Source organism: Desmodus rotundus, chromosome 5 (assembly GCF_022682495.2).
Source record: "Desmodus rotundus isolate HL8 chromosome 5, HLdesRot8A.1, whole genome shotgun sequence".
NCBI classification, from domain to species: domain Eukaryota; kingdom Metazoa; phylum Chordata; class Mammalia; order Chiroptera; family Phyllostomidae; genus Desmodus; species Desmodus rotundus.
The window spans coordinates 42,780,429-43,060,102 of NC_071391.1; the positions used below are offsets into that span (position 1 = coordinate 42,780,429).

The 279,674-nt window shown below is 46.1% G+C and overlaps 10 protein-coding genes and 2 pseudogenes across 16 annotated transcripts; 7 read left to right on the top strand and 5 right to left on the bottom strand.

Annotated features, from left to right (window-relative positions):
• Nucleotides 1-5,164: 5,164 nt before the first annotated feature.
• DNHD1 (dynein heavy chain domain 1) lies at nt 5,165-75,203 on the bottom strand. Its single transcript, XM_024569348.3, is given in 43 exon segments — nt 5,165-5,611; nt 5,794-6,602; nt 6,818-6,967; nt 7,128-7,219; nt 7,995-8,196; nt 8,293-8,409; nt 8,618-8,804; nt 9,002-9,967; nt 10,097-10,275; nt 10,451-10,603; nt 10,835-11,140; nt 17,188-17,659; nt 17,864-18,295; nt 18,421-18,603; nt 18,856-19,005; nt 22,431-22,533; nt 22,609-22,813; nt 23,009-23,217; nt 23,406-25,005; nt 37,337-37,625; nt 37,865-38,057; nt 38,226-38,403; nt 38,598-41,484; nt 41,597-41,694; nt 42,022-42,147; nt 43,494-43,701; nt 44,232-44,323; nt 44,678-44,876; nt 44,978-45,105; nt 47,491-47,773; nt 47,775-47,984; nt 48,454-48,611; nt 51,300-51,543; nt 51,634-51,896; nt 53,414-53,465; nt 53,594-53,731; nt 53,839-54,093; nt 61,675-61,831; nt 64,222-64,332; nt 64,413-64,616; nt 69,483-69,656; nt 72,992-73,805; nt 75,179-75,203. Coding segments are annotated over 43 exon segments (14,352 nt in total). The 3' UTR covers nt 5,165-5,260.
• An 8,812-nt stretch (nt 75,204-84,015) lies between these two features.
• TIMM10B (translocase of inner mitochondrial membrane 10B) lies at nt 84,016-84,999 on the bottom strand. Its single transcript, XM_024569351.3, has 3 exons — nt 84,856-84,999; nt 84,559-84,654; nt 84,016-84,368 (listed from the first exon to the last, which is right to left on the bottom strand). The coding sequence occupies exons 1-3, from the start codon at nt 84,892-84,894 to the stop codon at nt 84,195-84,197; spliced, it is 309 nt and encodes a 102-aa protein (XP_024425119.1). The 5' UTR covers nt 84,895-84,999; the 3' UTR covers nt 84,016-84,194.
• Nucleotides 85,000-85,047: 48 nt separating this feature from the next.
• ARFIP2 (ARF interacting protein 2) lies at nt 85,048-89,900 on the top strand. The gene is made up of 8 exons (XM_024569354.3): nt 85,048-85,197; nt 85,975-86,115; nt 86,367-86,463; nt 87,178-87,296; nt 87,474-87,695; nt 88,224-88,381; nt 88,524-88,698; nt 89,132-89,900. The coding sequence occupies exons 2-8, from the start codon at nt 86,017-86,019 to the stop codon at nt 89,285-89,287; spliced, it is 1,026 nt and encodes a 341-aa protein (XP_024425122.1). The 5' UTR covers nt 85,048-85,197; nt 85,975-86,016; the 3' UTR covers nt 89,288-89,900.
• Nucleotides 89,901-92,262: 2,362 nt separating this feature from the next.
• Nucleotides 92,263-119,165, top strand: TRIM3 (tripartite motif containing 3). 4 transcript variants are annotated; one of them, XM_024569332.4, is made up of 12 exons: nt 92,263-92,441; nt 100,095-100,260; nt 109,358-109,589; nt 109,813-109,964; nt 110,132-110,312; nt 110,584-111,316; nt 111,442-111,545; nt 116,522-116,689; nt 116,876-117,044; nt 117,294-117,364; nt 118,328-118,468; nt 118,592-119,165. In XM_024569332.4, the coding sequence occupies exons 2-12, from the start codon at nt 100,130-100,132 to the stop codon at nt 118,742-118,744; spliced, it is 2,235 nt and encodes a 744-aa protein (XP_024425100.1). In that variant the 5' UTR covers nt 92,263-92,441; nt 100,095-100,129; the 3' UTR covers nt 118,745-119,165. The 4 variants fall into 4 exon arrangements, with proteins under 4 accessions (XP_024425100.1, XP_024425099.1, XP_045058782.1 ...); XM_024569331.3 differs by having other exon boundaries at nt 92,263-92,416; XM_045202847.3 differs by lacking the exon at nt 92,263-92,441 and adding an exon at nt 96,698-96,801.
• Nucleotides 119,166-121,175: 2,010 nt separating this feature from the next.
• LOC112312788 (small ribosomal subunit protein uS11-like) lies at nt 121,176-121,628 on the top strand (annotated as a pseudogene).
• Nucleotides 121,629-126,473: 4,845 nt separating this feature from the next.
• On the top strand, nt 126,474-134,734 carry HPX (hemopexin). The gene is made up of 10 exons (XM_024569327.3): nt 126,474-126,628; nt 126,778-126,842; nt 126,943-127,014; nt 127,190-127,311; nt 128,907-129,060; nt 129,738-129,950; nt 130,192-130,323; nt 133,883-134,013; nt 134,094-134,256; nt 134,395-134,734. The coding sequence occupies exons 1-10, from the start codon at nt 126,546-126,548 to the stop codon at nt 134,652-134,654; spliced, it is 1,395 nt and encodes a 464-aa protein (XP_024425095.2). The 5' UTR covers nt 126,474-126,545; the 3' UTR covers nt 134,655-134,734.
• Nucleotides 134,735-142,255: 7,521 nt separating this feature from the next.
• Nucleotides 142,256-164,990, top strand: APBB1 (amyloid beta precursor protein binding family B member 1). Of its 3 annotated transcripts, none has more exons than XM_024569344.3 (14): nt 142,256-142,348; nt 149,516-150,247; nt 155,933-156,108; nt 156,205-156,261; nt 156,345-156,430; nt 156,532-156,595; nt 157,042-157,191; nt 157,578-157,705; nt 158,091-158,205; nt 158,354-158,438; nt 158,697-158,780; nt 163,878-163,993; nt 164,143-164,319; nt 164,408-164,990. In XM_024569344.3, the coding sequence occupies exons 2-14, from the start codon at nt 149,530-149,532 to the stop codon at nt 164,573-164,575; spliced, it is 2,124 nt and encodes a 707-aa protein (XP_024425112.2). In that variant the 5' UTR covers nt 142,256-142,348; nt 149,516-149,529; the 3' UTR covers nt 164,576-164,990. The 3 variants fall into 3 exon arrangements, with proteins under 3 accessions (XP_024425112.2, XP_053780384.1, XP_045058776.1); XM_053924409.2 differs by lacking the exon at nt 142,256-142,348 and adding an exon at nt 142,661-142,788; XM_045202841.3 differs by lacking the exons at nt 142,256-142,348; nt 149,516-150,247 and adding an exon at nt 154,827-155,092.
• A 136-nt stretch (nt 164,991-165,126) lies between these two features.
• SMPD1 (sphingomyelin phosphodiesterase 1) lies at nt 165,127-169,567 on the bottom strand. Its single transcript, XM_024569361.3, has 6 exons — nt 169,107-169,567; nt 167,466-168,238; nt 166,733-166,904; nt 166,383-166,459; nt 166,059-166,204; nt 165,127-165,910 (listed from the first exon to the last, which is right to left on the bottom strand). Exons 1-6 carry the CDS (start codon nt 169,398-169,400, stop codon nt 165,501-165,503), a joined length of 1,872 nt encoding a protein of 623 aa, XP_024425129.2. The 5' UTR covers nt 169,401-169,567; the 3' UTR covers nt 165,127-165,500.
• A 45,680-nt stretch (nt 169,568-215,247) lies between these two features.
• On the top strand, nt 215,248-216,846 carry CAVIN3 (caveolae associated protein 3). The gene is made up of 2 exons (XM_024569342.4): nt 215,248-215,710; nt 216,229-216,846. The coding sequence occupies exons 1-2, from the start codon at nt 215,327-215,329 to the stop codon at nt 216,631-216,633; spliced, it is 789 nt and encodes a 262-aa protein (XP_024425110.1). The 5' UTR covers nt 215,248-215,326; the 3' UTR covers nt 216,634-216,846.
• An 18,801-nt stretch (nt 216,847-235,647) lies between these two features.
• Nucleotides 235,648-238,736, top strand: LOC112312777 (TBC1 domain family member 12-like; annotated as a pseudogene).
• A 12,364-nt stretch (nt 238,737-251,100) lies between these two features.
• On the bottom strand, nt 251,101-258,984 carry CCKBR (cholecystokinin B receptor). Of its 2 annotated transcripts, none has more exons than XM_024569358.3 (5): nt 258,631-258,984; nt 253,166-253,417; nt 252,769-253,018; nt 252,333-252,490; nt 251,101-252,172 (listed from the first exon to the last, which is right to left on the bottom strand). In XM_024569358.3, exons 1-5 carry the CDS (start codon nt 258,779-258,781, stop codon nt 251,634-251,636), a joined length of 1,350 nt encoding a protein of 449 aa, XP_024425126.1. In that variant the 5' UTR covers nt 258,782-258,984; the 3' UTR covers nt 251,101-251,633. The 2 variants fall into 2 exon arrangements, with proteins under 2 accessions (XP_024425126.1, XP_045058780.1); XM_045202845.2 differs by having other exon boundaries at nt 252,318-252,490.
• Nucleotides 258,985-269,668: 10,684 nt separating this feature from the next.
• CNGA4 (cyclic nucleotide gated channel subunit alpha 4) lies at nt 269,669-276,784 on the bottom strand. The gene is made up of 6 exons (XM_024569364.3): nt 276,558-276,784; nt 276,322-276,423; nt 276,021-276,127; nt 275,084-275,729; nt 273,969-274,318; nt 269,669-272,139 (listed from the first exon to the last, which is right to left on the bottom strand). The coding sequence occupies exons 1-6, from the start codon at nt 276,617-276,619 to the stop codon at nt 271,679-271,681; spliced, it is 1,728 nt and encodes a 575-aa protein (XP_024425132.1). The 5' UTR covers nt 276,620-276,784; the 3' UTR covers nt 269,669-271,678.
• Nucleotides 276,785-279,674: the final 2,890 nt, after the last annotated feature.

The following is a 279,674-nucleotide window of genomic DNA, read 5'->3' on the forward strand; positions in this document are numbered from 1 at the left end:
TTCAACATCCCCTTCTCAATAATTGGTGAAACAACTAGACAGAAAATCGGCATTTATATATGAGAACTATTAGAAATAGTTCTAAAACTAGAAATTAGTCACAGGAAAATCTTCAAACACTAAGCAGCTAAATAATATATTTCCAAATAATCCATGGGTCAAAGACAATTTACAAGGGAAATTAAACAATACATTGACTGTAATTTAAATTAAAGCACAACATCAAATTTTGTGATACAGCTAAAGCAATGCTGACAGGTATATTTATTGCTCTAAATGCATACATGGAAAGAGATACTCTCAAATCAATAATCAAAGTTCTCACTTCAATCATCTAGAAAAAAATGGAGTAAGATGAATCCAAAGCAAGCAGGAAGAAGGCGATTAGTAAAGGTAAGAGCAGAAATCCATGAAATTTAAAGCAAAAACAATAGAACAAGCCAGTGAAACGAACTGTTTCTTTGAAAAGATGAGTAAAATTAGAAACTTCTTGCAGGACTAACACAGAAAAGACACAAATTATCAATATCAAAGGAAACAACCATCACTACAAACTGGGCAGACAAATATATAAAGATAATAAAAGAATACTACAAACAACCCTACACATATATTTGACAACTTAGTCGAAATGGAACATTTCCTTAGAAATAAAACCACAAAGTATTACAACTCATTTAATATGAAATAAATAATTTAAATAGCCCTGTAACTATTAAGGAAATTAAACATTTTAAAAGTACCAAGAAAAAAATGAACTAACAAGCAAGATAGAGACAGACTCATAGATAGCAGGCTTACAGCTGTCAGAAGGAGGGTTGGGGGACTGGTTGGGGAGTGTGGAGGGATGGAACAAAAAGAAAAAGAAAAAATTTACTTGAACAATAACATTTCAATAAAAATAACAAGTTAAAAAAAAAGAATGAAGCAGATTGAGGACAGGGACCTGCTCTGCCTTGCTGCTGTAACTCCCCTGACTAGAACAGTATCTGGCATATAGTAAATGCTCAATAAATATTATCAAATGAAAAAAAAGAACCTTGACCTAGTCTCACATCTTATACAAATATTAACACAAAATGGATTATGAACTTTGATGCAAAATAATAAAACTATAAAACCTGTAGAAAAGAAACAGGAGAAAATCTTTGGAATCTTGGGTTAGGTAAAGAGGGTTAAACTTGACATTGAAAGCATAATCTATAAAAGGAAATATAGATAAACTAGACTTCATCGAAATTAAAAACCTTTGCTCTATGAAAGACCCTGTTAAAAGGAAGCTATAGACTGGGAGAAAATATTCGCCAACTATGTAGCCGACAAAGGACTAGTATCTCAAGAGTAAAAAACCTGATAACCTTATATCTACTAAAGAAATTGAATTTGTAATTTAAAACCTCCCCCACAAAAACAAAGCAAAAAACTCCAGACCCAGATGGCCCTACTGGCAAATTCCACCGACCATTGATGGAAGAAAGAATATCAATCCTACACAGACTCTTCCAGGAAGTAGAATAGGACTGAACACTTCCAACTCATTTTGTCTGTTGACTCTCCGAGACAGAAGCCTGGGAGCAGAATTGCTACAACATGGTGTATTTAATTAATTTCACCAAGTGCTGCCAGATTGCTCCCAGATTAACTACTCCAGTACATGTGCCCATCAACCGTGCATGAGGCTTCTTGTTTTCCACTATCTCCCCAACATTTTATTTGATAGAGGTAACAGAATGCTGTGGAGAGAATGGCTATTGGAGAAAAATGCTTGGTTTCAAAAACTGGCTTTACTATATTCTGACTCTGTGACCTTGGATAATTTACTTAATCTGTATCTCAGATTCCTCATTTGTACAATGGAGAAATAATGGTACCTATCTTATAGATGTCAGGGTTTCTTAGGCACTAATGGGTGAAAATGGTACTGTGTTGTATTTCAGACATTTCCCCTATTCAATTTCTGAATGAGGATTTCAAATTAGAATAAAAAAGCTACAGAAATAAGTGAGTTTCAGGTGAGCTACAGACCATTAGTCAATGATATTTTTGGTCTTTGGATTATTGGTACATGCAGTGTACAAAGTGGGTCACAAATTTCCTCATAAATTAGGACATGCAGATAAAATTTAGCTCCTTTCTCAATTATTGATCTGATTTTCCTCACAAGTTCACTCCCATCCTGCACTCCACCCAAGAGTGGAAGAGGCTAGAAATAAATTTAATGCAGTTCCTTTAGGTTTCATTCGTCCTCTTTGAAATAAATGCTGAGAAGCTCAAATTTCTCCTATTCTACCTCTGCTTCTCTGCAAAGTGACATCTGGGTATAGAGGGAAGAGCATTTTGATAGGAGAAAGAAGGGGTCCCCTGACCTAATAATACTGGTCCTTCGGCGTGACAAGCTGGAATCCTCTGGGTGCAGTTGGCCCAGTTCCATCCATACCTGGGCATCCTGCCAACATTTGCTTCTAAAGCTGATGAATCAATCCATGACTTGTCTTTTTTAGCTGTCAGGGCCTGTGCCCCTGTCTGCTAATTTGGCCTTCTTGCAACAACTCTCTTTGGTGCCACAGATCACAGTGATTTTCTGCCTCATTCTCCATTGAGCCTAAAGGACCTCTACTCAGCATCCACACCACAAGGAATCAAGAGACGCCTCTTCATGACCATGCCACTCTGCCCCTATAATTCTCCTGGGCAACAGTAAGTGCATACTGTAAAGCATTTCCCACCTAAAGCCCCAGGAGGGAAAAGGGCAAAAGCCTCTTTGGCCTCAGCATGTCAGTTTACTCCTCCATCCCAAAGTCCCAGGTCAAGTTGATTTTGTCTTACTCCTCTGTCTCTTCTCTCTGCTCCATCTGCCCCCCATCCATTGGGACTTTGGATGGAGGCAGATGGAGCAGAGAGAAGAGACATATTTTTCCCCTTTGTCCTGTGTCTGTGTTCCTTTTTCCTTTCATTGTTTGGGACCTTAATTTCTTAATGGGATTTTAATTTATCTGGTAGACAATTTCAATAGTGAAATTGTCAAATCCAGAACATTTTTACACAACAGTCATTGTATTTAGGCTATACTGTCATAAGTTACTTATTTTATAATCTCCAATCAACTCAGTTTAATAACTTGGTTGGGCATAATTCAGAATGAATTTTGGTTCAGAGAATGGTGTGCATTTGCAGAAAATACTCTGTGCCAACCAGTGGTTTCATAGATGGTTTCAGATGGTTTCAGAGTATCTCACTGTTGCTTTTACCCACTGGAGGATAAATAGTAGGGATGGTAAACACGGATAGAAGCTTCATTTATCCAAAAGGATGTCTTTGATATTCTGCTGATCTCCGCCCTTGAAGGAGCAGCCATGCCTCTGGGTGATCGTGAGAAAGAAAATGGAATGGTTTCTGAGGAAAGTGGAAAAAAAGAAAGCAGAGACTTTCACCTCTCTGCTCTGCATTTTGTTACGAGGCATCAGTTGCACCACAGTCACTCGTGAGTTGGATGATTGTGAAGAGATTGTGCACCAACACTGAGTACACACTTGATTTGCATTTCCTCCCATCATGTAGTTTGTACCTAATCAGACAGCAACGGAAATAGGTTGTACCTGGTAAGTTTTGGTGCTGGGGGCAAGGAGACAACGCCCCAGTAGGCCTTTAGCTCTGCCATTCTCTAACCCAATTTTCATCTGAGAGGTTTGCCCTGGGATAGTATGCAATCATGCAACTTATAATAACTCAACGTATCAAGCTTGATTTCCAACCCCCAACTTGTCTCTCTCTCAAGATTGCCTGTCTCAGTTAATGACACCATGGTCCTCCCAGTTGCTTACACCTAAAATCTTGGACTCATCCTAGAATTGTCCTTTTCCCTCTCTCTTCACATCTAACTCATCAGCAAATTCTGCTGGCTTTGCCTCCAGAATATTTCTTAAATCCATTCATTCTCCATCTCCCTGTTATGACCCTCATGCAAAATCCATCATCTCTCCCTTGAATTACTTCAATAGCCTCCAAACAAATCTTCCTTGTTACTCTGGATTTTCTTCCTCCCATCCATCAAAGAACAGCCTGGGTGATCTTTGGAAAATGCATATTAGATCATGTCATCTCCCACCTAATACTCTCCAGTAGATTCCTCCTTATGCTTTTAGAAAACACAAGCTCATTATCAAGAAAAGGTTCTGTGTGATCTGCCTCTTTCTATATCTTTCCATCCTCTTGCGTCACTCTGCCCCCACTCACCATGCTCCAGGTACATGTTCTGTTCCTTGAACACCACAGGGTTATTCAGCCTCAAGGCCTTTCAACCTACTGAGCATTCTACCAGAAATATTCCTCCTTTTCAAATGTTCAGAAAGCCGTTCCTTACCACCCAAACTACAGGGTCCGGCACAAATAATGCCCCTTTTTATTACAAAATCTTTTATTACAACATCATAAGCATGTAATTCTGTAGCATAACAATATCACACTCAAGCACACCATGTGACATTTTAGGTGAAATGTTCAAACTGCTGTCCATCTCGTGCAAGACAGTTACATACCCCACCAACCACACTCAAGCAGGCGTTACTTCTGCCCAACCTGTATATTAACTCTCCCTTCTAGTCACCATGAAACATGTCAGCCTACTTTATTTTCCTTATAGCACTTAAAATCATCAAGTTTAACTTATTTATATGTTGGTCTTTTATTGTCTGTCTTAGAACAACCTGCATTAGAACAAACTCATTAGTGCCTGGAAGAACACCTGGTTCAAAGGAGGGCTCAGCAAATAACTGTTGAACATAGGCCCTTGTGTCTTATTTTGCTTGTTTGTTGTGTGTATGGCTCACTCAGAGAATCCATCGTAGGGGAAGGAATGACTGGCAGGGCAGGATTGGGGCGGTCCCAATAGTACTACTAGGTGCCTATAGAAATCATTTTGAATTCTAATGTTATCCCTTTGAAAATACCCTTGTGGATTTAGCAGAAGGGCTGTGACCACAGTAGAGAGCTGGGCAAGGATTCTGGATCCTGCATGTTAGCCATCCCCAGATCTGCCTGGGCCTGACCAATACCAGGCCCATCTCTCCACAATGTCCGCACGCCCCCCTCTCCCTGGTTGCCAGGCATCCACCCTCCTCTGCCTTCTGTGAGGACACACCTCTTCTCTCCTCAGTTGTGCTTTCCCTCAGTGTGTCACATCCTCAGTGTGAACACACCATTATTTCTTACAAATCTCAGAACTCTTTCATCGAATCTCTCCAACTTTATTTTGGTTGAGGGCTCAGGGCAGGGGAGGGCTGCCCACATAGACTCTCCGTTGAACACAGATGGCAGGACTGAGCTTGGTGGGCAGGGGCAGGTGCATCAGGATATTCCTGCTGTGCAGCCTAGTAGTGCCCAGGGGGCCTTCCATGTACACCGGACAGGAATATACAGCCAGGCCAGCAGCGGGTGGCAGGTCATTGGTGCCTCGGGTCTGGGTGCTTACGCTGACTGGAGGCAAAGGGCTGGGCTGGCTGGAGGGACTGTCCTTCAAGGCCCCTGCTAGTGGGTCCCACTGGGCATTCCAGAGCTGTAGCCCAATCAGCAGCAGCCCTGTCTCTGGAACCGTGGGGTTTGGGCTATTCACCACCTGGGGGCGCCAGAAGCAAGTCAGTCAAGGTTAGGAAGCTAAGTGGCCTTTCTAAGGTGGGATCAGAGAAGATGGGTTACTGAGGAGACAAGATTACCAACAGGCAAGGTGGGATAGCTTTGAGGTGTAATCAGGGAGGTGGAGGGGGTGGAATTGGAAATGAAGGGGCTGCGGGAAGATACCTGGAGGTACAGAGGGTTGCTGTTCAGCTCCTGACGTTTATGGGGAAGATGATTGGAGCTGGAGCCTTGGCAACCAGGCAAATTCGAGCTGGGCACAGAGTTGTCCAGGGTGACTGTAGCAAAGGCAGCCTCCCAGCGCAATGCCAGCAGCAGGCGGCGCGGGTAGCAAAAGGCTGATAGGTGAAAGATGCGCTTTGGTACTTCAGTGCCTACACCCAGGTAGCGAACCAACAGCTGTCCACGGCGCGACAGCTGTCGCAGCCAGTGCCAGGGCGGCTGTGGCCCGGCAGGTGCATGGCGTCGCCAAGGCGGGGGTAGTCGGCCAGTCCAGAGAGCGTGGGCCACCGCTGCACAGCGTGGGAAGGCACATGGGGGCGCTCCCTTCAGCTGCTGCAATAGGCAGTCAAGGTCCTGCTGCAGCGCCTTCACCAGCTGGCTCAGTTCCAGCACCTCGGTCTGCAGGAAGCCCTCCAGAGGCCGCCCCTCATTTAGCCTCATCGCCATCCACCTGGTGCCAGACTGGTCTTGGAGAGTGTTCTCGGTCAGCAGAGCCTGCAGCGACTCCAGTCTCCTTTTGGCTAGAACCAGGCGCTGTGGTAGCCGACTTTCGGTGAGCCGAGAGCCTCCCCGAGGCACAGGCACCCAAGTGGGTGAACTCCGTTGCAGGGCATTCAGGAGAGCGCGACTCTGACGTCGCAATAGCCAGGCCTGGGAGCTAACGCTCAGTCCACAGATCCTGGGTTCAGGCAATGTGGACAGTAGGTGCATCTGGGCCTTGCATTCTGCCATAGCATCCAGCTCCTCTAGCTCTGGGAGGTGGAGGTGAGGGGTAAGGGACAAAGTCTCTCCCCAGTACAGACCCAAAGGAGTAGGCCTTCCTCTGACACTATAAGCCATCACCTTATAACTATGTGAATATTGTACCCTCCTACCCCTTTGTTGCCAACGCTGTTCACACTCCTAGGAGGGCAGCACTACACTGTGCTGTTCCCCACCCCAACACATATACCTGGCAGATGCTTACCTGGGTTGGGCAACAGAGTGGCCAGAAGATACTGGGGTGTGTGTGGTTGGTCCGAACTCCCCTTGCTGGGACTCAGGCAGGAATGTATGAGGCTAATCATGGACTCCCTGTCCTTGTTGTCTCCCAGAGGACCCCCATAGAACACCAAAGCTGAAGATGAAATCAGAGTCCCTCAATTCCAGCCCCTCCAGTTTCTACCACTTCCCAAACCAAAGTTATAAATGATGTCCTGGTCTCAGTACTCCCACCCCTACCCCTTTCCAGGCGCTCCTGGGGGCTGATGACTACATGGGGGCAGGAAGGGTCTCACCAGCCAGCTCCTGCATGGCAGCATGGGGATTACTAAGGCTGGCCCACAGCTGGTCTTGAATCTGAAGAACCTGGGTCAAGGTCACTTGACTCCTGGGGGAGGGGAGCAGGAAGTAGGCTTTCAAAACTATCTATATGCTGAGGACTTGCATCTTTCTCTCCAGCCCAAACATCTCTCCTGAGCTCCAAACTCATGAGGGTTCACTAGTCATTGACACTTGGTGACCTCAAATTCAACTTGCTTTCAATAGAAATCACCATTTTCCTCAACACCAGCCACCCAATTGTTCAAGGATAAATCTGAGAGCCATCCTTGACTCTTCTTCCTCACCCCATATTTATTCTCCCTGCTGTGACTACCCTAATCCCTATGACCATGATCTCTTCCCTTGAGACTTCCACAGCCTCCTAAAACTGGCCAGTTCTGTCTGGTCCATTCTCCACACTGAAGACAAGAGTGATTTTTCAAACAGAGAAGTAGGACCACATTTCTTTCCCTACTTAAAACCCTCAGTGGCTTCCCACTGTCCTCAAGATAAAACCAGGCCCCTTACCATGGTCTTAAAGGCCCTTTACCACAAGCCTCACTTTTCCCACTCAACCCCTAGCATGTCCACCTCAGGTACACTGCTGGCTTCTCCCTCCCACTAGTTCCTTCTGCTCAGAAAGGACCCATCTCCACCTGATCCGCCTCTGTTTTCAAGACTAAATTCAAAGTGAGATCCCAAAGTCCTTGGAGAAGTTGTCCTTGGCTTCCCCCTGCCCTCACACTTTGGTGTTCTCCAGATGTGAATCCCAGACCCTGTGGAAAAATACTCAGCATTTGCTGTGTGACTGAGTGATGAAGCAGGATGGTTGGGCCTCTCACCAGCGCCCCCTGTGTGCCTGCAGCTTCATTCCATATTGCTGCCGGTGTAGCAGGAGGCTGTGTAGAAGGATCAGGGGCAGTGTCCTGGTAAGGGGTTGCACGTAGGGTCCTTGCTGGGCTAGCTCCACACTGTTGATCAAGATGTGGCCCAGCTCCAGTGACTGCTCCCAGAAAACAGGCATGCAGTGCTGAATCAGCACAGCTAGAGATAAAGGAGAATGCTGAGTCAGCACAGCACAGTCACCCTTCCTCCTCTAATCTGATTCCCTTTGTGGAGGTTTGGGGGCTGGCTCCTCACCTGGTAAAGAAGCAATAGCCTCTGCAGACACAGTAAGCCAAAGACGGAAACCTCTGTGGACCACATTCCTACTTGCAGGTTGGGCTAAAAGCAGTTCTAACTCCAGGTCCGAGACCACTAGGGTACAGATGTGGGGCTGAGTTTAATCAGTGGGTAAAGAGGGTCAGACACAAATCTAGGGATCAGACTTGAGGCTAAGAGGTCAAGAGTCAAATACAGGGGACAGGCTGGAAGCTAGGGGATTGCCCATGAAGCCTGAGAGTTCAAGCTTAGGCCCAAGTGTAGGAAAAGAGTCCTAGAAATGATCTCTTGGCAGCAAACCCACCCTTGGCTCCATCCAGCAGCCCCAGCAAGGGCTGTAGCAGTTCTTTCGGCCAGTGAGGCATCAGGTGACAGTTCTCCAGCACCAGCCAGTGCCCTTTGTGCATTGCCTGGCATAGAGTGCTGACCACATAGGAAACCGGGTCCCAGGCCTCAGAGCCCAGGGCTATCACCTCCAGATGCTTCTGCCCCTGGGGAGCACAGACAGATGTCAGAATAACTCAGAGTGATCCTAGAGTGACCCAAGGGACCCAGAGTAATGCTACGATGACCCCAAAAGTTCCAGACTAATCCAAACGATCCATGAGACTGTTGGGAGGCTCAACCCCCACCCCATCCCAGTCCATAGGAGTCTGGGTACTCTGTAGCCAAGAGGCTTGGCTCAAACCTGCTCATGCTGTGCAGCCAATTTCTGGATGACAGTCAGGGGGTGCAAGATAGCTGTGGGGTGACCAGGTGGTGGCAACAAGATTAGCAGGGGCTGAGTAGCCTGGCTGTGTTCAAAGGGTATGGTGGAGGCACTCAGGTTCTCATCCAGGGGCCGGCCCAGAAGGCTGGTGGTGAAGTCTGCCAGGGCAGCTGCAAGGCACTCAGGTCTCAGCACACGCCATAGGATCAGCTTTTGGAGGAGGCTGAGTGGATCAGGCCCAGGCCCAGGTGCAGGCCCCAGCACTGTGGATGACAGTGACAGGTAAGCCTGCCAAACACTGGAGTGACCTGCCAGGGATACACGCAGCCCAGCAAATTGGGGCAGCAGTTCTAACATTCCACATTCATGCCAGGCCCTCGGCCCTAGCCAGGCTGGTCGAGTCACACCTGGAACTTGCTTGCTGTAGCCTATGCTGGGAGAGGCTGCCAGTCCAGGACAAAGTGCCAGCCTCTCCAGATCTGGTGCCTTCCTTGCCACTTGCAGCAGAGCCAAAGCACCCAAGGCACCTACCAAGGGTATGTGGGTCAGGCCCAGTGCAGCTGCAGTGCTGCCCAGCAGCTGGCGGGTCAGCTGTGTTTTCAACTGTAGCAGATGGCTGGGCAGGTCCTGCCCCTGATGGTTCTCACACTGTTTCATGCTGTTCAGAGCCTGCTTGGTGGCTGCCAGCCAATTCTCTGGGCCCATACGGAAAGGTAGCAGCAGGTTCCACAGTGGGCTAAGGGCCTTGATAATGGCCATTCCATGCTGGACCACACGCCGATAGGGTGCCCACAGTACCATCTCCTTCATCTTCTGTTCTTCTAGCTCCTCATAGTGGGCATGCAGCTGACATAGCTCTACCTGTGTCCTTAACATGTTTCTCAGGATCTTGGCTGGTTTCCGATGATTTAGGTTCTGAGACAGTAGCATCAGCAAAAGCCGCTCCTGCATACAGTCATTGTTGCATGGATTTGACCCTTCCTGCCACAATCCCCCATCATCTTGACTCTTCTCCACCCCCACACCTGGCCCCTCCGAAGCTCATCCCAACCTATAGAGCAGCACCCCGAGCACCTCAGCAGCCTCCATGGCTTTGCAGGTATCCAGGGCTCTCGTCTTGAGGTCCTGCCAGTGGATCTCGAGCTCGGGATTCTCTGTGCACAAGATTTCATGCAGCATCTGTTCTTCTAGGATGTCCATGTTCAGGCCCAGATCCAGCACATTCAGCCTCTTCAGCAGTTCACAACCTAGTACTTGGGGTCATATGGGAAACACATAACCTCTTCCCCTTGGCAGAACCAGAAAGTAGGGTGCACAGGGAGTATGGTTCCCTGCTATAGTCCTGAACCTACTCTGGGCCAGATTGAATGAAGCTGGGGGCCTAGTATGTCACAAAGCTGTGCTGGCAACTTACCCATTGGGCCTCACCTTTTTCCAAAGCACTGAGGGGGAGGTTCGTGCTCAGATAGAGACAGAAGCCAGGCTGAACTTGGGGTGGGCTCAGCTGCTCCCGCTGCAGTAGCCATTGCAGTTCTTGGCACCCTAGGCCCAGTTCCATGTTGGTTAGTAGCACAGGCAGGCCTGTGAGGGGGAGGCAAGGACACACTACCCACCATGCCAACATGTAGGATCCCCATGCACAAAATGAGCTCCTCTGTGGATAACAGCAGGATTCTTTCAGGGCTCTTCAATAGAGTTAGTGCCTGGGATGAAAGTGGGAGCTGAGGTCAGACTGGGGTGTGAGAAGCCTATGGGGCCACAGAGTGTGGGGAGGACAGGAGGAGGATATGGTGGGTGGGGGCCAGTTCTTACCATGAGCAGCTGCCTCCAATAGCTGAGGACCCAGGTCTGGGTTAGAGCCTGAGAATACACTGAGGTAGGGAATGGGCAGAGACTGCGTCTCAGAGGCTGGCCTTGACTTCTGCCTCTCTGTCTCATCTTCCTTTTTCTCTTGCTCTTGTTCCTCTTCCTTTTCCTCCTCTTCCTCCTTTCCCCTTTCCTCTGACTTCTGCTCTTTTATCTTGTCCTTAGCCTCATCACTCTCTTCACTATCATTATCTTCCTCTTCCGAGTCCTTCTCTTTACACTCTTTTTCTTCACTTTTCCTGTAGCCCTTCCCTGTGCAGAAAGATGCAGAGGAGCTATTCTCAGAGGAAGAATTAGCCTGCTAGGGAACACCATTCACCCATGGGCTCCATTTCATGAGGGAAGTCCCTTAAGTCCTTTGTGACTCAAATTCCTTAGCTGCAAAATGAGGTTGATATCACTGAGTCCCTCAGAGTGTTACTGTGAAGAAGACATGAAGCAATACATAGAAAGCACTCCGTTGGCACTTAGTAAGCAGTCAATAAGTGTTGGCCATCATTATTATTACTCTAAAATTCCAGGGAGGGGTTCTAGTCACCCCTGAACTTAGCCCCCTTTCTGCCTTTCTGTGGGTTGACAAGTCAGTGAATTTCCCTTTTTGCCTAAGCTAATCTGTCACTAACACTGAAAGAGTCCTCACTAATATAGAAGTCAGTGCTTATAAGTGAAAGGCCATAAACTGTGGAATTAATCATGGGCAGCATGGTGGACACAGATGTTTGTCTAATCAATGGCTATCTCAACTCCTCCTGCTTTGCCTTCTCTACTGCAGGAGCCAGAAAATAGAAATACGTATTATTTAAGTATTAACAAATTTAATAATTTTTTAAAAGATTTTATTTATTTATTTTTAGAGTGAGGAAGGGAGGGAGAAAGAGGCACATCAATGTGTGTTGCCTCTTGTGCACCCCCTACTGGGGACCTGTTCTGCAACCCAGGCATGTGCCCTAGACTGGGAATGGAACCAGCGACCCTTTGGTTAGCAGGCTGGCACTCAATCCACTGAGCCACACCAGCCAGGGCAAGAATTTTTTTTAAAGTATGAAGCATTTAAGAAATGGACAAGTGGAAGCTGGTGGGTCTACAGTTTGGTATGTTCATTTCTTATTGTTTAACAAATGACCACAAGTTTAGCAGCTTAAAACAGCACCTACTTACTATCTCAGTTCTATAGATTAGAAGCCTAGCACAACATGATTGGATGCTCTGCTCAGGGTTACACTGGGCTAAAATCAAGGCATTAACTGGAGCTTGATTCTCCAAGGCATCATCTGGGACTTGGGACCTCTTCCAGGCTTATAGTTTCCTTTCTTTCCCTATAGCCACTATATTTTCAAGTCAGCAATGGTTCAGTTCATTGAATCTTTCTTGTGTTTCAAATCTTTTTTACTTTCTCTTCTTTCTTCCTTTCTTCTTAGAAGGGCGCAGATGATTAGCCCCACCTAGATAATTCAGGATAATATGATGGGGGGTCCAAAAACCCCCCAGAATTATCTTCTGGAGGTCGGGCCCCTTGTTGTATAGACTTCACCTGCTAGGTTAGTGTTCTAGGGACCCATCTGTATCAGTGTACCAGCTGGCATTGTTGTGAGAGGCTGCATTCAGCTTCAGTTAATTTTTTTTGAAGACTCTTTCAGCACATTTGCCCATTTCATGATGGGTGATTTACGAGTGCACCTGCCCATACCACTCAATGTTCAGCAGTTTTTCAAAAATGTCTTGACCCCCCAACCCGTGCCTCACCCTCCCTATTCACCCAATCTCTCCCCGAGCAACTTTTTTTTTATTTCCCTGATGAAAAAACTCCTCAAAGGGAAATGTTTTGCAGATGTGGAAGAGGTAACAAAAAACAACAGAAGCATTAAAAGTCATCAAAATCAAAAAGTTCAAAAACTGTTTTGAGCAGTGGAAAAGACATCTTGATAGGTGTATTATATCAAATGGAGAATACTTTGAAGGTGACTGGAGTTTAAACAAGAATAAATACACAATTTTTTATAACTAAATTCCAGGTTTTTGGGGGTCCCCCCTCATATCTCTATCTTAAGGTCAGTTGATTAGTAACCTTTATTACAAATAAGTCACCATTTGTTTAAGCCATGGTAAGTTGGCTTTTTGTTACTGGTAGTGTGAGCATTTCTAAATGATAAAGCAAATAGGGTGTGGGGGAAGCAATGAAGGTTTTTCTTCTCCCTACTGGGAAGGTGGCTGGGCTATGTGGTAGATAAGAAGCTGTCTTAGGTCATGGGACTTAAGACCATGTGCTCCCTGAACTTTAGTAGATTTAGGAGAAGATATTGGAGTGGGCTGGCTACTTCTGTACCTAGAAGGGAGAAACTTTAAGCAAATTCCTTTATGTTCATATCAAGCAATTTCAGAACACAGATGATAAGATACTCATGTACCTGTTGCTTTGTAAGAATTATTCTCTACTTCATGTTGCATGGGATAGGAAATTATGGGCCACTGAAGGAGCTTAGAGAATCAGGAAAGCCTCACCCCAAACACTTTTCTGTCTGCACTCCCTACTTGATAAAGGTAATAGTCTCCTTCCCTCCTTTGATTTGGATCCATCCCAAAGCAATAGGGGCTACATTCTATGGCTGATCAGCCTTAGCTCACTAGTAAGACTATTTTTTTTAATATATAGCTCTGAGGTGAAGGCCAAGATTTAGATGGAGGACAATTACACTAAAGCTTAGTGGACTTGGTGGACCCCCAGAACCAATGTTAAGAGACAGAAGCCAGAAGGTATGGTTTACATTCAAGAATGAGAATGTACCAAGATTTCTAGCATTGATTAATAGCTAATAGAGTTCTTATAAATGAAATCTTCAGGGAAAAGATAAGATATATAAGGGGATTATCCAGAAAATTCTTCATCTGGTAATAAGTGATCTGTGTTTACTTAATTTTAAGGCAAATCCTAAGCCCCCAACAGAGTCCAATAGGACATGGACATCCAAGGCAGAACAGCTACAAACAGGGGACTCCTGCCCAACTGTTTCTTTCACAGATAGCCCTGGGGGCAATGGGCAAAGAAAATTATACTATTTATCAGAGTCCAGGGCAGCCGAACTGGCTGTCCAGAAATTCTATAGCCAGTGAAATAATGCTAATCATTTGCCTTACTATCTCTGTCTGACATTTTATAGTACATGCTAGAGAGTAATATAGAGTATGTGTTTCTTACCCTGTCCCAGTTTCTAAGCAGGAAGTTTATTGTAATTGTCTTTATCTGATTTTGCTTCACTTTGCATATCAGGTATACTGATATGGTGAGATGGCATGTAATCTATCATAGGTTATAGAATCATGAAGAGACTTCCCTCTAAAATACAGGCATCGGTAGACATGTTTTGCCTTCCCGTACAACTGTAAGAAGGAATCACAATTAATCTCAAAACAAAAAAAACAACCGGAACTGCCAGAAAAATTGAACTGTATTGAAGTCCAACAACCAAGGATTTAAAGAAAAAATATGCATCCAGATGGGTAGGAGGGGCGGAGACAGGGAGCTGGGGGTGGAGAGGACTCGATGTGGAGGTGGCAAGGCAGCAGCAAGGAGGCAGCAGTAGCAGCCAGATGAATGGGTGGCCCCATGTTCACATGTAGCAGATTAAAACCAGGAGGGGAAACTGGGGAGCTAGTGATCCCAGCTCCAGGCCAGACCACACAGCCCAGGGTTCCAGCACTGGGAAAATAAAGCCATATAAACTCTGGCTGTATAAATCAGGAGTGGTTGGGTAGCAGAAGAATCTGCTGGTTCCTCAGGAGCGTCTGTTTAAAGGACCCATAGGGTCCTAAATGTATGCAAACCCCTCCACTTTGGAATTTAGCACCAGGGTAATAGCTAGAAGGGTGCCAGTCATATACAGGAAGTTGGGGGGAGGGACTACAAATGGTATGAGTGCCGAGCAAGCAGCAAGGTTCCCTCTCTGACCCCTCCCGCACATACAGCGCCACAAAGCAGCTTAGTGGGCTGCCCCATCCTGGTGAATATCTAAGGCTCCACCCCTTATAATGTAACAGGTGTGCCAGGCATGGGAATCAAAGCAGCTCTACTTAATATACAGAAACACAGGGGGCTGCCAAAATGAGGAGACAGGGAGATACGGCCCAAATGAAGGAATGGCTCAAAACTCCAGAAAAAGAACTAAGTGACATGGTAATAGCCAACCTATCAGACGCAGAGTTTGAGGCACTGGTGATCAGGATGTTTGGTGAAATGATTGAGTATGGCCACAAAATAAAGGAAGAAGTGAAGGTTATACAAAGTGAGATGAAGAAAAATCCACAGGGAACCAATAGTGAAGGGAAAGAGGCTGGGTTTCAAATCAATGATTTGGAACAAAAGGAAGAAATAAACATTCACCCAGAAAAGAGGAAACAAGAATTCAAAAACAACAAGGAGAAGCTTAGGTACCTCTGGGACAACTATAAATGTACCAACATCCGAATCATGTGGGTGACAGAAGGAGAAGAGGAAGAGCAAGAAATTGAAAACTTATTTGAAAAAACAATGAGGGAAAACTTCCCCAATTTGGCAAAGGAAATAGACATACAAGTCCAGGAAGCACAGACAGTCTCAACCAAGTTGGACCCAAAGAGGGCCACACAAAGACACATCATAATTAAAATGCCAAAGGTTAAAGATAGAGAATCTTAAAGCAGTAAGAGAAAAGAATAGAGTTGCCTACAAAGGAGTTCCCATAAGACTACCAGCTGATGTCTCAAAAGAAACTTTGCAGGCAAGAAATATTCAAAGTGATGAAAAGTAAAGACCTACAACCAAGGTTACTCTATGCAGCAAAGCTATACATTAGAATTGAAGGGCAGATAAAGTGCTCCCCAGACAAGGTAAAGCTAAAGGATTTCATCATCACCAAGCTCCTATTATATGAAATGTTAAAGGGACTTATTTAGGAAAAAGATGATCAAAACTATGAACAGTAAAATGACAACAAACTCACAACCATCAACAACTTAACCTAAAAAAACCCCTGGGCAAACAACTAAAGCAGGAACAGAATCATAGAAATGGAGATCACATGAAGGATTATCAGCAGGGAGGGAGAAGGGGGAGAATGAGGGAAAAAGCACAGGGAATAAGAAGCATAATTGGTAGGTACAGAAGAGACAGAGGGATGTTAAGAATAGTACAGGAAGTGGAGAAGCCAAAGAATGTATATGCACGACCCATGGACATAAACTAACGGGGAGGATTGCTGGGGAGAAGTGGGGTACCGGCGAGGGGAAGGGGAAAAATTGGGGGCAACTATAATAGCATAATCAATAAAATGTACTTAAAATAAGTCACAATATGATTTTTAAAAATTATAAATAAAAAGTTTATGAGAAAAAAAATCATGAAGAGCCACATCCAGATCTAATAAAGAGCAAAGAACCTCATTTAGAGTTCCTGGACTCAGAACTGTATGCAGCAGTTAGATGTTTCTTCAGGGTGTCTCTCAGGGGGTGAATTCATTTACAGTTACACATGTGCTAGCTCTGTAACGGGTATTTCTGTAACGGTGCACGGGCACAGTGGGAAGCAGTGCTGAAGAACCAAGGGATGGACTGTAATGATGGTATCAGTAATATATTAGTAGTCATAATGACTAACATTTTGGGTAACTTATTATATATTAGGCACTGTGTGAACTCTTTTTATGTGAATTACCATACTTAATACAACATTTTATGTGATGGGTATAACTAAGACCTTCATTTTATTGGCAAATAAACTTAGATTTAGAGAGATTAAGTATCTTGCCTCAGGTCAACACCTAGCAAAGGACAGATATTTGACCCAGACAGTCTGATTACAGACCCCTTTATTATACACCTTCCATCAGAGATGTCTGCTGTCATCACCTCTAACCCTTTCTTCTGGGAAGTAAACACCTTCCCTTCCTTCCTCTAGGAAATATTCCTTCTTACACTCTACCCAGATGGTCTGTGATCCAAGCAGAACCAATAGAAACATTTCCCCAGAATTCCTGAACATAGGACAATTTTGGGTTGTAAAGCCCTAAATTCTTTGCCAAGTTTCCAGTGGTGCTGAGCAGACCAGGGAAGTGGAAGATCACGGATGGACTGCTCAGCCTCAGATCCATAATCATTGCAATATGGGCCAAAAGATATAAATGTGATGTAATTTAATAGTCTGGTGAAATATGGGATTCTCTGGCCACAGAAATTTAGTGTCTTTATTATAAAAGGGAAGACCACTATGGCTGGAGTGTTGGGCAGTTCAAACACTTGAGAAACATTTTGATTGTGATCCCTGGCTTTACCTTTGCCCTTTGTGGGAACTGGGGCCAAGCATCTAGTATCTTCCAGAGGCAGTGGGTTCAGCCAGATGAGGGCCTGGTTGCTGGGGTCAAGTACCAGAGGCCAACGGCAGCTAAAGTAGTGGGTGCAACTTCGCAGAAGCAGGCCTGCCAGGCGAGCTGACTTTGCTTGGGGCTTCAGGTCTCGGTCCCACTGGAACCGTTCAGATTCAGTGCTCAGCAAGGACAGAAGGCTGAAGGGAGAACGTGTGGAGAGCAGGGGCTTTTTTGGTGGTGTGATGACAGATTTCTGACTCTGCTTCAGGGCCTGTGCCACATCATCTGGGCCTAGGGTCTCCTGAAAGCCCCTACACAGAGCCAGCCACTTGGCCAGTAGCTCCTGGCGCCGTATTGGTGGGAAGGGACCCAGGTAAATGATGGCAGCTGAACACAGGAGGGCATCTCCGAACACAGTCATGCAGTGCCCCTTCAGCTTCTGGTGTGGGAGGGAAAACCAGAGTGAGGAGGGTAGAGTCAGAGAGTCTGGCAGAGAAGGAGCAAGGCAGGATATGGAGCAAAGCATGACAAGAGGAGCAGAGTGGAACAGAGGGAGGCAGTGGGAGCATGGGGAGGAGAAGAGGAGTGCAGGCAGTGGTGCAGAAGTGAACTTTGGGGGGAAAATCTGGGAGGGACTGTTTACCTGGAGCTCTGCAGTCCAGGAATGCATGGGCGTGAGCAGTACAGCTTTTATGGGCCACTTGTGATACTGGACACTCTGAGCCCAACTGAGATTCTCTACTAGATGGCTATGGGAAGCCTGAGCATCTTCCAGCTTCTTGGTCAGGGCCAAATTGTGCTCTAGGATCTCTTGAGCCTGGAACTGGTAGTGGGCCAGGCGGGCCTGCTCCCGAGCCAGTGTTGCTTCTACCTGCCGCAGCAGTAGGCCCGTGGGCAGTCCTCGGTGTTGTGCCAGCCTGTAGTGCAGAACAGCCCAGAGCCAGGCTGCCAGGCTTGCTGCAGGTATGCTTACTGCCCGCAATGCTGCATCACTCATACCTGGAGCGTTCAGAGCTAGGTTTAACTTTATTACCTCTGAGTCTGTCATCTTCTCCTTGGGGAAGAACACAAGCTCCTGGGAAGGTTTGTTAAAAGGGATGGAAACATAGATGCTCAGAACCTTGTCCCAGCCTCCTCACCTTGTCAAGTGCCCCCTTTATGCATCCACTCTCCTCATCCATTATACCCCACATACCCTACCTGATAAAAATCCTCAGTGCATAACAGCTGCTTGGCACTGGCCCAGCCTCTTTCACGGTGGAACAGGTCACACAGTGCATCAGTCACCTGGATCACAGATTCTGGTGGTGCTCGATAGCTCCGAATCTCCTCAAAGTCAGTCACCTTTAGCTGGCTCAGGGGTCCAAGAAATGCCTTGCCCATCTAAATGAGGAGAGATTCACTCTTGAAGTGTCCTCGTGAAATGCCCTCTTTCTTTGAGGTATTGCCAAGAGGGATCAACTCTTCTTAGAGTCCCCATGAAGGGACCATTCCTCAAGCCACCCTGTTTACTTTTGCCCCCTCCCTCAGGGGACTCTATGACAAATCACCCCATGATCTCTTCTGGACATCCTATCAGGGGTTGTCCTCTCCCAAGAGGGGAGCAGTGCAGGAAAGGTGACAGGAAGAGCCCACCTGCTCCAGGAAAGCCTCATGCTGAGCCCGCAGGGCATCCCACTGCTTGGTCAGGTTCTTAATGAGGTTCTCCTGCTGCCCACACTCTGCCAGTTGCTGCTTGTGCAGGAGTTTGCCTTGCTCTAGCTGCTGATGCAGTGTGCTGAGGTTCTGCGAACAGAGACCCAGGCTGCAGCTCCAGATCCTTGGCCAGGTGGGAATACCCCAAGGGAAGACCTCATGGGCTTGGGACTACAGCATACTCCTCACTGAGTAGTTAAGGTGACTAAGTTGAACTCCAAATAAGCCACAGATACAGACTGAGCTCTGGAGCTGCCACTTCCTGGTCTGTAAGTTCTACATCTAGTGATGCAGACTGAATTTGTGGTTGCTTCTCCTGACCTGCCATTGAGGCCCAGGCAATCTGAATCCAAAGCCTATGTGCTTGACCATTGTGCTACACTCTCTCTCTTACTTGACCATTAATGGTATTTGTCACAGAGGCAGTTCTCTTCCTCTTGAAACAGTTTCCTCCCTTGACTTCCATGACACCGTGTTCTCTTTGGTTTTCTCCAACTTCTGTGGCTGCTCTTTCTCAGTCTTTTCCTCTGTCATCCTTTAAATATTCCTCAGCAATTTTTTTCAGGGCCCCCTTCTCTTCTCACCCCACATTTCTATATACTCTCCCTAATGTCATAACTTGGATTACTACTTATATTTTAACAACTCCCAAGTCTCTATCTCTAGCCAGATTCTTTCCCCAGCCCTACATCCACGTATCCATCTCCTTAATGGAAACTTCCTCTTTGGTGTCTTTCAGGCCCCTCGGACTCCATGTGTCCAAATATGAACACATGGCCTCCTCAGATCTCTTACAATCTTGCTCATCTGCACATGTGTTCTTTGTTTTAGCAATGTGGCAAAACACACCCAAGTTTCTCAAGGAAGAAACCTAATTGTTACATTGACTCCATCTCTTCTTTTTTCCTCAAACCCAACACAATCTTCAAGGCCTTTTAATTCTACCTCCCAAATGTCTTCCATGTTAACTCCCATCCCAGTACCCATCCCTTCTGCCTATGGTCTCTCACTCCTGACCTTCTGCACTGGCTTCCCTTCTTAATCCCCTCCTCTAATCCATTTTCCCTGATGCAGCCTGACTGGTTTTCTAAACACTTGCCGTTGTTTCATTTGGTTTATAATGCCTCTGTGGCTAGAAGGCCTCTACTCATCTTTCCAACGTCATATCTTTTTCCCTTCCCAGTATTCCACTCTCTAGCCATTCCTGACTTTCAGTTCCTCCAATGTGGCCTCTGGGCCTTTGCACATGCTGTGAGTTCAGCCTGTCACATTCTTCCTCCCCACCCTCATTTAAGCAAAATCCTACCTAATCTTCAGGCATCAATTTTGATGTTCTTAATGTAGTTGGTTACGTATTTAAGGATTGTTTTTTGAGCACCTACTGTGGCACTATGCTTTCTCTAGAAAGTCTTTCTTGATACTTCAGAGTATCCTGGACTTTCTCTGTCATCACACACTATTTTGCAATTGCCTGGATTAGTTTCTCTCTTCCAGTAAACTAGGCACTGAAAAGGCAAGGACAGTGCATTATCTTTCTTATTGGGAGGCACTCTAACCTAATATTAATAGTGGTGAACATTTATTGAACTCTTAGTATGTGCCAGCACTTTTCAATGCTTTCCATGTAAGATCTCATTTAATCCTCATTCTAAATTTCTCTGTATTTCAGTTTATTCATCTGTGAAATGGAGGGGAAAAGGACAGCCACCTCAGAAAGTTGTGGCAAAGATTCTTTCCATCCATCCATCCATCCATCTATCTAGATGTAAACATAAGATGTAGACGTAGACATAAGTATTAATGAGTGCCTGGACAAAAGAATGTGGAGTTCAATTAATTTTTGTCGAGTATGGTAATGAATAAATGAATGAATTGAATATGAGAGAGAAAAGAGATAGAATTATCCAGAATGACTTCTGGGATTTGGCTTAAATGACTAAGTGGATGGTCGTGCCATTTCCTGGGGTGGAGAACATTGAAAGAAGTAACATTATCATGGCCGTTGTGTGAATGACCAAGGGATCTGACACTGAATGCCCTGAGACTAGGAACATCTCTTATCTATATTTTGGGCTTCTTACGTTGTGTTCTGTTATAACTGACCCAGGGATCAACGAATGATAGCCCCTCTAAACCAGATCAACAATTCCTGGTACTGTATTATCATCTTGGGAAAAGGTAGGGCCAAGACGAAAAACTGGAATATGGAAAACGTGGGAGAGAGGACCCCTATCCTTCCATGAATTTCTCTATTTTGGCATCTCAGCTGAGTCTTGAGATTCAGTCTAACTAGTGATTCCTCGTGGTGGATGGTAGGGGGCACCAGTTCCACAAAAACTCCAGGGAGCACCATTTATATAGAATGCAATGAAAAGCACATGTGTAGATACAGTGTGAGCCATGCCCTGGAGCACACCACTCTGGGAGATAACCCGGAGGGCACCGACCAGCCGGTTAGGCATTAGGAGCTGAAAGGCCTGAGAGCCCAGTCAGATTATCTACTTGTGAGTTGGTCACCACTTCTCTGTAGTTATCACTGAAACTGCATCAAAGTCTTGTGTAGCAGGAAGAAAAAAAATGCTATTTTGGAATTTCTCTTATTAAAAATAAGACAAAAGAAAAACACCTCTCTTTATTTTGGGAAGACACCTTTAACTGAGAGTATTTGGCTATAAAATGTGTGATGACCTCACTCCCACCAGTGTTAACTAGATTTGAGAGGTTAGTTTATTCAAAGGAGAATTGCTCTGTATTTGAAAGCAATAGGATTTAGGGTTTGGACTAGCAACAAATCTTTTATTACATAAGAATTTTATTTGGAAAGCTTTAAAAGAAAAGTGAAGTGTCAGAATAACATTGAGGAGCAGATATTGGGGAGATGGGAGGAGAAGAGAAAAGTTGGTCACTGGGAAATATCCTGTAGAGGAGGGTGGCAGAAGAGATTCAGGTTCTTGAGGACTAGCATGCCATTTAAGTCTATTTCTGATTCTGTTGTAGAATGTAAATGTCCCCTACTGCCATTACCCATCCACTCTACCCAGCAACCTTGTATATTTGGTGCTTTGTGGAAGGAAGAGGTAGAGGGACAAAGTGGTATTGGAAAAGAGGTTAGCGATAGAGGTGTGTTAACTGGCAGTGATAGAGCATTCAGGAGAAGCAGAGGATCAGAGGGAGAGGTGACCATGATAATGTAATCCCTGCCCATCCCCGATGGGAATCCCAGAGATCTCTGGGAACATTCTCAACTTCACATAGTCAAGGTACTAGAAGCAACCAGAAGCTGGCACTTGGGTATCAGGTGTTTAGAAGAATCGGCAAGGTGTTAGCTCTGTCCTGGGGAGTTTTGAGTCTAAGCTGTAAATGAGGAGGCAGCAGGGATTAGAAAGACCCTATTGGGACAGGGAGACTCTTCAGAAACAAGAATTAAGGTTTAATTTGGTTGTTTCCTCCAAAGTCCCATTTTGGGCTTCTGTTTTGGCCCTACTGTGCATGCCTCATAGTCTTCTCCCCCTTACCAGGAGGGAGTCTTTCAGCTCCTGTTCCAAGGTAAGGACCTGGTTGGTGTGGGTACTGTGCTGCTCAAGTAGCGTTGTCAGATTCCCCAGGACATTGTGGACCCTGGAAACACAATGTTCCAGTGGGTGGACCTGGGGGAGGAGGAGAAGGTACAGGGCAGGGAATGGGACCACTCACCGCTGTGCCTTGTTCTTCACCTTCAGGATCATTTGTTGCTGCAGTAGCAAGAAGGTGTCCAGGAAGTCTAGGAAGGTCTTGGGGGTGACAAGTGGCAATTCAGGGCACAGGTGCCCATGGTAGCTGGCAGCCGAAAGGTGGATGAGAGCCATGGCTTTGGCCACACTGGGAATTGAGTCCTGGAGGTCTGGGCACTTCAAGGAATCTGCAACAGGTGTGGCTTTAGTCTGGACTAGTGAGTTTGAAGAAAGGGAAAGGAAATGGACCCTCTCCTGGCTCAGGAAGGAGGACAGAAAAGGTGAAGGGGGCTCACTAAGTTTGAGAGAAAGAGAGAGACATAAGTAATAATTCCCATTAGACTGGTTGAGATGAATGACAAGGGCAAGTAAAAAATGCTCACCATCACCAAGGGGTGGACCTTGAGCACCTTTCAGATGGCGCTGGGCCACACTGATTAAGGAATCTTGGTCCCAGGGTTCATAGCGGTCAATGCTGGCAATGGTCAGTTGAAGGAGTCTCAGGAAAAGGGTGGAGGGCAGCTGTTTGTGGGCCTGGTCATCTCCAATCAGGATGAACATGTGAAGGTGGCTGCACACCTGCTGGTAGAACCTGTGGGCCAGGAGCTCCAATACTGTCCTCCCCTTTATCCCTATTTGCCCATCCAGGCCCAGTCCCAACCCTGATTCTCTAGCCCTGAACTTCTGAACCCTCACAGCAACCCCTACTTTTCTTTCTGGCCTTTTGGACAAAATAGAGCAAGAGCAGAGCAGCCCCTAGAATGGGGTTCTTGGTCTCACCTCTGTAACAGCTTTTCCTTCCTGATGGTCTGCTTGACACTAAGGTTCTCCCTGAGGAAATGTTCTTCGATGTTGTCCAGATCTGCCTCTGTGTACTGGTCAGGAAAACTGCCTGAGGTTCCCAAGGCCAACAGACGATGAAGGGTAGTAAGATCTACACCCCTGGGCACGAGTAGGGCCACTGGCTGGCCTAACATGCCAGCATGCCAGCTGGCCTCCTGCAGACACTGGAGAATGGCCTCCTCTGACTCACATGGCAGATGGAAGAGGCGGGCCTGACAAATGCTAGCTGCCAGAGTGATGGCAGTACAGCGCCCAGTGCCCAGTGCCCCCGAGAGCAACAGGCCATGCTGCTGGGGCCTGGCTAGCACCCGAACTAGGTGGGCCACGTGCTGGACCATTGAGTGGCACTGAGCAAGGTGGGGGTTCAGCTTTAGCTGACCGGCTGACATGGCTAACTGCTCCCCCAGGCTCTCCCACTGCCGTTCCAGGTACAAATTGGGGCTCTCAGAGTTGGGACCCAGTGTCAGATCCTGACTGAAGACCAGGTCTGAGGGCTTTTCCTGGGGACAGAGTAGTAGCACTGGTAGCAACAAGGGTGAGACCAGGTCAATGTGGGATATCTTCTGCCGCCAATTCTTGGATTTATTCAGCTGAAATTTGTAGCTGGAGGCCCCTGTGCCTTCTTCCTGTTTTATCTTTTGACTTATTCTCTCTGTGCTCTCTCTCTTCACTAGGGCTATGGATGGTGCAAGACCTGAGCCACTGGAGGGTGGGCCTGTGGTGAACCAAAGGCCATAAGGGTCCTCTTCCTCCTCTGTCTCACTGTCACTATTGCTTAAGTCCTCCCACTGGGCCAACTCTCCTTCAGACTCCACTTCAGGTACCCTCTCCTCCTCCTCTTCCTCATAGCCCTTGCCCAGGCTTTGGGACACTGGCCCACAGCAGAAGACACTTTGAGCTACCTCTAGGAGCAGCTTGGCACAGTAGGAGCGTTCCCTAGGGCTGTCTAGCCGGTCGCAAAAGGTTCTCTGTGCCTCATGCAGCCAAAGACGCACCATGTTGCGCATGGACATCATAATTGTCAGGCGGGTGCCACGCAAGCCCGACACCCGGCGCAAGTGCTCCTGGTGGTTGGGATAGTCTAGAAAACCTCGGGAGCCTGTTCTGGTTGGCAACAGCTGCAGGCTACCCAGTAGCTGGCTCACAGAGTGCAGGGAGAAGCGGTAGTGTGGGTGGAGGGGTGAAGGCATAAAGCAGCTACCCACAGCCTCCCAGGCATCCACAGAGGCCTGGACCAGGGCTCTTGCTAGAACACCCTCCCGCTCCACAGAGGGGAAGCGCTCAAGCCAGGCCTGGATGATAGGTGTGTGCCTGCTCAGCAGTATGTCCTGGGTCATGCTGGCCAGAGCCAGCACTGTGAAGAGTCGAAAGAGGCGTGGGCACAGTGGGCGCTCACAGAAGCCTGGCACGGTGGCTGTGGCCAGGAAGTTGACTATAGACTGCAGCTTCTGCAGTTCCAAGGTGCTGTGGGCACACACAGTGCCATCAATGGCCTGGCGCAGAGTCTCCAACACTGGCTGACAGCTCTTCTCTCGGTCTGTGGGACAGACATTAAGAACAACAGTAAGGACATGCATGAGTCCACAAGGCAGTGTCACCCTGCTCCTCTCTTCCTGCCTTGCTCTGTTCACTTCCACAAACATAGGATTCGAAAGGAATCTTGTACATCTGATGTGTTGGGACTTGGTCATGTCTAAGTTGTTCTCTCTCCCACATGCTCTCCCTAAATGTGAGTAATTTATTCTATTTTCTCTCCCAAATCCTACCTTTATGGCCAATTATTCATTAACTGAAGGTTAATGAATAGAAAAGTTTGGAAGCTAAGATGGATCTAAATCTAATCTGACCACAATAGAGGGGAAAGTGCAGTCATCACAGACTGTAGAGTTATATCACAGGCCACTTCCATAAAGTCAACTTTATTAAGACATGACATATAAAATAAAATGTATAGATTTTAAAGCTATAGTTCAATGAGCCTTAACAAATGCACGTACCTGCAAAACCACCCCAGTGGTATTTAGAACATTTTCATCACCCAGCAAGTTCCTTTGTGCCCTTTGCCGTCAGTTCCCCGACAACACTCTCCCAGGAATTTCTGTCTGATATAATTTCTATCACTACAGATCAGTGTAGCCTATTCGAGAACTTCATGTCAGAGGAATCATACAGTATGTAGTTTACCGTGCCTAACTTCTTTCACTCGGCATGATTCTGAGATTCGTCTGTGTTTTGTGTGTGTAGATAGTTAATTCCATTTTATTGCTGAGTAATAGTCTATTATGAAAATACCGCAATTACAGATCCATCTACACATTGACGGGCATTTAGGTCTCTGGGTTTTGACTATTCAGGATAATGCTGCTAAGAACATTCGTGTATAAGTTTGAGAACATACATATGATTTCATTTCTCTTGGGTAAATACTTACCAATAGAATTGCTGGGTCTTATGGCAAGTGTATATTCAATTTGATAAGAAACTGCCACACTCTCTTCATAGTGGTTGTATGACTTCACTCCCACCAGCAAAGTGGGAGAGTTTCAGTTGCTCTGCATTTCTCAACACTTATTAATCTCAAGTCTTTCTAATTATAATCTTTCTGGTAGGTGGTTTTAATTTGCAGTTCACTGATGCCTAATAGCATCGAGAAGCTTTTCATGTGTTACTGGTGTCACACATATGTTTCTTTTGTGAAGTGTCTGTCCTTTTGTTCATTAAAAAATGGAGTTTGTTTTCTTACTGAGTTGTAAGAATTATTTTCTGGGTATAAACTTTGCCATATATATGTATCATGAATATTTTCTGTCTATGGCATATTTAAATTTTTTCTTAACAGTGCCTTTTTAAGGACTTAAGGGTTTCAATTTTTGTATCTTGTCTCAGAAATTGAACCAAGGTCACACAGGTTTTTTTGTCCAACTTTACAGAAATTACACTTTTAGCTTTTACCTTTAGGTGTGTAATCTGTTTGTAATTAATTTTTGTGTATGTCATGAATTAGGATTCAATATACATTTATCCTCACCCCCCATAGATACTCCGTTGTTCCAGCCCTATTCATTGAAAAGACTGTCCTTTACCCCCACTGAATTATCTTGGATGTTTGTTGAAAACCAATTGACCGTAGATGACAGTGTATCAGATTCTCCGTTCTGTTGCATTAGCCCGCATACGTGCCCTTATACCAATGCCATGTCCTCTTGATTGCTGTAGCAGTATAGTAAGTCTTGAACTCACTAGTTTAAGACCTTTAACTTTGTTCTTCTCTTTCAAAATGTGGCTCTTCTAAGTCTTTTGCATTTCCACTAAAGTGTTTGAATAAGCCTGTCTGTTTCTGTCAAAAGCCTGCCCAGATTCAGATTGTTGGCACAACATTGAATCTGGAGATCAGCGTGGGGAGAATAGCACCTTAATGTCATTGGCTCCTCGGATTCATGAACATAGAACATCTGCATTTATTTAGGTTTCCTTTATCTCAGCTGTACTTAATAATTATCAGTATGTCATTAAGTTTATTACTGAACATTTTAAGCTTTTTAGATATTTTAACAATATTTAAAGTTTTTGATTTCCAATTGTTTGTTACTAGGATATAGAAATATTAATGATTTGAATAGATTGGCTTTGTATTCTGTGACCCTGTTAAAGTCACTATTTATTCTAGTAGTTTTGTAGGGTTTTTTTTTTTTTTTTGGTAGATTCCTTAGGATTCTCTATATAAAAATCATGTCATATACTAGTAGAGGCAGTGTTACTTTGCCTTTTCTACTTCTAAAGGCTTCATTTCTTTTTCTAAACTTTTTGCACTGATGTGGGTCTCTGGTGCAATACTGAATAGGAGCAGTGGATATTCTTGCCTTGTGACTCATCTTAGGGAGAAAGTATTCAGTGTTTCCCGTTAAGTACAGACACAACTCATTTGATCGCTCTTCACTTTATTGCTCTTTCCACACATTCCATTTTTTACAAATTGAAGGTAAGACCCTTGACCACAAAAATACTATCACTCTCTGAAGGCTCTGGTGAATAGTTAGCATTTTTTAGCAATAAAGTATTTTAAAATTAAGGTATGTGCACTCTTTTTAGTCATAATGTTATTGTATACTTAATAGACTACAGTATAGTGTAAACATAACTTTTAAATGAACTGGGAAACCGAAAAGCTGAGTGACTCATTGTACCGCAGTATTCGTTTTATCGCAGCAGCTAAACATAAACTGCACTGTCCCCAAGGTGTGCCTGTATGTAAGTAACTGTAGGTTCTAATAAATGCCTTTCATCAGATTGGGAAAGTTCCTTCTATTCCTAGTTTGCTGAGTTATATAGTATTGAATTTTATCAAATGCTTTTTCTTTATCGAGATGATCTTATACTTTTTGTTCTTTATTCTGTAAATATCTTGAATTACCCTGACTTTTGAATGTTAAGTATACTTTGCAACCCTGGGATATACTCCATTTGATCAAAAGAAGGTGTTTTTCTGTTTATATGTTGTTGCATTTTGTTTAATATTTCATTGAGGATTTTTTCCACCTTCCATAATTTTTAATTATATTTTATGGATTATGCTATTACAGTTGTCCTGATTTTTCCCCCTTTGCCCCTCTCCACCCAGCATCCCCCACTCCCTCAGGCAATCCCCACACCATTGTTCATGTCCACGGGTCATGAATATAGGTTCCTTGGCTGTTCCATTTCCTATACTGTACTTTACATCCCCATGGCTATTCTGTAACTACCTATTTGTACTCCTTAATCCCCTCACCTCTTCACCTGTTCCCCCACACACCCCTCCCATCTGGCAAACAGCAAAACGCTCTCTGTATCCATGACTGATTTTGTTTCTGTTCTTGTTTGCTAGTCACTGGTCTTTTAATAAGAATTTTATTGAATACGTGTATTACTTTAGGTAGTAAGGACATTTTCACAATATTAATCCTTACAATCCATGAACAAGGTATACCCTTCCATTTATTTGTATCTTGTTCAATTTCTTTCTTCAATACTTTACAGTTTTCATCTTTAGGTTGAATTTATTCCTAGATATTTTATACTTTTGATGCAATTGTAAATGAGATTATTTTCTTCATTTCTTCTTTTGATCATTCATTATTGGTGTATAGAAACACAACTGACTTCTGCATATTGATTCTGTATCCTGCAACTTTACTGGAATCATTTATTAGTTCTAATAGTTTTTGGGGGAGGAGGTATTTAGGATTTCTATATACAGTATCATATCATCTGCAAATAATGAGAGTTTTACTTCTTCCTTTCTAGTTAAGATGCCTTTTATTTCTTCTCTTGCATGATTGTTGTGGCTAGAACCTTCAATACTATGTTGAATAAAAGTGGTGATGGTGGGCATCCTTGTCTCGTTCCTGATCTTAGAGGAAAGGCTTTCAGTTTTTCACCATTGCGTATATAGCTGTGTGTTTGTCATAAATGGTTTTTATTATACTGAGGTATGTTCTTTCTATATCCACTTTGTTGGGTTTTTGTCATAAAAAGATGTTGAATTTTGTAAAGTACTTTTTATGAATCTATTTAGATGATCATATAAAGGCTTATCCTTTATTTTGTGAATGTGACTTATTGCATTAATTGATTTATGGATGTTGAGCCATCATTGCATCCCTGGCATGAATCCCACTTGGTCATGGTGTATAATCCTTTTAATATATTGTTGAATCCAGTTTGCTAATATTTTGTTGAGAATTTTTACATCTCTGTTCACTAAGGATATTGGCCTGTAATTGTTTTAAATGTCTGTATCTTGTTTTGGTATCAGAGTAATGCTGGCTTCATAAAAATGAGTTTGGAAGCATTCCTTCCTCTTCAATTTTTTGAAATAGTTTGAGAATACAGTATTAATGCTTCTTGGAATGTTTGGTAGAATTCAGCTGTAAAGCCATCTGACTCTGGACTATTATTTGTTGGGAGTCTTTCAATTACTGCTTCAATTTCATTGCTAGTAATTGATCTCTTTAGATTTTTTATTTCTTCCTGGTTCAGTTTTGAAAGGTCATATACTTCTGAAAACATATTCTTTTCATTGAAATTGTGGAATTTGTTGGCATATCATTATTCATAGTGTTCTTCAATGATTCTTTGCATTTCTTTGGTGTTGGTTTAACTTCTCTTTTCTGATTTTATTTATTTGGGCACTCTCTCTCTTTTTTCTTGATGAGTTTAGCTAAAGGTTTGTTTATTTTATTTATCTTTCTGAAGAACCAGATCTTAGCTTTGTTGACCTTTCCTATTTTAAAAAATTTCTATTGTGTGTATTTCTGCTCTGAAGTTAACTATTTCCTTCTGTTTACTTTGGGTTTTGTTTGTTCTTCTTTTCCTAGTTCCTTGGTGTTATTGTTTCGGATTTTTCTTTTTTCTTGTGGTAGGCCTGTATAGCTATGAACTTCCATCTTAGAACTGCTTTTGCTGCATCCCATAAATTTTGAAAAGTTGTGTTTTCATTTTCATTTGTTTCAATATAGTTTTTGATTTATTGCTTGATTTCCTCTTTGATCCATTTGTTGTTTAGTAGCGTGTTGTTTGGTCTCCACATATTTGTGTTTTATCTACTGGTCTTTCTGTAGTTGATTTCTAGTTTTATGCCATTGTAGTCAGAAAACATGCTTGATATGATTTCATTCTTCTTGAATTTTTTGAGGTTTTGTGGCCCAGTATGCAATCCATCCTGGAGATTGTTCCATGTGCACTTGAAAAATAATGTGGATTCTGTAGTTTTTGGATGAAACATTCTATAAATGTCTTTTAAGTTGATCTCATATAATGTGACATTTAAGGCCATAATTTACTTGTTAATTTTCTGCTTGGATGATCTATCCCTTGATGTGAGTGGAGTATTAAAATCCCCTATTATTATAGTATTACTGTGGATTTCTCCCTTTATGTACATTAATGATTGCTTTATATATCTAGGTGCTCCTATGTTGGGTGCATAGATGTATATGATGATTGTATCTTCTTAGATTGACCCCTTTATAATTATGTAATGTACTTCTTTGTTTTGGAGGGTTTTTTTACATTTTTGGTTTAAAGTCTATTTTGTCTGATATAAGAATTGCTATTCCAGCTTTCTTTTTATTTCTATTTGCCTAGAATATCTTTTTTAATTCCTTCACTTTCATTCTGTATGTGTTTTGGGATTTGAAATGAGTCTCTCATAAGCAGGATATAGATGGGGCATGTTTTTAAATCTATTCAGCTGCCCTATATGTTTTTATTGAAGAATTTAATCCATTTACATTTAAAGTAATTATTGATAAGTATGCACTTATTGTCACTTTGTTAATTGTTTTTAGTTATTTTTAAAATTGCCCTCTGTTCCTTTTCTTTGTTCTCTGTATATATTTTTTAGGGCTTTGGTTTGTGGTTACCGTGAGGTTTATGTGTATCATTCTTTATCTATGGCTGTCTATTTTAAGCTGATAGTCATTTAAGTTTGAATATATTATATGAGGACTACATTTTTACTTCCCCTTGTATGTTTTATGTTACTGATGCCATATTTAGATCTTTTTGCATTAGGTATCTCTTAACTGTTTATTGTAGATTGTGTTGATACATTTTTCTTTTACTCTTCCTAGTAGTTTTTAAATGTCTGATTTGTTGCACTTATTGAATATTTGGTTTTACCTGTGAGGATTTTCCCCTTGCTCATATTTTCTTATTTCTAGTCATTGCCTTTCCTCTTCCATTTAAATAAGAGCTTTTAACATTTCTTGTAAGGCTGGTTTAATGGTGATGAAGTCCTTTAGTGTTTGCTTCTCTGGGAAACTATTTACCTCTTCTTCAAATCTGAATGATAACCTTGCTGGGTAAGTAATTCTAGGTTGTAGGCTCCTTTCTTTCAGCACTTTAAAGATGTCCCATCAACTCTCTTCTAGCCTGTAAAGTTGCTGATGAGAAATCAGCTGATGGTTTTATAGGGTTTTCTTTGTATGCAACTCATTTTTCTCTTGTGCTCTTCAAGATTGCCTCTTTAACTTTTGCTGTTTTAACTATGATATGTCTTAGAATGGGTCTCTTTGGGCTCATCTTGGTCAGAACTTTCTGTGTGTCCTGCACCTGGATGTTTGTTTCCATTCCCAGGTAAGGAAAGTTTTCATCTATTATTTCTTTAAATAAAGTTTCTGTTGCTTTCTCTCTTTCTTCCCTATAATGTTAATATTTGAGTGCTTGATGCTACCATAGAGGTCCGTTAAACTATCCTCATTTTTTAAAAAATTCTTTTTTCTTTCTGCTATTCTGATTGGTTGATTTCCATAGTCTGTCTTCCAGATCACCAACCATTTCTTCTGTGTTAGCTAATTGATGTTGATTCCTTTTAATGTAATTTTCATTTTTGTTATTGTATTCTTGTTTAATTGTATTTTTTATTGCCAGTTATCCCCCTTATTCCTCTCCCCCTCACCATCATTACACTGTTGTCCAAGTTATTGTATTCTTAAGTTCTGCTTGGTTCTTTCTTATACTTTCTGTTCATTGAAGTTCTCCCTAAGTTCCTCTAATCCACTCTCAAATTTTATGAGCACCCTTATGATTGTTCCTTTGAATTTTTTATTAGACAGATGACTTGATTCCACTTCCTTAGGGTTTTGTGGGAATTTTTCTTTTTCCTTCATTTGAGAGATATTCTTCTGTCTTTTCATTTTATTTGACTTTATATATTTGTTTATATAAATTAGACAAAATAGCTGTCTCTTCCTATAGGAGACCATTCTGTGTGGCATTGGCCCAGCTCCCACTCAGAAAGGCCAGTGGAAAGCGCAGTCCGGCACACAGGACCCACGCCTACGGATAGGTTCTCCCGTGGGGAATCAGGCCTGCATTGTACCTAGGCTGCTTTGAGATTTGCTTTTGCTAAAACTCCCTCACCCTGAATTGAGGCAGCAAGCATTTACTGCATATCTTTAAAGTAACTTCCTAAAATATACGCTAAACCTTCCAAGGATGAGTGTAACCAGTTCAACCACTTTTCCCTTTACATTTGTAAATATCCTTCCTTTTTGATGTAATTAGCAACATCCTCTCCTTTGTTTTCTATAAAATGTAACCACCTAAAGCAAACCTGTGTATAGTAAATGAGGACCATCCTCAATGTAATGTGCCCAGAAAAGCAATAAAAGCCTGTCAAGGCAAGGGTCGGGGTGCTCTCCCCTTGAGAGAGTGGCCGTGCCATCCCTTTTCCTCCACAGGACTCAGTAGTCCGTGTGAATCTGTCCATTGCTGCCACAACACACGGATCCTGCAGGCCAGGATCTGCATCATCTCCCTGTCTTGGAAAATTGGCCTTCAGTAGAAGCAGGCTCTGTGTACACTGTGTGTGGAGTTTTGGCAGACTGGTTGGAGCTGAGTGGAGAGCTGGCCTACTGAGCTGGAACAGCTCTGGATGGGGAGGCCAGCTGTGTGTCCTAATGCCCTGCTTGCACGCTTTGTTTGAGCTGAAATAGACTCGGGCAGTGTATCTGGGAACACACTGCAGCAACCTTGCAGGCAGGTCAGAGCACCTGGATAAAGCTCCTGTCCATCCTATGGAGGTGGAGGGCAATGTAAATAATGGCACTCATAAGTCTCTCCAAGACCAGAGAATTCCCATAGTCCCCAGAGAGCTCCCATGGCTCTTCAGTCTTCTCTACACAGTCTCTGTCTTGTTAGTTGTAACAAAGTGATCCTGTGTAGAAGAGACTTCTTGTAGGCTTTATATGCTAAGGAGTTTTGGAAAGACCCTTGGAGCTGAGCAGGGGCTTATTGTATGTGGGGCACTAGCACCTGCTGGCCAGGAGCAGCTCCCAGAAGGGAGGCCAAGTCACTACCAGTGATGCCCTGTAATTTCTGCTTGTTCCCTTCGTTCAAAAGCAAAAAGCTCCAGGCAATGTAGCTGTTAACACCTTTGGTGATCTTGCAGGGTAGGCCAAAGCACCTGAACAGAGCTTCTGCAAGCTTTTTCAAAGTGGGAGGGGGGGTCAGAAAAAAACAATGGTGCTCCCTGGATCCTCTGGCCCTTGAGAGTTCCTGCAGCTACTGGAGGGCTCCCTTGACTTCCCAGGCTTCTCTATTCTGTCTCTTTCTGTTTGTTGTCAGAAGCCATTCATTCAGCGCTCTGATGTCTTATAGGAGAATTACTACCTGTGTGCTCATGGGAGGGGGCAAATGCTTCCACCATCTTTAACCTCCTTGAACCATTTACATTTAATGTAATTACTTTTATAGTTGACTAAAGGCCCATGAATTTGTTATTTGTCTCTTCTATTTGTACTCTGTTGCCTTTTTCCTACTTCCTTTTATATAACTTTAATGTTTTTAGTGTCCTATTTCCTTTATTGGCTTTTTAGCTATATTCTTTGTTATTATTAGTGATTTTTCTAGGGTTAACAATATGATTCCTTAACTTACCAATGCTTAGAAGTAACATTGTACCACTTCACATTTCATACCCTACGTTTCCCACTTCCTATTTTGCATTTCAGTTCCACAAATGTAAGAACCTTACAACGATATGATTAATTTTACTCACTCTCCTACCCTACCCTCTTACTATTGTTCCGATTTCTTTTTTACTTCTATTTACATTACAAACTCCATCTCAGAATGTTATTGTTTTTGTTTTAAACTATTGGCTGCCTTTTAATGAAATTAAGAGATTAAAAAGATAGTTATTTGTATATGCCCACATATTTACCACTTCTGATACTCTTCATTCTTTGCTTATAGATCTGAGTTTCCATATATTATTTCCCTTCTGTTTAAATAACATTTTTTAGCATTCCTTGTAGTACAATTCTAGCAGCAGTGAATTTTCTCAGCTTTCAAGTGTCTGGATTAACTTTATTTCATCCTCATTTATGAAGGGTATTTTTACTGGATAGACAATTCCAAGATGACAGGGTTTTTTCCCTTTTAGTACTTTAAAGGTGTGGTTCCGCCACACTCCAGAGGGGTGTCCAAACTTTTGGTGTCTCTGGGCTGCACTGGAAGAAGAAGAGTTGTCTTGGGCTATACATTAAATACACAAACACTAATGAAAACTGATGAGCCAAGAAAAGGTCCGTGCATAATTTACGATTTTGCGTTGGGCCACCTCTTATTCTGATGAGAAATTAATCATCATTCTTAATGGTCATCTGTACAAAATGTGTCTTATCTTTTCTCTGACCATTTTCAGAGTTTTTCTTTCTTTGATCTTTCAGCAGCTTGACTATGATGTACCTATTTGTATGTGTGTGCTTTTAAATTAGGTATGAGATTTCTATATCTGGAAGTCAATATTTTCTTTAAAAATTTGGGAAAATTTTGGTCATTATATCCTTAAAGTTTTTTTCTGTCCTATTCTCACTCTCTTTTCCTTCTGGAACTCCATTTATATATGTGTTAGACTGAAGTTCTATTCATTTTCAATGTTTCTGCTCTTCAGGGTTTATTAACTCTATTTTCTCATCTCCAATCTGCTATTAAGGCATGTCCGGTGAATTTTTCTTTTCAGTTATGGTATTTTCCAGTGCTAAAATTTCCATTTAGTTATTTTTAGTACTTTCCATTTCTTTTCTGAGACCTATATGTTTAATCATTAAGATCGTAGTTTCCTTTAAGTACTTGGCAACTTTTATAACAGCTTCTGTAAAGAATTTGTCTGCTAAATTCAACTTCATCTCAGGGTCACTTTTTATTGACTGTTTTCTCTTGACAGTGGGTCAGTTTTTTGTTTTGTTGTATGGCTATTACTTTTTTATTTTATCCTTTTTTCACTGTTTTGGTGGCTATCACCCAAGGACACCATTTACACTGCCAACTATAATATACTTCACTCTACTATGTTTTCAACCTTCCTGTTGAAATCTCTTCTCAGGCACTGGCCAGTGTGGCTCCGTTCATTGGAGCATCATCCCATATACCAAAATGGTTGTGGGGTCAATCCTCAGTCAGGGCACATACCTAGGTTGTGGGTTTGATCCCTGGGCAGGGCACATATGGGAGGCAACCAATCGATGTTTCTATCTGACATCAATGTTTCTCTCTGACATCAATGTTTCTCTGTCTCTCTCCCCATTCTGAGTATTTAAAAAAAATAAAAAAGATATCTCTTCTCAGCTTCCATTGACAGATTGGGATTTACCCTTTCTATTATCCTGAAATTGACATCCTGATAGTTTGTGCAAATTCACTGAGAAAGCCAAATAATATATTTGGAGAAAATTACAGGTTTTGATGCTAAACAGACTTGATTTTCAATCTTAATTCTGACACTTACTGGCTAGAGTGTCTTAGGCAAGTTATAAAATCTATTTCTTCATCTTTAAAATATTCATAACAAATATTCATCTTAATGGAATTTATGAACACTGAAGACGACGTCAATAAAGTATATAGGACATAGTATGCAATAAATTGTACCTACTCTTATTAATTACATACATACCACTTGGTTCAAGTTTTCCACATTCCATAAGGAACACACTGGTCTAACTAAATAGATAATCCATCTAATGCCTTAGCCCATATACTCTCCCGAATCCACCATTCTGTACCTATTTTTTTTAGATGGTGGGGAAGGGAGGAAGATAGAGAGGGAGAGAAACATCAGTGTGAGAAGGAAACATCAATGGTTGCCTCTTTACACACGTCAACCAGGGACCTGGCCCACAACCCAAGCATGTGCCATGACCGGGAATTGAACTGGCAACCTTTTACTTTGTGGGATGACGTCCAATCAACTGAGACACACTGTCCAGGGCTGTACCTATTCATTTCTGCCCACCCCCTAGCCATATTCTGAGCCTGTTGCCATCTAGAAATACACTACTTTAGAAACTTAAAATTTCAAACTTCCCAATATTCCAAACTTTCATCACAATTTCTCCCCTTTCCTTTCTTATCTTTTATTCTCCAAACTGTAAGCACTTCCTTCCTATTTGGTCTATCAAAATGAATGAGAATGAATGAGACAAATTTCTGTTCTCTTAAAGCTCAGAGTATGGTGGAAGGGACTGATAAGTAAATATATAATTATAAAATCACGGTTGTCACAGATTTTTGTATAGCACACAGGATGAATATCTAACCTAGCCTGAACGCTCAGGATTCCTGGAGATATTGCCTGAGGTTATTTGTAAAAAATAAGTAGGACTTAGCCAGATAAATAGAGAAGAGAAGGCAGAGAGGACAGCAATCCCAGAGGCTAAAGGTTGCCTGACTTATTGGATGCCTGTGCCTAGTTGAGTCTACGTAGAGGACGGAATGTACGAGGCTAGAGAAGAAAGCCATATCATAAGGAACCTTACAAGAGCATTTGCCAAAGTTCTAGGTAATGACGGTCTAAACCAGTGAAGATGGAATAGAAATAAGAAGTGGAAATACTTGAGAGATATTTAGGAGGCAAAATTGAGAGACACATTTGTGAGAGAGTTATTCATAACATTTCTGGCTTAAGTGACTGGATGGGTGGTGGTACCAGTTACTAAGAGGACACATAAGAGCAGGTTTTGAGAGAAGATAATGAATTCAGATCTAAGGTAGATCTTAGTTCTTAGATCTTAGTTAGATGTAAGGTGCAATGAGACAACAAGCTAGTGATACACAGTAGGTAGTTGGATAAACAGGTCTGTTGCTTAGAAGACAAGCCTGGGTTGGAGATAAAGACTTAGCAGTAGAAGCATAGAGATGGTAGAAGAGGCCACCAGCAGAGTAAAATCGTTCAGGGAGCTTACGTAGAATGAGAGGGTATTAAGAATGGAACACAGGTTTGATTTGTAGGTGTATATCTGAGAGTCAGTGAATATTGCTAGGAATTTTATAGTCTCAAAAGATGACAATGGCTCCTTCCTTCCCTCCTCCCAGCTCCTCACCAGAAGCAGCCAGGTGCAAATCCTCCAGCAGGAAGAGGAGGGAGCCTTTAGAATTCAGGTGCCGCCCAGGCCACAGGTTCGCTCGTGCTTGGTTCTGGACCCCTTGGCTCAGCAGGAGGCGAAGATGGGTGGTACTGAAGGCGGGGTGGATGGGGGTGTATGTGTAAGGGTGATATGGTTCCACTAGCATCTCCACAAAGACTGACTTCCCCGTTGCTGCCTCCCCAGCCAGCAGTACTGGGTGTCCCTTCGACAGAAGTAGGTCCACCACGTATAAGAGTCGTTCGGTCTGCAGGACAGAAGCAGGGCTTACTGTGGCAGCTCCAGGTTAGGCAGTAATCTGACTGACAACCACGGTCTAGGGATCTTGTATTAAAGCTGTGCTTGCAGAACACTCTATGGGTTTTTGTAAGCGTGAAAACATATCAAAGAACAGGAGCAGGTGTGCCTCAGCTGGGCCTAGAACGCGGACTGTCCTAGGACATCCCCTTGAGCCCCAACCCCAGCTACTTCATACTGTCCTCACACCTGGGGAGAAGGACTGAAGGTGCCCAATGATCCCTTGATGCGGCTGCCCAGGTATTGGCCAGTGAAGGGGACCAGTGTCCCATCTTCTGGGCATACATGTAGATCAAACACCAAGGCAGAGGGTGGTGGCTCAGGATAGTTGGGAAGGCAACTAATAGAATCTCTCAGGAAGGTATCAAAGAGTGGCCAGAACCTGCTCGAGTGGACATACAGGCAAACATGTCAGACAGTTACAACATTTCCATTTGTGACACACTCACACATTCCACCCACCCCTGACAGTTACATCACCTGGGTTTGACTCTCACAGGCCAGTCCATCTCAGCCCTCTGCATTCCCCATCCCCCACCCCTGTAGATACCTGGAGGGAAGGTGGGCTCCAAAGCTCCAGATCAAGGCAAAAAGAAAGCTGCTGACAACCAGCAAGTGCTCCCTGCACTTGTTAGGCACATCATCACTGTCATCCTGGGACGGGTTCAGAGAGCTGTGTTTTGAGGACTTGAAGCTTTGAGCTACAGGATCACTATAGCTGAGGTCTTCTGCAAAGGTTACCAGGCCAGAATAGAAGCCCCAGTAAGAGGTGGGGGCTGCGGAGGAGACTTGGCTCTCTTCTCACTATCAGTCCCCAAGCCCAAGTCCACCAAAGAACCAATGCCCCAGACTCCAGCCATATGCCATCTGTTCTCAAAGCCCCATGGATTTCAAGCCAGCCCTCTCTTTCCCTTCCCTTCACCTGGTTTTTGTGTCTCCTTCTTATCTATGCGCAGGTGGGGATCAAGAAGGCAACGCAGGAGGCGAGCCAGGCTGGTGATTTCAGCCACACCTGGGCAAACTGCCTTCTGCCCATGTGTCTGCAGCAGGGAGCTGGCACCCTGGTGGGTGAGGAATCGGAATGTTGCAGGCACCAGCACTTCGGCCAGGTGGTTGAGCTCTGTGACTGTCCGGGGTTGCAGGCAGTACTCATGGGGCAGGGCTGCCATCAGGACCCTAAGCATCCCCTGCCAAGTCTGCTCCCCATCACACCAGACTAGGGCACAATGGCCCACCACTGTGGGGGACATTCCAGTTGCATCTCCCACCTCCATCAAAAGAAAAGTACCCGGGGGTCGTTCTATCTTCTGACCATTGGGGAGGATGAGCTGGGGGGGGTCACTCAAGAGGCAAGTGATGGAGTCCAGCCAAGCAGCACTGGAGGAGGCCCCATCGCATATTATCCAGTGCTGGATCCCAACTGATCCTTGTGCCTTGCTCTCTGGGTCCACAGTCTTACACTGACTGGCTGCACGAAGCAGCCTAGGGAAGATGCCTTGGTGCCAGCAGGGGCCCTCTGTCCATCCCAGGAACTCCTGGGGGCTGAGGACACTGGGATACAGGTGTGTAATTTCCACAGGCAGACAGCTGGGTGTTGAGGTGTCCTCCGTGGCTGCCAGCCGATTCTGGATGTTAAATAAGCTGCGCCAACAAGTGGTCTTGCCACTGCCTGCAGGGCCCAGGAGCAAAATGCCAGAGGCCCGGTCCAGGGCCTGGCTCAGCTGCTCCAGGGACCCCAAAATATTAGGGCTGGGATGCAGGCCTGCCTGCTGCAATTCCTCCACCAGCACTGGCGTCCTCAGCCAGTGGGTCACAGGCTCTGCCAGCACTTGTCTAGCACTAGGGAAGATCCCACAGAGCAGCTCTTGGAGGTGGTGAAGGCGGACCCCATCAAAGGTGTTGAACAGTGGTGAGCGTAGCAGGGCACGCAGTAGGGCAGTCTCCTCGATGGCAGCGAGGCTGTGGCGCTGCTGGGAGCTGGGTTCCTCTTTGGTGACATTTAGAGCCTGTATCATGTCTGTGAGGACCTGCTTGAGCAGTGGCAAGTGGCAGGGCAGGGGCCCAGACACCAGCTCACACTCTAGGGAGAAGAATTTGGATAGGCGGGTAGCAATGTGGGAGGCATCCTGCATCCCTGCACCCAGCAGAGTCAGCTCTGCCACTTGCTGCAGGTTAGGCAGTGTCAGGGCCACAGGCCGCAGGAGCAGGCGCAAGTTGGCAGGCACAGCAGTGTTCAGGGCAGGCAGCGTCAGGAGACAGCCATAGCCAAGCCTCATGTATACGTGATGTTTCTCAAAGAATCCACTGCCAAGGAGCTGGGGCTGGGTTGGGTCAATGGTGCTGGTGCTTCTGGAAGCCTGCTGATACAGAGGAGCATAGAGGTTGTGCAGTTCAGCCAGGCGCTGGCCCAGGGCAGACAGCAAGCCACGAGGCAGGTGCTGAGCTGCTTCCAACAGCAGCCAGGCACCAGCCTGCAGGGCACCGTTCAGGTAGTTGCTCAGACTTTGGGTCTCTATCTGAGGCAAGCAGGGCATTATCACCAGCTGGCGCCCCAAGGCCTGTGCCAGACTCTCCACCATGGCTGCCTTTCCCATGCCATCAGGGCCCAGTAGGGTCCCACAGGCCACCTCATCCAGGGCCAATAATAGCACCAGGGCTGGCCGCTCAGGCAGCATGCTGGGTAGAGGTCCCAGTTTGGGACCCAGGTACTCATAATTGTATAGGAAGGACCGGCCCAGCACATCTATCCAGCACGCAGCTGGTGACAGAGGAGTCTCAGTAGATGCAATAGTTTTGAGACTCCGCAGAGGGCTTTGAGGGATGATGTGCGGTGAACCCAGGTGGTACTTGAGTTGGCGGGCCCAGTGGAAGTCTGTCAGATCACTGACCTGCTGCTCCTTCAGCACCTGTGCAATATCCCTGTGCATCACTGCCATGACCAATAGGGCACGGAGCAGGCTGGTCTGGCGGACAGAGAGCAGGGGCTGCCCATAATGGGAGGCCCTCTGGGCCTGTACGAAATGCACCAGTACCTCCAGCTTGCACACATGTGTAGGGACCATGGCCAGGGTCCTCCCCTCAAGCAGAGCCTCCTCCATCTCAGCCCGCCATACTACCTCCTCTGCCACCAGCACACACTGCCATGGGAAGGCCTCGACTAAATCTAGCCAGTGGTGGACATATTGTTCCAGAGGCAACTGGCTTTGCTGGGGCAGCTCCTTGAAGGCCTTGTCCAGGGATGGGGTGAGAGCCAGACGGGCAGCCACACAGCCCTGCAGCATGTGCACCAGTGCCAAACGCAGACCATTCTCCAGAGAGGCCAGCCACTTGGGGAGATCTGGATGCAGAGGAAGGGGCCGCTGCAGTTTCACCTCCTCCCCACCTGTCCCCAGCACCGCAAGTGCCTTCACTTGAGTCTGTAAGCCTGGCCTTGACTCTGGGGCATCCATGTTATCTTCAGTCGGGCTGGACTTGAAGCTCACAGCAAGCACATGAGGAAAACAGCGTCGTATCCATATCTGGGCCTCACATGGCTCCAGTGGGGCAACCAGTAGGGCCACCAGCTCACTGTCACTGAGGAAGAAGAGGCGGGGGAAGCGAGCAGAGAGCCCATAGAGCACGCTTTTCAGAGCCATAATGATGCTCTCCAGCTCCACTGAGCCGGCTTGAAGCAGTTGTTGCAGCTGCTGGCCTTGGAAGTGAGGGCTCCGCTTGGCACTGGGCACTACAAGTGACAGAAGCAGGGGGTCTGCTACAGAGATCTTCATCAGGGTCCGATACTGATCATCCATGGCCTTGAAACGGGAGTTCTGTGGTGAGGGAGAGGATGAAAGCAAGGTAGACGTGAAAGGGCAGCTCCTCTCCAACTGCGCCCCACTACTCAATAGCCTTTGTCTACACTGCTTCACCCCCCTTTCCTACCAGGTCAGAACTGGGGAACTGGATCTTCATCTCATGCAGAACTTTATTCAGAAAAATCCACTTTTGCTGGAAAGTCACCCACACCTCCAGCACGTCACCTGTGTGAGCAGCCAGAGGAACAGTGGAAGGATAGATACTAGGGTTCTAGATTCTGCAAGGGGGTCCAGCCTGCAACTGACCCTCAGGTTGCCCCACCCCAAAATATTCTGCTCAGCAGGACCCAGAACACAGGGACCTTGCTTGGAGGATAGAAAACTTTCACTGTGAATAAAGACCTAGTCACCGTGGCCCAAGAAATAGCAGTGAAAGAGGTCCTCACTCTGTCTTTCAGAACTTCTCCACCCAACCCCCACCCCTTACCCTATCCCTCCAGGCCATCCCACTTCAGGTCCCACCAATGAGCCCAGCTAGTGGCCTGTACTCACTCAGGCTATGCAAGGTGGTCACCCAATCCAAAGCTATTTTGTATAGGTCTCCTGACTTTTGGATGGCCAGAATCTTGAACAACACCTGCAGACTTTCCTGGATGGAATCTTGCAGGCTGTTGCAATCTAAGGAAGAGTGGGCCGCAGCTGAGCTGAGCTGGCAGTCAGAGGAGGCAGCGGCAGGGGTGCCTGATACCTCAAATACACTGACACAGATCTGAAGCTGTTCTCTAGAAGACCCAAACATTTTTTTCTTTCACGCAACTGTATGCTCACCAAGAGCTCAAGTGTGTTGAAAAAATTGTTTACGTGAGTTATAATTTCAATTACAGAATTTAATCTAATATTGTGCTAACCACTGAAATGTGGGTAGCAAAAGAGTTATTGGTTCTATGGAAACTATGAAAGGTTTCAGTAAAGGTGAGTTGATAAAAACATATTAAATTAGGTAGAGGCCAGCCAATTTTTAAAACTTGGGAAATTATAATAAAAATCTTAAAAAGTTCTGGACTTAGATAACTTCACAAACGTCTTCATGTCACTGCTCAACTTTACAGAAAATGAAATTGGAAATGGTAGATAATGCACTAATGCAAGAAAGGATGTGAGAAATTCTATCAGTTGACAGCAAATCAAAGAGAAGTTCTGTCCTAAGTTAAAAGATTATAAATAAACACACATTTGTATGTTTTAAGCTTAAAAAATCTTATGCATCATATTTTATCATATCCCTATGTAACCAACTTCTTAAATTTGCCAGTTGGGTTTCAATTGTGTTGGAAAGAGAATTTCTCCTCTACTGGCAATTCCCGAACTATACCATCTCGAGTCCATGTCCTTCTCCTCTTGCAAGTTTAGAAAACTCCTCCTTCAAAGGTCAGCAAGAAGCCTCTCCCTAAGGGAAGGGAAGATTTTTCTGGCTCTCTCTGGTCCTTTGAAGCTGTCTGCTTTCTGACATTCACCTGCCCACAGCTAGGTGCGCCACCATGCACTTATCTCTAGTCTATTGTTTCTCTCCCTGGAATGGGGGCTCGTAAAGGACAGGATTTCTGCCTGTAAATCTCAGGGTCTCCTGTGCTTAGCTCAGAGGAGGTAGGTAAGTTTAAAGAGGGAACAAAAAAGGAATGAATGAGGGAGTCAAAAGATCAGACACCAGGGTACAATCTAGAGGACAGAGCAATGAAAGGTGGGGAGACATGACTGTGAGGAATTTCTTAATACACCCAGAAGGGAAGGACCTTTGGTAAAGAGGCCAGGCATTGGGTGGGAGTGAGGGGGTGGGGACTCCCAAGACTAGCGCTGAATGGGAGCTATGTGAAAGACATTGTCTCAGAAAAGAATGATGTCTCAGGATGTCCAGCAAGGATGGGAACCTGGCTAGAGAAGCCATATCTGGCAGGGCTTGGTGGATGTGGCAGATGAACATGGCCCCCTACAAGGGACTTTCACTGGGCCACAAGGGCTGGTCTTACCTGAAAGGATGAAGGTGCCACTATCCTTGGCCACTATATCCCTGTGGGGGTTGCGGAGCATTTGTCTCTTAGAGCGCTCCAAGGCTGGGGGCTCGTAGGGCACATACAAGATGAAGTTGAGCAGTCGCAGCTGGCGCACTTCCCACACCCGCTGCAGCTGCTGCAAGGTCTCTTGAGCACGCATTTGTTCATTTTCATTCCGCCAGATCTGGAACAGTGGGGTCTCAGGAACCAGGACTGGGCAATGGCTCAGGGGAAAACACTGGAGCTGGGACTCAAGGGCCAGGTCTCAGTGGAGTAGAGGCCTCAGAGACAGAGAATGGGACCATCAGGCCTCAAAGACAGGCCATCAGCAGCATACTTTGATCTGCTGCCCTGAAACCCCCTATTTTGCAAGGCCCCAGCTGAGCAGACAGTACCTCAGTCAGCTCCTGTTCTTTTGGGGCAGGGTAAGTGTTGGGGGTCATCTGCTATCCTGTATGCCCACAACTTTGGGGCTGCCACCCACTTTCCCCTGGTTGGGTCTGGGTGCACACTCTCAGTTGCAGAGAATCAGAAACGACCCCTCAGACCCCCACATGCTCCAGGCAGACCAGCAATCTCAACCCCACTGTCCACCCACCCACAAACCAATATCTACTACCCACTTGTCTCGAGAGGCTGGTGAGCCTTAACTGGCTCTGTTAGAGCTTAGCAAACAGGACCTGGAACCACCTCCCTCCCTCCAGTGGGCCCTACCTGATTGATTCGATCTGCAAACTCCAGCAGTGGACAAGTGAGCAGCTGGCCCAGTGTCAGGAGTTCTACATTGAGATTGCCCAACCCTAAGGCTGGAGGTAGAAGGGACAATAAGTCAGAGCAACAACAGTATATGGCAGATCTGGGACCCAGCCCAGCCCAGCCCAGCTCTCAGAGGGCAGATCTCAGAGTACAATATAGAGCCAAGAACCCCAAACCTAAGGTCCAGAGCGCAGTGCAGAGCCCAGAGCTTAGACACCCGCCTGAGCCAGCTTAGCAAGGAGGACCCTCATGGTAGTGTGAGGGTTATGATACTTTGGGGCAGGCAGGGAGCAGCCCAGGGAGGGAAGGTGTTTCCAACAAGAGTGGCGGGGAACTGAGTTGTTACATTGTTCTAACCCCCATGTCCTTCCCTTCCCCTCCCCTCTGACTCTACTTAAACATACCTCGAAGGAGGGCTTGGAAGTTGAGGCTCTGCATCTGGAGGCTGCTCAGCTTGGTAAGCAAGGGCAGGTAGCTGCAGAAGTCCTCCAGGATGCACGTGGAGCACTGCAGAACTGGGCTATGCAGCCCCAGAGTGGCTCTCAACCGGGCCGCCTCTGCCAGCCAGCCATCTGTCTTCTCCTGGGCCATAGGCAGGCTGAACTGTAGGGAGAAGGGCTCATTGTCAGCTGGAGACTCTTCCCCACCACCCTCTTACAGACTCTCCATTCCCAGGCAGGAGCTTCAAGGAAGGGTGTCAGCACCTTGACAAAAACCATGCACTTCCATTCATTGATGGTCTCAGAGATGACTCGGTACAGGTGCCAGATACTCTGCTGCTGCACAATAGGGTGGGTCCCACAGACTGGCAAGGGCACAGGACTCTCATCCCCTGTGGGACAGGGCTGGATGAGGCCTGGGCTATGTTTGGGGCAGGAGCATGATGGGGACTGGTCAGTGAAGAGCCCATAATGACAGAGGAGAGGGCCCAAAAGTTCAGCAGAACAGCAGAGGTGGGGACAATCCAAGGGATGGTTTTTCCAAGGATAGAATATCTGGGAAAATGCAATGGCAGTAAAAGGAAGCGTTCCTCTTCCATTAGTCTCCGACTCATTCACTCCACTCAGGGCATGGCGGGCTCTTTACTATTGCTCGGATACAACCAGGCACACTCCCTCCTGCCGAGGGTCTCTGACTGACAGTTCATTCTGGCACACTCTTCCCTCAGAGAGCCACATGGCTCACTCCCTCAACAAATTCAAGTCCTTGCTCAAACCTCACTGTTGTAATGAGGCCCCTGCAGCCCACTCCTTTAAGAACATTGCCCATAGCCTTCCTTATTATTAGTGTGGATAATAAGTTCCTGTTTTTCCAATAGTTTACTTTACTTTGGTGCTCAAACTATCCTGCATCTGTCCAGCTGGTGTCCCTTCTGTGTCTTTGTGATATGCTCCCGTCACTTGTTGAAAGAAGTTAACATTTCCTTACTTTATGGCTTAAAAGATATTCCAGGCTCATCTTGTACCTACCCTGCCACAGCCCCGGAGTCATCTGTTCTCTGAGGGGCCCTGGTTTCTTTCAATGGGAATGATATTAGAAACTAAGATCTGGGCACAATGCGGTTCCTTGTTAGCATGGACATACACTTATACCCATATACAGGTGCACATAAACACACACACACATACAACGTGTGTATGTATGTCTTAAAATGCAATGGGAATTATAGAGTAGATACCATAGGCAATGGAAGCTTATAAGACGAACTCATAATAGTTCCCCCAGAACTTACAGAATAAAGAAATGAATGATGATGAAAAAGATGAAATGGAGGAGAGTTCCAGAAAATTCACTCAACAAATACAAATTCTGGGAGGAGACCAGAATAAATATAAGAACCATTATTAAATAATCAATAAACATATTACCTACAAAGGACAAATCAGATTATCAGATCGATATCAGATTTGTCCACAATGCTACATGTCAGGAAACAGCAATGTGACATCTGAGTTTGAAGAAAACTTCAGAACTCAATACTTAGCCAAGCTGTGATATAAGGACCTTAGAAAGGCATACTCAGCATAGGAACTTAGAACTATTCTAATAACTCTAATTTCCTTCAAAGAAAAAATGAATTTAACCAAGCAAAGAATTTAAAAAAATGGAAAGATATGGTATTTTATAAAATGGTAATATGTAAACAAAACCAGGAATTCTTAGATATCAAAATAATTGTTAACACGGTTATAAAACAAAGCAAATGTCAATAGTAATGAGTAAAAGATGCACAATGAAAAATAAAGAGTAGTATTAATAATCTGGATCTAAGACCCTAGATTATTTTAACAGAACCTGGGAGTTTGGTGAGGAGACAGGGGTGGAAGAAGGAAGTAAAAGCACTTCTGTGGGGCTTCTGGGCCTGGTGCCACAGGGCCTGAGTCCGCTACTCTGCTTTTTCACAAACATCTCCAAACCTAGCAGGAAGGGTCAAAGATCTGTGGTCCATGTCAGAGTATGGGATGAAGGGTCTCCCGATACTTAGCCAGAGAAAACGTCCCTTGCTGGAGTATGGTCCCAGTGTGCAACACCTCACATTTGGCCTAATAGCCCTGGGACTGAGGATGCTGGTGGGCAGAGGTGGTAACGGTATAGCTGGCCAACAAGCAACTCAAACAGATATGAGTGACTGATAGAAGTGACTGTATATGAGGGGGAAAAAGAACTTGAGCCTACAAAGTGCTTTATGTGCAGAAGGGAACAAGCTGCACCATTGCACAGGACGGCTGAGACCAATAGTTCTGGTCTCCTGTGGACCAGCGAGGCCCAGGGCAGCTGCCTCTACACCACACTGGCTGGAAGCAGTGGCTATGGAGTATGAAGACCTACGATTACCGATTACCAGGGACCTGCTTCCTCTTTCAGGCTGGGTTGAATAGGGCTACACAAAGACTCAGTACTACAATAAGGACGCCTTTACATTCTCCTGCACAGGCTTTTGGCCCCCTGACCCCGTCACACTCTCATGGAACATTCACCTGTTTGTCTTCCCTCCCAGACTGCGAGTTCCCTGTCTCCCCACTCTGAACACAGAACTATCAGCAATGTATGAAGATTTTGCCCTGCAATTTTCAGATATAAAAGAGACTAATGAAGGTATGAGATTCCTGAAACTTGCTTAGGGTCACATAGGACACAAGACCCTGGGTCCAAACCCTTATCCCAGTTGGAGGGTCTTTCACAGGGTGGGAGCGCAGGGGGTAGGGACCCTCAGTACCAGTGAAGGTGGCATAGGCATGGTGCAGTTCACTGAGGTAGCTGGCTGTGCCCTGGAACTGACGCTCCAGGGAGATGAGCTGGCTCTCGATTCTCTTCTGCTCTTGTGCAGGGTCCATGAAGGGGCCGGACAGGGCCTTGTCAATCAGGCCTTCCAGCTCTGCCAGTGCTGCCGCCATCAGCTGCTGCAGCTTGGGCACGATGGTATGTTGCTTGCTGAGCAGGAACTCTGAGGCCTGGCTTCTCTCAAACTGAAATGCCTCCCACATATCCAGAAGCTGTGGGGGCAAGTGGAGGGCAGTCAAGTCCGTGTGGTTGTAGGGGAAGGGGACCGGGAGGGATGGGTGACTCCCTGAACCGCCTTCTCACCGAGATGTCCAGTGCCTCATTTTCAGCACTGAAGAGGTTGAAGTAGCTGCGGATGAGTTCATGGAGTGACCGTATGTATTCCACTTGCTCCTCCAGCCTGCTGTACTGCTCATTGGCCTCGTTCAGCTGCAGGGGCCACAGCATGAGACCAGCACCCCCACAGCAACCCTGTGCGCTGCTTTGGGCCCATCCCTGAGGGGCATTCCTACCTTCTGGAGGCTCCAGACTCTAGCAGCGGCCTTTTAACCCACTGGCCACAAGGGCCATCTGAGATCACACCCCCATCTGACCCAGATCTCTCTGAAGACAGCCAGTTCCTCCCCCACCAAATCCCTGTCTGACTGTCACACAGAGCAGAACTTTGTCTCTGAAAGCAGGACTGTGTCTCTCTCATCACACCAGGGCCTCCCACTGCCCTGAGGAAACTGAGCCAGGTAAACAAGGCGAGAATTAGCAAGAGCAGGTCACGCATGTGGGCACAGTCTAAGAGCATCAAGCCCCACTGGGAGCTGAGCTGAGACTTGCAGAGGATGTGATAAGCATTTGAGCAGGATGGGCCCTGGGGAGGCTGGAAGGAAGGAGTGGGAGAGCCCACCTTCTGGGAGCACCGGGCAATGGCATGAATGTCTGAGTTGATGGTTTGGAAGACCTCGATGAAATCTGTGAGCTCTTTCATTAGCTGCTGGCTGCGGCTCCAGCACTCACTCTGTACCTGTGCAAGAATGTCCTTCCTGATGCTCTCCAGCTTGGATTCTGAGGACCGGAGAGGGCTGGGTGTTAAGGGGTGCACAAAAAAGAAGCAAAGCTAGGCAAGTGTTGTGGGCCCAGAGCGGGAGCAGGAAAGGGACACCAGACCCTGGACTCATTCCCTCACTCACTGAACACTTACTGGACACTCACTAGACACTAACCAGACCCCTGCCCAGTGTCCAACCAGCTGCTATATACTGAGGCCTGTGTTGGGCACTGGTAGACAAGAGTGAGGGAGGAAGTGAGACAGAGGGGGTTCTACCCTCAGAAACTTACAGTATAGTGGCAGAGACAGATATATAAACATATAATCCAAAAGCAGTGTGTTAAGTGCCCAGGAGATCTCAACCAGGCATAGTAAAAGGAGAGGAGGCTGGAAAAAGCCTCCTCAGAGAGGGGAACCCTGGAGCTGAATGTGCTGAGTAGTTAATGCTCCAAAGGGCAAAGGCACAGCACATAGGTGAAATGGCATGTGCAAAGGCATGGGGGGGATGTGCTCATAAGTAGCAGAATGCCCTACCAGAGATGAAAGTTTTCTGTTTAGGAGATCTTACTGCTTCTGCTCTTGTAGAAGAGGCACCAAGAAGAGTGTGTAATCTGCCTTTTATTTTTAAGGGTTAAAGGAAAGATGTGGGGCTAGGAGATAATCATGGAAGATGCCTTTGGTGATATGATCAGCTCCACTGTCTCTGAGGGCAGGAATAATACCAATATGGGACCTCATCAAATCTAAGATACTGATGATCAAGAGGCACCATTATTTTAGATACCATTAAGAAAGAAACTAAACTCTAATGTGCCATCAATCGTAATACACCTCTGAACTTCAGAGATGTTACTGCACAGAGAAAGCAAAATGCAATACAGAAACACAGTATAATGTGTACCATGAAACAGAGTATAAAGTAATCACTTCGTGCCAGATACAATGTCGACTGCTTTACCTGTGTTAACCCATCTAATCTTCACAAAAACCCTTTGAGGTAGATACTATTATTGTCCCTATTTTACAGATAAGCAAACTGAGGCTCAGAGAAGTTAAGTAACTTTATCAACATCACACAGTGATAGAATAAGGATTCAAACTCAGGCAGCTTGGCTCCACTCTGTTATATTTTACATTTTGATGGGTGAGAAGTAAGTGACCTTATCCCCTATGAGCATCTCTTCCTCTGGAGAGTGGGATAACGAATTTCAGGGGCACAATATTGAGACCTACTGGGTTATGGCTCCTACGGAGTTTTGGAGGATATAACCAAGAGGATTGGGCACCAAGAACTGAGACTGAGAAAACTAAGAGAGAGGGAACTTATCGAGGGGTTCTGTTCACACAAGGCTGAACAGAACACAATGATGCAAACTTACCCTTTTTCAAACTATCTCGCTGGCCTATGATAGTAGCTAGGGTGCTGCTTTTGGAGGAGCAGCATCTGGCAGTAAAGACAGTGAGGAGTTCAACAGCGACACCATGTGGTATAAAGGAGCAACGGATTGATAAAGTAGATTGGTTCTTAAAGTTAGAAATGGATGGGAAAACAGATTTGAGAGCTATTTAGGAGAGAGAAGAATGGAAATGATTTGGCGACAGGTTGGATGTGGTGGAGTAGGGAGAGTACAGTGTGAAGGATGAAGTCAAGTTTCTGGTGAGGACAGTTTACTAGACTGAGTAATGGTATCATTCACTGTTCAAAGGAGCCCAGTTAGAAGAGGAACTGAGAGGATAAGAAGATTAAATTAGGTCATTAAGAAGGATGAGAGCAGACAGAAAGGGAGAAGGTGACAGACAAAATTAAGCGCCTACTGCATGCCATCCTCAATGCTGGGAGCATTGCAAATAATCTCTCATTCAGTCGCCGTCGCCGTGACCCTGCGTGTGACTTCGTTATTTTGTCCACATTACAAATAACACTGAGGCTCAGTGCTCTGAGTGATCTGAGGTCACACACACCAGTGAAAAACAGAGCCAGGACCCTGAACCTGGTGCTTCTCTCTTCATCTGCTCTTTTTGAAGAAGCCCGTTGGTCCTGGACTAAGGATCAAGAAATCAACAAAGTAGAAAGAACACAGGCTTTCCAAGCAACAGTGGAGCAAAGGCTGCCCCAAACAGGATCAGAACAAAAGCAAGCCAGTCAGAGGCCCTCCCTGTTCCTCCCCTGCCAGTCTGAACCCCCTAACATTTAGGACAGGAGTAGGGACAGAGGGGAGGAGTTTCATGGCCCATAAGATACCTAATGAGGCATGTGCTTCATCTGTTGAAGAACAAAGGCAGGAAGGGGCTGGTACTTTCAAACAAACTCAGGCCCCAGTTCCAAGGCCTCCCACCTTCATAAAGAAAGCACAGGTCTGATAGTATCTCATATGTGCAGGAAATGGACATTAAGATTTTTCTCAGTTACATTTGGTTGAACTACCTCTACACCATAAGAACAGAGAGCGTCAGGTGACAGGAACATGATTCTGAAGGAGTATGGGGAACAAACAGAGCCAAAACGGATGAAAAGGCTGTCTTTTTCAATGGTCATGTCTACAGTTGCCAAGGGAAGGGCCCTGGGCCCTGGGGCTCTGGGAAGCTCTACAGGTCCAGTGAGGGGCCTGCACCTAAGGTCCTTGGTGGACATTCCAGGCCCAAGGAGGGCTGTGTGGAGGAGGTTTGGAGGTGGAAGGGAAGGCGGGAGGATAAGCAGCACTCACCCAAGTCTGCCTTTATATCACGGCAGCTCAGCAGCAGCAGCTTGCCTTTTGTGACCAACTCGGTAGGTACACTGGAGACGCAGTCCTGCCAAACGTTCAGGCGGCTCACCAGCGTCACATAGTTCTTGATAGGACAACCCCTCATCAGCTCCACCTCCTGCGGACCCCAGGCTTGCAGGAACTCATAAATGCCTGTCATCCAGTGATACTCCCTGCAGAAGTCCTGCACCTCGCACAGCATGTCCTAGGGGCAGACAAGGTGTGTAGGGCAGAGGTGGGTGACCGTAATGGGAACTGGTAGGCATCATCCCACTTCTTAAGTCTCTGTTTTCACCTTCAGCAGGTCCTGTTGTACAGTCAGTGCCTGCTGGATTCGAGGGTTGTTATCCAGGTTCTCTTGCAGCTGCTTGTAATCGGGGGGCAAGTACTGACCCCGCAGCCGGTGTCCATGGACCTCTAGAGCTTCAGTAATTGTGTGGGACTTCCAGGGCCACACCAATCCTATATTTGGGCCACAGAAGATGTTCACAGCATCGCTGGGCTGGCCCTGGGACTTGGGCCTCAGGGATCTCATGTTCAAGTCCTCTTCATCTTCATCTAGTGGGACACATGCCATAATTGTTCATCAGTGCCCTCCAGGGCCCACACACCTCCTCTTTCTCTAAAATGTGTACACACACACACACACACACTCCCTGCTTATGAGTGAGTTTACATGTACATCTATATTACAAACACAGTACCCCAGACCCATGGAGAGAATTTATTAGTAGTTAGGGTTCAAGTGGAGAGAAGAAAATTTACCTACTATAAAGGAAGGCAATTATAGAATATTAAGTGGGTTGCAACTACATGGAAAAGCTGTAAAACTAAAGCACTCTAGCTGCAAGGGGGTCTGGGAAGTGTAGTCTTTAGTGCTCCAGCTTCTGGAGAACAGAGGATGAGGTGGATGCCAGTCCTCAGTATCTGCCTCAAAGAATATATCCTTGAACCTGACCTCCCCTTAAACTTCTTAGGAACTGGTGAATTGACAATGTCAGTATTTGCATTAAAACTTCATACAAAAGGGGGAGAAACCATCGAAATGTTTAGAAATTAGATGTTATACCTAATGTTTCAGGCACCTAAACATTAGAGTGTCCCCTGCCCAAAGCTCAGTCCTCAGATATCTTACCTGTAATTACTTTCTAAATGAGTTCATCCAGATTCACGGTTTTCAATACCATCTATTTGCTTCCAAATTTATCTTTAGCTCACATTTCTCCCCGTATGCCAATCTCATTTAAACAACTGCCTACTGCACATCTCTATCTGGGTGTCTAATAGGTACTTCAGACTGAATAGGGCCAGAAATGACCTCTGACTTCTCCCTCCCAAAGTTGCTCTTCCTGCAGTCTTCCAACTTCCGCAAGTGGGAACTCCATTCTTCCAGTTGCTCCAGTCAAAAACTTCAAATCATCTTTGACTCTTCTCTCACACACAACACACCCAGCTATCACAAAATCCCATTGGCTCTACTTTAAAAATATATCCAGAATCCAACCCATTCTCACCATCTCTACAAATGTCTGCCCCCTCTCCCCAGCCCAAGTCACCATCAAATCTCACTGCCTTATTGTAATACTATTCTACTTTGCCTCCCTACTTCAGCCCTTCCTCTCTCCAAACTTGCCTGCCCCTTTCCCCTGATTTCGCTTGAGAATGGGATGCTTAAAACTGTAGGTTGTCTTGCAACTATGAGGCAGTAGGCCTGAGGATGAAAAAATATTTCTTATTGCAGCTTCCCCTATCACACACACCCTTATAAGAGGATTGGCCCTTACCCATAACAAAACCCAGGGAGGAGTGAGGGAAGGATATAAAGAGCCTGGTACTTGAGGACATTTTTGAGCCTCTGAACCAACCCTGGAAGCACCTACCTTGTGACCTCTTGTTATGTGAGATCATTGTTTTTATTGTTTAGGCCTCTCTTATGGAGAAGGAAGTACTCAGGTTAGAACTGTTCCACCTACACCCAAGACCTGACTCTATGGCAATGCCATTAGCAGGCTGCATGTGCTTTCCCCTCTCCTTCCACCCTTCTTCCTACCCCATGCCTGAGTGTCCTTAAATACCTTCAGAGTACAGGGACTCCCTGGGGCTCTTCAGGTCTGCAGATTGCATTTCCTTCATGCCAACGTATGGAGGAAGGGCAGAAATGGAAAACGAGTGGTCAGAGCAGGCTGAGAGCTTCTGATTGCAGAAGATAAAATTTGGGAATTCCTATAGCCAGCCCCCTGCCAAATCCAGAATACCTTCAGAGCAGAAGCCTTGACAAACCGTAGGCCGCCATTTAGAATCTGGATGATGTTTTCAATACAGGGCTCATGAGACAGCTGGCCACCACTGTCAAAGACCAGCTGTGCTGAGAGAAAGGGATTCTGCCTTGGGGCCTATAAAGAGGGTCAGGAGAGGTTGTGGGGCTAGATGTCAGTATCTGCTCCCCACCATCTGCCCCTTGACTGCCTGCCCACCTCCACATATGCTACCACCATCTCACTTGCAGGATGTTGGCCACAAAAGAGGTTATCTCCTCCTCTATGATAGACGCAACACTCTGGCAAATCATGTAGTCCATCAGGCGGGCCAGCTGTCCCAGCTGCAGCAGCCAGGTGTCTGCCTGCTTCAGCTTCTGCTCCAGATGCTGGCACTGCACTCTCTGAAGGTAGACGGAGCCTCGGCCTGTCCTGATGCTCTTGCAGTTTTTCACTCGCTCCTGCAGGCCCTGTTGCATTTGATATGTATCCTCGTGAACCTGCAGGCATAGAAATTGGAAAACCCACTGGAGAAATGGGGGTGGAGAGCACACCAGCCACGCACTGGTCTGTGCAAAACTCTCAGGTGTTGGAGCAGAAACCTAGAAGCTAGATATAAACATGGAGTACTTCTTTTTAGTAGAAATTAGCCCCAGACATCTTTAAGTGCCCAGAGAAGATGCAAAATGGAGACTATATATTGAGAGGCTACAAAGTGCTAATTTGATAGGTAAGCCTGTCTACTGAAAGCCCCTAGGGTGGAACTCAAATGGAAAATTTGTGCGTATATAAATAGAGAGGTCCACATGGCCCAGATTAGACCAAGGAAGGGAAAGACTGGGTAAGCAAGGCCAGCAAGAATTTCAGGATATGGACTCTAATCACTGGGCCTGGGTGGTATGGCCACTGACCAGTGTGATACTGCCCATGTGATAACAGAAGCTGTCTCTGTGTACGGACGTAGACTTTCTATTGGACGGGTCAGGGCCTGTGAGATAAAAGTCTGGGAGCTTCTTTGTGGGTTCTTATCACATCTGGGAGGGCCCTCAGCCTGCAAAAGCTGCTGACAGTTACCTCCTCTCTGGGCCTGTCCTGTTGAGGAACAGAGGGGAGACACCAGGACGATATTCTTGGCCAAGTGGACGTTTTGTCCTTGCTGCTCTCCTGTTCTTTTTGATGCTCAGTAGAGCTTGTGATTAGAGCTGCCTGGTGTCTGTGAATTGTGTTCTGCTAACCCTGAGCGCAAATCCCAGTCCTCTGAGCCCAGGCACAAAGCAGCTGGGGCCTGAGCTAGGCACAGCATACACACACGTGCCCTCAGACTTAGCGGGGTGTCCTCTTCGGTGCTCCAGCAGTACTCTCAGCACCGAGTGCTTCCCATTTCATCACCCCTGGGCCAGTGCGCCATCATTATTAGTTAGTTATGGGACTCATCCAGGACCTCATAAATCCTTTGAGGAGGAGGCCTCTGTCACACCTCATTTCATTTAGCTACTGCTGAATTCAGTTCCAGGCACTGATAGTTTGCAGTAAATATTTGTAAGAGGAACAGGCCACATCACATCAAAGGACTCCCTGAGTGCCAATCAAGATAACACCATACAAACAATAATAATCACTACAACAGAACATTATCAGTAATGCATCATCACTAGGGGCAGTATCTTCAAAGTTCTGAGGAAAAATTCTAAACCTGGAATTCTGTATCTAGCCACAGTATCCCTGATGTTTGAGGATAAATGCAGGCATTTTTAGATATGAAAACATTCCATAAATGTACCATCCATAGATTCTCTCTGAAAAAAAAAAACTACCGCAATAACAATAGCATATTTCTGACAGAGAAAAAACATACAAGAGGATAAAGTGGTCTGAAGCTTTGATGAGCAAAGAAATTTCTGAAGCATATTGTGAATTCTAAATGTGTAGGTTATAAAACAAAAATGTTCATAAATAACAAAGCAGAATTAAAATTCCAAGAGATAGCAACATAATCTAATAATAAGGGTGGAGGGTAGAGAGAGGAAGAGAGGGGAGGAAGGAAATTAGGAGAGAGCTAAGGTTCTCATTCTGCTTGGGAGAAAGATATAGATACAAATTCACACTTGACATGTATCCATTCAGCAAATATTCACTGAGCACCTAGTATATATTATGCCCTATAAAATAAGCCCTAGAGATATACTAGTGAATGAAATAGATGAAAACTCCCTCTTGTGGGGAGATACAGTAAACACAATAAAAAAGTAATTTATATGCAAAAAGGTGGTAAGTGCTATTTTAAAAAAGCAGAGCAGGGAAAGCAGGGTCAGGAATGCTGGCGATCACAGGGTGGGGTTGCAATTTTAAACAGGGTGACCAGAGAAGGACTCTCTGAGAAGGTGCTCTTGGAAAAAGCCGTGAAAGAGTCATAGTTATAAAAACGTAAATTGAGCAGCTACACCTGTTGGGCAGGTGTATAAATGTTTTATATGTGCTTTCAACTGCAAATAAGAGAAAACTAGAGAAGTGTGGCTTAAGCGAGTAAAACGTTTGTGTCTTTAATTATAATATGAAGTCCGTGGATGGTATATTGGCCCAATAATATCAATCAGAACAAAGCTCCTCCCATCTTCCACCTCCCCCGTCCTCAACATGACTTTCTCCCTCATCTTGGTGAGATGGCTTCTCTATTACCAGGAGCTTCATCACAGGGTCCGACAATAAGACAGGAGTAAAGGTCCAAAAGACTTTCCAGTTGGATCTGCCTCTTTTGAAACATTTTCCCAGTGACTTCCATGTATGTTTCATTGCCCAGAACTAAGTTACATGACTTCCTCCAAGCTAGGAGTCTATGAAAAGAAACAAAATCAAGATCCTAGCCCAGGCTGCTGTGGATCAGTGGATTAAGCACTGGCCTGTGAACCAAATGTTGCAGGTTCAAGTCCCTGTCAGGGCACATTCCTGGTTGGGGGCCAGGTCCTCAATTTGAGAGGGGAGATAACCAATTGACATTTCTCTCCCTCTCTTTTTCCCTCCCTTCTCCTCTCTCTGAAAGTAAATAAATAAAATATGTTTAAAAAGAGGTTGTAAAACTAAGAAGGATGAGTAGGCATTGAGTGGTTCCTGGGCTACCATGGGAAGAATAAAAGTATAACATTCAAATCATTAGAAGACAATGATAGCAGTGAAAGTGTAAACACTCCTATAAAACACAAGAAATATAAAGAAGAATCGAAGGAATTAGGAAATACCAAAACAAAATGGGAAAAATAAGGCCAATCTTATCAGTAATCATAATAAATGAGACAAACCTACTGCAAGACATAGCCCAGACTAAATGTTTCCCAGGTGTTAATAAGAGATACGCATAAAACAAAATAATACAGGAAGGTTGAAAACAAAGTGATAGCAAAAGATGAAGCAAATTCTTGATATTCTGAGTGTCAAACAAGAGAAAACTGTAGTAGAAAAATAGTAACAAAAAATGAAGACTCTTTCATAACAATAAAGTCACCAAGAAACATTTTTATGAACCTTTATGCATAAAACATGGTTTTGAAAATACATGTTATAAGTGAAAAAATATCAAGGAGAAATTAACACATCTATAAGTTACAGGAGGAAATTTTTAACATACACCTCTCAGAAAGGGAAAGAATAAGTGGATAAGAAATATCGCTATGGGTACAGAATATTTGAATAAAACGATACATGAGCTTGGTCTAATACACATTTTCTCAGGTTGAGTTTCCTAGAAGTAGACCCTGAGATAGGAGTTTGGGGAAATGTGATGTATCGAAGGAACTATCTGAACTACCATCAGGTCAGGAAACAAACCCCTGAAGGAGGGAAGCAAAACAGGGAAGAGGAAAGTGCCAAGTAAGATCCCAGCAAAGGCTGTTCGTGGTATGACCTGGAGAGAGAGACAGCTTTGGAATGCACATTGTATTGTGCAGTTGTCCCACTGTGAGACGGGAGCCAAAACAGGGCAGAGGAACTGTTCCACATGAAAGAGACTGAAGAGAAGTGACTGCTAAATGCAATGCATGATTCTGGATTGGATCCTGAAGCAAGAAAAAAAAAAAAGCAATAAAGGACAGTGTTGGAATAATTGGCACATTTTTATGGGCCCAGCACGCTTCTGCTGTGCAACTCTGCTGGCTGTATAATTGGCAAATTTTTCAAAGGATTGTGGGTTAGATAGAATTGTATCAAAGTGAAATTTTCTAGTGTTTGTTAATTGTACTGTAGTAATGGAAGAAAAATAACCTTGTTATTAGAAAAACTGGCATATTTAGGAGTAAAGGGACTTGATGTCTGCAGCTTACTTTCAAACAGTTCAGGAAAACAATGAATATATACACAGAGAAAGAAAAACTAAATGAAAAGGTAAATGGGACAAAATAATCTGGGAAAAAATATGAGAATTTATTAGACTGTCCTTGCAACTAACTCTCCTGGTAATTTTGAAAGCATATAAATATCAAATTACACAAGAAACAAACAGGAAGAAAGAAAGAAAATGAATTTATTTCAGTAAAGCAAAGGTGGTCTAACACTGACAATTCATCATATTAATAGACTAAAGGAGAAAAATCCCATGATCACCTAAATAGAAAAAGAAAAAAAAAATCATTGGACCAAATTCAACACCCATTCATTATCAAGCTAGAAATTGATGAGCTTTCTTAAAAATTGATAAAAGGTATCTACCAAACACTCAATTTAATATTATTTCTTTAATGTTTCAAATCTATTTTAGCTATTCAGTAATGCTACAGTTTAGTTATGCAGTAATGCTAACAGGCAGTAGCACGCTTTTCTTTAGCACAGATAACAAACTGGTTCAGTAACAATTCAGTTACCAGCTGTGATGATTTTTGACCCTCCCCTTCCCTTCACACTGCCCCCGACACACACACACACACTTTGGGGTGACTGCCAACAGGCACGGGTTCCGTTCCATTTCACGTAGCACAGCGAGGGGCTCCATGTGTTGCATTTGCCTGTCTTTTCACTTTTGATGGTGCTTTATTAGAAGTTAATTTAAGTGAATTTAATATAGATACATTTGTTGGGGGGTTGGCTTTTAATTTTTTATATTTTGTTTAAAAAATCCTGAGCCTTGACTGGGTGACTTAGTTGTTTGGAGCATCATCCCAAACACTGAAAGGTTGCAAGTTCAATCCCCAGTTGGGGCATGTACAGGAGGCAACCGATGTCTCTCTCTCACATTGATCTCTCTCTCTATCTCTATCTCACTCTCCCTTCCTCTCTCTCCAGAATCAATAAATATATCTTCAGGTAAGGATTTAAAACAAGAAAAAAGAAAAGAAACCCTGGGATAGTAAAAATATTATGTCATATTACCTCTGAAAATTTTTTGGATTTTTGCTTGTCTTTTATCCACCATGAATTAATTTTTGTGCATGGTGTAGCAACTACTAGAAAACAATAATGTTTTAAAATACCATTTATAATTGCAATAAGAAAATATCCAATACCTAATAATCAATCTAATGAAATATATTTAAGAACTCTAACAGGAAACCTATAACACCTTATTAAGAGAAATAAAAGAAATCAAAATAAATGAAGAGATCCATGTTCATGGATTAGGAAATAAAATGTTGTTAAGATATCAGCTCCCCTCCAATTGACCTATAGATTCAAAGCAAGCCAATAAAAAATCCCAACAAATTATTTTGTGGAAATTAACAAGCTAATTCTAAACTTTATATGAAAATAACAAAAATTTGTAGGACTTACAATTCCAGATATCAAGACTTACTGTAAAGCTACAATAATTAAGACAGTGTGACCCAGACAAGAAGGTAGACAAAGAGAGTAGTGGGGCAGAAAAGAGTCCAGAAACAGACATCCTGTAATTAAGTGGGGGAAGGACAGTCTTTCCATAAATAGAAAATATAAAACATGACTTTTATTTCACACCATATATAAAAATTCACTTGAAATGAACCATAGACCTAAATAGAAAAGGTAATAAAAATTCTAGAAGAAAATATAGGAGAATATCCACATGACTTTGGGGGTAGACACAGATTTGATAAACCAGGTCAAAAGGCACAGACCACCCTGACTGGTATGGCTCAGTTGGTTGGGGGTCATCCCATAAAGCAAAAGGTCGCTGGTTCAATTCCTGGTCAGGGCACCTGCCTGGGTTTCAGGTTCAGTCTCAGTTGGGGCACATATGAGAGGCAATCAATGTTTCTCTCTCATTGATAATTTTCTCCCTCTCCTTCTCCCTCCTTTCCCTTCTCTCTAAAAATAAATTAAAAAATTTTAAAGGCACAGACCAAAAAAAGATTGATAAAATAAACTTCAAGAAAATTAAGAACTTTTGTTAATCAAAAGACAACATTAAAATAGTAAAAAGGTTAGCCACAGACTCAGAGAAAATATCTACAATACATAATTTTGATGCAGGGTTCATATCCAGAATACATAAAGAACTCCTACAAATTAATAGAAAGAAAAAAAAACGACAACCCAATTAAAAATGAGCAAGAGAGTTAGACACTTTACAGAAGAGGGTACTACATGGCTAATAAACATGAAAAGATGCTCAACATCATTGGTGGCCATAGAAACACAAATCAGAACCACAATAAGATACCACTGTTTACCCATCAGTTTGGTTAAAATGAAAAATCCTGATAATACCAAGTGCTGCTGAGAACATAGCACAACTGGAAGTCTCCCACATCTCTGGTGGGCCTATAAACTGGCGCAGCCACTCTAGAAAATTGTATGGCACCGCCAAATATACATGTGCTTACCCCCGCAACACTCATGGAATGTATGCCCCAAACAAATGAGTGCTTATGTCCGCCAGAAGACACGCACAAGAATGTTCAAAGCAGCATTGTGCATAATAGTGAAAAATTAGATCCATTGATGAGAGAATTAACAAATAAACTACGGTACATTCATACAGGGAAATACTACGTAGCATACGAAAGAATGGACCACTGCTACCTAGAACATTATAGATGAATCTCACTATGTTGAGTCAAAAAAAAAAAAAAGACAAAAGAGCACATGCTGTCTGATCCCATTTATATGAAATTCAAAATTAGACAAAATTAACTTGTGGTGACGGAGGTCAGAGTAGTGGTACCCGGGAGCTTACTGAGGGGCTGAAAATGGTATCTGTCTAAATCTGGGTAGTGGTTACATAGGTGTACGTGTATATGTGCAAATACTTCAGCAAACTGTACACCTGAAGTTTACTGAATGTGAATTGTACCTTGATAAAAAAATAAACTACTGACTATTAAAAAGTCATAGCCAGTTTTGTAACATTAAAACAAAGTGGGATTTAGGATCTGGGGGGTAGAGAAAGGCCATGGAGCACGCGCCCCCACCTTCTGCCCCACTCGGTTTAGTGCAATGCCAGGTCCAGCAGTTGTTGTCTGGAGGATAAAGACCATTCTTCTGCATGAATGTACCAAGGGCCTCCTTCACATCACTTCTCACTTTTGCAGTATCTCGGTGGGTCCTCCCTCTCAGAACTGGACTGTCTGCATTAGCTAGAGGACTGTGTGAGTATCCAGCCCCACCTGACAGACAACAAACTATGATGACGGATCATGGGTAAGAGGCAAGTACACAGCAGGACCTCCCAGAGCCCTAGGAAGGGGGCATGTACCACACGTGCATAGTAGGCGAAGTTAGGAAGGATGCCATCACTGGATGCTTCTACTAGCCACAGTGCCTGCCAAAGTTGCAAGGTGGGTTCAAAGATAAGCCTGGCTGCACGAAAGATCAGTATTCCAACTCTCAAATTCCCTAGTGTCCCTGGCACAAACAACTGAAAAACAGATGTTGTTACATTCCTTTCCCTCCCTCCTCAGGGCCAGGACCAACCATTAGGGAAAGGCTGAATCCAAGCCTCTGCTGCCTGTTATTGATCCAACCACCCTGGAGCCCAGACAGCTGTTACTGGGCAGGTCAATGGCTCTGAGCCAACTGCAGAGTCCACAGCACCCAAGGGAATCCCAGGAGAAGCTTAAGCCAAGTGGAGGCTGGTACGCTCAGCTTGGAGAAAAGGTTCACAGTAAACTGAGGCCTCTTACCATTTGGAGGATGGATGTGCAGAGGTGCAGGCAGCGAGAAAGCAGCTGCAACGCCCTGTGGTTCTCCTTGGCTAGAGCCCGCTTTAGGTCCAGCAGCCCGTAGCTCCGATCCGGCTCCTGGGGGAGCCAGGTCACAGAGTGCAGCTCCTGCAGAAGCCTGGAACCCAGAGCCAAGCTGGTCAGAGCTGGCATCTCAGCCCTCTTTCCTTGGACATATTTGACTTCTCGCTAGCCCAGCTCACCTCAGAATGAGCAAAGATGGATAAAAATTATACTTCCAGGGACCGACAGCTTCCTTTTGAGAGTTACTTGGAAGAATTCAAGCCCAGGAAATTGCTGGCTGGGGAATTCTTTGGGAGAGACCTGGGGTATGTGCAAATGTTTACACTGAGTGACCTTTTTGCCAGGAGAGGGGTCACATAGATCCTAAGGTCTGACTTAGAAGGAGAGACTACAGAGGCTTCCTCCTGGGAACAGGGGGAGCTGAGGGCCCTAGAAGTCTAGATGGATAGGATCAAAGGTAAGGAAACTGCAACTTCTCTATAGGCTGACTTATCCCTGAGGAAACCTACTTCTGTTACACATTCTCACCCCCCAACCCGCCCGGAAAATTACCACATCTCTAAACATCCTTGAAAAAGATGAAAGACCACCAGTAAGCAGAGAAAAGTCACAATGGGTGTCATTTATTCAGTACCTATTGAGAAGCACTGAACATGGTGCTTTATGTTCACAATCTCATTTAATTCTCACTACAGCTGAGAAATCTGACAAGTCTACTTTTCAGATCAGGAAGCAGAGGCTCAAAGAGTAAAGTCCCGGTGGGGGATGGGGGCATAAGGTGGTTAAATGGTAATGGAAAAAAATAAACTAAAAAACTGTTTTGTTTCTCTTTGGCTGTGTTGTAAAAAGGCAGAAAGACTGTATGTAGAAGGGATGCCTGCTATTCATATATCATTAGTGATAGTTACTACTTGATTTCAGTTTAGGAATGTGTCTTAGAAGACCAACATAACTGAACTGCAAAACATCCAAGGACAGAGCATAATGAGAATGAGATCGTAGGAAGTGTGCTACATTGCTTTGAAGTGGTCAGCGACACAGGAACCAGTGGTTATCTTTTGTGACGAAGGAGGCATTACCAATTCTGCAGCATGTATAGGACTTTTGGCAATGTCACTTACGAGCTCACGGCAAGTGCTACCAGTTTATCTCCTGCATTGTCAAGGCAACGCTTGGGGGTGATTTTGTAGGTTAAGACTTATCTCTTCCTGAATTGGCTGAATCCATGTTTTCCTGCTTTCAGGACGTGTGTTAGGCAAACCATGCATTTAATTTGCTGGAATGGTTTCTTTACCTTTTATTTGAAATTAAGAGTTTAGTTAAATAACTGATGTTACTTATGGACCCATAACCACATGATGACGTATCTCTTTAGAAGTTTAAAAATGTATCCATTGGTGTTCTTTTGAATAAACTTAAGATGGGCTAGAAGTTGAATATAAAAAATATAATGATACATGTAAATGATTATATTTTTCATAATTAACTGAAATTAAAGTGCATTATTTAAATTTAAAAATTTTTTTTAAAAGAGTAAAGTCCCTTACTGGTGTGAGGGATTTAAATTCAGATCAGTCCAGCCTCCAAGCCCTTATGCTGTTAATTACGCCGTGATGCTTGGGCTAGACCGGAGGACACCTAGGGCAGAGGTTACAAACTGGCAGCCCAGGTGCCAAATTCAGACTGCAAAGGTTTTCATATGTACCACTAAGAGTTGGCCAGTGTTTTAATAAAACTTTGAGCTAACCAGGTAAAATAAAGGAATTTTACAACAAAATGAGGATTTCCAGGAAATCCTGAAAAATAAGGTGGCCGACATGCTGGCCCTATATTCCCAATGGCAACAGTCAGTTGGACCTGAGGGTGACCGTCTCCTTCAGGGGCGACCTCCAGATCACAGTCCCCACACTCGTACTGCCTTGCCCGACCCCACTGCGTTTCTCCCACGGTTCTTGTTTAGGTCCCGTAAGCGTTTGTCACAGAAGGTAGCTGGAGTGGCTCCGGAGTGCAGAGAAAGCAAGACAATACTGAAACTAGGAACACCTGAGCTTTTCCAAAGAAAGAATCCAAGTAATACCATGGAAAGTACAGGCAGATTGGATTCAAATACCTGAGTTAGATCCCCAGAATGATACTTAATAATTGTGTGATCTGGGCAACCTGATGTAGAAATACTTAATTACATGGTGATATGTTCAGAAGGAAAAAAACTGATTACTTAACAATAGGTAAAGTCCGATCACAATTACGTATGTGATAGAAAAAAAAGACTAGAAGGAACAAAATAATGGGCCAAAAAAAAAAAAATAGACTAGAAGTATATGCAACAAAATGGTCCTAGTGGTTATTTACAGGTGGAGGGATTAAAACTCTTTTTCCTTTGTGCTTCTTTGTATTTTCCAAACTTCCTACAAAGAACATGTTATTACTTTTGATACAAATGATATTTAAAAATCCATCCAAGCTGAATTTTGAAGACCTCACCTGCTGACATGGAGCAGTGCAGCCCCAAAGTGAGGCACGAGAAAGAGCAGATGCTTCCCCAGGAAAGACCGGCACCGGAGCAGCCCCTGAAACTTCACACTCTTCTTCCAGCTACAGATCAGAGGGCAGTGAGGACATGCTGCTTGCTCTCTGCAACGCTCCCCCCCAAACCCACACCCGTCATCACCTACCGGGCCCAGGCCTTGCGTAAGAGGCAATTCTTGAAGAATGGGATGAACTGGAGCTGTTGCCAGAGGACAGAGTGGCGGTGCCAGGTGCCCAGTGTTATGGTCTCAGTGCCCTCCACAGGATGTACATGCAGGATCCCAAAGGGAGAGAAGATGTAGTGCTCAGGATTCACCTTGCTTGGTGGCACTACCACCAGGCTGTAGGGCCTTTAAAAAGGGTTCTGATCAGTGGGAGTTCTGGGAACTTGTGCAGACTTCAGGAAGGGACAAAAGGAGGGAGGGGAGATTTGAAAAAAAAGAAGGGAGTCAGGAAAGAAGGCAGTAGAAAGTGGGAAGAGGGGAAAGAGAGCAGAATGATCTTCAAAATAGGAAGATGGAACAACTATTATTAAGAAGCCAAGGACAGATGGGAAGAAAGAAGAAGACCCCTAACCACTTCCAAAAAGTTCATATCTCCAGACCTAGATACCTTACATCCCATCAAATCTAAGACAGCTATCAGTTGTAAGATGCAGCATTTTTTAATGAAACACTGAAATAAAAAATTCTGCCACTATGATACTCCATCAGTCTGTAAGGTGCATCACAATTTCAGAGATGTTGAAATGTGAAAAAAAAATGTACATCTTGGAAATGATAAAATACACATATCTCTAGACACTGAAATAACGCCAGAGATAATCACAGAATGCCACCTGGAGTAATTGAGGGTGGGGAACAGGAGAGGGCAACTAGAAGACTAGATCCAGGCCATAAAGAGGAAAACTGCCACCTAGTGAACAAGGTATCTCCAGAGCCATCTTAAAATCCTACTAAATTCTCTTACTTCAGAGAAATGCACCTACATTCCACATTAAATGCAATTTATATGTAACTATATGATAGTTATATCTTGTTGCAGTAAACTAGTTAGCATAATGCTACGTTTGGGCACATTTAATAAAACACTTATTAATTTTTATTTGGCAGTTTTCATAAGTTGGAGCCAGTAATATTTTTAAGCACTGAACATGTTTTATGCCCTTTGAAATCTGTATATCCTGCGCTGGTCCTATGCCTATAACGCCTACAAGATAAAATGATCCTCCTCGATCTCTTATCTCTCTCCACTTTCTAGAATACATTACTAAGCACATGACTTGAGTGTTTAGATATATTATGGGATGAACTAAGTCAAGTCATGTAAAAACTTTATTTCTGACAAAGTAACTAGATCTTTCAAGTACTATTATCCCCAGATTACAGATGAAGAAAACAAACACTGAAACAAAGAGAAATCATAACTTTGCCCAAGGCAGTAAAGAAAAGAACTCAGAATTTAAACCAGATCTACCTGACTCAAGCCTCCTCTCTTACCTGCTGGGCTCTCTTACTTCCCACAGGACAGCTACCTGTCCTAACTGAGCCCTAGCTGTCCCAGAGGGACACATCTGTCCCTATGACTTTGTTAATGGAGGCTACTCTTTCTGCACAGGGCCAGGAGATAGGGAGTACTCCCCTCACCCCCAGTGGCCATTGCTCCTTTGCGGGGATACTCACTCATTCTATAAATGTTTATTAAGCCAAGTACTATATCAGGAATTCAGCTTACAGCAATGAACAAAAAAAGTCCAGTTCCTGATTTCATGTAGTTTAGTTAAACCATTGATCAAGTTCCCCTTCTGTGCAAATACCGTGATTGGAGATGAGGACATAAAAATTACTACACAGTCCTTGCCCTCCAAGCACTCCGATCAGTTGGAGTATTAGGTGATGCCAGAGAGTAATGGGGCAAGTGAAGATCTTCCTGAGTCCCAGACCCACATACTCGACTGCTTCCGAAATATCTCAAACTTCATGTCTAATGTGTACCTGAAACACAGCAAGTTCCATACTGAATTAATCATTTACCCATTCCCAACATATTCCTACATTAGATCATTCATTCATCCATTCAACAAATGTTACTTTGTACTCTATGCTAAGCTGTCCTAAACCTTGAGGACACATTGCTGAACATTACAAACAACCCCCCTGCTCTAACAGAGCTCTCAGTCCACTGGAGAAGGTGATAAACTTAATAAATGGGTGGGGGGGTGGATATTGGCAGTGCCACAGGAGGAGGGAGTACAGTTTTAAGTGGGGTGGTAAGAGAGGAGAGGTGATAGTGGAGCAAACACTCTATAAAGAAGTGAGGGGATAAATTCCTCTGTAAGTATGAATCAAAATCTAGGCCAAAAATTAATAAATTCAAACACATTAGAAAAACCCTGTTATATGGCAAATAAACAAAATCAAACAACAAACGTCAGGTTTCTACTGGCTGATGGCGAACTAGAAATTTGAACGAATACTCCCCCTTGAGAACTAGAAAAACTGGGCAAAATATCTGGGTAGAATGTGAAAACCATCTGTATGAACCTATCAGAGAACCTGCAAATTAAATCCCCTGGGCTTTGGGTTGGCGACCTAGTTACAACACATGTTAAACCAAAAAACACCTCCTTCCTTGCTGTGGATCCCTGGCAACTTCTGCTACTTCTGCTCTTTCTGAGCCTCCTCTCAGTGTTTTGTGGGTGTACAGTAAACCAGACACACAATTGCCTCTATTGGAAACGACAGGGGTCCTTTTGGGAAAAAAGCTACACCGAATGTGAAACTCGCTTCACTGGGCTTCTTCCTTGGCAGATGCTGGCCCTGCAATTATTCACTGCCCTTTCAGTGCTCTCGCTCAAGGGTTTCTTGTCTCTCTATTTGCCTAATTATCTTTGATTGTGCTGCTTCTCTGATGAGGACTGAGCTGATAGTTTAAAGCCCTAAGCTTATACTTTTCTTTCTGTAAGATTTCCACCATGGTCATCTCTTCCCACATGGCTCCACTATCGTCACTGCCAGGCAGTCAGGTGTAGCCGCCACTAAGTAGTTCATCGCATTCCACCAAAAGAGTTAATTTAATTATTTGTGGTGGCACTGCCACTGGTATCTTATTTCCCATTAGCAAGGAGCTCAGTACTGTTCCAGGCCAAGCACATTTTCAGACCAATATCAGAATCCCATATTTAAGGTTCGTTTCCTGGGTCTGCTCATACCAAGTACTGTATCAGTCAGCGGCGTCCAGGCAGGAAAACTGGAACAACACTAGGCATTACAACAAAGTGAACTCAATAGAAGGAATGTGTATTTTTTTAAAACGATTTTATTTACTTATTTTTATGAGAGAGGGGAAGAGAGGGAGAGAAGGAGAGAGAGATCAATGTGTGGTTGTCTCTTGCATGACCCCTACTGGGGGACCTGGCCTGCAACCCAGGCATGTGCCCTGACTGGGAATAGAACCAGCAACCCTTTACTTCACAGTCCGGCACTCACTCCACTGAGCCACACCAGCCAGGAGAAAGAATGGGTTTTTAAAAAGGTGTCAGAGGACTGAGAAAGCAAAAAGGGAGCACTAAGGTACCACAGAGGTAATAACTGCAGGAAATGGATGCCAGCCTCAGAACTAGACGAACAACGGGAAGAAGTCTGGGTTCTTAGAAGCTATGAGCATGGAGAAGGGATTTGTACAGTTGGAACTTGAATTTCTAAGGTGATGATTCCTGGCTGCTACCTAAGGATTTGGGAGCAGACGCCTTGCAGAGTTGAGACTCAGAATTCCGATGGAAAGGTGTTACCTGGCTGGTGTTGGTACCTCTCGGGATCACGAAGAGGCTGATTCAGCAAGTGCCTGCTGCTGCCAGCATGAAGGACCATTTCTGGGGCTATGCTGACAGGAAGAGCAAGCGAAGGAAGGAGAAATTCCCTTCTCTCCTGCTGTCTCGTCTCCTTCTAGCACCCCCTCTTAATCAAACCTAACTGGGGCCAGCTGAAAAATATGAAATAAAGTTCTCAGTCTCAGCCGAAGTATCACAAAGCAGAGAGAGAAGAGTAAAATTAGAGCCAATACACAATGGCTTAATAACTGGCACAATGCTCTCGGTGAATGTTCACTAAATTAATCGATTTTTACATGAATGGATGACACTGATCCCTAGTGCTACCTAAGCCCAGGAGAAAGGGTTCAGTGTGTGCAGGAAATAAGGCTCTCTGCAAGGATGTATCAGATATTGCTTAAAGGCGTGGACTTTTGAATTAAGACATCCCTAGGTTTAAGTCCTGTTTCCACCACTTATTTGGCTTTGGACAAGTCACTTAACCTCTCTATTCATCAGTCTACTCATGTCATGTATGGAAATAATAATAGCACCTACCTGGTAGGTGAGGATTAAATAACACATCTCATGTGTTTATTAGCACAGTGCCTGGTATACAGAGAAGCTCAGTTAATGGTAGTTATTATTAGCACTTCTGAGAAGAGGTGAGACTTGAACAGGGTTTTTGAAAATATATAAGATTTTTATCTAATGGAAGGAGGTGAATAAATGGACCTTGAATCAGTGGGAGGAGGAGATTTACTTATATGGCTCCTGTGATTGGATAAAACTAGAACTGGGAGGTAGTTGGTTAAGGAGCATAGATTTTGCCCTGGCTGAGTAGCTCGGTTGGTTGGAGTGTCGTCCCGATATGCCAAGGTCATGGGTTCGATCCCCTGTAGGGCACATAAGAAATCAACCAATGAATGCATAAATAATTTGAACAACAAATCAACGTTTCTGCCTCTCTCCCTTCCTTCTTCTCTCTCTAAAATCAATCAATAAAAAATGTTTTAAAAAAGAGAACAGATTTTGGTTCAGCCTAAAGAACAGAACACTTCAGGAGACAAAACTTCCCTGAGACTGTACAGATTTAAGCAAACACCTGATTCGTGAATTGGAGCTGGGAAAAGTTGCATTAAATTCCTTTCTGAAATAATGACCAAAGGCTTCTATCATTCTAGGACACAATGGAGAAGACAGAGCAAAAAGTAGAAGAGGGTGACTAAGATAAAAGGCTGTGAGACTGTGGTGAAGGAAAGAGGGAGGGAAACTGGGAGACAGAGGAGAAATGAGAAAGCAGAGGAAAAAGTACAGGACAGGAGCGAGGATGGAGAGGAGGAGGGAGAGATAGCATGGGAAGAAATCAGGGAGTGGAAGGAGAAGAGGTCTAGATTTAGGCTCTTACCTAAAGTATCGGCTAGGAGCCACATTGAGGTAGAGGAAGTGAATCTTCTTCAGGTATCTCTCTTTCTTCAGAATGGTCATCACCTGGCTACCCAGGAGAGAAGTCTGAGGTAAGAAGCCAGGGCTGCTCTTTTGGAAGGTCTTTTTTCCAGGAACTCTAGAATCAAGCTGAGACCTGTATGAGAAAAAAAAACCAGGACAGATGAGGCACAGCAAAGAAGTCAGGTTGCCACTGTTGGCCAGGGAGAGGAGAGGCTGGGTCAGGTGCCTGAGAGGACCCGCTTTGGCACTGTCAGAGTCTTTTTACCACCTACACAGCGAAAGTGTTCACATATTGAGCAAATACAGCTATGGCACGGCAGGGACAGGCAACTATACTCACATAGACATGCACAGAAAACTCTTTCCTTTCTGATAAGTGACTCATCATTCTGGATTGATTGTAATTACTACGAAGTAAATATTATGTAATATTGAGTAAAAATAATGGGAATACTTTTATTTTCCCAACTTATGCAAGCCCACAGTCCTGGATTCCTCCTCTCTGGCAACTTCTCTAACCTTCTAGATCTCCTAGCTTTACTCCCATTATACTCACTTTCCAACCCTCCCCAATCTCTACATCCTATTCTTCTTGCTCTTCCCCCATCATCACTCAACCTCCAGCTTCATATTCTTCCCTTTCAAGCCATGATTCAATGCTTCAACCCCCTCAATCTTCTTACACTTCTAACACACCAGTCAACAAAATGAATATGAAAATTAATGATCTAAGAAACCAAAAGTTAATTACCTAGACTAACAATTTTGGTTGGAATAACCTCAGAGCAAACACACACACACACACACACACACAACCCTCTGAATAATTAGACTTAAGCAGTCAAAGTACACCTGTGTCATTAATTCACCTAAACCTAAATCAACAGAATAAGCTACCCCAGGGATAACAGTACAATTCTGTTTTAAAGTTCATATCATCCTTGGCTCATGTGGCTCAGTGGATTGAGCGCTGGCCTGAAAACCAAAGGGTGGGCCAGGTCCCCAGTTTGGGACATTCAAGAGGCAACCAGTTGATGTATCTCTCACACATCGATGTTTCTCTCTGGCTCTTTCTCCCTCCCTTCCCATCTCTCTAAGAAATAAATAAATAAAATCTTTTTTAAAATGTAAAAAAGAAGTTCATATCAACAATAGGGTTTATGACCTGACATTGGATCAGGACCTCTTAATAGTGTAACTGCTATTAAAGGTTCATTTCCTTAACAATTAAAGTCCTCTGTGATCTAAGTAGGTTCAAAAGATCACGGCACCAGGGATATTGGCTCCTCTCTAGGTTTCTGGTGTCCAATCTCAACTGTGGGCTCACTCTGCTCCAATGTCTTAGTACAGGTCCTCAGCGCTCTTTTTCAGTGTCCTTAGCTGCTAACCCAGACTCCACCAATCCAGCCATGCTCCCAGTCCCCTCCCTTCTCTGCCCAGAGAAAACTGAGGCTCTTAGCCATGAAATAATTCCCTCAAGTTCGGAGGCCTTCCCGCATATTTATCTGTATTCCTAATCTTGTCCCCCAATTTGAGAGGAAGGAGTATCCTTTCTTCCCTACAAAGCTAATCCTTGCATTTGTGCTCTGGGTCCCTTATCTCCTCTTCATGAGGAATTTTCAATTTGTTCTCTTTACCATTAGCCTACATGTATTTGCTCTGGATATGGTTATTGAACACCCACTTCTCAAGCACTGCCCTACGGGCTGTGAACATCTGTCTATCCTTCTTTTTTTAAAGAGTCCTACCCAGACACCATTATTCTTTCAATCTGCTGTCCTATTATCTCTCTCTTCCTTTCAAGGGTACAGGAAGCCTAGCTTCCTGAAAGAATAGTAAAACATGATTTGCACTTCATCACCCGTCCACTCCTGAATGCACTACAACCTGGCTTCCCTCTCAACAACTGCACTGGAGGGGCTCTCGCCAAACTCCTCCTTGTTGCTAAATCCAATGAACATTTTTCAGATTTTTCTTACTTGCCTCAGTAGCATTTAACTATACTGACTGCTTCTTCTTCCTTGAAACTCTCCCCTTATTTCAATTCACCTCCTAACCTGCAAGATATTTCGACTCTAACCTAAACCCAAACTCCTCTGATGTGCTTCCCCCTAACTGTACACACACACCAGAGGAGCAGCCAGAGGAAAGGCAGTGGTCTTGATTTTATAGAGCTTAGCACGAATTGTAAATATATGTTACTTGTATCAAGTTATTTAACATCTATCTCCCTAACTAAACTGTAAAACCCAAGGGAAGGGATTGTTCACTTCTTTGTCCTCAGCATCTAGCAGTGTCTGATATATATTAAGGTATCCAATAATACTTATTGAATGAATGAATGCCTACAAGATCAGTCCTAGAAAACTTCACGCAAATTAAGCCACATTAGCTAGGCCTTTGAGGTTTACCGCCTGGTCCAAAGAGAAGGCAGAGGAAACTTGACTCCTTCCCAACCTCTCAGCCCATCTTCACTTCGGTCAAGTCCCCACAGGAAAGGAAACTTACACTCAGGGCGCAGTGTAAAGGGAAGTTGGTGTGAGTTGTTGAAGGCATAAATTGCTGGCACTAGGCCCCTGCCATCAGGGCCTCCAGGAGCCTGCCTATCTGTCCACCATTAGGGCTCTGAGGCTGCAGAGAAAACTTGACCAAGCCATTAGTTTAGAGCAAAACCTGGCAAAGTCAAGTTTGATTAAAGGTAAAACTACCCTTCTTCCCAGAGAGTGAATGTGTCACAGACAGGCTGCAAAGCACTTAGAAAATCAGCCCAGAGGACAGGGAGGAATTCCAAGACTAGAGTTAGATAATTCTCAGAAGAGGTCTCTGTTAACATTTTGAAAGAAAACAATGAGAGCCAGGATTGGGGGTGAGGGGGAAATCATTAGTAAAGAGGCCAGAATACCCACACTGACAAGGCAAGAAGACGACCCTGGAAGGATCAAAATGGAAGTGTCATCTGGCGGTGCTGGCAACCCTAAGCTGCCTTGGAGCTGGCTTAGCTCACACTGAGTGGGAAGGCCCTCAGACAAACACTCACCCAGGAACATCCCGAGGGAAAGACCTGTACACACCCAGCATCCAGCACCCAGCATTACTTCATCCAGGAGGCGAAGCTCAGGGATTATGAATGAGTGAGAAAAAGAACTAAGAAGGCTTCCAGTACCATCTGAGAAAGAATCATGGAAACCCTGGAAACTCGAGCTGTCTTCTGAAGCTTTGGCTTCCTCTTAGCTGACTTTTGATTTTCATGAATTTCTGCATTTCCCTATGGGGATTAACACTAAGACCACTGGGTTTATTTTGCAGTCAAAATGGAAGAGAGGAGCAGCCTCACACCAGCTTGGCTTGGGGTTCCGCTAATCCCTAAAATCCAAAGAGTTAGCTTTAGACCAAATGACTCAGGAAGCACCCACAAACTGGCTTCTTTCTCTCCTCTGCTTAAAGCCCCAGACTGGGACCCTCACTTACTTCTTTCTTCTTTCAAAAGGCTCCTCCTCTGCGTAGTCAGTGCCACTGCTTTCATACTGTACAGGGATGTCAGTTGCCAGTGCCAAGGGCACGAGGCTAAGGCCACCTCGCCACTGGGTCTCTTTCAGAGCCACCTCGGCACCAACAATACCCAGGCTGTGCTGCAGCTCAGGCAGAGTCAAGGGTCGCAGCCAGGTGGCCAACTCCTCCTCTCCTTGCTTCCCACCCCTCCGGGCCTGCACAAAAGGGCATGCTGGGAGTGGGGACCCATGATGGAACCTCTGCTTCTGAAGACAGCAGTCAACATGGGACACACTCTCTAACAAAGAAGTGTCTGGGGGAAAGGCCTGGTCTATAGCATCTAGCAGGTCCAGCTGGAGCTGGGATTGGACCCATGGTGCCCAGCTGCATAGCTGTTCCAGGAAGGGCAGCAAATCAAGGTGGCCCACTAGCAGCGCACGATATGGTGGCAGCAGACGCAGCACTGCATGCAGGTACTGCCAAGCTGCAGGGCTTCTGTCCTGCAGCACAGCTGAGAACAGAGTCTGGAGTTCAGCTACCAGGAGCTCCAGTGCCTTCAGGATCCGCCTCTGTCTCCTCTGACAGCACCGAGACCCAAGGGCATCAGATGACAGCTCTTCAGGAGACGAGCATACCCTCCTCTCCGAGGCCAAGAGGAGCTGGGCATTCAGCTGCTGGAGAACTGCCCTCGCCCACTGCTCAGGCTCTGACTGCCAGTTCCATGCTCCTGGCTGCTGGGCCTCACCTGCTTGGCCCAGACCAGGAAAGGAGCAAGAGAAGGGGGTCTTAGGCTCTGGTCAAGGGATGGTCAGGGACAACAGGGTTGGAGGAAAGAAGGCCCTTAGGACAGGGAAATAGGAGCGGCAGGGCAGAGCCAGACCAGCAGAGGGCCTCAGTGGGGACCCTCAACCCTACCTACACCCTCCCCAAAGACTCTAGTAATAAGCCCACCCAGGACAGAGGTGGGGGCCCTCCAGTGTATTACTTCCTTCCCACCACCCAGGACACTGTCTCCCTCACCTGGCCTAATGGGTACAGGAGGCAAGGGAGGGGAAGAGAGACAGATCTGTCGATGAGGTTTCATCAAGGAGTGCCTGTTGCAGAAATGGATGAACTTAAAATTGGGTCCTAGGCACAGGCTCACTCTACTCACAGCCACCCACAGGCAAAGAGACAGGCAGACACACGTATGACCGCTTGTAGAGGCAAACTGATACACGCACGGAAAAAGCTCACTCAGAGAACCTCGGGAACAGTAAGCAACCGTCACTGGAGTGGAGCCTGGCGATCTTCTGAAGAGATGGAATGGGTTGTCTCTCGGAGGCAGCACAGCCCCAGTCCTGTCTGCTGGTGGGCAGAGGGGGCTGCGGAGGCAGAAAGCAGGAGGGGCCAGGGAACTACACGGTCAGGAGGGGCGGGGCCAGGCTGGCAGGTGGAGGAGGAGGAGGAGGAAGAGGAAGGAGGTGGGAAGGAGGGATCCGTGGGAAAGTGAAAGGAGGGGACCTTCCAGGGGCCAGTGGTGAGAGTGGTCCTACTGGGCTAAGGGAAGATCCCGAGCTCTGGACTCGTCCGTGGCTCCAGTGCCTCCCAGCTGTTAGAACGGTTACTAGACGCCTCCCGCGAGGCTCAGCGCTGACGCCTGGAGCGCGGGAGCCAGAAAGGGGAGGGGTCTGGGTCCGGGTGGGATAAAGGGGCAGCCAGGGGGCAGGGCCAGGCTGAACGTGTTGGGAATTCGGAGTCAGCCTGCCTGTGGCAGACAACAAACATGGTTGATTAGGAGAAGTATGATCCTGAGGGCAAGTCAGCAGATGTAATCCTTACCCCTGTTTATCCATTCACTGAGCGGCTAAGCTACGGCCAGGCGCCAACGACCTGTCCTTGAGACCACCCCTCTCCTCCCCGCCACATATCCACCTACCCCATCTCAGCCCCCAAGCCCCTAATAAGACAAAATTCTTGTTCTCAAGAAGCTCAAAATCGGAGGTGTGGGTGGGGCTGAATGAAAACGAAAATAGAAATTCAGCAGAGCCCTACCTAGGCTTTGAAATCCAGATTTGCATATCCAACTGCTTATTTAATGTATCTATTTGCAAATCTGATGAGTATCTTAAACTTAAAAACTTAAAATGTCCAAAACCAGACTGCTAACTGTACCCACAAAGGTACCTTCTTCTTTCACCGTCTTCCCCATCTCAGTAAATGGCAAGCCCATTATTTCCAGTTGCTCAGATCAAAACCTTGGAATCACCTTTGACTTCTCTTCCTCTCTCTCCCTCCACTCCCCACATCACATGTCTTACCCTTCAGCAAATTCTGTTGGCTCTAGCTTCAAAATATATCCAGAATCCTACTACTTCTCACCACTTTAAGCACTACAACCTTGGTCTAAGCCACTATCACCTCTCACCTGGATGAGTCCATAGGTTTCTAACTGGTCTTGCTGCTTCTATGCTTGACCCTACAATTTGCTCTTTTCAGAACAGCCAATGACCCTTTTTCAAACATAGGCGGATCCTGTCACTCCTCTGCACAAAACTCACAAATGCCTTATTATCTCATTCCTTCAGGTGAAAGCCAAAGTTCTATGATGACCTACAAACTGCTATCTGTCTATACTCTTTCCCATTCACTCAACTCCTGCTGTGCCTGAATCACACCAAGCACTCTCCCACCTCAGAGCCTACATACGTCTCTAATTGTGTATCAATTAGGAGACAGACAAGTTTTCTGTGGCTGGGTGACAAATTACCACAAATTAACCAGCTTAAAAATAATATTTATTTAGTATCTTACCGCTCTGTAGACTGAAATCCCGCATAGTTTAACTGGATTCTCTGCTCAGGGTATCATAATCCTGAAATCAAGCAGTTGGCTGGACTGAGTTCTTGCCTGGAGGCTCTGGGGAAAAGCCCTCTTCCTAGCCCATTCCTGTTGTTGATGGGATTCACTTCCTTGAGGTTGTGGTTCCTTCCTGGCCATCAGCCAGGGGTCACTCTGAAGTGCTAGAGGCCACAGCCTTCCATGTTCTATGGCCCCTCTCTCTTTAAGCCAGCAACAATCCTTCAAACCCTTCTCATGCTTTGCATCCTAGTGATGTTCTCTTCTGCAAGCAGCCAGAGAAAACTTCCTGCTCTTAAAAAGTTCATGTGATTAGGTGAGGCCCACGAGATAATCTCCCTTTCTTACAGTAAGTATGCCATATAAAATAACCCAATTACATAAGTAAAATCTATCATATTCACAGTCCAAGAGATAATATAGGGTGTGTAGACAGAAAAAAACAAAAAATACAATGACTAAAACATGATCAGTTTATTTTTTTCTATCACATAACTGTCCAAGTATGATCACTCCAGGAGTAAAATGTCAGCCTTTTAGTTGTTCTGCCTCCTCCAAGAAACTGGTCCTGCTCTTCAAGGTCCAAGAGGGTTTACCACCATGTATGCTAGGTCCCATCCCAACTAGTGAGTTGGGGAAATAGAGAAAGGAGAAAGCACATCCTTACTTTTAAGGGCACAATCTCACAACACACACATTACTCAATCACACAGACACACCTAGCTTCAAGGAAAGCTGCAAAATCTTTTTTTTTTCTATGAAAATGTTTTTAAATTTTTTAACATTGTTTATTGTTGTTCAAGTACAGTTTTCTGCCTTTTTCCCCCATACCTCCCCCGCCAGCCCTCCCCACCTCCCTTCCCTGCTCCCACCCCCCTCTTATTATCGTCCATGTGTCCTATATAATTGTTTCTGCAAACCCTTCACCCTTTTACCCTATAATCCCATCCTCTCTCCCCTCTGGTCACTATCAGCCTGTTCTCAATTTCAGTGTCTTTGGTTGTATTTTACTTGTTTGTTTTGTTAATTAGGTTCCTGTTAAAGGTGAGATCATATATTTGTCTTTCACTGCCTGGTATATTTCACTTAGCATAATGCTCTCCAGTTCCATCCATACTGTCACAAAGGGTAGGAGCTCCTTTTCCCCTTCTGCTGTGTAGTACTCCATTGTGTAAATGTACCATAGTTTTTTGATCCACTCATACCGATGGGCACTTAGGTTGCTTCCAGCACTTGGCTATTGTAAATTGTGCTGTTACGAACATTGGGGTGCATTGGTTCTTTTGGATTAGTGTTTCAGGGTTCTTAGGATATAATCCCAGCAGTGGAATTGCCAGGTCAAAAGGCAGTTCCATTTTTAGTTTTTTGAGGAAATTCCATACTGTGGAAAGCTGTAAAATATAATCTTTATTTTCAGTGGCCATGTGCCTAGATAAAAGTCAGGGGTTCTAGTAAATAAAGAAGGGGACAATGGATAGTGGGTAACAACTAGCAGCTGCAACTACAGTGAACACTCTTCATTCAGATGTACACACAGCTTATTCCCTCCTTCCAAGTCTCTGCTCAGAAAACTCACTGAGTTCTCTGACCACCCAATAGAAAATAGAAACACTCCCCCTGCCTTTTACTTCTTACCCTGCATTATTTTTCTCCATAGCACTTAATACCACCTCGTATATTTATTTAATTGCTTATTGTCCATTTCCCCTGACTAGAAACATAAGCTCCATGGTGGCAGATTCCAGTGGCTCTCTGTTCTCTCCCCATCCCCTGTGCTAGGCACCATGTGTAGGTAATCAGAGAATATTTGTGGGATAAATGCTTAAATGTATAGCAATCACCTTAGTGAGAAAGAGGACAGATTCGAGACAGACTGCCTGGATTGAACACTTGACTTCCACACCACTTTCTAGTCGTGGGGTATTTTACCTCTTTCATTTTTTTTTGTAAAATGAAGATAATATTAGTATGTACCTTGCAGGGTTGTTGTGAGGATTAAGAGTTAATGTGTATAAAATGCTCAGAATAGAGCCTGGTGGATAATAAGCACTTGAGGTAATCGATATGTGCTAGCTGCGTGTTTTTGTTGCCCACAGCACTCTACAAAGTGCTGTTGACATAATGGCAAACAAGCTACACCAGGGTTCAGTGCCAGCATAAATAAGGGCATGGGCCACCCTTCGTGGAAAGGACAACGAAGAGTCACAGAGTGACAGTGGACTTTAAATTAGTTTAAGGCCTTAAAACAAGTTTTTCAGATGGATAAGGACAGAAGGAAATGCTGTTCAGTAACCTCTACTGAGTCCCCAACGGTGCCTAAAGATCTCATTGTTTCTTGTCAGTTCATTCTTCCATTCCGTGCAAAGATTATGTCAAACCTCCTGCACTCTCATCTTCCATTTTCTTCCACTTTACTTTCTGATAACCTCACCTATTAAAAAAAATAGATGCTATATCAATGAGGGTTCTCCAGAGAAACAAAACCAATAGGATACAGGTATATATACATAAAGAAATTTACTTTAAGTAATTTTCTCACACAATTGTTTGGGCCTGGTAAGTCCAAAATCTGTAGGGTAGGTCAGCATGCTAGAAACTCCGGCAGAAGTTAACACCTCAGTCTCGAGGCAGAATTTCTTCTCAGTGAAGTTTGTTTTTGCTTGTAAGGCCTTCAACTGATTGGATGAAGCCCACCCACGCTATTAAGGATAATTTCTTTTATTAAAGTCAACTGATTGTAGATGTTAAACACATCTGTAAATTGGATGAAGCCCACCCACGCTATTAAGGATAATTTCTTTTATTAAAGTCAACTGATTGTAGATGTTAAACACATCTGTAAAATACCTTCACAGCAATACCTAGTGTTTTAGGTCTTGTGTTTAGTGTTTGATTAGTGTTTAGGTATTGTCATTAGTGTTTGATTAAATAATGGGGTACTGTAACCTAGGCAAGTTGACACATAAAACTAACCATCACACATACTATTTTAAAGGAATTCTCTCAATATCCCAAAACTGAACCCAAAACTATTTAGATCTACTTTCAGCCATTCCTCCCTCCTTCCTGTTACCAATAAGAGGTGCTCCTTCTCTCTCTAAAGCCAAGCTCTAGACCTTTGCTCTGGAACTATTCTCTTGTGCCTTCATTTTCTCAAGAACTATTTATTGAGCATCAATTATGATGGACTATTTTAGGTGGTTACATCAGTATACAAAATGATAACATTGACAAAAACTGATTTATGGAGCTTACATTCCAGTGGAAGACAAAAATAATAAACAGACTGAGTAAATGATATATGTGATAGTACTATGTCAGAAAAACAGCAGAGGCTAAGTACAGATTCACTTCTCTTTTAATAAAAAGTCCTCTTTTTGTTATGTGAATAGTAGATTGAGCTGGGAGGAGACTGGAAGATGTTCACTCAACAAATAAGTATCAAACACATATCATGTGCCAGGCACTGCGATAAGAATGCAATGGTGAACAGTACAGACATGGACTCTGACCTCATGACCAACTGTTAGAAGTGCTACATGCCAAAAACATGAGGAATTATGGGAGCTGGATTCTGGAAAGTGTTGTTTGAGGAGAGTATTTGAACTAAGCACTCAAAATGAGTAGTTCAGTAGGTAGAGGGAAAGCATTGCAAGCCAAGAAACAGCAGGTACAAAGGCCTTGAGATGGAAGTGTAGGACAGGTTAGAGGAATCGAAAGGCCAGTGTGATTAGAGCAGAGAGAGGGAGAGAGCAAGGTGTGGTTCAGCTCAATTCAACAAACAGTACTGACAGTCCAGTGTTTGAGTCGTTAGTAAGATAAAGCTGAGTTAGGCAAGAGCTGGATCATGCAGGGCCTTGTAAGTCATGTGTAGAATGTCAGTTTTTATCCTAAGAATGGGAAACCATTGCAAAGTTTTGTGAATCAGGTTGTTTTCTGACTTGTGAATGGAGAACAGATTGGAGGGGTACAAAAGTAAATATGGGAAGAAGCAGCCATTGCAATAATCCTTGTGGGAGATTGTGAAGATGAAGAGAAGCAGACAGAATCAACAGATATTCAGAAATGTAAACTGATAGGATTTGGCATTTGAGCGAAGGGATGAGTAGTTTCTAGCTTCTGCAACTGGGTGAGTATTTTCCTCCAGGCGTAGGAGGAAAGTTTATGAGGAAACACGTTGAGTTGAGGATGTTTTTGAGATACCTAAGTGGAGATGTCAGTCTCAGAGGAGAGATCTGGGAGTCATCAGTAACCAAATCTCAGAGTGCAGATGAAACAATCCTATGAAAAATAGACTGAGTAAGAACAAGACCTAGAGAAACTTTTAGAGTTAAAGGCTGGAGGTGAGTGAGCCTGCAAAAGAAGCTAAGAAGCTATGATCAACGAGGTAGTAGTAAAAGTGTGTGAGTGGAATCGCAGATGCTAACGGAAGACTGTTGATGAGAAACTAGTCAATACACCAGATGCTACTGAGAAGTAAGTTGAGGACTGGGAAATAACCACTGGGTTTTGAAACATGAAGGTCATTTGGTGAGCAAGTATGACCTCAGGAAGAACCATTTCGAGGATAAAGGTTGTAGAAGTCAAAAACAGACTGGGTGGAGGAATGGGATGGAGAGGGCCAAAGTATCCAACTGTTTTTTGTATAAAGTGGAAAAATTAGGATGGCAGCTGAAGGGGAAATGAGGTACAGAATAGTTTGTTTTTTTCTAACAGGGAAGACTTTGGCATGTTTAAACACTGATGAGAATTTAGTAAAGTGGTAGAAAGTTGGGGATTCCAAAAAAAGGATGGACTAGGATTCAGGTCACAGAAATAGGCATTGGCCTTAAAAATGCTTGCTGTTTAGACAGAAGAGAATGATGTGGATTAGGTGGGTGACCAGATGTTGTGAAAGTTCTCAACTGACAGCTTCTACTTTTGTCTATGAAGAAATACGTAGCCTGCAGGAAGTGAAAGGAATGATGGTGATGGGGGCAGGGGAGGGCCAATAAGATGCTGGAGAACGTTGGTTTGAAATACTCATTGCAGCAAGCAGAAGAGATGACTGGAAAAACCCAGTGGCGTTTTGGGGCTCCGACTCCATCTGAAATTGCTAACCATGAATTCATAGTGACATAAATCTGCTTTACAGCTGTTTCCTTAGACAGCCTTTGGCTGTCCAAACACAGGCAGAGACACATTTCATTTTACCTAAGCATCCAAAAGAGATGAGAGGTAAAGAAATGCAGCCTATTCCAAGAGAATCACTAGAATTTAAGCCGGATAGAAATCTAAAGAAAAGGTATAAGCAATAGCCTGACTATTGCCAGTGAAATCAAAAAATGATAGTAGAGGAATAGTTAAATAAAGTGGAAAGAACATGATCAGTGAGTAAGATGCAAATAAGTGTTTTGAAGGTGAAAGAGCAGTTTGGGGTGAAGACAATGGTCAGGATATAACTATAGGAGTGGACCTAAGAAAGTGGAAATCATTGGAGATTGTGTCAAAGAACTAAGAGACCAAAATACTGAATGAAGTGTGCAAGTAAACATCAAGTATCAGAGTGGATAGGAAGACCAAGGGCTAGGTATTTAGAGCAAAGTAGGAGAGTGGTAGTTACCATGGACAAATGACGAGAAGATGGTATACTTCAATGGCCTCAAAGGAATTAGACTTTGCAAAGCAGTGGGCAGTTATGTTCTGAAGCCACAATGGCAGGAACACTAACCCTGTCTCCAATATGTCTCTGGTAAAGGGATAAAGTTTTGCCAACATTTATTTCCACTGTGCTTGAAACACCATATGCTCTCATTAAGCCAATGGCTGCTGCTTTATGACAAGACCTGAGGGAGACTTCAGCAGATGGAAAATGGATAGTAAGACTAAGGCTCTTAAGTATGAAGAGAAAAGAACCAGGACAGAGATTGGAAATTTAAGAAAGGGGCTAATTGATGAATCAGACCAAGGGACATTTGTTTTTCCATGCCTGAGGACAGGTTTGGTACAGATGAGTAAGCAAACAGAAGCTCTCGAAGTTCAAATATGTTCCCAGCCCATCTCAAATAATTACTAATTACGTGATGTGGAAACACAGATAATTCACAATCATCTGGAAGTTTAATTACATGGAAGTTTACTGCAAAGACACCCAAAAATGTTGATACGGAAAAATCCTCCCACCAGCAGCACAATATCCTGGGTCCCCATTTCCCTGTCTCTGGAAGTTAGGAAGTTCACAAACTGTTTTACCTGCATTTATACTTTCCAAGGAAAGGGTTATACTGGGTAGACATGAAGCCACTTGGTAATGAAGTTCCTAGTAAGCAACTTTTACTTTCTAATAAAACTTTCTATTCGGTTTGTTCAAAAGATAGCAGCTAACAAGGCAAAAAGCTAATTGGAGCCACTTCTCTGAACAGGTAACTGTGTAAGACATGTTTCTAGTACATTCTGGATTCTTGCTTCATCATCTGTTAAGGGGGATATAATACCTCTTAGTTGTAATAAAGACTAAAGTAAAGCATGGCATATACCAACATCAGAACCTATACAAAGTAGGGGCTCAATAGATATTATTTTGAGAGGTAGCCTGGTGCAATAAAAAGAACATGGATTTTAAAGTCAGATCTGTATTTTAATACAGGGTCTGCTATTAGAGAACCTCAATCTCCTGATCTGAACAAGGGAGAAAACTGTACTTTGTGGGTGGTTGTAAGAAGTTACTTTTATTATCGTGGGAACCAATGTCTACGAGCTTCCACTTCTTCTATAAAAATGAAACACGGTCACTTAATGGAGTGAGGAGGGGGATTAGGAGAGCAGTGAAGATGGAAATAACTGTCGTGGTGATTAAGAACAGTGAACAGGCTAGGAACCCACAAAGGGCTGTTCATTGGTAATGAGGGCTTGATTGAAGTTGCAAACCTTAAACATTTAGTGGCATTCAATATACAGCTCTGTGTTTCTCCAGCAGTTTGAATGGAGTAACAGAAAAGATTAAACAGCTGGAATGACATAAAAAAAGACACAATGGCAGCAAGAAAATGGAGTGGAGTGGTAGGTCATTCACACTGCTGAATGCACAAGTAAATTCCACAAAGGGGTTGGGCAAGAAAAACAATGGACAGGCTAGAATTAGAACTCACAGCCCCAGCTGGTGTAGCTCGGTGGATTGAGTGCAAGCCTGTGAACCAAAGGGTTGCCAGTTTGATTCCCAGTCAGGGCACATGCCTGGGTTATGGGCTAGGTCCCCAGTAGTGGGCCCTTGAGAGGCAACCACACACTGATGTTTCTCTCCCTCTCTTTCTCCCTGCCTTCCTCTCTCTCTTAAAAATAAATAAATAAAACCTTTAAAAAATGCACAGAACAGGCACAGTGGGAACAACATGGAGTAGGGAGTAAAGGAGCTGGAATTAGGAGATTATAAATATGCAGTAAGGTATTAAAGTAACATTAAAGAGGCCCCAAAGATCTTGCTTTATCCCTTCTTTTCCATAACCACCACTATCTATGTCCGCTTTGGGTTTCTCTCTCTCAAGTCTGACCGTATTGCAGAATATGGTCCCTCATGTTTCCCTCTTTCTAACTGCCCCTGAAGACAAGAACAAAGACCTTCTTTGCTTAAATGTTTTACTGATCATTCAGGAAGATAGAAAACAGTAAAAAAGTAACAACTTGGGGAAATGGTTAGTTTCAAGACACCCCAGAATTCTTACAAATTTCATCTGTTCTGGAGCTTCTGACTTTATAAGGAAGTAGTCCCTAAAAACCCTATGATTTCTGGATCTTAGCTATCTCCTTTCCCTAAATATGGCAGATTCCTTCTTTAAGACACAGCACACACACACACACTCACACACACACACACACACACACTAAGTTATGAATGAATGCATACCTTACTCACAAGTGAGCCATTAAATTCAGACAGATTTAAGTTAATGGCGGCTAGACAGCGCTCCCATTTTCTTGTCATCTGGCCAGGAACCACCTCCTGTGGCCATTACCAACCTTAAAACTGTACACACAGACCTTGCTTTAACCAGGTGGGTGCCTAGGCATGAATGTTGAGGTTTTCCTTCTACACAAAGAAGGCAATTTCTCTGCTGCCAGGGTTGATGCCAGCAGATATGCACTGACATAATAAAGTGGGCAAAGCTTCCCTGCCCAGAACATAAACCAAACAGAATAAAAGCGGGTTTATTACTCCAGGAAAAGGAGCAACAATACCCAGCTCTCAGGGAACCCCTCACTCTGTATAGACAGGCTGCACCCAGCCCCAGGTCCACAGGCTCCTTCAACGTGAGGGTCCATCCAGTGCCTCCCTTCCCCTCCCATCCAGTGCCTCCCTTAGTAGGGACGGCTAGCTGCCTGACGGTGAGTTTCCAGGCCGTCCAGCAACACCTGGCACAGCTGAGGCAGCCTCGTAGTCTGCGATGCGGCGCTGCACCAGGGCAGGCATGAGCTTCACATAAGCGGCCATGAGGCGGTGGTTGGAATGGATCAGCTTCCCAGCACAGCTGTGCAGACAGGCCTCCTGGAAGGAAGACAGGGTGGAGGGGAGACCAAAGGTGTCCTGTCAGGTCCGTCTCCGTCCTTCCCATCCCCAGCCCAGGAGCGAGGATCATGGAAAGACCTGAGCCAAAGGAAAGGGAAGTGGGAGGAGGACAGCAGTGTACGGTTAACTCAGAGGAGGAAGACTTTTAACTCCCTGCTCGGTTCCCCACCTCCTCAGCATCCAGAGCTCGGTGGTGCAGGCTGGGCACGCAGCGCTGGAAGCAGAGTTCTGTCATCCGATTGTAGACCAACAGGAAGTCCCGCAACTGGGAGAGAAGGGGACCAAGAACTCAGCAATAAGGGAGACACCTCAATTCCAGGCCGCGACGCTTAGACGTTTCCCACGACCGCGCACCATGGCTTAAAGTCCCCAGCCCTCGGATCTCTAGATCTCCGGGGTCCATTCCCTGCGGACGGGGATGCGAGTCAAATGTAAGGTCCCGAAACCACTTTTAGCTGCTACTCACATTCCTTAGCTGCTGCTGCTCCTGCTGCTGCTGCTCCATCCGACCACAAGCACACGCCTGACCTCACTTCCTTTACAGTTTTGTTTTTTTTTTAACGCCCCGGAAGAAATCTCTCTACGATCCCCACGATTGAGGGGGTTAGCTCAAGGACCGCCCTGCCCCCAGCTTTAATGTCACTTCCGCCCTTATGATCTGCGACGTGGCCGGCTTCTTCTGCCCGGGAGAGGACGTCACTTCCACCGATTTCTTGACCTGCTGCTAGGTTCGCGACGGGAACTGGAGCCGGAGGTCCCCGCGCGGCCCGGGCCTGGCGCCCTGAGGGGAAGAGCGGCCCAGCCAGAGGTGAGAGAGGCATACTTGGTCGAGGGGAAATTGAATGCATGAACCTGTCCTGAAAGCAAGATATGTCTGAGCCCAGGGGATGATGAGGACACACCTGATGCCCAGGTGTATGGGTTTGGGGGAACTGGGAAACACACCTGGGGAGAGAGAGGACTGATTTTGGAAGAGATCGCCTATGTCCTGGGAAAAAGAGACTTTTCCCAGAGGCTGGGAACATACACAAATTGATTCAACTAAGGCCTGGTCGGGAGGGCCGGAGGAAAAGAAGGTGCATGGGATGCAGGAGGGGAAGATCACTTGAAGGAAAGGGAAAGAAACATTACAGGGGTGTTAAAGGCCAAGCTGTGATAATATACATGAGCCCTGGAAAGGGGTTCATCTCCTGATAGGGAGAAGCACCTGCATGGGGATCAGCTCCAAGAGAATACAGACTTTATCTGTCTTGTTCACTGCTGTATTTCCATGACTTCAGGTAGTGCATGGCACACAGTAGGTACTCAGTAAGTGTCTATTGAATGATTGAATGCATGAATGATCACCGGAGTCCTGGTGGGGTTGGAGGGTCATGAGGAGACTCCTGAGGCTTGGGTGTGCATGTGTGAAACTATGCACCTTGGGAGGAAGTGATGCATATACTACCTGAGGAAAGGTGTGGTAGCCAAACTCCAGAACACTCAAGGCCTGGGACAACCTCTGAGACCTCAGAAATGGTGGGGGAGACCTTTCTCTTCTAGGGCCTTGGCCAGTTTCCAGAAGTGTTTGTGTTGGGCTTTGCAGGGCACTGGGGTGGAAGCATCGACGCCAGTCCCTTCCCTAGCCATGACGGACGGGATCCTAGGGAAGGCAGCCACAATGGAGATCCCCATCCATGGGAATGGCGAAGCTGGGCAGCTTCCTGAGGATGATGGGCTGGAGCAGGTGCTTCTGTTTGATTCTTCTTGTTTCAATTTCGGAATCCCAACTTATAAACCCTGGGCTCTCACTCTATTCCAATAACCTTCCCTAACTTCCCTAACTCCCTTCAATGTTTTTACAAATCTTCATTCTGATTCTGTGCAGACTTCCCTTGTGTGCTCTCTCTATGATGCTTCAATCCAAGCTTGTTCTCACTCCCAAAATGCTTCAGCTGCCCCTATGTTCCTGAAGCCCTCCTCTTCTCTGGCCTATAGGACCTCCAGCAGGTGATGGTGTCAGGACCCAACCTCAATGAAACCAGCATTGTGTCTGGTGGCTATGGGGGCTCTGGTGATGGACTCATCCCCACAGGTATGAATGATCAGAACAGGAAGTTTGAGTGGAGAGGGGGAGAGGAATGGTTCTGGGGAGCATAGGATATGTCTAAGAAAGCTTGAATTATCTTTAGAGGTCTTGGAAACCTCTACTAGTATGAACTTTATAGACTCTTCTCACCCCAGGGCCAGTTCCCAGGCTTCTCCAACTGCTCCCATTTGCCATTTCCCCTGAGATGCACCCTTTTTGTGCCACCACCACCTGAATCAAGTTAAGAACTCTGTTCCAAAGAAGTTTCCCCTCCTCTGGAGCTTGATGCTGATTGGGAACTTTATGAGACTTCTCAGAGTTTTACTTTAGACTCTAAATTTAGAGGAATAAACAGACCTGAGTCTCACACTGACTAGGATTCCACATGGGAATGTCAAGCAGGTTTCCTGTTATCAGGATCACCATCCTTGACCTCTCACCCCACACTCAGCATATTTCCTTCTGTTTCCTCTGCCCCTGCACACCAGCAGCCCCCTCTTCCTTCCCCTTCGAATCCCCACCACTGCCTCAGAAGGAGGCCATAATATATTGGGAGTTGGGTCTCAGGGCACAAGATGAGTTCCTTCTAGTGAGTAGGAGAATCTAATTGTCTCTAGCTTCTGCTCCTTCAGGGAAGTCATTTTCAGGTGCTGGGAGGGAATTATGGGTGGAACCACATACTTCTGAGAGAGACTGGTGTCAGAGAACTTGGTCCTTTAGGGTCTGGCCGCCATCCATCTCACAGTGCCACTCCTGCTGGCCCCGGAGATGAGGTGGCTCGGGGCATCGCTGGAGAGAAGTTTGACATCGTCAAGAAATGGGGCATCAACACATATAAGGTGGGATTCAAGCACTTGTCCCTTTCCCCAAACTCCCCCTGGGTACCTTATTTCCTTTTCCCAGATCCAAATATTCCATCTGTGGCTGAGACTAGGAACGTGGGTATGCTGGGGTACATACCTGTTGTGGGCGCAGGGTGCTAGGGTTTCTGACTTATTCCCCCACTTCCCAATCAGTGCACAAAGCAGCTGTTATCAGAGCGATTTGGCCGAGGCTCCCGGACCGTGGACCTGGAGCTAGAGCTGCAGATTGAGTTGCTACGTGAGACGAAGCGCAAGTATGAGAGTGTCTTGCAGCTGGGCCGGGCACTGACAGCTCACCTCTACAGCCTGCTGCAGACCCAGCATGCACTAGGTGATGCCTTTGCTGACCTCAGCCAGAAGTCCCCAGAGCTTCAGGTGCCTAGCCAGACCAAACAGGGTGGGGGGACTGGGCCCAGGCTGTCCCAGGCAGTCACCCCTCAGCCTCCCTCCCTCCCTCCTGCAGCCCAGAGGGAGAACCCCTCCAGGGTGGGCCCAGCCCTGCCCCCAGCAGCACTCACCTGTGGAGGCAGCCTAAGGGTTTGTACAGAGGTCCAGAAGTTGGAGGGACTGGGGGAGGTGGCACACAAGGTGCCTCACAAGTAACCCTTCTCTGCATTGGTGAGAATGCCTTTGATGCTCAGCCTAATCGGAGCCCCTCCCTTGCCTGCTGCACTAGCTTTCTCTGTTCTAGCCCTGTGAACTTATCTGAGACCCCACCCCCACCCCAGGCATCCCCAGGGTGGCCCCACTAACTTTCTGGCTAAGAGCCTTACTGGAGGCAGTCCTTGGTTGTTGCAGTTTTGATGGCTGCTTTCTCCCTGGGGAAGAGGGGAATGAAGGGCCCTACAGCTTCAGTCAGGTAGGGACACTTTCTTACGGCCTGTCCCTCCCTTCTGCCCTCAGGAGGAATTTGGCTACAATGCAGAGACACAGAAGCTGCTGTGCAAGAATGGAGAGACACTACTAGGGGCTGTGAACTTCTTTGTCTCTAGCATCAACACTTTGGTCACCAAGACCATGGAAGACACACTCATGACTGTCAAACAGTATGAGGCTGCCAGGTGTGGGCACTGGCAGGGCCTAGGGTTTTGGGAGTTGGCTGGCTTGGGTGGAAGTTTTAGATTAGGGATATAAGAATTAAGCAAGGAAAGGAGACTGTGCAGGACAAAGGAGTGGAGATGAGCCTGTATCACCCCTTCCCAGGCTGGAATATGATGCCTACCGAACAGACTTAGAGGAGCTGAGCCTAGGCCCCCGGGATGCAGGGACGCGTGGTCGACTTGAGAGTGCCCAGGCCACTTTCCAGGCCCATCGAGACAAATATGAGAAGCTTCGGGGAGATGTGGCCATCAAGCTCAAGTTCCTGGAAGAAAACAAGGTGCAAACCCCACCCCTTGGACCCCTGCCCACTTCCCCATCTGTAACACTGACCGGCCCTATCGATGGATGGGAAAATGCAGCCGAACTAAGGAGTGGGATCTTCCCCTGGCCCCCTCAACCCTTGGACCTTTCCAGATCTCCCTCCTTCCAATCCCTAACCCTTTTCTGTTGAAGAATTGGCTGCAGGTCCCATGATCATGACAGAAAAATCATGCTCTGAGCTGCAGTGATTTTTCAGAAATCAGAATCCCAGGCCCAGCAAATCAAGTCAGGGTTTTTCCATCAGATTGACACTTTGACTCCCTTGTTGGAGTTCAGCCCCCACCCCAAAAGCATTGTCAGAGAGTCCATGCACCCCTGGTCTGGGCTCAGGCTCAGCCCCTCAAGAAGGGCATCTGAGTCTAGCCTCAGCTGACCCTCTGGACCCCCAGATCAAGGTGATGCACAAGCAGCTGCTGCTCTTCCACAATGCTGTGTCTGCCTACTTTGCTGGGAACCAGAAACAACTGGAGCAGACCCTGCAGCAGTTCAACATCAAGCTGAGGCCTCCTGGAGCCGAGAAGCCCTCCTGGCTAGAGGAGCAGTGAGCCGCTCCCAGCCCAACCTGGCTATCAAGAAGGACACTGGGAAGGGCAGTCCCAGGGTGGGGGAGATCGGACATGGGACATCCCTTGCCACCTGCCCTCTGGCTTGGGCTCCTTTTCCCTGGCTGGGGCCTGACACCAATTTTGCCCACACTGCTGTGGGTAGGGAGGAGGCCTGTAGGCCCAGCAGCTGCTGCCCTGTCCCTTATCTTCCTGGACACTGGGCTTCATTCCCAGATCTTTTCCTTCCACTCCACAGCCAAAGGCTATGACAAAACTACTCCCTGGCCAATGGCATCACTCCTCAGGCCTATCCCCAGCTCCTGGGGTGTGCCCCCTGACCAATGGCAGAGCCTCAAAAGGCCCTGTCAGCCAATGGCAGCTCTTCTTGGGCTCCTCTGGGCCAATGATGTTGCCTCCAATACCCTTCGTCCCTCCTCTATGCGTGCCCATTGCAGAGAAAGGGACTGGGACCAAGGGGGTGGGAAAAATGGGGAGGCCCATTTCTGGCCCTGCATCTAAATGGGCCTCCCCTCACCTACTCACCCAGTTTAACTGTGCTTAGAGCCCTGGAAGATTGGGACCTAGCACTAGGAATAAACCTTTCATAAAAGCAGGCCCAGTGAGGTCAATTTGTGGGTGACTCTAGGAGGGCGGGCTGGGTGGAGAAATGCTCAGTCTAATAATACATCAAAATCTTATAAAATCTGAAGAGCTGGGGCCAGAAAACGAAAGTCACAGATTTCAGGAACAGTCTGAGAACCTACTCCTCCCCGAGGCCCAGCTGAAGCCAAAGCTTTATTTGCCCTTTAGGCCAGCACCAAGGTAGCTGTGGATCTTAAGAGCACAGGACCCGAGGGGGTCAGATCCCCTGACCTTCATCATGCATTCATTCATACAGCAGATATTTACTGAGTGCTTTTACTTGCCTGGCACTGCACTAGACCCTGGGGAAACATCAGTGAATAAAACATGGTCCCTTCCCACAGTGCTTATGGCCTAGTGAGGGAATGGAGACAAGTAACCAGGCAACTACAATACAGTGATAAGTACTAGGATAGAGAAGTACAGGGAGCTTTGGGAGCACAGAGAAGGGGCAACTAGCCTATAGGGGTGGAGGTGGGCATGTCCATGTGAAAGCTGAGATTAAAGGGTGAGGAGAGAGCTAGAAAGAGTAGGGGAAAGAACATCCTAGGCTGAGGCTAATACATGAAGGTCCTGAATAGGAATCCAGAGGAATTGAGTTTGATGAGTGAAAGATAAACGGGAAGTGGCTAGGAGAAGACTACAGAGGTTAGGTATTATAGTAAGAGATCATGGTAGGCCTTTTCACACCAATTAAGGACTTTTGCCCTTTGGAGAAGGGGAACTGTGATGCCTTTTCAGCAGAAGTTTGACGCATAGGAGAACTCTAGGATTGAGGAAAGTAGTCCTTGTGAGGCTTAAAACTGTAACACAGACCCCAGTTCCCTTATATTGGCTAGTCTAGTAGCTCTAGCCCAACCTCCAAAGCAAGCTACGAATCCTGTCTGAGGTGCATCATAAGCACTGGAGCACTTGTTCTGGGTGCCTGGACTCAGGTGGATAAGAGGTTGGGGTAGTTTCCAGGGCCCTTGCTGCACCCAGGTGTTGAGCCCAAATATGAACCTCATCTGAGAGGAGAAAGCTCGCCAGCAGCACTTTAATTTAGAGCCCAGGTACCATCACATCTGCTCCTTAGCTGAGGACAGCTCCAGAGTGTTACAACATTCTCCCCTACCTGTGTGGAGGGCGGGAGGAAAGGGACAACCCAGTCAGCAGATTTTTGTAGCACTGAGATCCAGCAGCAGCCCAATTTTGCCCTTTGTCACAGATACTGCATCTGCCAGGCAGGTTTTCCTGGGCTTTGGTCAGCTTGCAGTCATCTGACTGGAGCTTGATTATTTGGGGAGGGGTTGTCCCCACACAAGCTCCCCCTGCCCTTTATGAGCCACTGGGGATGAAAGGGCCTGAATCTCCAAGTGACTGGAGGCAGGACCCAAAGGCAGAGCTCAAACCCAGCTCACACCACTATCTGAGTGATCAGAGTTAACGTCTGTGGGGAGCTGGGCCCTCAGTTTCTTCCGTTGTAAAACACGGCTAATAAAAGAAGCTACCTATTAACATTATGAGAATTAAAGGAAATAATAGATGTAAAGTGATTTGTTATGTGTCTGGCACAATATAAACACTCAGTCTCTGTTAACTGTTATTATAATTTTTATTAATTTCCATGGGGCTGCTTTTCCACAATGTGATGATTCTGAGAATTGCTCTGGTCTTCGGAGTGTGGAAGGGAGTAAGTAGCTGGATGTCTGAACCACTGAACCATAATTTCCTCGCAGAGGGAGAGCCGGGCGACTACGGCCCAATGAAGTCCCCCACCCCCCTTTTTTTACTCCATTAGCCCCTTCCAGAGCTCTGGGTACCGCACTAACACCTTGGGGCCCTTCGTCGCCCAGAGTTCCCTGCGAGATACAGATGATTTCTGTTTCCCATGATCCACACTAGCATATTCCATAGTTGCCCCCCAGAGAGCCGGGAAGGGCACCTCCAGGAGGCAGCCTGGACTGACTCCCAGAGTCCGAACTCCCTGCTGTCCAGCTTGCCTTTTCCTGACAGAGCCTCATCCCGGTCTCTGAGACTTACTGTGCCTCCCTGCCCTGGAGCCATCGGGAGACAGAGGCAGCTGGCGGGGATTTGGGACCAAGGATCCGGGATCCGGCATCCGGGATCCGGGATCCGGCCTCTAGCTCCCCAGCCCGCCTGCAGAGGCAGTTCTTGTTGGAGGCTTAGCGGGGGTAGGGGGAGCAGTGCCGAGGGGGCGGGGAGGGCGGGGCCTGTGGTGGGGGGGGCGGGGCGTGGGTGGGGCTTAAGCCCTAGAGCCGCCTCTTCCCCCCCCTCCCGCTGGTCTGCAGCCTGGCCCCGGCCCCTCCTTCCGGCCTGGGCGGTGGGTCCGGCGGCAGCGACGGCGCGAGGACTAGGGAGGCGCGGGACGTGGGGCGGCGCCGCAGGCAGGGCTGGGCGGACTGGCGCTGGCAGCGGGGGCAGCACCGCGGGCCCCTCTGAGCGGCCGCAGTCCGGGCCTTGGCCCTCCCATCCTACTCCGCCGCGGTGAGTGTGACGGGCGGCCCACCGGGTGCGTTTGTATCTCTGTCTGCCCTGGTCTGGGGTCGGGTCCGAGCGGCTGTGTGTCTGTCCGAGCATCTGTGGGTGGTGGCACAAATGCTTTTCAAAATCTGTGACTGTCTCTGTCCATGTGAGGCGTGTCCACGTCCGTGGGAGCAGTGGGGGGATTCCTCGGGCTGTGTCTTCTCACGTGAGGTCCATGTTTGAGGGGAGCAGACGCGGGTGGAAGGGTGATGGTTCCTTGGAGAAGCGCGGGGTTTGCGAGCGTGTATGTTGGCGGAGGGTGTCAAATGTTGCGGCCGAGGGTGGTGGTGGGGGACGGGGGAGATTGCTGAGTGGGACTCTGAAATTTAGTGGCCCAGCTTGTCTGAAGGGTCCCTTTCTCTCTGGTGCAGACACTTCTACCCCTTGCCCGCTCCCTCCTCCGCCCCTTCATCCTCCTCAGGCACCAAAAGGCCCACCAGCCGGGATGGAGGACACTCTTTCCTCCTCTAACATTGCTCCCTGGACAGGAAGCTTCATTGGGAGGCTGTTTCTTGTAGCAAAGGACTCCCCCACCACCCACCCCCGGCTCCCCTGCAGCCTGGGCTGTGCCTGGAGGACCCCGGGCCCCACCCTGGCCTGGCCTTCTCCCTTCTGGACTTGGCTACAGATCCTGAGCTATAAACCTGCAGGGACAGATGGTTGCAGGTTGGAGGGGCAGGCTGCTCCCCAGGGAGGTCATTCTGACTGAAGGCAGGCCCTGGGCTTGTTCGTGGTGTGGGGTCTCTTGTGTGGTCAGCACGAAGGCAGGATTGGCACCAGTAAGAAGATGAGATCTGGGAAGTTGGAGCAGGTACAGAGGTCTTTTTCACAGATCTGTCCCTGCCTGTCTGTCCAGCTCACCAGTGCCCATTCATCCCCTAAGCAGGGCTCTGATTTACTGCAGAATTAGAGTCAGAGCTGCAGGCCTGACAGGTGCCCTGCCTCTCTTGGCTTGTATGCCTCCAGTGACAGAGTACTTACTACCTTCTCTTGTGAGAAAGCTTCTTTGTGTTAAGTGGAAGTCTTTTTCCTTGGAGCTTTTCTCAATTATCTTGTTATTGCCTTTGCTTTTGCCTTCCTTTCTGGTGATAGGGAACTGCAGTGATTTAAACATGGCTCTCCTTTCACCAATGTATACTGAGCACCCTCTGTGTGCCAGGTGCTGCCTCAGCCACTTAGGGGACAATGGCATTCTTGCTGGGAGGAGAGCTTGAGCAAAGGCCCACAGTTGGGATAGCACAGCCCGTGTTCAGAAGAACAGAGCAAAACCATAGAGCTAGAATAGAGGATGCCCAGAGAGGGTGTCATGGGTTCTCAAAACTCAGCAAACATTTATTTTGGAAGGGAGGTGTGGGGGGGGGCAACTGCAGCCATCCTCTAAGACACTTAGCCTTACTGTGGAAACCAGCAATCTAATCCTCAAGATAGTACAAGATGGGGTTTAAGCCTGGGTACATATTACAATCTGTAAGGACCTTTGGCTGGAAAGAGAACCTTGGGAATCTCAAATTTGGGGAACAAAAAGACCCCCCCCCAATTACAAGTAAGGGGATGGAGTAGAAACTTGCCCAGTCTTAACTTGCTTTTGTGAAATTAGTGACAGGAATAGCTCCTGGGCCTCTTGACCTTTTTAAACCTAGACATTTTAGAGGCAGAATCAAGGATCATCATGTGTTGTGTCTGAAAGGTAAAAGAAGAGGAGGAACTGAGAAGACTCCCAGGGTTGGTGTGGTTAGATGGATGGTGCAGTGCCTTTTATTGAGATGAGAAATGTGGCAGGAAGAGTAGATTAGGGGGAAATTAATTCAGTTTTAGGCTAGTCTCCATGAATCTTCCATGTAGTGGTGTCCACGATACAGTTGGACATACAGGTGTGGGGTTCAAGAGTTTTCTGCACTGGAGACAAGGCTTTCGGGGTCATTAGCAAGTGAATGGCAACTGAAGCCCTGGGAGATGATGAAACTTCCCTGGCAGAGTAGGAAAGTGAGAGAAGAGGCCCTAGAACAAAGCCCTGGGGGAACTAGACATTTAAGGAATGGCCAGTGAAGGAGCATCCAGGGAGCAAGTGGAGAACTTGCATTGAGTGATCATGAAAGCACTGACTACAGCCTCTGCCCTTTTGGGTCTTGCTGTCCTGCGCAACTGGTCCATGTTTCTTAATTTTTCATGCTTCTGTTCCTTGGCTCAGCTCTCCCAATGTACCTGTCAAGATTCTATTTGTCCCTCACGAGCCAGCTCAGATATCCCTTCCCTTGGAGGCCTCTTCATTCTTCTCCACCATCTTCTGACAAGAGCTATCCTCCGCTTTGCGGCTTTAACAGGTTGAATATGCCAATATCATGACAATTACTACATTGTATTTCCATGTCTGTTTCCACACTTGTTTGAAAGCTTATGAAAGACAGGGAATATGTCTCTTTCAGCTTTGCATCTCCAGTTCCCACTTGAAGGGGCTGGTTGGTGCAGAGTGTGCCTGGAGAAGTTTGATTGGTAGGTTGATCAACTGATCAAATAATTCATTCGCCTACTCAGTCTGGCAGTGGTGGGGGAGATGGTGCTGTGAACTTCATCACTTTCCTTCCTTGCTAATCTTAATTGAAAAGAATTCCTTGGCTTTGAGGACTTTATCTCCTCCTAGGTTTCTACTGTCACAGAGAAACCCTGAAGACTGTAACCTGCAGTCATTTGACATTTTGCTGGGGCCTCAAATAATCAAATACACTTGAGGCTAGTGAAGAGGAGTGAGTCATTTTAGGAAACAAGTGAGCCTAGATGACCTCTTGCATCCACTTTTTAACAATGCTTTGGTTATCCACCTCCACTCACAGCTGTGTAAATCTGGTACTCTCCTGAGGTTGTGGGAGGAAGTCGTGGGGGAAATTAGATGCTGTATGAGAATTTGGAGAAACTGAAAAGCTTTGAAACACATCCTTTGCGGATGTCAAGGATCTAGTGGAGTCAGCAGCACTGGCTATCTTCATTTGCCCACAGTCAACTTCCTCCTCAGCCCCCTGGATCTGGCTTCCTCTCCTCCAGCCCCTGGAAACCACATTCTCTGAAGTTAATAACAGCTTCTCCAGGGCTTTAAATCATGGGACCTTCCTGCAGTATTTCACAAAGATCATTTCCTTGTCCATGAAGCTTTATTCTTCCTTGGCCTCCATGCTGTTCCTCTTTTCTGCTCCTCCTGCCTCTCCAGCCACACCTTTTCCATTTTTTTGCAGGCTTCGCTTCCTGGCCCTATCCTTTAAATGCTGAGGTTCCTTGGGGCACAGTCACAGGTTCTCCTTTCTCATCTCTGGGTGATGTCATCCACTCCCATGGCTTCAGGCACCATCTCTACACCAACAAAATCCAAATACTTATCTCCAGACCAGACCTCTTTCCTAGGCTCCAGCTTATCTTTGCAACTGCCAGCTGGACCTCTCACTCAAATATCCTGTAGGCACCTCAGATTCATCTTATTAAACACTGAGTTTATTACCCTCTCATTCAAACTTATTCCAGAGTTTCCAAGTCAGAAAATTAGCAATCATCTTTAATTCTTTCTTCTCTCTTTACTCCTCACATCAAACCATCCAGCCATCATCTCTATGAAATCCCCTTCTCTCAACTTCCTCTTTGCTACTCCCCTCCTCAATACCACCATTGTCTCTCCTCTGGAATATCATAGCAGTCCCTTAACGTTCTACTTGTATCCCCTCTAAACTATTTTCCAGACAGCAGTCAAAAATTTGCTATTGTGGCTCTATCCCTCTATACTTGTACCTTGTCTACCCACTCTACCTCCCACCAAAGGTTTCCATAGGTCTTTAGATAAAGCCTTAATCCCTTAGCAGGGAAGGCTAAAGTCTAAACTCCTTAATGAGACCAACAAAGCATTGCATGATCTAGCTCCTGCCTACCAACTCATCTTGTTTCTTAGCCCTCCCCTGTCCCACAGCATATGGTTCCATCTCCTGATGCAGAAGGCACCATGCCCTCTGTAACTCTCACTCATCCCAGAGCTCTCAGCTTGAATAACACTTTCTTCAGGAGAATTCCCTTGTTCTCCAACCTCCAGTATCCCTCTCCCCGACCCCAAATCTAGGTTAGGTGACTTCTGTGCTCCTGGAGCGATCTGTGCTTCCCTATCATAGCCCTCACCATACTGCACTGCAGTAATCGGTTTATTAGTTTGTGGAATCCATGAAGGCTGAGCTGTGACTATTTATTTATCTTTGTATTCCCAGGCCTGGAAGAGGTGTTGAATGAATGCTGCACTAGGAAATGAGTCTTTAGAACTGAACCATACAGCATTGATGAGATAAGGGATCCTGGATCAGTAGGCAGCCTGAGGAAAAAGGGTAAAATCTCAGCTCTGAGTTCAAGGTCCTCCAACTGTTGTAGTAAACAGTCCACTTAAACCGTTGCCTGTAGGACCTTGGGGGCAGACCTCTAGGGTGCAGTGGGATGGGAGAGGTGGTAGTAGGAGTCCAGGAGAAGAAGGGAATCTTAGTGAGGCCTCAGCGGCTGCGTGCCTGGGTGGGGAACTGAAGCAGGAAGGGGAAGGGAGGGAGGAGCTGTCCGACCTTGGATGTAGCCCAATCCCCGCCCGTTTGTGACAGGCTGGGAGAGCCCCTTGGGCTTGGAGAGAGGCGGAGCCTGACTTCAGCTGCCCCAGCAGGGCCCAGTAGACCACTCCTACTCTCCTCCCTGCCCTCCCCCTCATCAGGCAGAAGCTTCAGCTTGGCTTTGGCCTCTTGTTCCTTCCACCAACCCTCAATCTGTCCTCCCTCCTGCTATGTTGTCCTCGTATTGAGTGTCCAGATTCAGAACCCATCACCTCTGGAGAGAGAACCTCAGAGTCCCACTGCCCACATCAGGAGAGGATGCTCTCAGGCATACCCTTCCTAGCCTTCCCATGCCCACCCTCACTCAAACAGAAGGCACATACAGCCCAGCCTCTCTCTGGTCTCTCCTCAAACCTGGAGAAGTCTCTGGACTGACCATACCGCATGCATGCATACATTCATTCATCCATTATCTTTAGAGAGGCCTGTGGTGCATGTAGCTGGCACAGATCCTGTTGACTTACTCCTAGTCACTGCCTGTTTTGAAGTACTTCAGCTATCTTTCTGCTTCTCTTCATGGCAAGATTTCTGTCATTAATTGTTTACATCTGCTGTGTTAATGTATTCTTTTCCATTAATTCTTCAGTCACTCTAACCCGGCTCTGCCCCTGCCACTTCACCGCAACCAAATCTGGTGGACATTCTTCAGTCTTCATCGTACCTTACCACTCCTTTCCTGCATCACTCGCTTCTTTCTACTCCCTTGGTCCCACACTCCCCTGGTTCTCCTCCCATTGCTCTGGCTTCTCCTTCATTCTCCACTCTCTGTCCCTAGGTGTCTCATCCGTTCTTGTTGCCTGTTGCTTTAAGTGCCGTTAATATGCCAGTGCTTCTAAATTAATAACCAGCCCAGACCTCTCCCTTGAGCTCCTATATTCTGTTCCTTACATGACATCTCTACCTGTATATCACACAGGCACCTTAAACTTAGCGTGCCTAAAACAGAATGCACCAAATCACCTTGTCAGCTTTTGCTGTCTCTGTACATGGCCTATCATTTGCTCAAGGGAGAAACCAGCAGTCATTATTGACATTCCTTTTCCCCTCTCACATCCAATTCATCATGATGTTCTTTTGATTCAACCTCAAGAGTATTTCTCAAATCAGCCCACCTTTTTACCTATAGCTCTGCTAATACCCAATGTCGTCTTACTGAAGAACTGGGGTAGCCCTCTAACTGGTCTTCCTGCTTCCACTCTGGCTCTTCTTCAGTCCTCATAGCTGCCAAAGAAGCTTTTTAATATACATACATATGCAAGTTATATCATTTCTCTCCCAATTTAGGAGAAAAGTCTAGATTCTTAACATCAAGGTTTTTCCTGATCTCATTTCAGCCTACCTTCCCAAACTCACCTCTTGCCTTTTATTCACTTTGCTCTAACTACATGGTCTTTTCGGTGTCTCAGTGAGCCTTCTGTCTTAAAACTTTCATTCATGCTATTCCTTTAGCCTAGAATGATTTCCCTCCTTCACTCTCTGATGCCCCCAGCCTCATCCCTACCATCTTCCTTCCATCCCTCAGAGTTTTGCTTCAAAGTTACTGGCTTGGAGAGGCCTTCCCTGATCACCCAGTCAAAAAAGTGTTCCTCCTCATGGCATCCTTTTCTTCTTTCTAGTGCTCCCCTCCCCCATTTGTAATTATGTATTTATTTGTTTACTTAATTTTAAAATACCTGTCACCACCTCTATCACAGGGACTGACCATATCTGTTTTGTTTATCACTCTATCCACAATGCCTGTACAAAGCAGGCACTTAATAAATACTTGTCGAATTACTGAATTAATTCAGTAAATATAGGTTGATCCTCTGTCAGGCTCTGTGCTAAGTGATTTTATATATATCTATGTCTATATCTACATCTATATCATATATATACATATGTGATACATATATATTCTCAAGAACTCTGCATACAGTGGAGGAAGCAGAGAAGTAACAGGAAAACTACAGTATAGCATATAAGGGCTAGGATGGAGGAAATACAGGGAGCAAAAGTGAAGCACCTTACCCAGACTTCAGGAAATCAGGGAAGGCCTTCTAGAGTAAGTGACATTTACTCGGTGACTAGAAAGATAAGTGATAGTCAGCCAGGCAAAGGGGGACTTGGAAGAGGATTTCAGGCAGAGAAAACAGAATGTGTGACTGCCCAGAAGTAAAAGAGAACAAGGAGTTTTCCAGGAACTGAAAAGAAATCAATGTGACTGATCATAGAATCATGAGACATGAGATAGGGGCAAAGCCAAGCCTTGTTGGCAAATTTAAGAAGTTCGGACTTTGTCCTCTGGACAATGGATAGCCATACAAGGGATTTAAACAGGAAGTTAGTGACAAGATGGAATCTGTGTGTTAAAAGCCTCATTCTAACTGTGAGGGGGATGGATAAGAAGCACAGGTGAGGAGACTAGGATGCCAGTTAAAAGGCTACTGCTGCTTCTCAGGAGAGCATTGGTGGTGACCTGAATTAGGAGCAGTATCTGTGTGGTTGGAGAAAAGGGGATGAGGTATTTGGGAGGCAGAATCCACAGACCTGGATACTGATTGTATGCAGAAAAGAATGCAGTCCTGGGCGGATGTGCAAGAGATACTCTATCAGCAAGTTCCCCTGGAGGAGGATTTGAGGCAGGCAGAGGAGGTAAAGGATGGGTATATCGGTGAGACTGGGCATCCATGTACCATGCACTTGACATGCACTACTGCAATTTTCAAAACAACCATTTGAGATAGGGATTGTTATTCCCACAAGTGCAAATTAGGAAACTGAGGCTCAGAGAGGTTATATGAATTATGCAAGATCACATAGCTGGTAAGAGGCTGAACTGGGTTTGAAACCCAGTCTAACCCTGGTCTGTGTTCTTAACCAAGGGTTACTCAGCCCACCTACTTGCCCTGCTCCTTCCAGATCACTGCCTGTCCTGCCCCTGGCAGGGAAGAACTGGGGCTAGTTCTCTGCAGGGCATTTGAGTGGGATCAGGTAGGGGAGGGAGTACTGACTTGACCTGGTGCTGACCATCTCTCCATACACAGGCTGGTGTGAGTGGCAGGAGGCATCTGTGGACACCATGGCAAAGAGGCAGGACAGCCCTGGCCCAGAGGTCCAGCCCATGGACAAGCAGTTCCTGGTGTGCAGCATCTGCCTGGATCGGTACAGGTGCCCCAAGGTTCTTCCTTGCCTGCATACCTTCTGTGAGAGGTGAGGGGGTGTGTGCACTGGGAGGGAGGAAGACCTTGCAGGCCCCCTGGGAGGGGAGTGGCGTGTGTAAACCGGTGAGGTGAGGGAAATTTGTGTACACATGCAGGGGAGCAGGTGAACTCCAACTGCAGTAGATGAGGGTTTGATGCAAGAACCCATGAGAGGACCAAAAGCTCCTAACACTGGTCCATGGTCCCTGCCCAGACAGGGCCTTTTCTGCCCCCCTTCCCTAACCCTAACGCAGCCTTCAACGGCACCAGAGAAATCAGTAAGAGCTGAGACTCTCAGCCAGCTCTGGCCCCAGAATAGTTTGTGACCAGTGGGAGGTCTCTCTTTCCCTGCCCATCCTCACTGTTGTGCTGGAGCACTGAGGGAAAGACAGTCCCTTCCAGCCTCTAGGCTTCTATCCATTATTCACTCATCCAACAGACATTTATATATATCAAGCAACTACTATGTGCCAGTCCTGTACCGGGCACTGGGTATGCAGTGATAAGCAAAAGCAGATGTATCTTTTCTCTTAAAGAGTTTACAGTATAGTGAAAGAGGAAGTAATCAAAAGAACATACAGCCATGCTACATGTATATATAACACTGCACCCTGAATAAGTGCTGCAATAACGTGCCAAGCTATGAGAGCTTAGTATATGGATCTTATAGTTTGGAGACTCAGGGAAGGCTTCCTTGAGGTGCAGTCTGGAAATTGAGCAGGAGTTAACTAAGTGAAGGGTGTACTAAGAGCATTGCAGGCAGAAGGAAGAACAAGGAAAAAGTCCGTGTGGCATGAGGGACCGTGTCAGGTCAGAGAGCCTAGAGGAGGCCTGGCCAGGCAGGAGCTGAGCTAGTGTGATTGAGAATGGCATGGGATGAAGCAAGAGAGGAAGGTTGAAGCCAGACCACCTGGAGCTTTGTGGACCTATTAGGGAATTTTGCCCAGAGAGCCACATGAAGCCTTTGCAGGGTTTTAAACATGACCACATTTGTATTTAGACAATATTCTCTCTCCAGCCCTTATCCCTCATTGCTCTCTCTTGAGTGGCCTGGTCCCTGGGCCACTTCTCACTATTGACACCACCCATGCCTTCCCTCTGCTTCTTGCCTTCACTGAAACCTGGCTCTGCCCCAGGGAGTCTTCTTCCTTTCCAGCCCTGCTCTTTCGGATCCCAGCTCTACTCCTCTCTCCCCTTCGTCAACTGGAAACAGACTCAGTCTTCCTGACCTTTCTAAGTTCTTCCATCAATTTGGGTGACTTCATTACCCACTTATGCCTCTTGGTTCTCGACTGTGTCTCCAGGGACATCCTCCATGCCATCTCAGTCATACTCTATCTGTGGATCTTGCCATCACCGAAAATGATACCACTTCTGTGGTCACACACGCCAGTGTCCTACTCCCGGCTTCTATGGCCCCATTCATATAGCACCAGCTTTGACTGCATATCGATAGCCAGGCCCCTCGACTGCTCCCTCTTTTCCCAGCCACCAGATCCATCCTAGCATTTCTTTCTTTCCTACCCATCCTGGATCTTATACCTCTCCATCTGACCCGCCATTCACTCACATCTTTGTCTTTTTCTAAACCCGTGTAGCAGAAGCTCAGTGCTGGATCAGTGAGACGTCTCTGCACCTTCTACTCCCAGATCACTGAGCACCACTGGAGAAAATCAGTGCCTAGGAAATTATAATAATAGCCACTGTGTATTGATTACCTACGATTTGCAAGGGCCTGGCAAAGTGATTTGCATGTGCTGATTTACTTCATCTTCACAACAGATACTTCATTATCCCCATTTTAGAGAAGAGAAAACTAGGGTTTAAAGTCGTTAAGAATTAAGAACTGTTTCCACAGCAAGTAAGTAGTCAAGGTCTGAATCCGGGTTTGACTGCAGACCGTTCAGTCTTTTTTTAATGGAAGTGTAGTTGACATACAATATCCTGTTAGTGTCAGATGTATATTATAGTGACTTGATATTTTTATACATTACAAAATGATATCCATGATAAATCTAGTTATTGTCTGTCACCATACAAAACAATTACATTATTGACTACATTCCCTATGCTGTACGTTATATCCCCATGATTTATTTATTTTATAACTGGAAGTTTGTACCTCTTAATCTCCTTCACCTCTTTTACCACCATCCCCAACCCCTCCACCCTCTAGTAACTACCAGTTTGTTTCCTTTATCTGTGGGTGTGTTTCTGTTTTGTTTGTTTGTTTGTTTTGGTTTTGTAGATTCTACATGTAAGTGAAATTATACAGTGTTTGTCTTTCTCTGCCTTATTTCACTTAGCGTGACACCCTTTGGTTTTTACAAATGGCAAAGTTTATCCATCCACCTATCAGTGGACACTTAAGTTCCTTCCATAACTTGGCTACTGTAAATAATAATGCACTGACCACAGCAGTGCATGTATCTCTTTGAATGGTGTTTTTGTTGTCTTCTGATACATTCTCAGAAGTGGAATGGATGGATCATATGGTAGTTCTATTTTTAATTTTTTGAGGAAACTCCATACTGTTTTCCATGGTGGCTGCACCCTTTTACATTCCCACCAGAGTAAAATTTACATTCCCAGACAGTGTAGGATGGTTTCCTTTTCTCCACATCCTCATCAACACTTGTTATTTTTTGACCTTTTAATAAGTCATTCTGACATGTGTGAGGTGATAATTCATTGAGGTTTTGATTTGCATTTCCTTGGTGATTGGTGATGCTCACCTTCTTTTCATGTGCCTGTTGGCCATTTGTATGCTTTGGAAAAATGTCTATTGAAGTATTCTGCCCATTTTTGATTGGGTTTTTAAAAAAATAATTAAATTATGTAAGTTCTTTACCTATTTTGGGTGTTGACCCTGTTTCAGATGTATGATTTGCAAATATCTTCTTTCTTTCTGTAGGTTGTCTTGTCTTTTCTTTCTTTTTTTTTTTTTTTGGTGGTTTCCTTCTTTGTGCAAAAGCTTTTTAGTTTGATGTAATCCCATTTGTTTATTATTGCTTCTGAGGAGAATGGTCCAAAAAATGTTGCTAAGGCCAATGTCAAATAGCTTATTGCCTATGTTTTTTTCTGGGAGTTTTATGGTTTTGAGTCTTGTATTCAAGTCTTTAATCCCATTTTTAATATCTTTTCGTGTCTGGTATAAGATAATGGTCCAGTTTCATGCTTTTGCATATCCAGTTTTACCAACACCATTTATTGAGGAGACTGCCTTTTCCCATTGTATAAATTAATGGGTTTATTTCACAAATTCATAAATTAACTGATTGCCTCCTTTGTCATAAATTAATTGATTGTATGTGCATGAGTTTATTTCCTGTGTTCTGTATTCTGTTCCTTTGATCTATGTGTCTGTTTTCGTGGTTCCTGTTGTCTGTGTAGGCAGTTTGGAATCTGGAGTCTGATACTCCAGTTTTGTTCTCTCTCACAGGTGCTTTGGCTGTTGTGTACTTCCAAACAAGTTTCAGAGCTACTTTTTCTAGTTCTGTGAAAAATACGCCTGGTATTTTGATGGGAGTTACATTGTACCATTAGATTGCTTTCGGCACAATGGACATTTCAACATTAATTATTCCAATTTATGAACACAGTATACCTTTATATTTATTTGCGTTATCCGCAATTTCCTTATCAATGTCTTACCTTTGACCTCCTTGGTTAAATGTAACCCTAGCTATTTTGTTCTTTTTGATATAATTATAAATGGGATTGTTTTCTTAATTTCTTTCTGATAGCTTGTTATTAGTGTATACAAATACAACCAATTTCTGTAGATTAATTTTGTATCCTGTAAGTTAATTGAATTTATTACTTCTAATAGTTTTTTTCGTGGAGTCTTTAGGGTTTTCTACATAAAATATCATGTCATCTGTAATAGTGACAGCTTTACTTCTTCTTTTCTAATTGGTATGCCTTTTATTTATTTTTCTTGCCTCATTTCTGTGGCTAAGACTTTCAATATTATGTTAAATAAAAGTGGTGAAAGTTGGCATCCTTGTCTTATTCTTGATCTAAAGGAAAAGCTTTCAGCTAGCTTTTCACCATTGAGTGATGTTACAGTACAATCCCTCTGCCCCCGACATTGTTGAGAGTCCTGTCTTATAAATGGATGTTAATTCTGTCAGATGCTTTCTCATCCCCCTCTATCCCCCCTTCTATCTCCCCAGGTACCTTATGTAGACATTTCTCTCCCCTAAGCTCCAAGGGCCTTTTTTAGCCTATGTAACTTGTTCCCTGAATCCATTTCTCCTACAGCCCACTTCTTTTGCCTCTGTAACTTTCGAAATAAAGTTTCTTTTATAATTTGAAAAAAAAATTGATATATCACATTGATTGATTTGCAGATGTCGAACCATCTTTTCATCTCTAGAATAAATCCTATTTGATCATGATGTATGATCCTTTTAATGTGCTTTTGAATTTGGTTTGCTAATATTTTGTTGAGAATTTTGCATCTTTATTTATCAGGGATATTGGCCTATAATTTTCTTCCTTTGTGGGACCTCTGGTTTTGATATCAAGGTATTGCTGGCCTCATAAAATGAGTTTGGAAGCCTTTCTTTCTTTCTTTCTTCCTTCCTTCCTTCCTTCCTTCCTTCCTTCCTTTCTTTCTTTCTTCTTTCCTTCCTTCCTTCCTTCCTTCCTTCCTTCCTTCCTTCCTTTCTTTCTTTCTTCTTTCCTTCCTTCCTTCCTTCCTTCCTTCCTTCCTTCCTTCTTTGAATGATTTGAGAAGGATAGTTATTATTTCTTCTTTAAATCTTTGGTAGAAATCACGTGAAGCCATCTGGTTCTGAACTTTTGGGGGGTGGTCAAATTACTGACTCAGTATCATTGCTTGTAATCAATCTATTCAGGTTTTCTATTTCTTCATGATTTACCTTGGAAGGTTATGTGTTTTTAGAAATTTATGAATTTTTCCCTAGGTTTTCCAATTTGTTAGAATAAAATTGTAGTCTTCTGCATAGCCTTCACTGTTTTTTTTTAGATACTCAATACTTTTTATAAGGTTTTATTTATTTATTTTTAGAGAGAGGGTAAGGCAGGTAGAAACAGAGAGAGAGAAACATCAATGGGAGAGAGAAACATCAAATTGTTGCCTCTCCTACATGCCCTGACCAGGGATTGAACCCACAACCCAGGCACGTACCCTGAAGAACCGAACCTGCAACTTTCACTTTGCAGGTGATACCCAACCAACTGAACCCCACCAGTCAGGGCAAGCCTTCACTTTTAACTACTACACACTCATTTATCTTTTGATTCCTGCTCTTAAAGAACTGATGTTCTAGTGGGAAGTGATAGACGGTAAGCAAGCAAATAATCAAACAGGCATGTCACCGCTTGTGTTGAGTGTTTTGCAGGAAGTAAATAGGGCGTAAGTGGGGGGTGGTTGGGCCAGGGGCTATTCTACATCTAGTCACTGGGGAAGGCTTCTCTGAGGAAGTGATACTCGACCTGACACCTGAGGATGAGAAGGGGGCAAGACCTGTGTGGATTGTTCCAGGCAGTGGGAAAATCTTTGCATTGTTCCATCCAAAGATCTTAAAGAAGGAGTAAACGAGCGTGTTCAGAGACCAGAAAAGAAGCCAGTGTGGCTGAGTGAGGAAGAAAGTGGGATGAAGTGAGGCCCAAAAGAATCAGGACAGTTATGGGGTAGCTTGGCAGTTTTAGGAAAGTGTTTGAATTTTATTCAAAATGCAATGGGAAACCACTGGAGGACTTTTTTTTTTTTAGCAGGGAAATAATGTGATAGGAATTAGATTTTTTAAAACTCGCTTTGGCTGCTGTGTTGAGAATGAATAGCAGAGAAGAGTGGAAACAGGAATCCAGTTAGGAAGTTATTGTAAGCCAGGTTTGCTCAACAAATAGGAATGAGGTCTTGATGAGTTCGAAGGTATTTTGCAGGGGAAACACCAGATTCCATGAGCTGGGAAGAGAGCTAGAGGGGAAGAGTGCAATGGTGGAAATGCAGATTTCAGAGTGGATGTATTGGCAAATGATGGAATGTGGACAGTGGTGGGAGGGTGGGAGTGGACAGCTGAGGTGAAGTGGAGGAAAAGTTCACTGGGGTTGAGATCAAGGAAATAAGAAATACTTCCTTGTGGATGGGTCACCTTGTGGATGTCAGAGCCACTGGGACTGATGGCCTGAGTGTATGTATGGGGAGGGGATGGTGGTGGTACAGGACAGGGTTAACAGAAGAAGAGTATAAGCCAAACCTAAGACTTTAGCAACTGGGGAAGCAGCCATAAAGTTAGCAGAGACGATAAAAAGGAGGGGTGGTGCAGAGAGAAGGCATGAGCTTTCAAGGAGCTGAAGAATAGTTTAGAAATGTTCTGGCTGGGGGTGGGGAGGCCTCAACCCCACCTTCTGGCCCTAAGGAATGTGGAGTATGAGACAGAAACCACTCTCTACTTGGGAAGACTGAAGGGGAAACTAGGTCACAAATAATATTTGGGAAGCCCTTAGAATCTTGCCTGGCACATATTGTTTGTTAAATAAATAAAAATTAATTAGTTCAGATCAAGAGGTATAGAGAACATCAACAGAAGAGATTAAAGATACAGGAAAGTTCACACCATGCAAATCTTCCATCCCCAAATTTGTGGTCACCAAACATGCTGCCCTCAGTCTGTAAGCTTCCTCTCCTCCTCCCTTCAGTGACTAATCCCACCCAGGCCTCCTGTTCTCTGAAATCCTCCCTGCTTCGTGCTGAGCAGCAGATCTTGCCAGAGGCAAGTTAGGCCTACTCTCTCTAACGTTACCCTGCCCCTTGTACATCCACCTCTCTTTTCCCTCCTCCAGCCAGAGGATGTGGTCCATTCATCTTCTTCAGAGTATTCTGAGCCACTTCCCCATCCCTAGATCTTGTCCTGTGTCTTCTAGTCTCTTCAACCTCTCCTTCTCTACTGGCTCCTCAGTCTATAAATATACTCAAGACTCCCATGACAAACAGATAAGAACTGTTTGTGCCTTTGTCCCACCCTCTCCCCCCAGCTGCCATTCAATCCCTCAGTCCCCATCTTCCTCAAACTTCCAACCTCCCCTTCAATCTTCAACTGGCAACAGGCAAGCCTTTCTGCTCCTGCCACTCCAGTCTCTCCCTTTTCCTTATAGACACAAGTCTGTCACATTTGCTAACACTGGTAGGCAGTTCCCAGTCCTTGATGTTCCCTGACTCCCCGGCTTGCTTTAGACACTGATGACTACTCATTCCCTCCTAGAATTATGCTACTCACCTTTCTGCTCTGACAGTCACTCTCCCTGCCTCTCTGTCCATTGCTCCTTGCTCCCCTCATTCAGTATTTGCGGGGTGCTCTGTCCTGCTCTTACCACTGCCTACCCCCTTTTCTGGCTGGTTGCATCCTCTTCCATGGCTACAGAGGCCAGCTAAATGTTGATGGTGTCCTCATCTGTATCCCCAACCTGTCTTCTCCCCAGCTCTCTACAGGTCCCCTCTACCTGGATGTCCACTGTTACAGTAGACTCAGCCAGGTCAGGCTGAACTTCCTTATAACCCACCCCTCTTTCTGTGTTTCTCATCGTGGTGAATGCCACCGCCATCCACTCGATGATCTGAGCTAGGAATCAGGGAGTCAGCCAAGACTCATGTCTCACTCCCCATATCTAATCAGACATACCTCCTACTGGCTGTACTTCTCAGATTTGTTCACTTTAGTCTACATTGCTACTGCCTAAATCCAGGTCTTCTTATCTCTTGCCTAAACTGTTGAAAGAGTATCTTGGTTAAGCACATGCTTTGCCTCATGTTTGGATCCAGGCTCCAGTGTTCACTAGCTTTGTTACCTTGGGCTGCTTACCCTTTCGGAGTCTGTTTATGTAAACAGAGTGTGAAGCACAGTGCCTGGCACATAGTGCTTACTAAGTGATAATTGGATGGTGGCAGTGATGATGTTACAACCCCTTGTCTGCTCTCTCGCCACATTCACATTCACCCTCCACTGAGAGGCAGTGAAGAGGAGCTTGATACACCGTGAACCTGGCTGTCCCAGGCTCCAGTCATTCCCTTGTGTTGCAATGACCTCTAAGCTCCTTGGTGTGGCTCACCAGGCCCTCCATAAACTGCTGTCTCCAGACTCCTGCTGCCATTCCTTGTTTTGGACTTGGTTTCCAGCCATATCAAGCTGTTTATAATTCCCTACCCACACCATGCTGTTTCTGGATGCCTTCTGTGTGTGGAACATTCTTTCTCCTTTCCCTGCACCTTTCTTTGGTCAGGCTAACATCATCCATCCATGAAGATTTAGCTTACATCACCTCCTCTGAAGCCTTTTCCGGCTACCCTTTCCACCCACCATGGGCCAGGTGCCCTCTGTGCATTTCCTTATCAGTGCATCTACTGTGTTCCTTTTGTCAAGGATAAATAATAACCTACAATATATAGTGCTGTCTGTGAGTTAGGCAAGTGCTCATAGCCTACTATATTTAGTGCTTTCTATGAGTTAGGCATATAAGCCCTTTACATTTAATTCTCCAACACTCTGTGAAGTCTGTACTGTCTCAAGCTTACAAAGGAAGAATCTTTGGCTCATTAAAGTTAAGTAACTTGTCAGGGGTCACAGTTTAATAGGTGGCTGACCTGAGAATTGAATCCAGGCAGCCTAGCTCCAGGGTCCACACCCTTGGTCATTACATTGCTTACTTCTATAAACTCTGTTTTTCTGTACTTCTACAAACACTCCTCGGTAGACTAGAAGTATTTTAGAGATGCTCACTATGCTTTATCTTTGTATTCCCAGAGCTTGGCACAAATTTGACAAGAGTAGGCAGTCAGTAAATGTTTAATGAGTTAATAAGCAAGGGACAGTTGCTCATAGTTCTATGAGAAGGGTTTGTAAGCACCTGTGAAAGGTGAACCTGTGTTTGTGCACACTGGAATGCAGATATGTCAGCTCTTCTGAGAGAGGTCAGTTTCCACTCAGTTGTGAGAGATGAGGACTTTATACCTGCTGGCAGGACAAGATGTGTTTGCCCACCAGAGAGGTTTCCCAATGGAGTGTAACGGCACCCATGGAAAGTGTGAGGAAAGGGTGCACTGACTGACGCTGCCCCCCCCCCCTTCCCTCCCTGACCAGATGCCTCCAGAACTACATCCCCGCCCAGAGCCTGACTCTGTCCTGTCCAGTGTGTCGGCAGACATCCATCCTCCCAGAGCAGGGCGTCTCGGCGCTGCAGAATAACTTCTTCATCAGCAGCCTCATGGAGGCAATGCAGCAGGCACCTGATGGGGCCCACGACCCCGAGGACCCCCACCCCCTCAGTGCAGTGGCTGGCCGTCCCCTCTCCTGCCCCAACCATGAAGGCAAGGTGGGCCCAAGCAGGCCCAGTGAGGCCAGGACTTGGGGTGGAAGGGGAGGAGAGCTTGGGGGAGGGGGCCAAGTGGCTGTGGGTGAGAGGTGTTTCTCTGCATAAGTGGTCCAGGTAGGGGGCACACCTGGAAGGTGAGGGGCAAGGAGGACGGATGGGGGTGGGGAGGGGCAAAGAAGTGTGATGTCTAGCTGTTGCTTGACTGGAATCTTTATGCTGCCAGACGATGGAGTTTTACTGCGAGGCCTGTGAGACGGCCATGTGCGGCGAGTGTCGCGCAGGAGAGCACCGAGAGCACGGCACCGTGCTGCTGCGAGACGTGGTGGAGCAGCACAAGGCCGCTCTGCAGCGCCAGCTGGAGGCAGTGCGCAGCCGGTAGGCTCACGGTGGGGACCTGGGCTGGTGGGGCCATCAGAGATGATATCTCAACAGGGGCAGGGGAGGGGCTTTGGGGAGGCCTCCGGGAGGGGATCTCCTGGAGAAGGAATGGCTTGGTAAGGGCACCTCAAGCCGCCCTGGAATGAGATGTTTCCCTTCCCCAGACTGCCACAGCTGTCTGCAGCTATCGCCTTAGTGGGGGGCATCAGCCAGCAACTGCAGGAACGCAAGGCAGAGGCCCTGGCGCAGATCAGCGCAGCCTTCGAGGACTTGGAGCAAGCGCTGCAGCAGCGCAAGCAGGCGCTGGTCAGCGACCTGGAGGCCATTTGTGGGGCGAAGCAGAAGGTGCGTCCTTCGTCCTTCCCTACCACCATCCATCACGAGATGGCCTTATTGCCTCCATGCGTCCCCTGCTTTCCATACCTGCGCACCCGTTTCCCTAGTCTATAATTTCTGCCTCCTGACGTGGCTCCACAGGGGCTGTGGGCTTCTGTGTACCTTTTTCACACTACCTGCTTGTATTTCTTTCATGCCATAGTATTAAAAGTTCATTAGGAAACACAGAGACACCGATCCTCTAGTCTTCTCATTCAACCCACCCCTATCGCCTCTTCAGGTGTTGCAGACCCAGCTAGACACACTGCGTCAGGGTCAGGAACACATTGGCAGTAGCTGCAGCTTCGCAGAGCAGGCCCTGCGCCTGGGCTCAGCTCCGGAGGTGTTGCTGGTGCGCAAGCACATGCGAGAGCGCCTGGCAGCCTTGGCAGCACAGGCCTTCCCAGAGCGGCCCCACGAGAACGCGCAGCTGGAACTGGTCCTCGAGGTCGACGGGCTGCGGCGATCCGTTCTCAACCTGGGTGCGCTGCTCACAACGAGCGCCACTGCACACGAGACAGTGGCCACGGGCGAGGGCCTGCGCCAGGCACTGGTGGGCCAGCCTGCTTCACTCACAGTCACTACCAAAGACAAGGATGGGCGGCTGGTGCGCACTGGTAGCGCCGAGCTGCGAGCCGAGCTCACTGGCCCTGACGGTACACGCCTTCCCGTGCCAGTGGTGGACCACAAGAATGGCACATACGAGCTGGTATACACAGCGCGCTCTGAGGGCGAACTGCTCCTCTCAGTGCTGCTGTATGGCCAGCCGGTGCGCGGCAGCCCCTTCCGCGTGCGTGCCCTGCGTCCCGGGGACCTGCCACCTTCACCTGATGACGTCAAGCGCCGTGTTAAGTCCCCTGGTGGCCCCGGCAGCCATGTGCGCCAGAAGGCAGTGCGGAGGCCCAGCTCCATGTACAGCACAGGTGGCAAGCGGAAGGACAACCCCATTGAGGACGAGCTCGTGTTCCGCGTTGGTACTGATGGCCAGGGGCAGAGCCAGGCAGGGGTGGGCTCAGGGGGGGGTGAGGCAGAGAGGGCAGGGAGTTTCAAAATGACCTGTGAGTGAATTCTTTTGTTGTCCTGCATCCGTTTCTCACAGGCAGCCGTGGAAGGGAGAAGGGCGAATTCACCAATTTACAGGGTGTGTCCGCAGCTAGCAGTGGCCGCATAGTGGTAGCTGACAGCAACAACCAATGTATTCAGGTGAGTGCCTGTCCACCTCCCCCAACACCAAAATGAAGGTCCTCCAGCCACAGCCTCCTGAAAAAAAGGGTGTATAGTTCACTCCTGAAAGATGAAACCTACATAGTATCTTTGCATGAAGCACAATAAATCATAGCACCACCTTTCACTCACCCACACTCAGTTTCACTCCTACTGGCCACAAGGGTAACCACATTCACAGTTAGGCACCAGGGTTCGCTGTGCTGGCAGCCTCTACCTCCTAGGCTGTGGCTCAGACCAGACCAGCTCCTGGACCCCAAAGATCTGGCTCATTCTTCCTTCCCTTCTGCCTCCACTTGAGCCTCCACCTGGCTGGCTAACTTTCCTTTTCACCATCACCTAGTCAGGATGCAGGCTCAACCCTCCCCTGCTATCTTCCAACATACCTTCCTGGCTCCAGAATATATTCTGTGGGCACCAGTCTCTGCAAACATCCGGCTGACTAGACAGTCAAATGGGGTTAAGTTGTGAAAAGGGGTGTCTTCAGCAGCTAGACCATAGTATAGGGCACCCTCACAGGTGGCCCTGCCCCTGGTCCTCGCAGCCCCTCACATACCTGATTAAAGCATCTACCATGCAAATAGACATGATCCCTGCTTCACTTCAAGCTCTTTAAAGCCAGAAAATGTGGTTTTCTCTGTTTACTCGTTGTAGTAAACCCAGAGCCTAGTGGCAGGCACCAGTGTGGTAGACACACGGCAAAGCAGTTCAAAGCTCAGGCTCTGAAACCAGACACCTGGGCTTGAATCTTAGCTCTGCTACTTACAAGTCATATGACCTCTCTGAGCTTCAGTTAACTCATGTGTAAAATTAGGGAAAGAATACCTCACAGGGTTGCTGGGAGCATTAAATGACAGACTGCACCGTGCCCGACACCTACCGAACCTTCTAATGTTAGTTACAAATGTCATTGTCCAGGTGGGGGCTGTCCACAAGAGTCAGGAGGTGGGAGAGTGCCGGAGGGGGTTGTTCAGGGAACTGCAGGAATCCCAGAGGAGCTGGAGGTAGATTCCTATTAGGAGCCAAGTAACTAAGGTCACATTGAGTTTATCCTGTATGGGATTGTTCCTAACTACCCTGAACTTCAGCTCTTGGAAGTATTTTATCAGGTAGCAAAATTTTTCCCTCAAGATCCTTACACTGCAAAACCTATAAATTTAAACTTTTTACTGACCCAGCGTGAGTACCCTTGTCATAGATCCAGCTCTGCCAAAGGTCTGTCACCTCAATGTCAGATCTCCCTGGCCCTTGCTTTCCACCTAGTAGGCCGAAAGTGCCAGGAACTATTCCATGCCCATATTCCCAGTCTTGTATTTCTAGCCAGCCTTTATTTCCACCCTGTTGCTTGGAGCAGAGGAATGGAGAGGCCCAGTTCAGCACAGGGAGATATCTGGACACAGCCTGGATAGTGAGGAGGAGATGGGTGGGAGAGGGAGGCAGGTAGTGCAGGGAGTGGGGCTGGTGCTGAGGCCCTACTCAGTCACTCCTTCCACCCTCTAACTCTTTTCTTCCTCCTTATGCCAGCCAGGGATGCTTTCTGGCACAAACGTTGAGATTTAGGAAACGGTCCCTGGTGTGCGTACACACGAGTGCTCACATCACTGAGTAACAGGTGCCACTCTGTCTCCAATGAGGGGCTGTGCTTGTCCACTGTTTCCGTGTGGGGAACTGAGATGGAGGGCCTGCTGTAGCCAGCCCCCTTCCCTTCCAACCACTTGCCACTCCTACAGCAGTCTTCTTTCCTCCTACTCCCATCTGCACCCCAGCTTCCTAGCTGCCAGGAGCCAGACTCAGATTCCAAAGCCGAGTTTCTGCTTTTGTTACTCTGGGGACCTCACACCTGGTATGGGCTGGGCTCCCAGATGGATTGTGACCTGCACCCCTCAGTTCATGAGGATTGGGGTCCTCATGAACTTTTTCTCCTTTGGACCCATCTGTGGTGGAGGCTAGGTGAAGAATTTGATTTGACAATTTATATAATTGTCTTAGTCCATAAATTTTATCATTTCTTCTATGAAAACTTGCTCATTTCCTTCAGGCAGAATATCAATCACATTCTCTTCTGAGGCCTTCAGCCTTTTGCTAAAAAACTTTTCATACTTTACCAAAATCACTGGCTTGTTTTAAATATTTTGTTTTATTCTCTGTCCCCCACTAGTCTCAGATCCTGAATTATCTTAGTGCTACTGTGATATAGCAGAGAGATGTTAAAGACCAGACTAGGGCACCAGCAGATTCTAGAAATGTTAAGGAAGCAAATACAGCAGGTTTTGATGAGCTGTCAGATGTCAGTGGAAAAGGAGGGATCGGGAATGGCAGGACTTGGTGCATTGAGTGGGTGGTGGTGTCATTCAAAAACAGGTCTAGGTATACAATGATGAATTCACTGTTGCACGTGTTGTATTTGAGGTTGCTGTGTGGCATCCAAGTGGAGATGTCCAGTTTTAGTCTGAGATTGAGCTGAGGAACTCATTCATTTGTTGAATGTTTGCTATGTGCCAGTTTCTATACCAGTACTGCAATTGCAGCAGCGCAGAACAGGCACGGTCCTTGCCTCACGTGGAACTTACATTCTTAGAAGAAGACAAAGATATGTATAGAAGTGATGGTTGTTATGAAGAGCGGTAAAATGCATATCATGGAGACCTAATTGTTTGTGATACATTGATTCAGGGGTGGAGCTGGTCATTAAAGGCTTCTCTGAAGAAGTGACCTAGAAATTCTGAGAGTGAAAAGATGAATAGGAGTTGGCCAGATGAAGGGACTGGGATAGGATAGGACAGGAAGAGTAAGATATGCACAACGCCCCCCTCCCACCCCCCCCACACCCCAAACCTTATCAGTTTTGAGCTGGAAACCAAGCTGCTCAGACTGGAGGAGGCACATGCATAATCTCACTGCTGATCTGGGGGTATTTTAGTCTCTCTCACATCAACTCTTCGGTCTGTAGTCTCCCCTCTCATGCCAGCAAATGCTGTCCCACCACAGGGGATCAGGGCAGAAAAGTGAGGGTACGGTGGAAGGTCTGCATCAGGAGGGAGTGACATTTCTTGGTGAGACCAGTTCAAACAGTCCTGCAGGCCTAAGAGATAGGGATGGGGTGAGGGGCAGGCGGCCCAGTCCTAAGGAGGGAGCAGGTCTGGATCAATGATTGAGACCAATGCCCAGAACTTGAGTTATCCAAGGTTCTTGGCTCTGATTCATCTTATGTCCCTAGAGCCTATAACAAAGCATTGTGTGAGACTTACCCAGTGAGTAGTGAGTAATGGCTTGGCTGCGAAGGAGAAGCAAGAAGGCTTAGCTCTACAGGAAAAGAGCATCAAAGGAGGTGCTTTTAGGATGGGGAGACCTGAGCATGCTGGGCAGCTAAGGTGGAGGAGGTAGGAGAGGGTGAGAGGTTGAAAGTGTCACTCTGTTGGAGAGGAAGGTGACCTCTTCTAGTCAGCTCCACAGCCTGGAAAGGCTAATCCTTGTTTATTTCCTCCCCTCTGCCACCTTTTTTTCTACTACCAAGTCCTGTTGAGTCTACCTCCTATTTGTCTCTTGAGTCCACCTACTACTGCCCTCCAGCCATTCCCTGGTCCAAGCCATCGTCATTTCACACCTGGACTGCTGCAGCAGCCTCTCTCTGGTTGGCTGGCTTCCAGTCTTGACTCCTCCCTTCAGCCAGAGCACTCTTCTTAAAAGTTCCAACGTGGATTTTTTTTCCCCCGACACTACCAAGCAGTTCTCCAATTATAGTGGACACTAGCCAGGTGTTTTAAGAATTTTACTCAATTCTGACACCGCGTACCTAGAGATAGTGTCATATCCCACAGGTTAAGGGCTCATTGTCATAAGACTGCCTCCACTTCAGATACCTGCTGCAAGTCAGGTCCTCGTCACCTGTGAATTGACCTACTTGCTATAAATCGGAAGTTCCCATAACCCCCTGCTTGGGCTTGATTAATTAGCTGGAGTGGCTCACAGAACTCAGAGAAACATTGGCTTATGTTTACCAGTTTACCATAAAGGGTTTGATGAAGAATACAGATGAACAGCTAGATGAAGAAGTACATAGGGCAAGGTCTAGAAGAGTCCCTAGTGCAGGAACTTCTGTCTCTGTGCAACTGGGGTGCACCATCCTCTCAGCACCAGCCCAGAAGCTCATCAAGTCTTGTTCAAGGGTTTTTATAGAGCTTGCGTGCTGGCGCACACACACCCACACACACCTTCCCAGAGGTTGGTGGGTAGGGCTCTAAGTTTCAACCCTTTAATCATTTGGTCTTTCTGATGACCAGCCTCACCCTGGGCTAGCTAGGGTCCCCACCCTAGGTCACTGCAGTAGCATAAACTCAGAAGGTTCCCCTTTGAATGACAATACTCCTATCACTCAGGAAATTCCCGGGCTTTGAGGAGCTCTGTGCCAGGCACTGGGGACACAGACTGAATACATTTCTTATTATATCACAAAAGCAAGTATCATCTTGTCACTCCCCTGCCCGGGAATTTTCAGTGAATCCTCAGTACATCCAGGATAAAACCAGACTTCTGTTGTTCATGGGAGTGCTCCCTGCACTCCACACTGGACAAACGGCTCCTTCTGGACTCTGTGCCTTTTCTATACTGTCCACTCTGCTGAAATGCCTTTCTTCCTGCTTCTCTATTGTCCAACTTCAGTTTCTCTGTTGGCATCCTTTTTGGCTATTAGCTCAGATATCCTCTTTTGGAGCCCTTGTTGACCACTCTCCCTCACCCCTTTCATATTCTTACAATCCCACTCACACCTCTGCTGCATGTCCCCTAAGGTCTGTGGCCATGTCTGATTCTTCTCTGTGCCCCTGACATGGTGTCATTAGTGCTTGTTGAATGACTGAATGAATGGGGGAGTCTCCTCCCTCAGGATCCTGCTCCCTTCCCTCTGTGCCCACAGTCTCTTCCCTCCTCCCCCTCCCTCCCTTGATCCTCTGCTCCAGGTTTTCTCCAATGAAGGCCAGTTCAAGTTCCGCTTTGGGGTCCGTGGGCGCTCGCCTGGGCAGCTGCAGCGCCCCACAGGTGTGGCAGTGGACACCAACGGAGACATTATTGTGGCAGACTATGACAACCGTTGGGTCAGCATCTTCACCCCTGAGGGCAAGTTCAAGGTGAGAACCTTGCTGTCACTGCACTCTGCACCCCTGGTGATCAGCTGAAGTGATCATTCTAGTACCTCCTGGTGGTTAGTCCTGGATTGGTCCATCCCCGGCCCAAGGTTCTGCTTTGGTGCCAGGCTGATACTACTCTCCCCAGTGGGCAGGATAAAGGCCCTAATGTGTATCTCCTTTCTCCAGACCAAGATTGGAGCTGGCCGCCTCATGGGCCCCAAGGGCGTGGCCGTAGACCGTAATGGACATATCATTGTGGTCGACAACAAGTCTTGCTGTGTCTTTACCTTCCAACCCAATGGAAAGCTGGTTGGCCGCTTTGGGGGTCGTGGGGCCACTGACCGTCACTTTGCAGGTATGACAAAGCAACTCAGACATCTATTTTGATTCCCCAGTCCCAGAGAACCCCCTGGGCACCCCAGCTCTAATGACCCCTCCTCCTGTGTCTTGGCCCTAGAGAACCACCTCCCTTCACTGTCCCTTAGCGTCATCATCCCAGAGACCTGACCCCTCTCCTAACACCCCAGCTTTGTCATTGCAGGAATTCTTCCCCATCCCACTCAGTATCCTAGCTATAACCCTAGAGACCACTTTATATTTTCAGGGCCCCATTTTGTGGCTGTGAACAACAAGAATGAGATTGTAGTGACGGATTTCCATAACCATTCAGTGAAGGTCAGTGTCTTCCCTCACCTTTTTTCCCCCTTGAGATCATTCATTTGCACACTAAACATTTATGGCCTGGCTGCTTTGACCCAGGCACTATGCTAGAAATGAAGAAACTACAGCGATGAATCAAGCAAACACTTCCTTTGCCTTCTTAGTTACAGTCTAGTGGAGAACTGAACACAGCCAGCACCTGTAGGAAGGATATTACAACATGATGTGATAGATTCTGTGATAAAGCAGTGTAGGGAAATGCGAGGGCATAGCAGAAGCATTTGGCTCAGTTGAGACTGAGAAAGACCCAAAGCACCATTGGCAATTAGCCAGAAGGTAGAGAAGAAGGAGAGGATTTGAGGCAAAGGGGACCAGAGGAGCTAAGAGCTGGCGGTGGGAACCCTTACAGTGTGTTTATGAAACTACAGGTAATTCAGACTGTGTTGTGAGGGTGAGTCTTGTGTGTCCTTTAAGGAGCTTGCTCTCTTGGGGAGTCATCGAAGGATTGCAGGGGGTGCGGCAGGTGATACAGTCCTGTGTGTTTTAGAAAGATCACCCTGGCTGGGGCAACACTAGAGGCAGGAAGATCAATCTTTTGTAATAATCCAGATAAGGACCATAGCACTGGCAATATATACATAGGGCACAGATTTGAGATAGAATCAGAGACTGTCAATTCATGGGCTGTCGAGCAGAGGGGTTGAGAATGACTCATGGCCAAATGGCTGTTCCCAGTCACTGAAAGAGAACTCAGAACTGGTTTCCCAGGGACGATGGGCTGTTAGATTGATATGTCCAAGGGGCATCAGCTGGAGATGTCCAGTAGCAGTGGGGTGCATGAGTGGGAAGCCTGGGAAAAACTGGGCAGTAGCTGAAGATCTGGGGGTCCTCAGCCCTGGGGCTTCACCCCCTCCTCCTCCAAGGCCCTGTCCTCTGCCTGAGGCCAGGTCCCCAGTCCCCAGCCCTTTGCCCTGCTAGGTGTACAGTGCCGATGGAGAGTTCCTCTTCAAGTTCGGCTCCCATGGTGAGGGCAACGGGCAGTTCAACGCCCCCACTGGAGTAGCTGTGGACTCCAATGGGAACATCATCGTGGCTGACTGGGGCAATAGCCGCATCCAGGTGAGGAAGGACCAGGATGGCATGAGGGTGTGGTTTCCTGCTGTGTCCTGTGCACACATACACCCCTAAAATTCACCTCATCGGCTTGATCATTCTCTTCCTCATTCTCCACTCATTCTGCAGGTGTTTGACAGCTCCGGCTCCTTCCTGTCTTACATCAACACATCTGCAGAGCCACTGTATGGGCCACAGGGCCTGGCACTGACCTCGGATGGCCACGTGGTGGTGGCCGATGCTGGCAACCACTGCTTTAAGGCGTATCGCTACCTCCAGTAGCTGCACAGGGGCCCTGCCTGGCTCATGGAGGGATGGACATTGGGGTGATTGGACAGAAGGGTCTGGCCCGCAGGTGGGCGAGACCTGGCAGCACTGAATGTGGGCTGTGGGCGTGGGTGCGCCTGGTGCCCTCCCTCTCCCCGTCTCCCACCCCCACGGTTGCACTTTATTTATTCGGTTCTTGCTTTGGTGACTGGGTGGGCCTGGACTGTGGTCCCAAGGACGTGTGCAGAGCTTCACCCTACCCTCTTTACACACCTCCCTTGTCCCCTCAGTCTGCTCCCCACCCCCCAGCCTGGGGCCAGAACAGCCTCTTACTCCAGGGCAGAAGTCCCTCTGGTTGTCTCCCTACCACCCCATACACACTGACAGAGACAGCAATACCCCACCCCCCATATTAAATAAATGTGTTCGCCACGTGGTTTTGTTGTTTTCTTGTGGGATGGGGCTTTGAGGGGATGGGATGGTGGGACTAGCTCTGGACCAAAAGGCAGGCAGGCAGGCATGGCATCTGGATTCCCAAATGGGTCCTGATGTGCTGAAGCTTCAGGAGAGGAGAGCAAGGGAGGGTGAACCCCTGGGATCCTGAGCCACCTGCCATCCCCATCCCCAGGCCCTGCATCTTCTGCAGAAATAGAAGTCCTTTGGCTATCTGCCTTCCAGCTGAGAAGAGCCTGGGAAAAGGACCCTTTCCCTGAACACAGCCAGCACCTGTAGGAAGACAATGCAGGGAATGATAGCAATCCTTGAGGCCAGGCATGGGTTAGAGACCTGGGACTAGCCCAGGTGGAAGCTGGGAGACTACATGACCAATTCTGGAACCTGGTCCTGAAGCCCTGGAGCCCTGCTTCATCCTCCTGCTTTCCCTTCCAAGATTGCTGCCCTCTTCCCACAGTGCTATGATGGTCCTAGCAACCCCTCCTGAGCTCTAGTCTGCCAGGGTTTTGCTGCCAACTCCAGAGCTAATTACAATCAGCACTGAGTGATTTGGGAAGTAGGGAGTATGATTTTCTCTCTCTACAAAAGACTGAGACTCAGAAATAGGGCATGTTGCTGATGAAGAGCAGAGCCCAGACCTGAATCTAGTTGTACTCCTAACTGGTAAGTTGTAGCACTTACTCATTCTTATGCTCCTTGCACCTAGTGTGGTGACTGGCAGAGAAGGCTCTCAGCGAGATTTGGGGAATGATGGATCTGAGAAGGTTGGTTGTGCGAGGTCATGGGAAAGCTCAAGACATCCTGGTGTAGCACCAGGGGCTAGATGGGAGGCCTGTCCATGCACCTGTGGAAGACCATGGGGGCTTTGCAGAGATCAGGGGAGTACCATATGGAAGTCTCAGTTATGTTCCCTGGTCTTTGTCCCCACTGGTTGGGATCTAGTGGGCAGGTGGAGGGACAGATGCCCTCCCTGAAGGTTCTAGGGCAAGTATTCTTATAGGACCTGCAATGTGGCCCTGATTATGAGTAGGATTGCCTGAGGCCATGCATGCCCTGGCCAGCAGAGAGAGGTGTTCCATCATCAGTCACTCAGCACCAGTGGAGACCGCCTTGAGAGCTCTCAGGTGATGGCCTATTCCTCACCTGCAGTCTCATGGTGAGCAAAGTGCCAGCAGTCGCATGAGGATGGAGGCTCCAAGTTCCCAGCCCTCAATCTCTTATAGGTGTACATTCCAGACACCTAAAGATAGCAGGGGAATAAAATGGCAATAAAGGTAAACTTCCTTAGCTGGGAAGTCCCAGATGATTCCCCTAGCAGCCTGAGAACAGGCTGCTGGGGCTGGTTCCATAGATACCAGATTAGGTGGACTGCCTAAGCTATGCAGAAGGTGTCTCAAGGTAGGATCACTCACGTCCTTCCAGACATGATCACTGTGGGCATTTTCTTCCTAATTTACACCTTGGGGCCCAGAAGTAGGTGGAAGTGGTGTCTGGTAGGGAGGCTGTTCCTTGACTTAATTGACTGCAGCAGAGACCCTGCTGGGACAGGTAAGAAAGTTATTCTGTGGCCTTAAAAGAGCTCATGTCCTGCTTATATAGGATTAGCTGGTGCTCAGAACAGCCCTACGGCTATGTGTGGCCTGCAGGTTCATTTATTCATTCAACGAGTACTTCTGAGCACTTGCTGTGGCTCAGAGTGGTAGGAATACAGGCAGAAATGGTCTGGGTCCTCTGGAGCTTATAGTTTACTGGGGGAGGCAGGCAACCAAGTAAACACATGAAACTAAATGTGAAATGACAGTTGTGTTCAAACTGTGAGGGAATAGAATACGATAAATAAAAATAGAGCATATGGTGTTAAGGAGGGTGGGCAAAGAAGGCCTCCTTGAACAGTGACCTGTAGGTGGGGTGAAACAGGGTGGGTAGAGAACTCCCGCCCCCGTGTTAAGAAGTGGAGGTGGGGCTCTCTTTCCAATGGTGGAGTCTGAAGAAGATGGGCAGATATGGCACCTCACAAGGGGAAGAAGGAAAAGAAAGAACAGTCATCAGCCTCAGACCTCGGGTAGCTGAAGGAGAAAATGTGTTTGTTGTCTGCCACATCCTCGCGTTCTTCCATTACACTTGTCCATGTTGCGATCTTTCTGGCACAGAACCCATTTGCCATGTGATTGGTGGGGTAAAGGTAAAGGCTGTGATGAAGACTCTCCATATGCCGCCATGTTGGCTGTCCAGGATGTGGCCCAGAGAGGCAAGGAGCTGGGTATCACTGTCCTCCACATAAAACTCTGACCACAGGAGGAAACAGGACCAAGACCCCTGGACAAGGGCCCAGTCAGCTCTCAGAGCCCTTGTCCACTGAGGAATGAAGGTCAGATGGATTGAGGATGTCACCATTATCCCCTCCAATACTCGCAGGAAAGCAGGCCACCAAGGTCACCATCTGTGAACAGGACTCCTCAAATTATTGTTTTCTGTTAATAAATTGCCTTTGTGTGTGAAAAAGAAAGTGGAGATTTCCAGACAAAGGAAGAAGGTACAAAGGTCCCGAGGGGTCAAGATCTCAGTGTGTTGGAGGATCTGAAAGGAGGCCAAGGTGATTGCAGAGGGGAAGGGTGGAGAGAGAAAGGAAAGCAAACACGTGTGGAGAGTCAAGCCTGAGTGGGATCAATGAACTCAGGTAAAGAGTTTGGATCTGAGTTGGAGTATAACAGTAAACCATGGGAAATTTAAGTGATGAGGATGGAAAGATGAGGACACAGCTCTGTGGGGTGGGAAGAAAAGTGAGAGTGGAAAATATAAGACAACTCAGCATCTCTAAACTGCTCCTCTTAAAGACCATGGATATCTTAAAACCATCTATGGTCTTCCAGTTTTAGGAGTATTTTCTAAGAAAATAATTGGGCACAGGCATGTAGAAGTGTGTGTACCAAAGATTATCACTTTATTCAAAATAGAAAAATAACCCCCCAAAAAAGAACCCTAAATGTCCATCAGCAAGGAATGGTTATATAAAATTTTGCTTAAACATATAATGGAATTGTATGTACCCTTTTCAAATGCTGATATCTGAGATATACTGTTAAGACAAAAAGAAGTTTTATAAATTGTTATCTTTATTTTAAAAAGGATGTTGTAAGAATAAAAAAAGGCTGGAATGGATAAAATGTTAATGGTATCCTCTGGTTAGTAGAATTAAAACTGACTTTTATCTTCAAGGAAAAAAAAGACTTTTGAGCAGGAGTATAGGTGGTTTCAGATATGCTTTCGGAGATGACATTGTTGCTACAAGGAATGTATTGTAGAGGGAAGAAGAGAGGCAGGGAAGCAGAGGCTATTTCCGTGGTTAGACAAGAAAGGATGGTATTTGCACTATGAGGGAGGCGGGGAGAGGCGGACAGATTTTAGGTCTAATTAGGAAGTGGGAACAACAAGATTCAATACTTATTAAACACAGATAGTGTTTCAGGCACTGTGCTAGGTGCTAAAGATATAGAGGCAAACGAATCATATAAAATCCTCATCCTGTTCATTCAGGCAGTATGGTGGACAATGGGGTGCTGAAGCTGGTTTGTACTGGCTTACAAGAGCTCATTGTCAAATTTTGGGGAATTTTGACAACTGGTTGTTGAAACCCAGCCATTATTAAAAATTAAATTAAGTAAATTTAAAATTAAATGCATCTTATTAAAATCAAAGATAATAAATGAGTTACTCAAAGATAATTATGAGTTACTCAAAACTCATCACTTCCTAATTACTTTACTATGACCTGTACTCTTGAGCTTACTTATGTCTATCGTATCTGCATAGTGGAAATATCATATAGTAAGTACCACATTACTGTGTATTTCTTCCCAACTGCATGTTTGGTGATGTCTTGTTGGTAGCTTCAAGTTGGCCATGATATTTACACCACAGAAATTAACACATGCTACAAGTCAGGGCTTTTATCCTTCTAGACAGCTGGCTTTTAGATATGGACCAGCACAGGCCTGGATAGGGTACAGAGCACACTCCCAGGAGTCAGGCAGCCGGAGCTTAATCATGGCTCCCCCACTTGCTTACAGTGGGATTTGGCTAGCATACCTAGTATAGGTGTCCTCATTTGTAAAATGGGACTAACGTACCATTTCATTATTTACCAGATCACATATATATGATTTAATGACATAATCCCTATCATGTGCTTAACACAGTGCCAGGCACGTGCATGTGCCCACAGATACGAGCAACTTATTGTTATAATGACTTACTCATAGAGAATCAAGAATAACTATGTAGGAAAGCCCACTACAGACCGCGCAAGCAGAAAAAATGTGCATGTTGGAGGAGTTTAAATGTGGCCCCTGGCAACGCAATAGGAAGGAAGCTTTGTCCACGAAGCCATGGGCAGGTCTGCCTTCAGTCCCTTCGGTATGGGGAGCCAGAGAGCTGCTGGTTAGGTCTGAGAAGACTACGTGGAAAAGCAGACAGTTGGGTTTTTCTGGGCTTGAATTCCCAAGGAAATCACGCAAGAAACCGAAGGCCCCCATCTCACTCTGGGCAGCAGAGATTCGCAGAGGAAGGGGTTGTGCCACTGAGGCTTCAGTGGTGTGAGCGAGGATGGCCGTGGAGAGCCGGTTTCAGGCAGGAAATACTCCTGGGCTCTGGCCTCCCGTTGAAGGGTGGGAGCGCACTGATACCTGAAGCCTCCAGGGGGCGCTCAGGCCCAAGTTGAAGATCACTATCTTCAGCTCAGGTCAGAGAGCTGGGAAGGACTCCAGGACAAGAATAACTGTCACCTCAAATGAGAGGAGAAGCAAGGCCAGCCAGATCTTGGATCCTCTGAGAAGAGCTTCCTTGTGCCCTGTGAGCAGCACCAGATGGGCAACATATCCACAACCGAGGTTTCGGAATGGATAGTCGTCTGCCTCTCAGCTCTTGCTCAGAACTAGAGCTTCAGCCTGAACTGTCTGCTACGCAGGAAACTGCTGGCCTACTCCTGGCGTGGGGAGGAAGGATCCTATTATGGTATCTGAACCGTCTTAGGGTAGGCAAACGAATAGGAAACAGCAAGAAGAGTCCATAAAGCCCTCTTCTGGGATAGTGCAGGGGTGCTGTGAGGGAACCAGAGCTGTGTGTGGAAAAAGAGGCCAAGCGGAAAACCCATCGTCCAGTATGCGTACTATATCTCCCTGTGAAGAGCTGTGTCAGGCCAGAGGGAAGGCCACATCCCGGTACCAGCAGATCCAAGCAGGGCCCTGATACAACAACTACTGCAGACCCTCACTGTGGGCTTTCTGTTCTATGGGGTGTTACTGACTCAGTGTGAAGCTTCCATCACCAGCAGGCTCAGTAAAATCTGTAGGACACAGACACAGTTCTGGATCTGAAAACAGTTGTTGAGGGGGTTGCTGATGCAAGGTGCTCGGGAGGGAGAATCCCAGGATAGTTCTATAAGATCTTAGAGGCTGAGAGTGGAAGAAGAGGTGAGGGGGACTTGGGAGTAGTGGTTTCAGAACCCAGTGCTCAGCAGCCCTGCGGGGTGGAGCAGGGGGGAGTAGGTCCGGGCACGGATGTCTGCAGAGTGGAGAAGGTGGTTGTCAGGCATCTGCCGTAGGAGCTGTGGTATTGCCCGTGCTGCCAAGGGCTTGGGGAGTCCAGCTTTGTCCACTAACCACTGGAGAGGAATACTGCTAACAAGACACATTTTCTTTTGTGAGTCAGGAGAGGACATTGAATCTGATAGCAGAGGCCTGGTGGTATGTTGTTCCATAGGTCCCAGAAACCTTTGTTTTTCTGTTGGGAGGAGGCTTTGCAGAGAACAAAAGGGACGTGAGACCTTTGCTAAGGTTGTATAGGCATATGTCAGGGTCACGGAGCACCTGAGAGGGATCAGGACACTTGCAGGCAGCACTAGTGAAATCGAGGTCCTGGAACCAGTCAGCCTGGCCCATAACAGACTCTGCTTATATTTATCTTCAGCCTCAGCAGGGAGTCTCAGATGAAAATGGGGCAGGCTTTGAGAGAGGCCCCAGGGAATACTGAAGATGGCAGGTACTAGAAATCACAGGTGAGTTCCCAGAACTAGAAGAAGAGAGGGATGCAGGACTCAGATGTTGTGCCCGGTGACCAGCACCAGGATGGCCAACATATCCGCAGGAAAGACAAGCAAGACCATGTGATGAAAGGCAGTAACAACGGGACCTGTGACCCCGCAATCCAATATGCCTCCCTTCATAACACACCCTCAACCCTGATATTCCCCTTGCCCCAGGAGGAAAACTGTCAGAAATTTGACTGCAGCTAGTCAGTACTTGAAATTCATTTTTCATTTGACAGATACAATTGAGCACCTGTTATATGCCACATACTATTTGTGGTGGAGAGAATGTAATAGTAAACAAATAGGTAGACAGATGAAATAACTTCAGATTTGATTAAGTGACATGAAGGAAACAAACAGGTTTGAAATGGCTGGAAAGAGTGGTCATGAAAGGCTTCATTGAGAAGACAGCATTTCAGCAAGAATCAGCTCTAAATATTGTGAAACCCATTACAGTCCTGTTTATTCTGTGCTGGGTAAATAAAGCACTTTTCCCTTAATGTGGAAACTACCAACAAAGACTAATTACTAGCAGTGCTCTCTGGCAGACAGACACCTCTTCCTGTCCCATTACTGTCAACTCTTTCCTCTTCTCTCTTCTATTCCTCACCTCTTCCAGGAATCAACTCTTCCAGGTGATTTTTGCAAAGCTCTTTGCCAGTGGGGATGGGGTCAAGGGTGGAGCTTAGACATTAATGATGAAATTTTATTGGCTTATCAAGGGCAAAGTTGAAGAGCTTGGGAATACCCCAGAAAGGCCCTTAGTGGAGCTTGGAAACAGATGTTCTTTAAGTCTTTCTAAGTATGTTTGTATGTGTGTGATTACTAAGTATTATAAGTATCGGTGTCTTTAATTGTCTTTGAGTTAAGTACACAAAAATGTTAGTGTCCTCCTCTTCTCCCCTCCCCCACTGTAGAGGTAAATCCAACCACAGAAAGGTGGTCTTCAATCAATTTATCCACTTCCTTGATATCATGGGCAACCAGATCCATCACCAGGGCAATGAGAGTCACAGCTGGGCATCAGTGGCACAGGCTAGTTGCTGCTCAAAAGTCAATGAAGGGGGATGGGGCCTCCTGCCGGGAAGAGTTAGTCTTGGACTCAGATTTCTGTCAAGACCCTGACCTTATTTACACTGATGTAATCAGCCAATATTGGCCTAATCCTGAGACAGCTCTTTCCCAGCAGGCTTGCGGGTGGGGGTGGTGCTGTTGCCATCTCTATAAAGGGAGTTCAGCCAGGTGACCAGATCTGTTCTGTGGCCTCTCCAGCTCAGCATGGCTCGGGCACTGGGAGCACCAGTTGCACTGGGGTTGTTGGGTCTCTGCTGGTCTCTGGCCATTGCCCACCCTGTTCCTCCGTGAGTAAAGCTGATGCTGGGGAAGGAGGACTGGAGTCTGGTCTAGAGTGGGATAGAGTCAGACTTTAGGCCTGGGCAAGTGTGGAGCAGGAGGTAAGGAAGACATATTGGGCCCATTGGACCCAGACATCGCTCTGTCCTCTCTCTAGGACTAGTGCCCCTGGGAGTGGAGCTGAAGGTGGGCATAGGATCAAGCTGAACCCAGATGCACTCGGTGAGTCCCCAACTCCCTCAGTATGTCTATCCTGGCTATGTCTCCTCATTTTATCGTCTGACTGGTCTTTTACTTTGTCATCTCCCCACTTCCACCTCAGAACTCTGCTCAGATGGCTGGAGTTTTGATGCTACTACTCTGAGTGGCAATGGGACCATGCTGTTTTTTAAAGGTAGGAGAGCAGGGGTTGGGGCATCTGGGACCTGAGGCTTGATCTCCTTCACCAAGAGTGTATTATCTATCTGTGGGAAACCTTAGGAATCGAGAGTCTCGCCCACAGCTTCTCTGTAACTCTCTCAGTAGGCCAAGACTTTTTTTCCCAGTCTCTTAGTGATTGTGTTTTTCAGGGGAGTATGTGTGGAAAGGTTACCAGTGGGCCCGGGAGTTGATCTCAGAGACACAGAAGGATTTTACCAACTCCGTGGATGCTGCCTTTCGCCTTGGTCATGAAGATGTTTTCCTGATCAAGGTACTGCTGGATCAAGGTCAGGACTGGGCCAGAAAGCACCGGAATCCACAAAAGAGCCTCTCCCCCAAGTGGCCCTGGTGTGAAGCTCTCACCACTAAGTTCCAGGTTTCCATCCCCTGTGCCTTCTGTGCCTGAAAAAGCTCAGGCCAAGGCAGTGTGTGCATGCTTGCTGGGCAGGCACAGTATTCAATGGCTATTTTTCAGGCCTAATGTTCATCTGGACCTCTCTGCCACTCCTCAAACTATGAGCCAAACTTTCCTTTGTGGCAATTTCTTCCCTTGGCATCCATGACCCCGCATCAGGTCCTTTTCATGTGGTGGCCAGGTTGTTCACAATGCAATGGCAGCTGGACCAGGGGTGACCAAAGGATGAAATCCAGCCCACTATGCTCAAGTCACATGCCCTGGCCCTGGCTCTGTCTGCTCGGAGGAAAGGACACCTTCTCCTAACTTGCACAAAGGCACTGTGAAGTTGGGGTGGCCCTCACTGCCAACTTTGTTTTCCTTCTGCCTCTTTTCCTGCTCTTTCTCAGGCTTCTTATCCTTGGCTATCCCTGAGTGTTCCATAGGCATCCATCCCAACCCTTCCATACACCCTCCCTGGGTGATCTCTACCAATGCCACAGCTCTGAGGACTCTCCGTGCTGTGGACACCACAGCTGGATTTCTCCCTGGAGCTCCAGATCTCTCTTTCCAATTTCCAGGCAGACACCTTTGACTTAGATATCTCATAGGCACCTGAAATTCAGCATCCCCAAAAACGAAAGTATTTTTCTTACAAATCAAACCCTCCTCCTGAATCCCCTATTTCAGTAAATGGCACCACCACGTGCCAGTTCCTGCAAGCCAGGTGCACATGGATCTGGAGATCTGGCCCTTGCCCATCCCTGCCACAATCACTTTGCCAGCTATATGACACTGCATGTAGTTCTCTGAGCATGCTCTGTATATGCTGCTCCCTCTGCTGGAGACACCTTTTCCATACTTGTCCACCTGGTAAATCCCTGCTCAGTTTTCAGTTCTTGGCCCAAATGCTTCCTCCTCCATGAAACTTCCTAGAAATTCTCTAGGTAGATTCGGTGTTTCCCCTAAATTCCCAGTGCACTCCACATACTCCTGCCTCGGTGGTTGCAAGGCTAGGATGGTAGGGTCCTGTTTGCTTTTGTACAGTGAAGTCCTTGAAGGTAGAGACAGAGCCTTTCCATCCCTTTATCCTCTATGGCTGGTATATAGTAGTCATTCTTAAATTAATAAGTGCATGAATAAATAGGTAAATGGATGTATACATGATTGAATGACTGCAGAATCACTATTTTTGGATGTGTTTGCTAACACTAATGGTGTTGCAAGTAAGTGTGCCATCGGAGTGTCCGTTGTACGTAGTCAGATGTATGTGTGTTATGGTAGTAGTGACGGGATTTACACAGAGGGTATACATTTGTGTAAGAGGACAGCACATTGTTGTCCACAGATGGACTGAGAGTGTGTGGGTTGCAGGAGGTTATTGTATAGTGCAACAGGTCAAAGATGTGTGCAAATGCAGGATGGTAGCATGTGGAGGAGTGTAGTTAAAAACAGAGTGCTTTTGTATCCAGGGAGACAAGGTCTGGCTGTACCCTCCTGAGAAGAAAGAGAAAGAATATCCAAAGCTGCTACAAGATGAGTTTCCTGGAATCCCATCCCCACTGGATGCAGCTGTGGAATGTCACCGTGGAGAATGCAAAGATGAGGGCATCCTCTTCTTCCAAGGTCAGTCCAGCAATAAGAGAGGCTGGAGTAATGGTGGGTTGGTGGTGATAGAGGTAGTGGTTGGAATGGTGGTGGTGGTGGAGCCACTATATGGTTCCCCAAGGAAGGAATGAGATAGACCAGTTATGGTCTACAAGTGAAGTAGGAGAAGGAGAGAAAACTACCCTGGGGAGGGTAACTGGCTATAATTCTGCTAAAGTTCCCCATGACCGTTAGGACTGATCTATGTTTCCTAGCCTTACATATAAGATTCTCCATGACCAAGTCCCTATTAACCCACCAGCCTCGACTCTCATCATTCTCTTACCTTGAATATGAAACTCCAGAAACTCTATACTGTTCCCTGTTCACCCATTTTCCTTCATGCTTCAGACTTTCCTCTATCTGAAGTTCTGTTCCCCCTCTCATGTGCCTTGAACCTTCTGCTTCAGATTTTAGTTTAAGTATCACCCTCTCGGGGAAGTTTTTTTCTGACTCTTTTCATGCCCTTTGCTGAGCTAATCACGTGCACTTGGCTGCTGAATTTTAATGTGCGACCAGTCCCTTCAGTTGTTTTTCCACTGGGCTATGAGCTCCATGTGGCCAGGACAGTATCTGGTCCATCCATGAGCCCAGTGTAAGCACAAGGGAGGAAAAGGCCTGGACTCAACAAATGCTTGTTGACTGATTGGACAAAGGTAACCACACATGGTTCTGGGACTTGGCTACAAAAACCAAAAAGAAGCGTGACTGGCCAGCTGTTGGGAACTGCTCCTCTGCCTTTCGATGGCTCGGCCGCTACTACTGCTTCCGGGGTAACCAATTCCTGCGCTTCAACCCTGTCACGGGAGAGGTGCTTCCTAGGTACCCTCTGGATATCCGAGACTACTTCATTCCCTGCCCTGGCAGAGGTGAGAAAGCCCCAGCCCCTGGGACTCACTGGAATCCATCCATATGCCCCAGCTCCCACCTTACCCCTGTGGTGTGAGACTTTGGCCCTTGACCTAGCCCCATTTCTATCCTGGCTCTTCCCACTTGGAAAGCCTACACCCCACTAACCCCAGCCATGTCTTCCACCTCAGATCTCATTCTGATTTCTGGCCCCTGCCTTTGTTCCCCTTTGTCTATTTCAATCCACCCCCCTGGCTCCAGGCCATGGACACAGGAATACGACCGGCCACGTGAATGGAACCCACTCTGGCTATGGGATTATGCGCTGTAGCCCAAATCTAGTCTTGTCTGCACTGCTGTCTGACAACCATGGTGCCACCTATGCCTTCAGTGGTGAGAAATACCTGCAAATCCCCCACCTCTGCCCTCCATATACCTCCCACCTCTTTCACAGTCTATCATCACTGATACATTTCCTCCATTTTCATCACTGCACCCCTTATTTTGTCCCTCAGCTCCCATCCTTGGCATGCCTGTTTTTCATCCCTCTTCTTCTCTGATGCATATTGTTCAACTTGTCTCTTATTGCCCAGGCCTCTAATTCTGCCTCCCAGTACCATCTGCTCCCAGGTCTGTGCCCTCTATGGACCTCTCTGGGTCCCTGTGACTCCTCATATTACCTTTGCTCCTGTATGTCTTGCCAAGTCCCGCGGCTCCCCCTGAGCTTATTCTCAGGAGCCCCATCTTTTTCCAGTAGCTCCTATGTTCAGGCCTCTGAGAACAGCATTACCTGGGTATGAGATGTTTCCAGTACCAAAAACCAGGCAAGAACTGTTGACTTTTAGGAGACTTAGACTTTTAGGAGATAGCTTCATTAGCCAGAGGTTTCTCCTCCGCGTGACCAGTGGAGACACCTTTCTTCAGACTGGTGGCAATAATTGGCAAAAAGCTGTCTAATGATGCTCCTTGGGATGCTCTGGGGTTAGTCAGGCAGGTAGTGACAAGTGTTGATTCACATGAGAATAGCTCCACGATACAGAGTGAACAACCACATTACACTCATCCTAAGTCATATGTATGATCTGTGATAACAGAGAGTAGTGAAAATACTTTTTTTGCATCTAACCCCTGGACAAATCTGATCAGATATGACTGCTAAGCTATAGTGAAAAACATAGTCACAGGGAGAGCATATCCCCACAACAGGAATACATGCTGTACTGAGAACATACATCAGTGATGAAACACCTGCAGTGAAAACAGAGACCTACGCTGAGAATATGCGCCATAGTAAGAACACTTAAGTATCAGAAGAATAAGCAGCTATGGTGGCAGCATGGGGCCACTGGGAGGGCACACACACACAAATGCACACACAGGGGCAGGGTCCCAGGGACCACACAAAGATGTAGCAAGAACGCAGCCAAGGAGAGACCATAGAACCTCAAGGCCATGTGGCCGTAAATGGAATGTAGATGAACTCCTAAATCAACAGTATTAGGTACGTCCCACGGCACGGCGAGAACACCATTATGTTAAGAATACCCAGCTGAGGGAAAACTCACTATCTTGGTGAAAACACCAGTGCGACCCGACTACGCTGCACAGGGATGGCCCTCTCCTCTCTCTGATAAATCTTTCTCTTTTCTCTGCCTTATAGCCTCTTGTCTATTCTTTCTTCTTTTCCACAACTTTGACTCACACGTGGGCCACCATGTCTTCTGCACCGTCTTCTCCACCTTTTCTCTATTCATGATCTTTCAGTCTCAGATCCAACAGATAAATGCCTTTTGCCCACTTTTTCTTAGTCAGATTTCCAGAAAGGAAAATATTTTTATCGCAACATATTAAAGTCATTGCTGGTCAGCCTATGATTGATGGGTCAGCGGCTCATCACTTATTCTCCTGCACAAAGAACAGCATAGCTCTGGGTCTCAAAATAAGGGCTGTGAGCAGGGTAGTTTCAGCAGAGGGGGAAGGTGGATATGACATGCCCAGTAAACAGCTATAAAGACAACTTGCAGCTACTGCAAGAACACCAGTAAACATGTATCAAGAGCCTGATAGGCACTGGGGATGATTCTAGACACTGGAATACAGTAATCAGCATGGCAGACAGGACACCTGCCCTCAGAGAGCCTGCCAGACAGGGACAGGACAATAAGAAAGATAAGGAAGGAAGGAGAATACTGTTAAGTAGAATTAATATCTGTGAAGTGTTCTGTGAACATCAGAATGTTCCTTATGTCAAAATACCATTTGGAACTAGTATAAATAAATTTAAAAGTCATTGATGTTTTAAAATATAAAATTGTGTCCAAAAAAGCTGTAAAGAAAGTAAGACAGGGTTATGAGATAGAGGTGAGGAAACCAACAGGAACTTCCTCTAAAGTGGTTTTTTTTTTTTGAGCTGAGATTTTAATAATAAAACAGAGGAAAGATTTTAGGCAGGGTGGACAGCAAATACTTGAGGAATCAGGAAAGGAGGCGAGTGTGGATGGGCTGGAGCATAGTGAAGGAGCAGGCTAGTGGCTTGAAAACAGGTAGATGATTTATGCCTGGTAAGTATTTCAAGTGTACAAGAAAGCCAGAAGGGTTCTTGATCAGTGCTGTGATGTGTTCTGACTTGTTTTTTTAAAGATCATTCTGGCTTCTTGTGAAATATAAGTCATAGAGATAAAATTGTATAAGCAGAGAATCAGGCTGGTGGTCCTTGCAGTTGTAGGGATTGCGAGTAGTGACAGCTTGGATTAGAATAACAGCAGCAGAGGTGATCGGAGTCAGCCTAATATATTTTTTCAGTCAAGCTGGCAGCATTAACCAATGAATTGGATATCAGTAGGAGTGGGGAAGGGGAAAGAGAGGTTTCAAGAATGGGACTAGGTAGCTAGGTGGTTCCTTTTTCTAAAATTGGGAAAGACAAAAGGAAAAAATAAAGTAATAAAATAAAATTGAGAAAGACTAGGGAAGGAATAAGTGTGTGTGTGTTTGGTGGGAGCAGCAATCAGTTTAGACAGGTTGGGTTTCTGGTGCTTAGTGGCCCCAAGCGGACAGGTTAGGTAGGCATTTGCATTTGAGCCCGACACTCAAAGGAGAGGTCCCTCAGAGCTGAAGAGAACAGACTGAAAGTCATCAGCATGGACATGGTATTTAAGGTCCTGGGCTGGGTAAAATCACAAAGACAGTGAGTATAGAAAAGAGGCCCAAGTTAGGGAATTACAATATTAGACATCAGGCTGAAGAGAAGAAGAGTGAAAAAGATAAGAACATGGGTGAGTCTGGTATTACAGGTGCCAGGACCCAAAAAAGATATTTAAATAAGGGAGTCGTGAGTAGTCAAATGTTGCTGAGAGGTAGAGTAAAACAGAGAGCGGGTCATGGGACCAGTAGATTGGGCAAAGTTGGAGGATATTGGTGCCCTTGAAAAGAACAATTTCAATGGAGGAGGGAACCAGAAGTGTAAGTGAAGTGGGTTGAGAAAGAAAAGGTAAGTGGGAGCTTAGGTGCTGCCCTGGCTATTCCCTTGCTCTCCTGCCCCCACCCCCTCACCAGGGATCAGAGAGTATTGCCAGAGTGAGAGCACTCATTGGAAACTTGCTGTGGTGCTTTCCTTTTAACTCTGGTCACTATCTCTCATTGTCTATAACATCTCTGCACATGGACATCCGAGATGCATAGGGAGCCCCCAACAAACCCCATAACATTAGCCTTGGCCACTATTCTTCATTCTTGCCCTTCTGTCAGGCCCCTGCTCACTCCAGTTCCAATCAGATCACAGTGCCTAACTTTGCCAATCAAGTCCTTCTCTACTCCCTCTTATGTGTCTTCTTCCCTCTTGGCCTCTGAATACATTCCCTCCTTCCTCTCAGGACTCACCCCTTACATCTGTCCTTGTCTCTTTACTACCTGGCCTTTTACCACCAGCACTAGAGGTGCCTCTGATATCCTACAGGGTCCCACTACTGGCGTTTGGACACCAGCAAGGATGGGTGGCATAGCTGGCCTATTGTCCATCAGTGGCCCAAGGGTCCGTCAACAGTGGATGCTACCTTTTCCTGGGATGAGAAACTCTATCTGGTCCAGGTATGTGTTGGGAGAGAGGCTTGAGGTAAAGACTGGGAGAATATCCAGCTCTGTGTTGATTAACATATTTTGTCCTCCAGGGCACTCAGATATACATCTTCCTAACAAAGGGAGGCTATACCCTAGTAGATGGTTATCCAAAACGGCTGGAGAAGGAGTTAGGCAGCCCTCATGGGATCAGCCTCGAGGCTGTGGATGCAGCCTTTGTCTGTCCTGGATCTTCTCGACTCCACATCATGGCAGGTGAGGGGCATCTGGGTGCCCAGGGGTGGCTTGTTCTACTACTTCTCCATAGCATAGATCCCCATCAAGACCCGAGAAGGGTTAAGTCAGGATCCCCATGATGTGGAAGCCATGTTATATCTGGTGTCTTCTTCCCAGGACCGAAGCTGTGGTGGCTGGACCTGAAGTTAGGAGCTCAAGCCACATGGACAGAGCTTCCTTGGCCCCACGAGAAGGTTGATGGCGCCCTGTGTGTGGCAAAGTCGCTTGGCCCCAATTCATGTTCTGCCAATGGCTCCAGCTTATACCTCATCCATGGCTCCAATTTGTACTGCTACAGTGACGTGGAGCAGCTGAGTGCAGCCAAGGTCCTTCCCCAGCCCCAGAGAGTAAACAGCCTCCTGGGCTGCACTCACTGATAGGGCTGCTGATGTGAATCTGGCCCAGACCCTTCTCCCCATTTTCCTTACAATAAAATGAGAGGGCTTTTTGACTTGAATCAAGGGGCCCTGATTGTGGAACACTCTGATTTCTTTCTTTGAATTGAGAAGGTAGTAACATCTCTTTTGAGGCTCTCTAGCTCAGATGAGGCTGTGGGAAGCAAGGGAAGGGAGGGCTGAGGGACACACCTCATTTCTGCCCATGTGACCCTAAACCCAGATCCTAAAATGACTTCTTCTGGACTACCTACACAATGAAGGAAACAGAAGACCAAAAATAGAAGGAACTGCTGTGTTTACACAGAAAGTAAGAGGCAGAGCAGGGACTCTGACCAAGCTTGCTAATAACTGACCACAGGTTAGCTCCAAGACATTGGGAAAATAGGGCCGGGGGCAGCTGTTCATGTGCCAAGTGGATTGGCTCAGAGTTGCCATGTGAGGGCCATGGAGGCCCTCAATTTATGATTCCAGGGGGTTCTGGCAGTACTATTCCAGAAGGCGGCTTTGGTTGCATTGAGTTAGGCATAACAGAGGAATGAAGTTGAGGTGAGGAAACAAGAGAAGCAAGATAGGGAGAGTGGAGAAGGAATGATTCAGGGCCTGGCACCATGAGACACATTTGCAGAACACTGCCCCTGGGTAGTCCTACTGACTACCCTTTGGCCTCTGTGGATGTGGGCCTAGGTGGTGCAGTGTTTTGGTGGAGGTTGCAGTTGCTGGTTCTTTTCTGGTCATAAATGGACCAAGGCTTTAGGCTCCAAACTTACTGACAACGATTTGACTGGGGAGTGGGTCTGGACTATAGGCAAGTGGATCTCAGGTGAGACCGTTTTCCTCCTCTAACTTTTCAACCCAGCAGAGGTTAGAGATTGGTTTGGTTTGTTTTAGCCTCAGACTTTAAGAGGGGACCCTTACTCTTAGCTTCCATATCCTAGCCTCAATGGCCTCTTCCATAAAATGGGTATAATACCACCCAGCTCCCAATGACAATGAATATGTACTCAAACCCAATCCTTGGATTCTTTCAGAAAGGGGCCCTGAAAGTAGACCCATACTCTGGCACATGGCCTCATCTGACTTACTGTTAGCCCCTCATGACGAGCAGCCTCTGGCTTTGTGGGGCTTTTGTGGGTAGAATGGGACACTGACATACTGGGCTTTGCCCTGGGAGGCCAGGCCATAAAGTGCATCCTGACAGGCACCAGGCTCCTCCCCCAGCCTTGATGACTGTGGAGGGAGGAAGGAATAGCAGGGGATGAAACTAGGTCTGTGAGGTTTCACCCAGGACCCATACACCAAAAGGTTGAGGGTTCGATCCTCAGTCGAGGCGTATGTGGGAGGTGATTCATTGCTGTTTCTCTCTTACATTGATGTTTCTCTCCACTCCCCCCCACTCAATATCAATGGACATATCCTAGGGTGAGGATTTAAAAAAATAAATAAATAAAATCTCTGTGACTTATCTTTTAAAAAATGGAAGACTATATATATTCAAAGGAGAGCAGAGCCAGTAATACATGGGATGGTGAGTAGATTAGAAAAGGCCTCATATATGACAAAACACTTGAGCTGAATTTTAAAATATGAGTAGAATGTGTGTAATTCCTTTAGCAAATATATATTCTATGATGCCAGGGAGCATTACAGGCAGAGGAGGCAACAGAAGCAAAAAACCAAGGCAGAAGAGATAGCCAAGGAACCGCAACTGCTCAGCAGGACTGAGCACAGGGGATGAGTGACAGCTGGTGGGAGCTGAGGCTGGAGAAGGAGGCAGGGGCTTCTCAGCTCATGGGAGAAGGGGTTCCATGTCAGCTAGGAAGCATGGGTTTTGTCTGTCTTTGGGGAAATGGAGGCATAGTGAGGGATTTTAGACAAGGGTGATAAGATTCCTTTGACTGTGGCAGAGTGGATACGAGGTGAAAGCAGACTACAGTGGGCATGAGGAGACCACCGAGGAGGTTGGCACTGTAGTCCAGGGGGTAAATCATAAAGGTTGGACACTGGGTGGAGATGGAGATAAAAAGAAGTGAGCAGATTAAAACATACGGAGAAGACATAGTCTGCAGGACTTGCTGATGGATTGGATAGGAGTGGGAAGGAGAGTGAAGAATCTCAACTCCAAACACTCCATGACCTCTTTCCCTTTATTTCCCTAATGTGTCTTTTCTTCCCAAGAGAATTTCCCATGGTGCCTTTTTGAATTCACATGCCACGGTAATATCTTCTCTACATTCTTTACACACTTCATGATTAATATGCTTTTCTACCTCTTTATCTTCAGTTTTATTTGAGAGTAGGCCAAGGACCTTCTTCCTTTTCCTATAGCTGTCCCAATGGATGGGAAGCAGTATAAGCATTGGCATAACTCAGCACATGTCTGTACCATTTCTCTTCCTCTTTCTGTGCAGGTTAAATGCCTCCTCCTCTGGCATCATGCAGGTGAGCCATACCATTCTTATGGCCATCATGTGACAATCTTCTGACTCTATCCTCTCAACTGCTGAAGTCCCCACTTCAACCACCCGATTATTATGGCCCAATTCTGACCCCAGCTGTCATTCACAATTGCTCTACTTGTGAAAAAATTCCTTAAATTCCAATGTCCCACTTGTGACCATAACCTCCTATCTTTATCCTTCTGCCTCCCCCCACAACTTTGTTCTCATTCCCCTGCTCTTTGACTTTATAGAGACGTTTGATCCCTTTACTATCTCCCAGTCCTTCCTTCCCTGCAAGTCACTGTCTTTCCTACCCAGTTTGAACATCAAAGTCAGTCATCTGAACAACTTTCTTAATACTTTTATTCCTCTGTCCTTTTTAAATTCTATTTAATCTAGCCATAGAAAAGAACAAAAACCAACTTCAGGCCAGAGAAAGAGTGAGAATTTTAGAGTCAGACATGTCTGAATTACAGTCCCTGCCTAGCCACTTACTAACTTCATAGGTTTGAGAAATTTAGCCCGACTCTCGTGTGTGATGTATGTGTGTGTATGCGTGTGTGTATGCAAAATAGGAGTGTGTATTGCATCACTGAACAGGAAGTGTATAGAAATCACTGCAGATAGTTCAAGTACAGAAGGATTGAATGGAAAAAACTTATTACAAAGTTGTGGAGATCTGGAGAAGTGCAAGAGGAAAAGCAGGGCTACCCAGAGGCCAGGAAACTACCACTAATCTTAATTGAGAGGAGCAAAAGGGGGAAAAGATATGACCCAAAGATGAAGAAACTGGAATCTACAAATCTGCCCTACTGCTGATGTAGCTGGAGTTTGTATTGCTGGTACTGCTGGAACCGCCTCCACTTTTGCCACATCAGAAGGTGATGGTGCCGGAGGCACTGCCAAAAGCAGAACGATTTCTCCCTTCTTCTATCTTCCTCTGTGAAGGTTCCCATTGGTAGAACCTAACTGTAACAAAGCAATAAAGGAATCTCAGGAATGTTTTCAGATTTCTAGCTCTGTTAGTACAGGGGAGACTACAGAAATGTGGATGAGTGCCAACAGGGCAACAACTGCTTCATATATTCATCATAACTTCTGGCTGCAAGGGATAAATCCCAATTCAAAGTGGTATAAACAAAAAGGGAAATTTAATGACTTATGTGACTTCAGGCAGAGGTAGTATAGGTGTTAAAGGGATATTTTTAGGCATCTGTCTCTCTCCACCCCTTAGCTCTGTTTCATTCTCGGGCAGGCTCATTGTTCCTGGTGGCAAGATGTCCACCAGGCTTACATTCTCCCAGCACCTCTAGTTGCAGTAAAATTCTTGGATCTGATTTTCACTGGCTCCGATTTAGTCAAGTGCCTATCTCTGAATCGATCACTTTGATCCAATCATTGGTTAAGGGCCCAACATTGAAGTGGGTTGTGGAACTTGCGTGATTCCTTTTTGAATGACATAGACTTAGAGCGGGAAGGGGATGTGCTTCAAAGAAAACTGATGTGTTCTTACCAATAAAAGGGCGAATGGATGCTGCACAGATAACAATAACAAAGGCGACAACATGTTCACGACAGAATAATACTTACCTTGTGAGGTCTTTCTTGTTCTCCACCCAGCCCCCCTTTCCTTCCTCCGCTCAACTGAAAATACTGACATCACTAGGCATGAAATATCTCAACCTCTTGTCTGCGCACACTTCATTGATTACTCTATTTACATATTTGTCCTCATCCCTATTTCTTTATCTTATAAAGTGTCCAATTCTTCTCATGAGTCCTTGATGCCACCTCTTCTCCTCGTCACCAGGGTCTCACTCTCTCTCTCTCATGTTCTTTTTTCTTTACTTTCAAATTCATCTTTTCTACTGGTATCTTTTTGTAGTGCATACCCATGCTCAAGTCTATACCATAGTTTTTAAAAAGATGAACCAGAATCTTTAACTGCATATCACTTTCTGGCTACTGCCTATTCTTTCTTCTAAATTGCTCTAAAGGGGGTTCTGCGCTTACTTATTCTACTTCCTCATTTCCATTTGTTCCACTCTGCATTGTGGCTTCTGCCTCCATTTTCTGCTCACATTTCTGATCACATCATGGGTTTCCATGACCTCCATGTCATCAAATTCAAAGGATACTTTTTTGCCTTGACTTCATTGGAAATCTTTGCTGCATTTGACGCTGTTGACCACTTCTTCCTCCTTGAAAATTTTTCCTCCCTTGGATTTCTTCCATGAGTACTCTCTCCTGATTCTCCTCTTACTCTCTGTTTCTTCTCAGGTTTCTTCATGGCCTTCTTTTCCTCCGTTGGCTCCCCAAATGCAGGCATTCCCAGAGTTTAATCCTCAATCCTTTTCTCTCCCTATATGCTCTTTCTGGGAATGTGTTAGAATAGTCCTGTTGAAGAATGGTGTTAAGGAAGTCCTTGCCAGACCTAGCATCTGACTTATGAATTCCACTTCATAATATGTGGGAAGATTTTATTCCTTATAGATTTTCCAAATGATAACAATCACCCAGAAGAAACAGGGCTTATTAGATCAAGTATAAAACATTACAATATCCAAGCAATGCTTCTGTGTAATGGTAGAAAAGACTACCATTGCTCTATGAGGCATCCTTGGTGCTAACAGAGACAAAAGCTCTATTTTTCTATATATAGGTGACTTGGGGGCCAACTGCCTGGTGATGCATAAAGCCACTGCTCTTGATAAGTGACTCTGGATAGATTAGCTTCTAATTCAAGTTTTTCTTGATAGTTTCAAGGTAATAATTTTAATAGATTGCTGCCTGGGACCCACATTGGTTAGAACCACACCCAGCATCTGAGGTGGTTGATAGGCTATTGTTTGCTCCTAGGCCACTGAGAGCATTAGATACAACAGTGAAACCATGGGCGAAAGGCACAGGTTGAATCCCCATTGATCAGGAGGCTTCACAGACTAAGGAGGAGATCAAGGATTCAGGAAGACTGTGTGTGGGTCAAACTGCACAGTGTGTGAACTGTGCATTTTCCTTTTCGCATCTTAGCTAATTAGATGCCTCTCCCCACCCTCACCATCCTACCTGTGTGCCTCTGGTTACCTGAAGAAATTTCCCTGGATACTGCAGCCCTCCTGCCCAATGGGACTAGGAAGATGAATATTCTAGTGGGCTGTTTGTAAACTACTGATATTTCTGGATTAAAAAAAAAATCTTCACTGGGGACATGCTTATTGATTTTTAGAGAGAGGGGAAGGGAGGGAGAAAAAGAGGGAGAGAAACATCAGTGCAAGAGAGAAACATTGACTGGTTGCCCTTCATACACACCCCAAATGGGGGGACTGAACCCACAACCGAGGCATGTGCCCTGGCCAGAAATAGAAACTTTTGGTTTGTGGGATGATGCCCAACCAGCTGAGTCACACTGGCCAGGGTTGGATTTTTTTTTAATTGCTCAAGCAGAAATCTGGAAGTCATCCTGTCCTTCATACTTCCATAGCTAATCAATCTATTGATCACTAATATCTGTGAATTCTACCTCTTGTTTATTACACCAATGCAATTGTCTCCACCCCTACTCCTACAACTATAGTCATCTCCCACCTAGACTACTATCAGTTCCTTCCTAACTGGTGCCCAGTTAGAGTTTTGCTCTCTTCCTATCTATTATCCACTTAGAAGTGATCTTCTAACATACGAGGATGAACATGCTACTCCTCTGTCTCAAATCCTTTGATGTTTTTCCATTGCCCTTACCATAAAGTCCAAAATCCTTAGCATACCATACAAGGCCCTCTTTGATTTGGCACCTACTGCCTTTCCAGCTCATCTTATGCCATTCTTCTCCACTATCACCCACATTGGCCTTCTTGTGTTTCTCCTTTGATTTAGAATAATTTTCTATTCTCTTGTCTGACCTTTACGTCCTTCACCCCATTCCCCTCACATAAGTGCCATTTCCTTATGCAAAGCCTTTCCAGGTCAAATTTAGTTCATTCACATAGCATCATACACATCTCCTCCAACATACATAGTCATCACATTCTAATCACATGTTTAATGTCGCTTTCCCATTATACTAGCTTCAAAAGGGTAAGGACTGAGTTTTCTTTCTTTATGTGTTCCCAGCACCAAGGACAGTGCTCACACATTAATAATTATTTGTTGAAGGAGATGAATGAATGAGGACACCTTTCTTCTGGGTAACTCTTACTCATCTTGCAAGGACCAAGGTCAGAGGTTATATCCTCCAGCTTGTGTTAGTCAAATCTGATTCATCTTTGGATCTCTAGGGCCTAGTTTGGGACCTGGCACATAGTTCATATATCATAGATATTTGTCAAATCATAATTAATTCTTGGTCAGGAGTTGATAATTGTTGAAACTTAGTGACGGGTATATGAGGGTTTATTACACAGTTCTATCTGCTTTTATATATATCTGAAATTTTCCATAATAAAAAGTTAAAATATTTATATGTTTTACCTCAAGTCAAGTGAAAGTGTAGTCAGAGATGATCTTGAGGCTTCTGACTTAGGCAAAACAGTAGATGGTGGTGCCATTCACTGGATGGATGAAGTGGAGCTGCATCCAGTTGCGAGTACGCATGTGCATTGGGTATCTTGGGGAGGGTTTTCACTCCAAAGTTCTTGGAAGGCCAATAACGGGGATGAAAGAATGAACTGCGATGTGAACATCTTTAGTTTTAATTACCTTGAGGGCATCCCTAGTCAGTTGTGCAATAGTTAAAAGCTACAATAAATTAAAATCCCTGCCTTAAAGCAATGGGCCGTGAGGTTTCTGGATGGTCACATTCCCCCTCATGATCTGTAATGACCTCTGGACATCGATCTCACTGACCACTACCCAGGGTGTCTGTGAGGCCTTGGTGTAAGAGCTTTACGTTCAGCAGCAGGGGTAGGGTGTCAAGAAACATCTGGTTCCAGTCTGATTTCACCACCTTGTGACTTCAGGCAAGCCGCTTTCCCTTTCTGAATCTCAGCATTTGCCTCTGAGAAATTAGGGTGACCAGAGCGGCGACTTCGCAGGACTGACGCGAGGATTCCTGTACGCAAGGGCTTTAACACTGGGCCTGGCGCAGTGTAAGCGGTCAATAAGTAGGAGCTATTATTATCGCCAGCGCTGAGTCCTCATCGGCTCTCCACCAGGACGGCGGGAGTGCTGCCTGCCGCAAGAGCGGAGCAGGCTGCCTCCTCGGAGCTTCCCCGGCCAAAGCCGACTCGCTCCAACCCGGTGGGTGCGTGGCCGGTGGGGGTGCGGGGCAGGGCCCTCGGCCAGGCAGGAATGAGTCCGCGCCCGGGGTGGAGGTTGGCGCCGTGACAGGGAGGGGTCGGGTCTGCAGAGGCCGGAGCTGCGCTTTGGAACTGCGGAACCGCGCGCAGGGAGAGCGGCTGGGGAGGGGATTGGGCCTTGGGCTGATGGGAGCCCGAGGACTGCGTTGGGTGGGGCCTCCCGGACTCCCGGGCCTGGGCGCCCCGAGCAGCTCGCGTCCGCGTGCCCGGTCCAAGATGGCGCCCCTCCCCCCGCCCGCGCGCGCCCTCGCGGCCCGGCGCGCGGCCCCGCGGCCCGCGCGCTCCTGGGCGGGGGATGTTGTGATGGAGAAGCCACCGCGGAGCCGCAGCCCCGCAGCCTGAGCCACCTCCGCCACCTGGGCCTGGGGCCTCCCCGCGCAGGTAGGAGCTGCCCCAGCCCGGGCCCAGTCCCGGCGGCCAGATTTCAACCCCCAGCGGCCTGCGGACCTTGCAGACCCTTTTCCTCGGCAGCCGGGATCCCCCGGCCAGGCCCCATCCCCGCGGGCAGTCCTTTCACCGTGCTCATTCCCACCATCTCCTTTACTCCCCTTGTAGACTCCACCTGGGTCCTCAAGTCGTCCCTCCCTGACCTTTACCTCCTGCCTCTCCGGGATGAATAGGGGGCGATGTAGGGGACGGGAAGGTAGCAGCTACGGGGGGGATGGCGAATGGGGGGAGGGGACGTCCAGGGCTGGGAAGGGAACATAGGGTGGGGAAGGCAGAGGCTGCAGGTTTTCCTGCAGGTCCCAGGCCTGGAATCTGTCAAGCCGCATTCTGTTGCCCTTAGCGACCGAGAAGTGTGCCCTGGGGCCCACTGTGTCCCCAGCTCTGCCAGGAGGCCTAGCACTCACAGAAGCACTCATTAGGATCCGTTTTCCCCCTGCCAGTTGAGAGGTTATTCCCAATATACCTTGAATCTGCCTGTGTTTGTTTGTTTGTTTGTTTTGCATTCCCAGACCCTCTGGCATAGTTCAGCTCTCTCCACTCTTCAAAGCCCAAACCTTGTCTACACTAGCTATGTTCATTTCCTCACTTCCCATTCATTCTTAAAACCGCTTGTTTGGGTCTTCTGTCTCTCACACCCACTGAAACTGCTCAAGCCAAGGTCACCGGAGGCCGCCATGTAGCAGCCAACTCCAGTGGACACTTTCCTATTCTCCTCCTTTACCTTTTCACAGTATTTAGTGGTGTGTGTCAACTCTCCTTGAAGCATTTTCCTAGTTTCTCTTCGGGCATTGTCTGCTCCCTCTTAATCTAATTTGCTATGTCTTTCTTATTCCTTTAGATGTTGGTGAGGCTTTTAGTTCTGTCCTGTGCTAGCTTCTCTCATTCTGCACTTTCTCCTTGGGTATTCTCCCAAGGCTTTACACACACATGCTGATGACTCCCACATTTATAGATGCCTTTCCTGAACTGCAGTTCAATATCCAACTGCCCTCACAATATCCCCTTGAAAGTCCAACAGAAATTCCAAACCTACAGATGCACCCTGATTATCTTCCCTATGTTCCCTCTCTACCCTTCTTCCAAGTCTGTTGTTCATTTAACTCTCAGAAATGTCTACTTCCTAATCAGTTACCCAGGCTAGAATCCTGGGCAACATTCTAGATTGACCTCTACTACCTCACCCTCCACATCTGATGTCCCCAGGCTGTCACACCCACTACCTAAATATTTTTCAGATCCATTCATTTCCCTCCATTCCCACTGCTACCAAACTTAATCTAGGCTACAAGGTTTTTTTTTTCATTGACTGCTCTGATAGCATACCTCCCCTTAACTACTCTCAACACAGTGTGATCCTTTTAAGAAATGCACCTATCTGATCATTTACTCATTCAACAAATGTTCTTTGAGCACCTACTATATACCAGGTACTGTGTTAGGCACTGAAGACATAATTATGAGCAGAATAGACTGGGTCCTTGTCCCATGGAGCTGACAAGCTGGTGGTGGAGGGATTAGATAAGAATAAAATTACAGATGTAATAAATCCCATGAAGGAAAGGTGAGTGGTGTCTTCGGAACACACAAGAGCACAAGCTAAATTGATCTGGTGGGTAGGGAGAGAGGGTCAAGGAAGGCTTCTCTGAGAACATGACATTTGAAATGAGATGTAAAGGCTGAGTAAGAGTTAGGCTGAGGGTAGGGGAAGGAGATTTTAGGCATAAGGGAAAGTCACGTGTAAACACCTTGTGGAAGGAGACAACATGATGTTTTTCAGGAATCAAAGAAGGCCAGTGAGGCTGCAGAGCAGAGTGCCAAGGCTGGAGAGGAAGGCAGGGACCAGACTAAGCAGGACAATTGAGACCATGTTACAAATTTTGGTCTTAAGGTCTTTGTTCTTGATGCAAATTATTGATGGTAGTGGTTATGGAGAGTAGATCAAATCTAGAAATATTTTCAAAGAGAAAATTGTCAGTATCTGGGGATGGATTGAATATGGGGAGTAAGGGAGAAGGTAGTGTCAAGGATGGTACCCTTACTTCTGGTTTGTACAACAGGATGGTTGATCATATCATTCCACAAGCCAGGATCCTGAAAGAGGACCAGTTGGGGGTGGGCAAAGGAAACATGAATGGGCATGTTAGTTTGGGATTCCTTTGAGACATCCAAGTGGAGATGTTGAATAGAAAGAAATGTACATGTCTGGAGCTCAGATGAGGGGTCTGAGGGATGCAAATTTGGAAGTCATTCGTGTACAGGTGGTAACTAAAGCTGTGGGCATGAATGAATACCTACATCGAATAGCAGGCGAGAAAGACGAAAGGGCATAAGAACAAGCCATGAGAAACTCCAGCTGGTAGAGGGAGATGAGCCAGCAAAGAAGTCTAAGAAGCCACCAGACAGAAACTAGAGTGTAGAGAGAAAATCAGGAGATGTAGCATGTGGAAGCCATGGAAGAAAGTTGAATGAGAGGCCCATGGTATCAAATGGGCAGGGAGTCCAGCTCAGGTGAGGACTGTGAGTGTCTGTTGGGCTAATGACACAGGGGTCATGTTGACCTTGGTTAGAACTGCTACAGAAGTGTGTTGGGAATGGAGGCAGGATTGGAAAGGGTTGAGAAGTGAGTGTGAGGTGAGGAAATGGGGGGTGCGGGGGGGATATGTGGAAGAGAAGGAGCAGCAAGTGGTCCTGGAGGAGGGGTGTTGGGCCAAAAAAAAGATGGTTTTTAAGTTGGGAGATAGTGGATTCCATTGAGAAGGAGAGGTTGATTATATAGAAAAGAAAATGCATAAACAGTGGTATAAAATTCCTGGAAAGGCGTGAATGGAGGGATCCAAATGGTAGCTAAAGCAGTTGGTTTTAGGAAAGAGAGAAAAGGATAGGTCCTGAATTCAGCAAGTTTGCACATTTGAGGACATTCTCCACTGGTGGCCTCCATTTCCTCTGTGGATTAGGAGTGGATGGTCATCCTCTGAGAGGGTGGGGAAGTACAGGAGGTGGTCAAAAGAGAGTTATGTTATATCTTGGCTAAAAAGGCCCTTCCTCAGCAAGGTCTTTGCTGATGTCTGGGCTAGAGTAAGCTTTGGGATCCTGTAGCACTCTGTTTCTCCCCCACCATAATACTCAGTCATTTATTCAACAAACAGGGAGTGTTTTAGGTGCCATTCTAGACACTGGCATTACAATGCATTGTATGAGTTGTTCAATGACTGTTTCATCACCAGGCTGAGTTCCATTGGGGGAAACCATTTCTTTACTATTCATCACTCTTCCCCATGCCATGCACAGTGCCTGGCTTATAGTAAGCTGCCAGGTTAGGAGACCCTTGACCTTGAGCAGGATTTCCCCCTCCACCATGGTCTGATATCAGCTTCTTCAGGCTTAGTGGCTCTTAGTTTCTGCCCTGAATTCCCTGCTCAGCTCCCTGTCTTGAACCAGAATCCATTTGGCTCTTTCCCTCCTTTGAGGGGCTCCAGGTGTGGATAGCCCCAGTGAGAGGGAAGAGGTTGGATTGTGCACCTTCTGAAGATACTGGGTAGCTGGTCATCCTTTAATCTCAAAGGCAGTGTGGTCACCATCACGTCATAACTTCCCCGTTCTTCCCCCAGTACTTTCTGCCCTGGTGACCAGAGATGAACAGGGCTGCCCTGAAGCCAGCCTGGCTCTTCGCTGTCCCAGTTTCCCAGTGTGTGCGCCCTTCTCAGAGCACACTTCCAAGTGCTCAAGGGGTGGGTCCAGCCTGACCTCTGCAAGACCTGGCTCCATATACCACTGCTTCTGGGGAGGGCTTGTCATGAGCTTGACAGAGTCCCAGGTCTTCTGCCTCCTAGAACTCATGGAGGTGCCACTTTTGAACAGCATAAGAGCCAGGATGTCCAATAAAGCCAACATCCTCACTCTTTTTCCCCCTAGACCTCAGCTCACTCCTGTCCGTTAGCCCATACCCATCTTACTTTCTTCTCAGGGACCCTTTATCGTTCTCCAGCACCCTCTCTGCACTCCATTGCCCATCCACAGCCCATGGGGCCACACAAGCCTGTCTTAGTGTCTCTTCCCAATGAGTTTTGAGCATCCTTGTTCCTCTACACCATCTGCCCCATCCATTCCCCTTTCCGTCCACACTGAGGGTCTGCTCTGTGGCAAGTGCACGTGCACTCCCATTGTTGGTGGGAATGTGAAGTTCTGATAGGATGTAGTCCTGGGTGTCATGAGACCCAAAGGAGGGAATGATCACTTGAGGTCAGGGAGAAAGGACTGAACAGGAAAGACTTACTGCTTATCAACTGTGACCACTGAGCCAAGTTCTGAAACGTGAAACAGAGGTTCTCATTGAGGGGAGATAGAATTCCAAAGCTGAGGGCAAACATAGAGGCAGGGCTGTGAGAGTGTGACACGTTCTAGAATCCACCATACTCCATGTGGCTGGAGTGTCAGGTGTGAAGGAGGCAGGGAGAAGGACGAGGTCCGAGAGGTCAGCAGTATTGGTCACGAGGCTCTTGGTGTCTTGCTAATGAGCACGCATGTTATTCTAAAGGCAGCGGGAGCCATCCAATTTTTTGAACTGGGGAATTACACAATCTAGTTTCCATTTTTGGAATACTACTGTGATTTTGGGTAGAGGCAGAGCTGTTTATTTTTCTCATTTGTGCCAGTGATCATGAATTTTCTCATTGCCCAGGTGGAGCCACGCCGAGCAAACCAGCAGTTACACGTGAGGCAGACACAGATAGGAGCCTTTTTCCATTTAGTTCACAGATGTGTGCATAGCATTGTGCTAGAGTCTGAGGAGCTAGAAGGGAGAGAAAGGTGAGCTAAGGCTCCTGCCTCAGGACCACCACACCTGAGAGACGGCAGGGCCTTGCGCGGCAGCCTAAAACACCTCAGTGGTATCTGTGCTCGGAGCTCAGCGCTACTGTGAGGCAGCAGAGAGAACTGGGGCAGAGGGTGAGGGAGCGAAACAACTTTTTAGTGGGGAATGGGAAGACTGAGAACTCTTAGATGAGAAATTCAGGATAAGGAACTGTACAGTGGAAGTCAGAGGGAAAGGTGGGCATTTAGGGGGGCCTAGTGAGTTGTGTTGGGGGAGGGGTGAAATAGGAAGAGAGAATCTGAGTGATAGAATCAGAGAAGGGGAGGGTAACATGGTAGGGCTGAGAGAGAATTGGGACGTGGTCGATCAGGGAGTGTGACCTGTGATGTGGGGGGCCAATGAGAGTCCAGTGAGCATGCACTTTATGGTGGGGGTCAGGGAAGGAGAGCAGCCCAGTAGTGGAAGGTCAGGGAAGATGGAATGGGGGCTTGAGAGTGGGGTCACTCAGCGACAGGGCTGGAAGGACAGGTAGGTAGACAAGGTGATTCACGAAGGGCTTGTGAGGAGGGAGGGAGGAGGGGGTCTGAGGGGACAGTATGGGTGGGCTGTCACTGTGGAGGAAGAGGTCCCCTCAGCTGAAGGGCAGGTGGAGTTTGGTCCGGGCACCCTGGGCACTGGTTGAGACAGTAACATGATCAAAGTGTGTTTTCTGAAGCTGGCAGAGGAGATGCTGAAACGAGGACTGGAGGAGATGGGAGGACACATTCCCACATTGATTCGGCAACTATTTATTGAGGTCCTCTTCTGTGCCAGGACTGTGTTAAGCTCTAGGAATACTGCACTGAAAAAAAAGACAAAATCCTCACCACATGGAATGGCAATTATTGTCATGAGGAGACAATGATTTTTAAAAAGCAATAATAATAATAGTAGTAGTAATAGTAATAGCTTGTTAGATGGTACACGGTGCTAGGGAAGATTTGGGGATTGCTGAGGGGGGCATAGTGCCCTGCAGGTTTAAAAGGGTATTTAGGAAGGTCTCAATGAGAAGGTGACATTTGGGCAAAGGCCTGAAGGATTGGAGGGTCCAGGTCAAAGGCTCCTGCTGTGATCCAGGCTTGGGTTAATATACTGGCTGGCATAGTGACTGCTGCCCGAGGTGAGATACTTTGTAGAAACACTCACCAAAGCATAGCTTCAACTGGCCAAAGGACCCATGCATTGGAGCCGGCCAAGGGCCTTCCTTTGTGACCTGCCTTCCCAGGGCCCTGTCTTGAGGGCCGAGTCTGCAGCTCTTTCCTGTCCTCATAGTCCCTAGTTGGGGGTGGGGGTGGGGCTGGTTGAGCCCAGCCCGGGGAGCTCAGTGGTGGCACTGTGGATAGCAGTGTGGCAGGAGGAAGGGGGCAGTCAGTGTCCAGTGTTCAGAACACATGAGCCAGGCCCACGTCAGCTGTGTCCCTGGCACAGTAAGCCCCAGTCGGATGAGCTGGGGGTGGGAGGCACAGAGAGCCATTGTGTGAAGGCTCTGCTGTTGGGATGGAGGGAAAAGCAGGGGTTGGTTATGCTCTCCTAGGAAGCTCAGGGCTGGGGATTTGGGGATGGGGTGGACTGTGGGCCTGGGCCTAGCTTGCGATAGGGATGGTGGTGATGGGGGACAGGAGTTAAGCTCAGTTATGCTTATGTGAAAATAGCTCACAGGACTTGGAGCAGTGTGTGCTGGCCTACTGAGTATAATGGAGATGAGGAGGTGCGGGGTGCGGCCCTGGGGCAGAGGCAGGAGTGCTGCAATCCTGACCTGGAGGCTAAACATGGTCTTCCCTTTCCCCCCAACCCCTACACCCTGCCCTGCAGGATCTTCCAAGGCCATGTCTGTTCCATCGTCACTGAGCCAGTCGGCCATTAACGCCAACAGCCACGGAGGCCCTGCCCTGAGCTTACCCCTGCCCCTGCACGCTGCTCACAACCAGCTGCTCAACGCCAAGCTGCAGGCCACAGCTGTGGGACCCAAAGACTTGCGCAGCGCCATGGGGGAGGGTAGTGGGCCTGAGCCAGGCCCTGCCAATGCCAAGTGGCTAAAGGAGGGCCAGAACCAGCTCCGGCGGGCTGCTACTGCCCACCGTGACCAGAACCGAAATGTGACCTTGACCCTGGCAGAGGAAGCCAGTCAGGAACCTGAGATGGCCCCTTTGGGCCCCAAAGGCCTGATGCACCTGTACTCTGAGCTGGAGCTTTCTGCCCACAATGCGGCCAACCGAGGGCTCCGAGGACCCGGCCTGATCATCAGCACCCAAGATCAGGGGCCAGATGAGGGAGAGGAGAAGGCGGCAGGGGAGGCCGAGGAAGATGATGAGGAAGAGGATGAGGAGGAAGAGGAGGACTTGTCTTCTCCCCCAGGGCTGCCTGAGCCTCTGGAGAGTGTGGAGGTACCCCCAGGACCCCAGGCTCTTGCAGATGGCCCCCGGGAGCACAGCAAGAGTGCCAGCCTCCTGTTTGGCATGCGGAACAGTGCAGCCAGTGATGAGGACTCAAGCTGGGCTACCTTATCCCAGGGCAGCCCCTCCTACGGCTCCCCGGAGGACACAGGTACCTTGTGGAGGTTGACATGGGAAATGTGGGAGGGTGAGAGGGCAGAGGGCAGGCTTCTCCATACAGAGGCCAGGGCCAGTCTGGTTGGGAGCCACAGAGCACGTGTCCTCAGCAGGCTATGTCCAGGGTTCCCTGAAGGAAACCATTTCTGCCTTCAGAGAGTACTTGAAAAAGTTGATCATTCCATTGTCATGCATACCCTGATGGACAGCGGGGTAGGTCCGTTTATGGGGCATTTACCAGGTACTGGCCCTGTGCTATCATAATAACTATCATAAATATCATAATTAATCTTCACAATGCTATGAGGTAGATACTATTATTTTGCCTGTATTGTGGATGGCAAAAAGAGGCCTGGAGAGATTTAGTGGCTTCCCCAAAATCACAGAGAGTCTGAGATCAGAGTAGAACTGAGATCTAAACCAGGGCTGAGTCCAGGCCTGAGCTCTGGGCCCGTGTTAGCCTGCTATTGCACACAGCAGGACAAACCAAGATGCCATGGGCCAGATTTCAACAGGCCAGGTCCAGAGGGAGCAGCAGCACCTCCCCACAGAGGCCTGTTTGGAAATACAGGGGAGTGTTGTGTGCAACATGCTGGGCATTGCAAGGATCCCGTTTTGAATCCTTTGTATCAGGAATAGGATATTGATATAAAAGTTAGGAAACACAAGAACAATAAACATATGCTTCTTTGCGAGGTCCAGGGCAGAAGAATAGATATTCAGACTCCAAAGACTGATCATTAAATATGTCCCTTTTAAATAAATTGAGCCTCCACATTTGCTAATATCTCATAGAGATGTGGACAGAGTCGAGAGCACGGGGGAGAGAGAATGGGCTGTAGCCACAAGCTGGGCGTTTGGTCAGTGGAGGTGTAAGTAAAGACTAGGAGATTAGGAAAGACCCCTACACCAGGTGGCAAGCACCACAGCCAGACCCCAAACTGTGGAGTCTTTGCAGGGAGCATGTGGGTCAGATGAGCCAAGGGCAGCACACTGTCCCCTTTCAACACTCTTTTTGTAGACACTTTTAAACATATACAAAAGTAGAGAGAATAACAAACCTTATTTACCTATTACCCAGTTTCAACAATTATCAACACCTGCCTAATCTTGACCCATCTGTATTCCCACCTACTCCTGGACCCTATCCTAGGTCATTTTGAAGCAAACATTTTTATTCATAAATGTTTGGCCAAACATTTCTAAGAGGCAAAACTCTTTAAATTTTTTTTTTAATTTTTATTTTAAAGAGAGGGGAAGGGAGGGAGGAGAAAGAGAGGGAGAGAAACCTCGGGGCGATTGGTTGCCTTCCTCATGTGCCCTGACTGGGGACAGCACCTGCAACCCAGGCATGTACCCCAACTGAGAATCGAACCAGTGACCTTTCAGTCTGCGAGGTGATGCCCAACCAACTGAGCCACACTGGTAAGGTTGAGATAAAACTCTTTTAAAAAATTCACAATACCATTATCATGTCTATAAAAATTTAACAAAATTCCTTAATATCATCATATATTCAGTCAGTGTTTACATTTTCCCAGTTGTCTAATAAATGTCCTTCCCTACCCTTTAAAAAGGTTTTACTATTTGAATCAATATGCGAATAGCCCCTGACCTTTTGCTGGTTGATATGTCTCTTAAAGTTTCTTTTGACCTCTATGTTTTCCCTCCATCTCTGTCTTTATTTTTGCTTGTAGTTTGAAGCCACTGTGGTGTGTGCCCTGGTTTTTCGTGGTCGGATTCACACATTCTCTCCCTGGGGTGGTGCTGAACATGTTCCCCTTCCCCTGAATTTCCTGTAAATTGGTAGTGAGTTCTAGAGCCTTGATCAGATTCAGATTTGAGAGTTCTTTGCATTGAGTTTTTTCAAGAACACTTTATAGGTGGTACTGAGTCCTATCAAAGGCCAAGGCTGACTGCCTCTTTTTTGTGATGGTTGTGGCCTTCGATGGTCATTGCCTGGACCCCTTTAAAGCAACGGCTGCTCTTCCAGTCCAGTTTGTTACGTACAGGGCCAGGCTTGGGGAAATGTAGTCTCATGGGGCCAGTTTGTGTAACTTTTCAAGGGAAACTGAAAACTAGATATTTATGTGAACTGTCCCAATTTCTAAATGGTCACAATCAATTCTGCTTTTTAAAAGTACCTTGTAAGCCACACACAATCCATCTGAGCATTTCACCAGTCTCCGTGTTACTGGTCTGCAACCTCTCCCTGAGGGGTGTCAGTCAGAGGCCAAATAATGGAGGACCTGGTTGTTCAGGGGTTCCTGGGATTGGCTACTGTGGTGGCCACACCTGTGAACCTTCTGGGAGTGGGAGGGTAGAACTGCTGGAGACCTGGCAAGGGTATGCCAGGCGTGGGCAGTGACCTTGGAGGCTGTGGAAATTGAGGGTAATGGTGTGGGGCCAGCTTAAGGAAGGGCTCACTCTTCTGTGATTGTGTTAACGTAACCATGAAGACAACACAGTAGGTCTAGACTCTCTAGGAATGGGCTAGAATTGAGCAAAAAATATTATTTTTTTAAATGTATTTTTAAAGATTTTATTTATTTACTTTTAGAGACAGGAAAAGGGAGGGAGAAAGAGAGGAAGAGAAACATCATTGTGTGAGAGAAACATCAGTTGGTTGTCTCTTGCATGCCCCCAACTGGGGACGTGGCCTGCAACCCAGGCATGTGCCATGACGGGGAATCAAACTGGAGACCCTTCGGTTCTCAGGTCGGCACTTAATCCACTGAGCCACACCAGTGAGGGCCAAAAATTATTTTATTCTTCCCACTTTAAGATCTGCACAACATTGTCGACTGAATGCATTGCATAAGTGCATGGATGAATGAATGAGTGAATGAATGAATGAACTCGACTACCTGTGTGTGGTCTGTACTCTGTGCCAGGCCTTGTCCTAAGGGCTGGAAATGCATCCTACAGGGGACAGGTGTTACTGCCCTCATGGCGCTCCCAGTCTAGGGGGGAGTCAGAAGCACCCGGGCAGTTAGAATCAGCATGATGCACTCTGGGGTGGGGGAGGTGCAGGTGGGGCACCTAACCCTGCCTGTGTTTGTGCTTGGAGGCAGTGGGGTGGGTTAGTTTAGAGAAGTGACCTTTACACTGATGCCTGAAGGAGGAGTTGGTAATAGTCAGGCGAGGATAGAGGGGAGGGAAGCTGGGCCTGGAGAGGATGAGGGCCGTGCCCCAAGCAGGGAGAGAGAGAGAAACGGTTCGAGGATGGTCAGAGATAGGCTGGGAGGCAGGTTAGGGGCTCCTGATAGCACCCAAACTCTATGGGGGGTTTTGGATTCCATCCTGAAGGCAAGGAGATGACAAGAGCATTAAACTGGAGAGTAACTTCATTAGTTGAGCAGTTCAGAACAATCATCTGGACTGTGATGGGCAGCCCAGACTGGGGAGACTAGACTAGAGGGAGAGCACTGTGAAGCTGTCGCCATGATCCAGGTAGGAAATATTAGTAGTCTGGATTGTGGTAGTGGCTTGGAGGTAGGTAGTGCTTGGAGGAGATGTGCCAAGCTCCAGAAGGGCCTCCCAGATGGTCAGGGCAGGAGAGTGGCCCCTCCAGGCCAGATCGGAAGGATGAAACTCTTTAAAGCAGGAAGGTGCAGGCTGATAGGGATGGCAGATGGATTGGTGTGTGTGACTCAGTCAGAAGATGGTGAATTGGTCCTCAGATTTAAGAGGTATGTGACCTTCATAAAGAAGAGTGTGGCTGTGGAGGGCACGGCTGCCCTAGGTGCTGATGTTTTGGAAGGTTTGGCAGTTGAGCCCAGAAGGCAGTGGAAGGTATCTGGGGAAGAGCAGGCATTTCAATTCCTTAGGGCCTGAGGTAAGGGGAGGGTGGGTGAGAAGAGGGGGTTATGGCTGCCTAGAAGGCTGGATGGGCAGGAAGAGCCCCTCCTCGGTGGGCCCACCTCATTTTGAAGGTGAGGGTGGTGAGGCACCTGCCCAAATAACTCACCTCAGGTATGCAACCACCTTGATGTAACCACGCCCACTCCCAGCCCCTCTGTGCCTGGTTGCTCAGCAGCCTGGGTCTGGGGACTGCCTGTCCCTCAATGCTGCCTCTTGGACCAGTCAGGATTCCTGGTTTCCCTGGTAACGCAACACACGTCAGCAGTCTGGGCACTCCCAGCCGGCCCTAGTGCTGCGGTTGCCGAGGAGACGCTGCAGCCTAGCTGGTCCCCGGCAGGTGAGGGGGTTGGTACTGGGAAGCCCCAAGCTCAGCCCCAAGCTTACTGGGGCCCAGACCCTCAAGGCCCAATCTCAGACTCAGACTCTTGGGCAAGTTCTGGGGAGGGGAGGCAGCCCTGAGAGCCTTGAAGCCACACCCTGATTGTGCTGAGAGCTCCAGGCTTGCAGGGCCCCAGGTGGCTGGTCTATTTCCCAAGGGGCTGAGCCTCCCTGTGTCCCTAAGACAGGGCTTGATTGTGGCACTGAGGTGACCACTGTGGGGTAGGGTGGCATGGAGATTCGGGATTGGGGGAGGGGAGCCAGGAGTAGAAAGAAGAGATGTGAGTAGGAAGGGCTGGGGTCGTGGGAGCACCCTCCCTCCCTCCCTCCTCACCCCAAGGAGGTCCCCTCACATGGTGGCCCTGGCCCCTCCCTAGTGAACTCCAGACGGAGGAGGATCTTGCCTGGCAGGCGCTCTGCCCTGGTGAGAAGGGGGTGGGATGAGCTTTTCTCTGCAGCCCAGCACCAGGCTGTGAGCCCAGCTGGCTGGGCTGGAGGGGCTGTGAGGAGGGAGGGTGGAGGCAGGAGGGGCTGGGAACGAGCGCCATGTTCTCCCAGGACTTTTTCCTGGCCATCATCCTGCAGGACAGCAGCCCAGGTGAGGGATGGCGTGGGGCTGGGCATGATGCGGATTGGGGCTGGCAGGGAGGGCAGAGGCGGAGGAGGCGTGAGGCTGGCTATAGGGCTGGAGTGGTGTTGTGGGCTGGGGGAGGAGGGATGTATGGCACAGGTGCTCCGTGTGGGAGCATGTGCACAAAATGTTGGCTTACATCTTAAGGGTCAGTGTGTGAGCATCTGTGGTGTCTGCACACACGGGGCAGAGGTTGCTGCATATTGTGTGTCTGCGGGTGCACTCACTATGTGGTACCTGCGCATGTGTTGGAGGTGTGTGTGTGGTCCCTGTCCTTGTGTGTGGCCAGGGTTGGTGTATGTAGCTGTGTGTGCACACACCCCTGTGTATGGTGTCTGCATTAGTGTATGGCTGGAGTTGGTGTGTGTGCGTTTGCCCATTTTCTGTGTGCACATACCATTGTGTTTGTGGTGGCCGCACAGGTGTGTGGTAGGGTTTGTGTGTCTGTGGACATGTGTGTGCAGGAGCTGGTAACAGTGTGCACCTGAGATACAGATATATATGACAGAAGGAGGTCATTTGGGGTCATCTAACTTCCCTCCCTTCTCTCTGCCTTCCTCCTTCCCTGCATGTGGCCACATCAGCCAGGAGCAGGGCCCAGGAGGAGGCCTGAGCCATGTTCCCTGCTGGCAGCCCCCCGTGTGGTGACTCCAGACTGTAGGCTCTAGGAGGAACCAGGAAGCATGTTGTACTGGAGCCCTTCCTCCACCCCTCCTCCACTGTGGGGTCTTAAGGAGGGGACTGCGCATAAGCCCCCTCTGTCTGCTTTTTGGGTGGGCAGACTCTCACCAAGCCTCCACCTGGCAGATTCCTTCTGGAACCCTAACGCCTTCGAGACGGATTCCGACCTGCCGGCTGGATGGATGAGAGTTCAGGACACCTCAGGGACTTACTACTGGCACATCCCAACAGGGACCACCCAGTGGGAGCCCCCTGGCCGGGCCTCCCCCTCCCAGGGAAGCAGCCCCCGAGAGGAGTCCCAGGTAAGGCTCACAGGTCTCTTGCATTTTAACTGGGGTGCAGGGGTGTTGCTGGAGCAAGACGAGCTGCCCACTCACGCTTCCCTTCCCCCTTCCTAGCTCACCTGGACAGGCTTTGCCCACAGAGAAGGCTATGAGGATGGAGAATTTTGGAGGGTGAGTGGGGGGATCTGCTTCACAATGGGGGAAGCTGTAAAAGGGGCATGATTTTGGCCCTGATTCCTCTTTCTTCTCCCAAGGATGAACCCAGTGAGGAAGCACCAATGGATTTGGGATTGAAGGACCCTGAGGAGGGGACACTGCCCTTCCCGGCTCAGAGCCTCAGGTGAGGGGGAAGGCTCAGTGCACTGGGCTGGCAGTGGGATGAGTCTATTTGGAAGGGGCCTTGACAGAGCTCCTGTACCAAATATTACCATCTGCCTCCAGCCCAGAGCCATTACCCCAAGAGGAGGAGAAGCTGCCCCAAAGGAATGCCAACCCAGGGATCAAGGTTTGTGCAAGACCATCGCCCATGCCCCAGGCTGGGGCCCCTCTGTGTGTAGGAGCGCCCCTTGTGTCATGTCCTGGGGGGCATCTCTGGTCTCATTATAGCTCCTCAGGTCCTCAGTTAGAAGCTCTTACAGTCTCAGCACAGACCCCTGTGTCTGGATTGGAGGCCCTTCAGTTTTTAATGCAACCAGTGGCCTGACAGGGGGCCCTTCCAAGCTTGGCTCAGATGCTTCCTTGTATTAGCAGGGGTTCCTCTGAGGCCATCACCCCTCCTGCCAACTATATGCTGTTTGGGGAGCTTCTCAATCTTAGCTTAGAACACCCACTCACCATGTTCTGAGTCAGGGACTCCTCTGGTCTCAGCAAAGCCCTCTGTGTCCTGTTTTGACACTCCTCCAGTTGCAACTCAGACCCTCTACCTCCCACCCCCTCTTCTGTGTCTGGCAGTGTTTTGCCGTGCGCTCCCTAGGCTGGGTGGAGATGACCGAGGAGGAGCTGGCCCCTGGACGCAGCAGCGTGGCCGTCAACAACTGTATCCGTCAGCTCTGCTACCACAAAAACAATCTGCACGACCCCATGTCTGGGGGCTGGGGGGAGGTGAGGGCCCCAGCTGGTGGGGTGTGGTGCGGGGTGTGGTGTGGTGGAGAAGTGACAGAAAGAAAGTGTGAGAGATGAGAGAGCTGAGCTGCCCAGGCAGGGACTGGGGGAGGGCGGTATTGACCCACCCCAAGTCACAGCCCTGTGAGATGGATATGTGACTGCAGGTCAGGACCTTGGGAGGTGGTTTTCTCATTAGGATGGGGAGGCTAAAAGGAGGAAGTGATGACAGGTGTGACCTCTACTCAAGTGCAGCCTGTAGGGTGGGTGATATGACACCCAAGCAAGGGTCCCAGAGCTGTGGCTGACCTCTGAGCTGGAGGTGGCCGAGCTCAGCCACCTTCCCGGCTGGGGCACCAATGAGTGCCTACTTCCTGGGCCTGCAGGGAAAGGATCTGCTGCTGCAGCTGGAGGATGAGACGCTAAAGCTGGTGGAGCCACAGAGTCAGGCCCTGCTGCACGCCCAGCCCATCGTCAGCATTCGCGTGTGGGGCGTCGGGCGGGACAGTGGAAGGTGGGCGCAGAGCCTGGGGCCCTGGGGTGGGGGCTCATCCAGCAGCCAGAGTGGGCCCTCCTCCCTGACTCTGTTCCTTGCCTCTCTTGTGCTGCCGGACCCAGAGAGAGGTACTGTGCCTATTTACCTCCTCCCTCCTCCCACACCTGGACCCGATGCCTCAGAGCACCCCAGTTCCCCCGTTCTGCCCTGCCCTTTCCTGCCCGCTGTGCTCGCCCATTCTCCCCCCACCTCAGCATGCTTGCCTGTCTATCGTCCAGCCAGAGGCAGTACCCACAGGACACCATCTGAGGGCAGAAGCCCTGGAGGAGGGTGTGGGTGTGGTGGGAATGAGGCTCAGCAGTGGATGGCACTGGGAGACACTGAGGTGCCCCTCCATCAACAGGGACTTTGCCTACGTAGCTCGTGATAAGCTGACCCAGATGCTCAAGTGCCACGTGTTTCGCTGTGAGGCACCTGCCAAGAACATCGCCACCAGCCTGCATGAGATCTGCTCTAAGGCACGACCCCACCTGCTCCCTGGATTAGCTGTCACCTTTGCTCTACAAGGGTGTGGGTGGGGTCCCTGAGTGGAGGTGGGGTGCTCCAGGGCACGGAAGCCCTAACAGACCCTCCTTCATTCCTTTCTTCCTCTCCTCCCTTCCTCAGATCATGGCTGAACGGCGCAATGCCCGCTGTTTGGTAAATGGACTCTCCCTGGACCACTCTAAACTTGTAGACGTCCCTTTCCAAGGTCAGTGTCACAACCCCTCCGCGTCCAGCCCAGCTTTGTTGACAAAGGTGGAGTGACCTAAAAAGAGACATGAGCTACTGGACAGACATGATAGAAAAATGGACACTAAATTCTTTAGGTCAAATAAGTGGAGAGACTTTGGGTAAAGGGAGGAAGGGGGAAAGGGTGGAGGTAGGGCCTTGTGTAGAATGTCCAGTTCATACCCTGGTGGTGGGGATGGGGGGTGAGCAAGATTGATCCTCCTCTTCTCCCCCACAGTGGAATTCCCAGCACCTAAGAATGAGTTGGTGCAAAAGTTCCAAGTCTATTATCTGGGGAATGTTCCTGTGGCTAAACCTGTTGGTATGTATGTTCTCCCTCACTCAGGCACCACCACCTTGATCCCGAAGCTCTGCTCCCACCCTCCGCCTCCCAGTGCCTCTTTTACCAGACTTCCCTCATGTTTGATGTCATCCTGCCCTTCAAAATGCATCCCACCTCCCGTACTTCTGTCCCAGCTGCACTGTGTCCTGCGTATCATGGCAGTTGACATACCTTCACTGAGTGTGAACCAGTGAACCAGGCAAATAGGAAGACCCACTCCGGAATCCTGCAGAAAAGCTCTGATTATGTTGGGAGGCAGGTCTTAGATGATTGGAGACACCAGGCAGCAGCCGGGTGTGGGAGTTGGTATTACAGCATCAAGTAGGGACTGTGAGCATCTACAGAGGAAGCAGTGAGCATAATTGTCACATGCTTTATTGCTTGTAAAGTGCTTCCATATGTATTATGTCATTTAATTCTTGAAGACCCTGTGAGGTTGTGATTATGATAATTCCCATTTCATAGATATGAAAATGAAGGTAGAGACTATTTGATTTCTATTTCCAGTGCATTCACAGCACCTGTTGTTTATTTGTTCATTCACTTAGCAAATACCTATGAAGCCTACCATGGGCCAGCTCCTGGGAGAACAGTGGCCATAGTCCTGCTTTCATGAAGGTTACAGTAGAAACAAACAGGAACTAGTCAAATCACACAAATAAATGTATAATTATAGATTGAGTCATTCATTGAAAGAAAGTAGCAGGGTGCTGTGAAACTATGTAACAGAGAAACCTCATTTAGTCTAGGGAGTGAGAAAAGACTTACTTGAGAAAAGTGACATTTGAACTGAGGTAAGAAACGAAGGGGAACTAATGTGGTAATGTGGGATGGAGGTAGGAGTCAGGTAGGGGAAGATTGTTCCCGGCATAATGAAGCGTGTGTGGTGACCCAGAGCAGACGATGCTTCGGCACTGCAGAGGCACTGAGATGGGGAGAGTGGTGCTGGATGCGGCTGGGAGCTGTGGTCAGACCGCGTGGAACCTTCAGGCCACGTTAACGATTTGTTCTTCATCCCAAGAGCAGCAAGGAACTCAAAGAGTTTTTAGGAGAGCTCTCGGCATAATCAGATTTGAATTTTGTAAAGCTTACTTTGGCTACACCATACCAAGGAGAATGTTCAGTAGGTGGAAGTGGATGTAGAGAACTCAGGAGGATCTTGCAGTAGTGGTGGCCAGCACGGAGAGTATCTTGGACTCTGATAGAAATGAAAAGGAGTGTGTTGATTCAAGAGATATTTAGACAGGTGACCAAAAAAGAGAGAGAGACAGAGACAGAGACCCATTTAGACAATTGAAATCAATAAGCCTTGGTGAGTGATTGACTGTGGGGTGAGGGACAGAGGCATTAAGGGTGACTCCTGGCTTCCTGGCTTTTGAACTGAGTGAAGAGCAGTGCCATTCTGTAAAGATAGACCCTGGAAGAGGCCAGTTTGGGGTTGTCGATTGTGAATTTAATTTTAAACACGCAGAGTTTGAGCCCTGGCCAGTGTGGCTCAGTTGGTTGGAGCATTGTCCCTTAAACCAATAGGTCACGGGTTCGATTCCTGGTCAGGGCACATGCCTAGGTTATGGGTTCTGTCCCCATACAGGAGGCAACTGATCAATACGTTCGTGCTCTCTCTCTCTCCCCCCACCTCCCGCCCCAGCCTTTCTTCTCTCTCTGGAATTAATAAATAAATAAAAACATGCAGAATCTGAAGTGTCTTGGGGAAGCCGAGTGGCAAGCTCAAGTAGGCAGCTGGATTCGGAAGAGAGGTCTGGGCCAGAGATACAACTGTGGGCATCATGGGGTTATAGAGGTAATCAAGGCCACGAGTGTGGAGGAACTGACCCCAGAAAGTGGGCAGCCCGCTGTGAGAAGGGGAATAAGCCTAGGCCTAGCCTTGAGGCCCTCCAACATTTAATGGATGGTGGAAGAGGGTGAAACTGCCAAGGATAGTGAGAGCAGAAGGAGAGTTCAGAGGAACAAAGACTGTTTCAAGAAGTGGTTGGGTGTCATGTCAAAAGGCACTTAGGAAGATCTCAACAATGTTTGGTGAATGGCTAAACAAACGAATGCATGAATGAGATTCGCCTTAGATGACGTAATCAGAGGATGGTAGTCCTAGGACTCAAACCCTGGTCATCTTTAGTTCTTTCCTCTTCCCCTGAAACCATGCTGACTCTAATGACCAGCATCTTAATGTTTAATGAGTGAACCCTTCTTAGAAAGGGTAGGGATTGAGCTGGAGTTCGAAGGAAAGCTGAATTTGCAGAGGAGTGGCTCTTCCAGTTGGATCCAATAGGACTGCTAGAAACGTGGAGCTGGAGGTGAGAGAAGTATGCTGAGGGAGCAGGAAGGAGGCTCGGCTGACCCCTACACCTTTGCTCTCTCATTTCCTTCTCCATCCCTCCCTCAACTTTGAAACCCTTGTTGCCTCTTCCAGCTATTACCCCTACTCCCATATGCACCTGCCAACTTACACAGGTTCTCACTACATTTAACCATCTGTCTGCAACCCCTCTGTTGCCCATCAGCTCAATGGGTCTGCTCTGATGAAGCCAGTTCTTTCATACAAGTAGGCTCTAAGCTCACTTCTTGCTGTATATTCTGCTCCCTTTTCTTCTTTTTTAAATTTATTGATTTGAGAGAGAGAGAGAGAAACATCGATTTGTTGTTCCACTGATTTATGCACTTACTGGTTAATTCTTATATGTGCTTCAGCAAGAGATGGAACCTGCAACCTTAGCGTATTGACATGGTGCTGTAACTACCCTGAGCTACCCTGCCAGGGCTGTCTGCTCCCTTTTTCATTTTCAGGGGTTTAACATTGGCTCCTGCTAAAGCTGCAATATTCATTTACTGAGCAAACAACTACTGACTGCCTGGTTTGTGCCAGCCACTATTCTAGGTTCTTGGTATATGTTAATGAACAAAACCAACAAAGATACTTGCCTTCAAGTAGCTGACACACTAGCCAGGAGAAACAGATAATAAAATAAGTTACGTAGTATGCTGGAAGGCAATAACTGATAGAAAGAAAATATGGACAGAAGGATAAGGAGGGTAGGGAGTGTGGGGCTAGGAGTTAGGGTGGAGGTTTCTGTCCTGAGTTGTTGCCAACTCAGGCTTTTTCCAGGCCCTGTTCTTCCACTTCTTCCCACCACCTCCTGGCTGATCCTCCCCACACTGTGAGGCCAGGCCCCACCCTCACTGCCCCATCTGCTTCTTAAGCAGTTTGACTTTGATGTCTCATCCACAGCTCGTGATCTTTGAGACTTTCTATTGACTGGCCTCAATGTCATAAACATCACAGCTCTCTGCAGTCTGGCCTGGCCCACCTGCTCCTACTTGCATTGATGCCCTTCCGTGGACTCCCAGGTTACTTGGTTATCCCAGCTTGGGTGCAGAGGCACACGTTGCCTTGAGGGTGACTTGGTCACAGGTCTGGAAATCCTTCAGTAGATAAGCCCTGTGCTAGGATTGGCAGCACAGAGATGAATGAAACTTGGTTTTTGTCCTGGAGAGGGCCAGTTGAATGTGAAAAACGTTTTCCAGCTGTTACAAGATGTTTTGCTAAGAGTTGACCCAGCAACACCCTCTCTCTGCCTTGCGGCAGGGAAGGCTTCCCAGGTAGGGCCTGGGTGAACCCTGGAGGATTTGAACTGGGAGTTTCTCAGACAGTCAAGGGGGTAAGGTAAGGTGCACTCCAGACAGAAGCTTGTCCCTCACTGACAGTCTGTGTCCCTCGAGGGCATCCTCTTCTCTCAGTTTGTATTCCCCACCTGCCTCGCAGGGCATTTGCCAAGATGAGATGTTAATAAATGCTCCATAAGTCATCTGAAGCCCCATGGGCAGTAAAATATGAGGCTCGAGAGATCAGATGAGGCCAGTTTTTAGGGGACTTGCTTGCTTGGGAGTTTGGTCTTGATCCAGCCAGAGGTAAGATGAGCAAGGCCAATGTCGGGGAGGACTTTCGAGGATATTTGTCTCCTGGCCAAAGAGTCCATGTGGTCTGCTTCTAGTGAGAGCCCAGAAGCACTGAAAGGGGCAAGAGGGCTCAGGAGAGACCACTGAGGTGTGGGCTTTTGTGCTGGTGTTGTTCACTCTTAGCTCTTTGCTGGAAGGACGAAGATACCTAGGTGACACAGCCAGTCCTGAGTGGTGCAGGACCTGGAACCCATGCCTCCACTGCGCAGTGTGCTGATGCCTGGGTCCTCCGCTGAGCGCAAGTGGAAGTGCAGGAAACCATTGTGTTTCAAGGGAAACTTGATTGATCTAAAAGCCAGGTGGTCCTTGGGTTCCTTGGTCTTTGAGCACATTATAGAAATTACCTATGATTTCTATATAGATAAATTAGGTTTATCTATATAGAAACTAAGGTGGCAACTAATATTTTGGCAGCTCTTCCAGTTCTGGAAATTAGGAATATAGAGAAGAGGCGGGGAAAGGCTGGCTAGGAACCCAGGCTGTGGAAGCAGACTGCCTGTATTCAGATCCCCATTCCTCCGTGGGACCTAAGGTTTATTACCTGATTTCTATAAGCATCCCTATCTATAAAACTACGATAAGAGAATCTATTGTGAGATTGTTGTAAGGCATTTAATGATTTAACACAGCGTGACCCAAGAGTAAACATTTCCTCAAATGGGTATCTTAAAAAAAACAAAGGTTAGGTCTGGGGGCGGGGTGGGGGAGGACTGGCCTGAGGAGTTGGTTTGGGAGTCATTGTGTGAAGCACAAGGTCTAAAAGTGGAGGAGTAAAATGTCGGGAGGTCAGAGCTTTGTTGCGGGGGGGAGGAGTGAAGGTTCAATTTGTTTAGGCAACTGGAAGAAGAGGCAGAATTGGTGAAGAAAACCAAGGTTAGGATTCAAGATGGAAGAAACCAGAAAAGTGGCAAGTCCCTGAAGCCGAGGAGGAAAGTACCAAGGAAGGGAAGCCTGTGTGGCACAAGGGAGGAGGGCTGTGGGTGGGCAAAGTGGGGATGGAGCAAGGCCCTGGGTTTGACTGGGCAGAGCTGGAAAGTCTAGGGTAGATTAGGGGTGTCCATTCCCCACTTCCAGTGGTGCCATGTTTGTGTCCATATCTTCTAGGTGTAGACGTAATAAATGGGGCCCTGGAATCCGTCCTGTCTTCCAGTAGCCGTGAGCAGTGGACACCAAGTCATGTCAGTGTGGCCCCTGCCACCCTCACTATCTTGCATCAGCAGGTAAAGACCTGGGGTGGCAGAAGAAGGCATGGCAGTGCTTTGCCATGAAGAGGAGACTGGGGGGTGAGGGTAAGAGTCGCCAATAAGATGGATGTGCCCAACAGAACAGAGTCTGGCTGTTCCTTACTAACGGGGTTTCCTCCCTCCAGACAGAGGCGGTGCTGGGAGAGTGTCGGGTACGTTTCCTCTCCTTCCTAGCGGTGGGCAGAGATGTCCACACGTTTGCATTCATCATGGCTGCTGGCCCAGCCTCCTTCTGCTGCCACATGTTCTGGTGCGAGCCTAATGCTGCCAGCCTCTCCGAAGCTGTGCAGGCTGCATGCATGGTAAGTGGGTGGGGTGGTGGGGTGGTGATGCTGACCCCAGGTGGGGCAGGCTGGAGAATGACGGCCTCCACCCCCCATCTCTCTGCAGCTCCGCTACCAGAAGTGTCTCGATGCCCGCTCCCAGGCCTCCACCTCCTGCCTCCCTGCACCCCCTGCTGAGTCTGTTGCCCGCCGTGTAGGGTGGACTGTCCGCAGGGGTGTTCAGTCGCTGTGGGGCTCCCTCAAGCCCAAACGCCTGGGGGCCCATACCCCCTGAAGCCCTCAGTTCTCTCCACCTGCTTGCATTGGGCCCCAGGGAACTCATGGCTATAGGGCAGGGAGGGGCCCTAGAGGCTATTCTTAGGCCTCAGCCCCACTCCCCTCCCAAACTGCCCCTCCTTAGTAGCTGGGTTCCCTGCCTAGGGGCTGGAGAGGAAGACCTCTAATCCCTTCGAGGAAGTGACAGTACTGGATTGATGACAGGAGCAACAGGAAGCAAGGCCAGCCCCTCCCTCCCCCCATCCCCACATTTCAGGTGGAGCAGAAGGAATTCTTCTAAGCCAGGCCCCATCTTTGTGGGGTCCAGCAGGGACAGAAGGAGGGGATCAGTCCAGACGTGGATCCCTTCCCCCCTGCCCCATGGCACCTCTGCTGTACTGATATCACTAATAAAGTCTGTCTGCCCTGCTGAACTGTGTGACTTCCTGCGTCCACACCACACCATCACCCCCATCACCCTGATCCCTCAGTTAGGATCGTGTTCCCCAGGTGCCCTTGCCCTGCCTGCCTTGAGAGAAGAAATTGGGACAGTCACAGAGGGAGAGGATCTGGAGTCCAAGTCTCTTATCTTTATTTTAACAGCCTGGCAGCCAGGCAGGCAGCAGCAGCAGTATAATAATGTTCCTGGCTGGCCAGCACAGGCCTGGGGCGGCAGCTCCCTCCGCTCCGCCTGGGGAAGTGCCAACGGAGACCTCTGCTCCACGTCAGGGAAAGGACAGCAGCCCCAGGACAGCCTAGATACTGCAAACAGGCAGAGCCACCAGCTCTCCTTCATGTCTTGCCAACCCAGCTCTAGGAAAGGTGCTGTCTCCCCCATGTACTTGAGGCCCAGGATAGACTCTTCACCGTTGATGTCCTTCCCACAGCGGCCCTCTGGGATTTTTGCTCCCTTCCTAAGACACACACTCTCCCAACTTCGGGTGCTAGCAGAGTGGTGGGCGTGGCCGCAGGCTCTGGACCTCAGAGACATCCGCATTTGACAACAGGTGGCGACACAGAGCAGGGCTGTCGGAGCGGGCGGAGAGCTGGGCACACAGAGTAGCGAGGCGGCAGGGTGTGCCGCAGGGCTCAGAGGGCGGGTGGCCCTTATGGTAGAGGAACCAGAAGGTCTGGAATAGCTGCGTGTCTCCTCGCATGCGGTATACCAAGTCGTGCCAGGCTCCAGGCAGTGCATTGGGCAGCCCGTACGTTTCTCGAGCCTTGTACAGGAGATGCCAGTGTGGAGTGGCTCTGGGCTGATTAGCCTGCGTCAGGTTCAGAATGTAGGTCTCGTGATCTAGGACCACGTGAGAGCTCTCTGGGTAGTTGCCATCTATTTGGTAGACCCGGTAACCTGCAAGGAGGGAAGGGCTGGCTGAAGATAGAAGGAGCAACAGAAGGGAGGGGCCTCGCGTCCAGCCCCTTGCTGGCCTAGGCTCCAACCCTGCCCCTTTAACTCACCAATTTCCCCTGTTTCAGCAACTGCCCGCCGCGTCACTCACCAGGATTAAGACTGATGTAAGTGGTGGCACTGGGTGCCAGGAAGGCTACAGATAGCGGCCGGCTCAGGGTTTCCTCGTCATAGAAGACTTCAAATTCATCCACGTGGGTGTGGCCAAAGAATTGACCAGCCAAGATGTTCTCGTACCTAGCCAGAAGACAGGAATCGTATTCAGAAGGTTTTAGGGAGGAGGATGGGATGCCTTTTTTTTCATCCCATTCAAATAAGTAGCCTCCTCACCCAGATGGGCAGCAGGGATGTTGACAGGCTCAAGGGAATTTCAATCATCAGACTCTTCACCCCCTTATCCCCACCTCCCTCCTACCTGGCTACAATTCGGTAATAATTCCAGCTCCAGCTCTTCAGGCAGTGCCCTGGGGGAATGTGGCCAATTATGTGCACCTTTGGGGAGAGATAAGGACAGTTATCAGGACAAGGAGGTGTTCAGACAGTCTTGGCCAACATATTTGGTACTCATCTCTTCTATACTGGCTGGTCTCCTGGCCAGAGAGAGGGGGAGTGAACAAAAATGACTTCTAAGGGGGACCTTGGGCTGAACCCCCAGAGAAGACCATTGTTGGAAGCTCCTCTGCTCACAGGTGCTCCAGCTCCAGACAGGAGTCTGCTGGCAAGAGCCAGGCCACCTACACCACCATGCTCCCCACTCTCCCTCACCTTGTCTCCTCGATCCTCAGCAGCCTGAAGCTCCCCCACCAGCCACTGGAGCTGTCCAGCGGGATCTGTGGAGTTGATCAAGAGCCAGAAGTTCTCACGGGAACAAAAATTCATATTGAGAGAGATGAGGCGGAGGCCGGGGTATGGGGAAAGGGCATAGAACCCCCCAATTCTGAAACAAAGTGAACACGAGGGGTCAACACTCATTCATAATCCTGGTCCTACTTGCCCAGTCCTGTGCTAGACATCTGGATGGAGGGCAGATACAGAACATCATCTCTACTCTCAAGGAGCTCACATTCTAGCTCAAGACCAAACAGCATGATGATAGGGCCCAAGTGGCTGAGGAGTGGTTCAGAGGGCTAAGGGCTCTAGCAGTTCAGGGTAGAGAGAAAAATGAGCTAGACTGGGAAGCAAAGGTCACTCAGGAAAGATGACATGGGCTTGGCTAGGTTGGGCAAAGGTGGGATGTTGAATAGGAAGGGAAGGCGTTCTACACAGGGCCAGCATGAGCACAGCCGAGACTAGCATAGAGAGGGTATGCTGCCAGCCCTGGGAAGGAGGATGGTTGGAGATAAGGGCAGAAATGGAAGGTGGAGTCAGATTAGGGAAGGCCAGGGAGGAGAGGGGAGGACTCCTGCTAGAGCAGTCAGAGATAACGCCCAGGTTCCCTGCTCCCTTCACTTTCATCCACTTTTCTTTTCGTCCCTGTTTTCCCAAGGGCCTCAAGTACCTGAGGGTGTGAAGGGCTTCAGCAGGCAGCCAGGGCTCCCATGCCTTGGTCATTGCCTCATAGAGCCAGCGGGAAGAGTGGTTGCCCTCTACGAAGGGGGGAGGGAAGCTGTTGACAGGAGTGCTTTCGTGGTTGCCTACAGCAGGATACACAGGCACCGGCCCCAAGTACTTCTTCACGAGGGCTGTCACAGTGGTCAGGGCCTGCAGCTGGTCCTGACGAGACTGGTGCCAGACGTTATGCGCAGGGATATCTCCTGTCCAGTAGACCATATCAAAAGGGCCGGCGGGGCCCAGACTGCTCAACAGGCTCTCCAGAGTCCGCAGGGGCAGGTCACACTTGCTGTACTCGCCCCAGTATCCAGCACCTGGGCGGGAGGAGGGTGGCAGGCCAGAACCCCGGCGGCAACAAAGCGGGTCCTCACAGTCAGGGTCTGTGCCCTCCAGGTAGTCCTGATCCCAGTGCAGGTCAGTGAGGAAGAGGACCCGGCTGACAGGGGCACCTGGGGCTGGGGGATTGGGTGGCTTGGGGGATGGCTTCGGCACAGCTGGCAAGGAGATGTTCCAAGATGAGAAAATGTCCCAATTCCCACAGGTGGAGCCCAGGAGCAGGCCACAGGCCTCAGATGGGCTCAGTACTGAGCGTCTCCACACCTCCACCATGTCATCTTCAAAGAGGTGGACAGCTGACTCGCACACAGTGGGTGGTGCTATCTTCAGCAGCTTGCACAGCTTGATGGCCAGGGAACCCACCCGGGCCACATTGACCTCATTCTGTGGTGGGAAAGCCCAGTGGTGAGAGGTCAGAGGCAGAGCACAGAGGCTATGCCAACCCCTGGCTACCACCTTTTGGGCCTTCATATCCCAACTGGGGCTGGGCTGGACTCAGAGCCCCCCAGCCCCTACCCCCGACAGCGATTGCCTTGAGACTCAGGCAGCACCAGGCCAGAACTTCCTCTTCAGTTCCGTGGCCAGTGGCAGTTCAGGCCTTTGCTTGCCTAGCTGGCTTCCTCAGGCACAGTCTGCAGCATGCCCTGAAATTCGGGCTGGGCACAATGACAAACTCTCCAGGGTTTGGGGACACACACAGGGGCAGGGCCCTGTCCACCTGGGGAGCCTCACCTAACAACCAGTGCTCATCATAACACTATCAAGGATTAAGGCAGCCCCATCTAGTCCCACGCCCCCGGATATGTCTTACTTCAAGCTCCTTTTCAGTGGATAGTATCAGGCATGGTGCTCAGGGCTGGAGAAGCCAAGTGCGAGGCAAAGGCACACCAGGGTGGGAGTCCCCGTCTCTCCCCTGGCCAGGTGTTTGGCCTTGGACAAGTGACTTCACCCCTCTGGGACTCTATTCATTTGTAAAATGGAGATAACAGCTATAATGAAACAAGCTCGCAGGATTGATTTAAACTGTATAAAATGGCTAGCACAGTGCTCAGCATATAATTTGCAGTCTTTCCTTACTTTACAAGGTCACAATGGAGGTAGTGGTGGCAAACAGCCACGGGTGTCCCCAAAGGAGAGCAAATTCATTAATGGCTTGTGGATGCCAGACTCTCCCCATGAGGGATGCTCTTTGGGACCCCAGGCCCTGTCGCTCTCCTTTGGCCTGCTTCACCACAGACCCTTCAGCACTCACCTGCAGTCCAAAGTCGATGGCAGTGAACAGGCCTTTGCAAACTGGGCAGGTGAGGTTCCACCACCCAAAGGTTTTCTGGAGCTGGGGCACTACGTGACCGAAAGTGGAGAAAAGGCCTTGTGTGGGAAGCGGGTGAGCCCCCGCAGGAGTCCAGAGGACGAGGGAATCGAGCAGGGCCAACGCCAGCGCCATCCACAGGAGCCCCAGGCTGGAGGCTCCGAAGGATCTGTCCCATCGGTGGTCCCTGGAGGACCTGGGGTGGCTCCTGCCGGGATTTACTCCGTGGCTCGGCATTGCCTGGCTTCTTAGACCGGTCTGGTCTCCTGACCCGGCCCTGCCAGTCTAGGCCCTGGCTGGCCTCAAAGCCCTTGGGACAGCGCTGGGGTCAGCCGATTAGTCCGGCTGAAGTCGGCAGACAGCTCCGCCACCAGCCTCAAGGTAGCTCCACCCCTTCCTCTTCCTACGTACCCTGCAGCTGTTCGCGGCGGAGGCGGGGAACCTTGACAACGCCGCGGAGGCGGAGCGGGCTCCGCTGGTCCTGGACCCGCCTCTCATTCTGTTCTGGATCCCGCCCCGTCCTAGACGGAAGGCCCATCCGAGGCTCCTAGGTGCCACCTCTCTCCAAACTTGCGCTCATACTCCTGCAATAGCTACCTACCAGGCCCACCCGGCATTTAACTCGGGAAGGGAAGCTGGGGGGAGTGGGGCTGGGCAGGGATTCTCACACGCAGTGTGTTGCCCCTGCCGAGAGAGCGCCTCCCCTTGATTTCCCAGTTCTGCCACTGGTACAAGCACCGCGTCACCTGGACTGAGAATCTTTGAGTCACATTTGATTCAGACTTCTAAGGGAAGGGACCCTGGGCTCAGATGGGGAAACCCATATTTTAATTTTATGGATGAGGAAATCGACGCCCAGAGATGGTGAACTAAGAAGGGGTAAAGTCAGGAGGGCCAGGAACATGGACTAGAACGTGAGTCTCCCACCCCCTGTATCCATAATGATAAAAGCTATCATTTACTGAGCTCTGTGTATGTTTCCCCACACCGATCCAGATTGTTTATCATTACGAATCTTCAATTCTACCAACCCGAAGAAGCAAGTATAATACTATTGTTTTCTACATTTTACAGAGGGGACACTGAAGCTTGGGGAAGTGGCAGAAGTGAAAATCTAAGCTGTTTAACTCCTGGAGTGCTTCTCCAAGACCCACTGAGTCCTGTAAATTCTTTCCTTTGAGAATTTCTTCCAAGTGACTCTATTTCTCATTTCTGCGGGCATTGCCTCAGAGTAATTGTGGTATAATAAGAAACATAGTTGGTCTTTTTCTCCAGTTCCTGGCACAGAGGTCCCCAAACACTTTGAATTTCCTGAGCTGTAGGACTGTCTTCTGTTACTTATGCAAGCCTCTTAAAAATCACATCTGAACTTATGCTAATTAGGTGACTTAGGGTGGGGTCCCTCAATAGAAAATGGGGCTGGTTACTAAGAAGAAAAAGTAATTAGGGGGTGAGAAATTTCAGTGCCATCCCCCAACCTCCGTGGGAGGGAGTAAGGCTGGAAACTGAGCTCACTAAAAACTCTTTGAGAGCTTCTGATTGGTGAACAGGGTGCTGGGAGGATGGTACACTGGAGAGGGCATGGAAGTTCCATGACGTGCCCCCTTCTGTATCTTGCCCCAATTCATTCGTTTATTCTTGTGTTGTACCCTTTACATACTAGTAAATGTAAGTATGGTGTTTTCTGAGTTCTGCTCCAACACATTATGAAACCAGAATTTATAGCTGGTTAGTCAGAAGGACAGGTGGTGACCTGAGACTTGAGACTGGCTTTGGCAAGAGGAGTCAGCCCTTTAATGTGTGGGGTCTCACACTGCCTCCAGGTATAACAGTCTGAATTTAATCAAATTGTCTACAACCAGTTGGTTTTACAAAATTGGAAAGTTGGTTGGTGTCAGAGAAAGCACCCCAGAACTGGCATCAAAAGTAGGATTTGCCAGACTGGCCCTGGCTCACGGAAGCGTGTGGTTTGGGAATAAAAAGACGAACGGGTAGAGGAGGAGGAGCCTTTGATTCCTGGGGGTGACACGGTCACTTGCAGTATGGCACAGCAGCTGTGTTGCAATTACTAAAGGTTGAGGAATGGAGAAAAGAAATAAAATGGAGTCATAGCCAACCTGCTAAATTACTAAAATCAAGTAGGTTGAGGCATGAGGAAATGATCCTATTCCTGTTCTATCTAGCCTGGGACCTAAAAAAATTGAACTTTCTAGTCCTGTGTCAATGCCTGGATATACATCAAACTTCCCCATAACTTCTGGTTACCCCCCGAAGGACTAAGGAAAGAGTGTTTATATATCCAGACCACCTGACCTCTGTGGACAAAAAAACAAAACAACAACAACAACGACAACAAAATGATTCCAGGGAAAGTAACCCTACAAGGTGATCTGATTATAAAATTCCTCACTGAGCAAGTCTGGGTGGGTAGTTACACCCCAGGCACATAACTTTTTAGTAAAAAGTTTATCTTTGCTTTAGGCAAGTTCTGTCTTTTGCTTCTAAGCATCTAGGTTAACACACCTTTGAATTAAACGACAACCACCTTCAAGAGATTACATAATCTTGTTAACCATCCTGTAATTCAGTCCCTGCTTTGCTTTCCTTCACCTCCAGGAAATCTTCCTTACTTTCTCTACTTAATTTTAAATCCATAAAAGCAGCTGCAAATTTGTTATTTCCTGGAGCATTTGAGATCTTGCTCCCTGGCATATGTCATTCATTTGGCTCAAATAAACATAAAAATTCTCTACATGTTTGGGCATTTTTTACAACACATCCATTATCCAGACCACTGGTCGACTAGAGGATTACCATCTCTGGACCAATCCAGAGGCTAAGAATGCAGGACTAATTGTTCTCAAGAATGTACGTTTTACTATAAGAACTCTCAGCTTTTTTTTTTCCCTCTTTCAGAACAGTCTGGGTATAGCTTAATTGTGCTTCCAAATGCTTAAAGAAATGAAAACTAATTAGAAAAGAGCAAAATATGTAATCTCTTCATCATTGCTATCTGTAACAGCTAACATGAAGGTAAGAGAGAGATCTGGGTTGGACTTTGATGCTGGATCAAGTGCTGATTTTGGTTGGTCTGAGCTTTAGTCTCAGAATCTACTCCAAAGAGAAAAACTATGTGGTGACAACAAAGAATACCTGTAAGACTCTAGAAACCAAGAGGTAGTCCATGAAGGGAGAGGACAAAACCAAGAAACTACCAAAACCAGAGAGTATAATAAGAAGGAGCTGTTTTATTTTGAAGATTAGCATCATCTCATCACATTCCTGAAGAACTTTACTAAAATGGGTTGTGGGGGTGAGTAATTTAGGGGCAATATCTTTGCTTTTAAATGCTGCAGAATGGAAGAGCATGCGGGGGTTGATACAGGACCCACAGCTCACTGTGGAACAATCACACTGTCAGCTTTGTTTACTCTGGACTCTATATCAACCCCTCTAAATGTCAAGTAGAACACCTCAGATGAAGCAGCTGATCTGTTTTGTCTGGAAGCCAAGTGTGACTGACTTAAAGATGACTCATCTTCACCTGCTGACTATGCCCATTACCCAGGTCATGGTAAATGCTATGGTTCAACTGGACCCCTTTTACATGGGTACCTCTTTAGTCATGGTCCCCCCACATAAATTTACTGCTGCAAAATTAAGCAACAGTCACCTATAACTCCCTATGAAACTGCAAATTAAATCCGTAATGCTAGTCAGCCCCTGAGAACTGGTGGGGAAAGGTCTCCCTCTTGTGGATTTTTAAGACAGTACTAGAGGAATCTTGAGAATTTAAGGGCACAGGCCCTGAAGAAATAGTATTTTCTGACAGTCATTTCTAACACAGTGTATAATGAACCCTGAATGGCAGGAGCAGAGGCTGAGGAGGTGGGTTTTAGATTCAGGATCCTGGGTTAGAATCCTGGCTCTGCCGCTTACAAGTTGTGTGACCCTGGAAAAAAGCATGTCACTTTCCAAAAGTCATTTTCTTCCGGTGTCACTTGGAGATAATAATAGAACACATTGTGGGAGTCAATGAGAAAAAGAGTACTTAGAGTAATGTATAGTACAGAAAAAATCTTAGTATCTGATGCTCCATCTTTAAGTTGCATCTTCAAGCTGTATTGATTATCCTTAATTTAATGAGGTCCAGCTCCATATCTTACTGGCTTCCCAGGCGCCCATTCACCTTATCAGTTGTCAGGGAAGAGGGACTCTGGCTGCAGTGAGGTGGAGGACAAAGGAAAGATGTGGGTAACTTTGAAAAATCCTATCTTTCTCCCTCAGTGGAACATGTAGGGGACATTTATTTAACAGACACTGACCATATTTTGCGGTGTATAGTGTGCACTTTTTTGCCCAAATTTTTGAGGGAAAAATAAGGCTGCACATTATGCATAGATAGTACCTGAAATACCTTATATTTGTTCTTGTGTTTTGTAATTATTTGTTACATACAATTTCTTGTACTATAATATTTTCAAAAATAAATGCTAAAATTCCTTTGTAATACAAAAACCACAGTATCTAAATATATTGCCAGGCAATCGTACATTCACTCAGTTCACACACACAAGCACTGCTCACGGGATTCCGCCTCCCTGGAAAAGCCCTGTAGTCGGTTGTTGTTACTCAGGCAGCCTTTGGAGGACCTCACTCTCCCCACCTAAACTTCTCATCACAGGATTCATTCAACAAACCCCATTCTCTTCTGAAGGAAGAGGGAGAAATTCTGCATCTAAGAAAAAGTATAATTAAAAAATTTCTCTATATTGCCATGGCTGGTGTGGCTCAGTGGATTGAGCACCGGCCTGCGAACCAAGGGCACATGCCTGGGTTGTGGACCAGGTTCCCGGTGTGTGGGGGTACCGAGAGGCAACCACACATTGATGTTTCTCTCCCTCTCTTTCTCCCTCCCTTCCTCCTCTCTAAAAATAAATAAGTAAAGTCTTAAAAAAATATCTCTATATTGTTATACTAGTAACTGAGCAATTCTGAACACTCTGATAAGAACTTCCAGGCTGAAGTGTGGGGAGTTGTGGGAGCAGAGAGGTTTGTCACCTGGAACTGAAGGCCTTAGTGCAGGTGCCCAGGAAGTGATTTACGTCTACACTGAGGCCAGAGGAGTGCTTGGATGCAGGAAGACCAATGCCCCTGGCAGAGCGAACTGCTTGCACGGTCCTCTGGCAAGAAGGGCTGGGCAGGTACTGCAACTGAGAGAGAAGACAGTAAGATTGGAGGCCTGAGGGGAGTCGGGAGTTGACTAGTGCTGAGGACTAAGGCTGGCGAGATTGGTAGGGCGGCCACATTAAGAGGATTACATTAAAGAGTTTAGTCTTAATCTTCAAAGGAATGGATGCATTTATTATTAAGTTAATTCATTCATCCATCCTGCCATCCAACCAGCCAACCATTCCCCTGACCAACACTTTGAGAAGTCTACTCTGAACCAAGTGTTGTACTAGGGACCACAAACCACAGAGCCCCGCCAAGACACCAGCACCTCCCTCAGACCTGCCCTCAGGGACCTGTGGAAAGAAACAGACAAGAAAACACAGACCTACCATAAAGGGCTTTTGATGACATGCTTACCTGCTACTGTAGGGATCAAAAGAAGAAGTGGTTGATTCCTGCTGATTAGGGATGAGTTGGAGGGGATGAGAATAGTTCTCCAGTCTTAAAAAGTAAGTTAGTATTTGCTTGGAGAGCAAGATTAGGAAGAGGTTTCCCATTATGTCTTAATGCTTGTGATGCATGAGCCTTCTTTCCGAACTTACACAACATACTTCCAGCTTTCTCAGGGACTTTGCATATGCTTGCACATGCTATTTCTCCTGCCTAAACAGATCTTCCCTCTCTTTTCACTTCATTAACTTCTACTCATTCTTCAACTCAATTTTTTTTTCCTTGGGGACACTTTCCTTGATCTCTTTCTTCTGTTCTTTTCTCTGTCTCTCTCCTTCCCTCCTCTTTCTCCTCCTTTTTCCTTCATCATATTTCTATTTCCAGTTATAATTTTACATTTATTTGTAAATGTAAATTTACATATTTGATTCATACTTTCTCCTCCAGTAGAGTTTAAGCTTTATGAGGACAGGGACAATGTCTGGCTTTGCTCCCCCAAATATTCCCAGTATTCACCAAAGTGTCTCAGTAAGAATGGTTGAATAAATTAGAAGTAAGACACAAGCGAAGGACCAATGGCAGAAAACACTATGCAACAAGGGGAAATATTAAAAAGTTTAGATGAAGGGTGGTTTTGAGAGGAGATGCAGGGGAGGTGGGTAGGCAGGGACCAGATCTTGAGGAGTTTAGTTATACTCTGGACAACAGAGTCATCGACAAATTTTTTGGAGTTAGTCTTGCTAAGCTATGGCACTTTGGTGAGGGCTGGCCAGGGAGATCAGGTGGTGGAAACTGTAATAAGTGAAGTTAGAGATGGTGAATTATGGAAAGTGGGATTTAAGAGAGGTCATTCAGCAGGGAGGATAGATGAAAGAAATATTAGGAAAGCAGCCTCAACACCACCAACTACATGCTATTGTGGATGAAAAAAAGGATTCTAAAAAAAAAAAGGGTCCTATGGAAAGTAACTTCACAGGGTGATCTGATCATAAATTCCTAACTGGGCAGGTCATGGTGGGTAGTCACGGACCAGGCATTTAACTTTTTAAGTAAAAGATTTATCTTTGCCTTAATTAAGCCTTATTTTCTGTTTCTATGCATCTATCTTAATATTCCTTTGAAAAAAACCATAACCATTCTAAAGAGAGGCCATAATCTTAACTATCCTGTAATTCAATCTCCACTTTGCTTTTCTACCGTCTCCTGTAATCTTCCTTAATTTCAAATGTGTAAAAGAGGTTACCAAACTGTTATCCTCCAGAGTATTGGAGATCTTGCTTCCCGACATATGTCCTCAGTTTGGCTCAAATAAACTCATGAAAATTCTCTACAGGTTTGAAGGTTTTTACGTCAACACTATGGGAAGAATGCTCTTGATGCCTCTCAAGTAGCCACCTCAGGTCCATAAGTAAACAAGTGAAAAAAGTGAATACTTGAATTAAAGACACCAAGCAGGGTTTCTGGTTTAGGAGATACGCAGATGGAGCACAAATGTAAGTGTTAGACTGGGGCAAGAAAAGGGATATAGCTTCCTCTGAGGTTGAAACTAGTGTACTTCTGTCAAGGAAAGAAAGAGATAGGGAAGATTACAGAAGGTGGGAGGAAGCAAAGTGGGGATTGGATAACAGGATAGTTAAGATTATGTGCTGTGATCATCAGAGAAATGCAAATGAAAACCACAATGAGATACCATCTCACACCTGTCAGAATGGCTGTCCTCAATAACTCAACAAACAAGTGCTTGTGAGGAAGTGGATGGAGAAAGGGGAATCCTTTTGCACTGTTAGAGGGAATGCAGATTGATGGGGCTACTGTGGAAAGCAGTATGGAGATAACTCAAAACACTAAAAACAGATCTGCCTTTTGACCCAGTGATCCCACTTTTGGGAATATATCTGAAGGAAATGCAAAACACTAATTCGAAAGAACATAAGCCCCTTTATGTTCATTGCAGCATTATTTACAATCACCAAGATATGGAAGCAGCCCAAGTGTCCATCAGTAGATGAGTGGATAAAACAACTATGGGACATTTACACAATGGAATACTACTTGGCTGTAAAAAAGAAGAAAGTTTTACCCTTTGTGACTGTATGGATGGACCTGGAGAACATTATGCTAAGTGAAATAAGCCAGTCAGAGAAAGACAAATACCATATAATTTCACTCATATGTGGAATCTAATGAACAAACTGAACTAATAAGCAAAATAGAGACAGACTCACAGAGAGTAGGATGACAGCTGGAGTGGGGAGGTCAGGGGGTGGAGGGATTGAGTTAAAAGGAAAATGACTCATGGACATGGATGACAGTGTGGTGATTGCAGGGAGGAAGATATAAGGGGGCTAAATGGTAATGGAAAAAAATACAATGAAAAATATTGAGAGCAAAAAAAAAAGTGTAAGTGATTTCAGTTAAATTCTTTTTTTTTTTTTTTATTGTTATTCAATTACAGTTGTGTGCCTTTTCTCCCCATCCCTCCACCCCACCCCAGCTGAACCCACCTCCCTCCCCCCTCTCCACCCTCCCCCTTGGTTTTGTCCATGTGTCCTTTATAGTAGTTCCTATAATCCCCTCTACCCACTATCCCCGCCCCCACCCCCCACCCCCGCCCTGGCTATTGTTAGATAGTTCTTAACTTCAATGACTCTGGTTATAATTTGTTTGCTTTTTCCTTCTATTCCTTATGTTCCAGTTAAAGGTGAGATCATATGGTATTTGTCCCTCACTTCCTGGCTTATTTCACTTAGCATAATGCTCTCCAGTTTCATCCATGCTGTTGCAAAGGGTATAAGCTCCTTCTTTCTCTCTGCTGCGTAGAATTCCATTGTGTAAATATACCATAGTTTTTGGATCCACTCGTTTGCTGATGGGCACTTCGGTTGCTTCCAGTACTTGGCTATTGTAAATTGTGCTGCTATGAACATTGGGGTGCACAGCTTCTTTTGGATTGGTGTTTCAGTGTTCTTAGGGTATAATCCCAGCAGCGGAATTACTGGGTCAAAGGGCAGTTCCATTTTTAGTTTTCTGAGGAAATTCCATACTGTTTTCCACAGTGGCCTCACCAGTCTGCATTCCCACCAACAGTGCACGAGGGTTCCCTTTTCTCCGCATCCTCTCCAACATTTGTTTGTGGATTTGTTTATGTTGGCCATTCTGACCGGTGTGAGATGGTACCTCATTGTGGTTTTAATTTGCATCTCTCTGATGGCTAGTGATGCTGAGCATCTTTTCATATGTCTCTGGGCCCTCTGTATGTCTTCCTTGGAGAAGTGTCTGTTCAAGTCCTTTGCCCATTTTTTAATTGGGTTGTTTGTCTTCCTGGAGTGGAGTCGTGTGAGTTCTTTATATATTTTGGAGATCAGGCCCTTGTCTGAGGTATCATTGGCAAATATGTTTTCCCATACTGTTGGTTCTCTTTGTAATTTGGTGCTGTTTTCTTTAGCCCTGCAGAAGCTTTTTATTTTGATGAGGTCCCATTTGTTTATTCTTTCCTTTATGTCCCTTGCTTTAGGGGATGTGTCTGTGAGGATGTTGCTGCGTGGAATGTCTGAGATTTTCCTGCCAATGTTTTCCTCAAGGACTTTTATGGTGTTACGACTTATATTTAAGTCTTTTATCCATCTTGAGTTTATTTTCGTGTATGGTGTAAGTTGGTGATCGAGTTTCATTTTTTTGCACGTAGCTGTCCAGATCTCCCAACACCATCTGTTGAAGAGACTGTTTTTGCTCCATTTTATGCTCCTGCCTCCTTTGTCGAATATTAATTGATCGTATAGATTTGAGTTTATTTCTGGGCTTTCTATTCTGTTCCATTGGTCTATGTGCCTGTTTTTATGCCAGTACCAGGCTGTTTTGATTACAGTGGCCTTGTAATACAGTTTAATATCAGGTATTGTGATCCCTCCTGCTTTGTTCTTCTTTCTCAAAATTGCTGCTGCTATTCGAGGTCGTTTATGGTTCCATATGAATTTCGGCAATGTTTGTTCTATATCTGTGAAATATGTCATGGGTACTCTAATAGGGATTGCATTGAATCTATAAATTGCTTTGGGTAGTATGGCCATTTTGATGATGTTAATTCTTCCAATCCATGAACATGGTACATGCTTCCATTTGTTTGTATCTTCCTTAATTTCTTTCTTCAGTGTTGTGTAGTTTTCTGAGTACAGGTCTTTTACCTCCTTGGTTAGGTTTATTCCTAGGTACTTTATTTTTCTTGTTGCTATATCAAATGGGATTTTTTTCCTGATTTCTGTTTCTGCAAATTCGTTGTTGGTGTACAGGAATGCCTTTGATTTCTGGGTATTGACTCTGTATCCAGCTGTTTTGCCAAATTCATTTATTAGGTCGAGTAGTTTTTGAGTGGAGTCTATAGGGTTTTCCATGTACACTATCATGTCGTCTGCAAACAGTGACAGTTTCATTTCCTCCTTTCCAATTTGGATGCCTTTTATTGCTTTTTCTTGTCTGATTGCTGTGGCCAGGACTTCCAATACTAGGTTGAATAGGAGTGGTGAGAGAGGGCATCCTTGTCTAGTTCCTGATCTTAGTGGGAAAGCTCTAAGTTTTTGCCCATTGAGTGTGATGTTGGCTGTAGGTCTCTCATATATGGCCTTAATTATGTTGAGGACTGCTCCCTTTATTCCCACTTTGCTGAGTGTTTTTATCAGAAATGGATGCTGTATCTTATCGAACGCTTTTTCCGCATCTATTGATATGATCATGTGATTTTTGTCTTTGCTGTTGTTGATGTGATGTATTATGTTTATTGATTTGCGAATATTGTACCATCCTTGCATTCCTGGGATGAATCCCACTTGGTCATGGTGGATGATCTTTTTAATGCTGGATGCGGTTTGCTAATATTTTGTTGAGAATTTTAGCGTCTATGTTCATCAGCGATATTGGCCTGAAGTTTTCTTTCTTTGTTGTGTCTTTATCTGGTTTTGGGATTAGGATGATGTTGGCTTCATAAAAAGAGTTTGGGAGTCTTCCATCAGTTTGGATTTTTTCGAATAGTCTGTGAAGGATAGGGGTTAATTCTTCCTTAAATGCTTTGTAGAAATCTCCTGTGAAGCCATCTGGTCCAGGGCTTTTGTGTGATGGGAGTTTCTTGATGACTGCTTCAATTTCCTTTGCTGATATTGGTCTGTTCAGGTTTTCTGCTTCTTCTTCATTCAGTTTTGGAAGATTATATTTTTCTAGAAATGTGTCCATATCATCTAGGTTTTCAAATTTCTTAGCATACAGGTCTTCATAGTAATTTCTTACGATCCTTTCAGTTAAATTCAATAAACACTTATTAAGGGCTTTAAAAAAAAGATTATGCACTCTCTTGAGGGTGCTTATGCCTTTGAGGGATATTACTTCAGGCATCTCCAAGGTGTTAACGTAGATTCACAAGAAAAATGAACAGGGCTGGCTTAAAAACCATTCACTAAGTAAGTTACAGGCTACCCACCTTGATCTGAAGAGTTAGGAATTTATCATTTATTATTGCACTGCATTTTCCTCCACACTTCAGACCCAGGTAGGGCGAGGAGCAGGAGGAAGGAGATGAGAGGATTTCAAAGTCCCTCTGATCTCTGTCAGGTAGGAAGTGACATCACACAGGCCTTGTTTGTGCTGCCTCCTCCTCCACTTGTCTAACTTCTTGTCCTTCAAGTTCCAGTTTAGCAAGTTCAAACTAGGGGAACTTCTGCAGGCTCTACCCACACACACTCTTCAGGAAACAATGGCTCAATGTCTTCCCCACTAGGCTAAGGGTGATGGGGGCTGAGACCTTGTGTTTCACCATTTTATCCTCACTCCCTGGCATGGTTCCTGGGGCATAATGAAGGCTCACTGCCTATTTGTTCAGAGGGAAAGGAGTAGAGCTGAGGTGCAGGTCTGGAGGAGACCAGTGACAGTAGAGATGAAGGGAATGGGAAGAATATAAGAAGAAACAACCAACATTAAAAAATATATTTTATTGATTATGCTATTATAATTGGTCCATTTTTTTTCTCCCCTTTATTCCCCTCCGCCTTGCATCCCCCCTCCCACCAGCATTCCCCCACCATAGTTCATGTTCATGGGTCGTACATATACGTTCTTTGGCTTCTCCATTTCCCATGCTATTCTTAACCTCCCCCTGTCTATTTTGTACCTACCATTTATGCTTCTTATTCCCTGTGCTTGAGACGTCATGGTAGGCGTGGTGTGAAAAGGGCATTCGATGCAGAAAGTGTGCAGGCTGTTGTTGGAAAGAAAGCTGAGGTCTGTTACTACTGCACGGAGTTTAGTTCATTCAATAAACCCATTACAGGTGTATTTATAAGCAACAATACAAAAGACACAAAGAAAAATGGTACATGGGGTTTTTTCACATAGCAAAGTGTCCTTTCATGTCAGCTTGCAAAGAGCAAACTACTGGGTAGTTGCAGAGAGCCATTTGATCACAGAGCACTTTACTGCATTCTTTTTTTTAAAATAAGGTTTTATTTATTTATTTTTAGAGAGAAATGAAGAGAAGGAGAGAAACATCAATGTTAGAGAGAACATTGATCGGTTGCCACTGGGACTAGGTCGCAGCCCAGACATGTGCCCTGACTAGAAATCGAACTGATGACCTTCTGCTTTGTAGGAGAATGGCCAACCAACTGAGCCACACTGGTCAGGTCCTCCTTGCCTTCTGAATGGAGGGTTAATGCCCAAAGGCAGGTGAGGATCAGGGTACACCAGCCTCACATAGGTCCTCAGTGCTGCCTGGCAATTTTTCTGCTCTCTCTAGTCAGCTTGCTCTATCTGTCACAAACTTTGCAAATCTTCTCCTGTCTCTGATTCCTCTGTCCCCGCACCACCCAGTCTCATTTAAGGGTTTTGCCTTCTATTTCCCAAATAATTTAGAAGCCATTAGGGAGAAACATTCCTGTCTTGTTCTAACAAATTAAAAACCTACTTGCTTCTGTAGCCATCTCTCCCTTTTCTGTTCTGTTACATCCTAATGGCTACAGCAGACACTTCCATAACACCAGATGATGTACCTCTACTCTTACACTATTTGACAGATGACGACACTCAGGTGCAGAGAGGTTAAGTAACTTGCCTACGTTTAGATAGCAAGCAGGGGTGGAGTCTAGTTCGGAATAAAGAAGTGCTCCTCCTTCTACCATGGGCTAATAGTTTTGTATTACTCTCTATCCCGTCCCACTCATTCTACTCAGAGATCTCACTGCATTACTTACCCTCCCTCCTTACCTAATATTAAGTTCTTCTGTGAGTGGAAACTGAAAATAACAGCAGCTTTAAACCAGGTCAACTTTCCCTCCATGAGAGACATAGCCTTGCCAGGACTTGTAAGACAGCACTGTGATCACCATGGACCCAGGCTGCTTGTATTCTGCACCATTTTGAGACACCATCCTCAAAATGTGGCTTCCTCCTCATAGCTCATGCTCCAGTTGGAACATCTACATGCCAGCCAGCAAAAAGAAGGGACAGGCAGGAGAAGAGCATGCCCCTGTCCTTTAAGGATACTTCCTGGACGTCGCACACATTTTTGCTTTTATTTCTGTTACTAAACAGGGACCAGCCTGGAGCAGGTCTGCCTCAGGCTGGCCTGTAGTGTGTGGGTTCTTGACTTCATAACGTGAGTCCAGGCCATTTTGAGAATGTGTTTATTAGAGCTGGGACAGTGAAACCAAGGAAGGACTTAGGGTAGAAGAAGCAACTGGAGAGAGCCTAGGTGGGGCTGCTTTGGCTCCTTAAAAATGTTATCCGACAGAAGTGAGCCAAGGAGGGGCTGCTTTTAGTTCACTGGAAAGTCAGAGAAAAAGGGGGCCTTGGAGATAGGATCAGGGGGAAGCCCAGGACAAGCTGTCACTGCCCGTTACTCTGCTGGTTGCAAGTATCATGGGGACCCTTAGAGTTTAGGAGGAAGTAAAAAGTTCATGCCGGAGAAGGGGCATGGGTGTACTCTAGAGTAAGCCTGTACCCGGTCTTTGTCTCGAGGGTTTTTGTCTTTCTTTTGTGGGTGAAAATCTCAGGGGGGCTGTTCAGCAGAACATTCATTAGCTTTCCAGGTGCATTTTAAATATGCTGATGCATCAAAATGAGTGTGTGGGGTGGGAGGGTTTGGGATTATTCTCTGGTCTGCTTTACTGTTTTACTTTTATCTTGGGCTGCCTGGCTGTAATGGGTTTTTGTTATTTGTTCCCCTGACTTCATCTGTCCTTGGGGTTTGGCTGCCACAAATGGCATTAATTGAGTATCTGTTTTCTATTTCCCAGACCAGGGTGATTTAAGCTATGTGTTCTCTGGTCAGGGAGGAAAGGTACACACCATTTGCTCTCAGGTGTCCTTGGTTGGGGAAGATAAGGTCTTGCAAATCACTGGTTGGCTGTAGTTGTTTAAATTGTTTGGTCTTGTTTAATTTTCTGTGTCAGGTTCCCTATTCCACTTGCTCAGGAATTGTCCTAGCTTCTTACTATCCTGTCATATTTCCACGGCCAGAACTGGGCTGCATTATTTTAATGAGCTGCCAGGGAAATGGAGAAGTGCAATTTTTTACCAGGAAGCGGTTTACTCAGCCAAAATTCAGATTCAACTGCCGTAGACTGCTGTGGGAGAATGGCTACTGGAGGACAGTAACCGTCTTGGTTACACTCGTACTTTCCTTCTGTGGCACCTTCAACCTCTTCTACTCAGCTTGAAAATCCAATTGCCACTCCATCTTTTAAAATTAAAATGAAGCAAACCAAGACAAAACAAATGCGTTCCCTCTCTGGACTTAATCCAGTCTCCTCCAACTACCCCCACTTCTTTGGTCTCTGAAACAGGGAACATCTCAAAATAGCTGTTTCCAGCTCCTCACCTATTTGTCCTTCGAAACACTCCAATTTCATCTACTAAAACAGCTAAGGCACCTATGACATCCACATTAACAGATTGAATGGATATTTTCAGTCTTTCTCTTCTGGCTCTGCCAGCAGAATCAGACACATTCTGCTTTTCACGTTTGGCTTTCCTCTTTTTTTTTTCCCCCGTCTGTTTCTTCTCAGCCCCTTTGCTGTTCCTTCGCCACTTCCTGTCTTCCTGTCTTGCCCTGCAGGAGGCAGAGCTGAGTTGGAGGTGCTGCAAACGTGGGCTCTTCACCCATTTACTTATTTATAAAAAAATTTTGCCATTACTATTTAACCCTCTTCACCTATTTTCTGATTTAACCTGAGGGGTGAGAGGACCTTGGTTTTACAAGCTACCTGCTACAGCAGTCTAGCATCAGTGAACCTTGCAGCCTAGCTAGGTTCAAGGTGCAAGGAAACTAATGCAGGCAGAAGCAAAATCGTGATTCTGCTCTCAGCTTCAAATAGCACCCAGAGCTCTAGGTCCTGCTTGTGACACCTGGTCGCCAGTCTTGCCCTCCTTTAGGATGGCCTTCCTGGCTCTATGCTATTTCCCTGTAGACCGCCAAACTGACATAACCAACTTGAAATACACTTGCATTTTGCCTTTGGAGGGCTCCCTCTCTACCAAGGCAGCTAATTTCAGCATTTATCACCTAAAAGTGTAATATAAGCAAGTCCCCTATCTAATATAAGAACATGTGGAGGAGGAACAAACTTTCCTCTTCCCTCAAGGTTTCTCTGGCTGATCCAATAATCAAATAGACATGAGACAGAATAGCAAGAGAAAATAACCAAATTCAATACATATGTGTATGGAAACCCCACCTACATGAGAGAGTCAAAGACCCCACGTGCAGCAGAGGTTCGCAGATAGAAAGGGGGCCTGAGGTGTATAAGACAGCCTGAGCTAGGGATGAGGTAATGAACTTTGAAGTGTTTGAAGGGTTACTGCAGGATGACAAGAAGAGCAGATGGTAAGTAAATAAAAGGTTTCCCTACTTTAGAGGTTATCGCTGATATCTCTATGGGCAAGACCTTTAATTCAAATTCTTCCAGGCAGTTAAGTGTGTGTGTTGGAGAGCAGAAGTTTCTCCTGAGCCTGCGGCTGAAGTTGCCTTTAGCTCAATCTGCATTCCACAGAGGCCCATGTTGAGGCGACTCTGGGCCCCGACAGACTTATTCCACAACTGGGCCTTTGCCTGCCTGGCTCAGAACCGTACTTTTTGGTATTTCCCGTATCTTCCTGGTCTTCCTTGAATCTAAGTCAAGAAGAAAGCACATTGCTTTAATGCAGCAGTTTTCTTCTTTTTTCCGTTTTCTTAAGAACAATCTTTTTTTCTATTCCTCCCTGTGGCATTGTCAGAGATGTTACCAGTAGCTAATAATAGACTTTCTTTGCTTTTTACCTGCTGTGGAACTCCAGTCCAAAGCAGGCTTCCTGCTTTAACTTCTCTGCTTTAACTTTTATGGGTAAAGCAGACACTTTAACCCGTAAACCACTCAAAGAGACTCAGGGTTTGCTGAGGCCAAGGCCTGTAGGCCCCGCCTCATCCTGAGCTGGCTGCTTTCCAAGTCCTGGGCAGCCGTGCAGTGTGGCAGGACAGGTGGCCTTCTAGAACTTGCCAGGCTTATCCTATTTTTTTTCCATTGAAATCTAATTTGTCCCTCTCACCACTTTTTTCAATGCAAAATGGTTGAGTTCTAATTTTTATTTGTTGCAGTCAGAGATTTAACCCACACAGTCCGGAGGGTATGTGTATGTTATAAAATCAGATTCTGGAGCTGGGCTGTAATATCTTAGCAGCTAAAAAGGGGGGAAGGCAACCTGGAAGGACAAGAAAATGTAATCAGATCATCACAACATGGCCCCGAGACAGGTACTATTATTATCCTCGGTTCTCAGGAAACAGGCGTGGGGAGATTGGAAGACTTGACCAACGTCATATAGCATAGAGATGGAGTCAAGGGTTGGGATTTGCTTTCAGGTTGTCCAAACCCTGGCCATGCTCTCAGTGATTCCAGTGCATCGCCTCTCTCTGTTCAGATTCCAGTGTGAAAATCTTGCCAGTCACGCAGGCCTAGAAGATGCTAGGATATATAGATGCCATGTAAACCTCTCAGGTACTATGCCTTTCAGACCGGACATTGTTGCAAAGATGGTGTGATACTACAATGTCTACCAATAACAGAATGAGGAAGTTTAAAACAAATAAACAGAAAGGTCTTTTCTCTATTCTTTGCCTGGATAAGAAGACAGCTGGAGATGTAAAAACTGACTAAGGAAGTGGTCTGATTCCTTAGCTTCAGGGTGGGGCTTTGGTTTTCTGCCCCTGGATGTGCAGAACCCTATCACTGTAGTATGAGTACATACATGAAGAGAGTGGGTGGGGAGTTGGTGGTCTGAGGAAAGTTAATTGCACAAAGCCAGTGGACCGGGAAATCGTAATACTGCGGGATAATTTTGAATTCACAGGACTATGACTATGCTTCCATACTTGTATATTAGTCAGAATGAGTCACTCTAGCTGCTTTAAGAAACAATCCTAATGTGACTCTACAGTGATCACAAAGTAGAAAGTTCAATTAAAAAGAAAAGAAACAACCCTGGAATATCAGTGACTTAACACAATATGGGTTTATTCTTTGCTGTGATCGTCCAATGTGGGTCTGTGGTGAAAGGGAGGGGAGGGGGACCCAGGTAGACAGAGGTCAGAGGTTCTGTCACGGTCAACACATGACTCCTGAAGTTGCTCCTCATGACCCCTGGATATTGAAATTCAGATAGGGATGTGGGGAGAGAGATATCATGCAAATGATTCCAACTTGGAAGCAGATTTTATGCACCAGGCCTCAGATTAGTGTTCATTGCCTCTGCTCGGGTTCTCCTGGCAGGAAGTGGGGCATGGATGCCTGGGACATCTAGTTTAACTGTGGGCCAAGACAGGAGAGGAGAACAGGGATCTTGGAGAGCAGTGTAGCTTCCTTCACTAAAGCATGTGTAATTCTTTAGTGACGAGTCTAATTAAGTGTATATTAATGTTTCATCTCTGCGTTCTCCCACCTGCAGTGTCTGACCCATAGAAGCTCAGAGAATGTGCTGAATTTTTCAATGACTAAAGTGCTAGAGCTTAGATAAGAACTGACACTCTCTTATTTTGACTTTAGTGTTCTCTTACCACTTGTACTTACCTGACTCAGACTGTAAATAAAGGTCACAGTGCAGGCTGAGGTGATCAAGAAAAGCTTCCAGGGCCCTGGTTGGTTGCCCAGTTGGTTGGAGTGCCAAGTTTGCCAAGTTTGCAGGTTTGATCCCTGGTCAGGGCACACACAGGAATCAACTAATGAATGTATAAATAAGTGGAATAACAAAATCGATGCCTCTCTCTCTATCTCTCAAATTAAAAAAAAAAAAAGCTTCAGGGGAGAGAAGTACCTGAACTGGGCCCTGTAGGATACGGAGGAGTTGGATACCCCAAGCAGAGGGCAGCACTCTTCAAGCATGTTTGGAGACATAGATTTGGGCTCAGACAATAAGCATATTTATTTACTTCAATTTATATCCTTTTATTAACAAATAATTTTTTTAAAAGGTAACACATTCACATGGTTCAAAAGGTACGAATTAATATAAAGTGAAAAAAATCTCTCTTCTATCCTTATTTCCTCTACCTCTACCCCAACCCAAGTTCCCCTTTCCAGAGGCAAATATTATTACCAGTTTCTTTGGTATCTTTCCAGAGATCTTTGAATATAAAAATAAGTACTTGGTCCCCCATCAGGGCACTTACAAGAATCAACCAATGAATGCATAAATGAGTAGAACAGCCCTGGCTGATGAGGCTCAGTGGGTTGGGCGTCATCTTGCAAAGCAAAAGGTCACCAGTTTGATTCCCAATCAGGGCACATGTCTGGGTTGCCAGTTTGGCCCCCGGTTGGGGTGTGTATGAAAGACTGCCAATTGATATTTCTCTCTTTCTCTCTCTCTCTCTCCTCCTCCTCCTCTCTCTAAAAATAAATTAAAAAAATAAGTGGAACAACAAATCAATGTTTTGTATGCACACACTCTCTCTCCCCTTCCTCTCTCTCTAAAAATCAATCAATAAAAACTGTTAAAAATAAGATAAAGGGAATCTAGTTGTCCACAAAGTGATGAGGAAGATCTGCTACCTATGTGGGATCTTTTGTTTGCTAAGCTTGACCCAGAACCACGAATCCCTGCCTCCCCGAGGGTCAGGTGAACTCAGCAAATAGTTTTCATATGGTGATGAACTCCAGATTTATTTATATCTCCTATTCTGCCTCTGAGCTCAGATATCTCTAACTTAACTACGTCCAAAATGGAACTGTTGATCTTTCTTCCTGAATTTGGCACTGCACCAGTCTTCCTAGCTGAGGATTAGGAGCCTCAGTCCACATAATTCTTTGCACCAGAAACTTGGAGTCACCTTTGACATTTCATCTCCCTCTATCCCTAAATTTTATTTATCACCGAGTCATGTCTATTCCTGTCCAAAGTCTCCCCCGACACCTGCGGCCGCTGACCCCTCTGCAGCAACTGCCTTAGCCGAGGGCCTCTCGCCTCTCGCTTAGACTGCTTAGATCCCCACTGGTGCCCCCACTTGCCCTCTTGCCCCAACCCCATGGTCTGTTCCCACTCCTGCTCTGTCTGAGTCTCTTTCTCTCCCTCCCCACCCACCTCAGCCTCTTTTCCCTTCCTGCTCAGTCACATGATTGGGGGTGCTCTGAACACCTTGGCCCTTTGTGCATTTGTACGTGGGTGGGGTTCCCTCTTCAGATAGTTTCCTATCCTTTTGAAACAGGTAGAATAACATGTTCCTGAAAATTGCTCCATCGAGTCAAGGCCTGCTGGAACAAATTGCATCATCGAGTTAAGCCCTGCCAGAACCATGGTAGTTCCATCAATAGGTTGTCATAAAACAGGGGTCCGGGAACTACCCTGGCTTTTCTTAGGCTATTGTTCAGATCTAAAGCCAAGCCATCAATCACAGGGACCAACTCAATACCTGGTTAGTCCCTTCCTGCATTCCATAAGTGCTGTACAATCCCAGAAGGCTTTCCTTCACTGACCTATACCCAGACATCAGTGTTTCAAAAAGGAAAAGGCTGCTAACCTAGTCCCTGCTGATTAGCCCCGGCAACTTCTGAAGCCATAAAAACCCCTAAACCCCACATTCGGGGTGCAGAACCTGGGGCCCTATCTCAGTGTTCTCACCCTCTGCAGGGCCTCAGTAAATCTGCCTTTGCTTTTTCAGTGTCCCTGGTCTAAATTCTTTTATGTCAGGAGACAAGAACCCAAACTCGTTGGTAACACTTTGACCTTCTGGCAAACTCTGCTTGTCCTTCAAATCTCAGCCCAAATCCCTCTTCTGTGCTTCTGTCCCCTGCATGCAGACCCCCAAGCCCCCATTCAGTGATTTCATGAAGAAGCTCATTTAATCCTTGTTTGAAACATAGATGAACTTGCGGGATGAGGACTGAGGAGGGAAGGGCCTGCACTGCACCTGGCCTGGAAGAAAGGCAGAACAGGTGGGTCAGCACTACAGCTGGGGCGAGTGTCAGGCCTGGCCTGGTGGGATGCCAGTGCGAGTTGCACTCGGCCTCCATATGACAGGACTGTGATGTGATGGAGAACTTCTGTGTGGGAGGGAGAGGTGAGATGACAGATGTGTGTGACCTGGTATAGGGCGGCCAGCAGATGTGAGCTCCAGGTGGCGGCAGCGTCCTGTGACAGAATCTGGCCAGAGTTTCTGGGATAGGATCAATTGTCCCAGCAGAGCACACACTCCCCATGAAACCCAGGCACAGCCGTGGCCACATCTGATGCAGGAACCCAGGAGCAAAGGCCTAACAAGGTGGAAAGATTTGGTGACCAGAGGCCTGTGTCTTAGCCTCTCTGGAGACCAAGAGGAGGGGGAAGATAAGTGGGGGAACCAGATGGAAACTGCCTGGCTCTTGAGGAGCCAAGAGTCTCTCAAAATCCCATTCTTATGTCCACTGGGCTCCGAGTAAAGGCCTCTAGTTACAGAGATGCAGGGTCCTGAATGAGGGGGTGCTAGGTCACTGAGGGATCCTGATCACTGGGGCCTGACTGAGGGTTCCTGGTCTCTGAGAGTTATGAGCTATAGGTTCTGGTCACTGAGTGGCCTGAGTGTGAATTCAGGTCACTGAGGCAGCCTGAATGACAGGCCCTAGTCCCTGTGGGCCTTCAGTGAGGGGTGCTGGTCACTGAAGCCCAAGTGAAGGTTTTGGGTCATTCTGGGGCCTAAGAAAGAGGCCTGGTCACTGGGGCATGGCCTGGTGTCCCCTGTCACTGAGGAGCCTGATTGAGAGGCCCTGGTCACTCGGTGGTGGGATTAGGGGCTGAGCGAGGGGTCTGGTCCTGAGGCAGCTGACCTAGGGGCCATGGTCAATAAAGGACTGGGGCAGGGGCTGGGATCACTGAAGTCTGAGTGAAGGACCCTGGTCAAAGCCTCTGTGTTAATTCTGAGCTGAAGTACATGGGGAAGGCTTCCCAGTGTTCCCAATCTGTCATGGCTCACAACAGCCGGAAGATGGCACTGTGGCTTCACACAAAGCCTGGAATCAGAGATGGGCAGCTGGCAGGCAGTCCTTGGGGTGGAGAAGCTCAGCTGAGACAGGCTCAGGTGCAGCCTCCACCAGCTGTGGGAGCTGCAGGGTGGGGAAGGTGCATTGTTAGGTGGACTCCGACCAAGCTCCTTGGGGTGATGCAAGGCAGATCCCCTGGAAGCAGAGAATTTGGTGCTGTGGGTCAGGAGTCCTAGGTCTGTTCCAACCCCAGAGCCAGGACAGGCTTGATTGATAGCTTTGGAGCTCAGAACAAGCTCTATTCCAAGTCTTGCCTAACACACCCAGATGCACTTTCACCTCTGGGCTGGTTTAGCTTTCCCTGTCCACAGATCTAAGGCAAACAGGACCCACCTTGAACATTAGAACGGTTGTTTCCCAGAACATTCCGTGTCCTGTGACACTGAGACAAAATTGGAGTGTGTAACCTGTCCATAGGCAGAATTTGTCACAGCTCAGAACTTGATACCTTACATCCCAGGGCCTGGTCATATTCCAGAGCCAGGTCACATTCTACAGCCTTGTCATACCCCAGATAAAGTCACAGAGCAGGACTCTGTCAACCATTGAATAAAGGCACACCCCAGGACCTTGTCACCCTTCGTGTACAGAACAATTCAAGGCCTGCCCTGTCAGTCTCTGTATATCTCCCTTCCCAGGGTCCCATCCCAGCGCATGCTTGGCCCTGGGCTGTGAAAGTAGCTGGAATGTGACAGCTAGGCTGTGACAGTATTGGGTACATAACCACGCCCTGAACCGTGCCTGGATTTGAGTGATGGCAGGGCCCTGGCCGTGACTTTTCCCATAGTTTGCAGTAGCTGGTCCCAAAGCTTGCACCTGTGAGTCTGGCCACCATCAACAGGTATTCATGATTCTTCACCATCGTGGAGCTAAGTGTGGTGGGGGGGATACAGCAGCGCTTCTCCAACCATCTGTGGTGAAAGACGGGCTTTGTTTCTTAAATGTCCACTTTGGATCCATTGCACACAGACTCTTTTATCAAATATAATTGCATTGGCAGGAAAAAAAGACATAAAATATAGGAGCCCATGTTACAAATGATGTTTTTATTTTGAAATGGTTTTAGATTTACAGAAAAGTTACAAAGAGAGAGAGAGAGTTGCTGTATAACTTTCACCCAGTGTCCCCTAATATTAACACCTTAGATAACTGAGGTACATTTGCCCAACTGACACATTGACATTGGTACAGTACTATTAACTGAACTATGGACTCTCTTCGATTTCAGAAGTTTCCCTGCTAATGCCCTTTTTATTTCAGGATCCAATCCAGGATACCACACTGAACTTAGTGCAATTTTTATTATTAGATTCAAATGGTATAGAAATATCCTGTCAAATTGCTATAAAAGTGTCTACGCACTTACTCTTCATTTCTGACCTTATCACACGTGGGTCGGTCACTGACACTGTGTGGCCTGGCACTGGTCCATAGGCCACGCCTCCAGTAGCTCTGGTATAAAGAACAGTCACCATATTTACGGTGGTGTAGCAGGGGGTAGTGAGGAGGGTGGAAGTAAACTGGGGAAGAAAAGAGGGAAGCTCTCTGGGTGGGCCTTAGGTCTGGCCTGTGTGGAATAAATAGTGGAATGGGAAGCTTTTGGGAAATAAGTCCCACAAGATACCCTGTGAGACCATGACCCTACATTTGTGTGCAATACCCTGGGCTTCAGGGCTTCCCTTCATCTTAACCATGTTGTGATCCAGGCCCCCAGCAAGTGGGTAATGCAAACACTCCAAGCCTTGATCTCCCCATCTATGAGTGGGGTAAATAATGCCACCACAGGGAAGATTCTGAGAAGGAAATGAGAATCATGTGGAAGTGTTGTCATTATACCTGGCAGGGAGCAGGAACTCCCATTTCCTGCTCAGGACAGCCAGCTGGACTCCTCAGTTTCCTCATCTTTACCTCCTTCTTTTCCTCTAGGAGATGAATTGACATTGGAGTAGGGTTTGTCTGGCCCGGGTCACATCACATCCCAGATTCTGCTAGCATCTTCCTCTATGCAGGCATGCCCACTCATCTTTCAGGTGTCAGGAGGAAGCCCGGGGGCCTTCTCTCAGCCTTCTCTCCATTACCTCTAAGATGCACAGGTAAGCACTTTCCACACTTCATCGTCGTTGCTTATTTGATTGAGTGCACGAATGGCAGAAACTGTGCCTGTCTTACTCTCCACGCTGTTTCCAGCTCTCAGCTAGAGCCTGGCCCATAGTCGACATTTAACAAATATTTGTTGAATCAAAAATTGGGAGGAAAATATGGAATTTCTTTCTTTAAATAATTTTAAGCATAGTTAACAGAGTAATACACAGTGCACAGTCAAGTGTCAAAATACTTATTGCTTGAACCAAACAGGTTGCCTGGAAAAAGATGGCCTAACGTACAGGAGTTTAATAAACCAAAAAAAGAATCAGAAATTATTGGTAAATGAAAAATTTATTCTGTATGTGGTCTTGGAAGATTGGTGAGTATCAAAGAAAAAATAATCCAGATCTTTTCCTCACATTGTATACCAAGAACTTTCCAGATGGACTAATGGGCTTGGAAACATGAAACTATTTGTTAACTCTCTAGAAGGAAGTAATGCAATTTTCCATCTTAGAAGCAATAGAAGCAATCAAAAAGGGAAAGGTTAACTGACTTAACTATAGAAGTATTTCAAACTTTGGCATGTTAAAAAAATAAAATAAAAGGTAACACAAATAAAAAGCCACACAAACCAGGGAAATACTCAGGTAGCTGTAGTCAGAACTTCTATAAATTGATTTTAGAAGAGTACACTGAGGCCCCAACTAATAAATGGTCAGAGTATAAGATCAGATGGCTTCCAAAAGAAGAAAGACATGGCATGGTGCTTAGTCTTAATAATTAAAGATAACCCCTGGAAGGAGAGAACCATGGTGGCCAAAAGAATCAGGGAAAATTTCACATGTGAGGTGGAGTGTGGGCTTGTTCTTGAAGGTACTGACTTTATACAGAGGGAGGGAGGAGATGTCACATATTTGGGTGGCATTTCCTGCTCACTAGCCTCTCCTGGCTCCCCTCTAACTTTGCAGGGCTTTCGAAGCCTAGGGCTGGACATTCTCCTGTCACTCTGGCCTGCCATTACCCATCTACAATGGGAACAACTTTTTTCATGGAACCAAACCACCATGGGACCTCCGGGGGTCTAGCAGAGGGGTGCTCTGGAAGGAGAATTCTGTGGAAGTTGGGCAGGGAGCTGGCTGAGGACTCTGACTTTCTTCACTCCCCCCACCCCCACCACGTGGTAACCTCGCAGTTTTCTGACTCAAACACTAGCTGCCTGTTGACTCTGCCCCTAACTCTTACGTGCAGTTAAGCTGTTCCCTTTTTCCCCAACTCACCCAGAAATGTGAACAAAATTTCCTTTAATTCCTCTAAGCACAATTCAAACAGGCATTTTCATTTTCGTCTTTTCTTTTTGTGACTTAATATGTTTTAAAAAATTAAGCAAGCAATACACATTTGTTGGGAAAAGTATTGATATAGCCGGCATTTCTGAAAGTTTTTCTGAAGAACAGAGAGAAATAGAAAGTATGATTTGGTCACCAACAGCCAAATTTCCAAGCACAGTGCGCAGACCCCATAGTTAGGAGACTCTGCCCTGACACTAGGCTTACTGGGCACCTGGGCTGGCTTCCTCTGCTCCAAGTTCCAGACCTGGCTAGATCTGGGCACCTGGGTTCCTTCCACACGGGGTAAGCTGTTTGACATCATGGAGGCCTTCAGGCCACAAAACCAGATCCATATTTGCAGCTCCTCCTGCTCGGCCTCCCACTCAGCTCTTTTTCTGGTCTAAGGAGCATGACTCACCCTCAGCCAAGAGCAGCAGTCATTCTCAATTTTTTCTCCACCCACCACGTGCGATGGATGACATCTATGTTCATACACACCTCAAAGGTTAAACCCAATTTTATCTAAACCCAGAATGATTTTTGTAGGAAATGAACGCCAGTGGTAAAAATAACTATTACATCTCAACGCAGTATGATGATTTGAAATTGGCACAGCCGTTGGTGTGCTAGCGATCTGCCCACTCCTGGCTGTGGCATGCATAGCACAGACTTTGGAGAAGCAGTTCCTGAGTGCTGGCTCTGAGGCCAACCCCGTCCAAACTGAAGGTGACATTATTGTAGGGGTAACCTTAGTAGTGCTTATCACTAATGCATATATTTTCATAGCAATTATGTTTTGTTATATGTCATCTCTTTTCCCAGTTCAACTTTTTTGTTAGTTGCTGTATACCTGGTGCCCAGCACGGTGCCTGACTTTGATTAATGGACAGCGATTGGATGAGTAAGTCAATGGACCCATTTTGCTGTGAATCCTGTATGCCTCTTGTTCTGATTCTAAGACGTCTTGCCTTCCTTCTATTCCTCTCTGCCTGGCCCAGGTTACTGACAGCCATCTGCTGCTACATTTTCTAAACTTAGTTTGTTTTCTTAGAGTCTTGTTTTGTTTGGCCTGTTTACACTAGTCTAGCATCTCAGCCCTGATACCTTGGCCCTGTTTCCCGGGCTCCTTACCGACATTTTATCTTTTCCAGTCATCAGGAGTCTTTGAGATATGTTCAAGAACTTTATAAGATGAGGTTTCTCCAGTTTTCTCCTTCCCTACAGGTGTTCTGACTTTTCACCTAGATTTTGACTCTGACAGTATATTTATGTCTTATCTACTTCTTTTATAGACCCCCAGAGCATGTAGCCCAGGCCAAGATACATGTAAGGCCCATCTTCTTGGTAGCATGCATCACACATTTTATTAAATAAGTACCCTTGCAGTTTGTCTAACATCTGTGTCTCCCATTTGGAGGCAAATTCTTCAAGAACAGGGATTCTGACTATTTTATTCACTGCTGCATCACCAACATCTAGCACAGGGCCCAATACACAGTAGAGCTCAATAAAGATGTGTGATAAGAATAAATGAGCCCTGGCTGGGTAGCTGGTTGGTTAGAGTGTCGTCCTGATATGTCAAGGTTGTGGGTTCAGTCCCTGGTCAGGGCACATAGAAGAATCAACCAGTGGATGCCTAAATATGTGGAACAACAAATCAATGCATCTCTGTCTCCCCTCTAAAATCAATAAATAAAATTTAAAAAAAAGGAATGAATGAGTGGACTGAATGAATGACCCATTATGATTTTGATAAACAAGGCATGGCTTTGGCTTTGTTTCTCTGAAAAGAAGCCTGAATGTTAAAGTCTCTGTTTGTGAAAGGAAAAAACAGACCTTGGGGAAGTTGGTGACTGAGAACAGTGGTTAAGGCTTAAATGGACCCCATGGGCAGCCCAGCTTGGGCCAAAATAGAGGAGACAAATGGCTCTGGGAGGTCTGGGAATGGGATTGGGGAGGGTGACTCACAATTTCCTACATGTGACCCACTAATTTCTCCTGTAATCATATTTACTTTGGACCTTGTATACTGTTCCCAGAGGATTTGGGGTAAAAGTGGAAGTTGGTTTATCTGTTATACTGTTCCTGTGGATTAGTCTGTGGCAGCAACATTTCAAAGAAGTTATTGCTAATTACTCCTGATACTTGTGGGCTGGGCCGGGGTGGTCATAACTGGCCTTTTGGGGGACAGTTCCTGGAATTGTACCAATTAGCCTGGCAGGCTCATACCTCCTCATGAGACCTGGGTGCAGCTGTGGCCCCTGTCTGGACAAGGGGCCTAGGGACAAAGCAGGAGGCAGAAGTCCTGGGGGCAAGAGGCTGTGGCAGTTTCTCTGGGGATCAGGGGGAAGCTCAGTGTAGACCAGTGATCTGAAGGGACCGCTGAGCTCTTGTTATGCTCACTATACCTTAATTAAGGACCTTTGGTCACGGAGCCCTGAGTGATGGACACCAGGTCCCTGATGGAATGAGACTGGATCAAGACTGTTAAAAGTCTAACTTTGTTAAAGATTATGGTTGGCCTCCGTGTGTCATTCAAAGGAAAACCGGAAAACCGTTAAACCATAAAACAAGTACAAGGTGGTGAATACAGTTCAGGTTTATCCCGTGATGATCACCACATTGGTGCTTTTCTTTAAATACTGAATTAAAAAAAATCTTCAGTTTTGTTTTGGTGTTTCTGCTTTAGTAATGCCACAGCTCCTTCTTGTCAGCCTATTAAGAAATCCATCCCTGAGGAGGGGTCTGAGGGAGGGGTCTTGCCACTGAGACCTGAGTGGGAACTGAAGAGATCTGAGGGAGGATCCCTGGCTCCCTGAGAGCGCCGAGGGTGGGCTCTGGACTGTGAGGGGCCTACCCAAGATGGTTTGGTCATTGAGGACCCGAGGAAAGGTCCTGATCACTGAGATCTCTGAGTCAGGGGCCCTGAGTACTGAGGGGCTTTAGAGCCATCTGGTCACCAAAGCTAAAGGACAGGCTCCCACCACAAATTCTTGAGTGTGGCCTATGGGTTGTAACTGAGAAGGTCTACTCCATGAAAGGACCAAGGAAGCTGTCTGGATCACAGAGTTAGGGATATTAACTTCTGAGGGGACTAATGGTGGAGGTCCTGGCTTTGAGAGGTTTGAAGAAAGGGCTCTGATCAATGAGACACAACTGAGTATCTTTGGCCAATAGAAATATAAATAAGGGGCTCCCTCCATCAACTCTGAGCTCACACAGGTGGGGGGAAATGGCCCATTGTGGGGTCCAGCAGCTGTGATTGCAGGGCCAGATTAAGCTACTTTTGCCTTTTGATTCCTCCTTTCCCTTCCTTTCAGCCTGACCTGCAAATTTTCTAGTGTCCAGTAGATGGCACTGCAGCTTCACACGAGGAAGGGGCTGCTGGCTTGGTTCCCCAGGTGGGGCCCAGGTGTGAGCAGGTGATACCTGGGAGAGAGAGGAAATTAGCTGCCCCCTTGACTGGACTCCCTGGAGGCAGGGAGGAACCAGACTCCGAGGGCCAAAGCAGATTTCCTAAACAAAAGGCCACCTAGAGGTTGAGTCCTGTTATCACTGGACCAACTAGTTCTAAATGCAGTGTAACTTTTTTATGCTTGATTCATTCATACATTCATTTGTTCAGCAAATGTACATTCACACCTGATAGAATTTGCACTAGGCACTGAATATACAACGGCATTTTAAAAGGTCACTGTTGTTGAAAAGCCCCTAGTTTAGGAGGTGAAGCATTACCGTAAACAATTACAATAAATATGATGAAGATTGTTAACACAGGATGTATATATGCCGTGGAAGCCACAAAAGGAATGAATATAAAGCTTGAGGAGGCTGTGAACATGCGAGAAGAAAGAGGTGACATTGATGCAGGGTCTCAGATATGAACAGGGACCCTCTTTATGAGGCAAAAATGAGAAACTATTTGGAGTAGAAGCAAAAGTACGAGTAGAGATGTGGGGTGCGTGAAAGAGCTGTTGTGCTGAGAGATCTCTGTGCAATCCAAAATGTCTAGGGTATAAAAGCGGGGTGTGAGTGGGCTGGGAGGACAGTGGGAAGTAGGGGTGACAGACATATTGGGCAAGATCATTAAGAACTTTACAACCCATATTTAGCAATCTGGTCATGGTCCTTTAACAGATGAAGAATCAGCAGGGGTTTTAAGATGGCAGATGAAATATGCAGATTTCTGATTAATTACTCTGGTAGCCAAGGTGTGGGCTGGATTAAAGGAGGAAGAGACCGCATGCAGGACCCCAGGTAGGCAACCAAGTTAGAATCTATGAGGGTTAAGTAAAGCAGGCAGATAGGGTGGAGAAAAGAGATTTAGGAGAGAAGATGAATAGGGGTTTTGCCATAATAGATGTGAAAGGTTAGGAAGAATGAAGAATTTAGGAAAATAAATGTTAACATTTACCAAGCATTAACATTTGTAATAGTTTGTCTCACTAATCATAACAGCACTTTATAAGGTAGGAATTGTTTCCCTCACTTTCAGATGAGGAGACAGGAGCTCACAGAGGCTATGTGGTTTGTTGAAGGTCACACAGCTAGTTCTGTCCCCGAACTAGCTTCCTGTTTTCAGGTTTATCCCTCTCCAGACTGTTTCCCACACTGCCACCTTCCTTTCAATCCTCTACTGTGTATAATATAAAATAAAGTCCAAGCACTGCAGAGCTGCCCACAAAGTCCTGTCTGTCCGGTCGCAGCTACTCTCACTCAGCCTTTGCCCATTCGAAAGATCAGGCAGACAGGGCTGCTGGCAAGTCCTCAAAGGGCCCCCCTTTCTTGCCCACATGCCCTTGTTTGTGTGGTGTGCTGGTGATGCACCTAGTGGCCCTTTGAGTCATAATATCACCCTCTTCCACTGGACGGTAAGCTCCTTGACAGGAGGGCCCTTCCTAAGGGTATGGTATTCATTACGGTTGTTTTGTAACAACGAATATACCATGAATACAGGATTGGTTAAATAAAATGTAGTTAAGCATTATTTACAATGAAATATTCTGTAGTCACTAAAATGAATGAGAGCTCATGCCACCCTCCCTCCAGTCCCACCCAGCGTCTGTTGACGGAGGTCGAGAAGACCCAAGCCTGGTTTTCAGAAAGCTCTGCACAGACACAGCTGCCAGGCAAACATGAATAAGAGGAAGATGATTCATACCACCTGGAAGATAGGTGTGCCATTGCTCATAATCACACTTTAATAATCATTCTCAAAATGTTGACTTCCTGCCACCAAGATTCTTTTACTATCCAGACAAGGACATTTGTACTAGAGGGTTTGTAGGGGAACTAACTTGAGATGCAATATGGCTCCAGCAGCAAAGGCATCTGGGCGATGTTGGACTCTCTGTTTAACCGCCTGTGACTGTTTAATGCTCTGCAGCCTCAGGCTTGGCTGACTACCCAGAAAGCCGGAATGCCACCCAAAGATAAATGTCATGCCCCCAGGAAGGTTAATAAATGTATGGAGTGTGATGACTGTCCGATGTTACCTGTTAACTTAAGGCTGCATTGTTCTTTCTGGTGGTCTACTTGACTACACACCGTATGGTTTCACTATTAACTCCCTATAAAAACTGATCCTGTCCTGGGAGGGGAGTGGATTCTTCCAGGCTGGCCACCACTGGGAGCAGCTGCTTTGCTGGGGTATATAAATTTCTCCTATTAAAGCTTTTATGAATTTGAATAAGGCTACGTGTTGGTTCTTCAAAATCAATCCTGAATTTAGACTTTTGGGGCTTTCCCTCAACAGAGTTGTAATAATGATTCCCTTAAAATGGACCCTGGAAACTGTTCATTTCACATTTCTCGTGACACACAGCAGAAAGGGGAAAAGGCTCCTAGTGCTGGTTAGGATGACTGATCTTTACTGCTGTTGGAGGCAGTGCTTTCCACCACTCCCAGTGGTTTATTTCTTACGAGGCAGCTTCTTTAGAGTGATCTTGGGCTCTCTCCCCAGAAGAGAAGACAATAACTCAGTCTAATGGCAAATTTGAGAGGAACAAACTGAGCATATTGGTGCAGCTCCTCCGTTTGTCTCTTTGGGAGGCAGGCTGACCACCAATGCATGTACTCTGTAGGATGCTTTAAAGGGCCTCACCCCAGAGGGGGAGACCTCAGTTTTCCAACCTGATCCATGACTCAGTGGGTGAACTTCTCTCTATTTCTGGGGTTCACTTTACTAACTTTGCTTATCCAATGATATAAGTCACCTTTTGCAAAATTAACTTTATTAGTAATAAAAGTAATACATTGACTTCTTTTAACTGCTTTTAAACTCGAGAGAGGGAAAGAGGTGTGTATTTGTTTAGGATCCACTGAACTTCAACATCTGATTAACTGGACCAAGAACCTTAAGAAATAAATAAGGAATGGAATTTGGGGGACCCAAGTGACTTATGAAGAGGCTTTTGGTGAGGCCTGAGTTCATAGCTTCGGGCTCGGGCTTCAGAGTCCTCCTATGGAAGAGGGAATAGTGAGTGTGAAGGCATCACGATCCATGGACCCATAGCACCTTCAGAACAGCTCAAAATCAATTTTGTTTATCTGTATCCCCTAGCCTGCCCTCCAACACGAACCTCCTCCCACCCGCATTCTACCTTATTGTAAATTCTCAAGATATCATTTTTTGAAATTATATTTTATTGATTATGTTATTATAGTTGTCCCAATTTGTTCCCCTTAGTCCCCCTTCACCCAGCACCCCCTACTCCCTCAGACTAAGCTCATAGCATTGTTCATGACCATGGGTCATGGGTAGGTTCTCTGACTGCTCCATTTCCTATACTATACATCCCCAGGGCTATTCTGTAACTGCCTATTTGTACTTCTTACTCCCCTCACCTCTTCACCCATTCCTCACAGCTCCCTACCATCTGGCAGCCATCACAACACTCTCTGTATTCATGATTCTGTCTCTGTTCTTGTTTGCTTAGTTTGTTTTTTAGTTTCAACTGTTGACAGATACATATTTATTGCCATTTTATTGTTCATAGTTTCGATCTTCTTTTTCTTAAATAAGTTCCTTTAACATTTCCTATAATAATGGTTTGGTGATGATGAACTCCTTTAGTTTTTTCTTGTCTGGAAAGCTCTTTGTCTTCTCTTCCATTCTAAATGACAGCTTCGCTGGGTAGAGTAGTCTTGGCTGTAGGCCCCTGGCTTTTTGTGACTTAGAATATTTCTTGCCAATCATCCTGGCCTACAAAGTTTCTTTTGAGAAATCAGCTCACAGTCTTAGGGGAACTCCTCTGTAAGTAACTAACTTCTTTTCTCTTGCAGGTTTTAAGATTCTTTCTTTATATCTAACCTTTGGCATTTTAATTATGATGTGTCTTAACAGTGGGCCTCTTTTCATCTATCTTGTTTGGGAATGTTTATGCTTCCTGGACTTGAATGTCTATTGCCTTCACCAAATTAGGGAAGTTTTATTTTTCATTATTTTTTCAGACACATTTCCAATTTCTTGCTGTTTCTCTTCTTCTTCTGGTAACACTATGATGCAAATGTTGGACCTCTTGAAATTGTCCCAGAGGCTGCTTATACTATTCTTATTTTTTTGGATTCTTTTTTCTTCTTGTTGTGCTGATTGGTTCCTTTTTTCTTGCTTATGTTCCAAATCATTGATTTGATTCTATGCTTCATCCACTCTACTGTTGTTTCCCTGTAAATTGTTCTTTATTTCAACTAGAGTATCCTTTGTTTCTGACTGGGTCTTTTTTATGCTGTTGAGGTCCTCACTAGTTCCTTGAGCATCCTTATAACCAATGTTTTGAACTCTGCATCTGATAGATTGCTTATCTCCATTTAATTTAGCTCTTTTTCTGGAGTTTTGATCAGTTCTTTCATTTGGGTCATGTTTCTTTGTCTCCTCTTTCTGTCAGCCTCCCTGTGTTTGTTTCAATGTATTAGGTAGAGCTGCCTTGACCCTGTGTCTTGGTAGTGTGGCCTAATGTAGTAGGTGTACTGGAGGGTTCAGTGGCACAGCCTCCCACCACCCAAGCCAGGTACTTGAGGTGCACCCTTTGTGTGGGCTGAGTACACTCTCTTCTTGCAGTTGAGCTTAATTGCTGTTGGCAAGTCAATGGGAGTGATTTACCTGGGCCAGTTAGCTTCAGGGACTGACTGCGACCACTGACCCCTAACCTCTGTGGAGGATCAGCTATGTTGGGGCAGAGTGGTGGTGCTCTGACATGGTCTGTAGTTGCCCACAGGGTGCATAGGCTCTGGGATTACCTTGGTGGTGCAGGGCAAGGTCAGTCCCTATCTGTATTTTGCCCAGGGTCACACTGCCTGAGCTATAAAGCAATCTGAGATGGCTGCTACTTGTGCTGGGCTTGGAGATTCCCCAGCTAAGCCAAGCTGTGGATCTAGGCTGGATGCTGGTAGTTCCAGGCCTGGAGCTCAATGAGGCCAGCTGTTGCTCGTTTGAGAGAATTTAGGAATTTGTGAAGCATGAGCCAAGCCATTTATATGGAAAAGAAACTTCGGTGGGTCCGTAAGTTGGATGGGGCACAGTATGTGAGGATCTCAGATATGGTACCAGCTTGCCAGCTCTTTGGGGGGAGCATTCAGAAAAGGCATCTGCTCAACTTAATGCCAGATACTTCAGTTTTTCCCTGTATGCCATGGGTGCCTTGCAAGCTGCTATTCTGGTTCTGGAGTTCAGAGGGAGTGAGTCTGAGTAGGTAAGTCCATGTGTGGGCTCTTTAAGAGGAACTGCTTTGGGATCCAGCAGTTATTTCCACTGACTCAATCCCTGCTGGTTTTTGCAGCCAGGAGTTGTGGGTACTTATCTTCCTGGAACCCTGGGCCAGGGGTGTCTGGTGTGGGGGCTGGGACTCCTTGCTCCCAAGATATCCCTCCCGAATTTTTATCTACCACACTTGGGTGTGGGACCAGCCTGTTCTGCATGTGTGGACCTCCTACCAGTCTGGATGGATGTGGTTTCTTTAATTCTGTGGTTGTCAGACTTCCATTCAGCTTGATTTCTGATGGTTCTGAGTGATGGTTGTTCTGTATTTTAGTTGTAGTTTTGATGTGGTTGTGCGAGGAGGCGAGTCATATCTGCCTCTGCTGTCATCTTGACCAGAAGTCCAATATCATTTTATTTATAAATAATAAAGCATATTTCTCTAAGAAATAAAGACACCAAAAACTTGACTAGTTTTTGTAACAAGAATTGTTTATTAATGCATTATGACCTCCTTATTGTATGGTTAACAAAACTAGAGACATATGGTGCAGACGCTTCAGAGTTAACATCTGTCTGGAGCCCATGAAATTGTAATTTACTTCTTTTGTGCCAGAAGTGTTTTATTGACATTATCAGTTTATCTTCTGGGATCAGTAGCCAAGAACATTATTATTCACTTCTACCGGGTTTTGACTATAGTACCTTCAAATGTGTGAGAATTAAAGACACTTAAAAAAACAGAACCACAACAGTGAAAACTTACATTACAACAGTCAAAACTTGTTTCTTTAGTATTATATAATATTCAATTAGCATTCAAATTTCCCAAGTTGTCTCTTCAATTTTTCAACTTTTTTTTGGAATCAGATTTCAAATAAGATCCAATCATTATATCAGTTTAGAGGTTTCTTAGATTTCTTTTAACTTATACATTTCTCTTCCATAATTTTTTTATTTGCAATTTATTGGCTGAAGAACCTGAGTCATTTGTCCTGTAGAATGGCTCACAGTATGCATAAATCCCTGTGATATCACTAAAGATTTTTGTTCTTTGGGAGGGCTCACATATTGCTGGTGAGTTGGTAGTTACATCTGGAAACTTGATAAGATTTAGATTTGACTTTTTAAAAAATCGATTTTACAGAGAGAGGGAAAGGAAGGGGAAAGAGAGAAAGAGATATATATATAGAGAGAGTTGTTGTCCCAATTAGTTACGCATTCATTGGTTGATTTTTGTATGTACCCTGACCGGGGATCGAACCTGCAACCTCAGTGTATCAGGATGATGCTCTAACCAACTGAGCTACCTGGCCAGGTTCATGAAGTAAAATTTAAAGTGTTCTTCCCTGGATAGGAGAAGGGCATTGGGTAGAGGGGAAGGGGAGCTATAGTTTTCTTTCACACTCTGTGAGGGGTGGGTTAATCATGGAGTTCAGTATCAAAAAACCCACTTACTAAATGATATAGACACATTTGCCCATATCAACATTATCAGTATAGTGTTATTTTGATCTCTCATTTGCCTTAAACTTTTGCATTATTTCTTAACTGATTCAGAACTTGTGCAGGGAGCAGGGTCTCCAACATCCACCAGGAATAAATAATAGCCTAGCTACTTTTATCCGACAAGTTTCTCTGCCTGCCTTGCCCACAGATCCTGTAAGACTCACCACAGTTACCACATTCATCTCATTCCCTCACCCCCAGGCAGCAGCTGATTGGACTTGACCCAAGCCTATCAGTCATATATGCTCATTCTCTCTCAAGAAATTTAACTAAGACACAGAGAGTATAATTATTTGACAGTAGGCCCTTGAGCTGGATAAGGATGGACATTTTCTTACCATGTGCATTGCTGGTAGATAGTGACAGAGAGCCAGCTTCAGGGGAAGCAGTGAGGAGCCAGCCCATGGAGAAGAGTGGAACTAAGACATCAGGGGGCCTTTGGAATCAGAGGGAGAAGCGGGCTCACTGATCTCATTCTAGTTCCCCAGGCTTTTTCTTGTTCTTGTTCTTAGATTCTGTGAGATCATCACTTGACTCTAAGTGTATGAGTTGGAGGAAATTATATACTCACTGGACTTGCTGAAGAGAGATCACTGTAGTTTTTTTGGAAGAGCTTTCATGATAGGTTCATTTGAAGTACAAGCCAAGAAGCCCCAGAGTCTGAGTTTGGATAAAACCATGACAGGAGAAAGAAAAAGCATCTTCTGATTATCCTGGAGAGGGAGGGAAGAGAGTAAGAATGTGGTAGAATCCATGACATTGATGTGACTCTTCCCATCACCAACCACCCAAAACATGAGCTCTTATCTCTTGAAATAAGAAAATTTTAAATTTTTTTAGTGAAAATTGGTGAAGGGGCTGTGCTTGACACCAGGTTCATGCAGAAGAATCAAGGCAACAAGAGGGAGTGTGGGAGCCTTGAGTGTGTGTGCGTGCGTGTGTGGTAGGAGTGTATTGGAATGTATAGAACTTTGGACTTGAAACTGGGGATTAGAGCGAATTGTAACCAGATGGTATCTGGTCACTTTGAACGTACAGCCTCCCTCACTTCCTCTTTCAGAAGGCAGTGTCCTCTAACCTACAGGAAAACCCATAAGCTTCAGTCTTATTGCCTCTCAACTCTGTCATCTCTGCAGTGCTGTCCTATCATCATGGCTATTTGGGCCCAGCTCTCAGCTCAGCACATCACGACCAGGAGCTCCATGTGACAACCCACTTAATGTCTCTCTCCAATAAATTCAAGGAGGAGAGGGTAGGGCCGATCTCTCTTCTCCTTCCAGTTCTCCTGCTAGTCTTTTCAAAATTACCAACAGCCTAAGTGCTTATGTGCAGGTTTCTTTACTGCAATTGAGGCAATTTCAGAAGGGAAATTCAATGTCAAAGAGGGAAGGATAAAGCACTCCCAACTTAGACTTTCTCTTTACTTCTCAAAGGGATGGTACCCACACATCAAATCCTTCACAAGCTCCCTGGCTTTTAGACGTACAACCTATCTTTCTCCATGGGCCCTCCTTTTAAAATTTGCTCCATTCAAAACCCTACCAAATTCCACACCCATCACAGGAAGGGATCTCACTTCTTGGGCTCTCTGTCTCCAGATTCACCCTTCTTTTTCTACCTCAAAGTCCTAAATCTGAGTGTGCCAATTTAAGATAGGCCCCAAGACTTTAGGCAGTTAAAAATGATGCCTATTGTCACCCAAGTCTTGTAGGATTGCGTGTATGAGTGGGGGTGGGGTGGGGGAGCAAGAAGAAGAGCCCTGGGGGCCATAGCTAGTCGTGGATTCAGATCTTCCTGGTCAGAGCTCCTTTTCAATCTTCCTATATGTGTGAGTGGAAATCATGGGAGTTCATTTGATTAATAGAATTGTTATGCTAGCTCTGCCACTGCTCCCAGAAACAGACATTAATTTTTAGAGAGTACAGTGTAAGCTTATATTGAAAAAGGATATATTTCCTCAATTAGAAGGGTGTCTCGCTTTTTCCCCCAGAGTTAGTGGGCTCCATTATTGTTCAGAAAAGAGGTCTGGTTTCTTTCCTGCTCTGCTTGGGAAGCTATTGAAATAATAAATAAGCTATATTATCCTTTAATGGCTCCTCCCTCCTGTTAATTCAGGAAGGGCTCCAGACTCAATAAATTGTTTCAACACTCTGCTTTGGGGTTGAAGTGGCTGCCAATTCATGTAGAACAAACCCACCTTTATTAGGTTCACCGAGATAGTTTCTGTTTCTTGCAACCAACTGATCCTTGTCTAGAGGAGAAATGGATTCTGGCAGGGAGGTTTGCAGCAACAGAGCCTCAAAAGAATGTGGACGCTGTCCCCAGCATTGCTGCCTGGTGCGGAGTGCTGAAGGGCCTCTCATCCTGGCCTGAGCAGTTTGGTAGAGTGGGCTTCTGTTCATTGAAAAAATGTGATGCTCAAGTGGGATCCACTATAATAGAAGCCTGGAGAAATTCTTATTCAGCCATGTCTGGTGGAAAATGTTAATTGAAATATTAGCAAAATTCTAGGCTAATTCACCAAGGGTTCAGGCTCTCCTGGCATGAAGTTTTGGGTTAGTTCATCTGGTAAAGAAACCGTACCAGTGAGGTACTGGTTAAGAGCCTGGGCAACATGAGGTATGTGGTAGGGGACAGACAAAATAAAGACTGGGCTCCACTTCTTAAACTCAGCCATCAATTTCTTATCTAATTGGCATTGGAATTTACTTTTGGTTTATTTTTCTTTTAGTTCATACATGTTTAATTCAATCTCTTTTCTGAGATTTTTAAATCTAGTCCTAACCACCTTCCTCCCCTTTTTGGTTTCCCTCTTTCTCATGATATTTGACATTTAAAATCTTTCCTGTTTATTTTTTCCCTCTCATTCTAATGGTCCCAGATGGACTAAAAGGATGCGAGAGGGACTCCCTGACTTGGGGAACACAAGCTTCTGGCAAGGACTAGGTAGTACAGGCTACTTTCTGAGAGACAGACCACGTGAAACAGCCAGGTGCAGGGGCCGTGTGTGACTTTCTGCACCCCACTCCTGCAGATCAGGTTCGGCAAGGTTTGTGTGCTGCACGGTTAAGCTTCAGGGTTCTCCCATGCTAACTGTTTTCAGTTTCAGCCAAGACACTATGGCTTCGTCCTCTTGGGTCATCTTATAGAGGCTTAGGACCTAGATTTAGCCTGGGATCATGGACAGGCTTAAACAGTTCAGCCACAGGAAAAGCTTATTGCTTCCTCCCCCAAACAAATAAAGGCCTGTGACAACCCTAAAGCAGAGGATTATTTAAAGAGGATAAAATCAACACAAAACAAAGCAGTGCATTTATTTCTTTCATTTATCAACCTTTGTTGTCAGGGTCTGATGACTCTCCTCCGGGGTAGGCATGTCTGGCAATGAATGGATGGTGACTCCTCTTGGACTGGTTGAGCTGGCTTTAGGGAAAGCCAAGGAACATCAATTAAACAAGCAGGATTCAATGCTCCAAATGCTCTAGCCTCAGCCTGTGACCAGGCCCAGTACACTCATGATATGTCCCCTACTTCTATCAATGATTCTAAGTGGTCTTTCTCTGAAGGTTGCTACATCGGAAGCAGAGGCTTAACTCTTATTAACACGTTTATTCCCATGGTTAAAACTGGAAGCACAATCCACTTCTTATTGGTGTCCTGTCTTGCCTAGCAATGTAAATTTTTTTTTTTTCCAGTCAACAAATTTGTACCAGGCCCTTTCATGTTCTAGGCTCTTCTGTGCGGGACACTAATTATTAAAACTAAGAACTAAGATATCTGTGGTAACCAGCTGCAGATAAGTGCAAGGTTACATTTACTTTTTAATCCAAAATTACATGCTTCAAACTAAACATACTCATCTTTCTCATAATCCCACATCCTTTTTCCAGGGGGAGGCCGTCTGAACAGTGAACATATGGCTCATTTTCGCCATGTAGACAGAAGGAAATCTTTTTGCTTTATCAGACACAATTTTTATAATACTTGTCTCCAAATGATAAAATCAGTTACAACAATATTCCCATGATCAAGGCAAACCATGTTGGAAGGTATACTCGTATATTTTTGAGAATATTGATCCAGGTCCTGAAGCATAGAGCCATTTCAGAAAATGTTCTTCTGTATCTTTATCTACCAATTTTATCTACCAGTTTTAAGTGGTTCCAAATGCTGTTGGAAAAAATCACTTCTCCATTAATTGCTCTGTAATTTCATTCATATTGATCATTTCTTGTCAAGATGTGGCTTTCAGGTGAGATGGAAGATTTCTTTGCCTCATCTCTCAGAGAAGTCTGTGGGATTGTTATTAGTAACACTTGGGGTGGCTCACTGCCCCCCACTGCACGGTGCAGTTCAATATGGCGGCCACTTGCCACATGTGGCTGTTAAGCTCTTGAAATGTGAGTTGTGTGACTAATGACTAAATTTTAAATTTTATTTAATTTTAATTAAAATTTAAACAATTACATGTGGCTCGTGGCTATCATATTGGACAGTACGAGGCTAGAGAAATCCTTAAACAAATTTAGGAAAATGGGTTTTGGGTCACACTGCTTGTATCTGGCTTTACCAGGTGGCACTCTAATCTGCTTTCCTGAAGATCCTTTAGCTCCGAACTTAGTGCAAAGAGCAGTTTCCATTCTTCCTTTGAGGATTCACATTGTAATTCTACAACCTTCACAAGCACAGCAGCATCCAAACATTATATTTTTCTGCCCCATTCTAGTTGGAGCCATGTAAGTATATGGTCTCCCCAATATCTTGTACAGATTTTTCAGTTGTGGAAATATGAGTAAATATCTATCTTTTTTCCCTTTTTCTCCTGTCCTTCCTTCTTTCTTTTCTTCTTTCCTCCCTTCCTCTTCCCTTCCTCCCTTCTTTTCTGTTTCCCTCTCTCTTTCTCCTTTCTTCCCCTGCCTTTGACATAAATCTTTAACCACATCAGTAGGATAGCCCCAGCCCCATCCTCCATTCCTCCCTCCTACATTAGCTTCCCAAGCAAACTGACCTTTGACTAAATTCACGTTCCTGGGACACAACTCCAAGACCAGCTCCTCTTCTGCCCCTGGTCTCTATCAGTTGATGCAGGGCCTGAAGCAGTCCTCTGCACATTTATGGAGCAGGAGTGCCTTGCTTATTGCTCTCTGTTCCATTCATTGTGTGGCTTAGATGCAACTTGGTGATAGGAAGGACATCTTAAAACCTGTGCCCTGCTTATGTCAATTAATGTTTTTTTCATCTACACTCCTCCCCTCACAATGAGGAGGAGTCATGTTTAAGCAGCAGCTCCCACAAACAGGCAAGTTGAATAGCCAGGGTAGATGGATTTCGCATAGTGTATTATCTCCAGTGGATTCAGTGGATCATTGTGATGCCATTACACTTAACTGGATGGGAGTTTTGATAGCAAAAAGCTGGGGCATTAGTTTCAAGGACCATTCTACCAGTCTCAGGGATTGTTCTTACCCTTGAACCAAATGGTAACCTTGCAGACCTATTAAAACAATTTTCCCTTTTCAAAACCTTTAAACTGTCAGACCTGCCTGGCTTAGTGAATGGATCATTACACGTATGGTTGGATTCTGAAAGCCTTCTCTTCTGTTTCTATGATGCACTGAATCCAAACCAGATAAGAAATATGCAGTATGGTACTTTGTGTTCTGCAATAAAGCTAACCCATGCCAATTGCCTTACAGTGGGCTGGGAGGGAAGAGCCAATCTATTCTTTGCCCAGGAGAGGCTCACTTCTTCCCCCCTGGTGGAATAGAAGAGCTACTATCCCTTCTTTAGACATGAAACAAATGATTGTTAATTTTCAAACAAAATCTCATAACTAAACACCATCCAACTAATGTAGTGCTAAATCTTATGTCATGTTATTTCCCAGTTGTGGTAATAGTGGGTGGCTCACAATGACTTATTCTTCCTTGGGCCCAGCTCCAGATACACAGGCAGATGTTTGTACTGAGATAAACGTAGTTGCAGGACCCTAGCTGTATACAATTTCCTGTAAGTCATCACCGGTCTGAGATTGCTGCCCATGGCCTCTTGGTCAAGGCTATCTTCGGTGCTCCATTCTATCTCGCAGTCTAAGGGGCTCTCTCTGATAGTAGAGCACACCTCATGATCTGCCCCACCCTTTACTATGTGGGTGGCAAAAAATGTTTCTGGATGGGAGGCTATGGTTGAGAAATGCTGTATTAGCTTAAGGTGAAGGGCTGCAGTGGCTCTGATGCTCAGTGACTTGTCTAAGAATGCAAGCTCAAATTCAGGCAAGGCCTCCCCCCCAGGGCCCATTGAATTCTTCAGATTACAGAAAGAGGTTCAATAGAGTCTATTCAGTAACTGCTTCCAGGCTGCTTGCCTTTGGAATGTTCCAGGACATTTCTTCAGGAGGAGCCCGACTCCTACAATCTGACAATTGGCCCCAGCAGCAATTAGAGTCTCCAAAACTCTGGGCTCCTGCTAACCTCAGTCTCATCTCAGGTGCATGGTGCTCTGATGTGTCCCGTGTGCCTCTCCCAAAACCTCCATCCATGGCATGTTGATTGACTTACTTAGTTGGTAAAGTTGTTTTTTTCTGCCCCTCACTTCCTGTTGCCTCAAAGTTATAGCTCTTTTAATTGCCAGTGACACAGAGCTCCCTCATTGTGTGGACTGCCTGTACCTCTTCCGCAGGCAGGATGTCAATGACAAAGGGTGGAAAGTAGTGCCTGTCCACTGAGGCTCTTTCCCTGTAGAAATGTAGTTCTGCTGTGCTGCATGTTGTTACTGTTTTTAATTTATTTATATTCATTATTATATTTTTATTGTATTTTTTTCCACATTGTTACTTCTAATTCAAAGGCTACATCCCTGGAGTATGTCCCAGTGTGTCTGTCAGCTGAATGTGAGGCTCGGGGTCAGGAATGTTTCCTGTAGAATTCACTCCCATAATTTTTTTCCCATTTAATAATCAAAAAGCTGTTAGCTTGTGTTGTTATGTGAGACCGAGCATTCTAATTTACAAAACAACCCTGGGACCTCTGGTGACTTTCTCTCCACTGGCATCTGGTAGCCCACCAGCAATTGTCTTTCAAAAGCAGTATACTTCTCAGCTGCTGGAAGTATTGCCTCAGTCCAACATCCTAAATACTTTTGCTATATTTTTCCTCCTAGGATCTGCCATCTCACCCCCTCTCCCCAACTCGTCTTGGTAGGAGAGGCAGGAATCATAGACACCTCAAGTCTGACCCTTTTTCCTCATCTATAGGGCACAAGGGGTAGAACTAGCTAGATTGTGGCTTGTATCTTGGCCAGGGCCAACCACAGAGGCTCCCTTGAACTCATTCAAAGTATGTAGCCTTTTGGATAACCCAAGCTATTGAGTGTATAAGGACTACTAGAAGGAACCTATGCTGCCTCTAAAACCCAAACACCCCCATGAGGTGCTGTGCTTCCTCACAGTGGGGGGTATTACATGTGTTTCACTATTCCAGGAAAGCCCTGTCCACTGGATCCCTCATGGCTGGCCTCCAGACCTGAGGACATATGCTTGTCCCCTCCAGGTATGATGTTAAGAACTGTAGTGTCTCAGTCTCTTTCGTTTCAGGGGATCTTTGAAACATTTACAGGGAGTACCTGATCATTGAGAAAAGAAGAAAGAAAACAAGGATGCATTATGGTACCACCTAAGGCACTCGAACCTGATCTGTCCCTTTTCCTTTTCTCTTCTCTCAAAGTCAAGGGAGCACCCAATTGTTATTGATAGAGGCAGAGACAGGGGCAGCTATATTGCAGGAAGGTCCACCCCTGTGAAAAGTGCAATGGATTTAAAAAAAAAAATAAAACCGACCCTTCCTCACAGTCTGTTATGTTCTGGAAAGGGGATGGACCAGTGTATAAAAGGAACCCTTGACAAGCAGAGTGGGCAGTATCTTTGTTTTAGTTTCAGTTTTTTAAAGCATATGTTAGCTCAACCACCATAGCACTCATGGTTTTTTGCAAGACCCATTACATTTTGGGCAACCATTACTTTAATTCTCTATATTCTACAGGGAATCTTCAGGTGCTATTACCTTTTCCTACAGAGAATTTCATACTTCCAGAGAATTAACTGGGAAGACATTTATGGGAAGCATTCTGGGTAAGGGGATGCTGTGATACTCATGGCAGCTAACCAATGGGTATTAGTTTCTCAGGGTTACCAAAATACATTTGCACAGATGTGACTTCAAACAACAGAAACTTACTTGCTCACAGTTCTGGACACTAGAAGTCTGAAATTAAGGTGCTAGTAGGGCCATGGCCCCTCCAGAGAGCTTCTAAGGGAGACTACTTCCTTGTCTCTTTTAACGTTTAGTTTTTGGTCACTTCAGGCATTCCTTAGCTTGTGGCAGCAAAACTCCAGTGTCTGCCTCTACTGTCACATGGTGCTCTCCCTGTATGTTTCTTGTCCTTTTCTTGTGAGGACACCAGTTATATTGGTTTAAGGGCCCATGCTTCTCTAGTATGATCTCATCTTAACTTGATTACATCTGCAAAGGCCCTATTTCCCCAAAAGAACATATTCATGGGTAGGACTTGGACATCTTTTTTGGGGACAAAACAAAGGCACTCCAGTGGGTATCCACTTTTCATGTCCATACCAAACAGTCTGAGGGAGTACATCCCAGCCACACCCTTGATTTAGAAAATAGAAATATTTCAACTAAGATTAGATTACCCTGTCTTAGAACATATCATTCTGCATCATTGTTTTCTTTCTTTTCTCATCCTTATTAGAAACTGCCATATGTCTTTTTCTTGGAGATTCCATGATCAAAGTCACACTATATTTTCTTAAAAATTTTATTTATTTGCTTTTAGAATGAGGGGAAGAGAGGGAGGAAGAGGGAGAGAAACATCAATGTGTGAGAGATACATCTGTCAGTTGCCTCTGAGACACCCCCAACTGGGAGCCTGGCCCGCAACCCAGGCATGTGCACTGACTAGGAATCAAACCGGTGACCCTTTGGTTTGAAGCCAGCACTCAATCTACTGAGCTACACCAGCAAGGACAAGGTCACACTATTTTAATTTTTGTCACCTGGACTTTGTTGACTCGGGGCATTCTTTTGAGTTGCTCCAAGTTATTTTTACCCGCTCCATGGGCTCCTATTTTCCAGCATTAGTCAGTTCCTATGGCATTTATACTTGAAGTTTTTGTGGGATACCAGTAGAACCATCAACAGCTTTATTGGTAAGTTTTAAGGTCCTTCTTGATCTGCATATCCAGGGAGGAGGGATTTAGCAGGTCTTTGATGAACACATATCCACATAGTTCTTGCTTGCAAATGCTTTGGGCTTCCTTATCACCATTCCTCAAAGCTTTCATAGGTTTCCTGTGGTAGATATACTGATTGACTGTCTATTCCTAGCAGCACTCAGGTTTTGATACAGATATCAACTTTTCCTCCCATACTACCCACATGCTTCTGGGGAATTTGCCCTTATTCTGCTCCAGAAGTGGGACTAGTTTTTCAAAAGGAAATGATCATCTCTCTTGTCAGTGGTGGGTTAAGGAACTCAGGCTGAATCCCACCAATGCATGACACTTTCCCAGCCGAGGAATTTTTTTTCTGGAATGGTCATGTAACACAGTGGGAGGCAAGTGGAAAAATTCTGCGGGGGTGTGGGAGTTCTTCTGAGAAATAAATGTCTTAAATTTTAAGCTGGTCCATTCTTTTCTCTGAATTTTGCGCAGAGGCTTGCAGTCTGGAACTGCTGTAGTCACCTTGCTCCCAGCCAGGGAATAAAGCTGACACCTGTAGGGGACACAGTTGAGGGAAGTCTAGAGAACGAGATTTGGTGCTGTGACTGACCCATATTCAATCATCACCCTACAATGGTCTTTTTCAATTATGTTTGGATTAGATTTCTTATTTCTGAGAACTGTTTGAATTAGGTTTTCTGTTCCCTCAGTTTGAAAGCACTTTAACTGGCACATCCTGATGGGTGTCTCTGGGCAAATACAGGCCCATTAGAAGAGACGGTGATTCCTGTCTGGCTCCCAAGGGAGTCTATTTCTCTTGTGTTAAGCAGAGGGGTCAGGCTCTATGACCTTGTATTTGTAGAAGTCGGTCATCAATTTGGCATCACCAGATTTCTGGCAATAGTTGCCCATTTTCTGCTTTACTTCTGTTTAAGTCAGACCCTGGGACCTTCCAGACCAATTGAACTACCCCAAGTGACACAGTTTCTTCTGTAGTTGTTATCAAGTAGCCCTTACAGATCAGGTGAGCAGAGAGAGCATCAGGATCAATGGATTGCTTGGACTTCTGAACCTACCTTTGGTTTACCAAGTATTGCTAAAGACAAGGCATGAGATTTTCCAAACTGAAGACAGTACGGATTCATGACCCACATCATTAACTGGATCCTCTATGCTTACTCTACTCCCCTATGCAACAGCAGTGTCAAATCTCCTTCACTTGCAGCAAATATTCTCACCTATTTCCAGGAAAACAAACAAACAAACAAAAAAACACAAACAAAAACATCAGGCAGGAGCCACAGTCTATCTCCACGAAACAAAGACATACCAGCACTTACTCCATTCCTCATCAGGGTTTCAAAGAAAGCAGTAGCCCGCCTGCCCTCCAAGCTTGGGGTGCAGGAGCTAGGGGCTCTGAGCTTTACCCATGAAGCCCAACGGAAGGGAGGTAAGAAAAATTGAAAAAAACAGGGTAATGCCACCCAACAGTAATAACTAGAGAAGCAGGGGCCTGCAGCTAAACTCTGGCGATGACTATTAGGAACATACCAGAGGATGCCCCGCCTGCAGTTCACATTGCAAAGCCTGCCCAGCCACAAAAGGAGGCCTCCGGCCTAGACAGTCTTTAGGTATGTAGCAGAACATTGAGAACCTCCCTGTCTACGGCACCCGGCCTGGGGGGTAAAAAAACAAAAACCAAAAAACCTTCAGAGGTATGGGAGGCCAAGGCGGGATGCTCGGAGGCCCATCTGGTTATTCCTTTGCTGGCCTAACATAAATACTGTAGTCTCTCTGCCTGCTTGAGGCAGACAACAGAATTTTCCATGGCTCGCCCTTTCTGGTGGAGAGTATGTTCCAGAAAGAGGCACGCCAGGGAATTGGGGCAGAGGAGAAGAATTCAAACACGGAGTGGGAGTTTGCAGGATGGGGTGGGGCTGATACTGGGCCAACCTGCTTCCCCAAGGGGCCCTGGGGCGGGGCAGCAGAAGGGGGAACTCTTCCGAAGGACCCCGCTGCCAACATCCCGCCCCCCGCCCTCCCTCCCTCTGGCAGCCCGAGAAGGCCAACTCCGCCTGCTTGAGTCACGGCTGGAGCTGGGGAGGAGCCGGGGAAAGGCAGCCCCAGCCCAGAGCTCAGCCAACGGTCGCAGGGAGAGCAGGCTGGGTATCATGGGGGAGAGTGCACTGGAGCCAGGGCCTGTGCCCGGAGCGCCAGCGGGGGGCCCAGTGCACGCGGTGACGGTGGTGACCCTACTAGAAAAGCTGGCCACCATGCTGGAGGCGCTGCGGGAGAGGCAAGGGGGTCTGGCACAGAGGCAGGGCAGTCTGGCTAGCTCGGTGAGCCGCATCCAGAGTGGCCTGGGCGCGCTAAGCCGCAGCCACGACACTACGAGCAACACGCTGGTGCAGCTGCTGGCCAAGGCGGAGCGCGTGGGTTCGCACGCAGATGCTGCCCAGGAGCGCGCTGTGCACCGCGCGGCCCAGGTGCAGAGGCTGGAGGCCAACCATGGGCTGCTGGTGGCGCGCGGGAAGCTCCACGTCCTGCTCTTCAAGGTCAGTGACCTCAGCATCCCCCAATCCGGGACCTTTTCCTGCCTCCAGGCCACTATTTGGGTGCTCTCCCTTCCCATCCGCCCACCACACCCACATTCCCCGACCCTGCCCTGCCGGAACAGACTTAAGAGCCCCACCCACAGCCCGTCCCTCCCTCCCACGCCTAAACCCAGCCTGGCCAATCAAAGCCTGGCCTGCTCAGGACGCGTCCACAGAATTTACTCCAAGTTTTAGCCCATCCCTGAGAGAAAATAGCAGTGGTGGAAGTGCATCGCCCCTCCTCCAGTTCTTGCCCCTATGGCTACCATCCTTGTCTCATGGATGTGCCCTAAGCAGGTCCCACCTATTTTAAAAATTTCTGCAGTTCGTTCTGCCCCCTGTTGTCCCATACCTGCATTTTCTTTCCCACTCGGGTTGCGGAGGCTAAGGGTGGGGCGGGTTCCCCTGCTGATTTTGAGGGATGAGGCCGGTGTGGGGTGGGAGGCTGCTAGGGTCAGTGTCCTGTCCATCACATGCAGGAGGAGGCTGAAATCCCATCCAGAGCCTTCCAGAAGGCGCTGGAGCCTGTAGGTCCGGTGGACCAATCTGAGCCCTGCCCGGAGCATCTGGAGGCTGAAGTTGGGGAGAGCTCAGATGAGGAGCCTGTGGAGTCCAGAGCGCAGCGGCTGCGGCGCACTGGGTTAGAGAAGGTACAGAGCCTGCGAAGGGCCCTTTCCAGCAGAAAAGGCCCTGCAGCACCAACGCCCACGCCTGTCAAGCCACCTCGCCTTGGGCCTGGCCGGAGGGCTAATGGCCAGTCTGAAGAAGCCGGGCCTACACTGGAGTCCAAGCTGCAACCAGAACCACCCCAGGACACAGAGGAAGATCCTGGGAGACCTGGGGCTGCTGACTTGGCTGTGCTCCAAATAGAGAGTGCAGCGTGAAGGCTGGTGCTGTCTGCCTCCCCCGTGCCCATGCCTAGTCCCAAAATAAATCTTCCTTTCAAAATGCAGCATTCACACCCAAATAAGGAATGAATCCTGCATCCACAGGCCAGCTCTGGCCCTCCCTTCCCGCCTTCTTCAGCCCAGCACCCTGTGTCCTAGGAGCAGCCACTCACCCCTGCCCTGACCATCAATAAAAGTAATATTACCTAATCCGAATTCCATGGGGAGAGATGGGGGTTGGGGGCAGGGGTAGTGGGGAGGTGGTGCAGTGAATAAGACAAATGCTGGAACCAGGAATGTGGCTTCAGCTTCAAACGGATCAGTGTATGATTTCTCTAGTTTCCATTGAATCCTGGGCTCTACTTCAGTGGCGCATAGAAATATCCTGGTGGTGGCTTGCTCCTTAAGTGCTTTCCTCAGGGGGACACATCCAGTACAGTCCCTTGCTGTAGGTGCTCAGTAAATGTCAACTTACACTTTGCCTCTTTGTCTCCTCTTCCTCTACCACCTCCTAAAATTTGGGTTCCCCAGGATTCTGTTTTCTCATTCTGGGTGCTCCTCGATTAACATTCACTTCTACCAGCCGCATAGACCCTAGACCATTGCCTTGAGGTGCAGTTGAAAAGTACGGCAAATTTAATGTGTTCAATCTATTTTGTGCGCTTTAAGTAAGTTCAATTTCAATGCCCCGGCTATATATTGAGCACTTACTATATATATTCAAAATTGCTCCTCCTCTTGTGTTTTCTTTCCCAGTGAAGGTGTGGTCATCCACACAGAAATCTGGCAGCCCTCGCTGACTCTTCTCACACTCCCCTAACATGGAAACAGTCATCCCGCTGCTTTGACCTCTGCAATCTACTTTTCTTAATACCCATGGCCACTGTTCTATTGCGGACCTTATCTTTCACCTGACATTTGTGTTATCTGAACAGCTAATCTCATCCCATCACCCTCCTGACTGAGACCCCTCAGTGGCTCCCCATCACTTAGAATGAAGTCCAAGCTGTTTAATGACATTACCTTGAACATCTTGATGTAACATTTAGTAATCTGGTCCCTGCCCATATTTGTAGCCTCACCTCTCGCCACTTCCCTTCATTCTGTTAGCATGGACTGAACTGTGTGCTCTCACTATCACCTCTACTGTCCTGCAAAACTCAGCAAGGCACCCCTGTTTCAGGACCAGACGCTTCTCTTCCTTGCTTCCAGCATGACCTGCATACCTCAGTGCTAACTGCACTAATTGTAATTATTTGCGACTTCTCTCCCCCACCCCCACACCATTAGACTGTGTTCCTTTGCAGCAGGGACCATTTTACTCATTTCTGTTTTCCCACCAAATACTATGCTTGGCACCCAGTAGGGCCTCGTGAAGCAAGAGCATCACAGAAGTGAGAAGTGGGAGGGGTTGACTAGGGGTGGCAGCATGGTCATCCACTCATGCACTCAGTCACGGTCATATAAAAACACATTTGAGTACCTACTGTGTTCCAGGTTCTGCGCTAGGACTTGTGGACATCAAGATGCTGATCCTTTTTGAGGCCTTCAAGCGCCTCAGAATTTAGGGAGATACAAACATATAACAGATGAATGATGTACGAGCAGTGGTAGCTAGACACAGGTTATTTTGAGAGGAAAGAGACAACCTAACCTGAAGGAGGAAAGAGGATGTTTAAGGAAGTGCTGCCGGCAAAGGTAAATAGTCGGGTGGAAAACAGGAACGGTGAGGGCAGGAGGCTCAGTGGTTAATAATTTAGGCTCTCAGTTCCCTTATCTATAAAAGGGGATAATGACAGCCCCTATTTGGTTGGTATGAGCATTACACACAGTGCCTGGAACCCAGTCAGTTTCAGCTGGATGATTCATTCATCCACTCATTCCACAAATATTTACTGAATTCTGAGTATCTGCCAGGCACTATTTTAAGAGCTCCCCAGGGGATACAGTGGCATGTAAGAGACAAGATCCCTGCCTTTGTGAACTTAGTAGGGGGGAGACAGGCAATAAACAAGTAAATGCATAAGCCAGATAAAAATGAGTAAACATGAACTAGAGGGGCCTTCTGGATGTGGGCTCTGAAGAAAGCAGGAAGGGTACATATGGATAACGATTGGGAGGGGAGGACTTTAGATAAGAACACTGGGGATTTAAAATTGCGTCTCTCCCCTTGGCTGTCTCTGCTGCTTTTGCTCCTTATGACCACACAATGCCACTGTTAGGGAACCAGTGTCCTAGCTGATGCCTCACGTAACAACCTTGGGATCTGTCTGTCCAGCTCTGTGTCCCAAACCAGAGGTCCTTCTATGGTCCCTCTGGGGAAATTCAGGGCTCCTCCTGCAGGCTTCCATGCCTTAGTGCAAAGGCTGCATCAGCTTCCCAGCAGCCACTCCTTTCAAGGTCCTGCCACCACAGAGGGGATGGTCTGAGCAGGCTCAGTTCTCCATCTCCAAGGAAAAATAAGTTCTTGTTCTTTTTCCAAATCCTTGGAACGCCAGCCAATTACCCCTTTTAAACCCACATACAAAATTAAGCACCCAGCTGTACCTTTCTCACATAAAATGTCTTCATAGCTCGTTGGAAATCACATGAAGGCTCAGAGAGCATGGACCCTGACCCCTGGGAACCTAAAAGCTTGGTGGAAGGATTGCTACTTTTTATTCCTTCCTGATACATCTACAGCAGCAAATAATAAAAATCACATTGAAAAAGTAACTTTCTTTCTTTCTTTTCTTTTCTTTCTTTTTTTTTTTCTAGCAGATTTTATTTATTTTAGAGAAAGGAAAGGAGGGAGAAAGAAAGGGAGAGAAACATCAGTTGCCTCTTGCGCTCGCCCCAGCTATGGACCAGGCCCACAGCCCAGGCATGTGCTGTAACTGGGAATCAACTGGCAACTTTTGGCTTTGTGGGATGCCGCCCTACGCATTGAGCTGTGCCAGCCAGGGTGTAACTTAACTTCTTAGTTGTCTTTGTTCCATGACACTCTCTATAGTCACTGCTATGGTTATTAGTAATATGATTATACATTAAAAGGAGTGGAGATACTAACTCAGAGTACCGACCTGACACCCAGCACATGTGGCACTTACATGGCTGCTTTAATCAGGGGGAGGCACGTGGGTGGATTGCGGATATGCAGGGCTTGGTTCTCCATTCTTCAGACCCAAAGCACCGATTTATTCTGCTTTCCAGCATGATTAGGCTGGGAGGGACTGGTCTGCAATTATAAAACTCAGAAAACACAGATTAACTTGAGTGCTGCATTCATTAATTTCCCTGAGAAGCCTAACTGATAAGTGACCTAGAATAATCTAGTTAGCTAGTCAGAACATATTTCATCCTGCAACACGGCAAGCCATGCAAGGCCTTAAAGTGTAAAGTAATAGAATAGTGGAAATGGGATGAAGACTGTGGGCAGGATAACTCAATCTGTGTGCCCATTTTCTGCTGTGATATTACCCCTACATGGGCAAAGATGTACACGTTCCTGGTAGAAAACTTTCCCTGTTAAGTGCTGGAGATCCTTTAACTTTCCTTTATTGAGAGTTGAATGGTGTATCCTCAGAACTGAAGGGAATTCCGTAGAGGACACTGAAATGTCCTCTACCACCTGCAGCCTATCCTTAGCTGGCCTGTACTTGAAAAAGTTCAGTGACAAGGAGCCCACTCCTTCTCTGACAACTATAGTTTTGGCCATTGATTGACAAAAGCCTTTTCTTTATACTGAGATCAAAATCTGTCTTTATAGCTCCCAATATGTAGCAGCTGGCCTCCCTGCAGCAACATCTGCATGACCAAATTTCTTTATTTCTATGATGTGTCCTTGGAGTCTAACTAGAGCAAAGCACACAGGCCTCATTTAGCAATTTTCCCACAGTCTCAGACCGAACATTGCCTTATGAAATACTATCACATCTGGGCCATTCTTCTGTGAATTGTGTTCATTTACCCATATCCATTTTAGATTGGGAGGTAGCAAGGTGCATGGAAAAGCAGGGCTTTCATAGTCAAAGACATTTGAGCTTCATTTCTGGTGAGGGATAATTCTCTTTTTTAAAGGTCTGTTATGAGGTTTGCATAGGAGTTTTCATTTACTCATTCATCCATTTGATATTTGTTGTGTTATGTGATGGAGAAGGATGGTGTATTACTCCAACAGGGAGGCTACCCTCACGGAACTTCCATTAACTGGAAATTGTAACAGAGCTTTGCATGGGTGCTACGATGAGAGAACTATGCGGTGGTACAACCAGGCCTCTAACCCAGCAGGAGTGGTAGTAATCACAGAGGAGGTCTCCCTCGGAGGATGATCTTCCCTCCAACCTGGTTTTCTCTTCTATTTATTTTTTATCCTATTCTATTATGTCTTTTTATTTAGGTGTCTCAAATACACCTAAATGTATTATACACATATAATACAAATGCAGATGTCTGAGTATCCACTTGACACACTAAACCCAAAACCGTGTTTATCTTTCACAAATGTCAAGACTCCCTCCTGTATTCACCTTAGAAAGTGCTGCAGCCGAAGACCTGACCCTTCGCCCTCATCCCACCCCACCCCACAGCCCACGAGTCTCCAAGCCCTCTGGATTATTTTTCAATAACTTGTAAAATTTTCTTTCATAACCAATTCTAATAAATTTAGGGCCACTATGAGGACTGGAGAAGAAACCTCACACACTGGAAGGCAGAGCCAAGAAATGAGGAGAAGTTGGGTTGGCACTTTTCTCCTGGGCACATAGGCAGACTACCTACCTTGTAGGTTTGTTGCAAGTTGAATGAATGGAAACATGCCACACGCCCAGAATCGTGCCAGACATGTGAGAACTCAATGCTCCTTGTTGTTCTGTTATGATCACTCGATCCCCAGTCAGGCAGGAAACCAGCTCTTACCAGGGACATTTTCATTTATGTGAGCTGATATGCTTTTTTGCTTAACCTCAGTTTTCCTTTTTTATGTATGTGATTCTCCCTTACAACTGAAAAGGTTCCTCACAGACACGGCCCCATGGGCACTGGAACCAACATGGAAGACGAGGGCAGCATCTTACTAACCCTTGAATCCCTAGCATCTAGCGCAGTGCCTGGCACAGAGTAGGTGTTCACTGAATAGAAAACAAATGAATTTACCCCGATTAGATGCCAGGGACACAAACATGAACGAGAACCTGCCCTCAGGGCGCTGGCTCACAGCTGAGCCCTGTTTGTTGTTCTTCTCGCAGGTCTGACATAGGCAAAGTAGAGATGGTGCTCGGGACCCACAGTCCTTTCTGGGCTCTTGAGAATGTTTTAATTTTTTTTAATCAAAAGAAAAAGAATGAAATTTTAGGTAAAAGAAATGTTTTAATGTATAATATTAATCTATTTATCTTTATATCAACAAAGTTGTAAAATATAATTTTGATTGTTATTTTATGGAGGAAGCAGCCCATTAGGGCCAAAGTGCCTGGAGCCCAAAGCCATAATTCAGCTCTGCTTCCTTGGTCTACCCTCTGTCTATTTGCTCCGTGGAGTTTTCATGGTTTCATTTTTTTCCTCTTACATTCAACTTCACAAATTTGATCTTTAATTGGGTTGTAATTTTCTCTTGGGCCTGGCATATTATTTCTAATGCTGTTTGGCTATTATTTAGAACTAACCTCAACTACTTTTATTAAAAATGTGCTGGGCCCACTTTATGTCCTTTCCCCATCCATCTAGTGCTAGCTACCGTGCCCTTAGGCCCTTGGCCACTAGCCCTGCTTCCTGACTCCGGTGGCAAAGGGCTGAGAGTTGCCATATTTGTCTCATCTGACAATGCCTGTTGTCCTGACCATCTGGCAGCGAGGGCCAGGCTTTGGCTTGGGCTTCATTGCATCGGCCACTGTAGGAGCAACCTGCAGCAGCTCCCGTTCTCAGGTCCAGCCAGGGAGCTGCCCAAAGGGGCTATTTCCGGTGAAGTGTTCCCTACGGCCCACCACTGAATGTTTCCTTGAGAAGCTGTAGCCAGCTGAATTATTGTACCATCTTGTGTTTGTTCATCTTCCTTCTTTGCTTTCCTTCCTTTCTCTATTTTCCTCGTCTCAGTTCTCCCTTTCTCCTCACTCTTGCTTCCCTCATATTGTACTGCCCAAGAGCTTGTCACATTTAAGTTACATTTATTAAGACCCTCTCTATGCCAAGCACTGTCTTAAGCTTTTACACTGGATTCCCATGTCATCTCTATGAAGTAGAGATCATTAGCATCTCCTTTTACAGAGGAAGAAGATCAGGCTTAATGTCACTAATCATGCACTGCACTTGTTTCTTGATTTAGATAATTCCCAATTTAAGAACCTCTAAATATTTTTTAATTAAAATGTTTTAAAATTACAGTTGACATTCAATATTATATTAGTTTCTGTTGTACAGAATAGAGGCCAGACAGAACCTCTAAATCTTTAACTATTCATAATCAATATCTTATTAATGAATGCAGCATTCAATATCCCACAGCGTATTCATTCTCACATTTTTCTATCCTCACCTGAGAGGATGCTTATTGATTTTAGAGTGAGGGGAAGGGAAGGAGAAAGAGGGAGAGGAACTTCAACGTAAGAGAGAAACATTGATTGGTTGCTTCTCATACCCCAATGACTGGAGACTGACCCCACAACCTTGGCATATGCCCTGATGGGGGATCGAACCCACAACCTTCTGGTTTATGGGACGATGCTCCAACCAACTGAGCCACTCTGGCCAGGGTAGTCTGCACATGTTTTGTATCTCTAGGTTCTATTTTGAACTATTCAGTCTTTAAAATTCATTATAAGGATTAGGTCACAATTTTCATCCTCTCTGTAGCAAGTTTTTTAAGAAGTATTTTAATTGATTATGTAGTTACAGTTGTCCCAATTTTTCCCTCTTTTCTCCCCTCCACCCAGTGTCCCCCTCTAGCTCGATATCCTCTTCCCTCCAGCAATCCCTCCCTTAGTTCACATGCAAGGGTTGTGCATATATGATACGTTCTTTGGCTTCTCCATTTCCTATACTATTCTTAACATGCCCTTGTCTATGTTGTACCTACAAATTATGCTTTTTAAACCCTGCACCTTTTCTCCCATTCTCTCCCTTTCCCCTCCCAGCTGATAACCCTCCAAATAACCTCCATATCTATGATTCTGTTCCTGTTCTGGTTGTTCACTTAGTTTAGTTTAGTTTTGTTTTAGATTCAGTTGTTGATAGTTGTGAGTTTGTTGCCTTTTTAATGTTCATAATTTTGATCTTCTTTTTCTTAAATAAGTCCCTTTAACACTTCATGTAATAATGGCTTGGTAATGATGAACTCCTTTAGCTTTACCTTGTCTGGGAAACACTTTATCCACCCTTCAATTCTAAATGATGACTTTGTGTAAAATTTAAAGAAGAGTTGAAGAGACTCAATTTATTTTTATTTCATTTTTAAATATTATATTTTATTGATTATGCTATTACAGTTGTCCCAGTTTTTACTCTTTTGCCCCCCTCCACCTAGCCCTCCCCACTCCCTCAGGCAAACCTCACACTGTTGTCCATGTCCATGGGTCATGCATAATGCTCATTGGCTACTCTATTTCCTATGCTGTACTTTGTATCTCCATGACTATTCTGTAACTACCTATTTGTACTTCTTAATTCCTTAACATTTTTCACCCATCCTCCTGACCCTCCTTCCATATGGCAACCATCAAAATGTTCTCTGTATCTATGATTCTGTTTCTGTTCTGTTTGGTTATTTTGTTTTTTAGATTCAATTGTTGATAGATATGTATTTGTTGCCATTTTATTGTAAGTATTTTTGATCTTCTCCTTCTCAAAGAAGACCTTTTAACATTTCATAAAATGCTAGTTAGGTGGTGATGAACTCCTTTAGCTTCTTCTTGTCTGGGAAACTCTTTATCTGTCCTTCAATTCTAAATGATAGCTTTTCAGGGTAGAGTAATCCAGTTGTAGGCCCTTGCTTTTCATCACTTTGAGTATTTCTTGCCTGTCCCTTCTAGCCTGCAAGGTTTCTTTTGAGAAATCAGCTGACAGTCTTATGGGGACTTCCTTGTATGTAACTAACTCCTGTTCCCTTGCTGCTTTTAAGATTCTCTCTTTGTCTTTGACATTTGGCATTTTAATTATGATGTATCTTGGGTTGGGCCTCTTTGAGTTCATCTTGTTTTGGACTCTCTGTGCTTACTGGACTTGTATGTCTATTTCCTTCACCAAGTTAGGGTAGTTTTCTGCTATCATTTTTGTTTGTTATTTTGTCATTATTTTTTCAAATAGGTTTCCCATTTCTTGCTCTCTGTCTTCTTTTTCCAGCTCCCCCATGATGCAAATGTTGGTATGCTTGAAATTGTCCCAGAGGCTCCTTACACTAGTGGTCCCCAACATTTTTGGCACCATGGACTGGTTTTGTGGAGGACAGGATGGAGCTCAAGTGAGCTTTGCTTGCCCTACTCTGGAACTGGGTGGTGGAGGCAGAGCTCAGGTGAGCTTTGCTTGTGGCCCAGTTCCTAACAGGCCATGGACTGGTATCAGTTTGTGGCAGGAGGGTTGGTGACCCCTGCCTTACACTTTCCTAATTTTTTTTGGATTCGTTTTTCTTCTTGCTGTTATGATTGGATGTTTTTTGCTTTTTTATATTCCAAATTGCTGATTTGATTTTCATTTTCATCCACTGTATTGTTGATTCTCTGTAAATTGTTTTTTATTTTAATTAGTTTATACTTCATTTCTGACAGGCTATTTTTTATAATTTCTGTGCCCTTTTTCATGCTGATGAGGTCCTCACTAAGTTCACTGAGCATCCTTAAAACCACTGTTTTGAACTCTCTATCTAGTCGCTTGCTTGTCTCCATTTTGTTTCTTGAGTTTTGTTCTGTTCTTTCATTTGGGCCATGTTTCTTTGTCTCCTCATTTTGGCAGCCTCCCTGTGTTTTTTTTCCTATTACTATGTAGAGCTTCTATGTCTCCCCGGCTTGGTAGAGTAGCCTAATATACTAGATGTCCTTATGGTCCAGGGGCATAGCCTCTCCTATTACCCAAACTGAGTGCTCGAGGTTCACCCACTATGTGGGCTGTGTACACCCTCCTGTTGTAGTTGAGCCTTGATTGCTGTTGGCACATCCAAGGTCAGCCACCACTTGTGTTCTGTTCAGGGTCACACAGCATAAGCTACAAACATATCTGCAGATGGCTGCTACTTGTGGTGGGCTTGGAGGTGCCCAGGAGAGGCCAAGCTGTGAACCAAGGCTGGCTGCTGCAGGTGCTGATCCTGGGAAACATAATGAAAGTTATGGGGTTCACTGAATCCAGGTGCTGCTTGATTGAGATAATGTAGGAAAACCTGAAGCATGGGCCAAGACAAGCCATTTGTATGGAAAAGCCACTGTAAATACCTTATGTGGGCCCAAAAATTGGTTGGGGAAGTGCCTCAGGGAATCACTGGAGCAGGGCAAACAGTGTGAGCCAGGCTGATGGAGTCTAAGGTATGATTCCTGCCTGCCAGCTTCGTGGCTCTGTGGGGGGAGGGCTCAGAAAAGGAACAGGGGCCTCTGCCAGCACTTCTGTGTGGTAAAAGGCTGCCCCGCAGCTCTCACTCTGATGCTGGACAATTCAGCTCCTCCCCATAAGACTCTGATGCCTTTCAATCTGCTGCCCCAGTGCTGGAGCTCACGGGGGTGAGCCTGAGTAAGTCTGTGCATGGGCCTTTTAAGAGGAAGCACCTGGGAGTCCAGCAGTTTCTGTCTTCCACAGCCTCAATCCCTGCTGGTTTTTACAGCCAGAAGTTATGGCAATGTGTGAAGAGACTCAATTTAATAAGAACGTCTCATTTGATTTATAGAGAATGGTGTCCTGAGATGTGAATTTATTTTTCCAGCATCCGAATCAGGTGCTTGCAGATTGCGCTGAGAAGAAAAAAAGTGCAGAAGATAGACAGTCTTTGGTTTGAACCTGAGTCTCTGCAGACAGTCATCCCTCCCTTGACAAAGCTTAATCAGGGAGTATTTCTACATTCTAGCTGAGCAGGCTCCTCTGCATCTTGTCAGCACATATCAGAAAAGAGACCTGCAGCCATTTGCTCTGGCAGGGTAGTCCATTGTTTCTGAAAAGGCAAGGCTGCAAACTGCAAGGCTGCAAGGCAAGGCTGATGCATTCATTCCAGGGTCAGGGTACGCACAGGAAGCAACCAATGAATGCATAAATAAGTGGAACAACAAACCGATGTCTCTCTCTTTGAAATCAATAAATAAAACATTAAAAAAACCCCTGCAGGCATCTGAGCTATAGGAAGCTAAAGATCAAAAAAGAGGTGACAGAAAAAGAGGTGGCAGGGTGGAGGTGGTGGGCATAGGGGGCATGGACACTAAGCACTGCCTTTCAAGGCACAAATACACTGCACGGAGTATCTATAAACTGGGGATGTGACCGTGAAGCAGACAGAATCCGAAGACAGGCATCTCCACTGGGGAAAACTAAGACGAGATGGCCACTCCCTGTATAAAATGCTCTGTGCTGCGTTTGAAGCAGCATCTCAAAAAGTGAGCTTGCCATCTTCCACTGCATCTCCTTTTTATTGCCCCTTTCATTGAATTAAATAAACAGGAGGCCATGAGACCGAGGTGGCTCTAATGTCATAGTGGCCTATATAAGCAACCAAAACATAAGCCTGGGAATGCCTCGAGGTATAAAATTGAAATCTAAGGACAACCAATTAAGCTTTAAACTATAGCCAACCAGTAATTTTCTTATTTTGTTTCCACCCTTTCTCTTTGTAAGTCTCCCCCTGGTTCCTGTTTGATGAGCACCTCTAATCACTTCACGTTTGGCATTGCCTGACTGGAACGGATACATGATCAAATAAACTCTTGGTTTTTAACGTACCTCAGTTTATCTTTTAACACTTCTGTAAACCATACATACCTTTATTGTTCCAATTTCCAGTGCTCAAACATTTTGTCTTTTCCTTCTCAATCATTTCTCATGCATAATTAGTCAACAAATCTTGAAGAAGCTAGATATGCAACATTTTGTAAATCTAGTCTCTCATTTCTGTTTCTTTGCCACTATCCTTGTTTAGAATCTTATTGCCTCTCATATGGGCTCCTGAAATCATCTCTGAAATGTTCCTACTGGAATCTGTGATATACTCAGTTGGTCCAAACACTACTTTTGATTTTCTCAAAAACTTGTGACCTTCTCTTCCTCTTAGCCAAAGTAGTATTCTTGTGTGACATTTATTATACTATTCTGTATAACAATGTAATTACATGACAATGTAATTATATAATGTATAATGTGATTGCTTCATTCCTCACTATGGTGCAAATTTCTTTTTTTAAGTTATGAATGTTTTATCATTTTATTACAAAAAGCAAATTCATTCTGAAAAATTCCCATGAAGTTGTTTCCCAAAATTTCCTATCCACATTATCCAGTTAAACAATTAGACTAAACACTGATTACTACATACAAATGTTATGCAGGTATAGAGCTGAGCTAACAAAAGAGAATGTGGCACAGATATTTAGGAAACAAATGTGGCCTTTTTCATAGGGCTGTTTTGGAATGTCCTCATATGCAACTAGCAATATTTTCAAGAACTAGTGATGTTATTTTTTTCCTGTCACTTAATAGCTATTCATTGAGCACCTACTAACAGATCTTACCTTGTCACGGACTTTTCATACCTCCCCCAACAAACCTGCATGCATGCTTTCATTTTAAACAAAATTTCAAAGATGCAAAAAAATTGCATGAACAGTTCATTGATACCATGTAAGCTTCACCTAGATTCACCAATTAACTACACCGTAAACTTCTTGAGGAATATACCGAATTTATCTTTCAGTCCTTTACAATGCTACGTGTTTATTCAGAAGTCACAGAAATACCTGTTGCATGTAATAGAGGGCCCTCGATACATAATTATTAACTTACTGTAGCTTCCCTCTCCTCTTACTCCAATGCCAAGAAACTCCTTGCAAAAGCATGCGTTAGGTAAGAGAAATGGGGCTGATGCATTTTTCCTGAGCTATAAAATTACTCCCTGAGCACTTGTTTTCCTCATATCACCAATCAATGATGGGAATACATTAGTGCCCAGTCCATCCAAAATAGACTAAAATTATCATCCCTCTTTCATAAGTGCCTGTTTTCTGGTAAGTGCTAGCAGCTCTCCATGTATGTTGGAGATTAATATTCAGGCAGTGTTTTCTGTTAGGCACAAGGAGCTGCAGCTCCTGCACTTTGAGAGACAGCAGTTCTTCACTGAGGATAATTCTTGGCTGGCTGCAGTTACACTGTCACCACCACACAGGATGTTCTGCTTACTTTGCTGGAAGCTCTTTGCCACTAGGAATCTTGGCTCCTCAAGCTCTCTTACACTCCCCCATTGCCAGTGCTCCAATATTCTGCTGCAGAGTTGAATCCCCCTGCCCTTGCTCCAGTCATGGTTGGGGGTAAGACTTCCTTTCTGGCCCCTTGGAAGCCCAACTCTTTCAAGTATTCTAACTTCAGAAGGGGGGTCCTGTGTTACAGGATTTGTCTTCTGTCTCACCAGATACTCAGCGCAAACTTTCTCTTAAGGGAAGGGCTGTGATATTGATCATTTCTCCAGGTCAGTGGGTTGGGAGACTCAAGAGGATACTTCAAATGGACCCATAGTTCTTTGACTTTCAAGCATATTACCCTGCCAGATGTTTAAATAGTGTGGGGTTTTGCTCCACTAGGACTTTGCTACTAGCCACTAATACAAGGTTAGACTTCCAGGGTACACAAGCAAGTGAACATGAGATATTTGCTTATGACCATCACCTTTTTTTCTTCTCGGAGGACAGGTACAACAAGACACACGTTTGCCTAGTATTTTTCAGGTTATACTGGAAATAGAATTAAACAGGAGAAATGGAGTTCTGATCTAGATTAACATAAATGAACTTAAGGCTTATTTGAAAATGGCAGAATGTTAAACCTATAAGGATAATAGAAATACCTGAAGACAGAAAAAAAGCTTCTCAAACAAGAAATCTTGATACTTACAGACAAAAGAAAAAAATAAATATAATAATAAATTAAAGAATTTAATACCATCAACAAGGAGCAAAACTACAAAAGCGAAACCCTAGAGGGACTCTGCAAGGTGGTGGACACTTAGTAGGATTTCCCAGCACCCCTTATAGGAGCAGCCACATAGATCCAGCTACCGTTATATTCTAATTTACTGCTCCCTGTCCCCTGGTCCCGGCTGCCTGGCCCATGACTAAACATTCCAGCTGAGCTAGGTCCACCGCAGCCCTTTCTCTAGACCAGTGGCCCTCAACTGGAGAGGACATTTGGCATTGTCTGGAGACATTTTTTAGTGTCACTACTGGCACGTAGTAGGTAGAGGTCAGGGAGCTGCTAAACATCTTACAATAGACAGGACAGATTCCCCACAACAAAGAATTGGCCTAAAATGTCAATGGTGCAGATTGCTAAGGCTTACAGTTGAGCTTATGCAGACTGTTCTTAACTTGAATATCTACAGTTCAGATTTGGGTGAAATATATCCTCCTGACGTGTGATGAAGGGTGAAATGGTGGAGTATGAAATTTTACTGATTCTTGAGTCAGAGAGAAGACATTGCCTAGAATTTATAAAAAGACTATAACGAGACAAGTTGCAATTCAGACAAATTGTCTGGTAGGGAAAGAGTTAAGTTTTTTTGTTGTTGTTAGCTAGTGATAAGTGTACCTTACAGCTCCTTCTCTATAGCACTCAGTATATAAGACTGCTGTAGCACTAACTGAACAATTTTTACTGTCAGTCAAAATCAACCCCTTATCAATTTGGCATCCAATAATAAGAACCAGCTATTTCAGTTGTGAAGACTCTATAATTTATGCCTCTGCCTATGGTGCATAATGGAAAAAGATGCAAAGTTAACTTAAGGCAAACTTTTTGTCCCATCGATGATGTTACAGCAGCCTCCCCTCACCCCCCCCAATAACCTCAGGTATGTGTGGAAGTAATCTCATAGTGCTTGGGGAATTTTGTTAGTTTTCTTTCCAGAAGTACTAGCGCCCATTATTGGGGCACCTGTCTGTGCCTTTTATCATAATGCAACAGGGTTCTGAGGGTTGCCAACAAAAAGAAATCAGTGAATAAACAATACCAAAGCCACAAGCAAAATAAAATACAAGTGAGCAAAAGTATGTAATATTATTTGCCAGAAGTGATTTTCAGGACAAGATCCAAAAGGATAAGAGTGTGCATATGTGTGTGCATTTCTCAGTGGCATTTTAAAAATTACTTAAAAATATCTGCGATGTAGGTGCAATTACACAGAAGGGTGGAAGAGCCATAGTGAAGATCTAGTGAAGATACAAAGTCTTCGTCACAGCAGGAAGTTAAAAGGGGACTTAATGATGTAGAAAAGGGCATTAAGGCCAGTCTGTGCTGACCAGGCTTGTCAGAAGTTTCTCTGAAAGTAACAAGGAGGACTTTAAGTCAGAGTTTCATGTCCACTCGGGGGTCATCCCTCTCGTAACGGTAGTTGTTGTGTTAAGGTTACCCGTACAGCCTCTCATGGCAGCCAAGTCACTGTCACAGTGCCTGGTTTGCTGGATTGTTCAGTTCAGCCAAGTGAAGGGAACAGAGAGGGCTTCTGAGAAAGAAAAGTGCTGAAATGCTTAGGGAAAATCGATGGTACCTGGGGACCCAAAGAGTGATGTTGGGAGGTATATATATTTCTGGAAAACATTAAGTTCTAGAAAAGGCTTATGAATCATATTGGGACTACTGAATATTTCCATGAGTTTTGTTTTTGTTTAATATCCCAGAAGATGGCCAAGGTTGGGAGAGGTTTCTGGATAGTGCCAATTAAAACCCAGAAGTAAATGAGTTCTGAATGTATGTTCAGCTCTGGTGGGTTGGAGAAAGTCAACAAACCATGTTCTCATGGTGAGGATGGCAGATGAGCTGTATGTAGGAACTTATCCAGTGCACATTTCAAACATGCTGTAGTAACTCCAAGCTCATTGCAGATGTGTTCTCAAACTCAGCAGGGTCTGTGGGGAAGAATGGGGGTGAACTACAGATAAATAAAACATTTTTCCGACCAGGGAGTAAATGCCAAACATCTCTTGTGTCCAGAGTGGGCAGTGAGGGGTGGCTACCATGTGACCTAGGGTGGGAAGCTGTTGGGCACATTAAAACCTTAAACAGCCACTCTGTGGAGCCTTTCATCTTCCCCGAAGCTGCCGGAAGCCAAGGTTTTTCTGGTGAGTCTGGGGCTACTGCTCACATCTTTTAACATAGCTCTGAGTCAGTATTATGCAGGTTCTGGGCCAGCTAGTAAAGTGGCCCTGAGCAGAAGATGAGAATTAACATAAGACACTGACCCCTTTCAGTGTGTTATGCTGCTGTCCATCCTTACAGCTCTATATTAGCATTTTAACCAAAAAAAAAAAAAAAAGCTGCTTATGTCACATCCCTTTATTGCTGTTCCTCTTCCATCCAAAGATTGTGCTATTTGGCCCACAGTTAGGGGCTACCTAACACGCTATGCCTGCCAAGAAGGGAAGGGTCTGTCAGGTACCACAACCCTGGGAAACAAATCACCTTTGGGCAACATTAAATGCGGCTACGGTTAGTTCTCACCAAGTGGACATCTCAGTTTGCCAGTATATTGTTTCTTTTGGTGACACGGTTACAAGAACAAAACAAACAAAAAAACAAACAAGAAGGGATATCTACATCAGGTCTTTTTGGGTTGTGCCAATTACCCATTGCTCCTGGAACCCCTGGGATGCTCTTGTGTTGAAGGGTGGTCATAAACATGCAATTAACCTATACTTTGTTTCCCTGTCATCATGTCTTCTCAAGTCTGTATCCTCTCGTGAACAAGACCAAGTGCTACCGTACTGGGTACTGAAAATTGACGGACAGTGTTGGTGATTTTAAGCAATACTATTTCCGACTGAGGACAGTATAAGTGTAGCCCCACCCTGGGGCTGTTTTGTCTTGTTCTGCTTTCCAGGGTGCATAGAAAGCTGATCAAATGCTGCTGCTTGTATACTGACCATTGCAGAGAAAAAGAAATGGTCCTTATCAGGGTCTTGGTACCCAGCCTAAATGGAGTGACCAGCTCATCCTGGTCTGCCCAGGACTGCCCCTATATTAACACTAAAAGTGTCACATCCCAGGAAACCCTTCATTCTCAGGCAAATTGGGATGGTTGGCCAGACTGAATAGAATTGAATGTGGCTCTGGTCAAAGTGAATGGGACTAATGATGAGGCCTAGTATCTTAAAGAAACTTCCACGTTACTTTTGGTAAATATGTTCATCTGCATCCTTATGAAAATGAGGTTTCCAATTTCTAAACCCTGAAGGGCCATATAGTGAGGAACGATTGTTAAAAATAGGATACTGAGTTAAACCACTATGAAATTCACTCACCAAATATTGAATACTTACTATGTGCTAAGCATTTTTCTAAGCATTAGACATAGAGAAATGATCAGAATAAAGTCCTTACTTTTCAGGGAACAAATTTTCAGGACTATAATCAGAGGCAGGTTGGCATGCTTCTTCTGAATGAATTGTGGGGTAGATGTGCATGATGGTCAGCCCTTCCCAATACCATTCTGGTTAGGACACCTGGGAAACCCAATAACAAGATGTTTTCATGATCTATCCTACTGTTTTCTAATCTTGATTGTACATCCTATGAGAAAAAGTTGGACATTCCACCTGAACATACGTATATTAACAAATTATATGCATGCACTACTGTGCTCATGTATTAAACACATACACACACAAAAAAGTGAAGAAAGGCTGTCCTGAGTAGGCCCTGAGATGTGTGCATCCAACTTTAGAGATGGCTAATATATCCCATGCCAATTCATAGGTGATGATGTGGCAAAGGCTCGTCGGAATGCAAAGGATACTGGCATAGCTCAGACCACCTGCACCTTTGCACATTGATTTCACCACAGTATGTGCTCTCTTGGGTCTCTGCGACTTGCTTGACCATGTGGGGTCCTCCTTGAAGAAAATACGACCTCCTTCTACCTGCTGTCTAGACAACAGCATAAAGCTTCACATGGCTTTAATTCAAATAAGCATATAAAACCCCACATGGCAGTGCTTGAGCACCATCTTGCTCTTCTCTGTGAGAGCGAGAATAGGAGGGTCTTAAATTTGTATTCCCCCCTGCCTCTGGGGTGCACACAGCCTTTTATAAGGAGCCAAATGACCAGAACAATGTCTGTCAAGAAGTCCAGGCCACCTCAAGTAGCAGAACAGAGAAAACACCAAGTGGCTTCTGAATGAGGTTGCTACCATAAAGCTTCTAGAAAGTTCCTGTGCTGGGTTGCTTGAAAGGTCATCAAACTGGGCTGCTTCAAAAGTCTCTTCGACACCGTTGTCTGGAAGCCTCTAGGCCCTCTGTGGCCGATGCAACACCTCAAGGCACATGTGGATCAGCCGTGAATAAAGGTTTAGTCCTATGTAGGCATTAAAAGATAATTTTCAAAAGTAGGTAAAACCATGACTCTTGTACAGATATAATAAATACATGTTAAAGATTTTATTTAACTCATTCACGAGGAAACTAGTGAAGTGTTACAACCAGGTCAAAGGGGATTCTTAAGAACAGACACAGGTACAGGTCAGGAATATTGTAATAAATGTGCAAATAGAGCCAAATTTGGATTTTTGGTTGTTTCTCTCCTGGACAGAATCTGTTTGCACGTCTGTGGGCAGGAATGACCTAGCAATGCTGTCAGTTATCGACGGTTTACAGACTCGGACAGCCCAGGCGTGCTTTAGAATCACAGCACATAATTTTCCATTTAAGAACAAATTTTTCCCTGTAGTTTCCCCACCTTTGAGGAAAAAGAATCTTAAAAATGATTTTTTACTGTGTATTTCAATATTATTTTTAAAATTTTTATCAAACTTATTGGGGGTGACAATGATTAATAAAATTATATAGGTTTTGAGTGCACGATTCTATAATGTATCCAGTTAGGTCCTTATTATATGTAATGGTCTAGGCTGGATGAAATGGGCATTGTAAATGTGAGTGAAGTTTGATTCTGGACCTCTAGAGGCTTATAATCTAGTAGGAGAGATGAGATATATACATATAATGTGGATGGCGTGTCCAGAGGTGGACAGCCTTTAACACAGGCTGAAACTTGCAGAAGGAATAACCACCCCATGGGTGTACAAATGTTGCTTGTGTGTAAAGATAGAAAACGGAGTGCTGGTGGCAGATCTAAAACTTGAGCAGGCTTTTCAGATGTGCTTAAGATTCTTGGTACCTGCTGTCATGTTCTGCTCCTGTGTTTTCTCTCCTTTCCTCCTGGAGGTCGGGCAGAGTTCTCCTGGTCTCAGATTCCATTCCCTCCGCCCCGCCCCAGAAGCTGAGCAGATGCTGCGGCAGCAGTGGCAGGACTGATCCCTGCGTTCCACTCTGTGGCCGGAGACAAATCTGGCTACTACAGTATATTGGGCGGCAGCTGTGGTTTGGCTTCATTGCTGTGTATGGAGTGGTAGTGCTTGTGGTCCACATGCCCTGGTCCCCCATCCATGAAGACTTTTGGCGCCATGGCAACATCACCCATCCTCGATTGTTTTGAACAAAGTTTTAGCAATCCTGTACTAGAAATTTGGCATTTCTTTTTCTTCAATCTCCTAGCCCTCTTCTTACTCATGGAATTCATGGCTGTGATTGGGCTAAGCAGATCAAGGTCAAGTCAGTGGAGTCAGTGGCAGGTAAAGTGGGTGAGGGCTCCATGGTGAGAATCCAGGAGCATGTTCCCTCTCTGAAGAAGTCCAGCTTGAACTTCCATCAGGAGAAGATGCTTTTGCTTTTGTACCTCCTTTATTTCCTCTTGCAGGTTGGCATGCAGTATGTGTTTTTGTTCCTTCCCATGTACCAACACCTGCTGCTGGTGAGCCAAGCCAGTATTCACTGCAGAACTGATAGCTGCCCTGGACCCTACCTCTGCCTGGTGGGGGGACCATGGAGAAGCACATGTCCATCTACACCCTCATCACCTTGTCTTTTACGGCCATCCTCTTCTGCTTGGGTTTTTTCATGCACTGTACCCATCATTACCTGTTAAAAGGGCTTTCAAGTGCTAAGTTTTGGCTTCACTGACATTTAGAAGTTCTTACTGAGAGTCTTTTCCTTTTTCACACTAAGGAAGTTTGTATTCCTCTAAATATTGTGTCTGGGGAAGGGCTTCCTCCTGCTAACCTTCTTTGCATTCCTCCTTAATAAAATAAACATTTGTTGTTCTTGTTTTTTCCCTCTACAGCCAGGCTCAGGTTGTCTAACTTGGGGGGGGGGCATGGGATGCACTCGATAACGTTTCATAATTCTTTCACACGTGCTATTTAATTTGGTCTGCACCAGAATCCTGTGGCATTGAACTTGCTTCCAGTATTTTAAAATCAGAAAGAGTTTCCATTGTCTTACAACAATGAGCTCTTAAGGTTTCACACGTTCTGCCTGGGATTAGGAAGAAAGTTCTGACCACCGGGATTTGATTGTGTTTGGCAGGATCCTGTTCAAGCCAGGGCAGCTACACCAGCCAGCTCCGCGCAACCCGGCAAGGCGATATCCCTTCGTGGATGGCAGCCCCGAAGCACGCAGGCGATCAGGTCGCTGATGAACTCTACATCATCTCCGTGAAGAGGTGCTTCTAACTCCTCGATCTCCAAGTCGGGCAGGCGGAACGCCCAGCGAAAAGACAGAGCAAGCTGGCCAGGACTTCCACCAGGAGCGGAGCTCGCCCAGCCCAGCAACTCTCTCTCTGCTGCCCATCTGAATTCCCGTGGGACGCCCGGCCAGTGCCTCTACATTTCGGGCGGGGGCAGGGGCTGCTGCTCCTCCCGCTGTTACCGCCTTTGGGCGTAGGCTTGAGTTGAGGTCTGGCGAGCGCACCCTTGGCAGCGGTGGGCGGAGTCACTGAGGAGGTTCGCGCCCTGGCCCCATTCGCGGCTGCGGCTGCGGGTGTGGCGCCCCCAGTCCCGCACAAAGTAATCGTCTCGCCGCCCGCGAAAACAGAGGAAAGATGATACTTGATCACAAAATGAGTCTGGCCTCATTAGATTTGGCCTGATTATTTACATAGGCGCAGCAAGAATTAATTTAGCATAAAGGCTTTCTTTAAGTTTGCTCTGCTAAGAGGTTTCCATAAGGAATCTCAGGTTGGACTTCTAAAGCCTCTATTACTTGCTGTTTTAAGGCTAAGAACATGTCCAAGAAACTCTATCCACTGGTTTTCATCTGCAGTACCTATACATTTTGTGGGACTTCCTCTTTTCACAAAGTTCTCCAAACATCTCTAGGCTCATGGCCTGCCATGGAAGTGACCTCTCTCAGCAGCTCTAAGGCTGGACCCTGAAAGTCAGGCACCAGGAGGGCTTTCTCAGTATTGTTTCTATGAAGTCGACCTTAATTCCCTAAAAACGAGTGGTCAGGCCCTGGCAACAGCTTCTCCAGGCTGTCAGGCAGCCTCCCCCCTTGCCCTTGTGGTCATGTCCACCTGGAGGGGCCTGGCAACAAGGTTGCTGCTGGCATGGGCAGGCTGTTCTCCTTGAAGCTGCCTGGCGGTGGCAGGCACCAAACACAGACTTGGAGCAGCAGGGAGTCAGAGAGTATGAGCCCCTCCACTTGTCCCTGGTTGTTGACAGAAACCTTTTCCAAAAAAGATAAAAGGAGCTCAGATCAGTTGTTCATTGTGTTCCTGGTTGGAAATTACTTGGTAAAGTCCCTTCCGGAGAAGAATCTTTAGAAAGATTCCAAAAATAATTCAGCAGGAGTATGAAGCACCAACAGGGAGGACCTGTAAGCCACTGCTTCAGTTGTCATGACATAATTTCAAATTTAAGCTTCTTTCTACTACCATTCTAATTCTGGAGAATGGCCCATATATGATTGATCATTGCTTTTGTGTATTGTTGAAGAAATCTTTGCCTACCCCAAGGGAATCTTCCTGCCAAACATGTGGAAGAAGCTCGGTAATGTTACCGAGAACAACATTACACTATCGAGCTGAATCTCAACATTGAGCAATTAAACACTACATTAAAAATTAAAAAAATTAAGTGGAAAGAAAATAATGCAATATAATGATAATTTGGAACAGTGAAATGCTGCCCATTTGGAAAGTAATACATAGTAGACTGGAAGGCTGGAGAATTGGGGTGCAGAGGTTGCCCCCTAGTGTCCACAGTCAAGTTTGGAGTCTCTCTGTAGGAAGTGAACTAAATATCGTTCCTGAACTTCATGAAATACTTCTCTCCAAAGGAAAAGAATGCTGGCAAAGCTTCAGTAAAACACATTCTATCTAAACATGTCATTCCCTAAATGCAGGAAGTATATCCATTCTCTAAATGCAGGAAGTATGTCTGTTGATGATGCAGATGACAGTTTGGAATTAAGCTAGACATGTCTTATGCATTTCCATCTCCCTACACCTTGCACAAGGCCAACCCTTATTATGATGTTTTACACAATATCTTGGGAGCATCTTATAGGCCTGATGTTGGTTATGTTCAAGGGATGTCCTTCATTGAGTCAGGACACATTCTCAATGAGGAAGAGGTAGATGTCTTCACTGCATTTGGAAATCTAATGAGTAAGTCATGCCAGTCGGTCTTCTTCTGTGTGCAGCAAGATGTTGAAATATTTTAGGATATTTGCAGTATTCTTTTTGAGGACACTTTCTTCAAACTGTTTCTTCACATCAGGTCTTACGGTTTTGCACCAGACATATATTTGATAGACGGGATCTTCACGCAGTATCTCAAATCTACTTGACCTGGCCTGTCCAGTCTGGGATGTATTCTGCAGAGACGGGGAGGAATTTTTATTGAGAAGTGGGCTAGAAATCCTCCAAGTATATGAAGGTATTTTCCTGCAGATAGACTTTATCACACAGCACAGTTTCTAACTGAATTGGCAGAGGATATCACGCCAGGAAAGCCGTTCAACTGTATTGCACTCAGAGCAGTGCCAATAAATGGACTTAGGTCTTTGTGTCTGTGATAAAGGATGTTCAAGGAGGAGACAAGAATAACAGTACTGCTTTGAACAGCTAATCCTCATAATAAACAAATGAAGTGTAAAAAAGTGTGTTTGATAACAGCATTTTGTTTCCTATGTAAGCAACATGGAGGAAAGCTGGAGAAATCCAAAAAAATCCAAGAGATGCAAAACAGTTGATTTTGAAACTTGTGAGTGAAATAAAGGAAATGAATAACTTATTGAAGTTATTAACAATATTTTGTAGAGACAGTCATTTTACAAAGGAATAAGTGTAAATGACTAATTCATACTACCTACTTTGGGTTGAATAGTTGAATGACATAATATTTTAAAACAGATTTTTGGGTAAAAACAGTGGCTGGTTGTACCCAATTTTATAAGCATTATTCTCAAATGTAACATTCCAGAAAAGGCCTTAGTGCATAAACAATTTTTCCAATTACATCTAGTAAAAAAAAGTGAGTAGATTCTTATTGAACTTATGCAAATAGCTTTCCATTTAAAACTAAAACATTTAATAAAAGTTTCTGAATTTAGGAGGGTAGGTTAGGCAGGGAGAGTAAGATATTATCTAAAAATTTTCCATTTCAATGCATGAAACCAGAATCTAATAAATTGTGTGTGCTATAGATAACTTAGTAAGAAAGAGAAAGGGCTTCCTTATATATCCAGGAAATAGAACGCTGAAACATCAACAATATTCCAAATAGCTACAATCATCTCTCATGAGTTCATTCAGTTCTACATAATCCATTCTTGTTCCACTGGACCTTGGGTTAGCAGTATCATAAACATGAACTCATTGGTTGCTTGACTCAGAAGAGTTTTGGAAATCCTGACTCTGCCCAATGAAAGCTGTTTAAGTGATAACATTAGAAACCTGTGCTCGAGATCTATTCTTTGAAGTGTCAATAGTTTGAAGGACCAAGTACAATCTTGTTCCACAGGCTCGAGACCATGCTTCTTTGCTGAAGATGTAAACTCTGGCCTGAAGCTGACTGCAGAGCCTTCGGGGGAGCATCAGGTAATACAAAAACTATCTGTAGGTGCCAAAGACTTAAAGTGACTAGTAATGAATCTGAGAAGGGTTCATAACAAGAATAATACTACTGACAAGAAAATTTGGTGGTTTCTGCGTCATGCAAGAAAAAGCTAATGCAAATCAAGCAAGCAATCAATCTTTAGATGCAATATCCGTTAAGGATAATGATTAAGGCTATTTTCAAAGAAGATGGTAAATATCACATCTGATTTATAATAATAAATGAACATATGGATTTTACAGAGGAAAAACTGAGACATACAAAATTCCTGAATCATAATGTATATACCATATTTTGCTGTTCATAATGTGCACCCACGTTTTTGTGTGCATTATACATGGGATTATTGTACCCATGGCATGTAATCATTATACCCATGTATAATGCGCATCCTTATTTTTCCCTCAAAAATTTGGGCAAAGGAGTGCACATTATACATGGCAAAATACTGTACACACACATATATGCAAATATACTGAGAATATACCAAGGATGTATCAAGAATATCTAGTCAAGCCCTGGCTGGTGTGGCTCAGTGGGTTGAGTGCTGTCCGGAGAACCGAAGGGTTGCTGGTTCGACTCCCAGTCAGGTCACATGCTTGGGTTGCAGGCCAGGTCCCCAGTAGAGGGCATGTGAGAGGCAACCACACATTGATATTTCTCTCCCTCTCTTTCTCCCTCCTTTCTCTTCTGTCTAGAAACAAAATAAATAAAATCTTAAAAACAAAAGAATATCAAGTCAACAGATTCTCTTAAATATTTGTTTAATTGAAATTACAGATAAATCTGATGTTTATCCCCGAATGAAAACCACTGCACTAGAAGATAGAAGATTCAAATTAAAAAAGTAAGATTCTATCAAAGTAAACATTTTGAATAATAGCAAACATTATGACTAGTAACATCATATTGCCTAACATCAGGCAAAGCACCCTCAGGACACGATAAATAGAAAACTTGACAAATCTCCAGCGACTACCTGTGAAGCATTCGAGACCTAAAATATTGACATTAATAATATTTTACCTTTAATTTAACTTAGGAAAGGCTGAGCATCTTTTGTGATTTAATGACTTTCCATGAAACATATTAACAGTAACATAAATAAAATTGAGTAATTTCTAATACTTATCTTTTATGAAGTAAAGGAACAAATCTCTGAATTTCAGGGAGGCAAAAATCAAAAGCTGTCAAGAGATTTGAACACTTAAGATAGAATCATATGTTCCTGAGATACGGTAGTTGGCTCCATTTGAAAGTGACAATAAAACATCTAAAAATAAGTGTGAACTATAACATGATTGTAAAGAACATTAGTTACTTCATAAGTGAGAAATCTTTGTTTTAAAAATAGTCAAGAATGTAATAAAGTTAACATAAAGCATAGAAAATTATTCTGGTAAGACAGAACCTTTTGTAACCTAGACAAATTACACAGAACAAACTTTTCACATTCCAGGTGAAGGCAATAAACAGTAAACCAAGGAAACTAGACCATCAAAACCAAGCGAACTTTGCTAAGATTTTAACACCTTTCATGTTTTTCAGACTCAGGTTTTATAAACCAAGGCAAATAGAAGTAGCATGGTGGCTTGATAGCGTCTGAGGCGGGTTGTTCTTGACGGACAACAACAGAATCATGTTGTTCGGAGGAAGAGAATCCAAAACTATACTACTAACAACGTCCCCTAGGTAATTCTTAACATGACAGAAATTCAGAAAACACTACTGAGTGTCATGTAGGTCAGAGAATTATCAGTGCACCTAAGTTAGATCAGGTTTGCTCACAGCCCCTCCCCCAACCCAACAGGTGTTATTGCAATAGGACTTGTTTTTCTGAAGCCACCAGCCATTTTAAAAGGGAAGGAAGGAAATATATTTTAGATATAGAAGTATTTCAGGATGGATGTTTGGAACTGGAAAGAAAGTCCGGACTGGAGACCTAGATTAGAGAGTAAATTTGCATAGAACAGACAAGAAACCCAAATTTGCAAGAGAATCAGTATAAAACAGAAGCCTCTAGTATATACCAGGGGCTGTTAGGTCTTCTATGTGTAACTCCATATGAGTTTAATCCTGAGACTTGTTCTTATGAAGCAGGTCTGTTATCTACATTTTGCAGACTAGGAGGCTGTGTTTCAAAGAGGTCAAGTGACACAGTCATAGAGCTGGTAAGCAGAAAAGGTTCCAGATATAGTGTGACAGTTTATTCATTTAACAAAGTTTCATTAAGCATCTCCCATGTAGCATGAACTTTTCTTAAACATTATTTATCCTGTTCTCTTTTTCAAGCCTTTCTCTTTTTCTTCGGTGTTCTACGGTTTCATTATGATGAATTAGCTGTTGATTTCCTTCTTGTTTGTTGGGATTCATTGGGTTTATTTTTTTTTTCATTTTTTTTCATTGGGTTTCTCGAATCCGTGGCTTTATTTATTTTTTTAAAAAAGATTTTATTTTTTTATTTTTAGAGAGAGGGGAAGAGAGAAAGACAGGGAGGGAAACAAAAACAGGTGTGAGATAGAAACATCGATCAGTTGCCTCTTGCATGTGCCCTGACCAGGGACCAACCCACTAATGGGCTTTTGTCCTGACCAGGAATCCAACTGCCGACCCTTTGGTTTGTGGGATGACACCCAACCAACTGAATCACACCAGTCAGGGCTTGAATCTGTGGCTTTAATTTCTTGCTAGAAGCTACCCTAAACTCGTTGGCATGTGTTTACTAACAAGACTGAGACTTTTTATAACAACAGTTATCTTGGGAATGACATCATATTCTCTTCATTAGATTAAAGTCATAGGTCCCTTCCCTTATACTTAGGGAAGGGAGAGGTGGGTACCTGAAAGCCTATTCATCACAGTCTCCTATTAGATGCTCCACTTTGCCATCCCCTGGCTTGATCTCTGTATACATGGACCCACTACGCTGACAAAGCAGATTCTAATTTGGGCAATATGCAAGTGCCTTCAGGGCAAAAGCAACTCCTCTGCCTTCTTACCCCTCTTTAAGACTTCCCTTTACTTTTTGGCATAATAATTCCTTATTGTTTTATTAGCTCTTCACTGATATTAAGAAAATGTTTTTTATATTTTGTCCAGTTTTTTTCTTTCAAGCTATTTTCACCTGGAGGGTTAATCCAAACAACCTAGCTCACCATTAGTGGGAAAAAGAATTCTTGCTTTAGTGTTAGAAGATTCGCTCAGGCAGCTGTTTGAGGAGGAAGCGCTGGTAAGGATACAAGTGTGGAAGCAGGAAGATAAATTAGTTATTGCAATAATCCCAGTGAGAGATGATGGTGGCTTCACGTAAGGTGACAAGAGTACAGAAACCCCAGACAGAAGGGGTGAATAATTTAAAAACAAGTCTTTCGAAAACAAATATTTAAGAGTTTTATGTCATCATTTTCTTTCAAATGGAATTGTTAAGGCTAGGATTTTGTAGAAACTCATTAGGACCCTGAAATCTACCAGGCGGTGCTACATTCCAGTATTGTTACATTTTAGAACTTTATCCTCCAGTGTAACTACATCTTACAGACAGTCTGTTAAAACCCTATTCATATATTTTAAATATAAATTTTAGAGGACAAGCCCTTAGCCAGTGAGTAATACACTTCCACTGACAATATAAATGATCTCCAATTTTTCTACAGAGAGGACAATGGCAAGGCACATCTCCACCCTCAGAGGTGGACACCCCACGGAGTCCTCCAGAGGGAAGTCACTTAAGACAGTCTGCAGCTTGAATTGGGTTTACGGTTTCAAATATCCTCTCAAACACCCTTCATTTTCTGTGCTCAAGAGGTTAGTATGGCCCTTAATAAGGTTTCTTAGGTCAGTGGTTCTTTGTGTTGCAAACTAGCGGTCTTTGTGTTTTTCTCATTCACTCCACATCATCTCCACCAGCCTTCTTCACGTAGGAGGCCCAGCCAGGTTGACATAGATTTTCTTGTCTCACCTCCTCTGCTGTTCTGCAGTATTAAATTATGGCCAAATTAATGGCCTCTAAGGGGACATTCCTACCAGCAGCCCACCGCTACCCAGATTTTATACCTTAGCCTGCAAGCCCCCTTCTCCCCACTGTGGTTGGACCTCTGCCTTCCTCTGTGACTTCATTTTATGCCACTTCACTTTCTAGTTACGTGCTCCAGCCTTCCGGGACTGTTATTTCCAGAAATTGCAAAGGTCATTCCTGCTCTAGAGCCTTTCCTCCCCTATTCCATCTGCCTGCTCTTCCTTCAGACCTTTCAGTAGCCGGCCTCCCACCCACTTATTCCAAAGTCCCTGGGTTCAGCATCAATAGATCAAATGAAGCTAAATTACATGGTTTAGAAGAAGAAAGGTTAAACATATTCTAAACTATAAAGAGGGCCGGCAAGCCGGTCTAAGAAATTAGAAGGCTGTGGCACTGCCTCACTCCTGAAGAACAAAGGAGTGATTATCTCACCTGAGCGTATCTGATACCACCTAAGCAGTGAGTCCTTTACAGCTCTACTGTAGTCTGAATACTTGTGTCTCCCCCTCCCCGCAGTTCCTATGCTGAAACCTAACCGCCTAGGTGATGGTATTATTCGAAGATGGGGCCTTTGGGGGGAGATTAGGTCACGAGGTCAGAGAATTCGTGAATGGGATTAGTGCCCTTATAAAGGAGGCCAGAGAAAGCTCCCTGTCCCCTTACAGCAAAAAGATGGCCAGTTTGGAAGCAGGTCCTCACCAGACACCGAACGTGCCAGCACCTTGATCTTGGATTTCTCAGCCTGCAGAACTGTAAGAAATAAATTTCTGTTGCTGATAAGCCATCCAGTCTATTAAATTCTTTTACAGCCACCTGAACCGACTAAGACAGCTCCCAATTTCTGGAATGATTGTTACTCTGAGTTAAAGCCATGCCGGATAGACGCCTCCACGCTGAGCGCTCTCAGAGATGCCGTAGAGGGATCTGGAGACCCAAGGACCAGGCTGAGGAGCAGCTGCCTTCCCGGATTTTATGGATGAGGAGGGAGTAATTTTTGAGTTTGGGAACATTTTTGGGGCGGCTCAGAAAGTCATTAACTCTGTACCACTGAGTCATATCTGACTATAATTATTTTTATTCCAGACTAGGCCGATACTGGCTTCAATAAGACCATAACCAACCTCAGTGTTATTTGATTTATGGCTCTGGCTAGGTCATTCATCTGAGATTGAACTTCTTTGCTTGTAAAATACAACCACCTGAAGACATCACCAGGGTTTTGTTTTGGTTTTTAATTTTTGGACATCACCAGTGTTGTTGCAGGCACCATGCTAGAACAAGGGGAAGCACTTTGAAAGGGTTAAGTATTATGTGGCTGGGAGTTAGGATTGTTGCAGTTGCATTTTACCAGATTACAACAGTTACAATGCAACTCAACAGTTAGTGCAGTGTCTTCTAAGTCTTGCTGAGTGACAGCACTGCAGAGTCATCAAAACACACTAGAAGCAAGGCTTACCCAGGCAGCTACTTCCAGGCTCAACAGCTTCTCCTGTGTTTCCTGTCCCCGGTGAGAGACCCTCAGTGCTGCAGTCACAGAGCACTGGCTCTCCCCCAAGTCCTTTCTCTCTCCAAGGTAATTTTCGGTCCTCTATTTCACTTCCCTTTGTCTTCTTTTTGTCCATCTGTTCCCCATCCCAGTCAATCGCTCACTCAGTTGCCCTGCCCCTGGCCCCTTGTCTCCTCAGTATATCCCATTCTTGTTGTCAGTGTCGCCCCAGGGCTCACCTTCCCCAGACCCCACCATTCTTTGCACTTCCTCCTCCCCTTTCTCCTGCTCTCTGCTTCCAGTCCTGAAAGCCTCTTTCAGCCAGGGACACCTCTGTGCTCTGCCTCTCTCCCACCTCTCATCTCAGCTGGTTCTGGTGCAGCTGTTTCTCGTGGTACATGGTTCCGGTTCTCACCCTCAGACGTTGGAAGTTCTAAGTTTTCGTGTGAGGACCCAGGAAGCAGGGGCGAGGACAGAATGGTGCAACAGCACCAGGGAAACATGCAAATCTGATTTTCCTGGGGCTTACAGAGGAAAGGTGACCTTCAGGTGCATACCAAAAGTATCTCTGGGTGTGCATGGCAGGGCTTTGCGCTGAACCACCTGCCTTGGGCACAGGGTGCATCTTTGCATCTCCTCCTGAACTGGTACAGGGGAGTCTCTTGTTCTCCCCTGGACCTTACGAGGAACTGTGGCAGGCAAAGATCAGACAGGTGAGAGCCAGTACCCATCCGGGGGAGCATTCTCCTAGCCCATGTGCTTTATACAAAATAACTGATTTTATAATTGTTTTTAAAGATTTTATTTATTTATTTTTAGAGAAGGGGAAGGGAAGGAGAAAGAAAAGGAGAGAAATATCAATGTGTGGTTGCCTCCTGCACTCTCCCAACTGGGGACCCAGCCTGCAACCCAGGCATGAGATCTGACTTGGAATTGAACCGGCAACCCTTTGGTTCACAGGCTGGTGCTCAATCCACTGAGCCACAGCAGCCAGGGCAGGATAGAGAATATTTTAATGCAATATTTTAAAAATAAAATTAATGGAAAAAGTCTATGATGAACAAAACATCAAAATGTTAAATGTAGGGCCCAATGGGGCTGGGCTGAGGTGAGGTGAGTGAAGCCAAGTCATGCGAGTGCAGGGGTGGATCCCATTTTCACTAAACATTTTGATATTGTTGCTTGTACAGATCAGCCTTACTTAAAGTAGGATAGCACTGAATAAGGATAGATGTACAAAACGATGTGTCATTGGGGATCACCTTGGAGCCTGATTATCACAAGGACAAAATTATGTTACAGTTTTACTGGACGGAAAGGGGGTATAGGAATATGTGTGAATGGTAGGCTGGGGGCGCACATGCAAATTAAACCCTCATTTTCCATGGTTGGTAGTTAATAGATTATACTGCCAAATGGAAGAACCAAGAAGTAATATTAACATGTTATTAAAAGATATCAGGATAAATACTTAAAAATGGACAAAAGATATGAAAGTGATTCCTTTTGTGGAAGGGAAATAAGAGAAGGGCAAAACAGGGATCTGGGGACTGCTATTTGTCTTAATGTTGCAGAACTAGTTGACATATGTGCATATATGACTAACAGAAAAATTAAAATAAGTAAATCAATGTTTGACATTTCAAATAAAAGACTCTGAAGTATTCATCACGGGGAAAGCAAAGTTTATTGGACTTCTTACCTGATGTTATGATTCAGTATTATTTTTACTTTGGATTACATGTGGAGGTGGGTGCTAAACTCGCTCAGTGATAAGCAGGGCCTCTAACAATCTTCCTGAGCTGATACGTTTTCCATCTCATGTAACCCTCACACCGCATAACAGGTCATGAAATATCCCTAGGCGAGGGATACTGACAGATGAAAGAAACTGAGGGTCAGAAAGGGAAAGTAACTAGTCCGAGCTACTGCTCCATTGTAAATGGCATTGGAGTAGACTGGGTACCAGATCCTTCTGCCAGTGAGACCAAGGTTCATACCAGGAAACTGGTGCTAGCTCCCAAGACTGTAGTTGCATGCTGGTCTCTTTCGGCCAGGTCCCCACGTTTGCTGTCTAGTTCTGCTTTGACCTGCATCCCCATTCCTTGTTGGTGGCTGAAGCTGTTCCCTGACAGATGCGAAGACCTTCCATCTCTCTGGCTGCAATACCTACAAATTCTGTCCTTAAAGCCAGACTTCCTGTCTCAACCATTCCGTTGTTTCTGTGCTTGCCTTTTCTGGGCTGAACTACAGGGCCACACATCTGTGCAGCCTGGGGTCTGGACTTCAAATGCCCGGATGTGCTGTGCACTACTTCAGAGAGGGTCAGTACTATTAAATTTGGAAGGATCAGGGAGTTATCTCTGGTTTGAGGCAAGAAGGAAACTTTTTTCCCCTGCCCACAAACTGAGTTCCATGTGGAAGTTTCTGCCGCTTTCTAGGTGGGGCTTTTGCGCCTGCATCTCCTTGCCACCTGCAGAGTTATAGCCCTGTTTCTTGAAACAGTGAGGGGATTATATACCCTGACTAGGAATACCCTGTGTTCCTGCTTTTTCCACATTGCTCAAAGCCCAGTTATTTTACTCTGGGAAATTGGACAGCCTTATTACTCAAATCCACCTTAGTATTCAAATGTACGTTCTTGAAGAGCCTCTCCATGTCTTAACTCCCACTACTTATATTCTGTTAGGGTTCTGGGCTCCAAAACTATTTGATTAAGACAAAGTGCTACTTCCATGGGCCTAACTGGTTAACTATTTCATTCCCTCATGATTCGACTGCATAGCTGGGCTACAGTTCTGTTTCCAGAAGACTGGGCCCTTCCAAGAGGGCCATCTATGTGCATGATGCTAGTGATGGACCGAGAGTCTGGCTGACCAAGTGCCCCCTGAGATTGAATGAGGCTCAGAGAACTTGAAGCAGCTGAAGGACCATTGCAACTAGAATCTGCAATCAGGGCCACCATTTCTCGGAGGGCCCTACCTCCAGGCATTATGTCCCCCAACACAGCTTTGACCCCTGGGGCCTGCTTTCTTCCCTCTCTTTCTGCATGTTTTCCTTCCTTCCCACATATCCTCTTCCAGAGATAATTCAAAGGAACAAAGTCTTTTCATAAAGCCTTTTTGGCTCCCCACTAGTCAGACTTGATCAGAGTGTACAGTTGTCCAACACTCTGGCTTGAGTTGTCTCTGAGAGGGGCCAGTTTCTGGCCTAAGGTCCTGCTTTGTGCCTGTTTACTATGATACCACCCCTTTTTGATTTGTCCCCATGTCAGCCAGAGTTTCTGAGACTTAGCCAACAAACTTGCTTTTTTTGGAGCTACAGGTGATTGGACTCAATCTCCAGTCCCTCTTTCCTCCTTGGAGGTCAGAGAGTGGGACTAAAAGTTCCAACCCTCTAATCACTTGTTGGTTCCTTTGATGACCAGCTGCCATTCTTAGGTGACCCAGAGGCTTTCCAAAGGACACCTCATTTATATAACTAAAGCCACTTTTGTGGTTATCCACACTTAGAAAATTCCAAGGATTTAGGAGCTCTGTGCCAGGAAGGGGTCAAGGGCAAAGACTGAATATATTTCTTATAAAAATTACAATATCACAGAAGTTAACATAGTTATTCCTGCTTTACAACTGAGACTGAGCCTCACTGAAATAAGTTGCAAAAAAATCACATGACTTTTAAGTGGCAGGACCACTGGGACCTGTTCAGGTCTTTAAGGCTTGAAAGAAGGCAATACAGCATAATAAAAAGAGAAAAAGTTTTGGAAACAAATTCCTCAGCTTAGTTCTTTCCTCTGTTCCAGTTGCAGGGCCTAAATTTCTCAGCTTCACTTTCCTCTTCTGTCAAATGAAATATTCTGTAGAAAAGGTTTGAGAACAAAATGAATTGTGTATACAAAACACCTGTCATGTAGCACCAAGAAGCGTATTTCACCTCCACGCCTTCCATCACCCCGCCATCTAGATCCAGGTTTAGTCATCTTCCTACTACATCATGCTCTTTCCAGCCCAATGCAGGAAATCAGGCAGGGACATGATTAACTATGATAGAAGAGAGAAAGCAGTCAGTACTGTACGAGCACACGAGCTTTGCTAGGATAGCCAAGCAGTACTTCATGGAGGCTGCGATATTAAATCTGGACCTGAAATGTTTTGTCACATTTCAAGAGATGGAAAATAGATGGGAGGTTCCTCAGATTCCACATTTGGTAACTAGATAAAGCACTTGGTAGACGATGGGTGTGTAAGTATTCAATAGACTAAAGGGCTGCACAGTGTGTGAAATGGGGTTATGTAGGCCATGCCTACTGTGCTAGATTCTAGGCTAGCCCTCTCCACAGTGCTTTATCTGACAATCCAGACTGAGGCGGGACTGGATTGTCAGTTTAAGCACTCCAGGGAGCCCTCCCCCTTGGACTCCCCACTCCATCTGGTGGTCATCAAGAGCACAGGCCCCAGTTGGAGGGGCTGACCCTCATCAAGGATGCATGTCCTTCAGAAGGGATGGTGAGGATGGGGGCAGTAGGGTGGGCTGGGGAGCAACACTACTTCTTCCCTGCCCCCCAATCCAGGAAAAATTGGCAGGAGAGAGAAAGGCCCAATATCTTGCCTTCAGCTCCTCACACCAGCTGGGATTCTATTTTTAACCAGCACTGTTCTGGTTGACAGCTTGGAACGCCTTCTCCCTCCGTTTCTACTTCATCCTGCTTCTTGTAGCCCAGAGCCCAGTAGAGAGGATGGATAGGAGCCGCCTTAGTGCTGGTAAGCAGAAAACCCACTCTCCCTTCTCACTGTCCTTCACCCCACACAGCCTTTGACCAGTGTAGTTAGTGGGTAGACTGTAGAAACATTGTGAAACTAATGAGGCTTACATTTCAGCGCTCCTCACTCACACAGGCCTCTTCCAAGGCCCTGGTCAGTCTCCTAGTGATTTTGTATCTGTACTTTTGATATTCTATTTCTTAAAAAAGGGCTCCCAATTTCATAAGTTCTGGGCACCACAAAACTTGGGTCTGCCTCCTAATGAGTATGGCTCCTTTCCTATCTTCCACTCAGTGTCTACTTTAAGAGGGTTATTTCTGTCTTGTACTTATTTATTGTATGACCTTGAGCAGTTTTCTTTCCTACTCTGGGTCTTAGTTTGCCCATCTGTTAGAAGATGAAAAGTCAAGGAAGCCCTCTCCCAACACACCATACCTGTAATTATCCATGTATGTCCCCTTGAGGAGCTCATCTGTTCCTCCCTGTTTGTCACTGTGTATGTGGAGGGGAGGATTTTGCTGTCTCTGCCTCTCTGGGGCTGGATCAGTCTTATAGTCAAAAGGAAGGCTGGGGTCTTGGAATTCTATTCAGCTCCAGCCCCTGCCCGCCCCCGCTCCCCTTTGTTGTTGCTGGCCAGTGAGGGTGCTTCCATGGAGCAGAAGTTTGGCCGGGTTCTGCTGCCAGAGAAGAGTGCATGGAAAAGGCTTTATTCTTTAATTAGCTTCTGTACACCTGTTTTATCAAACACACATTAGATAAACTGAGTCTCATTTTACAGTGTTTCCTCTTTTATCTTTTCATGAAGTATTTAATAAGCATCTATTAATATAATACCTTAACAATGACACCACTTCAGGAGAATGTGCCTAGAACTCATGATGTGCCATGGATATCCTACTTCCTACACTCATCCTATTCCCAGCTACTACCTGTGACATGGGTGTGTAGGTGGGTCCAGGATGACAACCCAGAGACAACACACAGCCTCTTCCAGCCTCAGACTACGGGCTTTTTGGCAGGGGATCCTGCTGTGCATGACCTGACAGGGAAGAACACAAAACCCCATGCTTCCTCATCTGACCCAAAAAAGTCCAGAATGGAAGCTTAGGAGGAAGTCAAGTCATTTATTATTTCTTGAAGACATCAGGTTGGGGAGGAGGGGGCAGGGACATAGTATTTAACTGGAAAGTAATAAAGCCTGTTGGTCAGGGAGCTGTGAGATTAGGTTGGTGTTCCCAGGACTGACTGGGGAGGGGCACTGTGAGGTCAAACTCGGGAGAGCCTGGAGCATCTCAGGAGTCAGCCCAGTGTCAGGCTCCAGATCCCTAAGTGAATCAGTGTCATTACTGTATGTGTGTAAGAGGCAGGTCTTCCCTGTCATAGGGGTCCCACCACAGAAGGACAGTCCACCACTAGTGATGCCGTGTCTGGGTCATCAAGTGTGTCTCCTTTTCCTGTGGGGGTTCGGTTTGCTTACTTTGTGTCGAGAAGCCACATTTCCCTGTGCACTGGGATTAGTCCATGCCATTGGGTGTCAGTCTTTTGTGTCAGTTGGTCTGTTGGTCCATGTCTCTCGTGTGTCTGGGTGGGTCAGGGATTGTAAGAGTAGGTCTGCCCTGCCTCAGCCCCTGCTTTGCCTCCACCCCTCAGCCGGGCCCCAGGGTGCTGACGGTGGTGTAGCTCAGCCGGGACAGTGAAGCAATGGAGGGGGTGGGAGGGTCCTCATCTGGAAGAGGCCTGGGGCGAGCTCGTGGCGGCCGAGGGCAGCAGCGGGCACACGTGTCGAGACAGGCCTGGCGAAAGCGGCGGTGCATGAAGCAGTAGACCAGGGGGTTGACACAAGCCGAGGCGTAGCTCAGCAAGTGGATGAAAGAGATGGGCGCGCCCGAAAGTGCTCGGCGTGCTCCAGGGCCATCGAAGGCCCTCCATGTATTTGCGCTGTACACTGGCAACCAACACAGGAAAAAAAGCATAACAATCACCAGCAACATTCGCACCACACGCTTCTTTGCCAAAAGCTTGGCTTGGGTGGGCCGGTGGCTGGATCCTGGCCCAGTAGGGGGTGCAGTCAGTGCAGACAGCTCAAGGGCAGGCCGGGAGCGTGGAAGCTGCACGTAACAGCCATCGCCATCCTCGCCAGCCAGCCGGGTCTCTGGCCTGCAACGCCCGTTCGGTAGGGCAGCACCTGAGCACAAGAGAGTGGGCGCTCAGAGCAGAAGACTGAGTTCTCACAACCTCCAGACCAACCCACCTGACCCCCCCATTTCCAGCCTCTCCAAACCTAGTTCCTACACCTTTCCAAAGCCCCGCCCCTTATGGATTTTACCCACCAGGTCCTGCCGCACCCGGTAGCCCTCCTTGACTTCGGACTCGGCTCTGGCTCTCGCTGTCACTGTCGTCATCAAAACGAAGCCCTAAGTAGAGCTCTCGGGAAATAAGCCCGTAGGCCACAGCCATAACTACACCCGGGATGAAGAACAAGAGCAGGAGCAGCAGCACCGACCTGGAGACAGAGCACAGACCAATCACACGGGTCCATCTCCAGCCATAATCACAGATAGAAGAAGAGCCAAGAACTGATGTTTCTAGGATTTGGGGGTGCTGCTGAGAAGGCTTAGAGAACTGCAGAGAGGCACGAAATGGGAGTCCCAGGGTGGTGGGTACAGAAACGGAATCGCAGTGGTAATTCTTGGAACAGCTGGAGGAAGATTCTGGAGAATGGTCCTAAGCATCTGATGGAGATGGAGAAAGGATTCCCAGGAACGGGCAAGGCACCCTCACCAGGTTTGGCGAACCCTTGCACTGGGCCAGCGATGCACGCATTGCAGCACCCGGGGCCCCACTGGCTGCACGACAGTGTACACGGGGTAGGGCACCATGAGCAGTCCGGACAGCATCCATGTGGCTATGATCACGCGAGCAGCGTGGGAGCGCGTCTGCCACACGCGTGCCTGCAGTGGTCGGCAGATGGCGCTGTACCGTTCCAAGGCGATGGCCACCAGGCTTAGCGTGGACACACTCACGGATACCCCTAAGCAAGGGAAGAGGAAGAGGTCACCTAAGAAACCTGAACTACACATTCACCAATGTCACTGCCTCAACCATCTTCGGGAAACACCCTGGTCAACGGGCAAGGACTGGGGAAGAGGAGAGGGGAAAGGGTGGTTGTCTCACCTACCCATGAGGTAAGCAACTGCCTTGCAGACGACTGTGCCAAAGATGAATGTGCCCATGAGATTGGGCAGGAGGGTGAAGGGCATGCAGGCCACTGCCAGTAGGAGGTCGCTGACTGCCAGCGAGAGCAGGAAGGTGTTGGTGACGGTCCTCAGGCGGCGGCTCAGTCCCAGGACAATGATGATGAGCACATTTCCTCCAACGCTCATCAGAAAGATCACTGCATAAAGGGTGACCCTAATGGCAAGCTCCAATTCTGAGTAGAAAAAGGAAGAGGTGGCAAGAGGGGTCTGGCCCAGACTTAGCCAGACCCTCCAATCTCATCCCCAACCTCCCCTACCCACCCAGATCCCCTGCTTCCCAAGAATACTGCCCCCCTCAGTAAATGGTGAACTTGAATCTTTTATCCTTCTAACCGCTAGAGGCTTAATTGAATTGGCCTAACTTTACCCTTCCTTAAGAAAGCCAATCTTTTCTCAAGCTTTATATCAAATCTCCTTGTAGACAAACTTCTTGTAAGGATTATATGCATCTTTCTGTTCACTTCTCAGTCCATTATATTCAGTGCCCCATCTGTCTCCCCATCACTCTTTGGACACTTCTTTCCAAGGTCACTAAATTTAACTCTTACAAGAGACCTTTAAACCCACAGGTCTCTTGTAAGCCTATTCTACTTAAGCTCCCTGAAGTATTTGACAGGTCAGGTCACATCCTCACTGTCTTAAAAAAAACAAAAAACAAAAAAACACCTTCACCTACTCTCTACTGCCTGCAACCTTTCAGCATGTGAAGATTCCTGGAGAACTGCCCTCTTCCTCCTTCCAGCTCCTCTCTGCAATGCACCCACTGAAGCTACTGGATGACTCAGTTTCTTGAAGGCATCGTGTGCACTCAGGACTCCCTCCTTTGCTCACATTGGTTTCTCAGCCTGGAATGCTCTTTCAACAACCCCATCTCTCATCACAAATTTGTTTTCTGTACCTGGTGAATTCCTATTTACCAATGTCTTTAACACTGAGATCAAGTACCCCCTCTTCTATATGGCATTTCTGAACACTCATTTGGAGTTAATCTCCCCTTCCTCTGACCAATGCATGTTCCTTACACATCTGTTAGAACTCTTTGTACTTTCTGCCTTGTGTATTAGTGATCTCCAAACATTCATTCTCACTCAACGAACATTTACATGCCAGGCACTTGGGATAGAGATGAACATGAAAACGGAGGGCTACTCAGGTATGTAAACTGATAATTGCCACACAGTGTAATGAGGTATGGAGGTTGAGGTACACAAAGTGCTGTGGGAACTCCCAGGAGGGACACTAGAGTCGCTGGGTTAGACAGAGGGCTGACTCCATTCACTGTGTCACTGAGTATGAGGAGATGGATTTATCTTTGGGGCTTCATATCAAAGCCAAGAAGATCCAGAGAAAATGGGGTCTTGTCCATGTCACTCATGCCCATGGCTTCAGCATGAGGGAGACCAGAGCCTGAAGGGAAAGGGGAGAGGGACAGAGCCTTCCAGGTTGGAGGAGGGAAGGACTCAGAGCTGCTACTCTCTCTTCCTCAACCCATACATTTGCTGACTTGCCTTAGCCACCAAATTAAGCTGTTTTCTCATCACAAATATCAACTTATTCAGAAACTGTGGTAGAGGTCGAGTAAATGTTATTTACAACAGATCCCAGAACTAAACCCAGCAGTGACATTACTTGCTCAGAGCACACAGAAATTAAGGGGCAGAATCAGAATAAAAGCCAAGTCTCCAGATCTCTAAAATGCTTTGCCTCCTACTGCTCTTTGGCTCCTCTGTCATTCTTCATGCTGCCTTCTTTTTCCAATCAAACCTCAATCTCAGTGCTTCTTTCTCCCTCACTTTGTTCTCTTTCATGACACTTCTCATTGAATTGTGATGTTTAAATCTCTGTCTCCCCCACTGGACTATGAGCGTCTTGTGCTCAGCAGCAATGTCCATCTCATTTTCCAACATACCCCTAGCACTCGGCATAATGTTCCTTTCAGGGGAGGTGTCAACACTTGCTTGTTAGTGAATCTGGAATGAATCTCTGTCACTCTGCATACAAACACACCTGATTTGTCCTTCCTCATCCATCCTCCACCTCTGTGCCTCTAAAGCTGGATCATGCCCTTTCCTCTCTGCCTCTGTTTTCTTTGGAGACACAAGTAATATTCTGTCTCCAAAGAAAACAGAGTGTACAATATTTCAGTGAGTGTAAATATGAGATGTTAACATGTTAAGATGTTAAGTGAGATGTCAATTGGATTGAGTTAATCTGATTTCAGTCTTTATGGGTAATATCTGAATGTATAAGGGTAGTATCTGGAGAAGGGTTACTTAAGTGAATACAGGTAGTATCCAATTGTGTGTGGATAATAATAAAATGAAAGTGAGTGTGTTTAATGGATGAGTGACATCTAAATGATTTGGGCAATAGTAATGTGAATGTGGGTGGCATCTGTTTTTCTGTGGGGAACATCTAAGTGAACACAGATACTACCTAAGTCTGTGTGTATGTGGATTACATCTGAATAGTGTGGGTAATATCCAAATTTCTACTGGTAACACTGTTGTGAGCCTGGGTAACATGCACCAATGGGGGTAATATCTGAGCAAATGTGGCTAACAGAGCCTTTGTGGGTAACTTCTGATGGCCTGTGTAACATCCAGCTGTGTGTGGGCAATGGCATCCAGATGAGTGAGGCCAATTCTTGCACTTGTGACCTGAATCATTTCACTGAAATCACTTCACAGAATCAGGTCACATTCTGCTTTCTCAGGGTCATTTGTTCTATTCGCTACCCCTGTTCTCTTCTGCAACTTCAACCCTCATGGACTTTACTTTCTTTGCCTTGCTTTTTTTTTCCCCAAAGATTTTACTTTTTTTTTTTAGAGACAGAAGGAGAAAGAGATGGTGAGAAACATGTGTGAGAGAAACATCAATCAGTTGCCTTTCACACACCCCCAACTGGGGACCTGGCCCGCAACCTAGGCGTGTGCCCTGACTGGGAATTGAACCTGCAACCTTCCAGTTCACGGGCCGGTGCTCAATCCACTGAGCAATGCCAGCCAGGGCCTTTGCTGGGCTTTTTAATATTGGTCTTTTTCAGGGTTTTGTCCCAGTACCTTTCTTTTCATTCTATAGAAAATTTGATCTATTCTCATTGCTTCCATTACCTCCTCTAGGCAAAGACCTTTGAAGTCTGTGGTTCCAGCTCATACCTCTCCCCACAGGTAACACACCCCTGGGTTCAGTGGTTTACTGGGCAACCCCATCTGAGTATCTCACCAGTATATAAGCTCAGTGGGTTGCAAATGGAATTAATTATAATTTTCTTTCAAACCCGATTCTCTTCCTTTGTAACCCTTCTCATTATATAGCACTGATATTCACTCAATTGTCCAAGCCAAAAACCTGAATATCATCCCTTGATCTCTTCCTCCATCTCCATTTCTCATAAAGCACTAAATTCTGTTGATTCCACTTCCAGAAGTGCCTCTCAGATCCATTCATTTCTCTCCATCCTCCCTGCCAGTACCTTAGTCTAAACCAGCATCATCTTTCACCAGGACCAGTGTGATATAATAGCCTTCTAAAGTGCACACCCACCTTCACTCTCTGCCTTCCATGTTTTGGCCTCCAACCCATCCTGGCAGCACTACTGAAACTTTCAGTGGTTCCCAGTGCCCTTAAGATAAAATTGACACTCCTTAGCCAGGTCTAGAAGGCTCTCCATAAATCCTTTATGGCAGTCTCCATTCTGAGTGTTCATTTCTCCTCTCTTATGGAATATGTTTTGGGTGCCCAGAAACTATGGCACATCGAACAACAGTGCCATGGATTTCAGCTCAGGGCTTGGACACACACTGTTCCTCTGCTAGAGATGCTTCTGTTTGTTCACTTAGCTGGCTCTCCCCATCTTTTTACATTTTTATTCAGCTCATTCTTCCCTTCTCAGGAGGTCAACTTTAATTCCCAAGGCTAGGCTAAGCGAGAGGTGCTCCTCTCCTATGTTCCCACAGCTCCCTCAAGGCACTTCTCACTTTGTACTGCAATTCTCTGTTTTCTTCTCAGTCTCTTCCACTAAACTGTGAGCTCAGTGACATAGGAATCGTGTCAGTTTTGGTGTCTCATGCAATCTCTGATTTAACAGATATTTGTTGAATGAAAATAATCCAAGTGAGAACAGGTAATAGCTGGTCTGAAAAAGCATGCATTATTTTTCTGGGTAAAAAAATACTTGAATTATAATGTATTCCCACTTTCCATTCTTGAGCTTGGGATGATTTCCTTCTGCTTAATCAACACTGTTTTCTCTCCTGAAATCCTACTTCTTCTTTTTCTGCCTAATAGACTCCAACTTCAAAACCCAGCTCCCAGGTTCCCTTTGTGAAGTTCTTGAACCCCATCTCCTCTGGGTGCTGATAATTTGGACCCTCTTGTGGGACTTTCCATGCTGACTGTGATTTTTTCCATTGGTTTTGTGTCCCTTTTGCACTTGACTATGGACCAATGAAGGTCCAGACTGAGTCTAGTATGTCCTTGTGTCCCCAGTGTCTAACTCAATGGCAGGTGCCCAGAAAACATTTAAGGAAAGGCACAAGAAGGAGAAAATATATCTTGAGCCAGGTCATCAAAAAAGAAAAAAATTAGGATGCTGACTGATGGAAAGAGTGGAAGTTATTTTGGGGACTGGGTGAATGGATATCATCTGAAGGGGACAGGGTTGAAGAGAGAGGCGGCAGCCAGGCTCTAGGAGGGTGAAACCTAAGGCAAGGCAGGTTGGAGAGAAGGCTTCGAAGGGATGTGGCGACAGAATAAAAAGAGAGGGTTCAGAGCCTTGAGAAGAATTTCAAGTTGGGAGGCAGGGGAATTTGAGGATGAGTGAAATGGAGACAGGCAGCCTAATTTCCAGCCTAATAATCCAAGTTTTAGGATTTCTTTAGGGAAGGTTGGAGGTTGGGGTGGGGGGCACAGATTATAACTCTCATTTCCCACTCAGGTCTTCCAGAATGTTCCCTCCCCCAAACAACCCCCTTCTTTTCCCCAGTCTTGCTTCCCCCCCTTTCTTTCCTCCCCCGTCGTGGCTCTCTGAACTGTATGTAAAGGAAAAGAGAGACATAGGAGGATTGGCAAGAGGAGGTCCTTGCTTCCCCACCATCCGTGTCTAGGAGGGGGCTGTGTGTTGTGGAGGGGGTTGCGTTTTGGGGTTTACCAGAAGCTCTTGGTGGGACCAGGGGACCAGGGTGTGAAGGGGCTCTGACAAGGTGTGTGAAGCTGCGATGGAGTTTCATGAGATGCAGGGGACAAATGTGTCAGGGGAACTGTTTGGGGCCTGAGGGGATGGTGTGGGCGTTTGAAGAGGCAGTGTGGGGGCAGTGGTCCCTCTATTTGTACTGTGGAGGGCAGTGAGGAGGAGCTTTTGGAGGGGGCTCAGGGAGGCACCCACCTCGGGTCCCGTTTCCGCGGACGCGAGGCAGGTCGCAGCTGAGGTTGCCGGAACCGCTGCTGTTGAGGAGGGGAGGCCCCGGGCGGCACAGGGAAGCTCCTGGCCCGGGTCCGGATCCTGGCGTGCTCCGGTTCAGCTTCAGCAGCTCCATGGCCCTGGCCCAGGCGCCGCCTTCCCCGGCTTGGCCAGGCGGGCTCCGGACGCTGCTCCACCTGCTCCAGCCGCGATTCCGAGGAGGCGCCCGCCCTGCCTGGTCCCGCCTCCAACCTTGGCCCCTGCCCGCCACTCGTCCGAGGCGTTCCGGGCTTGGGCTCGTGTCCCCCAGGCTCGGATAGGCAGCTATCCCACCAGGTGATCTCCGCCCCCACGCCTGCTCGGGACGTGCCCCCCTTGTGACTGTCCTTCAGGTTCTCCCCCTCCTTCGATCTCTCCGCTCCTGGAGACTTCCTTCCCTCCCACCTCCCCGCACCACCGTCCCCGGCTCCGGGGAATTGTGCGTGTTGGTGTGCGCGCGTGTTGGCAGGGTGCAGTTGGGGGTGGATGGAGAGATTTCAAGGAGGGAGCTTGCGGGGTGGGGAGGGTAAGAGGGGTGGGTAAGAGAGTACGGGACGACTGCAGTGGGTCTAGCGTCTTTTCCCGGTGTTCTGGGGCCGTAGAGGTGGCAACTGAGGGTGCACATGCCTTAGCCCACGCGGAGCGCCATGGTTACCGTACTATATACACCGCAGTGACCTCGGTGACCGCGACACTATCGCTACCGTAGTTCCCAGCAGCTCCTCGCTGCTGGGCTGGGGTAGTCCCTGCATCTGCCCCCGCACCCTGCACCCACCACGTCCTACCGCCGGTCCGACACACAGGCTTCCAACTAAAGCTCCCAAGAAACCCTCTGCAGTGGACGAAGATGGAGCGGGAGAGGCAGCATTTGACCCCGGGAACCCTGGCAGGGAAAAGGGCTGACTTGAGTGTCGAGGGCAGCAGGGGTGGTGGTGAGAACTGCCTAGGAAAAACGGCGGTAGGGTGGGGTGACGGTGGGGTAAGGTTGCAATCCCGGCCAGCGCAAGCGTAAGTGGGGAGAGGGCGGCTGGCTTTCTCCGTGGTCGCCAGGCAGTGCCCACCGTCACGCGACACACTGAAGCTCCATGTTTGCTCCCCGCGCAGGTGGAGAGGCCTGTGTGGGGCGGCAGGTTCCCACGGGAGGGGCTGGAAGGGTGCAGCGGAAACAAAGCTGAGTGGGGGCATGCCCACTCCTTGGGCAGGACTTGCCTCCTCTAATATTTCAGCGCAAAAAGCAGATTAGACTGGGGATGAGGTCTGAGTTTGTGGAAAATTCACAGAACCCTATCCAGTCTTTTGGAGAAGACCTGGTCCAGCCAGCGCTGAGTTTAAAGGGGCTGGGGGCTGTGGAGGATTTAAGCCTGAGGTGGGTGGGTAGTCCTCACCTGCACCCCATACCTTCCTCCTGGCACTGCCGGCCTTCCCCATCAGAGATCCTGGGCCAGAGGAGCCTGATTTGCTGTTTGTTCAACTCCAGCACAGGTGGGGCCTCAGATAACCTGCTGAACTTTTCCCACATTGTGTGAATGTAGGGTGTGGGCACCCAGGAGCAAAGGAAATGTAGGGGAGAGAGGAGTGAAAATAGGAGAAGTAGACTAGCATTCACTTATTCAGCTACATATGTGCCAAGTACAAGGCTGTGTACTAGCTGTCCCATACAGTCTGTGCCTGAGTAGGTTCCACTCTAGTGGGGCAGGGAGGGGGGTGGGGAAGAACGATAGGTAAATCAATGATTACAAGGTGTGGCCCACCAAGATTACGTTATCCAACATCCACCAAGATGCACAAATCAGAACAGCAGGGGTCATTCTCAATGCCTATTCCTTTATGCTTCTTCATCCCGGTGTGGATGCTGTGATGAAAAGCCCAGCCTCCTCTCCAGAAATGAAGGCTTTATTCTCCAGCCGCTGAGAGGGCTGTTGGAAGAGAGCCCTCAACTGTCAGCCCCTTCAGGGGTCACCTGAGCTGAAGAAAGCCGCCTCATGGAAGATCATGTTGGCTTTCTGGGACATCTTGCAGCCAATGACTGATGAGTAGAAAGGCATAAAAGTCCAGCCCCCTCACCCCAACAGAGGACAACTGTGAAACACATTTTCAGCTCCTTGTTGGGGCTGGCTGAGGCCTTTGTTGGGACAGAATTACTGCTCAGCTTCTCTGTTTGCCCAGTTCTCCTCTCACCCTCTCTCTTACACAGGTGCTGACTCCAAGAGCACTCCTTAGTAAACATCCTCCACAGTATTTCTGTTTTAGAGTCCACTTCCTGGGAACATAACTGCCTCACTCCCAAATTTAATCATTCATGAAGCCCTGTTGATTTTAGCTACTGAGTGTTTCTTGAATCAGCCTGCTTGTATCTTCACTTGCATCCCCACTGTTTCTTGCTCTACTCTCCTAACCTCACAAGTGGTCTACGACATTTTACTGATGCCTCCTTACATCCATCCGCCACCTTACAGCTAGAGTGATATGTTCAGCATACAGATCTGATCATGCCACTCTTCTGACCTCTGCTTTTGGCATAGATAACATCTTTTAACAGAGTCTATGAAGCTTGCGTGCCTTGACTCCTTCTGACATCTGTAACCACCTTTCCAAGTCACCGTGCTTCTTATTCTCTCTACTGTAGACACATTGGCCTTGCTTTTGTCCATTTTTGGATATATGTCCTCCAGTTACGTGGATTTTGCACAAGCTTTCCTTCCTTATCTAATTAACTCCCACTCATCCTTCTGACCTCAGCTCAAGGTCTCAGCATTTCTCAGGGGTGTTTCCCTGGTTTCTCTTCTGTGCTAGGCAGAATTATAAAAATGACCCTTAGTGACTCTCACTCTTGTATAATCTCCTTCCCTCGAGTGTGGCTAAAACCTGTGGATAAGATACTATTCCCAAGATTATGTTATACGGCAAAAGGGATTTTACAGATGTCATTAATGTTACTAATCAGTTGACTTCACAATAGAGAGATTATCCAACTAGTCCTAACCAAATCACATGAATCCTTCACTCACAATAAGCCAGCCTCCTATGTCACAGAGAAAATAGTAACTATCAGAGAGCAGCTCCCACTAGCAAATCTGTTCCATTTTAGACATGTGAAATTCCAGAGGTCTATTAGACATCCAAGTAGGAATTCTCGTAGGAAGCTGAATATACAGGTTGCACAGGAGGTAATGCAAACTGTAGAATGAATGGGAATGTGTTGTATATGAAGAAATGAGGAACCAGGTCAGAAATCTGGAAAAGGCCATTATTTAAAGGCTAGATAGAGAAAGACCAGCCTGCAAAAGAGACCAAGAGGAGTGGAGGGGTGGGAGGAAAACAACGGGGGGAAGACATCACAAAAGTGAAAGGGGAAAGTGCTGAACTGATTCAAAAGCTGTTCCTGCACCAAGACAATGAGGGCAGAGAAATGTGCTCTGGATTTAGTGACCTGGAGACCTTTGACGACTTTAGAAGAGGTGCCATTGTGGTGAAGTTGTAAGAGAAGTTAATCACTAATGCAAAAATTCTGGGAGGGCAGGAAGCCATGGAACGCAGAGCACATATGGAGGGTTCTAGATAGAAGTAGAGATTTAATTGTAAGAGGAAGTTAGTAGAAGAGAATAATTAGAGATGAAAATAAGTCATGGCCAACCAGCTAACAACTATATTTTCTAGATTTTTGGCAGCTAAGTGTGGCTTTATGACCATGTCCTGAACAGTTATTGTGGGTGAAAGTAATAAATTCAGCTCCCAGATCAAGGTCTTAAAGGAGAGGAGTAGACTCTTTCTTCCTCATTGTCTTTTCCTGCAGATCTAATGTGGATGTGATGATAGGCCGCCTTTCTTTAGTCACGCATGGAGGGTAACACACTAAGGATGGCAGAGTGACAAGGTGGAAGGGACCTGGGTCTTCTATACTCTCAAGCCATTTTACCACCCCTGGTTCTCCAGTATGAAAAAAGAAAGAAACTACAGTTTTAAGCCACACAATTCTTTTTGCCCCTTGTATCATAGCAACTCAATCTGTATCTTAATTAAGATAGTAGGTGTGTAGATTTGGTGAGACAAAGCTGCAATCTGATAGTTCCTATTTTCTCTATGAGGTCAGAGATCTGGTTACATTGAATAGTGTGAATAGTGTGTGTGTGTGTGTGTGTGTGTGTGTGTGTGTGTGTGTGTGTGGTCTGTCCAGAAAATATCCAGCCATGTACTATGAAAAATAGAGACTTTTGTCAAAGAAGATACAAGGTACAAGAAACATTGTACATAGAACAAGGATACCTCAGTCTCCTTCAAAGCAGGCACCTTGGGATCTCACACAGTTCTCCCAAGTGCAGCATGATGTTCCTTCTGCTCTAGTAGCAGAAGCTGTGGAACAAATTTTACCACAACATGTTTCATGCCAGTATCCTGCATGAAAATCTCAGACACAGTAGTTTTTGGAATCCCCTGATCAGCTTCCCGTTCTTGCGCTGTGAGTCACTGATCTTTGTTGATTGCTGCTCATACATGTTCAATATTCTCAGATGTTCGGCTTGTTGTACACCTTCTAGAACATGGATCATTTTCAAGATTCTCAAACATCTTTGAAGCATTTGCGCCATACTTTTTACTTGTTTTGCATTCATTCTATCATCTCCCAAAACTTTCTGAATCATCCCAATAGTTTCTGTGGAGGAATATTCAAGTTTAATGCAAAATTTGATGCAGATTCATTGCTCTACTCACTCAGTCATTTTGAATGTGGTGGCCACACAGTACACATGCTCAGTCAGTGGCATTTACTACCCCCACTGACTAGTCCAGTGAAGTCGTCATTATTCATGCATGCACATTCCAGTCTACTCCACTTGGCTGCCAGGTTACATCAATGTCATGTAAACCATTCTCGTTATACTAACAATGGCTGGACTACACACACACACACACACACACATGAATGATTGAAAATTCAGGAGTGAAGATAGTTTGAAACGCTGTATATAATGGGAAAGGAAGAGTGGAGACCAGAGGAAGGTATTAAGATAATTAGGTGTAGAAGACACACTGAAAAAGAATTTCTAGTGGTATTAGTTTCTCCAGCAGAGCTCAGATAGTTGGATGCAAGCATGGAGAAGGTTGATGGTTCCAGTTCATCCAAAGTTGAGATTTTACTGAATGGATGGGATAGAAAAACAAAGGGACAAAGGTGAAATAATGGGGCATGAAATCTCAGCTGAACATGGAGAAGACAGAACTATGAAGTAGGGGACAAAGTCTAAAGTGAATAATAAGTAGGTTTCAGAGGTGTGGGAGTTGCCAGAAGTAGGAAAGGGAAGAGTGAACATTTGAGTGTCAAGGGGGAGGGGTATACTGGGAGTGAAGAAGCAGCACTGATGAGTGCAGAGGGTCCCAGATCCATGTACAGGGGTTGTGAGGGGATGAGAAGCCACTGCTCTCGGCACCATCTTTTTAGGACTGCTGGTTATAGTTAACATGGGAGTTGGGAGAGTGTTTAAAGAAGTTGAAGGTATAAGAGTTTGCTGATGTTAGAAAAGGAGTTTCAGAGGCCAAACTCTTTTGAAAAGCTTTCCTTAACCCCACAAGTCTAAGTTTGGTGCCTCTCCTGTAGCTCACATGATGGTAATTCTTACAATTACGAGTTTTGTACTTGCCCTTTTGCTGTTTATAATTCAAGGGCCTGCTTCTGGCCTTTTCTACAGCTTCTCAAACCACTCTCACTACGTATTTTCTATCTTTTCTTTATGCTCAAGAAAACTTGAATAGCTTATAGTTTCAAGGTGCATTCCATATTGTTCATCAGCCTTGTACCTTGCTTATGTTCTTCCCTCTAGCTAAAGGCAGATGGATGGTAGGAGGTGACGTCCAGGAGATGGTGGGCATAGATGGTTTTAAGAAGATGGTTTGTAAAGAGTACCAAGTAATAGAAGTACAGTGGAGAAATGGGGTATACCATGAGCAGAGGAAGGAATGAAAATGCAGTGCTGAAAGGGTCAGAATTCATTTCTCAAAATCAGGAAATCCTGTCTGTGCCAAGGATTAAGCCAGCATTCAGAGAGACTGGGATTGCTCAGGGCCCGGAAATGGGAACTGTAGATCAGATTAAGGAGGGAACTGCAAAGTTAGTATGGGTAGCCAGAGAAGAGAGACCTGGACCCTTGTCCCAGAACAAGTTAGAAACTTAAGAGGTCAAGGAAGCGAATGCAAGGTGTCCTGAAGCAGGGCCAGGCTCAGTCCTGAAGGAAGTTGCTTTTCTGAGTCAAGACTTGACCTTCCAAGGTTGTCGGTTTGTGTGTGTGCGTGTGTGTGTGTTTCCTCCCTCACCCCCGGCCTCTCTCTCTGTTTTGGAAGGGGGTACCAGCCCACCTAGCTTGACAGCTTGACTCTTGTGGGTAGGACAATTTACCTTTTCCTTCGGGAAGTCTCAATCACCCAGCTACTGCCCTACTGACCCAAGTGGCACATAGTCCTTCTTTCAATATTCTATATCACAACTGAGATAAGAGGGGAACATTTAAATAACACTTCAGTAAATGTTGAGCAGAAACAACTAAAGAGATGAGAATATAGTGCCTATGCCCAGCCAGATAACCTGCTTTACAAAGTGGTGCTTATTCTAGGTAGCTTGCAGGTCCACAGAATAGCATTTTACACAGGAAACCCAGTGCTAACACACACAGTGGTGTGAAGGTCATGGAATAGGCTTTGCCTCCAGCATGACACACACACACACACACACACAAGCAGAGCTGGGATCCAGTTTAGAAGGGAAACTAAGCCAGTTTAGTCCTTGAGGTGCTCACTCCTCCATTAGCTTATCCCCTCACTCTGTGGCTGATTAGGTTGCCTTCTCCCCACATCTTTCAAGGCCTTCTTTTCTCTGCATTTCTATGATGTACAGATATCTTTCTGTGCTGAGCTGATGCCCACGCACTCCCTGCCCACATAGGAGGCTTTTCTCTTGGGATAATTAAACAAAGAAGGAGCATGCAGGAGAAGACAGACAGGGCTGAAGGAAGAGCAAGCAGGGATGTTGGGCAGAGAAAAAAACAGATGATAGGACAGGCTTTCCAGAGCCCGGGGCTTGTGCTGGGGAGAGCAGAGGGCCATACATGGGCTGGCTCCAATTAGATGGTTACACTTGGCTTCAGACGTAAGCTCTCACAGGTATGCCAAGAGATGCCTGGATCTTCCAGATCAGGTCCTCACTTGAGGGCTAACAAAGCCATGGGAAAGCTCACCCAGGAAGTCTCCAGGGCTTCTATGAACACATCCCTGTCATTAGCCTGCGGAGCTCTAAGGGACCCAGAAAGGCTGAAGACAACGGGCCAAGGTGCTGAAACTGGAAAGGCAATGCCAGACACAGGGAGGGCCTATGCCTTCTGGGTGAAAACCACTAGGATTTTTCAAGTCCTGAATGCTGGAGGCCATCAGATGGTGCTACCCCCAACAGGGCTGCCTTAGGCTCTGATTTGGCCAAACTTCCTCTGTAATTAATGTCTCTCAGTACCACCACTGCTGCATTTTAGTCTTTGTTTAAAAATCTGAACAAGTCAAAACCACCACTTTCCCCTTAAGTTTCTTTTTGTTCCCTGGATATTTCTCCCAACTTTACAAGGCAGTGCAATTCTGACGTCTGGCAGTTGGCTGGGAGAAGAGAAGGAGGACCCGTGCGCCCTCTGCCGGCCAGTTTTGGTGTTGCCAGAACTGCCCAGAGGTTTGTGGACAAGCAGGGATAGACAACCTGTGCCCCAGGGCCCTCAAAGGCACAATGCTGCTAGAGGGATAAGAGTAATAATGGCCATAGCTACTATTCATTGTTAAGCAATTGCCATCTGCCTGGCACTCATAGGCAGTTTACATTCATTATCTTATTTGTATTTTAATTCTTCAAGCATTTCTTTCAACAACAGTGAAAGATTTTGTAGGAGACTGAGAATTCCCCAGCTAGTAAATGATATTTCAGAATAAAAACTGACTCTGGCTCCCAGCACCCAATTGGTTCTAAGCTCTTTCCCATCTGTTGCGCTTTTAGGCCAGCCTAATAGTCACCCTGACTTGGGCCACAACTGTGATTCCAGCTTGACTATTCATCTCTGATCCAAGCCTCCAGCGAAACCCTAGCTTCAGCCTGAAGCTAGATTCCACCCACTCTGCCTCCTGCTCCTGGCTCCTAGTGTTTGCACCAGATCTCTCCTTCGGTTGAATAGCTCCTTTCTCTATGAATCAGATTTCCTCCAGGCTTGATACTTTATTTTTATTTGTCTTGGAGGAAGGGAGGCTTGCAGCCAAACCCTCAGAAAGGAAAGGATGAAGTGGGGAGGGTCCAAGCTCCTGTGGGGGAGTAGCTAATTGGGAACCCAGAAGAGGAGTGTCCATCCTAAATCTTAGCTAGGCTGAGGTGTCGTGAGTTTTGTGACCCAAGGAGAAAAGTGGGTGAGATTCTAGGTCCTGTGGAACGGAGAAGAGCTAAGCCAAAAGCAGCTGGGCTCTCAATAGGAGCCCCCTTGGACAGCTCTTGACACCCTTGTAGGAATCTAGCACTGACTCCAAAACACCTGCCCTCCTCCCACAACTGCACAAATGCAGTCAGGAGAGCAGGAATTGGCAGCTTTTCTCTAGAGCAGTGGGTGGTCCCTTGTCTTTGGCTGAAGCCCTGAGATCACGCTTCAGCACACTGGGCAGGCTTGCTGGTGACAAGCTTTGCTCTGTTTGACTGGCTCCTTCTCCCTGGTTACCACTGGTTACTGTCTGTAACAGTCATTCTCAAAAAGGAAGACAGCTTGCCTGGCTTGGCCTCAAGCTGAGGTAATCCCTTTCCTTATCTCCCTAAAAGAAACAGTAAGACAGACCCAAGTTTCATTCCACGGCATTTAAAATTCTTGTGATACTGGGCAAGGTATTTAATCACCCAGAGCTGAGCTTTGATTTCAAAATGGGGTAATAATAGCATTTTTCTCATATAGTTGTAAGGGTTGAGACAATGCACTTAGACCAGGACCTAGCATAAAATGGACCCACCATAAATTGTACATAATATTTTTAGTTGCTCTATGGGCTTCAGTTTTCTTATCTGGAAAAATGAGCATAACAATAATCATTTAAATTTCCTAATATTTTTCTAAGAACCAAATGAGGTAATGTATGTACAGCAGTTATGAGTGATTCCATCCATAATAGTGTGTAAAAATTTGGTCTTTTTCTTGATTCTCTAAATCAACAATTCTCCTCTAAGCTTTTAATCACCAACCTATGGAAGATTTAATTCCATTTGTGTTTTGTGGTTTTTTTTCCATTCTCTTTTCCCACAACTTAATGTCTTGCAAAATTCTCTGGTGATTTTCTTCGGACAGACCATGGGGTTATGTTGATATGCATCTTATTCAAGCCTGCACTCTGCCTAGGGGGCACTGCTCTGAGGCCTCAGTGCCAGCTAGGGCATGGTGATCTTTCTTCGGTTTCTAAAGACTCAATTCTTAGTGTTCCCTATTCTGGGACCCCTGTGGAAGTGGGGTCCAGGCTGCTTCTCTCTCCAGAAACCCTGTGATAGGTAGTAAAATTTTGGCTCCTATTACCTTTGCCCTCTGGTGTTATTCCTGTGATTAAGGAACAAGAGATGTTGCTGATGTAATTAAGGCTAATAACCAGCTTGCTTTATAATTGGGATATTATCCTGGATTATCTGGATGGACCTAGTCATATGAGCCCTAAAAAGCAGAAATCCTTCTCAGCCTTGTAGTAGAAGAGAACCGAGATTTGGAGAGTGAAAAAGATTTACTTGTCTTTGTTGTCTTGAAGATGAAGGGGAGATGTATCAAGGAAATCAAAGACCTCAGTCCTGTAACCAAAAGGAATTGAATTCTTTCAACAGCTTGAATGATTTTGGAAGAAGATTCTTTGCCAGAATCTCCAGAAAAGAGCCTGGCCCAGATGACACCTTGATTTTAGCCTTGGGAAGCCCCAAACAGAGGACCCAGTTGAGCCCCACTGTGCAGGCTCACAGAACTGTGAGATACTAAATGGATGATGTTTTAAACTGTGAAATTTGTGCCCACATATTACAGCAGCAAAAGAAAACTAAATAATGCTCAAGAATCCCATTTCTTTTCTTAATCTTGGAGAGTCTCTTGTCTCTGGGTTTAGAAGCTTCTGCTTCTTCAACTCTAAGCCTTCCCAGATAATTAGGCATAATTCACTAAGTGAATTTTTGTGAAAACTTTGGACTCCTTTTCACAAACAGAAGCTAGAGCATAGAAAATGTATACTTATAATTCTGCAATTAAAAAAAAAACTTTAAGTCCGGGGATACAAAGGTTTAGGTACTTTCTTATAATGGGAGGAGTGATAAAATGAATCCAAATGAATATATCAGTCAAGTTTTCTGCCACATATATAAGTACTTAGCCTAGTGCTTGGTACATAGTAAATAATATTCTTTGGACTAAAAATTTTATTATTATTATTATTATTATTTTCATTATTCCAGGAACTTAAACTTTGGGTTCCCTTTTACCTATCCTGACCTAATCCCAAATGGTCAAAACATTGTTTTCCACACAGTGATGGAAATCTTTCCACACCTGGAAGCCCCCCGCATGGAATTGCTGGTATTCAAGGTGACTTCTGGTATAGTGGCTCTCAAATTATGAGGAACTGGGGACAGGTGTGCACCTTATAGTATGTCAATGAAAGCTTATTCTCAGCTCCCTAAACCCATCACCAAAATGGCCTTCATAACATACCTGTCCCATTCTAGATCAATGTGAGTTGAGGGCTGAGATGGTAGGAAAACCTTTTGAGAAATTAACACATATCTTTCTCCAACTTCGAGCCTCTAGACACTTTGACTCTCCTCTCTGTGGCTGCCAAATGTATATTTGGGTAGCTACTATGTACCAGGTGCAATTTTGGCCCCGAGGATCCATGGATGAACAAGACAGACCCAGTGCCAGCCCTATGGAGCTCATATTTTGTGAGAAAGATATCACAAAGTAACCACACATTTTCAAATAATTTAATGTGCAATGCCCCTCATCATTGCTTCTGACATGTTGACTTTAGTCCCTGCCTCAGTTCCCATGGCTATTTGAGAAAGTGTTGTTCTGAGTCCTTTGTGCCTGAGTGCATCTGTGTCACCTGTGTCCACCATATCCAAAGGGTTAGTCAGCTCTGAAGACACCAACAGCTCTGGGGAGCTGTGCCCAGGACCACACGTCAGCCGATGTTCTACACACATCCTGCCCTCCCAGCACTGAGCGCTCCGCTCTACATTCTCTTGTACCACCTGTAATAATCATTCTTGATATTAGGTAGTTGATAGTTTGGCATCTTGAAATCACGGACCAAAGTAATAACCAAAGTTGTTTACATCTCCCCCTTCATTTAGCTTTTACAGGTCATTGAAAATCATAGTATGAACCCTCCAACCACAACCCCCACAATGTGTGTTTTGCTTTCGGCCTAATAGGAGATATTCCCACCTAAAAACTTCACCGATGTAGTAATAAAGATGTTTTTTGCCCATGATTTCCCTTCACTCCTCCTGTCTCCTGACCAGCCCTGGTTCTTCCCTGTGCGGTCCTGCATGGTACAGTGTGCCCCTCCTCTTGGGAATTGTAAGTAATAAATTTTTCTTTCAGTGGCATTGACCATTCTGTGTCGTTACTGAGTCATATGGATAAATTAAGTCCCAGGCACATGTCAAAATACCAAGTGGCCCCGCTCAGACACAGACTGGCCAGGCCTTGGAGAAGCTAAAGTTGTGACGAGGGTGAGTGTGATTCAGAGATGACATCAGACTCCTCCCCACAGACCCCATAACACCTTCTTTGCCCCAAACCTGCAGACCTTCCAAGTATGACAAAACCCTCCAAACACACATCTCCAGTTGTTCCCAACCATGACATTCCACTCCACTTAGTCTCTATTCTTCACCCTATGTTTTGGAACACTGTATAGAGAGCTAGGGGTGGGTGTCTGCCAGCATCAAGGCCAGCTCCAACAACTGGCATGGTAGGTCAGGGCCAGGTGAATGGTCCTGGGAACTGGTTTCCCCTTGGAAACAGTCCTGAATGCAGTGTAACCCTGACCTCAGGCTCCAGGGCAGGGTCAGAGAAGGGAAAAAGGAGCAGACATATCTGCTCCAGCCCACTAAGTTAGATCAAAACCTGCATAGCTCACAAGGTTGAGGATATATACTCTGCTATGAGATGTAGTGGTCAGTGTGTGCATGTGAATATACCTATGGATGCATGTACACACCACAGCAAGGTGGTGTACAAGCTTGCTTCACCTTGGCTCAGTACTCATTCTCAGTCCATCAGGTACTGCAGCCCCTTTGAATCCAACCACCAGCTACTACTACACAGCCCATGCCCATCACCTTGTGACTTGGAATTCAGAGAGAAGTCATCCTGCCCACTATGAAAGCCAATAGCCTTTTCCCATCAGCCCTGTAAATGCTTAGTGAGGAGGCAAATACTTTACTGAAGTGCAACCTATAGGGTACACTTGTGACTCCATATGGGGGGAATTCAAAGGCTATCTTGGAACAAGAGGTTTCTGGGTGTGCTTTTGTGTATTTACAAATGTGTGCACACCTGTGGAGGGTACCTGGGTGTATATGAGTGTATGGTTGTCAGTATACATGTATTTTTGGGGTACATGATTGAATATATACATATGTATATACATATGCATATATATGTATGTATCATATTAGTATAAAACATATCTATGTTTGTGAGAAAGCATGTATGCTCTGAGAATGGAAACTCCAGAGCATACTATATGGAACACATACTCTCAGTGTATGTATGTGTAACTGTAGTGTGTGTGAGCATTGGTGAGAGGGGATGAACATGTGCTATATTCCTACATCCCCAGGTAGGCATCTGCAGACCTAGTTCTCTCCCATCTCTGTAACCTAGCAGAAAGAATGGCGGAGTTTCTACAAGCAGGCTTTCCTATAACTCTGGATTCGCTTGGAGGTGGGGGTCCTAGGGACACTGGGTCACTCTGGGCCTGGGAGTCCCTCCTGGCCAGCTCTACCCTGCCCATCCTTAAAAGTTTCCTCCCCAGGCTCGCCTTCATCATCAGCCTCAGCCAGCTCCTCAGGCATTGGCCACTCTTGAGTCTGCCACTCCAGCCGTTCGATGCGATAAGCGATCTTGAGTGCGCTGGACTCCAGCTCAGCCAGGAGGCGAGCGAACTTGGTCTGTAGATCATCGAGTTGTTGGTCAAGGCCTTGCAGCCGGGACTCTGTGGCCTCCTGTAGGGCGATCTCAGCTGCCTCAGCGTTTACATCGAGCTTGTTCATTTTGAGCAGGATCTCACGGCCTTTTTCCTCCATGACAGTCTGGGCCTTTGGATACTCACTCAGCACTTCCCTCAGGTCTTCCTTGCTCAGGCAAAATAGGTCCGAATAACCTAGACTCTTGATGTTGGCTGTGCGCCGGTTCCCAGACATATTCCCTGTGGCACATGGGCAGACAGATGGGATGATAATTAGTCGATAGTCAGGGTGATGTGAGGGGACATTTTACTCCTGATGAAGCCCTCCATATTTGTGCTTCTGAGCCCCTCTTCCTGTTTCAGTAATTCTTTCATTCAGTAATTTACTGGGACTAAACCTGTGCTGGGAGGGTATTAGTGACCTGCTCCCAAGAAGTCACAGCCTAGAAGACACAGACATTTAATTGGATAGTTATATAACAGTTATAACAGTATTGCTGGTGCAGTGTGGACATATGCATCTGGTTCAGTGGGAAGACAGGAAAAGAGCCCCTAATGTAAGGCAGAGAATTAGGGAATCCTGGAGGAAGTGATGCCTGATTGAAGGGGAGGTAACTAGGGAAAAGGGGGTTGGAGCAGCTACACAGAGGGAGGAACATGAACTGAGGGATGGAAGTAGGAAAGAGTTCGATTGGCGCAGAAAACAGAGTGCAGTCCAGAGTGGCTGAAGTGCAGGGTGTGAGGACAGTGGAAAGAGGAGGGGACAGCCAGTCACACCAGGTCTTGTAAGCCACGGCAAGGCATTCAGACCTTATGTTGAGGGCAGTGGGACACTACTAAAATATTCCAAGCAGGAGAGCTGTATGGCACCATTAGCATTGGAAGATATTGGTGGGCGCGGTTGGCTGGGAAGATAGGTCAGGCCAAGTAATCTAAAGTCTCAGAGCTAGAAGAGGCAAGAGAGCTACATGCCAGGCACTACTCTGGGTGCCTAACCAATATAGCTCATTTAATCCTCACAAATAACTTTTTGTTTTTTTAATATAATCCCTTTTGGATAGGTGAGACCTAAAAAAGGAAAGTGCCTCGTCCAAAGTCAGATAGACAGCAGCTGACTGCATACAGGATGCAGAGCTTGAGGGGGAACTTTGGAGGCCAGACGTGAGGCCTTTAGGACAGTTGAAGAATGGGATCCCCAGGCTGAGAACGCATCTAGCCTCAGTCAGTGACAGTGCTCACTCCCTTTTAAGGTTCTCCCATCTTCCACCTCCTGTGGTCTCAGTGTCTACTGTGATTAGGCATTAACAACTCCTACTGCACAGGCTGGCAAGAGGAATAAATGAGCCAATGTACAGTATGTGGCCTTAGCTGGAGTTGATGTTCAGTAAATGGGAATTTTTTTGACTAATCCCATAGAAACAGACAACAGTGTGGTGATGGCCAGAAGGAAGGGGGGCGAAGGTAGGGAGGGGGAGGGTGGGCAAAGGGAGAGAGAATGGGGATATCTGTACTAGTATAAGCAATAAAATGAAGTAAAAAAATAAGTGGGAATTTCTTTGTTTCCATTTGGCTGTGAGAAAGTTGTTCTTTGTACTTGACCCCAAGTGTGTATACTTATTACCTGTGTGACCTTGGACAAGTTCTTTAACCTCTTTGTGCTCTTACCTTTAAAATGCAGATAATATCCTACCTTAGAGTTGCTGTGAAAATTGACTGAGTTGGTACATGTGAGCACTTTAAACTGGGCACACAATAAGCATGCAATAAGTATTATTATTAGTGTTATTATCATCATCTCTGCTGCTTTCCACTGGTGCCTCAGTCAACATCCACAGAGCAGCTCTCCTCTCTCTTGCAAGGACCCACTCTACTCACTGATCTTGGCTCAGCTTCTTCTCAGGGAACAGACCCTCTATGTCCTAATTCTGTCCTGAAGCCTCTAGTGATTCAGGCAAAGGCCACGTGTCCTTAATCCGTAGGATCTGAAGTACCATCTGGTCTCAGGACTGTGTCCTACTGTCCCCATCCCCCTCCCCTAGCCCTGTCTTAACAAATGCTGGGGCACCCACCTTTGATGTTGATGATGCTGATCTCCCCAAAGTAGAGGCCTGCCCCAAGCACGGCATACTGTGTGACACCATCATCTGCCACTACAGCCAGCTGACCCTCGCGGATGATGTACATCTCTCGGCCAATGTCCCCCTTGCGGCAGACATATTCGCCTGGTGAGTAGGTCTGGGGCTGCAGCTTCAGCACCAGCTCCTCCAGCAGGCTAGCCTCACAGTTCTGGAAGATCTGCACCCGGCTCAAAGTGGGCAGGTGCACAGACACAGCCACTTCTGCTCGCAAGCGCTCCGGCAAGTGCTGTAAGATGGCCACCTCGTTGGTCATCTTCTTGTTGATCTGCAGGTGTTGGTACCTGGAGACAAGGGAAGCACCAGTTCTTCACCAGCCTCTCATGTGCCACCTCCATCCCTTCCTCCAGGGCTCAGCTGAGCTTCAGCCAAGAGCCCAATCACATTGAGATCTTGCAGGGGTCACGGGAATACTTGACCGTTGGTTGATGAATATCTTCAGTCTACAGTCTCCTTTGTTGGTCACAGGTATGTTTTGACCTTTTCTCCCTCACCCAGGGCCTGGAAGCCTCCACCAGCAGACAATGAATAAGATACCATTTACCTTCTGTCAGTTTATACCCCACTCACCAATCAGTGATGTCTTGTACCTTCCAACTGATATCCACTTAAATCGCCAAGCCCCATCTTCTCTAGAGTTTTCTGCTTTAGTTGGTGACACTTCCCTTTGTTCAGTCCACAGGGTAGACTACCATAACATAGTCAACCATCTTGTTTTTGGCCATCCCCTGGGGGTTTTGCTCTTCTCCCTTATACTTCCCAGGGCCTTCTGAGCCATCCCAGGCAGTGGCAGTTCCCATTACCTAGGTTATCTTTCCTTGTGCGTAAGTTCCTCTCCTCATTAGCATGACCACACCCCCAATAAGTCCAGATCCAATTAGTGGATGACATCCTTTTCCAAGTCCCACCCACCCTCACCCCTGCCCCCCAGTGAGTGCCACGTCCTGATTGCCTTCCTGGCCCACCAGGTATTAAGAACTCAGCCACCTGCCTCAGATTCTATCCAGTACACCTCTCCCTGTCCTGGTCTGGATCCCCAGCATGCTCACCAGTCAATAACTCGCCGCTCCAGCCGGTGGTTGACATGCTGCAGCTTCATGTACTTCTTTACCAGAGCATGGTCAGGGTAGAATGCTGCATCTGCAGTGTTCATGTTGTAGATGACAGAGCTCATGCTACCCATGATGGTGGCAAAACCCATGACGGCCAGCAGGAAGTCGCCCACCATAAAGAGGTACTCCTCCTCCTGCTCCGGCAGTGGTATATCGCCCACGGTAGTCAGGATCAGCGTGGAGAAATAAAAGCTATAGAGGTATTGGCGCCTTAGGCGCTCAAAGCCAGGTTGTGCTGGATCTGGGTACACCCAGGCGTCACGCCCGAAGCCCAGGTATTGGGACAGGGCAAAGTAGAGGCAGCTGTTCCAGTGGATGACCACAAAAATGTAGAGCATTAGTTTGGCGATACGAAAGGCATTGGGGTAAGCTGTGCGGGTCTCAGTGCGGTCAAAGGCTTCAAAGAGGCGGGGTACACGCAAAAAGCGGTTCAGCCTCAAGGTGGGTGTGTGTGGGCCCAGTCGCACATAAGCAATGTCCGTGGGCACCAGGGAAGCCACATCTAAGCAAAAGCTCCAGGTGCGAATGTAGCGACTTGAAATCTTACCCTTGTCCACCACTAGGATGCCCTGTTCCAAGAATCCTGGTGGGAGGAAGAGAAGGAGGGGATGGGGTCAGGGGTGGGGTTGAGTCTGGACACTGGCCTGCTCTAATAATAAGGGTAAGGGTGGGAACACCAGGGTAGGCCAGGGAGACAGTCACAGGAAAGGGTGGGGGCAGCTATTACCTTGCTCCAGGGTTTCTGGTATGCATAAGGGATACTGTCAAGCATAGAGGAATGTGAAAGTGCTATAAAGAAGGGGTCATTTCCTTGGTGCTAAGAAACTTTAGGAAGGGAACTTAGAACAGAGGGGCAGTCCTGGGATTCACTAACCGGTGTGAAAGTGCACCACAATGTCCAGTAGGTATAGCAGGTCACTCGTGTAGTCCAGCACTAACCAGGCCACCAGATAACCGTGTTGCAAGTCAGGAAAGCAGGCTCTGCGTGGTGGAGACAGAAGGGATTGGCTTAAGGGCACCCTCTGTGTGTGTGAGGTGGTCTCCTCAAGCCACTCAGCCCTCCCCACTGGGTTCTCGCTTAGGCCCCGCCCCTCCCCAAGACCCCACCCCTTTCCTGACCCTTACTCTTTCACCCTTGTCTCTGCTAAAGCCCTTCCCTTAGCATCCCACCAAACCTGCACACGATGATGATGAGGTTATACATTACTGGGAAGACCATCGTGTTGAGCCACCAGTAGTAGTAATCCCCAGATGGCTCCAGGACAGGCAGCGTTTTCCTGTGTGCAAGAGGGGAAGTCCTGTTTCATTTATTCATCATTCCATGTGAAGGGTGTAACTTGGGGCACCAAGAAGAATCAGGCTCCATCTAGTGATGCAAACAGATCTGACACAGGATAACAGGTTCTCTCACCTGGCCTTGGATGGCGCAGAGGGGCTGGATTCTGTCGTATTCACTTTGCTGTCCTGGCTCATGTTTCTGTGGCCTGGTGCCTGGGTGTGAGATATCCAGTGCCTCTGCTGGTAGGCAGCTTTAGGAGGTGGGGGCTAGTGCCTGCCTGCCTGCCTGGAAGAGGCAGCCCTTAGTTTCCAACTGCGATTCCTCTGTCTTTGGCTTGTGAAGCTCTTAGCAACACAACCAGGGCTAGCTCTACTGAAGGGGTGGAGGCAGTGTGACTCCAGCATCCCGCCCTGTCTCTCAGGGCCTGAGTTTACACCTGCTTAGCTAAACATCTCTAATGAGTTCCCTGGAGAAGGTGAGGGTGCATGCCTCAGAGATAAGGCTGGGCCTTTTCTCTACCTACCACATCCCCCAAGTTGGACTACATAGGGGCCTTCTAGTCAGAAGACCTTGGTGACAGTATAGACTCAGGCATCCATTCTCTTTTACTTTGTGCAAGTTCCTTGTTTGGGCCTCATTAGTTGTTCATCCAACAACTATTTACTGAATGGCTCATTTGTGTTTGGTGCTGAATTCTCCAGGGACAAATACCTGTCACATCAGGCATGAGCTCTGTTTTCATTATCTGTACCCTATCTTACAAGCACACCCACCTTACCTAATTCCTGCTGGGTGAGTGTGATGAGGGCCATCCGGTGGTGTTTTGCCCCATTCCCTTCTTGTTACCTCTAGTACATGATCCCACGAGCTATTTCATGTGTTTTCTAGATCCTCCAACTCTTTCATTTCCCTGTGAACATGCTTACATCTCTCCCATACCAAAACAAACAAGAACCTAAAACTTATCCCTTAACTTGATGCCCCCTTCACTACTATGATCTTTTTCAGTCAACAGGTCATAATGAAAACACCTGCTATGTGCCAGGTCAACATTAAACTAAGTATTGGGGACAAATGATGAATGAGAAGCACTCCTTGCCTTCCAGAAACTCATAGTCTGGTAGGGGAAATAGTTGGGTAGGTAGGTAATTACACATCTATGTCTCTGATGGGTACTCTATTAGGTGGGTTTTAGAGGGCCATTACAGTACATAGGAAGACTCCCAACTGAGCCTGGGTGCGCAGAATGAATGGGAGTTAGTCAGGTATAGAGATGGGAGGATGAAGAGCATGAGAGGTGAAGTGCATAGAGTGTGCAAAGGCACTGAGACTTCAAAAAGCTTGGGTGACTAAGGGAATATCAGTTGGTTTTTGTAGAGAACTTAAGGGGCTAGAAGTGAGAGATGAAGCTGAATGGTGAATAGAGGGTAGCTAGGGAGAGCTTTGCCAGCCATGTTATAAACCTAGGATTTTATCTAAAGTCAATGGGGAACCTGTGAAGTGTTCTCTCCGGTTAAGTAATGTGATCAGGTCTGTGTTTTTGAAGTGTTTCTTGGAAGAAACATCTACAGTTCCCAACATTTTATTTTAGTTTTTTGAAATATCCTTTTCCCATGGCTTCTGTCACACCATAATTTTTTGATTTTTTTTATTTCCTCGTAGTTTCTTCCATCAGCCTCTCCGCCAATCCTTGTGTTAGTGTTCTTTTAGGACTCTGTCCTAGGCCTTTCTTCTTTCCATCCTCCCAACTCTCTCAGGCCCACCTTGGTCACCCATAAGACTTCCTTTACCACCTAATGACTTCCAAGAACTCTCTCGTAGCTGCAGACCTATCTGTACTACTAACTGCTCATTGGCTGTCCCTGCTTGGGTAGACCACAGTCACCTTCCACCTGCTGAATTTATCACTGAGTTCATTATCTTCCCCCATTGGCTTTTTCTCTTATAATTTCTATCTCTGGTCTTTCAGCCAAAACACCTAGCACCAGTATTTATTACTAGCATTGTTATTATTGTATGACATTTTGGTGGTTTTAAAAACTACCAAAAATCCTAGTTCTTTTGGAATGTTTGGAAGCTCCCTTTCAGGATGACTGCTCTTGGAAACTAGTTACACTGCTGTGACTGCTCCCAAGCCACGAGAAGCAGTCATGTGTCTGTACTTTGTCTGACAGTCCCAGCTGAGCTCCACCTTTGAGTTGTTCCAGCCCAGGTATCAAATATGTGAATGAAGAAGCCTCCAGATGATTCCGGTCCCTAGCTCAAGTCACCTCCAGGAATTTGAACTTCCTAGATATCATAGAACAGACATGCCATTCCTGCTGTTTGAATTCCCAGACTATCTGAGCATGATAAAATGGCCATTGTTTTATACCACTGAGTTTGTGATGGTTTGTTACATAGTAATCATAATGAATATACATATAGAAAAATACACATTTCCTAAGTATACAGTTTGATGAACTTCACAAACATGAACACACCCATGTAACCAGCACTCACATCAAGAGTCCAACTCTCGATTTCCAGTCAATGCTTTTCCAACGGTAATCACTATCCTGACTTCTAATACCACAGTTTAGTTTTGGCTGTGTTTAAACTTACATAAATTAAGCATCAGTTTTTAATCCTTCCTTTTATTTTCCCTTCATATTCATCCAATCATCAAGTCCTGGTGGCCTACCTTCTAATGTCCACATGTCCATTTCTCTGCATCCTTACCACTCAAATTTGGACATTACCAATCTAACCATGGTTTCTTTCACAGTTCTTTATTATACAAGGATAAAATCTAAACTCCTTAACATGGCCTACAAAGTTCTCTAGTACCTGACCTCCGTCTGTGTCTTCAGCCTCATCTCACAGTATTTCCTTTACATGTACCCTAGGCTCCAGACATGCTGTAACTGATTGTAATTCCCAGGGCACCCTTGACATGTCGATTCTTCCTTGCCTAAATATGTGCTGAGCCTTTGAATTGAAATTTCCATTTCTTTTAACATACTTTTTATTTTCAACCAATTTTAGGATTACAGAAAAGTTACAAAAATAGTACAGAAAGTTCTTGTAAACTTCTTACCCACGTTCCTGTTATCATCTTATATAACTAGAGTACAATGATCAAAACCAAGGAATTAACATTGATACAATACTTTCAACTAAACTACAGACCTTATCTGAAACTTTCATATCTCTTAGTTTATTTTAGTCTTGTTTGTTTCACAAGACTGCTCAGACATCATCTCCTTC

Excerpts from the sequence above, each read along its gene's own strand:
- APBB1 (XM_024569344.3), top strand. The coding sequence starts at position 149,530 with ATGTCTGTTCCATCGTCACTGAGCCAGTCGGCCATTAACGCCAACAGC. Across the intron at positions 156,109-156,204 it reads GCCCCCGAGAGGAGTCCCAG|CTCACCTGGACAGGCTTTGC; the intron begins GTAAGGCTCACA and ends CCCCCTTCCTAG. Across the intron at positions 157,192-157,577 it reads TGTCTGGGGGCTGGGGGGAG|GGAAAGGATCTGCTGCTGCA; the intron begins GTGAGGGCCCCA and ends CTGGGCCTGCAG.
- SMPD1 (XM_024569361.3), bottom strand. The coding sequence starts at position 169,400 with ATGCCGAGCCACGGAGTAAATCCCGGCAGGAGCCACCCCAGGTCCTCC. Across the intron at positions 168,239-169,106 it reads CCATCGACTTTGGACTGCAG|AATGAGGTCAATGTGGCCCG; the intron begins GTGAGTGCTGAA and ends TTCCCACCACAG. Across the intron at positions 166,905-167,465 it reads GAAGCCCTTCACACCCTCAG|AATTGGGGGGTTCTATGCCC; the intron begins GTACTTGAGGCC and ends ACTTTGTTTCAG.
- ARFIP2 (XM_024569354.3), top strand. The coding sequence starts at position 86,017 with ATGACGGACGGGATCCTAGGGAAGGCAGCCACAATGGAGATCCCCATC. Across the intron at positions 87,696-88,223 it reads AGAAGTCCCCAGAGCTTCAG|GAGGAATTTGGCTACAATGC; the intron begins GTGCCTAGCCAG and ends TTCTGCCCTCAG. Across the intron at positions 88,382-88,523 it reads AAACAGTATGAGGCTGCCAG|GCTGGAATATGATGCCTACC; the intron begins GTGTGGGCACTG and ends ACCCCTTCCCAG.
- TIMM10B (XM_024569351.3), bottom strand. The coding sequence starts at position 84,894 with ATGGAGCAGCAGCAGCAGGAGCAGCAGCAGCTAAGGAAT. Across the intron at positions 84,655-84,855 it reads AGCAGCAGCAGCTAAGGAAT|TTGCGGGACTTCCTGTTGGT; the intron begins GTGAGTAGCAGC and ends CTTCTCTCCCAG. Across the intron at positions 84,369-84,558 it reads GAGCTCTGGATGCTGAGGAG|GAGGCCTGTCTGCACAGCTG; the intron begins GTGGGGAACCGA and ends TCTTCCTTCCAG.
- HPX (XM_024569327.3), top strand. The coding sequence starts at position 126,546 with ATGGCTCGGGCACTGGGAGCACCAGTTGCACTGGGGTTGTTGGGTCTC. Across the intron at positions 129,951-130,191 it reads CATTCCCTGCCCTGGCAGAG|GCCATGGACACAGGAATACG; the intron begins GTGAGAAAGCCC and ends CCCTGGCTCCAG. Across the intron at positions 130,324-133,882 it reads TGCCACCTATGCCTTCAGTG|GGTCCCACTACTGGCGTTTG; the intron begins GTGAGAAATACC and ends GATATCCTACAG.
- TRIM3 (XM_024569332.4), top strand. The coding sequence starts at position 100,130 with ATGGCAAAGAGGCAGGACAGCCCTGGCCCAGAGGTCCAGCCCATGGAC. Across the intron at positions 109,590-109,812 it reads GCCCCAACCATGAAGGCAAG|ACGATGGAGTTTTACTGCGA; the intron begins GTGGGCCCAAGC and ends TTATGCTGCCAG. Across the intron at positions 110,313-110,583 it reads TTTGTGGGGCGAAGCAGAAG|GTGTTGCAGACCCAGCTAGA; the intron begins GTGCGTCCTTCG and ends TCGCCTCTTCAG.
- CNGA4 (XM_024569364.3), bottom strand. The coding sequence starts at position 276,619 with ATGAGCCAGGACAGCAAAGTGAATACGACAGAATCCAGCCCCTCTGCG. Across the intron at positions 276,424-276,557 it reads TCTGCGCCATCCAAGGCCAG|GAAAACGCTGCCTGTCCTGG; the intron begins GTGAGAGAACCT and ends TCTTGCACACAG. Across the intron at positions 275,730-276,020 it reads TGTGGTGCACTTTCACACCG|GATTCTTGGAACAGGGCATC; the intron begins GTTAGTGAATCC and ends TCCTCCCACCAG.
- CAVIN3 (XM_024569342.4), top strand. The coding sequence starts at position 215,327 with ATGGGGGAGAGTGCACTGGAGCCAGGGCCTGTGCCCGGAGCGCCAGCG. Across the intron at positions 215,711-216,228 it reads TCCACGTCCTGCTCTTCAAG|GAGGAGGCTGAAATCCCATC; the intron begins GTCAGTGACCTC and ends CATCACATGCAG.
- CCKBR (XM_045202845.2), bottom strand. The coding sequence starts at position 258,781 with ATGGAGCTGCTGAAGCTGAACCGGAGCACGCCAGGATCCGGACCCGGG. Across the intron at positions 253,418-258,630 it reads CCGCGGAAACGGGACCCGAG|AATTGGAGCTTGCCATTAGG; the intron begins GTGGGTGCCTCC and ends TTTTCTACTCAG. Across the intron at positions 253,019-253,165 it reads GGCAGTTGCTTACCTCATGG|GGGTATCCGTGAGTGTGTCC; the intron begins GTAGGTGAGACA and ends TCCCTTGCTTAG.